Source organism: Pristis pectinata, chromosome 19 (genome assembly GCF_009764475.1).
Source record: "Pristis pectinata isolate sPriPec2 chromosome 19, sPriPec2.1.pri, whole genome shotgun sequence".
Taxonomy (NCBI): Eukaryota; Metazoa; Chordata; class Chondrichthyes; order Rhinopristiformes; family Pristidae; genus Pristis; species Pristis pectinata.
Window position 1 is genome coordinate 38,367,251 of NC_067423.1, and position 288,358 is coordinate 38,655,608.

The following is a 288,358-nucleotide window of genomic DNA, read 5'->3' on the forward strand; positions in this document are numbered from 1 at the left end:
TTCTGTGCTGTACACTCTATGTAGTGGGTGGATGTTGGATACCTCTTGAATTTTGAATTGTACCTCATTTGGCTGCACTCTCACTTCTTCCTCAGAGGTGGAGGGGACATGTCCAAGTACAAGTACATGTCTAAGTCCAAGGACACGTACCATCCAGTCTCTAGTATCGGAGCGCTCAGGCATTGCGTTTTATCCCAAATGAATTTTACTGCAGTGGAGCAACAAGCAAAGCGATCATTGTCCCATCTTATACCCCCATTCCAGCATATCCATAGGGTGCACTGGAATTTTAAGAATATGAACTGGCACTGAGCCACATGAAGATAAATTGATAAATCGGTAATTTGGTTTATTATTGTCACGTGTTCCGAGGTACAGTGAAAAACTTTGTTTTGCATACCATCCATACAGATCATTTCTTTACAACAATACATTGAGGTAGTACAAGGGAAAATAAGATAAGATAGGATAAGTTATCTTCATTAGTCACGTACATCGAGATACACAGTGAAATGCATCTTTCCGCAAGTGTCGCCACACTTCCAGCGCCAACACAGCATGCCCACAACTTCCTAACCCATACGTCTTTGGAATGTGGGAGAAAACCGGAGCACCCGGAGGAAACCCACACAGACACACAAACTCCTTACAGACAGCGGCCAGAATTGAACCCTGGTTGCTGGCGCTGTAATAGCGTTATGCTAACTGCTACACTACCGTGGTCAAGAGTCTGATCATACTAGGGGACCTTTCAATAGTCTTATAACAGTGGGATAGCAGCTGTCCTTGAGCCTGGTGGTATGTTCTTTCTGGCTTTTATATCTTCTGCCCAACAAGAGGGGTAGAAGAGAGAATGTCTGGGGAGGGTAGGGTTTTGGATTATGATGGCTGCTTTACCGAGGCAGCGGGAAGTGTAGACAGAGTCTGGTTTCCGTGATGGGCTTGAGCTATGTCCACAACTCTCTGCAGTTTTTTGTGGTCATGGGCAGAGCAGTTGCCGTACCAAGCCGTGAAGCATCCAGATAGGATGCTTTCTATGGTGATTCAATAAATGTTAGTGAGGAAAGGAAACATGCCAAATTTCTTTAGCCTCTTGAGGAAGTAGTGGTGCTATTGCACTTTCTTGGCCGTGGTGTCTACATGGTTGGACCAGGGCAGGCTGTTAGTGATCTTCATTCTTAGGAACTTGAAGCTTTTAACCCTCTCAACCTCAGCACCATTGATATAAACAGGAGTGGGTGCACTGCCCCTCCTTCATGAAGTCACTGACCAGCTCTTTTGTTTTGCTGACATTGAGGGAAAGGTTGTTGTCATGACACCATGTCACTAAGCTCTCTATCTCCTTCCTGTACTCTGACTCATCATTATTTGAGATTCGGCCCACTATGGTGGTGTCATCTACAAATTTGTAGATGGAGTTGGAGGTATAAGGCCATGTGACCTAAACAGAATGAGTAGGAAGACTTGCCTATTTATATAGGAACATTCCAGAGCACTTCATGGCTATTTTTTAGATGTTGCCAATGTTGTAATGTAGAAAGAATAAATGAAGCAGAGAAAGATAAAGAGGCAGAGAAGTTTAGGGAGACACTTTCAGAGTTTCAATGTAAAATCTAGTTGAAGATCAACGTTCACCAAAGATGGAAAGACACTTCCAGTGGGAAATTCTTTTCCACCACTTAGAGGAACAGTTCATAAAAGTAGTTTTTTTATGAACTTCACATTTACAACCACAAGTCACATGGGGAGCAATGTCACTACTTAAAAAGATATTCACATCCCAGCTGAAAGGCATTCTGTAACAAGGAAGAAAACCAAAGTTTATTATGGACCTGTGACAGCCCATGATCTACACGAGCAAATTCAATGCATTAACTTAACATTGGTTGCACATTTGGCAAGAGATGAAGCCAGGGATTATTTGCTCAATTAAGGACTCAGGGATTATTTGCTCAATTAATTCCAATCCAATATATATTTGATAATGAATATATTTGTGTGGTGTGGATAACAATGTACTGTTGGGCAAACTTGGTGCCTTCTATCCTTGCCTTATCCCAGCAACAGTGCATACAAAAGGTAGAGAACCTTTTATCTGTGTAACACATCATCACCTTCAAAGGTAGAGAAATATGTATGAAATGTTTTCACTGGGGTATCAATCTGGATTAGATGCTCTAAAATGAAGTGAGAATTAAACCCAAAACTTTATGACTCAGATTTGAAAATGCTAACACTTACCCATGCCTGATAGGTTGGAAGATTCCTTGTGAGTAACTCCCTGTTTTGGGGGATAGTTCTGGGAAAAAAGGTAAAAATGCTTTACATAGAGAGTGGCTGATATCTAGAATGTGCTGCCAGAGGAGGTGGGGAATCAGATACAGTCAGTACATTTAAGAGGCATTCAGAAAGACAATTGAATAGGTGAGGCACGGAAGGAAATGGACCCAATGCCGTCAAATGGAAATAGTGTAGATGGGCAAAATTGTCAGCATGGATGGGCCGAAGGGCCTGTTTCTGCGCTGTACAACTCTGTGACTCTCTGACCTTCGGCACGGCCCCGAGCTGAGACACAAGAGATTCTGCAGACGCTGGAATCTGGAGCAATACACAAAAAGTGCTGGAGGGACTCAGCAGGTCAGGTAGCATCCACGGAGGGAAATAAACAAACGATGTTTCAGGCTGAGACCCTTCAGCAGGACTGGAAAGGAAGAGGGCAGAAGCCGGAATAAGAAGGTGGGGGGAGGGGGAGGAACGCACGCAGGCAGGGGATAGGTCAGTCCAGGTGAGAGGGAAGGTAGGGTGGTGGTGGTGGGTGGGCGGGGGAAGATGTAAGAAGCTGAGAGGTGATGGGTAGAAGAGGCCAAGGGCTGAAGAAGAAGGAATCCGGTAGGAGAGGGCAGTGGACCATGGAATAAAGGATGGAAGAGGGGAGGAGAGGAGATGGGCAGGTCATCAAGGCAGGGGAAGGGAGCCACAGGATCGCCAGGCTGTAGTTAACATATAATTGATCTGGAACCTTGTTTGCTCAATGTGGGTGAATTTTACCTACAGTTATTTTCCGACCGCAGGGAGAGCTGAAGGATCCCAGGCAGAGTCAACAAAATGCCTGCTCCACTATCTGGGCAGCCCAGTGACATCACTACTAGATCTGCTGCTTCGACAAGAACTCTGAAGGTGGTTTGAAGAAATTCCTCCATCTCTTATCAAAAATCTACCTCTCTCGGTTATTCTGTGATTGTCACTTTAGCATTTCTTTTTGCGCTACCTCAGTTTGATAAGATATCTTTGTTAGTCACATGTACATCGAAACACACAGTGAAATGCAACCTTTTGTGTACAGTGTTCCGGGGGCAGCCCGCAAGTGTCGCCATGCTTCCAGTGCCAACATAGCATGCCCACAATTTCCTAATCTGTACGTCTTTGGAAAGTGGGAGGAAACCGGAGCACCCAGAGGAAACCTGCGCGGGCACGGGAAGAACGTACCAACTTCTTACAGACAGCAGCTGGAATTGAACCTGGGTCGTTGGCGCTGTAAAAGCGTTACGCTAACCGCTACACTACTATGCCTGCACTAGCATTGTGCTATCTTGCTTTCATCATTATATTTATTTTTACCATGTTTACTGTTTACTCTGTGAGCTTCATGCAAGCAAGGAATTTCATTGCGCCCCGGTGTATGTGACAATAAGCTAATCTGAATCTGAGGGGGAAATGAATAAAATGTTTTGCCGATGGACTTCTATGAAGGAGGGTAGGAAGTGAGGCACATTTTTGGAACAGACCACTTTGCTTCTATATTGTAAATTCTTTACAATACTATCGATATCTTCAATAGCCAGCACTGCCATCCCAAGGATGCCTTCTTCACCTCTCTGTACAATGTTCAATTAAGGACCAATGATGAGCTCAAGAAAGCACCAAAGAACTTACACCTTTCACAGTTTCAGGATGGTATAAAATACTTACAGCCAAAACAAAAACTACTTTGTGAAGTTTGCATGGTGATGAGATTATGTTTTTTATAATTGGTTGGAATGGCTGGGCTAACACACCAATGCCCCTTCAGATGGTGCCAGGGGATCTTTCACTTCAGAGCCATGGTTCACCTCATCTTCAGAGAGTACAGCAGCCCCTCACTACTGCTCTGGATTCCCTGCTCTGGTCTCTGGTGTGAGGCATGACTGTTCTTAGTTGCCCGACTTCAAAGGAGAAGGGGCTACCCACTGAACTACGGTCGCACTTATATGATGCAAGAGGGCAGTTGTTTACGCACTATTGTTGGGTCCCCTTGGATGGATCAGGTTGTTATAGACTGAGGTCTATCAGATTTACCAGAGCACTGTTGTTCTGAGAGTTTAATGAGACTGAATGGAAAGCAGCTGGTGGAGAACAGACTGATGAATCAGCCTCGTTCAGTAAGAGCTAAAATTAAAGTGGAGCACATTCAGTTCAGAAACAGTAAGGCCATTCAAGCCCATAATTACATTTCTTCCATGTATGAATAGGAATGTCCTTCACGTGGTGTCAAGTTAAGATATTGGAATGTTTTCTGGGTTGGCTGAGAACCTCTGAGGCTGCAGTTGACATACAATCTCTAATCTTTACATTTGTCCTCCGTGAGGTCTTGTTTTTGTTTTATTATTCTTCTTTCTTCTCTCGTGCCCTAAAGGAAGATTTTGCAAACTACAGTGGGTCTGTGGTGCTTTGTAAGGCGCCCATTAATCCCAGCTATTAGACCACAGTACTGGGGGGCTACTCGACCTGAGCAAGATCGCAGCTGTGTACCAGTGCTGCCCCTGCCCAAACACTGTTAGATGCTCAAAATGAGAATTCTCAGAGGCTGTGTCATCTGTAGTCACAACTTACACCAAAGTCTGAAGGGATCCTTGAGCTGAAGCACGACAAGACGAGAGGCTGTCCAGAAGTATAGTGTTGCTACGATGTAGTCATAGAACACTTAGCAAAACTGAAGGTAACACTGGCAATATGATTCAATTGACATTGGCAGAGTACCTCGATGTGACACTGGCGCTGTACCCTAATATGACAATGGCACTCTATCCCAATGTGACACTGCCAGTGTATTCCAATGTAACACTGGCACTGTACTCTAATATGACACTGGCACTGTATCCCGATCTGACACTGGTAGTGTATTCCAATGTGACACTGGCATTGTACCCTAATATGACACTGGCACTGTATCCTGATCTGACACTGGTAGTGTATTCCGATGTGACACTGGCACTGTACCTCGATGTGGCACTGGCACTGTACCCTAATATGACACTGGCACTGTATCCCGATCTGACACTGGTAATGTATTCCGATGTGACACTGGCACTGTACCCTAATATGACACTGGCAGTGTATCCCGATGTGACACTGGCAGTGTACCTCGATGTGGCACTGGCACTGTACCCTAATATGACACTGGCAGTGTATCCTGATGTGACACTGGCAGTGTACCTCGATGTGGCACTGGCACTGTACCCTAATATGACACTGGCAGTGTATCCCGATGTGACACTGGCAGTGTACCTCGATGTGACACTGGTGGTGTATCACAATGAGACACTGTGACACTGGTAGCGTATCCCAATGTGACTGGTGATGTACCTCAATATTTTAGTAATCTCCAAATGAAATGAAAGATCGGAGGTCAGCCATGACAAGGGCTGTTCTTTTTCAGAAGCGGACTCTTTTTTACTTAATGTCCTTTTTCTCATGCACCATCCCTCACGTCCCCCCACCCGAGTTCCTCATTCCGATTATACTCGCCCATATCCAGTGTCCTTCCCCATCTCAGGGTCAGATCACCCCCCACCTTACCCCATCGGCCCACCCACCTTCCACCAGACGTCACCTAATGATGATCACCCATCCTCCTTCCCCAAATCGTCTCTCTACTTTACTCTGATCTCTACGTCTCTTTTCAGCCCTTCTCCCAGTACCTCTCTGTCCCCCAATCATCTCCCTATTCTCGAACCTCTCTCCAGTTCCTTTGGTCTTCTCCCTGGCCAGCACTGCTAATCTGCCTCCCTCCTGTGATCTCCTCCTGGACCCCAACGTCTTTATTGCAACTCAGCCCAAATCTTTGCCCAGATCACCTACTCCACAATCACCCAGCCCATGCGATCTGCTCCCAACTGGATCACCTACACTATGTCTACGAGCTGACCTCTTCTATAAAGTTCCGAGCTTCACCTCTCTGTAGGTGCCAAGGTTCCAAGACCCTTTACCCACTTTAGGTGTCAGTCTCTATCAAGCTGTTCTTGGTACCAACTTAATCTGTTTGGGTTGGTAAGGCATATAAAGAGAATTAAGGGCCTGGTTGAGAGAAAGAGAGAGTGTGTGTGAGTCTACATGCGAGCTGGCCTTGGAGAATGTTGTCTGACCAGGCAAATTATCAGCATTTATCAGTGGTTTGATTTAGTAGGAAGATCCATAGAGTGTTCCACAACACAGAGGGATTTTTTTATATGAAAGAGACCTTGTCATATCGAGTTGTACCTTCTTCATACTTTTTTTTTGGAAGTAATCTGAAAATAGGATTTAGAATCGTAGAATGGAACAGAAAGACGGAGGCCATCAGCCCAATGTGCCTGTGCTAGCTCTTGAAAGAACTCTCCAACTGGCATTGCTCCTGTTGTTCCCATACAACACAGTCCATTTTACTCTTTGATGTTCCTATTGAGTCTACTTCCACCGCCCTATCAGGTAAAGTGTTCGAGATCACAGCAACCTACTGCTTTAAATATGTCGCCCTCACGTTGCCATGGCTCATTCGCCAATCACGTTCATTCTGCAGGCCAGGGAGCGTCTGTAGAAGGAGAAACAGAGTCAACGCTTCAGATGGAATTTCTTTAATCAGTTCTGTTTCTCTCTCCACGGATGCTGCCTGACCAGCTGATTATTTCCAGCATTTTCTGTCTTTATTTCCTATTTCCAGCATCTGCAGTTTTGTTATGTTTTCACATTAATCCCGTGTCCTACGTTTAATGACTCTTCAGAACTAGCAATATTTTCTCCTTATTTGCTCTTTCTAAATTCATTATGATTCTGATCCCCTCTTTTAAATTTCCACTTAACCTGCTCATCCCTGATAAGAATACTGCAGCTTCGCTGGTCTCTTCACTGAAGTCCCACCTCCCTGGTAATTCTAATAAATTCCCCTGACCTTATCCTAGATCTTTTCACCTGTTCAGAAATGGGCACTGTATTTTACTTGGGGTTTGTCCAGTTATTTATAAAGGTTTTCTTTTTGAGGCCCATGTTTATTTACAAAGCACCCCCAATTACTTTATGCAACGATTTGCTCGAAGACCTCAGCATCCGTGGGGGGAAAGGAATGGTCAACATTTCAGGTCGAAACTCTGCCTCAGGACTGAAATTGTGTCCCCAATTACTTTGTGTTAACTTCTAACCAGATACAGTGCAGGCACGGTAGCGTAGCGGTTAGCGTAACGCTATTACAGTGCCAGCGACACGGGTTCAATCCCGGCCGCTGTCTGTAAGGAGTTTGTACATTCTCCCTGTGTGTCTGCGTGGGTTTCCTCTGGGTCCTCCGGTTTCCTCCCACATTCTAAAGATGTACAGGTTAGGAAGTTGTGGGCATGCTATGTTGGCGCCGGAAGCGTGGCGACACTTGCAGGCTGCCCCCAGAACACCCTACACAAAAGATGCATTTCACTGTGTGTTTCAATGTACATGTGACTAATAAAGAAATCTTATCTTAATGTGTAAATTCACAACTCTGGACATTACATTTTATCCTCCATGGGTCTGCCAATTCGACCAATCCATGTCTTGCTGTAATCTGTAACGATCCTCCTGATTACTCTTGTGTCATCTCCAGAGTTTGGCATTAAGCTCTGGTTACTGTCATACACATCAAAGGAACCAGTGCCTCTAAAACCACTCTACTCTTGCCTTCAGTCTGAGAAGCAGCTGTTCACTGCTCCTGCTTTTTGACTGTCAACCCACTGTTTTGACTGTTGCATTCCCACTATTATTGTCCCTTTAATACCACACACTTCAATTCCGCTAACACGTGTCGTACAGTGGTACTTTATCAAAGGTCTTTTGAAAGTCCAGTTACATAACGTCTGCCCTCCCCGTCCCTTCACCAAAGAACTCGCTCGTTCATCAAACAACATTTGTCTTTTTGTGTATTGCTCCAAATCCCAGCATCTGCAGAATTTCTTGTGTCTTTGTCTTTGCTGTGCTGGCTATCATTTACTGATTTGTATTTTTCTATGTGAATGACGTTCATAATACACAATACAGAAATACATAATAAGTGTAAATGATTTCCCTTATCATTTAATACATTCTTCAGTAAGAAATATCTACAGGGCTACAGGGACAGGATAGGGATTGGTCCACACTGAATACTTCTCTCAAAATGCCAGCACGAGCTCCTTTGTTGCAGTACAACTCCATTACCTTAAACTCCAAAAACAGAGCTTCAGGTGATGATACTATCTGGCTCAATGAACATCTCCAATGCTTTTCTACTTAAAAATACTTGTGGATTCTACATAAGGAACTGAGCAAAAGACAACACAACATGGATCATCATTGCTACTACAGTTGTAATTTAAGATATCTTTATTAGTCACATGTACATCGAAACACACAGTGAAATGCATCTTTTTGCGTAGAGTGTTCTGGGGGGCAGCCCGCAAGTGTCATCATGCTTCTGGTGCCAACATGGCATGCCCACAACTTCCTAACCTGTACGTCTTTGGAATGTAGGAGGAAACTGGAGCACCTGGAGGAAACCCACACAGTCACGGGGAGAATGTCCAAACTCCTTACAGACAGTGGCCGGGTTTGAACCTGGGTCGCTGGTGCTGTAAAGTGTTAGGCTAACTGCTACACTACCATGCCTTCTGGCATGAACTGATTTTTAGTGGCTAACCCTACTCCTAACCACACAAATTATCTCTCTCCTCTTCCCACAAAAGGCTATGCATGGTTCATCCAATGTTAAGTGCCTATTTTCACTCTTAAGTGCCTCTTAAATGTCCACAGGTTAAACCCTCCTTCCCATAAATGGACCTTCTAGTAGAGATCACTCAATGCCAATGCAACATGAGAACCCTAGTTGATTTATTCTTCCCCACCACCACAAGCTACTTGGATCTACTGAGGATTGAGTGGTTTCTGTCATTTAAAGTGCAGGGGCCAATTCTGGGTTCCTTAAAATTCCTCCAATGTCCTCCCCCTCCTGGCTCCCTGTTCCCCCCCCCACACCCCATCTGGTTCCAACTGCTGTTCACTTCTCCCTTTACCATCAGGATCCAGCACTGGTCGCCTTTGTGTCGCTGCTTATCTTCCTCCAGCAGCCGTCTCCTATTTTCACACTGTCCCCACCTTGCTCTGCTTTCCCCCCCCCTTTTTCCTCTCTCTGTCTGCCTCCGTCTATCATTCACCTGCCACCTGTCTCCCAACTCCACCCCCTCTCCCTTCCCCTACCTACCCATCATCTTACACCCCTCCTCAGTCCACCAATCCCCTCGGACTCCTGTCTCACCACTCTCCCTGTCCTCTTTACACTGGCCAACTCGCCTCTCTGCTCTCAGTCCTGATGCAGGGTTTCGACTCAAAACGTCGACAATTCCTTTCCTCCCACAGATACTCTAGCAGATTGTTTGTTGCTCCTGGATCTACTGAGGCTTGATTGGTGACGTGTTCTCTCATTTAAAGCTCAGGGGCCAATCCCATCCTTAAACGGACATCGAGATACTTGGTAAGAGAAGAGCCCTCTCCCTTCCTCTATAAATAATGCAGAGAAAAGACTGGGGTTCATATTTGGAGGGACAGGATTTAAAAGCAGATATTATCCTTGCAAAATCTGTGTTTAAGGGCACGCTGAGCAGTTCAGGTCTCTCCGTCGCATGAAAGGTAACACTGGGTGGTACAACTGGTGGAGCTGCTGCCTCTCAATCCCAGGTTCAATCCTGACCTCAGGTGCCAGCTGTGTGGAGTTTGCACGTTCTCCCTGCGGCCACGTGAGCTTCCGCCGGGTTCTCCAGTTTCCTCGCACATCCCAAAGAGTGCAGGTTGGCAGGTTAATTGGCTGCTGCAAAGGAGTATGTAAGTGAGTGGAGGAGTTAATGGGAATGTGGGGAGAATAGGTTACAGGGAAAATTAATGGGGGTGTTCGATTGCTCAGTGAGTCAGTCGAGACTTGACAGGCTGAATGGCCTTCTTCAATGTTGTAAGGAAATATGCAAGATACTATCAGAAAAATCTGAAGCGTTCTTTAAAGTTATAAAGTGGTTTGTTGGGAGTAGGGATGTTTCCAGCTGAGGGAAGATTGAAATTAAGAACCACTAATTTGTCAGTAATAAATCCAATAAGGAAAATGAGAACAGTTAAACTGGGAATCAGTTACCACCTAGAAGCCCAAGACTGCAAGAAATTGCAGAGTTGTGAACACATCCCAGTCTATCGCAGAAACCAGCCTCCCCTCCATTAACTCTGTCTATATTTCCTGCTCCATTAACTCTGTCTGTACTTCCTGCTGCCTTGGGAAAGCAGCCAACATAACCGAAGACCCCACCCACCCCGGCCATTCTCTCTTCTCCCCTCTCCCATCGGGCAGAAGATACAAAGGCCTGAAAACACACAGCACCAGGCTCAAGGACAGCTTCTATCCCGCTGTTATAAGACTCTTGAAGGGACTTCTTGTATGATAAAGATGAATTCTTGATTTCTCACTCTACCTCACCATGGCCCCTGCACTTCTCTACCAGCACTGCACTTTCTCTGTAACTGTAACACTATATTCTGCATTCTTTTTTTGTTCCTTTTGTACTACCTCGATGTACTTATGTTTTGGAATGATCTGTCTGGATGGCATGCGAAACAAAGCTTTTCACTGTATCTCGGTACATGCGATGAAGATCAACCAATTAGCAATTACCAGAAAAATCTGAAGTATAAAGAGGTTTGTTGGGGGTAAATATGTTTCCATTTGAGAGAAGCTTGAATTTAAGGGCCACTAATTTGTCAGGAGTAAATCCAATAAGGAAAACGGGACCAGTTAAACTGGGAATCAGTTATCATATGGAATGGCTGAAGTAATGCATGCAAGGGGAATATGTGAACCAGAAGAAATGAGGAGAATAATAGCAAGACAGATGGAATCATAAACATTGTCACAGAACAACTGGGGAGAATGACTGGTTTCTGTGCAGTAAACTCTAATTATTTGATGTGAAGTCAAGAAATTAGACCAACAAAAATCACGTTTGATAACTTACAGAAATTTATTGCATGTTGACACAACACGGGGCCTACCAACAGCTACAAGGCCCAAACCAGTAAGAATTTTGAATCCATAAAAACTTCCATATAAAGTTCAGTCGGTAACCATTGTTTGCCATTACATTGGGGCAGATATCTGTTGAAGCTGGAGCTAAGTCACCTTCTCACATAAATGCTGGTGATCATTGTATCATGAACCAGCAGAGGTGAGCCTGAAAATAACTGAGGGAAACGTTACTGCACTTACTCTCGACTGGTTAAATTCCTCTTCACTCTTTTAACACAGGCATTTAGTCCCTTTGAATACATGGCTTAAATCCACCAGCCGCAGAGTATGGGGTGGAACCTGAAGCAAATAATTGATAGCTAAAGGTTATGTCCAGAACAAGGGGGTAGAAGCTTAAAATCGGGGCTTGGCAACTTAAAGCCACTGGCAGAAAGTGTAGGCTCACACAAAGGGTATGGGATTTCTGTAACTCTCTCTTCCGAATCAATTGAAAGTTTCAAACTGTAAGCGATACATCAGGTCAGAAAGGAAAGGTGGTAAGGATATCGAACCAAATCAAGCAGAAGCAGTTGAGATACAGGTTGAAACTCTCTAGTACGGTATTCTGCGGTCCAGCAACTCCTGTGGTCTGTCATGTTTTAAATCTGTAGTACAGATCTGCTGTAGCTAATTAACCTATCAGTGCAACTTTTGTGATCTCCGCTATCTCAGCAGATCTCAATTTATGGAAACTTTGAGTTCTCGGAACCCTAACATGACCCAGGAAGTGTCTATCCTTAAACAGAACAGTTCTCCTGTTCAGAGGAGGATGATCATGAGCAATGTCTCTGGTCCAGTGGTCTGGCACTAGTCGGATCCCAGGGGTGGTGGACGAGAGAGTTTCAAACTTTGGCTGCAGTTCAAGGCTCAGAACTGGAAAGAAATCCTTTCTGGTATCAATTGTCTGTAAAATAACATGGCACTCAGTAAGTTACCAGGCTAACATGGCCCTTAAAGCTAAAGCTGGAAAGTCTGATTGGCCTTTGAGGCTACTGAATATACATGAAGGACGGTCAGAATTCTGCAGGCAGTAAACGAACAACATTAAAATACAGGCATCAGTTTTGAAATAGAACTTATTTAAATTAAGACGCCATCAAAAGTATTTCGGTATCAACAATATTCTGTGTAAAACATCAAACTCAAACATAAATAAAGCCCTGCGGCAAATACAAATCTTTGCTGTTACTCTTATGAAGAATTTTGCATTAAAATAAATGTGAAGTCTCCCTTCTGAAAAGTGTTCACATCCACAACAGCAGCTCAGGACTCAGGCTTCACACTGCAGCTTCTGCTTGGCATGCAGTGTTCACCCTGGTTGCACATGAAATTACAGTTTCATTTCCAACTGTACATACTTCTCAAAAGACGTACTGACACAAATATTATAAAACGATCCAGGTTACAATGGGGTCTAAAATTCCAGAAACAATATCGGGGAAATGAACAGGGAAAACATTAACACATCATGCTACAGTCTTGTTTTTTTTATCCACATGCTACATTTAAAAATTGGTCACAATCAGACAGCGATTGCGTTGTTCACAATAAAGTCATATGCCTGACAATTGGACACCCATTTTGTGTTGGTGCTGCAGTAATTTCCTTGTCTCTGTTGTGACGGAGGTTTTCAAAAACTCAATAAAATACAATAGTGTCTTCTGATTTACAAATCTAAAGCACTGAAAATACTAAAGCTGCATTGTCCTAAAACAGAAATTCCTATTAAGAAACTATTAAGGATTATATGTGCAAATGTCAGCTGTTAAAGCCTTATATCTCTATTGTGAAAGTGACTGAACTCGAGAGACTTAAAACATGACATTACCTATTAAACTATTACTGGACTTATTAAGACTTAAAATAAAATTGGCTTGTATGTTTACACTCAAACGTAAAAGAAAATAGAATTATAAATCTGAATAAAGGAGACAGAGAACTCAAATGACCAATTTAATAATGAACAATCTACTGGACACTGAAAATGCTCAGAATTCAGTCTTAATAGAATCAGTCTGTAACTACATTGTTGTACATAAGTTGGAACCAGAATCAAGCTCTTTTATGTTGTTGAACAGGTATTACATTCCTTCTGACAGGAACGCACCATAAATTAACTGCTTCACAATCATAAAAATCATCCAATTCAAATCTCGGCCTTTAAAATCTGGCCTTTTTCCTTTCTATTCTCCATCGGATTGCTCCCATTTTTTTCAGACAGAAGAATAATTAAGGCAGTTAGAAGTCGTATACACACACCTGAGGTAGCCAGATAGGAAACCAGGTCAAATCATGTCAGCTGTTCAATAAAGAACAGCCAAGTAGCTAAAGTATTCTCAAGATGCAGCGTTATACTGCTGCAAGATTTGGCTCATACACATACTGTCAACACAGCACACACAACACTGTTAATTGCCCCTTTTAAAAGGAAATTAAGTACTAGAGCTCAGCATATAAAGAACTACTGGCACACGCATTAAGAGTTCTGATGAACGGTCATTGTACTGAAACAATAACTCTGTTTCTCCGTCCACAGACACTGCCTGACTTGCTGAGTATTTTCCCTCTGTGTTTTTCTGTTTTATCTCACATTAATACTGTTTGGACCCACAGTGAAGGAATAGAATCCCACGCACAATTTGCAGTTACTTTGCTAACCGGAAGCTATAATGACAATAGGGACAAAGACATGGATATTTAGAGTTTTTTTTAAACACTTTTTTCCCCAACGTTTCAATGGGTTAAATTTGACCCTGTTTAAGCCAGGTTATTCAACCATCCCCCACAGGATATGCTACTCATCCACAGCTTTCCACAAGATCTATTTCTAAAACCTTCAAAGAGACTACAAGGCTTTTGACATAAGCACTTAATAGACAACACATCGAATGACACCCACCTACCATTCACAATCTGTGACATTATTATATCGACGCACAAGGGCTTGCTCCTATTTTATTTAGTTTGCAGCCTCTAGTTTATCTCTTTTTATAGGATTTTCCCCACACAATGAGCCATGGTGGGTCACATACTTCCTTTCTAAAACGTCACCATTTTAGCAAGCAGGAAGGAAGCTTTCAGAGGTTGGGACTGACTTCTGACCAGGAGCGAAGCATTCTCCTTTTTGACAATGCTCCATCCAACAGCCCAATTCCTGCCACTTTCCATACTCAGTGACATAGGAGATTGAGAGTAGGGCTTGGAAAGCAGCAGGTTTCCGAGTTAAAAACACAACATTCCTAACCGTCCCCTGGGATTGAACTTTTATACCAATCTGGACTTAAAGTCTAACAATCACTTCCTGTCCCAATTCAAGTCAAAAAGCTCTTCATACCAGAGATGCCAAATGCACTTGTGTTAACTGGGCAGTTTGGTGATGGATTCTAGTGAATATTTAAGTACAACTTGTCCAAATTACAAGTTCACAAAACCATTCAGATTATCTTATTCTTCTTAATTATGTACAAATTGGCAACAAGTTTTGCAAAGTCAAAACCTGTTTCGTGAAATCAAGAATTCCTCAGAAACATCCATGCAAGTGTATTTGTCGCAAGGATCCAGTATCCCAAAACCTGTATGTCTCACTATAAAGCTCCCATATTCCTTTCCATTCGCTGTAGCAACATGAGAAAATAGTGAAGTGAGGGCAAATTAGCTTTACTGGAAGGGATATACAGTGCTTCTGAAACTCTTATATTCCCAGAATTTGGCATGGATTTGCTACAAAGAAAATAGTAACCTGTCTTTGAAATATTATCACAAAGAATTCCATACTGAAGGAGAAATGTATTGGAAATAGCTTTAAACCTGAGTCAGAAAAGATACTTAAAAAAAAAATTGACACCAGACAGACAACTCTTACCTCTGCTGTTACACCCACAAATCTTTCTTATCAGAGGTACCTGGTAGAAAATTAAAGGCAAGACTGCCACAGGTTCAAATCAGGAGATCAATGATTTGTTCTACCAACCTACCATATGAGTTGAAACAATTAACTCCCACTCTTGGTCTGAAATATAACTTGTTCAATATATAGACTGCATGATTGTTAAGTGTACGGAGTAATTCTGCCCTCTGTACTCCCGTGAGCTGGTACAAACTGATGAGAGCAGTTTTGTGATCCCCACTACATAGCTGTGGAGATCACAAAGTTGCTCTCAACCGTTCCATCTCCAGTATGAATGCCAATCAAGCAAGCCCCTACACTCGGATCATTATCTTGCCTTTCCTATGTCAGAGAGAGGTACAAAAAAAACATTTGAAGTCCCAAACTGTGATGTTTAGTCCATTCAGTAAACAAATGCATTCAACTGCTGTCAGTTTTTTTGTAAATTATTACATTAATGGGCTTCTGTCTTTTTCTATGTGTTCAATAGCATGTCCACTGTGGGAAAAATCATCAGATGTATCAACAGTACCTTTGAGACCATATTAGAACAAAAGGGAAATCATAATGGAACGACATGATAAAATTCATAGACCAACACAAAGGGTGGAAGTCTATTCTGTATCTGCAAAGTTAAGGCAAAACTGATTGAGATTGACTCGTTTATGCTGGTTCAAAAAGATCCATTTTCTTTAAAAAGTACAAAGCTAATTCCTTTACAGTGATTGAAATGCTTGCAAAACAATTCCTAAGAACAAAAAAGAAATGAGTAAAAGAACTCATATGAATTTGTTGAATGCATGCACCATTACAGAGCATACCAAGACTGACCCTGGATCCAGTAAAACCGACAGACAAGTCCTGAAACATGGTGATACTTTCACCAATGCTTCAATGCTCCTTGAGAATCTTTCAGCAACAACTGCAAGACACACAACCTTTTGGAAACACATCCTTTGAACCTCCTAAGCATTCACTAACTATGTTTGTTTCCTTGTAAAAGTATAAACTGACACCGTCCCTCCAACAGTCTCTCATTACGCCTTTCAACATAATATTCCAGGCACAGTGCAGGTCATGTGTTGGAAGTGAGACCAGGCTCACTCTGTCAGTTGTTGTAGTAAATCCATTCACAGTTTGTGGCAATGAAGAGGGAATGCTCTGCCTTCAAACTCAGTCACCAATTTTCTCCGAGGAAAGTATTCAATACTAAAATGGAATATCTTGTCAGTGCAAGTTGATAGATTCTACCCAAAGGGATACAGCAGCAACCTGTATAAATTTTCATCTCCCTTCTTCTGGAATGAAGATTATATCAGGCTATCTGCACATTTACCAATTTGCATCTTTAAAATGCCGCTCTTATGCAAGAGCCAAAGTTGGAGAAACTCTTCTGGCATGGCGTGGTAGCCTGAATACGGCATCACATTGTCATAATAGTGGTGGCTAATTATGTTCCCTTGCAGGTCTATTGAAAATGGCCAAAATCCATAAAGGGTTACATCTTCACAGAGACCCATGGCGACACTGACCAGGAACAGACCTGTGGACAGACGTTTGGCATGGATTCCTTTGCTCTTCCAGAACTTCTCCACATTGCGCAGGAAGTCTGGGTTGGCGAAGAGTATGGTTTGGTTGGCACTGAAGTCAGACAAGGTGTAGTACGTACGAAAGGATGGGTCTGTTCCCGTCTTCATGGAAAAGGCTGGCATGTAAATATAGCTCCGACCGTACACCTTCATACTCTCAACAAAGGACTTCCGGGACCACAGAAGGTTTTGAAATCTGAAAGAAATGAAAGGAATCTTGAACCTTTACTGCCTACCAACAATGGGAAGGGATCTTGTAAATACAAATGACTGGACTAACCATTTAAATTTTATAGATAATGGATTTATATCATTATGGCTTGTCCACTTATTTTATGGTTTATTGATTAAAATAGGCTGATGCACAGTCATAGAGTGTGATACAGCACAGAAACAGGCCCTTCAGCCCAACCAACTTGCCTACCTGAACTGGTCCCATTTGCCTGCATTTGGCCTTTCTCATCCATGTACCTGTCTAAATTCTTTAAAACATTGTAATTGTATCTGCCTCTACCGCTTCCACTGCTAGCTTGTTCCACATACCCATCACCTTCTGTATGAAAAAGTTGCCCCTCAGGTCCCCTTTAAATCTTTCCCCTCTCACCTTAAACCTATGTCTTCTAGTTTCAGATTCCCCAGCCCTGGGAAAAAGTCTGTGACCATCCACCTTAACCCTGCTCCTCATAATTTTACATGCCTCTCTAAGGTCAGCCCTCAGCTTCCCATTCAAGGGAAAAATGCCCCAGCCTACCCTGTCTCTCCTTATAACTCAAGCCCTCCAGTCCTGGTATCATCCTTGTAAATCTTTTCTGCACCCTTTCCAGCTTAATGACATCCTTAGTAGGGTAACCAACCATGTCCTTTGACCTGTAGGATCTCGATGAATGTGATATATACATACTACACATGTAACGTGCATACAAGTTCTTTCTTCGCACTGTTACTGCAATCAAACAATCTGCATTTATGGCAAAAACAAACTGCTGGAAGAACTCAACGGGTCAAGCAGCATCTGTGGAGTCAGAGGGATAGTGTCTTCACCCCCACCCCCCCCCCCCACCAATGCTGCTCAAACTGCTGAGTTCCTCCAGCAGATTGTTTGTTGCTTCAAACTGCAGCGCCTGCAGTCTCTTGTGTCTCTAATCTGCATTTACATTCAGGATTAAACAGAGCGAATCAATCAAAAGGATCTTCACTCTGAGGGTAGAGAAACAAAGGACTGCAGATGCTGGAATCTAGATGAAAAACACGATGATGCTAGAGGAACTCAGCAGGCCAGGCAGCATCCGTGGAGAAAAGCAGGCGGTCAACGTTTCGGGTCAGGACCCTTCTTCAGGACTCAAGAAGGGTCCCGACCCGAAACATTGACCGCCTGCTTTTCTCCATGGCCTGGCCTGCTGAGTTCCTCCAGCATCATCGTGCTTTTCGCTCTGAGGGTGTTGTGTTAAATTAGTACGGACATGTCACAGTGTCACAGCTAGTAGAGCCACTGGCTCACAGCTTCAGCAACCCAGGTTAAATCCTGACCTCAGGTGCTGTCTGTGAGGAGTTTACACACGTTCTCCCTGTGACTGTGTGGTTTCCTCTAGGTGCTCCGGTTTCCTCCCGCATCCCGAAGATGTGTCGGTTGATAGATTAATTGAACACCGTAAATTGCCCCTAGTGTGCAGGTGAGTGGTCGAATCCGGAGGGAGTTGATGGGAATGTGGGGAGCATAAAATGGGATCAGTCAAATGGAGACACAGGAGACTGCAGATGCTGTAATCTAAAGCAAAAATGGGAGCAGTCTAGGATTGTTGTAAAAGGGTGCTTGAAGGTCGGTACAGACTTAGTGGCAGAAGGGTCTGTGTCTGTGCTAGGAGACACAAGAGACTGTAGATGCTGGAATCTGGAGCAACACATAAAACGCTGGAAGAACTCAGCAGGTCAGGCGGCATCTATGGAGGGAAATGGACAGTCAACGTTTTGGGTCGAGACTTTTCATTGGGACTAATATAAATAGCTGTGGGAGTCAGTGGGCTTGCAGAAGATGTCGGTGGATAATCTGTCTCCTGAGATGGAGATAGAGAGATCAAGGAAGGGGAGAGAGGTGTCAGAGATGGACCAAGTGAATGTGAGGGCAGGGTGGAAGTTGGAGGCGAAGTGGATGAAATTGACGAGCTCTGCATGGGTGCAGGAAGCAGCCCCAATGCAGTCGCGGGTGTAGCTGAAAAAGAGTTAGGGAGCGTTACCGGTGTAGGCTTGGAACGTGGATTGCTCCTTGTAACCAATGAAAAGGCAGGCATAGCTAGGGCCCATGCGAGTGCCCATGGCTGCATTTTTGGTTTGGGGAAAGTGGGAGGAGCAGAAAGAGAAATTGGTGAGGGTGAGCACCGGTTCTGCCAGACGGAGGAAGGTGTTGGTGGAGGGGAACTGGTTGCGCCAGTGTTCCAGAAAGAAGGGTCTCGACCCAAAACATCGACTGTCCATTTCCTGCCACAGATGCTGCCTGACCTGCTGAGTTCCTCCAGCGTTTTGCATGTTGTTTCTGCGCTATTGACTTTATCATTCCATGACATTTTAGGAAGGGAGGCTTTCTGCTTGTGATGACAAAGTACGGTTTGCAGGGTTTGTGCTGCCAGGTTATGAGTGTAGGTCGAATCAAAGGCAGGTTTAGCAGGAAGGCAGATAATCATCCACATAAATACAGCCTCCAAACTTCTAGCTTAAGGAACAAAATGAAGATACCAGGGGTCCTCGGGGAGCTATCCTGGGTTTGTGTCTGATAATGGAGAAGAAAAGGAAAATTCAAGACAGATTCCATCCCTGTTGATAGTTCCTTCTGAAGGGTTTTCCTTCCAATCACTTGCACGGATGACCACAGCAGGGGATGCTGTTGTTACCAGGAGCTGCAAGAGGTTGTTGAGTTTCACTGCAAGGTTCCGTTTCTTTCACCCTCCCCCAAAAACCTTCAGATTTAATCAGACCCCAAAAAGACATTGCTGGGATTTAGAGAGAATAGCACTTCTGTAATCACGACAAACAGTCAGGATGTTCAGTCAGTGACACCGAATATCCCTCTTCAGACATCCATTGTCTGAACAAAATGCAAATTGGCACCAAATGAGCTCAGCAATTCTCAAGACACTGGAATGGAGACACACATACGCCACACGCACATATTCCCACTTGTGCTCAAACACACACTCACATATTCTCACAGACACATACACTCCCGCACATAGATGCATGCACTCTTGCACATACATACTCTTGCACACTTTTGTACACTGTACACATACACACACCCACAACTTGCACGCACACATGCTCTCACATGCACAGGCGCACACACACTCTCGCATTCACACACATGTGCTCACACGTACACATTGGTTAGCATAACGCTATTACAGCACCAGCGACCTGGGTTCAATTCCGGCTGCTGTCTGTAAGGAGTTTGTACATTCTCCCCGTGTCTGCGTGGGTTTCCTCCGATTTCCTCCCACATTCCAAAAAAAAGATGTATGGGTTAAGAAGTTGTGGGCATGCTGTGCTGGCGCCGGAAGCGTGGCAACACTTGCGGGCTGCCCCCCAGAACACTCTATGCAAAAGATGCATTTCACTGTGTGTTTCGATGTACATGTGACCAATAAAGATATCTTACATACACTCGCATATACACTCATTCACAAACATACTTAGATTCACACATTCACATAAAATGACATGCAGCACTAGTAGAGTCACAGAGTCATTTAACATGGCAACAGACCATTCAGCCCACATCCACACCAACCATTGATCCCATCTTCCAGCACGTGACCCATTGCCTTCCACGACTAGGCAATTCAAGTACTCATCTGGACACTTCCTAACTGCTGTCAGTGATTCTTGCTTCCCCCACTCTCTCAGGCAGTGTGTTCCAGGTGCTCACTGCTCTCTGGGTGAAAAGTTTCATTTTACAGGACTCGGGACTTGCAGCGAGAGCGGGAGAGTTTAGAAGAGATAGGTTTCGGAGCTTGCTTGTGAGCTTCACCTTACAGACATTTAAAAGAGGCAAGTTTGCTGAGTGTTAGTTAATTGTAAGCTGATTGGCTAATCAGCTAATTAACAGCAGCCAATAAAAAGAAGTAGGGTCAAGCAGAGCCACCATTTTGGAATGGCCATTGGGAGGGCTGAGGGCTGAGGGCTGAGGGCTACGGGCTACGGGCTACTGGCTACTGTTGGTTTGTGTGGCTGCTGACAGGTTCTATGACAAGAGCCTTTCTGCTGAACCTGAGCCTCTGAGTATGGCTCACCAGACCTGCAGCTAATTCTGGTTTGGTATGTTCCTCCTGGGCTTCTGGACTGTCCTGCCACCTCACCCTCCCTGACACGGAGCTGTCGGTAATCATTGTGCTGCTGCCACTATGCTGTAATACTCACTCCTTAATGTTGTTGCCATATTAGTCCCTATTCAGATGCATCACAGCTTGGTACGGCAACTGCTCTACCCAAGACCATAAGAAAATTGCGGAGAGTTGTGAACGCAGCCCACGTCCATCACGCAAGCCAGCCTCCCTTCTGTGGATTCCATCTACACTTCCCACTGCCTTGGGAAAGCAGCCGACATAATCAAGGACCCCTCCTACCCTGGTCATTCTCCCTTCTCCTGTCAGGCAGAAGATAGAAAAGGCAGAGAGCACGTACCACTAGGCTCAAGGGCAGCTTCTATCCCGCTGTTATCAGACTCTTGAGCAGTCCTCTCATACGCTAAAGGATGAAATCTTGATCTCCCAATCTGCCTCGTCATGGCCCTTGCACTTTACTTGTCTACCTGCATTGCACTTTCTCTGTAACTGCAACACTATATTCTGCATTCTGTTTTTTTTTACTGCTTTAATGTACTTATGTATGGCATGATCTATCTAGATGCAATGCAGAACAATGGAACTGTACTTCAGAAGCAGAGGAGAAGGTGCAGGCACCACTATCGACTGTGAGCAGAAGCACTGACTGGGGGCGAGTTCCTAGAGAGCTATTTTTTTCTGATGGCAAAACAGAAGTAGAGGATGTAACCCATTATATAAAATTGAGGGGCATAGATAGGGCAGATAAGGAGAAAACATTCCCCCCAGCAGAGGTGTTGAAAACTAGGGGGCATGGGTTTAGTGTAAGGGGTTTAGAGGGGATCTGAGGAAGAATGATTGATCAAGTTATCCATTGTATTCCAGAGTCTGAGTGGGATGTGAAAAACACTGTCTGAGTGAGTGGTGAACATAGAACAGGGATCTGAGGAAGAATGATTGATCAAGTTATCCATTGTATTCCAGAGTCTGAGTGGGATGTGAAAAACACTGTCTGAGTGAGTGGTGAACATAGAACAGTAGAATAAAGAAACAGGCCCTTCAGCCCATAATGTTGTGCTGAATTAATTAAATTAGTAATCATATGCCCAACTAAACTAATCCCTTCTGCCTACTCAATGTCCATACCCCTCCATTTCTTGCACATTCATGTGCCTATCTAAGAGCCTCTTGATCGCCTCTTATCGTATCTGCCTCCACCACCACCCCTGACAGTGTATTCCAGGCACACGCCACTCTCTGTGCGTATAATAAAAAAAACTTTCCCCCTCTCACCTTAAATGCATGCCCTCTGGTATTTGACATTTCAACCCTGGGGAAAGAGATACTGGCTGTCTACTCGATCTATGCCTCTCATAATCTTGTAAACCTCTGTCAGGTTTCCCCTCAGCCTCCGCCGCTCCAGAGAAAACAACCCAAGTTTGTCTAACCTCTCCTTATGGTACCTGCCCTCTAATCCAGGCAGCATCCTGGTAAACCTCTCCTGTACCCTCTCTAAAGCTGCCACATCCTTCCCGTAATGGGGTGGCCAGAATTGAATGTAATACTCCAGATGCGGCCTAACTAGAGTTTTATAAAACTACAACATAACTTCGTGACTCTTGAACTCAATTCCTTGACTAATAAAGGCAAGCATGCCGTACACCTTCTTTACCGCCCTATCAACCTGTGTGGCCACTTTCAGGGAGCTATGGACTTGGACCCCAAGATCCCTCTGCACATCAACACTGTTAAGGACCTTACCATTAACAGTGTACTATCCCTTTACATTTGATCTCCCAAAGTGCAACACTTCACATTTGGCTAGCTTAAACTCCATCTGCCATTTCTCTGCCCATATCTGCAACTGATCTATATCCTACTGTATCCTTTGGCAGTCTTCCATGCTATGCACAGCACCACCAATCTTTGTATTGTCCGCAAATTTACTAACCCAGCCATCTATATTTTCATCCAGGTCACATATATATATCTCACAATCAGCAGAGTACCGATCCCTGCGAAACACCACTAGTCACAGACCTGTGGCCAGAATAAGTGCCATTGACCACTACCCTCTGCCTTCTATGGGCAAGCCAGTTCTGAATCCAAACGGCCAATTCACTGTGGGTCCCACGCATTTTAATCTTCTAGTGGAGGCAGAGACTCTCATTACATTTAAGATGAGCACTTGAATCACTGACGCAGTGAAGGTTATGGACCACCTGCTGGTAAATGGGATTGATTTAGATGTCCCCACCATCGAGGACATCTTCAAGAGGCGGTGCCTCAAGAAGGCGGCATCCATCACTAAGGACCCTCACCATCCAGGACACGCCCCCTTCTCATTACTACCACTGGGGAGGAGGTACAGGAGCCTTAACACCCACACTCAATGATTTGGGAACAGCTTCTCTGCCACCAGATTTTTTTTAATAAGATATCTTTATTAGTCACATGTACATTGAAACACACAGTGAAATTCACCTTTTGCGTAGAGTGTTCTGGGGGCAGCCCACAAGTGTCGCCATGCTTCCAGCGCCAACGTAGCATGCCCACAACTTCCTAACTCGTACGTCTTTGGAATGTGGGAGGAAACCGGAGCACCCGGAGGAAACCCACACAGGCACGGGGAGAATGTACAAACTCCTTACAGGCAGCGGCAGGAATTGAACCTGGGTCGCTGGTGCTGTAATAGCATTACGCTAACCGCTATGCTACGGTGCCTGCCCCTGCACCACTGTTTTTCTGAACGATCCATGAACCCATGAACACTACCTCATTATTCCTTTCTTTTGCACTGTTTATTAATATTTTTAATTTACAGATTTTTATGTCTTGCACCGTACTGCTACAAAACAACAAATTTCCCGTCATATGTCAGCGATAATAAATCTGATTCTGACACTTTGTGGTCAGCATAGACAAAATGGGCCGAGGTGCCTGTTTCTGTGTTGTACGGCCATTATGACTCTAATAAGCCTGTTGAAAATTGGACCCAGGCTATTCTGGAGAGCTATCAGGAAGCATTGTTTCATAGCCAGTTAACCCTGGGTCTGGTCAACAGAAAATTTTAGAAATTACAAAGACTTCTGTTAGGCAAGAGGATTAAGGATTATGGAACCAGTGAAGGAATAAGTTAATGTACATCAGCCGTTACCTAAATGAACAGGAAATAGTCTTGAGAGTTTGTTTGACCACCTCCTGTTTCTACGTTGCTAAGAGGGCAAAGAAAAGAATCCAGGGACTAAAACATAAACAAAATACAAACAATATTAAATCAAGTTAGCTGAATGCCAGAAGCCACAGTGACCACCACACAAAGAGGTCAAACTCTATCTGGCTGAAAGGCATGGCCCCCAGAGAACAGGTACATACAAAGGATAACGTTATCGATCAGTATCTATTGCAACCAGTTGCTGCTTTCTCCACTCATCCATTCAGTTTGCATCCACTTAATGTTTGGAAATGGGGCAATGATTCATAGTTAATGATTAAGTTCATTAAATGCTGCTTCTCTTGTTTTGCATCACTTACTGCATCAGAGCTAAAGCAACTGACCGCCAGTCATACATTGTTTTCCCTTTGCCCTGTTAGGTTAACTATTGTTATTGGTGTTACCTTAACAAAGATCACTAAGAAACAGAATGAGCCAGTGTATAACAGTGCAGGAAGGGGAAACTAATGAGATTTTGCCTCTTGCCCTTGAATTCATTTTTGCTTTGGATATTGCGAGTACTTCCCACCATACCTTTTCTCGATGATGCTTGGATTTGCAGTCACTAGGTGTGTTCTGTAGCCAGCATCGCTGGTGTATTCACTGGAGAGAGGAGGGAGGTTGCAACTGTAAAGAGAAATAAGGTGCACTTGTCAGCTTACAGTCCACACCCGCTCAGTCTTTACTCACCAAATCCTTGACAGGGGTAGAAATTCAAATCGCGTGACGTGTCGGTTTTATGCTTTGTGCAATCAAATTTCAATGATTTTGTGCACACATTGTGCTAAACTGTAGAAGAATGCGTTAGTGCAGTGGGACTTTCACCTTCTGACTCAGATGTAAGGGTGCTACCGTGGTGCCTTGGTGTGTTCAAGCTTGATTTTGACTCCGTGAAAGTGGCAGAAGGTGTGCACCAGCCAATGCACCCTATCAGCCATCCTTAGCACATCTGTGGCAGGGTTAGTAGTTGCCCCATCAGTCACCTCAGCGCCCATGGGACTGGAGCGAAAACAACTGAGTGATCTTTGTGTCCAAGTCCACAGACAAGATAGATAAGATTTCTTTATTAGTCACATGTACATCGAAACACACAGTGAAATACATCTTTTGCGTAGAGTGTTCTGGGGGCAGCCCGCAAGTGTCGCCACGCTTCTGGCGCCAACACAGCATGCCCCCAACTTCCTAACCTGTACGTCTTTGGAATGTGGGAGGAAACTGGAGCACCCGGAGGAAACCCACGCAGACACGGGAAGTACGTACAAACTCCTTACGGACAGTGGCCAGAATTGAACCTAGGTCACTGGTGCTGTAAAGCGTTATGCTAACCGCTACACTACCGTGCCTGCCCTGTCTACACTACCATGCCTGCCCTGAAAGTGGCCGCACAAGTCGATAGGGTGGTAAAGAAGGCGTCTGGCATGCTTGCCTTTGCTAGTCGAGGCACTGCGTTCAAGAGTCAGGAAGTTAAGTTGCAGCTTTATAAAACTCTGGTTAGGCCGCATCTAAAATATTGCATTCAATTCTGGTTGTGCCATTATAGGAAGGATGTGGAGGCTTTGGAGAGGGTGTAGAAGAGGCTTTACCAGGATGCTGTCTGGGTTAGAGGGCATGTGCTATAAGGAGAGATTGGACAAACTAGAGTTGTTTCCTCTGGAGTGGTGGAGGCTGAGGGGAGATTTGATAGAAGTTTATAAAGTTATGAGAGACATGGATAGACAGCTGGTATCTTTTTCCCAGGGTAGAAATGTCTGATACTAGAGGATGTGCATTTAAGGTGAGGGGGGAACAGTTCAAAGGAGATGTGCAGGGCAAGTGTTTTTTTTACACAGAGAGCGGTGGGTGCTTGGAATGTGCTGCCAGGGGTGGTGGTGGAGGCAGATACGATAGAGGTGTTTAAGAGGCACATGAATGGCAAAGAATGGAGGGATATGGACCACGTGCAGGCAGAAGGGATAGGGTGTCATTAGCTTAACTAGTTTGGCACAACATCGTGGGCCGAAGGGGCTGTTCCTGTGCTGTACTGTTGTATGTTCTATCCTCAATCCTGAGGGACTGCCTAAGAGATAATATCGCTCCTTTATTTTTCAGGCTGAAATAGACACTGAATATTTTCCCATTTGCCTGGACTGCACCTTTAATCATACTTTGGAGACTATGTGCTCACATTTTAAAATCAGGGAGTTGTAAGGTGCAAGGTCCTGGATGATGTTGGGAGCACATGGTGCGAATCTGGTGATACAGGAAGTTGGAATCTATTGCTCCTATTGATCTAAAAGCTGCCGTGTACACTTTGCTCCTTGGCTGCAGAGTTGAACCAGGAAAGGCTGCTCTGCCTAAAACAAAAAGCAATTCCAATCAGATTTGCATGCACAGGAGCAGCTTGCTTCATCAAAAGAGTTCCTCTCTCCTGTTTGACCATCCCAGGATAAGAGAGTGGATGGATTGTTGGTGAATCTGAAAGAGACAGAGATCAGTCAGTAACAGTCCATGTTTCCTCACCTCCGCCCGAGCACATAGACTCATTAAGACTTGCACGCCTCTCACTCTGGAAATGGAACTGAAAAGAAACTGCAGAGACTGGAAATCTAAAACAAAAATAAGAACAACAGAAGCACTCGGCAGGCCAGGCAGCAGCTGAGAAGAGAGAAACAGTTAATGGTTCAGGTCCAGGGAAGAGAAAAGGAACAAGTTAGTTTTAAGTTGCAGAGAGGGTGGGGGAGGGCTGAACAGGGAATATCTGTGACTGGGTTATGTCAGGGATACAGTGGGAATAAAGCGTGATCTATGGGGGTAGCTAGAAAGTTTTAAAAAACAAAACAAATGAATGTAAGACGCTGCAAAATAAATTTCTACATTGAATGTTCCAACTTTAGGTAACTTGCTATTGCTGTATTAGAACAGACCATTTCTGCTCCAAGTCATTCGTCTGTGACATTGGCTCAATTTTTCCTCTTTCCAACAGCACAGCCTGACTGCTGGGTGTGTCCCACCACTTTGCACTCGGCAAGCTTTTACACACCCTTGTTTGCATTATCACCTTTTAACTGCCCCATTAACCAATGAACTATTCTTCATGGCAACCCTGACCTCACCCTGTGACAGACATTTCCTTTGTCCTATCCACCTTCTCTGCAACTTAAAATCTGATTCTACTCTTTCCCAGTTCTGATAAAGAGTCTTCGACTTGAAACATTAAAAGTGTTTCTCTTTCCACAGTTGCTGCTGTGTTTCCAGAGTTTCCTTTTTTTATATCGCCTTCACTCAGTTATACTTTCTAGTCAGCCAGTTTACAAATTAACAAAATGCTGCAGTCTGTACAACCAGAGTGAGAAATTAATTCACTACTGCTTCTTTTGTGAGCTTCCACTTGCCAAATAAAACTAAAATGAAAGGTCTCGACCCAAAACATCGACTGTCCATTTACCCTCCACAGATTCTGCCTGACCTGCTGAGTTCCTCCAGCAGCTCGTTTTTTACCTCAAGTTTATTCACTTCAGGTTTAAAAGGTCAGAGCACCTTTAATCTGTCGTATAATCTTAAACCATGGTATGTAGTTGCTAAAGCACAGAGGATTCAGGAAGTGGGTTGCGAGATCTCCTGGTTCACATTCAATTATCGGCAGCCTCCGCCACGGCCAAGAAAGCTCAGCAGTGCTTCTACTTCCTCAGGAGGCTAAAGAAATTTGGCATGTCCCCTTTGACACTCACCAATTTTTAATCAATGCACCATAGAAAGCATCCTATCTGAATGCATCATAGCTTGATATGGCAACTGCTCTGCCCGGGACCACAAGAAACTGCAGAGAGTTGTGGACACAGCCCAGCACATCATGGAAACCAGCCTCCCCTCCATGGACTTTGTCTATACCTCTCACTGCCTTGGTGAAGCAACCAGCATAATCAAAGACCCCACCTAGCCAGGTCACTCTCTCTTCTCCCCTCTCTCATCAGGCAGAAGATACAGGAGCCTGAGGGCACATACCACCAGGCTCAAGGACAGCTTCTATCCCACTGTTATAAGACTATTGAAGACTATTGAATGGTTCCCTTATATGATCAGATAGACTCTTGACCTCACAATCTTCCTCGTTTGACCTTGCACCTTATTGTCTACCTGCAATGCACTTCCTCTGTAGCTGTGACACTTTACTCTGTATTCTGTTATTGTTTTTACCCTGTACTACCTCAATGCACTGTGTAATGAATTGATCTGTACAAACTGTATGCAAGACAAGTTTTTCACTGTACCTCGGTACAAGTGACAATAATAAACCAATACCAATACCAATCTGCACTTGCAATGAAAATCAAAAGACTGCAGATGCTGGAAATCCGAAATAAAAATAGAAAATGTTGGAAATACTCAGCAGGTCAGGCAGAATCCATGGAGAATGACATGGAGTTAATGTTCCAGTTCAAAGACCCTTCATCAGTTCTTAGATTCAAAGAGTTCAATACTTATAGTTCTGATAAAGGGTCTTTGTCCTAAGTCACTAACTCTGTTTTTCTCTCCACAGATGCTGCCTGACCTGCTGAGTGTTTCCAGCATTTTTGTTTTTATTTCTGTACTGGTGATTATTACTACATTCATTGGGTTGAAAGAGTAAGAGTGAGAGAGAGAAAGAAAGAGAGGCAGTTTGTAGATGATATTTAGTAGGGCAGGCAGTAGGAATCTAATTATAAATACCATTCTCCAACCTCTTCTCATGATCATTGGAAACTATCTAAATTGTACCAACAAACAATCTGCTGGAGTAGCTCAGCGGGTTGAGCAGCATCTGTAGTGGGTAAGGAATTGTCGACATTTTGGGTCAAAACCCGCATCAGGACTTAGAGTGGAGAGGCGAGATTGCCAGTATAAAGAGAGGAGAGGTGAGACAAGAGTCTAAGGTGATTGGAGGACTGAGTAGGGGTGTAAGATGACAGGCAGGTAGTGCCAGGTAGGGGAGGGGAGCAGGGATGGAGTTGGGAGATAGCAGCAGGTGAAAGATAGATGCTGTCTCCATTTAAATTGTAACAGTGCACTCGTTACTATAATGAGCCAGGAATGCGATATAACCATGATGTATTATAGGTACCTGTCAAAGGAACCCTCAGGCTAAACTGAAGCAGATTAGACAGAAGGCGTTCCAGCTTAGAGACACAAGGGGACTGAAGTGTAAGTCAGTATAAGAATAGCAATTCATAGCTTCTGCAGAGGAGAAACATTTAACATTTTAGGTCAGGGATCCTTCATCAGAGAGGGGAGACTACTGATGTTGTGGAAGGCAAGACTCTACTGGTGTTGGGGGGTGGGGGGAGGTGGTGAAGGGGAGCCTGTTGGTATTGTGGGGAGGAGAAGCAAAGACGCTGCTCATTTTTGGAGGGAGGTTGCACTGCTGATATTGTGGAAGGCAAGACTCTGCTGGTGTTGGGGGCAGATGGGAGACTCTGCTGGTGTTGAAGGGAAGTGCGCGGAGACAACGCTCAGCAATGTGCCACTTTCCTTCTGGTGAACTGATGACAAGGTGCTCAACATTCAGAACATCTCCTCCACAACGGCACCTTCCTCACCGAAACATTAACCTGCAACCTGGAAATGGAGCTGCCTTGGGCTCCTGACAGAGGTCTTTAAAGTTGTTTGATCGGTTGGGGATAGAGTCTTCACCAGTGAAAGAGAAGTCCAACAACCACATCACATTGAACGATGGAGCTGGCTCCAGAGCTTAACAGTTTTCCTTTGCCTCTATTTCTTATGTTACTAAACAAAGCTTGCTACTAAACAAAGGCCTAGAAAAACATCTATTTTGTTCTTTCATTGTCAGTGATCTCCCTCACACTATTTTAGAACGCTCCATAACATGCTGAAAATTTGTTGGCGCCAGTGTTAGTGGGCTCCCTCATGTAACGCCATGGTTTCAGAGGTCGAGGAGCTAGGGGTCGATTTCCCCATGTCAACAGTGCCTAACCTCAGGAAGAAGTTCTTAACAGGTCAAACCACGATCAAATCAGCAATCTCTCAGTGCCTGGGCAGTGTTGGCAAGTGACTAGTTCACGTTACAATGTTGGGAAGGGGACGGCAAGATCTTCTAAGAGGGGACAGGCTCCTGAAGAACAGTAGGCATGAGAGTGGGCGACCGTAGGCAATCTCTTGCCGGAAGGTTGCCAGGGAGAAGCCTATAGGGGCCTGAATGCCCTCTCTGAATGCTTGTACTTCTGGGAGCATGACACTGCAAACAAATGCCCTTTCAGGTGTGCAGGTGGAAGCCACATTGGCCAAAATTGGAAGGTTCCCCGGTCTGCCTGTTTTCTTGACTTCTGCAGTGACGCCATGAACGACAAAATGGCGTCTGTCAGTAGAGGGAGGCTGCAAGGATCCTGAGGCAAGGACACAATCAAATAGGAGCTGGAGTAGGCCCCTCAAGCCTGCCCCACCATTCAATATGACCATGGCTGATCTACACCAGGCCTCAACTCCTCTTCCGTGCCAGTTCCCCACTACCCTCAATTCCCCGATCTTTCATAAATGTATCGATGTCCACCTTAAATATATCTAATGATCTGGCCTCCACCCCCCTCTGGGATGGAGAAATCCAGAGATTCATTCTAAGCCCCTCCGTTTTGAATAACTTGTCTCCTATCTTGTAACTGTGTCCCATCGTTCAAACCCTCCCGATGCCTCTGACAGACAGGGTGACCCCGACTTTGAATGCAGAGTTGGGTGGCTTTCAGAAGTCACAGGCAATGTTAAAACAGCCCATTGCTGTAGTGCAGACTCAGAAATGCCTCCAGATGCCAAGGCCAAGAAAGCACACCAACGCCGCTACTTCCTCTGAAGGTTAAAGAAATTCGGCACGTCCCCGATGACTCTTACCAATTTTTACAGATGCACCATAGAAAGTATCCTATCCGGATGCATTACAGCTTGGTACGGCAACTGCTCTGCCCAAGACCGCAAGAAGTTATGAAAGTGTGTTGTGGACACAGCCCAGCACATCACAGAAACCAGCCTCCCCTCCACTGAGTCCGTCTGTACTTCCCGCTGCCACGGGAAAGCAGGCAACATAATCAAAGATCCCTCCCACCCTGGACATTCCCTCTTCTCCCCTCTCCCGTCAGGCAGAAGATACAAAAGCTTGAAGCCACGTACCGCCAGGCTCAACAACAGTTTCTATCCCACTGTTATCAGATGAGATACGATAAGATATCTTTATTAGTCACATGTACATCAAAACACACAGTGAAATACATCTTTTGCGTACTGTCTTCTGGGGGCAGCCCGCAAGTGTCGCCACGCTTCCGGCACCAACATAGCATGCCCACAACTTCCTAACCCGTACGTCTTTGGAACGTGGGAGGAAACCAGAGCACCCGGAGGAAACCCACGCAGACACGGCAAGAACGTACAAACTCCTTACAGACAGCGGCGGGAATTGAACTCGGGTCACTGGCGCTGTAATAGCGTTACACTAACCGCTACACTACCGTGCCTGCCACCTCGCTGTACTTATGTATGGAATGACCTGCCTGGATGGCACGCAAGCAAAAGCTGCATCTCAATGCACGTGACAATAATAAATCAATGTTAAACCAATATGTGGCACCATGAACTTCTGAGAGATGTGATTTCCTAGAGTACAAACAGAGTACAAACTTTGGGTACTGAACCACTGTCGATGTTACTTGAATGAGTTAACAAACAACACTAGGGTGCCCTTAATCTCACACCCAAAAGAATTATACAATATTAATGACTGGCACTGACTCCCAGAGGTATGAGCAGAATCAGGTAAAGCGATTTCTGTCTGCGCAGCATCCGGTATTGAGCGGCCAAATTTCTGGGCCGTTGAATTTAGAACATAGAACATTACAGCACAGGAACAGGCCCTTCAGCCCATGATGTTGTGAGGAACTAATTAAACTAGTAATTCAACACCTAACTAAACTAGTCCCTTCTACCTACACAAGATCCATATCCCTCCATTCTCTGCATATTCATGTGCCTAAGAGCCTCTTAAACACCTCTATCGTATCTGCCTCCACCACCGCCCCTGGCAGCGCATTCCAGACACTCACCACTCTCTGTGTAAAAAGCTTGCCCCGCACATCTCCTTTGAACTTTCCCCCCTCATGGTGGTGTAGCGGTTAGCGTAATGCTATTACAGCGCCAGCGACCCAGGTTCAATTCCAGCCGCTGTCTGTAAGGACTTTGTACGTTCTCCTCGTATCTTCGTGATTTTCCTCCGGGTTCTCCGGTTTCCTCCGCATTCCAAAGACGTAAGGGTTAGGAAGTTGTGGGCATGCTATGTTGGCGCCGGAAGCGTGGTGACACTTGCGGGCTGCCCCCAGAACACTCCACGCAGAAAATGCATTTCACTGTGTGATTTGATGTACATGTGAATAATAAAGATATCTTAAATGCATGCCCTCTAGTATTAGATATTTCGACCTTAGGGGAATGATACCAGCTGTCTACTCTATCTACGCCTCTCGTAATTTTATAAACTTCTGTCAGGTCTCCCCTCAGCCTCTGCCACTCCAGAGAGAACAACCCAAGTTTGCCCAACTCTCCTTACAGCACCAGCCTTTTAATCCTGGTATAGCAGCATCCTGGTAAACCTCTCCTGTACCCTCTCCAAAGCCTCCACATCCTTCCTATAATTGAATGCAAATACTCCAGTGGCGACCAAACCAGAGTTTTATAACGCTGCAACATAACTTCCTGACCTTGTACAGAATTTGGTTACAGCTTAGATACAACAGATTTTCACGCTGGACGGAGCTGAGGTTGAAGACTGCATTTACAACAGGGGTTTATAAAAGGGAGGTCACCTTGGACTAGAACAGGGTGCAGGCAGAAAGAAATAAAACAGGGGCTACTGGAGTAGAAAACCAGGACTGTATTTCTGAACCACAGGCATCAAAAAGGTCTCTTACCGCATGACAAAGTCCGCCTTGTCGATCAAGCTGCCACAATTACTCTTCTTCAAGATTCCGCCATTTCCAACCACTGAGCACTTTTTCAATGGTAGCTGGAATGGTGTATCCTAGCAACAGAAAAGAGGCCTACCTTCAGTTACCAATTACTGCCTCAAACCTTTTACTTGCATTGGGTTTTAAGTCCTTACAGTTTCTTCACTGTTATTTCACCACATTATCTTTGCTTTACGATTCGTCATTCATCTTAAAAGGTTTTATAATCCTTTGTACAGGACACTAGGTGTATGATCCCTCATATTTCATACCAGAGTTAGGATCAGCACTGTTCCAATTTGGGTCCCCCTACACAAAGCAAGCTTAAAATTCGTCAACTCTCGGCTTGTTGTGCGAGCCCCCCATGCAGTACTACAGAGATAAGGTCCCCCAAAAAGTGTACTTGTTTTAACATTCCTCAAGCATTATTCAAGATTTCTCAACTACCTACTAAGTCCAGCAAATGTAGGAGGATTATGACCACAATGGATGGTACTAGATTTATGCTTCCATTTGCATTGCTTCAGGTTTAACATCCCTTCAAACATCACACCAAGTTTGAGATTCACTGATATACGAAACCAAATTTATGATCCTTCATGTAATATATAAGATCCATCATGCACCATAACATGTTTACGGTTCTTTTATTCACTAAACAGACTTTAAAATCTCTTGTGTATTATATAAGGTTTAAAATTATCTAGGATTGAGAACCTTGCTCTATTCCAGATTTAAGATTTTCTTATGCACAATAGCACAAAAACCAAGATAATTCCTTTATGGGTAAAACCAAGACTAAGATCTCCTCATGGTCCACTAAGGATTAAGATTTTCATCTGTGTAGTAGGTTTAAGATTCCCTCACATATTCTAATAAGACTCTCTCGGACCTGCACCAGGTTTACAATCCTTCATCTATTTTAGAAAGTCTAATATCTGCCATTCCTACAGAATACTTTTGAAAAACTGTCAAATATTACACTGGGTTATGATCCTACATGAACTAAGTCAGACTTAAGATCTCTCAGACTCTGTACCAAGTTTAAATTCCCTCAGGAACTCTACCAGATTGAAGAATGTTGTAAACAATGAACCAGGTTTAAGATCTCTTTAATCCCTGGATCAGTTGTAAGACCCTCACATACACTGTACCTGGTTCATGACCTCCTAAACTGTAATAAGTCAGGCTAGTGAACCTTACATCAGTGGTGAGAAAGTTACTGGAAGAGATTCTGAGAAACAGGATTTATTTGCATTTGGGAAAACCAGGACTGATTAAGAAGAGTTAGCATGGCTTTGTGCATGGGAAATTATGTCTCATGAATTCGATAGTGTCTTTTTGAAGAGGTGACCAAGTGGATTGACGAGGGCAGGGCGGTAAACATTGTCCGTATGGACTTTAGTGAGGCCTTTGACAAAGTCCCGCATGGTAGGCTGGTCCAGAAGTTCAGAATTCAGGGTGAGCTAGCCAATTAGTAAGAAAATTGGCTTGGTAGTAGGAGGCTGAGGGTGGTAATGGAGGGTTGTTTTTCAGGTTGGAGGCCTGTGACCAGTGGTGTGCCACAGGGATTGATGCTGGGTCCTCTGTTTGTCTGTCATATATATTAACGATTTAAGTGTGAATGTAGATGGCATGATTAGAAAGCTTGCAGATGACACCGAAATTGGTGGCATACTGCAAAGTGAAGGTTGTCTAAGATTACAACAGGATATTGATCAAGCGGGAAAGTGGACGAAGGAATGGCAGATGGAATTTAACTCAGACAAGTGCAACGCGATGCATTTTGGTAAGTTAAACCAGGGCAGGGCATACAGAATGAATAGCAAGGACCTGGGCAGTGTAATTGAACAGAGGGACATAGGGGTACAAGACCACAGTTCCCTGAAAGTGGCAACACAGTAGACAGAGTGGTGAAGAAGGCGTATGGTATGCTTGCCTTCATCAACCATGGCACTGATTACAGGAGTTGGGCCATCATGTTACAGGTACAAAACTTTGGTTAGACCGCACCTGGACAGTTCTGATCACCGCGCTACAGGAAAGATAAGATTAAGCTTGAGAGGGTACAGAAAAGATTCAGAAGGAAATTGCTTGGATCAGAGGGCTTGAGTTAGAAGGAGAGGTTGGATAGGCTGGGTCTGTTTTCCCTGCTGAGAGGTGACATGATAGAGGCATATAAAATTATGAAAGGCACAGGTAGGGTAGGTAGGCGGAGTCTGCTTCCCATGGTGGGGGGGGGGGGGGGGTCTAAAACCAGAGGGCAGAGGTTTGTGAAAGGGAGGAGGTTTAAAGAGAGGTAAATTTTTCACACACAGAGTAATTGGCATCTGGAATGAGCTGCCAGAAGAGGTGGAAGCAGAAATAGTAACGACATTTAAAAAAGCATCTGGACAGGTACGTGAATGAGCAAGACATAGAGGGGTTTGGAACTAATGCAGGCAAGTGGGATTAGTATGGAGAGGCATGATGGGCCGAAAGGCCTGTTTCTATGCTGTACAATGCTATGATTCAGTCACATTTTACATAATGGAAAGACAATATTAACAACATTTTGTTTTACCAACTAAGTAACCTCCATGATTATATATAAAATTTCTGTATATACTTTGATTATTGCTTTTCTTTCTTCTCTTGGGCATTAATACTCTACATCAGGTCTACGATCTGACGTACTATACTGAATATGACATGCTTCATACACGATACCCAGGCTTATGATCCCTCATGCACAAAAGCGGTAAGTTTAAGACTGGTTAAGATATTTAACCTGGGGAAACATGGAGAAGATTTCCTTGTTGATAGTGAGTGAGTAGAGGAACTCTCCATCAAACCAAAGGCTCTTTCCCATCGGAGAGTTCAGCTTTGTTACGGCAAAGAGCTTCTGTGTGTCACAGCATTGCTGCAGTAGTCGCCTATGAGAAAAACGAGAGGCATTTTGAATGGAATATCTGACGGGCAGACAACAACTCGGAGCAACAAATCTGCGCTTCTGACATGGAACGTACTGCAAGTAGTTAAATTAACAGGGAGCAACAAAGTCTTCTTACAAACATATAAATACTGGAAGGAAAGTCAAAGGAAGGTGATGGGGTCAATCAGGCATCAAAAATAAGAGGAATAGCTGCTGCAGGTTGAATTACGGAAGTATTTCCCATCCACCTGCAATAGAGAAAGCGACAGTGCTAAAGGGGAAGGGAACTGCATATATGGTTTAGACAATAACAGATAGAGTACTTAACAGGGTGATTATTTATATGGCCTGAAAAGGAAACTGAGGATTGAAGTTCTTACAATTCAGGAACACAGTGACACACCTAGTACAGCCATTGTCTTACAATCTGAGCCGCAGTTGCTGTCTGTGTGGAACTTCCACATTCTCCGTGACCGCACGGGTTTCTTCTGCTGGTTTGAACTGACCTTTGTCCCACTTAACCTTCCATCTGTTTCAGAGTACTCAAAGGACAGGTGACCAATCCATGTCCCTCAGTGCCCTTCTGTTACAAACTTCCTTGCTGCTTACCATGTGTCTGAGTTCCATGAGGCCTGTGCACTTTTGAAGCCATTAAAATAATATCACAAAAATCCTGAAACCAATTCTTAAAAAGACTATCGTATCTCTCCAGTTTCAAAACCAACCATTCACTCTTTGTGTTCTGCCTCTAGGCTGATCTCCCATTCACTCGTTTCTGTCTTTTAATCCCATAACGTGAAACTTTGTCAATCGGCTTTGAAAGTCTACAGACACAGGGTCAACCAGACTTCCCCCAACTACAGGAAGTCCCCAGGTAACAAAAGAGTTCTGTTTCTGCAGATGTCCATACGTCGATTTAGTCCATAGTCAGAAAGCAGACAAAAATCACGTGATCTTGTAACTATATCTCCACAGTATTGTAATGAAAGGCATCAAAAGCACATAAGACTGATAAAAAAAGAACGATTACTAAAAGCGGAGAGAGGAAACTAGTTCTGCCATTCGTAGGAACAAATGTATACACGTACGCAGGATCTTTGGATTTAATAATATTACAGGAGCTCGTTTGTATGTAGGGGTGTCCATAGGTCGGGTGTTCGTAACCCGGGGATGGTCTGCAGATTACTTCATCAAAGAGCTCAAAGTTAGCGAGAAGCAAACAGACTGCAGCTGCTGCAAGTCTGAAATAGAAAAGAGAAAATGCTGGAAACACTCAGCAGCCCAGGCAGCATCCGTGGAGAGAGGGGAACAGAGTTAATGTTTCAGGTCATCGACCTTTCATCAGATTTAGAAGGAAACAGGCTTGTTTTACACTGCAGAGAAGGTGGGGTGGGGGGACGGTGAGAAGAGAGAGAACATGTGTTTGAGGGTGGAAGCCAGGAGAGACTGGGTGAGGGAGATGGTGGCAGTGCTGGCTTAGGGAGGGTGGTGAAGGCTTGTTAATTGAAGCTAATCTATCTGCGGGAGGTGTAAGTAGATGGAGATGAATGGTCTCAGAGGAGAGAGAAAGAAATGCTGGAACTGTGAGATACAGAACACAGCAATTGTCAGAGATGTTTCACAGGTCAGGCGACATCTGTGGAGAGAGAAAATCTGAGTCAAGGTTCCATGTTGATTGACCTTACATCGGATCTGGGCAGTTTTGACCCCGTAGGGATTGAGGCAGCGGGGAGACACGGTGCTGGAGGCCTCCCAGCTTCTGCTTCCATTTTCAGCACCATGAGTGACCACCAACTGCAGCACACTAACCGAGCTACACTCCCTGCCTACCAGTGCCGTTCAATAGAGCTCAATGCGCACAAAGCTCCACAGATTGATAGCCCTGCAACACTACCAGCGGGTGCAGTGGTGCAGCCAGTGGAGCCACTGCCTCACTGCTTCAGTGACACGGGTTCGATCCTGACCTCCGGTGCTGTCTGTGTGAAGCTTGCTCATTCTCGCTGAGAGCGAGTGGGTTTCCTCCGGGTCCTTCGGTTTCTTCCCACATCCCAAAGACGTGGGGTTGGTAAGGTAATTGACTACTGTACGTTGTCCCTAGTGTGTGAGTGAGTGGAAGAATCTTGGAGAGGAGTTGATGGGAGCACGGGCAGAATACAATGGGATTAGTGCAGGATTACTGCAAATAGGTGGTTGGGGGTTGGTATGGAGTCAATGAAGAGTCTGTTACTGTGCCACTTAACTCCTGATAGGCGCAGGCCGAGTGGCCAAATGGCCTGTTTCTGTGCTATATGATATATGAAATATGAATACGAAGGATACATGAAATACTCCTATGTACCCAATTAAAATATGGTTGAGGCTTCTCCTTATCCCCCATTCTCTACAGACAGTAGCCTCTTTATAGGTAAACATTGCAAAACAAACCTTATTAACAATGTCCCAAAGGCAGAAGCTACTTGCTCTACCTGACGCCTTCCCTGGGTACAATTTCTAGTTGGATGCATTCACTTAAGACAAAAATTAGATCATTTTGCTCTAACAGTGAGGAACTCCATTGGGAAGAGTTCTCTGGTACGGGGGAAATATCTTTGAGGTTTTTGTCCAATTTTTGTTTCTTATTTTTAGAACCAAGTGGCTTTTATTATTGGAGACTTCTTTATCAATTCTTCAAAAGTTTTAATTAAGAATCTATCTCAGTAAGATAATTTGTGGTGACCCATCAAATACCCTCACATAATCCCGAAAACAAAGGATATCAACAAAGTAGCAACAGATTAGTAAAAAGCCAAATGGAATGTCTCCAAATTTCGCAGGAAACTGGGAACTTCAAGGCATTTAAATACAGATCCCTGGAGTAATCATTAATAATGTTTATTTATAGGCAGCCTTTAATTTAGTAAAGAATCCAAAGATATTTCACAGGAATATTATTATTACAGACTTGGATGCTGAGGAGATTTTACAACAAATATCTAAAAGCTTGGTCAAAGAGGATGGTTAGAAAGAGCATGATTTGAGAGTTAGAGGCAGGGAGCATTAGAGAGGAAAACTCAGAGCTCGAGGCCACAGCAGTTGAAAGGAGGGTCACAAATAGAGGAGCAATGAAAACTGGAGATGGACAAGGTGCAGGAATTGAAGTGGTTGATTAACATAGAACAATAGAGCACAGGAACAGGCCCTTCGGCCCACGATGCCTGTGCTGACCATGATGCCAATTTAAACTAATCCCATCTGCCTGCACATGGTCCATATCCCCTGCCTGTCCATGTGCCTGTCTAAGTGCCTCAAATATTGCTATCACCATCTGCTTCCACCACCTCCCCTGGCAGCCTGTTCCAGGCACCCACCACTCTCTGCATAAAAAACATGCCTCGCACATCTCCGTTAAACTTTCTCCCTCTCATTTTACCGCTATGGCCTCTAGTATTGGACATTTTCTCCTTGGGAAGAGGACTCTGACCTCCACCTTATGTATACTTCTCATAATTTTATATATTTCTATCAGTTGAACACAAACTTCCACATTCAGCCAATGATGTAGTACAAAGTACAGCTCTTAAGACTCTGGCACTGTTGCAGCAGTTGGTATAATGCAAGCACATGTGCAGAAAGGGGTGACTTTTGCATCAGTCAGCTCGGGAAAGGATCCACGAACAGACAAAAGTGGCGTCCATTAGAAGGAGGGAGCGGTTGCCCTAACGGACTTTCACCACAATGATTGAAACAACATTACCTTATATGCATCTGACTCAGCTCCCCAGCCATCCAGACAAATCATAGCAGATCAGAGACTTAACTGCATATCTCTTACCACCTTCGATGAATGAAAATCTATCCATCGAACATTTGAAATGAATTGGCCCAGCATTAATCATCATCTTCTAATTTCCTCCAAATTTTAAATTGCTTCCAAAAGACTTGGCTCTGATTTCAATACAGCTCCTTAGGCCAAACCAGCAAAGTTTGTTCCTCTCTCTCCAACCTTCTTAGCAATATCACATTTACCAACAGTGAGATCCACTTGTCACAGTCTGTCACACTCATTAAGTCAACTGCTACCTGTTCATTACTTATGTTCATTTACACTACTTACAACATCTTCATGAAGGGGTATGTAAGAAGACAAAGAAAATGCCAGAAGTGAAGTCAATGACAGGGATACTGATATCCACAGTGTAAAACACTTGCAGGTCAGGCAGCATCTGTGGAAGGAGAAACAGAGTTAATGTTTCAGCTCTGTTTCTCTCTCCACATATACTGCCTGACCTGCTGAGTGTTTCCAGCATTTTCTGGTTTTATTTCAGATTTCCAAAATTTTCATTTTCATGTTAGTGCAGAGCAGAGTGAACTGGTCAGATTAAAGAAAAAGGAAGCGGTAAAAATAAAGGGAAAAAAATGGGGAAGGCAGTTCACACTAGATTAGGTCAGTGTGAGAATTTTACTGGGGTCAGAAAAAAAGTGAAATAACAGCTAAATTTGGTTTGCTCTCCATGCGTTTGACTGAACACGGCGTCAAGGAGCACTTGTAAAATAGAAGTCATTCGGGATCAAAGAGAAAACACTCCAGTGTTAGAGGCAAACCTTTCACAAAGGAAGGTAGCAGTGGTTGTTGGAGGCCAATCCTCCCAGTCCCAGGACACCACTGCAGGAGTTCCTCAGGGCAGTGTCCGAGGCCCGGCTACCTCCTTCAATATCATTCCTTCTGTTCTGCCAAATTTGCACTTAGAGACACACACCGACAACTGGGTGAAAGGTATACTGAGCTTTATCCAAACTCTCAGCTGTTTTAACAATGACCTTCCATTTCAGAAGTGGGGATGTTCATTGATGATTGCATCAATGCCTTTCATAAATGAAGCAGCCCATGGTGTGTGCAGCAAGACCCAGACAAGATTCAGGCATGGGCTGGTAAGTGGCAAGTAGCATTTGTGTCATCAAAGTGTCAGGTGATGGATGACCTCCTCGAGTCATTGCATTGCCATAACCCCCATCATTACATACTGGAAGTCAGCAATGACCTAAAACTCAACTGGCTGCAAGAGCAGGTCAGAGGCTGGGTACCCTGTGTCAAATGACCCACTTCCTGATACCCCAAAGCCTCTCCACCATCTGCAAGGTAGAAAGTAGAAGTGCGGTGGAACACTTTCTACTTGACTGGGTGAATGCAGCTCCACAATGAAGGCCGACACCATCCAGGACAATGCAGACCACCATCAACCTAAACTTTCACTCCCTCCAGCACCAGCGCACATTAGCTGCAGTGCACACCATCCACAAAATGCCCTGGAGCTTCTCACCCAGGCTGCTCTGACAGCACCTCCCAAACCTGTAGCATCTACCGCCAAGAAGAACAAAGGGCAACTGGTGCATGGGGCCACCACCACCTTCTGGTTCCCCTCCCAAGTTGCCCACCATCCTGACTGGGAAATATATTAATGGTCCTTCATCACTGCTGGGTCAAAATCCTGGAACTCCCACCCCAGCAGCACCGTGCCGTGCCCTCATCAGAAGGAATGCAGTGGTTCAAGAAGGTGGCTCACCCCTGTCTTCTCAGGACCAGTTAGGGATGGGCAATAAATACTGGTAGGTTAGGTAGGAAGTGGAGCTATTCACCTGGATGGCAAATAAATTGGTAGTTTGTGTCTGCACGATATAATGAATGACTTGTTGTGTCATAATGATTCAGCAAGAACAGTGTGCATTACTGCTAACCCAGTAAAACCCAAAGCTTTCATAACAGTTCGTAGAGCCTTAGCATAAGAGTAAGTTGATGAATAATAAGTCCCTAGCAATGTGGAAAACAAAGTCATATCATATACAGAAAACATCGCAAATGCTCAGCTGGTCACTTAACAGCTACGGGAAGAGAAACAGAGTTAACGTTTCAGGTCCGACCTCTTCATCAGAACGAATTTTCTGTTTTTATTTCAGATTTCCAACATCTGAGGGGTTTGCTTTTGATTTTCATTTCATTTACACCTGTGTGTATCAATTGTACAAAGACCATGCAAGTGTCCGAGCTTCCTCAAATATAATGAAAGGATTACTGAAACTATTTTTGGTTTCAAATTCCAATTGCCTAGTAGCTTTTCACTTTATGTGTAAAATTGCAAGCAAAGTGGGGCCAGACCAAACCTGTACAGTCAGCAAGGTGAGAGTGTGAGCAAGTGCCAGAGAGCTAAAGGAAGAGTGAGGTAGGAACAGGCCTGACAGGAGCACTGGAAATGCAGGAATGATTGGACAGGACACTGGGAATTACAGAGCAAAGCTTCTTCCTCTGAGGCTGTAAGGTAGCTGACGGGGCATGTGAGTGGACGGTTTGTGAAGCTATGCGCTCTTTCTGCAATTTACACAGGACTTCTGTGTGCCTCCCAGGACTCAGACTCAAGGTTCTCAATCCCATCCTGAATGTACTTTCTTCACTTTGAGCGGTCATGGGTCAGAGATTCCCAGGGGTGAACGGAGATGTTGCATTTCTCCAAAGAGGCCATGAAAACATCCTTGACTATTTTCACCTGGTAACCCCTTCCTAAGGCAAGCTTGGAATAGTCTGCTTCAAGCGTTGGTCCATCAAACTACACCCAACGTCCTGGCTGACAGGAACAAGGGCTTCAGCACTGTGGCACGTTGCCCTGGGAGAGATTTGCTTCTCCTTCCAGTGAGTTTGGAGGTTTTGCAGAAACAGCGTTGGTGGTATTGCTTTGAGGTAGCTGCAGTAGGAGGTCCAGGTAACTGTGAGGCAGATTTACACCAAATGATCAGGACATCTACAGATACATCTGGGAAGACAGGCAACAGAGACCACCAGCTGTTCGCCTTCACTCTCCAGCTGCTCCCATTTGCTTCCCAAATGCCAACAGCTCAGCCCAGTACAACACCGGCACTCCCTCTCCACCATCGGACATATCTACATGAGGCAACATCAGTCATCAAAGATCCCCACCATCCAGGCTATGCCATCTTTTCACAGCCACCATCGGGCAGGAGGTACAGAAGCCTGAACTCCCACACCACCAGGTTCAGGAACAGCTACTTCCCTTCAACCATTCAGTTCTTGAACCAACCTGCACAACCCTAATCACTACAGTATAGCAACACTATGACCACTTTGATCTTTTTGCAGTAAAATGGACCGTGTCTTTTTTGTTCTAATTCTGTTCTTTCTTGTAAAAATTGTATAATTTATGTTTAATCTGTTTTTATTGTGAATGCTGCTTATATGCCATGTGCCTGTGATGCTGCTGCAAGAAAGTTTTTCATTGCATCTGTGCACACATGGACTTGTGCAGATGACAATAAACTCGCCTCTGTCTTGTTCCCATTCATACACCAGATGCTCACAGCTGTTCCAATTCACACTCCAGATGCTCACAGCTGTTCCAATTCACACTCCAGCTGTTCCCAGTACTCTCTGGATGCCAACATATGTGCCTCCTCTTCGCATTCCAGATGTCAACAGCTTCACCTGTTCACATTGAGTGCCAGCAGTTGCTCCTGTTCATATTTAGACTCAACAACTGTTCACAGTCACACTCCAGCTGTAACAAGCTGCAACTGTTCACACTCCAGCAGCCAACATCTGCTCCTGTTCATAATCCATGCGCCCATAGATGTTCCTGTCCACACCACGGCTACCACCAGCTGCTTACTCACTCTCCAGCTGCCGACAGCAGTTCCCAGTCGTACCCCACTTGCTGCTAGATAGGTGTTCACAGCTGTTCTCCAGCTGCCCAGATCTGATCCCATTCACAACCCAGGTGTGGAGAGGACACACCTGAGCAATTCTCCACGTTAACCGGTTGTTGCCAGTGCTGTAACTATACTGAGGCCTACTTAGTTCTGGAGCACAGGTCTTCAACACATACATTATCTTATCCCTTAACCTGTGTCATAGAGTCATACAGCTATACAGCAAAGAAATAGATCCTTTGGTCCAACTCGTCTCTTGCCTAACTGAGCGAGTCCCATTTGCCTGTGTTTGGACCATATCCCTCTAAATCTTATGATGCTGGAGGAACTCAGCAGGCCAGGCAGCATCCGTGGAGAAAAGCAGGCGGTCAACGTTTCGGGTCAGGACCCTGCTTCAGTACTGAAGGTAGGAAAAGGGGAAGCCCAATAATATAGTGGGGGGGAAAGCAGAGCAGTGATAGGTGGACAAAAGAGGGGAGGCGGGGTGGGCACAGGGTGGTGATAGGTAAATGCAGGTAAGAGATAGCGATAGGCAGGTGTGGGGGAAGGGAGAGAACCACCAGGGGATGGGTCACAGGTAAGGAGTGACAGCAAAAAAAAAAGAGGCTAGGAAAGGGAAGAAGAGAAGAAGCATGGCATGGGGGTGGGGGTGTGGGGAAGGGGGGGGGGTGGGGATTAACTAAAGTGGGAGAATTCGATATTCATGCCATTAGGCTGCAAGTTCCAAGATGGAAAATAAGGTGCTGTTCCTCCGGTTTGAACTTGGAATTCTCCTGGCAGTGGAGGAGGCCGAGGACTGACATATCAGTGATGGAGTGGGAGGGGGAGTTGAAGTGACTGGCAAGGGGGAGATGCAGATCGTGGTTACGGACAGACCCCCCCCCCCCCCACCCCAACCATGCTTCTTCTCTTTCCTAGCCCCCTTTTTTTTCCGTCTCTCTCCTTACCTTTTACCCATCCCCTGGTGGATCTGCTCTCCACACCCCCCCCCCCCCACACCTGTCTATCACTATCTCTTACCTGCATCTACCCATCACCTCCCTATGCCCACCCTGCCTTCTCTCTTTTGTCCACCTATCACTGCTCTGCTTTTCCCTCCTACATATTGGGCTTCCCCTTTTCCTATCTTCAGTCCTGAAGAAGGGTCCTGACCCAAAACGTCGACCGCCTGCTGTTCTCCACGGATGCTGCCTGGCCTGCTGAGTTCCCCTAGCATCATCGTGTTTTTCATCCAGATTCCAGCATCTGCAGTCCTTTGTTTCTCTTTTCTCTCTAAATCTTTCCTATCCATGTAACTGTCCAAATGTCTTTTTGTAAATGTTGTAAATTTTTGTCCAAATGTTGTAAATTTACGTGCCTCTACCACTTCCTCTGGCATCTCATTCCATATTTGCACCACCCTCTGTGTGAAACACTTGTCCCTCGGGGTCCCTTTTAAATCTTTCCCCTCTCACCTTAAACTTATGCCCTCCGGTTTTGCACTCTCCCACCCTGGGAAAAAGACTGTGGCCATTCACCTTATCTATGCCCCTTTATAACCCTCTATAAAGTCACTTCTTAGCCTCCTGCGCTCCAGGGAAAACAGCCCCAGCCTATCCCGCCTCTCCTTATAACCCAAGCCCTCCAGTCCTGGTAACATCCTCGTAAATCATATTTGCAGCCTCTCCAGTTTGATGACAAGGGCTCTCAGCTAATGGTCATCAAGTGGAGTGAATTGAATTGGCTGACGTCTGGCTTCTGTGGTGCTGGAGATCTCAGAAGGAAGCAGGGATGGATTACTCACCTGGCACCTCTGGCTGAACAGGGATGTGAATGCTCCAACATCATCTTTGGTACTCACTTGACCAACTCCACCAGAGGAAGTGGTATAGGCACATATAATTACAACCTTTAAAAGACATTTGGACAGTTACATGGATAGGGAAGATTTAGAGGGAAAAGGGAAAGAAAGGACTGCAGATGCTGGCATCTAGATGAGAAACACGGTGAGAATGGGTTTGTTCTTGGAGCCTCCTCCTCCCGTTAGAAGTTTAATTGCTGGATGTCACAGGACTATGGAGTTGTATCGGTTATGGGAATGCTGAGCTCTGTGTGTGTGTTAATCGTAGAGCCGTAGAGGGATACAGCACAGAAACAGGCCCTTTGGCCCACTGAGACTATACTGACCATCAGGCACCATTCTTCTAAAATGCAGTGGTCTAGGAAGTCCTCAAAGGGTGAAATGAGTTGGGGCAACACTCCACAAGATCACTTACCAGTTTGATTCGAAGTGTAAGGACCCAATATTCCAATGTGCTGGACCTCCAAAGTGGCACGTACATTGTGTTCAGCAATCCAGGGCCTTGCAGGTAACTTCAAGGCATGAGGGGTTGAGGTAGGGGGAAAGAATAAAAAAACAGGAGGGAGAGGGGACCACGATCAGAGGTGAGTGTCAGACCATCATCAGAGAGAGAGGGTTGAGGGTGGGGAGAAGGTTAGGGTGCACGAAAAAGATGTGCAGCTTGTCACCAAGGCTGCATGTGGGTGGGGGGGGGGCAGAAAGAGGTGGCAGTGGCGGGAGTGGGGGACGGTTAGAGGTAGGTAAAACTTAACCCATTAATGCTGCTCCACTGGGGGTAGTGGGAACTATGAGAATGTTGCCAGGACTTGAGGGCCTGAGTTGTAGGGAGAGGTTGGGCAGGCTAGGACTTCATTCCTTGAAACATAGGAGATTGAGGGGTGACCTTATGGAGGTGTATAAAATCATGAAGGGCAGAGGGAAAGCAAACCAAAAACTAGACGGCATAAGCTTAAGGTGAGAGGGGAAAGATTTAAAAGGGAGCCGAGGGGGGCAACTTCTTCACACAGAGGATGGTGCGTACATGGAACAAGGTACCAGACGAAGTAGTGGAGGCAAGATACAATAATAATATTTGAAAGACATTTAGACAGGTACATGAACAGGAAAGGTTTAGAGGGATATGGGCTAAGTGCGGGTAAGTGGGACTAGCTTAGGTGGGCACCTTGGTCGGCATGGACGAGTTGGGCCGAAGGGCCTGTTTCCATGCTGTATGCCGTAAACATTCTGTGTTTCCTATGACTCTAATTCTCAATCATCAGTATCCCAATAGGCTGGGGGATAGAGAACCCTCCCATTACTGACAGGGGAGACCCTCCCTCATCACTGCAACTGGAGACTATGTGTAGGGAGACATTCTCCCTTCAATGTAGATGAATATTGTGGTGATGATGGCCCTGGCTCTGAAACCGGTCATGTGTGGGGACACCCTTCCCTATCTATACCACTGGATATTAGTGGTGGGGAGACCCTCTTCCCATCGGCTGTTCTGTGTACAAGGGTGAGGCCCTCACTAATCTCTTTCTGAAGTACTCAGAGGCTGTGTACCTCACACTCCCTGCCTGACAGGCTGTTGGGTCGTACTGACCTTCTCTGATGACACATTACAGCTTTCTCCACTTCCATTTAATTACACTCTGATGTACGTTGCTGCCTGCACTAAATAAATGTTCAGTTGCTTTGCTACCCCTTTGTTAGCCTCCAAGGCAAAGCTTCCAGTGAGGACCTTAACTAACTGGGAAGCCATGCCATTAGCTTTCAGTCTAAGTCTCCGCTGCACTAAAATGGTGGCCGCAACAGTGGACAGTGTGCACCACAACCCTTCTGTGGTTTGCTCGAGCCCATCAGTACAACAGCACCGGGTCCCAGGGACTGTGGAGCACTCCAGTCCCAGCCACTCCACGATATTCCTGGAAATGTTATGTTCACACCGACTCTGTTGCCATGGAGCAACGTTCAGTCTGATACTTCACTGAGCAAGCAGGCAATGTTTTGAAACAGCACTGAGTCATTCTAAGCCGAATTGGATGCACTTATTTCATGAAGTAATGTTACTCCACAGTCTAGGAATACCAGAGGCACAGCATGTGTGAGGAAAGCTTTCTCAGAAAGAACAAAAGATTTTCGAACAATGGTTCCCAAAGTTCTGCACCACTAAAACCTTCTTCTTTGCTGCATGGATCTGTTGTGGATTGACCAATTGAAACTGATTGTCACAATTAGTTAGTGTTGGATTATGCAACTAAAGGGATAGTTGAAGAAATTGTTGAATTATTGTCTTCCTTTACCTTGCAGTTCCTAATTTAACCTCTGAGGAGTAGATACTCAGAACTAAAATTGATGCAATTCCTTCAACTATTCCAAAAAATCTGAAAGGCAATCTCACCTTCCCTATTTTAAATTTTTAAAAATTTTATTTACAGCGTGGTAACAGGCCCTTCCGGCCCAACGAGTCCGCACTGCCCATTTTAAACCCAATTAACCTACCCGTACGTCTCTGCAATGTGGGAGGAAACCGGAGCACCCGGAGGAAACCCACGCAGACACGGGAGAACGTACAAACTCCTTACAGACAGCGATGGGAATCGAACCCCGATCGCTGGCGCTGTAATAGCGTCGCACTAACCGCTACGCTACAAAGTTCAATTAACAATTGACCCCTGGAGGTCTTCGAGTTTCCCACAGAAACACTGGAGACAAATCAACACCTTGCCTAGTACATCTCATGCGACTCTCACAGGTACATTGGAGATGGTGGCTCACCAAGGGTTAAACTGAGAGCGATGGCATTTGCTGGTGAGTTAGCCAGGGTAACCTGTGTCTGTATTGTCTGACATCGTTGTAGGACCTGTGTCACAAACATCAACCCCTTCTTCAGAAACAACATACATTGTCCAGGCTTGAATCTCCTTCCTGGTTTGTTACAAGGACTCTTCTGATTAGGAACTTGTGTCTGTTTAGTACTTAATGCAGAGCAGGTGAATTCTCTTCATTGTTTTGTCCAATTATTCATTCTTGTCCAACATCACTGGAACAGATTATCAGTTCATTACATAGCTATTTGTGAGACTTTACAGCACATTCATTGTAACATTTCCTATATGAAAACAATGACTACACTTCAAAAGTACTTCACTGGTAATGACATTGGGTCATGAAAGGTCTATTCGAAAGGAACTCTTTCTTTACTGCACTACGAGAAATCGCTCTGTCTGCCTTTCATACTGAAACTTTGAAGCTTCAGCAGAAAGCTTCTGTCTTCTTCTCCGGCAGTCCCTCACAATTGAGGATGACTTGCTTCCACTCTTCTTCTGTGAGATGCGAGTTGACTGATCAACCATAGGGTCCACGGCCTCTGCTGCAGGGAGGCAGAAGGTGATAGACATGATGGATGGGTTGCTTTGCACTTCTTCCAGTCGAGCATTGTACTGTGTTCACAATGTGGCCTCCTCTACATCAGAGAAACCAAACGCAGATTGGGTGATTGCTTTGTGGATCAGTTATTCTCAGTCCACAGGGACTACCCTGAGCTTCCCATTCCCTGCCACTTTTATTCCCCATCCCACTCCCACTCTGACCTTCCTGTGGTCTTCTGCATTATTATAGTGAGGCCCAATGCAAGCTGAGGAACAGCATCTCCTCTTCCGTCTGGGCATGCGACAGCCTGCAGGACTCAATATCGAATTCTCCAACTTTCGAAAACTCCTTCTTTCTTTCTGTTTCTATTAGGACTTCTCATGTTTATCTCCCATCTTTTATTATATACAGTCAGATTATACAGTACGTTATACAGACTAAGCTTTACTGCCGTGTTATTTCATCCTATCAGTGCAATTCCCTTTGCTCTACCCAACGCCCTTCCCCACCTTCTCTGCTACCCAGACCAACTTGTTCCTCTCTTTGCCAGTTCTGACGAAGGGTGCTCGACCTGAAACGTTAACGGTTTCTCTTTCCACAGATGTTGCCTGACCTGCTGACGGGCTGTGTGCCACGCTGTGAGTTATCCCTGCTGTTTTTATTGTGCTTCGAGACTTGAGCTGATCAGTGCTGCCCTCATGCTCCTTCTGAGCATCACAAACCAGGGCTTCCCATGAATGAATGTGGGGGGGTTACACTTTTCCAAGGAGGTTTCGATAGCACCTTTGAAGTGCTTTCTTTGTCCTGCAAGTCTCTTGCTGTGACGGAGCTCATCTGGGCTCAGCTTGTTTTGTGTTTCTTTATTTTTCCTCTGGGAGTGGAGGTCAAGCCGAGCCTGACCTGCCGGGCACGTCCTCCTGCTCTGCATTTTGCAACCCCTACATTCTTTTGTCTACGTTTCTCACTCTCGAACCGCTCCCATTCACTCAACAACCAGGTAACCTTGTTTGCAGCTTATCCCCATGGTCACCCTGGTTTTACCCTGCCAGAGACATCCTCTCCCCCACCCTCCCATTAGCTGACTGAGCTTTTTTTGTCTCCTGCCCAGTCATGACAAAGAGCCTCAGACCTCAGAGTCATACGGCACAGAAGGCGGCCCTTCGGCCAACTCGTCCATGCCATCCGAGATGCCTATCTATGCTAGTTCCATTTTCTTGAATTTGGCCCTTATCCCGCTGTCCCTTTCCTGTCCGTGTACTTGTCCAAATGCTTCTTAAACACTGTGATTGTACCTGCTTCTGGCACCTCCTCTGGAAGCTCGTTCCATATACCCACCACCCTCTGTGTGAAAAACTTGCCCCTTCAGATCTCCTTTAGATATTTACCATCTCACCTTAAACTTAGTTTTGGACTCCCCTACCCTTGGAAAAACACTGCGACCATCCACCTCAGTGCTGCCCCTCATGACTTCATAAACCACTATAAGGTCACCCCTCAGCCTCCTGTGTTCCAGAGAGAACAATCCCGGCCTATGCAATCTCTCCTGCTCACTAATACCCTCCATTTCAGACAACATCCTGGAATCTCCTCTATACCCTTTCTGTCGCTACCACACAATATTGACCAGAGCACCACACAATATTCCAAGTGTGGTCTAACCAATGTCTTGTACGGCTGGAACATGATGTCCCAACTCTTATACTCAATACCCCTGCCTATGAAGGCAAGCAAGCTAAACAACTTCTTCACTACCTTGTGTCATCATTTTCAGGGAGCTATGAACTTGCACCCCGAGGTCCCTCTGTACATCAACCCTCCAAACGTTTACTGTTCATGTCCTGCCAGTATTAGTCAACACAAAATGTATTACCTCACACCTGTCGGGATTAAATTCCATCTGCCACTGCTCTGCTAGTGATCTATATGCTGAGGCAATCTCGCTGTCTACAACTCCATCATTCTTTGTGTCATCAGCAAACTTAATTATTGGATCACAGCTATTCTGAGCCAAGGCACGGTAGCGTAGCGGTTAGCATAATGCTATTACTGCGCCACTGATTGGGATTCAATTCCTGCCGCTGTCTGTAGGGAGTTCGTACGTTCTCCCTGTGTTTGTGTGGGTTTGCTCCTATTTCCTCCCACATTCCAAAGACGTACGGGTTAGTAGGTTAACACGGTGTAATGGGGTGGAGAGGGCTCATTGGGCGGGAAGGACCTGCTACCGTGCTGTATAAATGAAGTTTAAAAGTTTAAAGTCATTAGATCCCAGCACCAACCCTCCACCACGACCCTCTGCCTCCTATCACCAAGCCAATTTTGGATCTATTTTGCCAAAACATCTTGGATCCCATGTGCTCTAACTTTCCGGACTGCCTATTGCACAGCACCTTGTCAAATGCCTTGCTGAAGTCCACGTGTACCACCACACCTTCATCAATTTTCTTCGTAACCTCCTCAAAAAACTCAATCAGATTTGTGAGGCAGGATTTCCCATGAAGAAAACCATGATGACTCCCTATAATCAATCCCTGCCTCTCCAAGTGATCATAGATCCTATCCCTAAGAATTTTTTCCAGTAGATTGCCTACTACCATGTAGGGCTGATTTGTCGTTTCCTAGCTTATCCTTACTGCCCTTCTTGAGTATGGGAACATTAGTTACCCTACAGTCTTTCGGTACCTCATCAGTGACTAAAGATGATGTGTAAATCACCATCAGAGCCCCAGGAATCTCCTCCCTTGCTCTTCTCAACACACTGGGACAGATTTCATCAGGCCCTGGGGATTTGTCCACCTTAATGTCTATCAATGTCTCCAACACCTCCTCTTTCCTGATACAACATGTTCCAGACTGTCACTCCTTTGACTCTCTATCCTCCCCATCGTTCTTCCTGGTGACTAATGACGTGAAGTATTCATTCAGGACACCACACATATACCCTGGCTCCACTCAATGACCTCCCTTTTGATCCCTGAGGGGACCTACTTTTTCCCCAGCTTGCTTCTAAAATATTTACAAAAGGCTTTGGAATTCTCTTCAATTCTATTGGTCAGGGCCATTTCATGTCTCCTTTTTTGCCTTCCTGGTTGCTTTCTTAAGATCTCACCTACATCCTTTATAAATCTCAAAGGGTTCACTGATACCACTTTCCCATCCTTCATCCAACCTGACATCCTGACGTCCACTTCCTTCATTTTCCTGATCAAACCCTCAACTTCCTTTGTTAACCAAGGTTCCTCAATCCTACCATCTTTGCTTCTTACCCTTAGAGAGACATGGTGACTCAGTACTTCACTTTTAAATGTCTCTCATTTATCTGATGTTGTTTTTCTCTCCAGCAGCTCTTTCCAATCTATTCTCACCACGTCCTGTCTTATAACATTGAAGTCAGCACTCCCCCAATTCAAGACCTTAACTCTAGGCTCAACCTCATCCTTTGCCATGACTACCTTAAAGCTTACCAAATTGTGATCACTGTTCACAAAGGATTCCTCCACAGACACATCGTGAGAACGAAAAGACAATTCCGGGTGAAATTAGAGACCACAATCAGACGCACGACAGCTGTGGCAGGGTTTGCATGCCATTCTTCCTATAAGGCGAAACCTAACAGCATAAATGGCAGTGATGCTTCACTCCCCGATGAGCTCAACGCCTTTTATGCACGCTTTGAAAGGGAGAATAACACTATACCTATGCGAATCCCTACAGCTTCTGGTGATCCCTCTCTCGGAGGCCGACATCATAACATCCCTCAAGAGGGTGAACCCTCGCAAGGCATCAGGCCCCAATGGTACCTGGCAGGGTACTGAACGTCTGTGCCGACCAACTAGCTGGAGTGTTCAAGTACATCTTCAACCTCTTACTGCTGCAATCGGAGGTTCCCATCTCCTTCAAAAGGGCATCAGTCATACCGGTGCCCAAGGAAGAGCAGGGTGAGCTTGCCTCAATGACTATTGCCCAGTAGCACTCACATCTACTGTGGTGAAGTGCTGTTGGTCATGGCTAGGATTAACTCCTGCCTGAGCAAGGACCTGGACCTGCTGCAATTTGCCTACCGCCACAATAGGTCTACGGCAGATACAATCTCACTGGCTCTCCACTCGGCTTTGGAGCACCTAGACAACAGCATAACATACATCAGGCTGCTGTTTATTGATTACAGCTTGGCATTCAACACCATCATCCCCTCAGTACTAATCAACAAGCTTCAAAACCTGGGCCTCTGTACCTCCCTCTGCAACTGGATCCTTGACTTCCTTATTGGGAGACCACAGTCAGTGCGGATCGGTAGTAAACATCTCCTCCTCGCTGACAATCAACACAGGCGCACCTCAAGGATACGTGCTTAGCCCATTGCTCTACACTCATGACTGTGTGGCTCGCACAGCTCAAACGGCATCTATAAATTCACCGATGACACCATTGCTGTTGGCAGAATCTCAGATGGCGATGAGGAGGTGTACAGGAGTGAGATAGATCAGCTGGTTGAGTGGGTGTCGCAACAACAACCTCACATTCAATGTCCGCAAGGACCAAGGAACTGATTGTGACTTCAGGAAGGGGAAGTCGGGAGAAACACACACCAGTCCTCATTGAGGGGTCAGCGGTGGAAAGAGTGAGCAAGCTTCAAGTTCCTGGGCATCAACCATCTCAGAGGATCTATCTTTGGGCCCAACACATTGATGCAATCATGAAGAAGGCACGCCAGTGGCTCTACTTTACTAGGAGTTTGAGGAGATTTGGTCTGTCACCAAAGACTCCTGCAAATTTTCTACAGATGTACGGTGAAGAGCAACTGACTGGTTGCACCACCGCCTGGTATGGAGGCTCCAATGTGCAGGATCGAAAGAGGTTGCAGAGGCCAGCTCCATCATAGGCACAACCCTCCCCACCATCGAGGACATCTTCAAGAGGCGGCGCCTCAAGAAGGCGGCATCCATCATTAAGGACCCTCACCATCTGGGACATGCCCTCTTCACGTTACTACCATCGGGGAAGAGGTACAGGAGCCTGAAGACCTACACTCAATGTTTCAGGAACAGCTTCTTCCCCTCCGCCATCAGATTTCTGAACAGTCCATGAACCCATGAACACTACCTCGTTATTCCTCTTTTGCACGATTTGTTTATTTTTGTAACTTATAGTAATTTTTATGTCTTTATGTCTTGCACTGTACTGCAGCCACAAAACAATAAATTTCACGACACATGTCAGTGATAATAAACCTGATTCTGAGACACTTCAAACACTAGACCACTATCATCTCAGTACCAAAGAAAAACAAGGTAATGTGCCTTAATGACTACTGCCCGGTGGCTCTGACATCCACCATCATGAAGTGCTTTGAGAGGCTGGTCATGGCACCATCAACTCCAGCCTCCCAGGCAGCCTCGACCCACTGCAATCCGCCCCCCCCCACCAAAACAGGTCTACAGTGGACGCCATTTCCCTGGCCCTACATTCATCTCTGGAGCATCTGCGTAGTAAAGACACCTACTTCAGACTACTATTTATTGACTATAGTTCTGCCTTCAATACCATAATTCAAAGCAAACACATCTCCAAAGTCTCACACCTGGAACTTAACACCTCGCTTTGCAACTGGGTCCTTGACTTCCTGACCAACAGACTGCAATCAGTGAGGATAGGCAGCAACGTCTCCGCCACGATTATTCTCAACACTGGTGCCCCACAAGGCTGCGTCCTCAGCCCCCTACTCTATTCTCTATACACTCATGACTGCATGGCCAGATTCTGCTCTAACTCCGTCTACATGTTTGCAGATGACACCACCGTAGTGGGCTGAATCTTAAATAACGATGAGTCGGGGTACAGGAAGGAGATAGAGAGCCTACTGGCATGGTGTCATGACAACAACCTTTCCCTCAATGTCAACGAAACAAAAGAGCTGGTCAGTGACTTCAGGAAGGGAGATGGTGCACACGCTCCTTTTCACATCAACGGTGCTGAGGTCGAGAGGGCTGAGAGTCTCAAGTTCCTAGGAGTGAACTTTACCAATAGCCTGTCCTGGTCCAACCACAGAGACGCCACAGCCAAGAAAGCTCACCAGTGCCTCCACTTCCTCAGGAGGCTAAAGAAATTTGGTATGCCCTTGTTGACCCTCACCAATTTTTATAGATGCACCACAGAAAGCATCCTATCTGGATGCATCACAGCTTGGTATGACAACTGCTCTGCCCGGGACCACAAGAAATTGCAGAGAGTTGTGGACACGGCCCAGCACATCACGGAAACCAGCCTCCCCTCCACAGACTCTGACTACACTTTGCTTCAATAAAGCAGCCATAATAATCCAAGACCCCACCCACCCCGGACATTCTCTCTTTTCCCCCCTCCCATCGGGCAGAAGATACAAAAGCCTGAAAGTACATATCACAAGGCTCAAGGACAGCTTCTATCCCACTGCTTTAAGACTATTGAATGGTTCCCTTGTACAAGAAGATGGACTCTTGACCTCACCATCTACCTTATCATGGCCTTGCACCTTATTGTCTGCCTGCACTGCACTTTCTCTGTAACTGTAACACTTTATTCTGCATTCTGTTATTGCTTTTCCCTTGTACTACCTCAATGTACCAATGTGATGAAATGATCTGTATGGATGGCATACAAAGCAAAGTTTTTCACTGTACCTCAGTACATGTGACAATAATAAACCTATTTACCAATTTACCATCATCATTCCCTGAAATAAGATTGAGTACATACTGTTTTAAAATCCCATCCTGGATGCATTTAACAAAGTTCACCCCACCTGAGCCTCAGTCAACTTTGGGAAAGTTAAAATCACCCGCTACTGCAACCCTATTGTTTTTACACCCTACTGCTATTTATCCACAAGTCTGTTCTTCTGAATCCTGCTGACTATTTAGAGGCCTATGGTGTAATCAGATCAAAGTGATTGCCCCCCCTTTCTTAAGTTCTACACATAGGTATAACTTCATTTGCCGATTCCTCCAGGATGTCCTCCCTGAGTACTGCTACAGTGCTCTCCCTGATTAGCAGTGCAACGCTTCCTCCCCCTCCTGTTATGCCTGAAAGTACTATACCCAAGAACGTTGCGATGTCATTCCTGCCCATCCCTCAGGATTGCCACAATATCAAAGCCCATGAGCTGATCCACGCTCCCAGCTCATCGATCTTACCTGCAAGGCTCCTTGCAGTAAAATAAATGCAGTTAAGACTACCATCCCTCTTATGCTCCCCCAACCATCTCTGCCCACTAGACACCTGCTCCATTTACTTTATATGCTCTTCTCTCCTCTCCTGCTACAGTGATGCCCGCGTCACTAGTTCATTTCACCTGAAACGTTAATGCCGTTTCTCCCCACTGACGCACCCTGACCTGCTGAGTATTTCCAGCATTTTCTGTTTTTATTTTAGATTTACAGCCGACTCATCTGGGGAGTTTGGTGTCAGGCATAAGAATGACATGGCCTGTCCACTGGAGATAGTTGAGTGTAATCAAGAGTCTGGATGCTGGGGACGTTGGCCTGGGAGAGAACGCTGACGTTGCTTCAACGATCCAGCCACTGGGTTCGGAAGATTTTGAAGACTGGTGGTATCTCTCCAGTCCCTTGAGGTGCCTGCTGTAGGTAGCCCAAGCTTCAAAAGTGAACAGGAGGGCGGGGAATCACTGCTGCCCACCACACCTGGAGCCTGGTGCTGGTCTTAGTCTTTGAATGGTCCTTTCCTCAGGGAGACAATGGCTGTGCTGCTGTACTGAAGGCTATGGTGAACTTCATCATCGATATCTTTGCTAAGAGGCAGCTCACACGATATGGAAAGCGGTCCACATTTTCAGAGTCCTGTTGTGGACCTGTGTTGTTGGAGGGGAAGGGAGGCCAGTCTGAGAGAGGACCTTTACCTTCCGGATGTTTAGTGTAAGGCTCATTCCCTTGCAAGCATCAGCAAAGGAATGGATGATGACTTGGAACTCTGTCTCCAGGTGCACACATACTCAAGAATCATCTTAAGTGCTGCAAGGTGATGACTGACGTTTGTTCTGGACTGCAAAGAACAAAGGCTGAACAATCTCCTGAGGTCATTCTCAAGACTGACTCCATTCCAGCACGGAGCCTGTTCAAGGTGAGGTGCAGTGTCACAGCGAGGAAGAGGACTGGCGCGATGTCATCACCTTGCTTTACCCCATCTTGCACTGGGATTGGGTCTGGGGCAGACCTGTTGATTGTGGTTATGATTTGCATATCATTATGTAGCAGATGTAGAAAGGTACCACGTTTCTCAGGACCAAGAAAATTGAGAAGGATTCTCCACAGTCCCCTTGGCTGATGGGAGTGGAAGGTTTTCGTGAGGTCAAAAAAGGGCTGAGAACAGTTGGGTGCTGCTCCCCTACGTTCTTTTTTGATTTATCGAATGGTGAAGGTCCGCCCCGCTCTGCCTCTGGATGACGAATCCACACTGTGATTCAGCGCACAGCTCTTGGGGGGTCCACTGGGAGGAGCTGGCAGAGGAGAACATGGCAATGGTTCTTCTCTGTGGCAGACAGCTGGACACCTCTCAGTAGGTACCACAGTCAGACATCTCCTTTCTTGAAGACGGTCATAATTACAGCTTCTCTGAGATCCCCTGCCACACTCCCCTTTCCCAGATGTGGGTGGTGAGGGCCGCACAGTGGCACCAGAAGGACTTCTCCGTTAAGCTTCAGAACTTCAGCATGGACTTTCTCGTCTCTAGCGGCCTTGCTGTTGACATGTTGGCCTCTTCAAACCTCCCGCCATGTGTTGGGATAGTGCTGAGGCTTGTAGAAAACCGCGTGCTATGGGATGCAGTCAAGCTCGCATCAAGGAAAGTCTGGTTTGGGAAGTTCTTAAAGCCTTCTTCCCAGAGGGTGCTACACTGCCCCTGACCTTGACAGGCTCTTCCCCATTCTTGCTTTCAGCAGGGTGGGCTCTTGGGTGTTTGGGTTGGGTGACCTTGACAGTGCAGAAGAATTTGACATGGTCATTGGCCAGTGCTAGGTTTCCTGTTCTTTTTCCACCCACTATGTTCTTTAAGGTAGAATGGGTTCAGTTTTCTTACCTTGAATCTTCATGGTGTGTCCAGTCTGAGAACACCTTACATACACGATTAATTAGGTTCCTGAGACTCCTAAACATCTCTGTGTTCCCCAGTGGCATCAGAGTCTCTACACAGGTGTTAATCATGTGGGATTTCAGTGCCGGTATGAGTGGCACAGTGGCGCAGTTAGTAGAGCTACTACCTCACAGCTCCAGTGACCCAGGTTCAATCCTGACCTCCGATGCTGTGTGTTGTGGAGCTTGCACATTCTCCCTGTGACTGTGTGAGTTTGCCCCCAGATGTTCTGGTTTCCTCCCACATCCCAATGGCACGCCAGTTGGTAGGTTAATTGGTCATTGTAAATTGACCCTAGTGTGGTGGTGAATCGTAGAATCTGGGGAGAGTTGATGGGAGTGTAAGGGGAATAAAATGGGACTAATGTAAATGGGAACGATGGTCGGCACGGACTCGGTGGGCCGAAGGGTCTGTTTCCGTGCTGTAAGACTCTATGACCAGGCACCACGGGCACTCAACTGCTTGGGAGTGATCAGCTTGTGTCACTGAGCAGCATCTCCGTTGTGGGATCTTTGCATTCACAACACACATTTCTTTGCTTGGGACACTAAGGCAGGAAGGTGGGGAGGGAACAACACATCTAATAGCGGTATAACCTGCCAAATGACCACTGACCTCTACAGTCGTTGGCTCATAGAATAAGCACGGCAAATGATAGATAACTATGCTACACAGGGCTATATTGGTGAGGCCCAGTAAGTAGTAGGTATAATACTCTACTCCTTCACAAAGAATGTAAATTAGACAGGAAATGTCCAGAGTCACATCTAACCCATTAGCAGTTGATTTGAAGGTAAGATCTCTAATTAACTAAAACAAAAATCAGAAATGCAATATTCATTTATTTGTTGACTTTCTAATCAGCTCCCTGCTACTTCTCTAAGGCTGTGTGGTTACAACTAAAAGCAGCGGAGGCTTACTTAAAGGCTACAGGTAGAATCATTTATGCAAACCTAAAACCAACCCTTTTCCACAGCCCTGGAGACTTGACACTGTGGGTTCATACAGGAAGATCAAACTCTATTTTACATACACCACTGCTAGTTTAACTACCCCAACAGCTGAGTCCCAGCGAGTGAAATATACAAGTTACAGCTGGAGAAGGATGTTTGAGGAGGTATGTTCATTGGGAGCTGGTCGCTTTAATGACGCCTAGCACAGTCCTCTATGTGTGCATGCATGTAAACACATGTGGATGTATGTTCACATGTAGATATGCATGTTATGCACGCACATGAATAAATGGGCATTTTTTCAATTGGTATGTGGATGTTCATGTGTATATGAGAGCATTTTATATACGATCTATACACATGCGCACGTATATTTATAAATAAATGGGCATTTTTGGATTGGTGTAAATTCCTGAGAATATATGCATGTTATACACACACACACACACACACACACACGTATAAATAAATCAATGGATATATCTGAATTGGCATATGGATTCTCATATGTATATACAGATACAGACATAGACGTTTTTGAATTGGAATCTGTACAGTTTATTCCTGTGTATACGTGCATATTATATACACAGACATACACATATAAATAAATAGATATATTTGAACTGGTCTGTGGCTGTGTGTGAATATATCCATGTGTGGGTGTGTCTGTACAATGGGGCTGTGGATATGTGTGGAAGAGACATTGTCCCTTGCTGTATGTAATGCAGACACTGCGCTGCTCTGATTACTTCACCGGCTCCTTCCACCTTGGCCGTCAATGAAAGATCACTGTACCGTTATGTCTCCCCGCACCGACCGTTCTCCCCTCGCTCCCTCCCTCTCCTACCTGAAACCAGCGACGGCTGTCTGGTTCCTCTTCCATTTCGCCTGCTGCAGGATCTCGCTGACGATCTCCTTCTCGTTGGGGATCCTGTAAACCGGGTAAACGTAGAGCCAGCAGAGGACAAAGACACACAGGGCTACCCCAAGCGACAGCCGGGAGCGGGGGCACAGCCACCGCGGCACCATGCTTGGTGCAAGGAGAGGGATGAGGGGGGCGAAGGGGGGTAACCTGCTTCACATGGTCCTCCGGGTCTCTGGGGATGCAGACAATGAGAAAGGTTGTAACAATGCAGCATTTGGTGGACTTTGCAAGCTGAGAGCTTACAGCCTTTCGGTCGCTGCTAAACAAGCCAAATAAATCTTAACCGATTCTCCCTTTTTTAAAAAAAGATTGTTTTGCTTTTAACCTCGATGCATTGCTAATAACGTGGGGACGGCACTAATGCAAAATAATAAATACGCAGCTCAGGTTAGATAACTTATCTGCAGCATGCAAAAAAATTACTGCATCCATGATGCAAAAAAAAGAGGTCTTGTGCATTGAGGAGATGCAATGTTCTCGCCCACTACACAAAGCAAGCCTTGTGCGTGAGGCACATCCACCGGCTGCTGGGCTCCCGACTTGTCTGTTACAGTGGGAGGGCTATGTTTTTTCACCGCCCTCGATCTCAAATGCCACAATACTCACTCAGCGGGCAGCTCAAAGCCTGTTAAAAATATATGTGTATTATAGAATTTTAAAGCTTCGAAAAGCACCCGCTGCTAAACATGCAGGAATTTGTTAACCAGCACCTTGTGATTTTTTTTAAAGCATTAAACGCCTGTGTGATTTTTTTGTGTCTGAGATATAGGGCTCATATGAAGCAGGAGATTGGGCGGTTTTCCCTCCTTTCGCTACGTAGCGTTGGGTATCAAGCACATCCTGACACAGCGCTCCCCGACTCAATCAGCACTCAATGCACCTTGATCCCAGTCGGACAACGCGCCCTCTACTGTCCTTCCTGCACTCAACCTTCACTTTTTTCCTTAGCACCTGCCTCACGTTTTATGGCGATATCGTGCTCTGAGTAAGGGATTTCATTTCACATCAATTTCACCCCCCCCCCCCCCAAAAGAAATCAGCCTGCCTTCATACAACGGCTTTAACTCTGAAAGTAACAAAGCAATCCAAATAACAAAGAGAACGGCCACTGCTGAAGGGTTCCGTAGCATGAGTTTATAGAAATGTATCAAAGGAGGCGAAAACCAGAGGGTTTTAATGCGGAGTGTATGGACTAGGCTGTATCACCATGTGCTCCCCAACGTTTACAACACCGGATACCACGGTCGGAACACCGGCCGACTTTATTCCAACGTTGAACTTGCCTGTATGGCTTCCTGGCCATAAACTTGCTGCTACAGACCTAACTGGCTAGGCTATCACTTTTCTTTGATCTCTAAATATAAACCGAGGCTCGTCTACTGGCTTGTGGTGGACATTGAGCTATTTTGATGAATGCTGTTCTTCAAACTTCTGTATACGCTACAGAAGTTGACTGTGAATGACGGTCTACACTTCTCCTGTCTCAGTAAGCAGCCAACATAATCAAAGACACCAAACCCACCACCCCCCCCCCCCCACCCCTGGCATTCTCTCTTTTCCCCAACTTCCCCCCTCCCCCCCCAACCAATTGGGCAGAAGGTACAAAAGCTTGAAAGCACATATCACCCAGTCCAGGACGGTTCCAATCCCGTTGTTATAAGACTATTAAATGGCCCCCTAGTACGATAAGATGGACTCTTGGCCTCACAATCAACCTCTCTGTGGCCTTGCATCTTATTGTCTGCCTGCACTGCATTTTCCCTGTAACTGTAACACCTGTAATACTTTATTCTGCACTCTGTTACTGTTTTCTCTTGTATTACCTCAATACACTGTTTTATGAAATGATGAAAAACAAGTTTTTCACTGTACCTCAGTACGTGTGACAATAAAAAAACAATTTACCAATTTACATATATAATTACCTTATCAATGTGACCTTGCTGTATGCAAATTGGGTTGCTGTGTGTCATTGTAAATGATTTGTCATTATGAAGGTTAAAAAGTTAGTGTCAGCTGCCTGAGCAGATAAATTTGAACTATTTTGTGTGCAAATTTTGTATAGGTCATATTGAATTAAGTTTTTGAATTTAAAATTAAATTCATTAACAATTCTGCCTCACTCAGCAAGGAGTGATTTGCTTGTCTAACACGAGGGGGATCCTTATTCAGTCTACTGGTCAGATGAAGTGTTCCCCAGGCATTATCCTACTGTACCTGCTATTCCTGGATGGTCTCCCTTCCAAGTACTGATCAGGTCTGAGTCTTCGTAGCACAAGAACACTGATCCGTTGCTCCCTGAAGTGACAAGACAAATGCCTTCATGGGTTTTACCAATAATAGTAATTAACAAATGGATTCCTTCCTGGGCAATTTTCCATTCCCACATCAAATAATTTGACAGAGCCCAGTAATCATTCCAATGCAAGGCACACAGTTTATCAAATAAGATACTGGACAATTACTTGTTTTATCCATGTTCAAAAACTAAATTATACAGTGTATTTCAGTTGGGTATAATAGTAAGTCCTCTTAGTGAAAGAAAATAATTGACTTGCTTCTTATGTAAAAATACGCTTGAAGCAAATATACCATATTTAAAGACAATTAAATGCAGGAAACCAATTATCATTGAAGGTCAATTGGAATCGAGCTTAGCACCAATCTAACATTTTGCTCTAATATGTTGCTTAGGAACAAAGTCAAATGAATGGAGACATTGAGCATAGTAAAGAAACTGCACAATTACTCCTTAACCAAGACATGACTTGTGATGGTGCTCCCAGCAATAAATACAAATTTTGGAGCATTTAATATAGAAAGCTTCATGAGTGAGTTTTTTCCCCCCCATTTGATACTTTCAGGCAGGTTTTCCTTCACAACAATGTCAATGTCTCTGCAACCCCCTCAGAGAGTGGTACTAAAAGGATTAATATGGTGTGCGTTTTTACAACCTGTGTATTGAAGGGATGTAAATTCTACATTCAAGTCTAACATATCGACATTCTGTGGATTGTGAAAGTGACTAAAATGCTTGTAGCTGACACACAAAGAGCAGACACTCACATAGTTCTCAAATAATTCAAGTCTAAAAGAAATAATGAATCAACATAGTCCCCTGTGAAATACAATAAAAAGTGACAACTGTTCTAAGAATATTGAGTGAATGCCATCATCACATCTGACTCCACTGTGTATCAGAACGTTTTCAATAGACCCACAGCACCTACTTGGAAATTCAGATGCTGAGAATGACTTTTCTGATCATGGATATTGTATGTGTCACAATGAAACTGAATGCTCCACGTTGGGTATGTTGGTTTAGTGAGTGTGATATCTGACTGGGAAAAGCACAAATCATAAGGTTAAATCCCATTGTAAGAGTTAACTCAATGAGTTGGCACAGTATTTCTTGGAGATGATGCACACCACAGCTTCAATGTGCTGGTAATGTCTTCATATCGACTCCTTTGTCCTGGCTATTGAGCTTCTTGAAAGCTGCACTCACCCAGAAAAATGGAAATTACTCCATCTGCCTTGCGGAAAATATCTTTGAGGAGTCAGGAGTTGAGTTACTTGCTGCAGAATAGGGGTCCTTCCCACGTTACAAACACCCAATTTATGTACAGCCCGTACATACGAATAAGCATTTGGGAGACTGGCGGGATGGATTTACCAGCTGCTGTGGGGCTGCGGGCATCTTCTGCCCTGTGGGAAGTTGGTTTATGGCAATATCATTGCATCTTGCAGAGAAATCTGAATGGTTGAATTAAGCACCGCGGTTTAACTACAGGTTGCCCTTGGTTGGCCTATGTTTTTTATTTAAATATATCTCCGGGTGGCTGCCTTTCCAACTTGCAAACTGTTCGGGTTACGAACAGTTTTCAGGAACGGAACCATGTTGTAACCTGGGGAGTACTTGTACCCAATTGCCTTTATGGCTGCAGTGTTTCTATGTTTTTGATCAATGATTTCAGTATGTTGATAGTGAAGAATTCAGTTCTTGTTATGATCCTTAAATACCTGCATCATCTCTATAATTCAATATACAGGGACCACAACCGCACACAGTGACCACAAAAACACACACTGCTGGTGAGAATCAATCGGTTAATTTGGACTGCCCAAAGGTGGATGATGTTTTGTACCATTTTCTATGCTGCAATTAAAATATCATTAGTGTTCAAGATTAATGAAAGGATTGGCAAAAGAAGCCCCAAAAAATTGAATAGGAAATTGCCCAAATAAACAACTTGCACTCAATGCAATGCCATAGAACCATAGAACCATAGAACAATACAGCACAATACAGGCCCTTTGGCCCACCATGTTGTGCTGACCTTCAAACCACTCCTAAGACTATCTACCCCCTTCCTCCCACATATCCCTCTATCTTAAATTCCTCCATATGCTTATCTAACAATCTCTTGAACTTCACCAACGTATCAGCCTCCACCACCACCCCAGGCAGCGCATTCCATGCCCCAACCACTCTCTGGGTGAAAAACTTCCCTCTGACGTCTCCCTTGAACTTCCCACCCATTACCTTAAAGCCATGCCCTCTTGTATTGAGCATTGGTGCCCTGGGATGCCACAGCAGTTCTGCTCAATGTCTGCAATGTGGCGATATCTTGCTGGTATCTCACTGAAAGTTCAGGTCCTGTCAGTAATTTCATCAGTCACTGAACAAAAGTGGTGTCTTGAACGGTAATTTGTAAGTGGTAATTTGTTTACTATTGTCACATGTGCCGAGATACGGTGAAAAGCTTTTGTTGCGTGCCATCCAGACGGATCATTCCATAAATAAGTACATCAAGGTAATATGCAGAACCTAGTGTTACGGTTAGAGAAAACGCAGTGCAGGTGCACAAACAAAGTGCAAAGGTGTTGCTATGATTTTTAAGCGAGAATACAACATTAGCCCAGGCGTCACTGAGATGGCATGGGAAATGTTAGCAGTTCGGCATCAAACTGTGGGATGTAACTCCCATGTCTGAAGATGGGGATTTGTGTGCAAACACGAGATTCCTGATCTCGCTGGCTAAACCATAGAACCATAGAACAATATAGCACAATACAGGCCCTTCAGCCCACCATGTTGTGCCGCCCTTCAAACCACACCTGAGACTATCTAACCCCTTCCTCCCACATATCCCTCTATCTTAAATTCCTCCATATGCTTATCTAACAATCTCTTGAACTTGTCCAACGTATCAGCCTCCACCCCCACCCCAGGCAGCACATTCCATGCACCAACCACTCTCTGGGTGAAAAACCTCTCTCTGACATCTCCCTTGAACTTCCCACCCATTACCTTAAAGCCATGTCCTCTTGTTTTGAGCATTGGTGCCCTGGGAAAGAGGCGCTGGCTGTCCACTCTATCTATTCCTCTCAATATCTTGGATACCTCTATCATGTCTCCCCTCATCCTCCTTCTCTCCAATGAGTAAAGCCCTAGTTCCTTTAGTCTCTCCTCATAATCCATACTCTCTAATCCAGGCAGCATCCTGGGAAATGTCCTCTGCATCCTTTCTAACACCTCCACATCCTTCCTATAATGAGGCGACCAGAACTGGACACGGTACTCTAAGTGTGGCCTAACCAGAGTTTTGTAAAGCTGCATCATCACTTCTCGGCTCTTAAACCCCCAACTTATGAAAGCTAACATCCCATAAGTTTTCTTAACTACCCTATCTACCTGTGAGGTGACTTTCAGGGATCTGTGGATATGAACCCCCAGATCCCTCTGCTCCTCCACACTACCCAGAATCCTGCCATTTACCTTGTACTCCGCCTTGGAGCTTGTCCTTCCAAAGTGTACGACCTCACACTTCTCTGGATTGAACTCCATCTGCCACTTGTCAGCCCAGCTCTGCATCCTATCAATATCCCTCTGCAAGCTTTGACAGCCCTCTACACTATCCACAACACCACCAATCTTTGTGTCATCTGCAAACTTGCTAACCCACCCTTCCACCCCCTCATCTAAGTCGTTAATAATTATCACAAAAAAGTAGAGGTCCCAGAACCAATCCCTGTGGGACACCACTTGTCACAGCCCTCCAATCCGAATGCAATATCTCCACCACAACCCTCTGCTTTCTACAGGCAAGCCAATTCTGAATCCACACGGCCAAGCCTCCCTGGATCCCTTGGCCTCTGACCTTCTGGAGAAGTCTACCATGCAGAACCTTGTCAAACGCCTTACTACCATTCTTAACACCCAAAAGACTAAAGAGATTGTGGTAGATTTCAGGAAGTCAAGGAAGATAGATCCTGGTCCAGTGTTCATTGGTGGCGAGGCTGTGGAGAGAGTCTCCAGTTTTAAGTTCCTGGGGGCATACATCACTGAGGACTTTTCCTGGGCAATACACACTTCAGCTGTCATTAGGAAGGCACAGCAATGCCTCTATTTTTTGAGGAAATTGAGGAGAGCCAGACTGTCTCAGAACATTCTGGTGAACTTCTACCGGTGTGCGGTGGAGAGCATCCTGACGTACAGCATTACTGCTTGGTATGCCAGCTGCACTAGGAAGGAGCAGAAGGCTCTGCAGAGGGTTATCAAGATGGCCCAAAACATTATTGGGACTCAGTTACCAGCGATGGAGGACATCTATCAGGCTTGATGTCGGAGAAGGGCTTTAAACATCATTCGAGAACCAGCTCAGCCTGCTCACTACCTTTTTAAACTACTCCCCCCTGGTAGGCGATATAGGACAGTACCTGCACACACTACAAGACTGAAACACAGCTTTTTTCCTAAAGTTGTTAAATTGTTGAACATGGACTGATACCTTCTATACATACATACATACATATACTATGTCTTCCCCCCTTTACCGGCTGGACTCATCATGGTGTTATTTAATATAGTGATATTGATATGCTGCTGATTATCATTATTATTATCATGGTTCATTTGCACACTGCCTTTTTTTATACTTTATATTTATGTAAGTATGTTTGTTTTATTTTATAAGTTATTATTGCTCTTATCAATTTACTGTTTTGGTTTTTATTAGGCAAGGGAGTGCCATCGTAATCTCGTTGTGTTGTTGTTGCAACAGTACAATGACAAATAAAGAATAAACAAACTAAAATCCATGTAGACCACACCCACTGCACTACCCTTTTCAACCTTCCTGGGCACCTCCTCAAAGAACCCTATCAGGCTTGTCAGGCAAGATCTTCCCTTCACAAAGCCATGTTGGTTGTTCCTAATCAGTCCATGATTCTCTAAATGCTCATAGATCCTATCTCTTAGAATCCTTTCTAACAGCTTACCCACCACAGACGTAAGGCTCACCAGCCTGTAATTCCCTGGACTATCCCTACTACCTTTCTTGAATAAGGGGACAACATTCGATATAAACACTGATGATAACTTTATGCTTGTGCTCTGATGTTGGATTTCACCACAATCTTCCTGTAATTCTTTAGCAAAACCCTTGGGGCATGTGTCTAGGGACCCATATCAGGAACAGTGAGTCTGCTCATTGGAATAGAGAGGAATGGTTTTGTGAAGGGTAGTGGTGTTTAGTATTTTAAATTGAGATTCCTTTAATTTTTTTCAATTATTTAAATAGTTTAAATCATTTTTGCACTTTTTATTTTCATTAACTTTAAACTTGGGGGTTCTTTGAAGAAGTAATGTTTGTTGTGGATAAGCAGGAACGGGTGGATGTACTTAGATTTCAGGAAGGTATTTAATTAACTACTGCATCAGAGGTTATTGTGGAATATAAAAGATCGTAATATAAAGAACCTATTCCTTGTGGTAATGAATTCTGCCTTCTAATCACCCTCTGGATAATGAGTTCCTTCTGAATTTTCTTACGGACTTATTATTGACTAGATGCTCGAGAATAGAGAACCTATGGTATATTGTAATGGACATTTTTCTAAAATAACATCCGTGAGTCAATAAGTCCCTTCTAGTCTGCAGCTCAAGGGTGTGAGATTCAGAGAGCTCAGAAAATGCAGCGAATGTCATGGGTACGTCAGGTCAGGGTGGGAACACTCCCCTCAATTGTCAGCACTCTTTCGAATCAACAAGCATTGTGTCCCACTGTCTGAGAACTGGTAACCGCACAGGCTATAGTACCTGTAATTACAACATCTGATACTGGTTTACTAACAGAGCTACAATTAATGCAAAGGTTACCAACATACAGAACCCACCGAAACCAAACTAACGTTTTCAGGGTGCTGATTTGGACACTTCATTAGTACCAATCGAAGAACAATGCCCAGAGAAAATCCCCGTGTCCCTTAAGTTATTCCAACACCAACAAGAGTCTCTTGCCAATCTCTCTGGGCTACGGCCTGTGATGTGGATACTCCATTCAACACTCCATCATGATCCATCTCTTAGATAGCCACATGAATGATAGAGAAATGGGAGGGAAGGGTTAACATTTGGGAGGGAAGGGCAAGATAGATGTTAGAGCAGGATAGAATGTCAGCACAACATTGTAGGCAGAAGGGCCTGTATTGTGCTGTAGTGTTCTATGTTCTATACTTACTGGTGTCCAAGTATCGGGGGAAGGGTTGATGGGGATACATGAGTACAATAAAATCAATAGCAGATACCAGTCTAAACGTACTATATTTAAATGCACGTAGCATCAGGAATAAAGTAGATGACCTAGTGGCACAACTACAGGTTAATAAATATGACATCGTTGCAATCACTGAGTCATGGCTTCATGATGGATGTGATTGGGAACTGAATGTCAAGGGGTATACAGTGTATAGGAAGGATAGGCGGGTAGGCAGAGGGGGAGGTGTGGCCATGATGGTTAGTAGCGATATAAAATCAGTAGAAAGGAAGGACATTGGGTCAGAGGAGGTGGAATCCTTATGGGTGGAGCTAAGAAATAGCAAGGGTAAAAGGACAATAGTAGCAGTCATATATAGGCCCCCGAACAGCAGTCAGGAAGTGGACCATAAGTTGCAGATTGAGATAGAAAAAGCGTGCCAGAGTGACAATGTGAAGATAATTATGGGGGATTTTAACATGAAGGTGGACTGGGAAATCCAGCAAGGCGGTAGTACTCAGGAGAGTGAGTTTGTGGAATGTCTAAGGGATGTTTTTCTGGAGCAACTTATTGAGGAGCCCACCAGGGGATCGGCTGTTTTGGATTGGGTGCTGTGTAGTGAACCCGAGGTGATTAGGGAACTAAAGGTAATGGAACCACTGGGAACAAGTGATCACAATATGATTGAGTTTAGTTTCAAGTTTGAGAAGGAGAAGCTGATAACTGGTGTATCGATATTTCAGTGGAATAAGGGAAATTACAAAGGTATGAGAGAAGAGTTGGCCCAAATTGATTGGAGGAGTAAGTTAGCTGGAGGGACGGCAGAGGAGAAATGGAAGAAATTTCTACAGGAAATAAGGACAATGCAGGACAGATATATTCCAAGAAAAAAGGTTTTGAATGGAAAAAAGGCACAGATGTGGATAACGAGGGAGGTGAAGGATAAAATAAAAGCAAAAGGGGCGGCGTACAAAGTAGCAAAAATTAGTGGGAAAACAGAAGATTGGAAAGTTTTTAAAAATCTGCAGAGAGAAACTAAGAAGGTCATTAGGAAAGCAAAGATGAGTTACGAAAGGAAGCTGGCGGACAACATTCGGAAGGATTCTAAGAGTTTTTTTAAATACATAAGGAATAAAAGAGAGACACCGGTTGACATAGGACCAATTGATAATGGCGCAGGAGGTATTATAATGGATGATAGTGAGATGGCAAGGGAATTGAATGAATATTTTGCATCGGTCTTCACCGTGGAGGACATAAGCAATGTGCCGGTTAGTCAGGAGTCTCACAAATTGGAACTGAGTTCAGTTGAGATTAATAGGGAGAAGGTGCTAGGAAAACTAAAGGGGCTTAAGACTGATAAGTCTCCCGGACCGGATGAGGTGCATCCCCGGGTTCTGAAGGAGGTGGCTGTAGAGATAGCGGAGGCATTGGCAATTATTTTTCAGGAATCGATAGATTCTGGCATGGTTCCAGAGGACTGGAGGGTAGCGAATGTAGTTCCGTTGTATAAGAAAGGTGGGAGGCAGCACAAAGGCAATTACAGACCTATTAGTCTGACGTCAGTGGTGGGAAAATTATTGGAATCTATCCTCAAGGAGGAGGTTACCGAATACCTAGAGGCGCAAGGCAAGATTGGACCTAGTCAACATGGTTTTGTGAAGGGGAGGTCCTGTCTGACCAACCTATTGGAGTTATTTGAAGAAATCGCAGGTAGGGTGGATAAGGGAGAGGCGGTAGACGTTGTGTATTCAGACTTTCAAAAGGCCTTCGATAAGGTGCCTCACAAGAGACTGATTAATAAGATGAGAGGTCATGGAATTATGGGTAGGGTAGCAAAATGGGTGGAGCATTGGCTGGTTGGCAGGAAGCAAAGGGTGGAAATAAAAGGATCTCGTTCTGGTTGGTTACCGGTTACTAGTGGTGTGCCGCAGGGGTCGGTGTTGGGGCCGCTCCTTTTTACCTTGTACATCAATGATTTGGATGATGGAATAAATGGTTGTGTGGCTAAGTTTGCGGATGACACCAAGATAAGTGGAGGAGTAGGGAGCATAGAGGAAATAGAAAGGATGCAGAGGGACCTAGACAGTTTGGGAGAATGGGCAAGGAAATGGCAGATGAGATTCAATGTTGAGAAATGTGCAGTTGTACACTTTGGAAGCAGAAATAAGCGGGTAGATTATTATCTAGAAGGAGAGAAGATTGATAGTACGGTAGTACAAAGGGACTTGGGGGTACTCGTACAGGATACCTTAAAAGTTAACCACCAGGTTGGATCGGTGGTTAAGAAAGCGAATGCTATGTTGGCATTCATCTCGAGAGGTATAGTGTATAAAAGTAAGGAAGTGTTGATGAGGCTCTACGGGACACTAGTGAGGCCTCATTTGGAATACTGTGCGCAGTTTTGGGCCCCACATCTTAGGAAGGATGTGCTGACGTTGGAGAGGGTTCAGAGGAGATTTACGAGAATGATTCCGGGAATGAAAGGGCTTAAGTATGATGAGCGTTTGTCGGCTCTTGGACTGTACTCACTGGAGTACAGAAGGATGAGAGGGGACCTCGTAGTGACATTTAAAATGTTGACAGGTAAGGATAGAGTAGATGTGGCTAGGCTGTTTCCCTTGGTGGGCAAGTCCAGGACCAGAGGGCACAATCTTAGAATTAGAGGGTACAGTTTCAAGACAGAGATGAGGAGAAATTTCTTTACCCAGAGGGTGGTGAAATTGTGGAACTCCTTGCCACGCACAGCAGTGGAGGCCAGATCAGTGGGGGTGTTCAAGGAGGAGATAGACAGATATCTAAATAGTCAGGGTATCAAGGGATATGGGGATAAGGCTGGAAAATGGGATTAGAATAGTTTTTTTTTCCCCACCCCATTTCTTTTTCCCTTTTCCTTGGAGCAGACTCGATGGGCCGAATGGCCTGCTTCTGCTCCCTTGTCTTGTGATCTTGTGGGTGCTTGATGGCGTGGTGGACTGAAGGACCTGTTTCTGCATGATCTAAGTGTCATGTTCTGTGGTCATCTGGCCAGGATGTCCTGATCACTCTATGGATCCAGAGATGATGGCATCAACCAAACAGGGTCTGGCTAACATTGTGAGCCCTTCATGAGAATAATGCCTTCTACATTCTGTACAAAAATGGCTTTAATTCTTTACCCCATCCTGTAGGTTCATGACTCAGGTCAAGGGCAGGTGCTGGTTCTCTTGCTCAATGTAGCTGGTGTACCGTACCATTCCATTGGGAGGCAGTGGGGGGGGGGGGGGGGGGCAGGTCATTCGGGGGATGTCCTGGTGGATCTTCTCCAGGGCCTGGCCAAGCCAGCCATCCACGGGTCCAGGCGGCAGGTGGCCGAGGTTTCCGGCCGGGCTGCCTGCCTGCCCGTCTTCCGGGCTTATGTCTGCGCGCGGGTGTCCTTGGAGAGGGAGCACGCTGTATCTGCGGGCACCCTGGTTGAGTTCCTCGATCGGTGGGCCCCTCAGGGGATCCCGTGTGTCGTGGATTGTGAAGTACTGTGTGTGCGTGTGCGTTTAGTGGTTGTTAGTTAGCATTATTGCTGTAGTTATGTAGTTTGCATCGTTTTTCTTCTACTTTCTTGTATTAGTTGTACTAGTTTTGACACTGGATTTCCTTTTGTAGTGCTTTTAGCAAATAAACGTCGGTAAAATAAAAAAAAGGGCCGTTAGGAGGTATGATTCACAAAGGTCAAAACATACAAAAAACCAAAGCTAATGTAACCTGACCACAACTTATGACATTTAAGCATGCGCAGGGTCACTACTTCTAAGAGATTAATGGGTTACTCCAAATTCAGGCCTGCAAATGAAACTTGTTAATGTTTGCCATGTCAAGTCCTTTTTAGAATCTTAAAGACCCCAATCAGCTCACTCCTCAGTTCTGTTGTGAAACAGATTCAAAGGGTCTCGAAGGACATGGACTCTGAGCACAGTCTTGGGGTTAAATGATTTATTTATAAAGACAAGCATAGGAAAAGATAATGGGGGCAATGCACACACATACACACACGCGCACTGGTGATCATGAGCGTGGGGCAATCGCGAAAAAGGTAAGATGCACACACGCACACACACAACGACTGGGTACAAACGATCAAGGTAAGAGAACAATACGATGCCTGCCACACTTTGACTCAGTGCAGGCATGGCTCTACGCTACCGGGAAACTTAACTCAGAACGCTCCTAACCTGTGGAAGTGCACACTCTTACCAATGGTCTCTTCAGCATTGTTTCACGATTCCTCGAGCAATCAAGAGAGTGACCAAGCACATGCGGCACTCTTTATAGTGCTGGAGGGCTGGGGTGGTCCAGCCCAGGTAGTTCAAAAGGGCCAATGGCCCGGTGCCAGCAAGAACTAATCGATCACCGGAGACCAATGGCCCGAGGCCAGGTACAAAGGTGCTTAAAGGACCAATCATCAGGTGTGCACTTGATGGGTGGGTGGAGCCGGGCCTTGAATGACAGTGGTGGTGTCTTTTGGTCAGGTGCTGGGCAGTGCTGTCACATGACAGCCACGACCCTTCACAATACAAGTTCTCCCTCCAAGCCCATAGTTCTAAGAGCCATTCACATTTCCTGATAGGTATAATGACTCAGTTCTGTATCATTCCAATGCCACTGTTCTTGGCTCTACTGAAGTTGCATAGAAATGGCCTAGATCTGAGGAAGTTTGGAGTCCATTTATTCAATATTTCCATATGATATAGACTGACCTTTTTCAGATCCCTTTCATAACCCTTGAATACAGAGGAGCGGAGTTGATGACATAATATTTTTTTTCTTTTTAATTGAAGAAATATCAGTCCAGCTTTTTGTTTTTTTTAGTTTATTATCATTTTTTTTGATTTGGGGGTTCTTCTTTCATAGAATTAAATTTCATTTCTTTTCAGTCTTTCCTTTTGTATTTGTTCACTTAATAAGAGAACGGGAGGTCTAGATTACTTTTTTTTGTACTCCTTGTGATTATATATATTAACTGTTATGATTGGTATCCTGATCTCTTTGCACCATATGTATAATTACTAATGTTATATATTATTTTGTACTAATTTGAAAATTAATAAAAAGATTGAAAAAGAAAGAAATGGCCTAATCTCATTTTCCTGAGATCCTATCATCTTCCTGGAAAATACTGAAGCAAAAAATAGTGTTGAACAACTGTCATTTACTGTAACTATCTCTGATTTTACTGTACCTATCCTTTAGTGACCCTTTCGTTTTATTTGTAATGAATTTATTTGGTGATCTAAATTCATCTTTACCTTCCTAAATTTCACTTTCAAGTTTTCTCGTATTCTCTTTGCATTCTGCCCAGAGATAGTGTTTTCCTTCTGTCAAAAATGCTTACTGTATGCTCCCTTCCTTCCATTCAATTCTTTCCCCTTATGTCCTTACTCATCCTCGGCATCACATTACTTTTAAGTTTGCTCCTGTTTTCTTTACTGGCATCTAATATTCCTGGACTCCCTTAGCAATATTGTAAATGGTTCCATTGCTGTTCTGTATCACCATTTATCAATGACTGTCCATTATACTTCTTTTCTCAGCCCTTTGAGGTCATCTTTTCTCCAATCTAATACCCTGGTCTTTGTTATACATGTCTATCTTACGTCTTATTTTGTTATGGTCATCATTGCCTATATGTTCCTCTACCTTTCATTATCTCTTCTGGATCATTTCCTAGTGGAAATGCTCTTTTTGTTTACTCACACATGATTGGAAGGGAGACCAGTACACAGTGAAGGAACTCCATTCACTCACAACAGCAAGACTAGTAAAGTCGCTGCATCACAGCTCCAGCGACCCAGATCCAATCCTGACCTTGGGTGCTGTTATCACAGAGTTTTCGCATTCTCCTTGTGACCATGTGGGTTTCCATTGGGTGGTCCGGTTTCCTCCCATATACCGAAGAAGTGCAGGTTAACTGGTCACTGCAAATTGCCCCTTAGCTGGGGGAAGTTGATGGAAATGTGGAGAAGAATGGATTACATGGAAACAAATTAGTTGGGGGGGGCAGGGGAAGAGGGGAAGTGGGGAAGTGGTTTGCTCTGTGAATCAGCATAGACTTGTTGGACCAAAGTGGCCTCCTATGTAATAATATTTTTCTTTTACTAATAGGATGTCTGTAGACTAACAGTTGGTATGATTAATCCTTTATTATTATTTCTATCCATGTGGGATTCCATTTCAGTTTTAGTGACATCAGTTTTATTCCATTGTATTTCCACTACCTCTAGTAAATGAAGCTGCTCCATCTAACCCTCATTCCTTATTCATCTGTCCCAAGATATAACTTTTGCCACAATATTTGTTTAGCACGTCCTGATGTTTCTGTAGCTGTATTTGACACAGAGCCTTGTGAGGTATTGTAAATCAAAAAGGAAAATACAAGTGCCAAAAAGTTAAAATAAAAACAGAAAATGCTGGAAATATTCAGGTCAGGCAGCATCTGTAGAGAGAGAGTTAATGTCCCAGTTCAATGGTTCTTCATCAGAATTGGAAAAATGAGAAAAGTTTGTGTTAAGTTGCAGAAAGTGTGGGGGAGGGATGGACAGGACAAAAATATATGTGATAGAGTGAGACCAAGTTGCCTCAGTGATATGCTATTTACAAAGCTGAGTACTTGATAGATTAATGAGGGCAGCTGGATGGAGAGGAAACAAGGAACAAATAAAAACTGCAAAATGCAAGTGAGATTTCAAGAGAGTCACAAAAGCTGCAATGTTCCCAGGTGGAAGATGAGGTGCTGTTCTTCATGTTTACATTAGGCCTTGTTAGAACATTGCTAGGTGCCACACAGCAGTAGGTGAGAGTGGGAATGGAAAATTAAACTGATGGGCAATTGAAAGCTCAGGATTAATCCTGTAGACTGAATGAAGGTGGTCACCAGGCCGTCCACCAATCTCAGTTTGGTTTCTTTAAATGTAGCGACCACACATAAGCACCAAATGCAGTACACTAGATTGAAAGAAGTGCAAGTGACTCACCGGAAAAGATTTTTTGGGCGATAAGGGACAATGTAATAAAGCGTCTCCTGCAGTCACTTGCCAAAGTGCTATGAGAAGGGGCGTGATTGATGGAGATAAAAATGTGGACTGATGAGTCGTGAAGGGAAAGACTGGGGAAAGGGGAGGGGAAGGGAAGACGTGTCTGGTGGTGGAATCAAATTAAGGTGACAAATAACTACCAAAGATTTGAATGATCTGTTGAAACGTGGATGTTGGTGGGTGAAAAATGTGAACTCTATACTTGCTTTGGCCAGGAGAGGAAGTGAGAGCAGAGGTGCAGGAAATCAATGAAAATCACTTCATGGCTGCTTCAACTTTTGTAGAGGGCAAGCCACAGCTAAGAAAATTGGAGTCGTAGATAGCGAAGAAGATTGTCTAAGGACACAGCATAACATAGATCAGCTAGATAGCTGGGGCAGGGTGGTGGTAGCAGATGGGTATAAATTTAGACAAGTGTGAGGTAATGTATTTTAGAAGTCAAGTACTGGTAGGACATGTAAATGGTAGACACTTGAGTAGTGCTGATGTATAGAGAGACCTTGGGGTGCCAGTCCACAGCTCCTGGAAAGCAGCGAGGCAGGTAGATAGGTTGTGACAAAGGCCCTTGGTATGCCTGCTTCCATGGGCCAAAGCTTTGAGTACAAGAGTTGGGATAGCATGTTGCACTTGTACTAAACAATGGTCAGACCACACTTGAGTGTTGTGTGCAGGTTTGGTTGTCACATTACAGGAAGGATGTGGCAGCATTAGAAAGAGTACAGGAGAGATTCACCAGGACATTGCCTGGAATGGAAGGCTGTAGTTACAAGAGGAGATTAGGTAGGCTGGGTTTATTCTCACTGGAATGTAGGAGCCTGAGGGGTGACCTTATAAAAGGTTTATAAAATTATGAGGGGCACAGATAGGAGAGAGAGAGTCTTTCTCCCCCAGCGAAGGAGAGTCTATAGAGGGCATAGGTTTAAATCTAGAAGGGAGAAAATTTAAAGGAGATCGAAGTGTAAGTTTTCCGCAGAGGGGGTGGTGAATATCTGGAATGAGCTGCCAGGGGAGGTGGTAGAGGCAGATACAATTACTACATTTGAAATACATTTGGACGGGAGAGGCACAGAGAGATACAGGCCTACTGTAGGTAAATGGGATTAGTATAGACAGCCATCAAGGTAGGAATGGACAAGGTGAGCTGTTTCTGTGCTATGATTCTATGAAAAAGGAAAGATAACTCAGTCATCTGTATGGTACTGTGCAAGTATTATTGGCTCCAGTTCCCATTTTGTATTGGGAGTTGGAAGGCATGCTTTACAGTTCATTACATTTTTATAACTCCACTCATTTTAAACTATTTATCTTTATTGAATTTTACAGCTGTTATTTATGCCCTGGCTGTTTATATCCTCCTTTTGTTCCCTGTGGAGTTTTAATGGTGTTAATATACCACATACGGATCATGCAATTTGTATTCAACCACACAAATTTTCTATGAAGTGCTAAAAAGCATGCTAAAACTAAAGTTTAAAAAAATGTCAGGTCTGTGCATTACACTTGCCAATACTAGGGACAATTGACAAGGAAATTGAAGTGCTCTCCTGAGATCCAGACGTTAAAAAATGTACATCAACTTGTTTAATGTCTTCCATTCACAAGCTGCAAAGAAATATTGCTGGTGCGTTTCCAACTCTTTTGTCTGAAGTTAGTCATTTATTAATTATATTTATGTTTCTATATAGTTTAAGCATTCTTCAAGTCTTTTGCTCTTGTTCATCTGAACGATTCTTACTATAGGACCTTAGTGCTTTTTGTAAAATGCTACAACCTCTATTTCCAGAGGCCTGCACTAGTATTGCCTCAAAAATAAACAAATCCCATGTGCCAAATAAATTGTTCAAATGAAGAGCATGCCTATTAATAAATAGCAGCATTGCCGTACCAATACGAATAGCCATTCACTTTCACAGTTGTTTTAAATCCTAACTCGCTTTTAATCCATTGATCAAGACATGAAGGAAACCAAGCCATTCATAAAGTGTCCCTTATTACTTCAGAGCTTTATAGCCAATAAAGTACGTTAAAATTGGTTACAATCGTACACAGCACTCAAAGGGCCATTCAACAGCTCCGAATAAGTGCGCAGATAATCAATTTTCAAAATTTTGATTGGAAGTGATTCAAGTTAGCTACGTCATCAGGTAAACTCAAGCTCAGCTTTGAACACTGCCATGGGATCTTGTGTATCTAATATAACAATGTTTAAGTGTTCCCTGTTTAACATCCCATCTGACAGCTGGTACCTCAGAGATAACATTTATAGAAACACTTTGGGTTTGTCTGTGTTCATGCCTTTGGGTGGGTTTGAACCTGTGAATTTCTGTCTTGCAAGTGATAGTGCTGCCACCCACCAGATATAATTGAAATAACATACAGCCAACACATCAAAATTAATTGGCTGATGCATATTTTTTTCTGTAGCCAATAAAGCCCCCTCTTCAGATGTTGTTGAGATTGCCCAATGCCATCCCTATTCCAGGTAAATGATGTTATGAAATGACAACAGCCAACAACTATCACCTGTACTAATAAAACTGGTTACAAGTTTAACCAGCAGTTGAGGCGGTTAGAAAGAAAAGTTGCAAAGTCAAAAGGGATCCTGCCTTTGCCTAGCTGTTTCTAAGAGGAATCTCTGTATAGTGAACGAAATCAGGAACTCTCACCTCCAGTATGTTTCTGCTCAATGCAAGTGCAACAGACAAGGTTGAATGATGTGCCAGTGTTTTCAGTGAAAAGTGAATGACACTGATATCACAGGAAGCAGTATTCAGCCAACAAAACTCAAACAGGCTGCAACATGTTCTGGACATAGAACAGGCCCATGCATCCTGGGAACTTTCAAGCTGTAGTATTGAAAACCATCGCACTAAAGCCAGCTGCTCCCCTTGCTAAGCTGATATATAGATGTGCAGGCATTGATCTTCACACGACTCTGGTTCTTAATTGATAACAACAGCTATAACAGGAGGTTATGATGCAGCAATTTATTTGAAAAGCTGAATCCCACAGTTACTGGCTTGCATTATTATCCACATGCCAAATATGTTTTGGTATATGACGTTGATTTAACAACATGTAGGAAATGACTCCATTCAGATCCAGCAAATTCAGTAGGGCAAAAGTTCTACACATCTTACACTTCTATATAACAAAGTGCAAACATTGTACCCACCAGCACTGTACCCAATGAAATTAGGCTTAAAAACATATAGCCACAAACACTAATTGAAAAACTTCATAAATATTCATGAAACATTTATTTCTCAGGAGGGGTTAAGAGTACTATTTCTTACATGCTCTTCCTTGTTTTTCACAACCTGCAAAATGTTTTTAAAACAGTAAATTTTGTTTTTCATGCATTTCAGGTGTGCAAAGCAAGTGAATTGTCGAAACCCATACAACAGAAGAGTTCTGTACATTCAAGTCTTCAAATATGGACTAAATTTGAAATAAAAAAAAAATCAATTGCCCACTATGTACTCTGGTTTTGCAATTTTACAGGTTACAAGTTAGGAATATTTTAAATACTTTTACTTTCTTGCAGTTCTAACTTGAGAATTTATAAAAATACATTTTTTTCTATTGTAGATTTATACAGTCCCATTTGTTGTAATTATAAATGTGTTTAGGTATTCTTAAACCTGACATTTTCTCACTTACACAATCTTTGTCAAAATGAGAAGCCTGTAAATTTTTTTTAAAAGAGGAAAATATATCTTGCATGCCTTGTGTCTTATTACACAGAACACAAATAAAAGCCATAAAACTCTTCATGTTGATATTAGCGTTTTGTTTGTGGCACTTTTTTTCCCCACTAGTTTCCACTGAGAGCTGGCTTCTAATCTACAAATAACAGGCCTGGTAAATAAACATCCAGTTTTACAGGTAGAACATTGGCTTAAAGTACACTCCAGTACCATTTTCTTTTTCATGCACTTTTCTGTTTGGTCTTGACACTCAGAATTTAAAGCGTAGATTTATGGAGAAATGTTCCTGACAGAAAAACAAATTGCTTTAAATTTATGCCAGTCCCTATGGAATGTCTCCCAAGCTTTACGTTTAGAGAAAGTGTTAACCCCTCATTTAAAGTTCCAGATCATAAAGGGACAAGCAAAATTAAAGCCCTGGCTAGGTGAATATATAATCACAAGACTACAGATGTAAAATCATACAGGCCATTTGGAAGATGCAATGTGTAATTTGGTGGTTATGTAAATATCCTCATTTAGGATAACGGTCAATCTGATTGAAATGCAGATAAATTGTCTTTAAGTCCCTGAAGTGCATGAACCTAGAGCAGTAATTAGTCTGTACCAGTTTCATGTGACAACATCTCCACTACCGTTGCCTGTCTGTAAACCACTTCCTTGTGCCTGAGAAGATGCATATTCCACATCAGAATCTTTGACGAAGTTCACCGCATCACCACTTACATTGATAAGGCACTGCGCCTGGTGGGACAGAAAGCAAACTCAGCAACATGTAAATATTCATGCAACTTGTTAAATGAACTCACTTTATAATTGATGGGCTTAAAAAAAACTTTATATAAAAAACTGAAGTAGCAAGTTTACTTGAAAGAGAAGTTTTACATTCAGTTATCTCGTTTGTGAACACTTAGGTTCCCTCCTCCTCTTATGCTTCTTAAAACCTACATGTCTGACACAGGAACAGGTATAGTGTTTTCAGCCCATTGAACCAAGTAGTCAGATCATGGGTGATATGGACTAACTTCATTTATCTAACATGGCTCTAAATACCCTTGCCTACAAAAAAGTTATCAGTCTCAACCACAAATCTTTCAATTCCCCCAAAGCCTCAACAGGTTTTTGAGGGAATGCTCCAGATTTACACCAATACCTTTGTGTAAAGTGTTCCCTTCCAACAACAATGAATGGCTTAACCATAATTTTAATCGAATATCACCATGTTCAGGACTTCCACAGTAGAAGAGATAATTTCTCTCCACTGAATCTCCAAGGAAATTATTGAGTCATCATAAATCTCTCAACTGGATTATCCCTCAAATGTTCTATATTCAAGGGAATACAAGCCTAGTCAATGTAAGCCTATCCCCATAAACTAAGTAGGTTTTAAGATCTGGCATCGTTCTGACAAACCTGAATTACTTTCTTCCTGAGTACCCAAAACTGAATGCAGTAGTCTACATACAGACTAATCAGGGCTTTGTAAATTTGCAGCATAATTTCACCTCCTTTGTATCCCAGGCATTTTGCGATGAAGACCAACATTGCCTTAACCTTCTGAACTATTTTCGTACTCGTCCACTAGTGATTTCAGTAGTTGAACACTTAAATCTTTCTGTACATCCAATTTTGAGTTTCTGGTTACTGAGAAAATATTGGCACACATCCTACAATTTAAGACAACGATGTTCCAAAAGCATGGTTGGCCACATGACACAATGCTAGTTACTTGCCTGTGAAATATCCTGGAAATGCTTTGCTGCATTAAACTCATTACATAAATCCAAAATGCTTACATTGGTAAATCATTGCAATATCTTATGTTCTAAATAGGTCAGTAATAAAATGCACTATTATACAAGGTTCCAGTGTTTAAAATTATTCAGCACTGGTTCCTCATAGAATCATACAGCATAAAAACAGCCCAATTTGTCCACAGCAAACAGTGGGCACCTTCTGAATTGACCCATCGCCCAGTACTTGGCCCATTGCCCTATCATTCTCGTTGCATATTATTTTTTGGTAAAACACACAGACAATGGATTTATGACTATAACTCCAAAATTAGTGAAATCCTCATCAGACAAATTGGTAGTCAAGAGGGTAATGAGATGTTAAAACTCTGGAAAAAATGAAGAACAAAATAACTAGAAGCAGAAGGCCATTTGGTCCCCTGTGCCTGTTCTGACATTCAATAACAACATTGTTAAACTTTGATCTCAGCATCATTTTCTTGTACCAGCTTCATATCCCTTGATTCCTTAAATATCCAAATATCTAATGCATTCTTTTTTGAATATACTCAGCAATTGAGCCTCTTGGGTAAAAAAATTCTAAAAGACTCACGTCCCGCTGGTTGAAGAAATTTCTCATTTCTGAGACTGACACCTGGTGCTACACATCACAATCAAGGGAAACAGCAACTCCACGCCTACTCTGTCAAGCCCCTTGAAACTTTGATGATTTGGTGTCATCGCCTCTCATTCTCCTAAACTCGAGAAATTATGGGCCTGTCTGCTTGATCTCTTCCTGTATGACAAACCCACCAGGAATCATTTCGGCTTCACTTCTTCTTTCACAAGTATATCCTTCCTTTGATAGGGAGATGTACACAATATTCCAGACATAATCTCATCAGGGGTCTATACAATTAAGGCAAGATGTTTTTGCTCACGAGTGCTCAAATCTTCTTCCAATAATAGCCAATATAACATTTGCCTTCCTAAATGCAAGGACGCCCAGGTACTTTTGGACACCAACACCTATCAATCTCTTATACATTGAGAGAATAGCCACCTTTTTATTTTTTTCCTACCAAAGGGGATAACATCCCATTTTTCCCAAATTGTTCTCCATCCATTATGTCCTTGTCCAATCACTCAGCCTATCCATGCCCCCCCAAATCCTCTCTGCATCCCCGCCACCTAGCTCATTAAACACATAGGGATAGGATGTCCATGGAGTGTACTCTTGATCTAAACAAGAGTGTCTTCATTCTATCACCATCCGGTCTTCCTTATATGCAAATGCATTATCACATCAACTACGTTCCACAGCTGAGAAAGTAAACCAGTTATAAAAAGAAAAAAGCTGGGAGTTGATTGGTGCCTTGAATAAAATGTTACTCTTTTGGTTTGAGACAGACCAATGAATGCTTTGCATAAATAGAATTTAACTCAGACAAGTGCTAAATGATGCACTTTGGGAAGTTAAACCAGGGCAAGACGTACACAATGAATGGCAGGGGAGGTGTCATGGAACAGAGAGACCTCAGGGTACATACATAGTTCCCTGAAAGTGGTGACAAGGGTAGACAGAGTTGCAAAAGCAGTGTCTGGCACACTTGCCTTTGTCAGCCATGCATTGTGTACAAGAGTTGGGATGGTACAGTTGTACAAAACATTGATTGGGTTATACTTTGAATACTGTGTACGGTTCTGATCATCATGCTAGAGGAAGGATGTGATTAAGCGAGAAAGGGTGCAGAAAATGTTCACAAGGATGTTGGCTGGACTGGAAGACTTGAGTTATAAGGAGAGATTAGATAGACTGGGTCTGTTTTCCCTGGAGTGAAGGAAACTGCTTTAAGGTGAGAGGGGAAATATTTAAAGGGGATATGAGGGGCAAGTTTTTCACACCAAGGATGGTGGATATATTGAATGAGCTGACAGAGGAAGTGGTAGAGATAGGTACAGTTACAATGTTTAAAAGACATTTAGACAGGTACTTGGATAGGAAAGGTTTAGAGGGATATGGGCCCAATGCAGGCAAATGGGACTAGCCCAGGTAGACATCTTGGCCGGCATGGACAAGTTGGGCCAAAGGGCCAGTTTCCATGCTGTACAACTCCACGATTCTAAAGGACTTACTACTTGAAAATTCTGCATCTCCTGTTTCTAAACAGGGCTTGCTCACTTAAAGCACTTCAACGGTGTGAAGTACAAGGAGAAAACTAGGCATCAGTGGGAAGCCATGGAGAAAGATAGGCAGGGAGTGGTGGGTGGGTTGGTTGGGTGAAGGCCAGCAATCGGTCTCAATTCCTGAGCTTGGGTGAAGGTTGGCTGCCTGGGGATCGATAGGGGTTAAAAGAGTGAACAACGACTACCCAGATGAAACATCGACTGTCCATTTCCCTCCATAGATGCTGCCTGACCCAATGAGTTCCTCCAGCGCTTTTTGTGTTGCTTTAGGTAACTGGCTCTTTCTTTCCGTTTGTATCAGGACCAGTCACGTTTGTCTGCCTTTCCCCTCTTTCATTGCAAGTTCTAATCTGCTGGGCCACATTTCACCCTATCGGAGAACTTCCTCTGTTTCACCCACTGCCCTCCCTCACCTTCTCCAAGTTGCATTCTCTTCCTCAGCTCTGATAAAGGGTCTCAGACTTGATACATGACTCGTTTCTTTTTCCGCAGACACTGCCTGACCTGCTGAGTATTTCACAGCATTTTCTGCTTTTATTAAAGGAATGCAAGTGATATGGAAATGACAGAGTCCGAGAGCAAAAGTGTGTGAGTGAGAGCACATGATAGTGGGAAATAAGATGTGTCTTTTTTTTGGTAGATGAGGGATTAGAAGACAGGACAGAGTAGGATTGCAAGTCAGGGTGTTGGCCTTGGTAGTTGGTGGAAGGGCTGGATTACTAGCCAAAGTAGTTTTGGTAGTCTGGTTATTGGGAGTGGGATAGCCTTGGCATTTGATGTTAGTATTACTGGTCATGAGATAGCCTCAAAAGTACCAGAGGCAGGAGTGTGAAGTAGCTTCGGTACAGGAGGAGGGGGTAAGAAAGATTAGGGGATGTAATTGATAGAAGGTAGGAGAAGAGGTTGGCTATTGGGGGGGGTGTGTGCTGAGGAGGTGCATGGTGATTGGTAGCCATTAGTGTGCAGTGGGCAGTCTGTAGGTGGGCAGGTAAGCTGACAGGGTTAGCAAGCTTTGGAAGGGTGGGGATCCAAGGAAAGCCAAGTAATTGCTGATCTACAAGGCAATCTACCAGAGTCATGTTCCCAGTGCTTGCCTGAAATGCACTCATCTAGATTTCCCTTAAACCACACAGAAGGATCCTTCACATGTGCTGTGATATCCAGCTTCTGCAGAAGTGGACTGTGGGCCAGGCTAGAAAATTATGAAGCATCAGACAAGCATGCATTGGACACTGGAATGCTTGTTCTTTGCCCATGGTGCATTACTGCATCAGCAGCAGGGTACGGAACAAAAATTCTGGTCTTCGTGCAACCTGCACAAAGTTACCTATTTACACTATCATTTTATTTCTTGTTGAAAATGGATCAAATGGTGCACAAAGACATCACACATAGTGAGCCAATTTTTAGGCCAGGGAGCCCAGTACCTTTTGAGGGCAAGGAGGAGTAAGCAACATTTGTTTAATCAGTCATGGCTTAATTGTAGGTGTTTTATAAACAAATCAGAAGAAATGCTTAGGATTACTATAAAACAGGCACACGATTTTTCCAACATCAAGTACAAACCTGATTTTTGTTGGGATTTTCCATAAACACACACTGCTTCATGATGTAAGACACGACTGCATTTCCACCCAGAGCAGCAACATGGGCCCTCACCATAGCGAACACTTCCGCAATAAAAGCATGAAGGAACCCACTAACTCCTCCTTCCTAAGAGAAATGAAAACACTCACAAAATTAATATTTTCGTTACACGTTGTGGCATAGCTGCCTTTCAGTCCCACTGCTTAATAAAGTTATCTGGAGCATGGAATTATAAACCATGTTCGAGCACAAGGAATTTAACACTGTAATCCTTAAGCATGTTCATACTTCAAAAGAAATAAAATGAATTTCAGCAAAATGTCTCATATTTTGAAAATGGATGCCTTTTACCTCCATTTATTTGAAAAAAAGCTCAATTTTAGACAATTTTTGTACATAAGGAAATGGGTAAAATCTCCTATTCTTGGCTTAATGCAACTTCCTTTATGATACACAGAGGTAAAGGAAATCATTCCACTTTGCTAGTCTTCTCTCCTAGGTAATGGAATTGGAGAACTTCCCATAATATACTCCAAACATTGTTATCTTAGTCAATCATGCTCTCGGCAGAAACCTTGATGCTCCTCTACTGCACTGAGAATGTTGCAAACAGCTGGCCTTGCACATACGTTTGCCTTTAGGTGCAACTCACTGAAGCCATTCTTGTCTCCGGGTCAGAAAGTTGAGAGTTCAAATCCTAGCCTGAAGAAATGAAATAAAGATTACAGCTGACATTCCAGTGCAGTACAGGAGGAATGCTTCACTCCCAGGAGGTACTGTCAACTGAAATGAAACACAAAACTCAAGTCTCATCTGTTTTCTTAATGGACATACAATCTTGCATAACACAACTAGAAACATAGCAGGGTAGCTCCAATCACCTTCAAATTCAATTAGCATCATTAAAACTGATTGCTTGGTCTTTATCACATTATTACTTGTACTTTGGGGAGTCTGCAAGTTGGTTGATGAATTTCCTGCTTTACAACAATAACTAACTTCAATCACCAATGACATTGGTTGTACGTTGAACTATAGCTTGGCCAATGCCAGTGATCATTTCTCAAGCACCTTGCTGCAAATAACCTTCACATTCTATTTGCAGACATTTCTGTAGAAGCTTAATGAGTGGAACCTGGAGTAGCCAGCCACACATTTGAGCTGTAGAGCATCAAAAGGTACACATTTAATTTCCAAACTCATTTCACAGAGGACAAAACAATCCAACCAGATTTTAAACCCAGACCCTGAAGTCTAATGCCATCCTTTTAAGTTTACAACACACTCCCATCACCACAAAAAACACTGGCAAGTGATAAATATAAATTGGAGGTTTTCTTTAATTTTGCACTTAATTGGTCTTATTCTGACAATTCTTCCAACTTCTTCACTACATTCCTTCTCAAAACCCCACTTCTTCAGCCAAGATTTCAGTCATGTTTGCTAATTTCCCAGCCCCCAGCAACCCCCCCCCCCCCCCCACTTGGTTTGGCCCCATTGGGATTTTCTTTTAGATATTGTAAATGGGCTACATGAAACAGCTGGCATGCAAAGAGAGACCTCATAACTGGAAAGGTGTAAAGTGAACAATTTGAGAGAAAGCACATTCCCTTATTACTAGAGCAGAAAATTTGTTCCTGGGTTTCTGCCAATATTGCCTTCCTCCCAATATGCAATATCACCTTAAAGTTGATGGGCATAGTTAAATAACAATTTGCTTCTTTAGGTCTCATGGATAATGTGAAACACCTAACTGGGTTCAAAATAGCAAACAAAAATGCTCAAGGTTTTAGACCTTTATCATATTACTATCTACATCCATAATTCATTTATTTTCATCCATCTGCCAAACTGTTTCTACTTATCAGATTCATTCATCTGTTTATCTATATCTCCCCATCCTCCTACCTGTAGGTGTACCTCCATTCGTCTACCTCCCTCTCCTAGTTCTGCAAGTTACTGAGACATTTTCCTACATTAAAAAAGATTAATATAAATGCAGATTGTGTTGTTTGCAGCTGACAAAATCAGTTGCAGACACCCTAAAGGCAACAGGTTCAGCTCACCATGTCAAAAACCAAATGCAGACTCAGGAAGATCACACGTGCCAAGGAGCCACAGCACCTTCTCTAGCATCACAGACCAATTGTTTTCTGCTTTCAACTTCTCAATAGGTGGTACTTATAACCCCAAATGATCACCACACGTCAAAACAGTTTGTGTTGCTCCAGAACTTGGTGGTTTTTAGTTAGTTAGTTAGTTGCTTAGTACAACACAGGAGGCCATTTGGTCCTTCGGGTCCATACCAGCTCCCAGCAGAGCAATCCCATTTCCCCACTCCTCATTTTCCATGCAGCTCTGCAACTTATTCTCTAACATCCTGACAGCTCCCCTTTGCCACTTATCAATACTAATGGGCAAGTTACAGAAGCCAACTAAACTACCTTTGGGAGTGGGAAGGAAACCAGAGCACTGGGCAGAGGGAGAATCTGAAAATTTCCATGTAGACAGCACCTGAGGGCTGGATTGAACCCTGATCCCTGTGGCTAGGAGGCAGCTGAGTTAATGTTGTACCAACAGGCTTACAGCTAAAGATCAACTTTGAGTATTTCACCAGTGTTAACAAACAAAATAGTAGCAGGGCTAAGTCACTGGGTCCCAAAAGCCTGCTCCACCATTAGATAAGATCACACCTGACCTAACTAACTTCAACTCCACATTCCAGTCTGACCTGGCACTCCCTTGCTCATCAAGAATTTATCTTCCTCTGCCATAAAAATATTAAATAGATTCTGCTGCCACCATCCTTTGAGGAAGACAGTTCTGAACACTTGCAACACAGAGACATTTTTTTCCTCATCAGTCTTAAAAGGACGACTTTGTTCTCCTACTAGAAGGAACATACATTTCATATCCCCCCTGTCAAGACTCCTCAGGATCTTGTATGCTTCAGGCAGGAGCCTTCTCGCTCTTCTAAGCTGCAGTAGATAAGCTTAGCTTGTCCAACCTATCCTTGTATGACAATGTGCCTATTCCAGGTATTACTCTAGTTCACCTTCTCTGAATTGCTCCCAATGCATTAACATACTTCTTTACAAATGAGTCCAACACTGCATGCAGTAGACCAGCTCTGAACTCAGAAATAGCCCACATGACTAAAATGTAACATCCCTACTCTTGTATTCAATGCTCTTTGCAATATACAATAACATTTTGTTGGCTTATCTAATTACTTGTGCCTGTATACTGGGCACTTGCAAATTCTACACCAGAATACTTATGTCCTCAGTTTTGAAACCATGCTTCAAAATCAGAGGGAAAGAGGGGTGGAGAAAAAAGGGGGCGGGGTGTAGAAAAAAAAGAAAAGATAAGGGGAGTGACAGGAGAGTTCAGGAGGTCTTTGATCCTCTTCTTGGGCTATCAGGTTATTTTTATTACTTCGAACATTTCACTTACAAAAATACCAATAATCAGCATAAACAAGTGTAATTTTTCAAATAATAGTTTTTGGCAAGTGCAGGTTTTTTTTAAACCCATCCTATGCATTTTTTCCACATGCTATAGAAACCTTTAGTTCTATATATACATGACCACTGCTTAAAGAAAATCGATTGATGCACATGGCCTTGCACGTCGAGAAATATCAGTCACGTCACAAAAACCAACTCATCCAATAAAGCTCTGATCTTAAAGTAACATTTGAAAGCAGAAACTGTTGAAGGAAGGGTTTTGTATTTTTTCCCCCCACAATAAGTTAAACATTATTAAATTATCACATACCCACATGCAATCCCTGCACTTTATACCAAGGAAATGTAGGCAAGCTGCCGCCATTAAATTTTATGCAAAATTCCACGTTATAAATACAAAGCATGTTTCAAGCAGTCTTCCCTTATTTTGCAACATGATGCACGGCTTCATGCTAATCTCTCTACAGATCCTGGCCACAGATTTGTTGCTCACCTCACGCAGTGATGTGGTTTCCCGAATGAAGAACATGTTGATGATTCCAAGATATTTGGTTATTTTTGCACCAGGAATGAAAGAGAGAGGGGTCATTTCCACAACAGTGACTGTGGAGGTTGTGCATGATATCGGGGAGCGATGACGTGTGTGGGCTTCAGCCAGTGGGCTCGCTTTGTCAAGTGAAGCAACTACAAGGGTAGAAAGAGACAGAAAATAAAAGTAGAATGCAATTAGTATTGAAAGACTAAATTTGTTTAGATGTGTTTTTTTTAAAAAGAAAAATCAGACAGTTCAGAGCAACTGCAGTGATATTTTCAGCGTCTGAAGCTCAGTGACGGAGCAGGCATGAGCTGCATTAAAGAGTAGGTGGTCATGCAGAACATGCAAAAAAAGAGGCATAAACAGCTGGAAGGGGATTTTTCAAAGATAGTGGCATTCCTTCAAAAGAGTAGTTTCTTCCTCCCCCTCCAACCCCACCCCCCCCACCCCACCCCCCAACACCCCTCCCCAAAAGGAGCATTTTAATAGCGATGGCTGCATTGGCGATACCTCAATACAAAAAGAAATCAAGGAAGACATTTCTTTGCTGAAGGGAGATTTTGATTAAGAGTGTGAAAGATGTTACTTTTTTTTTAAGCAGAATGCAGTTTTTATCATGTTCATCTCAAGGTTAAAGCTGTCCAACGTTAACCAATTTCTGTTAAACATTCTCTGGACAAAGATGCAGCTTTCACACTCAAATTGCATGTGCCATTGATTGCATTGCCATTGCTGGGTAGGATAGTCCATCCTTCACCAACGGGGATCATAGGCATGGCTCAGATTATTATCACCATGATAAGCTATAACTTCCGCCTACTTGTTTTAATTGATCCACGCCTTATGGTCTGAGCTTTCTGCTTAATGAACTCTATCCAGCTGCTGCATCTGTCTGCAAAGGAACTGTAATCAACTGAGGTGGCTAAAACACACACAGAAAAGAAAAAGAAAAATGGATGACATCTATTGCCCATTGCAATGTTCCTCTGATGAGCCAATCATCACTGCACAAAGGGTCATGAAAAGAGAACAAAGACCCCCGGATTTCAGCTCAGTTAATAGCCTGGTTTACTTACCCCTTTGTACTGCTGGAGAGACTGCCTGCAAATTGCCACTTTCCGAAATGCCTAAGAAGATGATTTTATGAATAAATACGGGATCACCAAAATTCTAGCACACCATAAGAAATAAATATCATATACAACATTAAGGCAGTCACTAGTTCCTCAAGCCACAGCCTACGTAGTATTTCTATATTTCTTTTTTTTACAATGAAACCAAAGATTTAAACAGGAGAAAAAGATACAAAGGAAGCATTCCTAAATAATAACATTCTCAATCTACCTCATAAAGGCAATATCTTAACCACAAACTGATCAAAGCTGATGCTTTTTCATTGTTCAATATGTCCTGCTGTTTATGAGTTAGAGTTGTAATAATTGGTTTAAAATGTTTTGTAATATTTTGATACAAACCAATATGCAAGACTTTGCTTATTCAGTTTTTTTTAAATACAAGGAACCTGCAGAGACTGGCCTCATATCTACTCTCTGCTAATGTTACTATGGCACAATACTGTTCTGCAAAACACTTGTATTTAGTAGAAAATTTCTTTAAACAGTTACAGAGAATATTTCCTTTCACATGACTACTGGTATTTTTCAAAGAACATTAATCTGAATTCCACTGCATGAACAACTTTATGGAGATGGTTTGCAATAATTATTTTCACTGATTCCTAGGTTGTTTAAGTGATGCATATGGAAAAACCAGTTACATAGATTTGGATTCTTGGTTCAAATAGCTTGGTAATTTATTATAAAATTGTATTATAAAAATGCCACCAAATGCATTGAATATGCAGAACAGTCAAATTCAGTCATGGTTTCAAATCTCATATAGAATTATTTGATGTGCACAAATTAAGATAATCTTTTAAATGGATGAGGTTTGCAGTAAAAGATTGAACAGTTATTAGCTCAAACAATATTCAGTATATCAGAATGCAAGTTTAGAACTGAAAGCTGCACACAAGCTTACATTAATAAAGTTCAACCATCCACTACTTATGTATCTGCAAGCAGAAATGCATTTTCAAAATCAAGAAATGTTTTTTTTGCCTGGAAATTAAAGTGCACCCTATGATGTGCGCCATACTGGAAAAGCTGTGGTGGGACAAGAACTATTTTGGTTGTCCTCTCAAGAGGTGGAGTTAGAAAAAATCAGCAATCAAGTCGGAGGAGGGGAGAGTTGGGATTAGAGAGATCAGGAAGGCTGGCATATTCGAGCATAAGCAGCAGCAAGCACAGAGGAGGAGTGGGGTGGAGCAAAGGTGTGGGAGTGCCTGGAGATGCAGGGTCAGGCGGTGCACAAATCAGAGGGTTCAGGGAGGTGGGGCATGAGGCAGTAGATGGAGAGAGGACTTATGGAACACGCCTGGCACATTGGCACTAACGGAATAAGATCACATTATCCCAGGATTGTTGGAAGATGTCCTGAGGATGACATAGTCTAGCTTCCCCGCAATGCTCCAAAAAGAGTGTTGTTTGAAGAATACACACATCACGCGTGCCCCTAATGCAGAAATCATGTCAGAGTCCCAAGGGAGCTGATGACAGAAGTATCTGGTTGAATTTTCTGAGTGTGGGAATTCAATTTAGAAATCAATCTACTCTGGATTGTCATTTTTCAGTTGCATAATGGCTTCAAAAGAAAGTGCAATGTAATCCAATTTCTAAGTGTTCCTTCGACAAAAAAAAGTCATTATGACAAGGTGTCTGGTATGTTGCAATCTACGGACATCACCATCTGACTGAATACTGAATTACTGAGAGGAATTATTTTCACTAATATTTAGATCTAACAAAGGAACAGCGATATATTTCCATGTCAGGAAGATGTGGGACTTGGAGGGGAACCTACAGGGGGTGGTATTCTCATGTGCTGGAAGCCCGTGTCTTTCTTAGAGATAGTGGTTGCAGGTTTGGGAGATGCTGTCAGATTAGTCTAGGTGAGCAGTGCATTTTGTATATAACACACATTGTGCACAGATTCTCCATATTTGCTCCATTAAATAAATTCATAACTGGGGACAATTCTTCTATCTCCCTTTAATTTTTTTCTTACCCAAGAAGAACAACTCTTTCTTCACCTTCCCTGGTTTCTATTCTGATCTGCTGGGCATGACTTTAGAGCAAATGTCTGCCAAGATGGGGACCAAACCTGAAATTTTAACAGGCTTTTGCAGCTTCAACAATTAGACACCTCAAGAAAGTTTCTAATGTCATTAGACATTGAAGTAGAGTCCTGTGAACTGATGTTGCAGGTCTTCAACATGCAGGTGAAAAAGAGATGCAATTTTAATGTTTAAGTGACCATATCTGGCACACTGCCTTACCTGCAGCCTTACTGGGAGAGAAAAGTACAGCTGATTGAGTGGACTGTGATTCCATGCAGAGTTCCAAAGTAAACTGGAGTTGTTCTTCATTCTCAGCAGAAGCTTCACACCATGATGGAAAAGCAGCAATTAATTATATTCAGCATGAACATTTGAGGGATAGCAAAATGCAGAAGGAATATTTTCTGTTGTGAGTAGTTCCATATCATCTACAAGAAGATGCCATGGAACCACAGACCACCTGGTCTAATGGGCCTGTGCAGACTTTTCCCAAGCAGCGATTGAATTGCCTTCCCTCTCACCAAAGCTCTGCAAATTCTTCCATTTTAAGTATTTATCCAACAGTCTTAACAACTAATATCTGCTTCCATCATCCTTTCAGATAGTGGATTCTGCACAACTTTGTAAAAATATTTCTCCTTGCCTTTGCTTCTGTTGCCAATTACATTAAACCCCTGCCTTCTTACACAGGAAATCCAGCTCCAAACTGTTTATATTTATTCATTTTTCAGAGATCTGGGCTCCACTGACAAAGCCAGCATTTATTGCCCATCCATAATTCCCTTGAGATGACAGTGATGAGCTGCCTTTTGAACCACTGTAGCCCTTCTGGTGAAGGCATTCTTAACTTGCTGTTGGGAAGTTCCAGGATTTAGACCCCAACGTTAATAACCAGCGAACGTTAATATTTTTCCAAGTCAGTAAGGTGTGCGACTTGGAGGGGAACCCACAGGGGGTGGTATTCCCATGTGCTGGAAGCCCACGTCTTTCTTGGTGATAGTGGCGCAGGTTTGGGAGATGTTGTCAGATTAGTCTAGGTGAGCAACTGCAGTGCATTTTGTATACAACACACACTGGAGCCACTGTGCACTCATTTCTACTTATTTGCTCTATTTGAAACATTCATAATTGGGAACATTTCTTCAATCTTCCTTTAATTTTGTCTTACAAAAGAACAACCCCAGCTTCCCCCATAACGTCAATTCACTAAATCCTTTCTGCACTCCGCTAGACTTTTGGATCCATCCCAAAGAGTACTGTCCGGAACGAAACACAGCCGAAGCCTAAAGTGGAGATGCAATAGTGCAGCTACTAGAGCTGCAGCGACATGGGTTCGATTCGGATTTCCATTGCTGTCGGTGTGGAGTTTGCATCGTCTCCCTGTGATAACATGGGTTTTCCTGATTCCTCCCATGCCGAACAGATGTGCATCTTGGTAGGTTAACTGGCAACTGCAAGTTGCTCCTGCCGTATAGGTGCATGATAGAATCTGAGAAGTGGCGGGGGGGGTGGAATTTTATAGAATCATAGAATAGTACAGCACAATACAGGCCCTTTGGCCCACAATGTTGTGCCGACCTTTAAACCTTGCCCAAGACTATCTAACCCCTTCCTCCCACATATTCCTCCTCTATTTTAAATTCCTCCAAATGCTTATCTAGCAATCTCTTGAATTTGTCCAATGTACCTGCCTCCACCACCACCCCAGGCAGCGCATTCCATGCCCCAACCACTCTCTGGGTAAAAAAAAACCCTCTGATATCTCCCTTGAACTTCCCACCCATTACTTTAAAGACATTCCCTCCTGTATTGAGCATTGGTGCCCTGGGAAAGAGGCACTGGCTGTCCACTCTATCTATTCCTTTGGAGGGAACGTGGGGAGAATAAAATGGGATTAGCATGAATGGATGCCTGATGGTTGGCATGTATTCAGTGGGCCGAAGTGTCTGTTTCGGTGGTGTATAACTCAGACTTAGTATAGCACCCTTACTCACTCTGCTTCAGTTTACTTTCTGCTTTCATCCTCACTCTGCTTCAGTTTATAAAGACACAGAGTACAAAAGTACCCAATCATGTGTGCTTTTGCTTTGAAACAACTTCTCAATATTTCCTTTTGCCTGTAAAGATCTGTGTGCATGCACCAGCAAGCCTGTCTGGCCTTGCACATCATTTAAAATTGTACAATTCATTTGGTCTTCCCACCAAAATGCACCACATCACGTGTGTTAAACAACATCTGCTACATTTGTGTCCATTTCAGCAGTTTGTCCATACCCTCTAGAAATCTGTCATTATCCTCTTCAATGTGTTCTAAATTTCCAACTTGACTGGTTACTAGAAAATTTGGAATTATGGTCAAGAATGTGTCAAAAAGGATGTGGTCCTAATACTGACATTTGAGCGATCACTATAGACTTCCCTTCCGTCTGTAAAATAACACCGTCTCTCAATTTTATATCAATACCACCAGTAGTCCTTTAATGTAATTGATTTCAATTTTGCTAAAGTATACAACATGTCACATTTTCCAAGTACCTTTTGAAATGTGTGTCTGTTACTGATTAGAAAATGTCTTCCAAGTAACAGTCAAAGGCAGACTCAACATTTTGGATCTCTTTCCATCTCCCCCATTGTCAACTACCTTGGTTGATGCTCATACTGACTGTAGTGGGTGTCAGCAGTTTGGATACATCTGGGTGGAAGCTGAAGCTGCCCAGTCACATCTAGGTCTTTAGTGAAGGAGCAATTTTAAATGAATGGTTGGTTAAAAGTTCACCACTGCACTTCCTCATGTGGATGATTTGAGAGTACGCCAGACAATAATTTTATGGTGCACAAAACAACAATGTTCAACAGTTTCCAGGTGATTTTAGACATCATGAGCAATCAATCTGGCTATTTTCAACAGCACTTAACAACAAATATTATCTTTTAATCAGCTTACCTCTTAGGAGAGTCTTGTCTGTGCAAACCTTGACATATTGAGCTTGGTCCTTATCATATGTTATTGCAACAGCTGTAACTGCAACCTGCAAAAATGCATAAGTAAGAACTGAAATCCATACTGCAGATGTTTGGATCATTAAATACTGTTGTAAATGTTATGTTTTGTACGTATATACCTGGATTAATTCATCCTCTGGTAATGCAACATTGAAATTCACATGACATAGACAGCAAGGTACCATGGACCGCAGTTTAAAATACAGAGTCTGGGGAATAATGGAAAATTGGTTAGGTATGAGAGACAGAACCATACCAACAGTCATATAGAAATAATTACTAATGCTTAAAGAATCAGTACACTTTACAGCACCAAAATTGCATTCTGGCACGGAAGGACAAATGAATACACTGGTTGGCATCTCATAAGGCTAATCTGTGGTCAAAGTGAATACGTTTACAGAAGCCTTCCAAACAATACAAATCCAACTTCTGTAAATACATTCTTCTTCGTAAGAACACAGGCTGTCCCCAGGTTATAAACAGCCAACTTATGGACACCCATAGATATGAATGAGCTATTACTAAATTCAACAGTCTGACATACATACACAAGTTCATTCTTACTAACAGCAGAACTAGTTTCCTCCATCTCCCCACTTTTAGTAATCGTTCTTTCATATCAGTTGTGTGTTTTTGATGCCATTCATTACAATACTGTGGAGGTATGGTTACAATATCAACTGATTTTTGTGTATTTTCAGACCAATGAACAAAATCGACAAGGACGTCTGTAAAAACAGAACCTGTTTGTTGCCTGGAGATGGCCGGTACATAAAATTAATGCTGAAGAAAAGACCATCAGCTCCATCAAGCCTGCCCAACACTATGATGACCAACACTTCCTCCCTCACTACCCTGTACCACCACCCAATCCCAAAATCTGTGGGAGACAGTAAAACAATCAAGGATAAAGGGGAAAATATACTCTGGTAACTTTCACTGTGACCTCTTCAGGCATGTCAATCCAGTATACAATGAACCAAGTGCTAACTATACCTTTAGCACATAGAAACCAAAAGTTTTAATATTTCAGCTGCAAAGATTTTCCAAATTGAATATTAATCTTCCATCCTCTATCAATAATTAATAGTTTTCAATTAAAGAAAAGAGGACTTGGTGTTACTGTTTTCAGAAGAGCTTCTATTCTATAGCAGCTTTAAGATTCACCCTACAAGACATGCGCCTAGATATTCAATTGCATGCAATACTGCTTTTCAGCATTATACCAGTGCAAATTTAATTCAAGCAGCTTGGAGATGGGATTCCACAATATGGGGGTTAGACAGCTGAAGGCACAGCTGTCACTTACGGAGTAAAGGGAGGGAGAAAATGCACAAGAGATAACAATAAGAATAGAGAATTCAAGAGCTCTGGAGAAAATTACAAAAGGTGAGGAGCAGTTGCAAATACGAATTCCAATAAAAAGTAGTTGTGTGTTTGTTTCTGTTGTCATCTCAGAGAAATTCACTAGTTCAAATCGTGCTATCAGATGCAAGTTGTTGTATTTCAGCCTCTTACCTTCAGTAGGTTTTCACAAAGATCACTAAAGGCTTTATTAAGTCCCTGTGATGTGAGACTGGTAACATTGTTCAGCCGGAACACTCGCACAGAAGTGAACATCTGAAGAGGAAAGGGAAGGGGAAGTGCATTAGTCAGTAGCAGGTACATTCCTTTGAGGGCTGTAAATACCAAATTATAAATATTATTTTGTTATGATGTGGTTAGTCAACTTTCTGAATAACCCATTGTAACCAGGGTTGAGTACATGCCTGCCAAGGTGATAAATGTGCTTAGAATGGACCACTCTCATCCATTGACTATTTGAAACAAGAATGAATTTGATAAAAATACAAATAGTAAACAGTTACTTTCAACACAAGAATTTTAACATGTGCTGTAGCAATTACTGTCCAGGCATTACAAGCGTCAAATAGATCTCCCTTTCAAAAATAACAATATAAGAAATGAAAGGTCAGAACTGCAGTTATGGGTGGTGAAAAAACCAGGGATCTGTTTAATTATATTTTATACTTTCTTCTTAATACCAAATTTTACTCTATAAAAATCCTGCTCTCTTTCAACAATGTCAATATTTAAAACTTTAAAGATAAATGATGACTTTGTGACTTGATATCGTTCAATTCATGCAAAAAAAAAAGTTACAAAATGACTTTACATGGCATAATGTACTAGAACCTCTTCTGGAGTAGTATTCAGTCTTCTGACATGCTACAATGTACTTTCCTACAATTATAATTTCAAGGTATTTAATTGGCAAGTTCTGTAATATTGCATTAAGTGGTTAAAATATATTCATCTTTCTATAACATCTAATCAGCTACAATCTGAGGAACAAGAGTCAACCCAAGCAATAGATGGGATTAGATAAACTTGCATTACTGGGGTAATGGCATTTGAGTTATAAAGAATTATATTCTTTATAATTAATTCTAAAGAATAATGAATTATAAGGAATGAGATGAAACAAATAGAAAGGAAAAATTGATTTGATGAAAAATTAACCAGAAATAACAGGCGTTATTAGATAAAATCATGACACAAGTTTCACAGGTCACACACACAAGAGAAAACCTTTACTAGGATTTCTTTTCTAGTTGAGAGTTATTGCTTTTTGTTTCAAAATACATAAACTAATATCCTGCACCCACAGAAAGCAGGTACCAACTGCTCAAAATGTAACACACATGTACATAAATCCATGAAGCTGTCCTGTGCCTTCCAGGTAATACACAGACTTTAACCCTCACAGCCCCATCATTTACTGAATTACTATCACTTAAAGCAAAAACACTATTCCAGGTGTCTTTGCTACACATCCTTCAACAACTTTGATTACCAATCCTTAACTCAACTCTTCATTACTTATTTACTTCTCTTCCATTGTTCCAGGTTTGAAACATTATGGGTCAAAACCCTACATATGAACCTGTAATGTCAACAATTCCTTCCACCACCACCCCTTCCCCCAACCCCACCCCCCTCCACCCCCACTGATGCTGCTCAACTCAGAGTTCCTCCAGTAGCTTGTCTGTTGATCAGTTATAAGTGCCTTTCTTGCAATTCATCCAGAATGTCTGTTTGCTTGTGAGCAATGCCCTTGTTGTCCAATAACTTATTGTAGATGACTGCATCAATGTCAAAAACCCTTCTTTGTCACAAACCTGGCTATTGGACTATGGCATCTTGCCCAAACACAGTGCTTTCCTGCATCACCATACTTTCTACTAGGCTTTCACAGTGGTGGTGTAACTTGTTATTAAATCATACCTTGGGGAGTTCTCCCACACCTCTGGCAGATTGGTCGTTTAAACCTCCATGTCAATTCTTCATCCTTCACGGACCTCCCATCCTTTCTCAGCCTCTCCCTCCATATACACTCCCAGTCTCCCGGACAACAATATTTTTCAAAAACTTTAGTTACAGCATGGTAACAGGCCCTTCTGGCCCAACGAGTCCGCGCCGCCCATTTAAACCCATGTTAACCTACCCAGACGTCTTTGGAACGTGGGAGGAAACCCACCCAGACACACGAGGAGAACTCTCAAACTCCTTACAGACAGCGATGGGAATTGAATCCCGATCGCTGGCGCTGTAATAGCGTCACGCTAACCGCTACGCTACTGTGCCGCCCCATGTGCTAGCTAATCACCTTTTCCAACAAGAGACAGCCTAAGTACTTTCCTTTGATATTCAACTGCGTTACTATCACTGTGTTTCCCCACCCCACCCCCACGATTAACATTGTGGGTGTGAGCATTGACTAAAGTAATCAACTGGCCTAGCCATACTCTTAACATTTTCAAAAATATCAGATTGACCTGCATAATTTTCCAATCCAAAAGGAACTGTTCCCAAATCAAGAGAACATTGGAAGATTATAGTTAATACATTTGCACTGCTGAGATGGAAATTGTCTCCTTCTGGGGACCTACTACACTTTATTGTAATATACATTAGTAATGCAATTTAGTTTGCTCAGAATGTTCTGCAACTACCATTCTTTTATAATTGTCAACACTGACCCAAATAATTATCCAACAGGTTGACCATTTTACTTACATTTGTAATGTCATTGTCATCAGTTTTCAGAAGCCCACAGTGCTTCTGAAGAATTTTATTTTTCCTCATGAAAAAGTGAACACGTGTTGATTTTGATATTCTTTGCTAGTTATTGTTTTTCCATACCTCTTTCTTGCTGTTCTTTCTCTCTCTCCCATTTCAAGGATCTGTGCTAACTTTTGTCTTATTGTATGATTATTGTTTTGAGTTGAACCTTCCTCTGTAGTAATCTGTGGTTTTCTGTTTCTGGCAATGGTACTCCTATGATATAAACTCACTCTGCATCACATGAATTTTTTTTGAACATCTGTCACTCACTTTCTGTCATTTTACTGATTTGTTCAGTTTACCCAAGGCACTCTCTGCTCCATCACGACGAAGTCCTGCTAGCATCTAAATCTGGAATTATACCAGCTGCTTTGCACCTCTTTCTTTCAAACATAACCTCGAATTTGATTTACTTAAATCATTATTGGATAAATATCTATACACTGTTGGGCAGTTAAGTAAATCTGGCTCATTACTAAATCTAATGTGGATAATCCCCAGCTATTTCCAGGAGAATGCAGCTAAAAAATATCCTGAATACACACGAGAAATTAGCCAAATTTTAGTCATGAGCTAGTATGCTTATCTCAATGTATATGCAAGTTAAGATTTCCTATTAAAACCACCATGCCTTTTAAATAACTTTGTCTAATTGCTGTGTTTAATCATGCTACTACTTCACAGCTGCTACCACAGGGTCCATAGCACAGCTTTCACTGGAGTTTTAAACCTTTTTTCATTTCTTAACTCCATTCAGAAAGGCTTGATTGCTGACTTACCACTTAAAATATTCTCACAATACTTAAGTAATTTAAAGTACTGAAACTACTAATCCACCACTACCATATTTCCCAATTTTGCTTTAGACTATAATCTGGTTGCTTAGTTGCACAAAAGCCATGCAGATTTACCTGTAAATCAGATGTCCAATTGTTGATACCTGGCATAACCTCTGTATTACAACTGTAAAAACCTGTCAATGTAAAATAAGCTCAGAAAGTTCATAAGTCAAAGACAGCAAGTACAAATCCAATTATTTCAATTCATTACAGGCAGGTAACTTAACTGCATTTCAATTTCTGCCAATGTATAAATATATTAGAAAGTCTAATCATGTTGAAGTTAGAGAAGGATTAAAAAAAAAGAGCACAATGCTTTATCCCCCTCCCCAAGACAAGCAGAACTCAGTTATGTCGGTATCTTCCCAAGGACTTACCAGCTGGGGTGGGAGCATCGGTCAACAATGAATGAATATCTTCAACAGCATCAGCATCATCAATCTGAAATACAGAGAAGTGCTGTTAAGGTCCCAGTCTCATACAGTGGACCATAAGGAAGTGTTACTGAAGGCCTGATGTGGTGGAATATAGTGCAGTGCTATTGGAGCCTATATATGAATCAGTGAAATTTAGTATCAGATTTTACACTTTGGTCCAGCTGTGCAATATGGTCTTATGTTGTTAAAATTCTGACCTGGCGGAATATAATCCAGTGTTACTAAAACATTTACACAGAATGTAGTGCAATAACTTGTTCAGTGGAATAGATTGAAGTATGAGTAATTTCCTGAGCTGGTATAGTATAAAGCAGTGTTACTAGGTTCCTGAGCTGGTAGAATACAGCTCACTGTTACCAAAATCTTCTCAAGAATCAGTAGAAATTGAGTGCAGTGAAATATTGTGGTATTAAAGAAAATCAAGGTATATATCCTTGGGGGAACAGCACCTCGTATTCCACTGGGTAGTCTACAACCCAATGGTGAAGAGTGAATTTTCTGATTTCAAGTGACCCTTATCTCCTGTGTTTCTCCCTCTCTCGCCTTCCCAGACACCTCTGGTCCTCTCATTTTTGTTCCCTTTCCTATACGCCCCCTCCAGCTCCCCCCCATCACCCACTTTCAGCTCCATCCTCCTCATAGTTCTGTCTGCCTACCACCCACACACTTCACCCACTGGATCCCCTCCCCTATTTGGTTCCATGTGTCCTTCACCTCTCCACTAATGGTTCTCACCATCTTCCTTATTTATCAGATTCCAGCACTGGCAGCCATTGTCTCCCATTTATCACCCTCCAGCAGCCGCCTCCACCTTCCTCCCCCCCCCCCCCCCCCCCCCCCCCGCCCATCTCGCTCCATCTGCCTTTTCTTTCTCTCAATGTCTGCTTCCACCCATCAACCCCCTGCCTCCCAACTCCACCTTACCCCTTTTGGTTCACCTATGACCTACTGGCCCATCTCACCCGGCACCCCCCCCACCCCCCCCCCACCGGCCCTCAACACTGGCTATTTCCTCTCTACACTCTCATTTCTGATGCAGAGTCTTGACCCAAGACATCGGTGATTCCTTTCCCTCTACAGATGCTGCTCGACCTACTGAGTCCCATAGAAAGCATCCTATCTGGATGCATCGTGGCTTGGTACGGCAACTGCTCTGCCCAGGACCGCAGGAAACAAGATCACAAGACAAGGGAGCAGAAGCAGGCCATTAGGCCCATCGAGTCTGCTCCAAGGAAAGGGAAATAGAAATAAGAAATGGGGAATGGGGGAAGAAGAAAAAAAAAACTATTCTAATCCCAATTTCGGGCCTTATCCCCATATCCCTTGATATCCTGACTATTTAGATATCTATCTCCTCCTTGAACGCCCCCACTGATCTGGCCTCCACCGCTGTACGTGGCAAGGAGTTCCACAAATTCACCACCCTCTGGCTAAAGAAATTTCTCCTCATCTCTGTTTTGAAACTGTACCCTCTAATTCTAAGATTGTGCCCTCTGGTCCTGGACTCACCCACCAAGGGAAACAGCCTAGCCACATTTACTCTGTCCTTTCCTATCAATATTTTAAATGTCGCTATGAGGTCCCCTCTCATTCTTCTGTACTCCAGTGAGTACAGTCCAAGAGCCGACAAACGCTCCTCATACGTAAGCCCTTTCATTCCTGGAATCATCCTCGTAAATCTCCTCTGAACCCTCTCCAACGTCAACACATCCTTCCTAAGATGTGGGGCCCAAAACTGCGCACAATATTCCAAATGAGGCCTCACTAGTGCCCTGTAGAGCCTCATCAACACTTCCTTACTTTTATACACTACACCTCTCGAAATGAATGCCGACATAACATCCGCTTTCTTTACCACCGATCTGACCTGGTGGTTAACCTTTAAGGTATCCTGCACGAGTACCCCCGAAGTCCCCTTGTACTTCCGTGCTTTGGATTTTCTCTCCTCCTAGATAATAATCTGCCCGCTTATTTCTGCTTCCAAAGTGTACAACTGCACATTTCCCTACATTGAATCTCATCTGCCATTTCCTTGCCCATTCTCCTAAACTGTCTAGGTCCCTCTGCAACCTTCCTACCTCTTCAATACTCCCTACCTTGGTGTCATCCGCAAACTTAGCCACGAAACCATTTATTCCATCATCCAAATCGTTAATGTACAAGGTAAAAAGGAGCGGTCTCAACGCCGACCCCTGTGGCACACCACTAGTAACCGGTAACCAACCAGAACGGGATCCTTTTATTTCCACTCTTTGCTTCCTGCCAACCAGCCAATGCTCCACCCATTCTGTTATCCTACCCGTAATTCCATGACCTCTCATCTTATTAATCAGTCTCTTGTGAGGCACCTTATCAAAGGCCTTTTGAAAGTCTAAATACACAACATCTACTGCCTCTCCCTTATCCACCCTACCTGTGATTTCTTCAAAAAACTCCAATAGGTTGGTCAGGCAGGATCTTCCCTTCACAAAACCATGTTGGCTAGGACTTATCTTGCCTTGCGCCTCTAGGTATTCCGTAACCCCGTCTTTGAGGATAGATTCCAATAACTTTCCCACCACTGACGTCAGACTAATAGGTCTGTAATTTCCTTTATGCTGCCTCCCACCTTTCTTATACAACAGAACTACATTTGCGACCTTCTAGTCCTCCGGAACCACGAAACTGCAGAGAGTTGTGGACACAGCCCAGCATGTCACGGACACCAGCCTCCCCTCCTTGGACTCTGTCTTTACCTCTCGCTGCCTTGGTGAAGCAGCCAGCATAATCAAAGACCCCACCCACCCGGGTCATTCTCTCTTCTCTCCTCTTTCATCAGGTAGAAGATACAGGAGCCTGAGGGCACGTACCACCAGACTTAATGACAGCTTCTATCCCACTGTGATAAGACTATGGAATGGTTCCCTTATATGATGAGACGGACTATGACCTCACGATCTACCTCGTTGTGACCTTGCACCTTACTGCAGTGCACTCTCTGTAGCTGTGACACTTTACTCTGTACTGTTATTATTTTTACCTGTACTACCTCAATGTACTCTGTACTAACCCAGTGTAACTGCACTGTGTAATGAATTGACCTGTACAATCAGTATGCAAGACAAGTTTTTCACTGTACCTCAGTACAAGTGACAATAATAAACCAATACCCTGCAGTGGTCTATTTTTTGCTCCAGATGCCAGCATCTGCTGTCTCTTGCATCTCCAAGGTACATATCCTTCTGCATTCCGAACAAGATTTCCATACCTCTAACACAAAGGCATCCTTTTTCCCATGTGAAAGATCCAGTTCGGAAACATCATCTGAACTTTCTGAATGGGACCTGAAGAGCCTGGAACGCTGCCTTGTTTCTGGGATCGGGGATCCAAGCAACTCCTCTAGCATCTCCTACCATCAAAAATGTATTGGACAGGAAATAAATGGCATTTATCAGAAGATTTCATTGTTATTTCCCCTCTGATTCCATAGAAAGCATTGAAGTATAATGGGGTTATAGCTTCAAGAGTGCTGGTCACCCTCTAGTCCTCATTTAAGCAGCTATATGAAATGAGATAATGAATGCTAGTAGCTTATTTGAGTGTTACTGGGGCACAAAAAGAGATATCAAATTCCAACAGTGATCATTGGACAATGGGATTCCCATTCCTGATCAATCTGTTTTCCTTTCTCTTGCCAAGAGGTGTTGAGTTCAGTTTCTTTAGAGCTTTTCATTTGAATCTTGGATGCTAAAGGTGACATCAATGCAAGCAGGATAGTTGTAGTGAGCTTGTTTCAGTGACAGCAGGCTGTCACCTTTAGCACTCAAGATTCAAATGAAAACTCTACAGAAATTGAACTCAGCACCTCTAGGCAAGAGAAAGGAAAGCAAATTGGGTTCCCTTTCCTGATTACTGCCCAATGATCGCTGTTGGAATTTGATATCTCTTTATATGTCCCAGTAACACTCAAATAACCTATGAGCAGGTTAGATCGATAGGAATTTAAAGGAATAAAACCAGTTACAGCTCTTCTGGAAACCTATTACACCATTATTGCTATTAAGCAAAAATGTTTTTTTTTCCAAATCAACATATTTTGAAGTGATATCAAGACTTTCTCAAAACAACAAGCAGATGCAAATTGTCAACATCCCACAGTCTCTGCTACCGTTACACATTGTAATTAGCCAATGCAAAATCTTTTGAGTTTTTCAGTAACTAGATACTCAAATCATTAAAGCTGTTCCTATTTACTCCACAACAAAAATAAACAGAAAAATCCTCCCTTTTTCCAGATATATTCAGCAGCCTCCCACCACTGGTTTGATCCCACAGGAGGCAAAACCTGTTAATAACATCAGGTCTCAACAGGAAAACCACCATTCTATGATAATAGATTACTTAGAGCTTTCAAAGCATTTCCAGTGGGCAACAGCCAACATTTGCCAAGTGTTCTTTTTAAAACAGCAAATGTACAAAATATGACTTGTCATATCCAAGAGTATATGGTAGAAACAGTTCTGGCTGAATAATCTACAGGAACTGGAAATATGAACACAAGTCCATATATTTTTTGTTTAAAACTTCACATCTACTACATTTCCAAATTTACATTTGCATGAAAAACGGCTGCTCACTAATGAGACAAAATGTTCCACTAGGGTAATTTAATATAAAAATTGATTTTTTTTTACACTTTTACTAATGTATGCAATTTAAAGGGATTATCCATAATCATGATTTTTAATCAAAGAATATTTTTAATCCTTCTCCAGGAACCATGGAAGAGAGTGCCTTGATTGGAAATGAAAGCACCATTTTCTGACCATAGAACAAATAAAAAGCTATTCAACCCCTCAAACCTGTTCCACCATTAAATCAAATCATAACTGATCAGTATTTTTTAAACCCATTTTCACACGATTCCTCAATATGCTTGACTAACAAAAACCTATCTATCTCAACCTCAGAAATTTCAAATCGACTTCCAACATCTACAATCTTCTTCAGGAAAGTTTGAAATTTCTGCTGTTGCTTTATTTTGGTTAATGTTAACTCGCACACAAATGAGCTTGTACTTACAGGAGGATTTATCTCATGGATTTCTCTGTTTTTTATGATCATATCATTGATCTTTTTCTGTATGTTTGATATATGTTGATCATAAGAATCACTTGGTGTCTTCCCTGCAACTTGTATACCCCCTGGAGAGGGCAGTGCCGTCACATATAAACCGGTTGCAGACTAGAACAAAACCAAGGAGGAAAATACATTCACTCATAAAATAATGGCAACTTCCCTTATAAGTATGTACATGGGGATTTACAATGAAAAAAAGCTGGGCAATATGCACAGATTCAAGACTTTAATATAGATTTAAAAGTATTTCCACACAAGTTGCAATGTTAAAACAGATAGCTCAACTCAGTGTTCCCAATTCAAGTTCCAAATAGTGTGTTCCAATATTCTTGTCACTGAGTAGTACAATAGAGAAACAGGCCCTTCGGCCCATTGCGTCTGCGCCAACCATAATGCTCATCTATTCTAATCCCACTTGCCTGCATTAATTCCATATCCCCCTATGCCCCGCTCATTCGAATACCTGTCAAGATACTTAAGTGCTCTTACTGTTCCCGCCTCCACCATCTCCTCTGGTAGCTCGTTCCAGATACCAACTACTCTTTGTGAAGGATTTACCCCTCAGATCCTCTTTAAACCTCCTCCCTCTCACCTTAAACATACCCATGATAGGGGACTCCAAAACTAGAGGGTAACAGATTCTGACTACCTACCTCATCTATACCTCTCATAATTTTATATACCTCCACCATGTCACCTCTTAGCTTCCTTCGCTCCAGGGAAAAAATACCCAGCCCATCCAAGCTCTCCTGATAACTCAAGCCCTCCAATCCAGACAACATCCTCGTGAATCTTTTCTGCATGCTCCCTAGTGTCACAAACCAGCAACAAAAGAAACACACTGAGCATGATTTAGTGTTAAAAACTATTTTATTAATCACTACTTATGATAATACGTAAAATAAAAGTAAAAATGTTAGTATGTAAGAATTCAAAAATGTTAAACCTCGAACGTTAACCCCAAAACTAAACTCGTCGTGTGTGTGTGTGACAAAGTCCAAAACTCCCAGTTCCGGAATGGTTCTTAAAGTTCAGTTCCGCAAGCCATAAGGTGAAACATGAGCAAGGGCTTCTTCAACAACCACCGTTGTCTGAAGATAAGACATAGACGTAGAGAAACAGAGAGAGAGTAAATACGAAATCCAAATGTTCCACGATGGAACCCAAACGACACTCCAGTGTTTACTCGGTAGTGACTTCCTCACCCCGAAAAGCATCCGAACCGTGGTCGTCCACATACAAATACCTGTTTCCTTCTACAGGTCAGCAACAAAGTGAACTCCACCGGATTACTTCCAACTTCCATACATGGATTTCAGTGGCAAACACAGTTATTGTTTCTCATCCATCGATAGAGAAAACAAGCAGGCTGGTTTCTCTCTCCCTTCTCTCTCTCTCTCCTTTTTCTTCTGCCTTCTTCAACCACGTTATTACGTCCTTTATCTTCTATTGACGTAAGCACGCCCCACACACACATCACACACACTCTCTATCTTAAAGGGACTTTAAGATAGAGATAGTCCGTAACACTAGCTTAATCACACACTTCCTTTAGTGTGGTGATCAGCACTGCACGCACACTCTAGGTGTGGCCTAAACAATGCTCTGTACGGCTATAACATGACGTCAAAATTCTTGTACTCTGTGCCTTGGCTGATGAAGGCAAGCATGTCATCCACTTTCCTCACTACTCTGTCTACCCATGTTCCTATTTTCAGGGAACCATGTACTTGTACCCCTAGGTCTCTGTGTTCTACAACACTCCCCAGGACCCTGTTATTTACTGTGTAGGTCCTGCCCTGATTCAGCTTCCCAAAATACATCACCTCACACTTGTCCAAGTTAAATTCTGTCTGCCATTCCCTTGCTCACTTTCCCAGTTGATGAATATTCTGTTGTAATCTCAGACAACCTTCTTCACTGTCCACTAGTGAACTGTATGCATTTTGGTCGAAGGAATAAAGGCATAGACTATTTTCTAAGTGGGGAAATAATTCAGAAATCAGAGGTGCAAGGGGACTTGGGAGTCCTAGCACATGATTCCCTAAAGGTTAACTCGCAGGTTGAGTCAGTAGTAAGGAAGGCAAATGCATTGCATTTATTTTGAGAGGACAAGAACATAAAAGCAAGGATGTAATGCTGAGGCTTTATAAGGTGTTGGTCAGACCACATTTGGAGTATTGTAAGCAGCTTTGGGCCCCATATCCAAGGATGTGGTGGTGTTGGAAAGGGTCCAGAGGAGGTTTATGAGAATGATCCCAGGGATGAAAGGGTAGGAGGAGTGTTTGATCGTTCTGGGCCTGTACTTCTGGAGTTTAGAAGGATGAGGAGGGATCTCATTGAAACCTACCAAATATTGAAAGGCCTGGATAGAGAGGACGTGGAGAGGATGTTTCCAGTAGTGGGAGAGTCTAGGACCAGAGGGCACAGCCTCAGAATAAAAGGACGCCCCTTTAGAACAGAGATAAGGAATTTCTTTAGCCATAGGGTGGTGAATCTGTGGAATTCATTGCCACAGACGGCTGTGGAGGCCAAGTCATTGGGTATACTTAAAGCAGAGGTTGATAGGTTCTTGATTAGTAAGGGCATCAAAGGTTACGGGGAGAAGGCAAGCAAATGGGGTTGAGAGGGAATAATAAATCAGCCACGATCAAATGGCAGAGCAGACTCAATGGGCTGAACGGCCTAATTCTGCTGCTATGTCAACGGTCTCACCACACCACCAATTTTGGTGTCATCTGCAAATCTTCTAATCATGCCATCAACATTCTCGTCAAAATCTTTAATACAAGACAAACAACAGAGGACCCAGTATCGATCACTGCAGCACACCACTGCTCACAGGCCTCCAATGTGAATAACAATCCTCCACTATCACCCTACCACCAAGCCAATTCTGTGTTTCTCTTTTCTCCATCCACCTATCTCAATTACTCTCAAGTACAGATAGGTTTCAGTCACTGTCACTTGCAGTGCATTCCACACCCTCCCTACCCTTGATATACAAAGGTTTCTCAAACTTCTTTTCTTAAACCTAGTATATTTAATCAAATCTTATATCTTCAGAACTCAAATGGTTTTCTCCCAGACTCTTTTGAAGTGTAAATTCATATTCTCATCCAAATCCACATTGCGTTTGACACTTCCAATTTTTATTGGTTTTCAGTTTATTGGTCCCAACCACCTACTTTTCACCATGGGGATCCAGCCCCTTTGATGTCACCGCCTCCTAGAAGGATGACCTGAGAACCACCTGCTTTTTCACTAAAGGCCACAAACTTGAAATGTTAATACTGTTTCTACCTCTACAGATATTCTTGTTTCACTGAACATTCACAACATTTTCTGTTTATAAGGTCTCAGCAGCTGCAGTATTTTTACAAATTATTGTCCCCTTGTGCGGAAACCCCAATAAATGATACCTGAAAACAACTAAAACTGCAGATGCTGGAATCTGAAACAAGAACAGAAAATGCTGGAAGAATTGAGCCAGTCAAGCAGCATCTGTGGAAGGAGAAACAAATTAATGTTTCAGTTCGAAGACCCTTCATCAGTACTGCAAAGACAGTTCCCATCTACTCTGAACAATCCTTTCATAATATCAATGGTTTACTATCCTAACACCAGTCATTATGTACATTGCTTTACTTTACACATTCCGACAAGCACAACAAAAATTAGGCCTGACCACAGTAAATAAATTGACACAAAACTCTAAACTGTGGGCAGGCCTGGACTTACGTTAATGAAATATATATGTTAATGTTTATCTGTGCTGGGGGTTTAACATACTGTTCTATTAGATTCAGTAAAGCATTTACTCACAGCAAGGCCCATCAACATGTTTTCACCAACTGCAATCTGAATCCTTAGCCCAAATAGTGCATTCATTCCTCTTAATTTAAGTTTGTTCATCAGCTGGGTATGAAGTTCATACTCCATAAATGGCAGGAGATTGCTTATGGCGGTGGCATTGGCCTCACCCTGAGTTTTCTTCTTTTGACGACACAGTCTAAGTCACAAAGACAAAAAAGTGTCAGTATATCAGAATACAATCTTGTCACAGTAACAATGAAACTAAAGCGGCTTTACCTAGCTTGGATCAAGCAGCCTTTTCCAGTTATCGCCGCTTCCAATGGAGGTTCAATTGTTGTGAAGAGAACGTCTGGAACCTTCTGCTTCCGACAAACATAACAATATGTGAGGTGTGCAGGGAATGGCATATTTAACTCATCATAAGGTATATGACAGAAACTGCAGCCCAGAGATGATGCATCATCCAATCTGGAAAAAGGAGACACATCCTAATGAGATCTTAAACTTCCAAAACATCAATCATGATTAACTTTTCCAAATGTTTGGAAAAAAGCATTCACAGTTCAAGAATTTAAAATCTAGTTTACACAACTTTTATTTGCGGCTTTTAACTTTCTGCTGGCAACTTCCTATAGCTTAAAAGAAAATAGGTTAAGCTTACTAACCTAGACATTTCCATCTGCAACAATCCACAAGGATAAAACACATTTTATACAGTAATGCATCATACAAAAAAAAATCTGTTACTGCTGTCAACAGAATGCATCATGAAAGAAATTAGAACCCCACTTCCTTTTTGAAAATTGTACAAATGCTCTGGACAGATAAATTTACTTATTACTTGGGACATGCGGAAAGAAAGGGGCTTAACCAAGCATTATTTTGATTGCTTACATAAGCCATCATGATCTTTGATAATTCATCATTGAAATTACACCTTGGTTTGTCTTCTGTGAGTTTTTAATCAAGTGCAAGACAATTTCTCCAGTTACAAAGTGGAAAATCGGCATTGTAATATTAGATAATTAAATATGGTTAGTATTTTAGATAGTTACCTTGATGCAAGCCGTTAGGTAACAACAACCGCATTTCAATTTCTTGCCAAATCGATGCCAAATTTCAAACTTTGTTAGTAGAAGTGAATTGTTTGGACCTGCCCTCCACTGTAATAGTTTAACCTACCCTAATAGAGAAGCACTATCCTGGCACTGAAGAAAAAAATCAAACTCTCCCTTCTCTGACCCTGTGGAAAAGAAGCTAGGCTGCCTTGACAACCTGTGTTCACTACAGCCTTCCATGCTGCAGTCTTGAAGCATCTTTGGATTCAGCACAGCCGCAGTGCCTGAAGCAGACAAGATACAGACTTCCTCACTGTGAAAAACAAATTGACAAAAAATTATTGGGACGTTGCCTTAAACAAAAAAGTGCATAGTAAGTATTCCTTAACACTGTTTCACATACTGTGGCCCACAGAAAGATATACATAGAGCTTAATTTCGTTTTTAGAAAAAGTGGGATGAACATGTTATTAAAGGCAATGCAGAACACTATGTCCACACTTTAGTTTGATACCATCAATATTAAAAGAAAATAGGTTAAGCTTACTAACCTAGACATTTCCATCTACAACAATCCACAAGGATAAAACACATTTTATACGGTAATGCATCATTCAAAAAAAATTCTGTTACTGCTGTCATCTTATGGGCACCTTAATGCACTAGTGATGAGGCACTGTCAATGCCCTGGATGATATTTTTTGGTTGTTCCATTAGTAAGGCATCAACTCCACTCACTGAAATCCAAGGTGGTGAGACTTATTTTTATGGTGGACAAATTACTTAGCTATTCATTGCCTGATGTGGCTGGACTACATAGGCACAATTGTCCTGTTTCTTGTCAAAACTGTTTGCTACTCCAGAGTCATCTTACTACTTCTCTTGAATGCACACCATATTCTTAAATATCCTCCTCCTCCCCCCTCAAGGCATAAGCTCTTGTGAATTTTATTAATGTCGCTAAAATTGAGACCATCTTTTAAACTGCTCTTCCCTTAGCCCACCAAACAAAATATCCCCACCTATGAACTCAAATCTTCCACTAGTTCAGTGGTGCCTAACTTTTTCTTGCAATGAGGGCTAGACTTACTTCTGAGGTCACTCAAGAGTAGGATTCAGGTCTTACACAATTTTTGAATTAATTGAGTTAACTTAAATGTATTTAATTGTCAACAAATGCATTAATTGCTTATTTTAGTCTCTGCAAATACTTTAGTTATTCTTGCTTTAAAAATGGTTAATAATTCAATCAACCATTTCACAGACATTCAGTTTTGATAGCTAGGCCTCAGAGTGAGGCTTAACCAGCTGTCAAAGCAACACATTATTGTGGTGGAGCTTGGACTCCCTGCATTGCACAGGACATTGCCAATCAAGAGCTGGCTTCAGGGCCCCTGTGACAGCTTTAGGTGTATACGAGTGAATGAGCACTGGCACCACTCCCTCGAAGGGCCAGATCAAACCAGGTTGCAGTATGGATGTGGTTCATGAGCTATGCATTGTGCATTGCTGCTCTAGGCCTGTCAGGTCTCAGCTTCTCCACAAGATTCAGCTCCCTTTGCCTCAGTCTTTCTCCCACCCAACTTCTGACCAGATGGCTTCCCTTCCTGGATCCTGCTTGAGCAAATATTGTTAACTATTCCTCCTGTGCAGATACCCTTGACCACTTTTCCCACCAAATCTGTCATCATTACACCTCGTTCAAAAAAAACCCTTACTTTTCTGTACTGCTTCACCCACCTTTCCTCTCCAAATATGCTATTAACTCTAAATGCATACCAACTTTTCCCACAACGACATGTACCAGCTTTACACTCTGGTCACACCATGAATACCACTGTACCTGACAGACCTTTTAAACTTTTTCAACTAGACTACAGCATTTGGCATGACTGAAGCAGCATCTGATGCAAGTGAAATACCACTGTCCTCCAATGTCTTCTCTTACCCAGTGTCTTTCCTTCCTTCCAGCTAGCTGAGATTGCTCTCCTTTCTTATCTACCTAGTTATAACTGGACAAATCACCTGAAACTGCTTCTCTGCCTGCTCCTGCACTGGAGAACCCCAGCAAGGTCTTTTGGTACATCATCGGAAAGCACGTTAAGTTACATCCATACGTTGACATTGTCAATATCCAGTTCTACCTCATCGCTACTTCTCTCAGCCTCTCCATTAGCACTGTGACAACAGAGGCAATCTGACATACAGACATTTTTCTCCAACTAAATATTATGCATTCTGATGAAGGGCTACTGCCCAAGAATATTAAATCCGTTTCTCTCCCCAAAGATGCTGTCTGACCTGCAGTTATCTCCACCCTTTTTTGTTTTAATTTCAGACTTACAACATCTGCAGGTTTTTTTTTTGTGTGTTTTTCCAATTAGGCAACCATTTATTCACCTCCATAAACTCCATTCCTGTGCACTGAGTTCCTCTCTCACCCTGGCCATTACCCAAGTTTGAATCTTGACTATTGCATGAACGTTTACATACATATGTACATAAAAATGTTCTACGTTATCAATTTTATTTCAGAATTGGTCTGGATTTTTGTAGTCAATGCTTAAACAGCGTTGTTCGCTGTTGATCTCCAAAAAGCAATTCACAAAGATCTTGTGATCTCTGTAAAATGGACTTCCCCTGTTTCCACGTCAGTTGCTGTCAAACATCATTTCAAAAGGATCAAAAGGCCTCCAGCAACAGTGACATTATCAAGCTGGTTGAGTAACCAATGACATGGAAGGATTCTCCGTGATAGCAAACTAGAAATAAAAAGCACAATTTTTAAACCGGACATCTCATATTGTGTGTAACAAAGAATGGAATACGCACACAAGAAATGGGTAGAAACTCAAGTATCTTAATCATTTAAAAAAAAGAAATCTGACGCTTTGAAATACTTCTCAGAATTACAATCATTTTATACAAGGGTTATTGGGTTTGTTAAGTGGTAATTATGGATAAGTATGCCATTAATAACAAACAAAAAAGTGCTTTTGGTAATAAATTCCTCAAGTTTTCATCAATTCCCTATTTCTAGAAATAATACTAGAGATAGTTGTCAAACAGCATATATATGTGGATGGAACAGGATAATTTGTTTTCACCAGAGGGAGAATCTCGAACGAGGGGACACGGTTTGAAGTTAAGGGCTGGTCATTTAATACCAAGGGATGTAGAAACTTCTCGCAGAGGGTAGTAAATCTCTGCACTGGAGAGCTGTGCAGATTAGCTCTTTAGAAGTATTTAAAGTGGAGGTAGAAAACTTTTTAAAAAGATTGAGAGCCACGGGGATCTGGTACAGAGGAGTTGAGGCTTGGAGTAGATCAGCAATATTCATATTGAATGGTGGGGCAGGTATGAGAGGCCAGGTGGCCAACTCCTGCTCCTATTTCCTTGTGTACTGATACAAATTCTGGATTTCTGTATTTAAATGCACATACGCACACTTTAGAAGTTGTTGTCAGTTTCATGAGATACTGACAGTTTCTTTATCACTACAACCACAAAAATCCAGGCTATTAAATATAGCAACAGCATAATTAAAATAAATATAACCAAGGTATAAAATTAGACTGCAAATGATTCCAAACTTCTACACCAGTGTGAGGATACACAATCATTTTCACACTCACCAGATGCTAGTTGATTCACTGTATCCAACAACTGCATGGCATCCAAGAGCCTTGCCATGTGACTTGATTTCTTGTCGGATTTCTGCCCACCAAGCATCTCGAGTTTCAGGTTCATCTAAAGAGGGAAAGCAGAAAGAAGAAATCAATTGACAAATAAAGGATATTAATCTAACAAGATTGAACTACATAAATCTGAATAATTCCACTGACTCATCCTCGTGGCATTTTTGACAAGGTTTGTGTACCAATAACGTGGGTATAATGACTGAAAAACACTGAGCAAAAAAGTATAATATAAACTTCAGATGTTGATGGAATACACAAAAATCACTAAAGATGTCCAGGAAGCTGCTGAAGTCTCATTAAAACCCAAAACGTTCATTAACATTCCACAGAGGAAACCTGTTGGGTGTGAAATTCAACTTTGGCCATTAGCACTGAGTTTGGGTATTGGGTGTACTCACCACCACTCATTCAATTCCATGGACTACAATTCTGATGTCAATAGAACCAAATGCACAGGAGATGTGTACAACTGGAGCCAATGCTGTTTGCATTGGTTTAGAATTGCAATCAAAAAGGTGAAATTTTCCTCCAATTCCAGCCTCACACTGAGATAATTGATTCGAAAATCCCCACTGAAGAGAGCTAGCAGGCTAGGTATAGCAAATCATTAACTATTCACAAGGGTGGCAGATAACTGCCTTCTCAAGACAACAAAAGGCAGGCAATAACACAGGCCTTGCCAAAAATGTCTGCATCTTCAGGATAAATATTTGAAAATCATTCAGGCTTTTAATTTATCTAATGTTTTCACTAGCTCAAAACCTTGGCTCATTGCACACAACATCACCCAGTAATTTCATCACATTAACAGCAGAGGCTCAAAGAAGGGCTCTCACTACCACACTTTAAGACCAACTAAGGTTAACCAACAAACACAGACTTTTCCAAAGATATCCGCAAACCAAAATTAATAATTAAAAATAACACTTAAAAGGGACTTCAATGACTTACTGTTTTAGACTATTCTGGTTGCTTAAAATTATTACTATAAATTAATTATCTGCTAGAATAACACAGGGAAATTTGTAAAGAGTTATCATCTCTGTAGGTAAGGGACCATGCCACAGGCAGAATAGGACAGCAAATATCAGTGGAGATAACACCAAGCTTAGTAAAGCAGTGCTTCTCGATAACATCCTCTGCTACCACATAGAACATCTGATTCCATAGAACAATACAGCACAATACAGGCCCTTCGGCTCACCATGTTGTGCCGACCTTTAAACCACGCCTAAGTCTATCTAACCCCTTCCTCCCACACATCCCTCTGTTTTAAATTCCTCCATATGCTTATCTAGCAATCTCTTGAATTTGACCAACGTACCTGCCTCCACCACCACCCCAGGCAGCGCATTCCATGCACCTACCACTCTCTGGGTAAAAAACCTCCCTCTCATATCTCCCTTGAACTTCCCACCAATTACTTTAAAGCCATGCCCTCTTGTATAGAGCATTGGTGCCCTGGGAAAGAGACGCTGGCTGTATCTATTCCTCTTAATATTTCATATACCTCTATCACGTCTCCTCTCATCCTCCTTCTCTCCAAAGAGTAAAGCCCTAGCTCCCTTAGTCTCTCCTCATAATCCATAGTCTCCAAACCAGGGAACATCCCGGTAAATCTCCTCTGCACCCTTTCCAATGCTTCCACATCCTTCCTATAATGAGGCGACCAGAACTGGACACAGTACTCCAAGTGTGGTCTAACCAGAGTTTTGTACAGCTGCATCATTACCTCACGGCTCTTAGTCTTGATCTCACGACTTAAAGCTTATGGGATGTTAGCTTTCATAACTACCCTATCCACCTATGAGGCAACTTTCAGTGATCTGTGGATATGAACCCCCAGATCCCTCTGCTCCTCCACACTACCCAGAATCCTGCCATTAACCTTGTACTCCGCCTTGGAGTTTGTCCGAAGGAAAAAGGATTGGAGAAAAAGGATCGGAGAAAAAGGATTTCTCTTGGCAAGGAGTAAAAAGATACTTCACGTCAGGAGAACTGGATAGGTTTTTTTTGAGCTCTTTACACAGATTTCAGTGTCAAACTGCTGAAATTACTAAGATGATGTTCTCCATCACTGTAAATGTCTCCCACAGCCCCAAAGTTCTACATCATGCTGCCTATCCAGCATGAAAAAGAAGTACCACCGTAAGGTTCCAGGTTATGATAACAACACAGTACTCAATGCATGTTGGCAGCCCAAATTTCAACAATGTCTATTCAGTTGTTTTTCCCCCCAATAAGAACAAGAATCAGTTTGCAAACTAAGTGAGTTTCTGTAGCAAAATACTTAATAGAATCACATAGACTATTTGATCTAATACATCTTTGGCAGTTTTTCGAAAGAGTTGTCTAATTAGCATCAATCCTCTGCTCTTTGCCCAAAGCCCTGTGAATTTTCCCTTCATCAAGTATATCCAATTACCACTTGAAAATTACCAATGAATACACTTCTACCAGCATTCTGAGAGTGCATTCCAGATCACATGGAACAATTGCATACATGCAAAAAAAAACCTCATTATAGTTCTTTTGCAGATTATCAAAGATCTCTGTCACCTAGTTACTCATGCTCATGCCTGTGGAATAATTCCGCCCCTTGTAGAATTGAACATTTCTATTACATCTCTTCTTAACTTTCTCAGCCCAACCTCAGCTTCATTCATTACCTCACATGACTGATATCCCTAACCTCTGGTATCATGCTAGTAATAAAAAAGAACGTTTTCATTTACCATGCTATAAATCACCTATGCACCCTCAAGTTTTATTAATCCTTTTTAACAATTATTTAAATGTTAAACCTGATCATTAGGGACACTTAGCCACAGTTGAAGGCTTTAACAGCAGGAGCAGTCAGAGACTAATAGGTTGGGCAATCCATTGGCCGAGTCTTAGTTTCCACCTCCTGCAGTTAGTTTGCAACCTGCTCCATTTGGCGGAAGGACCACAACAGCAACTACTGGACCACATTAGGAGCCACACAAGCTCAAAAGGCAAGTGTGACCAAGGGCTAGCCTAGGAGGAAGGAGTAGGTTTGATGACGAAGTTGGGTAGGGTTGTGGTGAGTAACCACAGCACACATGTTCCATCTCAATAACAAGCCTACCTACTGCTCAGTCCAACCAGTCCACACTGACACTTGTGCTTCCTGTAGGCAATGGTTCTAATGACATCTCTAGCTCTGCTCTCTTTCCTAGTACTCCCTTTGTTCCACTGCACATTTGACATTCTTAAATATAGCAAGTCGTTGCTTCAATCACGGACTCCGAAAATGTATCCCAAAGGCGCAGCATGCTGCCCTGGTTGACTGTACTAAATCTTACATTTAATTGTGTATCAATGTTATCAGCTGTCTATCTTCATTTATAATCTAATCTCTAGTGCCAGACTCTGATAAATTTGAAAACCTCACAGATGTTTTAATCCCATCTGTTCTGACAAATTGGCCCAATAATCTTTAAACAGTTACTCTTTGCTTCATGGGTTTAAGTACATTTGCTCCAAATCATACACAAGTTTTGTAGCTTAAGCGCCCTCTAGTGACAATTAGTAGCAGCACTGTTGCAGTGTTCCTCTATTTTCTTTACAATCCAAATCTCTTGGAACAAAATACTAAATTCCGATTAAAATAGTTATAGAACATAGAAAAACTACAGCACGATTCAGGCCCTTCAGCCCACAAAGCTGTGCCGAACACATCCCTACCCTAGAAATTACTAGGCTTACCTACAGCCCTCTATTTTTCCTCAGCTCCATGTACCTATCCAACAGTCTCTTAAAAGACCCTACTGTATCCGCCTCCACCACCGTTGCCGGTAGCCCATTCCACGCACTCACCACTGAGTAAAAAACTTACCCCTGACACCTCCTCTATACCTACTCCCCAGCACCTTAAACCTATGTCCTCTTGTGGCCACCATTTCAGCCCTGGGGAAAAGCCTCTGACTATCTACCTGATCAATACCTCCCATCACATTATATCTCTATCAGGTCCCCCCTCATCCTCCGTCGTTCCAAGGAGAAAAGGACGAGCTCCCTCAACCTGCTTTCATAAGGCATGCTCCGCATTCCAGGCAGCATCTTTGTAAATCTCCTCTGCACCCTTTCTATGGCTTCCACATCCTTCCTGTAGTGAGGTGACCGGAATTGAGCACAGTACTCCAAGTGGGGTCTGACCAGGGACCTATATAGCTGCAACAATACCTCTCGGCTCCTAAATTCAATTCCCCGATTGATTCAGCTACATTGAACCTCATATCGTTTTTACAAGCAAATCATTTTAAAGCTACCAATTAAACTGCAATGTTTGCCCATCCAACATCAATGGCATCAAGAATTAAGGTAAAGGTTACCAACGATTAACAGGACCACAAAAATGTGTGTTTTTTTTAAAGTCAATATATACTTTTAAATTCTTGTCCAATGTCAGGTTCAAAGAAAAGGTACATGCAACATTTTCACAGAAATCAGAAAAATAGTTTAAAACTAAATAAATGCAAATTCTTTATGAACCAACATTTAATGTATTTTAAAACCTTAAGCCCTCCATGAATATTCCAAAAGGAAGTTCCTTTAACAATAAGATAACTGGGTAGTTTCTCTTCTTGTACTGTTGGTTGAGAAAACAAATGTTGGTCAAAGAAGCAGGTGAAATCTCCTGCTCCTCTTCCATCAGTGCCGTGGAACATTTTACATCCAGTCAATGTGGCAGGTGGTTTAACATCTCATCTGAAAGATAACACATTCCAACTGTGCAATACTCTCTTGGTAATACCTGTATTCAACCAGTATTTGGGACTCAAGTATCTACAGTGGGACTTTGGGTGGCGATGCTCATTGCCATTAAAAGATAAGATATCACATGCTTATTTGGAAACATTGCAACTGAATCCAAATTTGAACCATAATTATATTTCATATTTTCACATCCTGCACATTCAAGTTGTCATGCAATATGGACAGTATGTTTTGGATTAATCCAAAATATAAACCACCTTTGACTTTGTCCTTTAATTAGTCATTTATTTTTAAAAAAATGGCATCAAAGAGGATCATACACCTAATTCATCCATGTTGGCCACTTAAGGGCTATCAAAGGCTAACGTTATTCTCCAGCTTTTGGATGTTAGCCTCGTTTTTTTATGGCATTTCAGGTGGACAAGCAAATATATATATTTTTGCCATACAATGAGAGGTTCTGCTTTTTTCTTTCATATCAGACATTAAGCTCCAGATCCCCACCACACTCTAGGTTATAAAACAAACATCCTTTTCAGCAAAAAGATTAGAGATTGATTTTAGTTTCAATATCTACTTAACATACCAAGTACTATTTTTAAAACCCTAACTGCAACATGAAGATAAGGAAAATAACTTCCATTTATTAAAGATGAATCTATCAAAATTTTACTATTATTTTTAAATAGCATAATTCCTCCTCAAGTTGTTTACCAAATTATTTTCCCCTCCAAAAAAAGCAAATGGAAAAAAAAAATCAATATTTCTTCTGTCTTACTGATTTCTAAATTTAGGTCCACAACCCAAGGTATTTGGTGCAGTACAAGTTAAAGAGAAGCTTCTCATGATGCTCACATTTAAAATTAGGTCATTACATATTTTCAGCAAGTATTCATCTTTAAAAAGATCTGCAGAATAAGTTAAGCTGCATTTGGCAATGTTACACATAAAATTCATTCCAATCAGTGAAGAGTGGCCAGTGTTGTTACTGTTAGCTATATCCTCAGATATTTATTACATTAAGAGCACGATAGGAATGTGAAGTTGTGAGGAGAATTATTAAATACGGTAATCCAAGAAATATGGGAAATGTGTTTACATCCACAAACTGAAAGAGCACACTTAAATAGATATATTAAATATATCCTTTTACTGATCAAAAATTCTAAAAATCCTGCAATTTCAAAGTAAAACTCTTCAAAAAAACTCCATGTATCAAACACATGCCAACTTCTTTTATCATAATATCAACATGCTTCCACAGTTATAAATACATTTCTACAACTAGCTAATAGCTTTAAGCAGAAAAGGCACTTTAATTACTTTCAACTACAGACTGCTACTTGTTATCCCACAGTTCGAATGAGAGTCTCCACTCCTCCCAGTCTGGAGCAGCATACCTTACACACAAGTAAATTATTTATTTTTATTCAGATATAAATCACCTCATCTCTGTCAGTCATTATCCAAGTGAGAGTTTAGCCTTGTTTAGGCTATAGTGTCTGGAAATTCATCCCTGGTTGATAGAACTAAAGGTGCTATACAGTAACATCAGCAACTGTCTTCAAAACTGATTCCACTGTCTTCAAGTGACTTGTGCCACCATATCTGCTTAGGCAGTTCCTTGGGATTAAGGATAACTCTTGCTTCCACTCCGATTCTGTAGCTAATGTGGAAACTACAAACCTCTTCCATAGATGGCATAGCTTGTGAGGTGATGTGTTCCTTCCAGCGCTTACAGAGGCTTCTGTGTACTTCCGATGCATGGCCTTGAGTTTCTCAATACCCACCCTGAATGTCGCTTCTCCACTTGGGACAGTTGTGTGCCAGAAGTTCCCTGGAAGCTTTAATCACAGTCCATATGGTGACCTCCTCCTATGACAGAGCTCAGGAATAGAGTACCTGGAGGCTGGTGTCAAGCATGTGAATGACCTGGCTAACCAACCGGGAGTAACTCGGGTCTCAATGCTGGGGATGTTGGCCAGGGACAGCGCACCAACATTGGTTTATTCATCCTTCAAGTGAATTTGGAGTACTTGCAGGATCCGTGTTGGTGGCATTTTTCCAGTGCCTTGCGATGCCTGCTGTAGGTAGTCCAGGCCTCGGATGCCTGTAGAGAAGCAGGAATCACGGATGCCCAGCAGTCCCAAGTTTTGTGGCTGGTATGAGGTCACGATCTTCAAATATCCTTTTCCTCAAATCAACCAAAGGCTGTGATGGTGCTTTGAAGATGGTGGTGAACTTTTAAATTGGTGTCTGCCTTCACTAATAGGTGGCTCCCGAAATATGTGGGTGGTCCATGGTTTCCAGAGTCTCATTGTGAAGCTTCATTATCAATGGGCAGTGTGGAGCAGCAGGGGCAGGTTGGGAGAAGGACACAAGTTTTGCAGCTGTTGATGCAAGTTCCATCCTCTTGTAGGCTTTGGTGAACGAGCAGCTCGGCCACCAAGCGGGTGTAACCACAAGCATCTTCTGCAATGTGGCAGCTTGACAGCCAAGATTCGGGTTACCTTGGTTCTGGAGCACATTGGCCATAGATCATAGAGTGAACAGTTTCCCATTTGTTCTGAAGATTAGCTCCACTTCCATGGGAGGCTTATCGAATGCAAGGTGTAACACGACAGCAAGAAAGGTTGAGAAATTTGAGGAAGAATTTGACATCAGTCTTCACTGAGATTGGTTCTGATGCACCCCTGTGGGTTAATAACATGGTTTGCATGCCAATGAATGCAAGATGGAGTTTAATTTCTGTAAGCAGCCAAATTGGAGTAGGGTGTTCACAGACCCTTCTTGCTGGTGGAGTCAAAAGCTTCAGTAAAGTCAAAAGGAGGTCTGGTGCTGCAAAGGCTGGTGCTGCACCCTGCAATTTTCCATCTGAGTTGTCCTGCGGTGAAGATGACGTACATTAAGAAGAATGGAATCCACGCTGTGATTTGAGGAGTTGCTCCTTCAAGAGCAGAAATCCTCCTTGGCCTCATTTGAAGCTTCCAGGATTGGGGTGTCCACATTTATGACCAGAGCACATTGATTCTGTGTTAGAGTGAGCCAAAGGGTCATAAGGGTTTCACTAATCCCACAGAGGGAATATGACATGAAAAGAGCGACCTTCTTCCAATTTGCTCCTCCAGAGTAAGGTGTGGACAATGCCTTGCCTTTTAAACAAGTTACTTCCTGCTGGACACGCCTCACTTAATGCAGTGACATTGACAAAGTGCCCAAGTTCCTGTGCTATGATCACAGAATAGCGTTCAGGCCCACTGCCATTGGGATTGTTTACAAGAGCTCCGATTTTCCAGCTCCCAATTGCAAACCAGCTACAACACTGGCTTCACAGAGTAAAGTCTTAATCCAGTGGCAAGGGGGACCAAGACAACTTGAGACCAGGCTCTGCTGCATGGGCATTAATAGACGTGTACAGGTGCCACTGGGCACATGCACATTTGCTTGAGCATGTGCACACACAGGCATATGCAGGGCTCAGGCAGAGCAGCCCAAACCCACTGCCTCCCTCCTTACTACTGTGTAATGTTTAGCACCAGTGGCCAGGGATGAATTTCTTGACATAATTTAACTTGCATTTTAATCCTTTAGCAGCTTAAGTAATTCTGCACCCCCCCCCCCCTCCCCATTGCACATTTTCTTTGTTGGTTTTCTGCTAATCTATGAAATGCTGAAGAGAAAATAACTCAACTTAAGTCTTAGTTAATTCATCTGCGAGAACTTGCGATACAAACTCCACATTTTCAAGTTCGCAATTGTAAAAGCATTGAATGCAACAAAACAAAATGTGCACTCTGCCACAAAATAATGGTGCAAATTTAAAATACAGATGTTTAGAAATAGCAGCCTTTATACAGTTCCAGCCACAAGGTTTCAAGTGAACATGCAATTCTAAATTTACACAAATTCAAAACTGAATAGCTAATAATTTAGGATGCATGATGCAAAGCACCAAGCAGAATTCAACAACGTACAAGTCTTGGAAATACTTTAATCGCTGAAGCAAAAAAAGTAAAAAAAAAGGCAATTCCTAGTGAACAAAAGTCAAAAAAAAAATACTAGGCATGTTGAGCATGCTTCACTGAACGGGACAAAACAGACAGAAAACCATGGCAGCTCACTGAAATGGTTAAACTAATGATCTCAACATCCTTGTTAAAGCATGGCAAATGTCGGCAACATCAAAGAATACATCTTTTTTGAACAGCATTGACATGTTACCCAAAATGTCCAAACCAGAACATAAGAACAATTTGAGATCTTTGTCAAGAAATATATTTTCCAGGCAATACTTAAGTAAAAAAAAACAAAGAAAAAAATAGTAGGGACACTGAAATCTTCCCATCTTTTCATTCAGGCTAATCGTTGATTGAACAAATTTGAAGAAAACCATCTGATTTCCCAAATATTTTTGTGTGGGCAAAACAGCCTTCAGAAATAGATCTGTAAAATAAAAGGTAGATAGGGTAGTTAAGAAAGCTTATGGAATGTTGGCTTTCATAAGTCGTGGGATCGAGTTTAAGAGCCGCGAGGTAATGATGCAGCTGTACAAAACTCTGGTTAGACCACACTTGGAGTACTGTGTCCAGTTCAGGTCGCCTCATTATAGGAAGGATGTGGAAGTGTTGGAAAGGGTGCAGAGGAGATTTACCAAGATGCTGCCTGGATTGGAGAGTATGGATTATGAGGAGATACTAAGGGAGCTAGGGCTTTACTCATTGGAGAGGAGGAGGATGAGAGGAGACATGATAGAGGTATACGAAATATTGAGAGGAATAGATAGACAGCCAGCGCCTCTTTCCCAGGGCACCAATGCTCAATACAAGAGGGCATGGCTTTAAAGTAATGGGTGGGAAGTTCAAGGGAGATATCAGAGGAAGGTTTTTCACCCAGAGAGTGGTTGGTGCATGGAATGTGCTGCCTGGGATAGTGGTGGAGGCAGATACGTTGGTCAAGTTCAACAGATTGTTAGATAAGCATATGAAGGAATTTAAAATAGAGGGATGTGTGGGAGGAAGGGGTTAGATAGACTTAGGCGTGGTTTAAAGGTCGGCACAACATTGGTGGGCCGAAGGGCCTGTATTGTGCTGTATTTTTCTATGGTTCTAAACCTTGTAACCCATTTCTTTATACCACACCACTCCCCTCCCAGACCCCTAAATTCCTCTTACACTTATTTTTCTTCTCCATTCTACTCATTTCCCCAGCCTCGCTCTGTATTCTGACAATGCCACATTCATTTCCTTTTTGACCGCTAGTTTCTTCAGTCACACTTCAGGATTTCAGCCTGACTTCTTCCCTGCACTAGGGGCACTTGCAGACAACTATACCTGCATTGCTCTGGTCTACCTAAGTGTAAAGATAGCTATAAGTTGGCCCACTTTCATTAGCAGGTAGAAGAGGTCCAAACACCTTTGAAAATAAAAAAAATTAGATGTAGAGCAACCAGATGTGAAGGAAGAGTTTCAAAAACTGTTATTTGTAATAAAACAATCAACTAGGCCCTGAAATAAAAGCAAACAAAGCACTGGATTCGAAAAGCAGCAAAGTTGCATTTAGAATTTTGGCAAGAACAAAAATCTGCGGGAATTCCTATAAATGGATTATAGAAGAGTTGGAGAAGGTGCATAGAAGATTTAGGAGGATGACATCAGAACCAAGGAGTGCAAAACTATCAGCAAAGATTAGAACATTTGAGGTCATCATCCCTGGTAAGGCAGAGTGTGGGCAGGGTACCTGGCAGAGGAGGGGTGTCTTTATGTCAGCTCAATCAAGCTCACTCATGATCTTATAGAAGATGTTTTCACGTGTAGGAGCCCCTAAAACTAAGGACAATAAGTGGTCATCATAATAAATCCAGTAGGGAATTTGAGACACTTTACTCAGTGAATGATAAACCTCTGGATTAACTGAGCATTGATGCAAGTGAAGAGGAACTAGCTGCACACAAAGGAGGAAAAAGAAAAAAAGGAAAGGAAGATAGCAATGAAAGGTGAAATAAAGGGCATGAGCGGGCTTGTTCAGAAAATACATAGGTTTAGAAATCCTTGTGTAGTTAACATCACTGTATGCTGCACAAAGGACTCGTTGGACACAGAAGTTGTTGTGGGTGCCCAACGCATATTACAAGTTTACACATAGAGCTGAATGGACATAGAATGGTGTCAAATGACATGCAATACGCAGTTTGACATCATTTACTTAAGTTTAATTAAGGCACACGATCCGAGCAGTGCCACATGTACCAATCTTGCTTCCCTACAAATTAAAGGGGACTGGCTTAACCAGGTCTGTGCTCATAAATTCTGGTGCATGGATCCTCCAGGAGATAGATATTCTTCAAAATTTCCACTTACTCCTTGCCTGTGCTCTACTGCGCACGTCAAGGGTCTCCTTTGAACCCACTACCAGACCCTACAGCATGACTGTAATTCCCTCGTGTTTATTGTGACTGACACCTATCTCCATCCAATGTCCCAGCCGGAGCCTCAAGGTCCCAAATGTGCACTTCCTCCCCTGAAGTTCGAAGCTCTGATTCTCCTCCTGCCTGCAGAACTCTCTCAAACTCTGCCTACTAGCATTTCTTCACTAACTTCATCGTTGCTGAATGCGCAACCTTGGTGATATTGCGTACAATGCCTTGGAGCTCACAAAATACTGCTGTGGGTGAAGGGAGAGGAAAGCAGGAAACAAAAACCAGTCACAAAATGCATGTTGACACTACTATTACACATAGTTTAATGCTACTTTTGCCAAAAAAAACCTCTAGGGTATAGATTTTTGATGGATAAATAAAAGGTAATAAAGGATCAGGTCTCCAACCTGAAATGTTATTTCCATTTCTCTTTCTGTAGGTGCTGACATGTATCCAGAATTTTCTGCTATTACCATATAATCAGACTTCTGTAGATGCCACAATCCAGTGAACAAGAACAACACTCAAGAGGCTAAATGGCCTGGTCCCGATACTTTGGGAGTACGTTCAGCCTCTCAAACCCATTCTGTCATTCAACCAGATCATAGCTAATCTCTATCTTTAATCTTCTGACCCACTATGGAGATAACGTTAAGATAGATTTCAGCCTTGGATCTGCTATAACCTCTACTATTATTATGGTATTCCATTACTCATACAATATTTCATCCTGCCCAGACACCTCGCCCTTGTCCAAATACCTCTGGAAGTACTCCTCCCTGACAAAGGCACATGTAAGTAAGTACTGCTGCTGAGAGCCAGCATAAAAGAATGCCAGACTGCAACAAGAAGCCAGACCTTCCCACTAACTTCTGTATTAAATTGTTAGCTCCAGGTGCTGATGCATTATAAAGCATTGGAAATTGGAAGGGTATTACAGTAATGATGGTTAATTATTACTTTAATATAATGCAAACAAATTGGACCACTGCAGGCTAAAACTAATTTTTGTTCAAACAGTGCGATTATCTTGAAGGAAAGAACTGGAGAAGGTAAATATCCAGGGCAACAGAAACTCCTAACCAAGCTAGAGACCATTCACCCTTTGATCTAGAACTTAAATCTTGTTTAGGGTAATGGAAATTGATGCCTTCCAAAAGGTTATAAATGCTCAACATTTATCCTATAGAATATAACTGTTTATAATTCCCATGGGAAATTGACTTGGACAGTGCTGCGCAGGGAGCAGTGAAACAGCATACTTGTTCGGCAAGGTACATTCTTCTTGGGTTGGAGATTAATGTAGTTATCCAGCTATTACATCTGCTAGACATAATAGCTAGATAACTGGCACCTGAGAGTTGGAGATTGTGAAGAGAATATGGATACCATCCAGGGCAATGTTCCCACTTTCCCTAGATTGTCAAAGTTCCAGCAGATTTAAAGATAGCAAACGTAACAACAGAATTCAAAGGAGGTCAAGGACGACAGATGAGAAAACATGGGGAAATATATAACAGTCTGCCTTGTCAGGAAAATACAGGAATCCATAATTAAAAAGTACAGCAACAGGGCACATGAAGAAAGCACATGTTTAGGCACTGTCAGCATCCTCCCAGCTTCTTACATCAACTCCACTCTCCCCCTCCCATCACCCCCCCCTCACCTGGATCCACCTATCACCTGCCAGCTCTCGCTCCACTCCTTCCTCCCACCTTTTTATACCGCCCTTCTCCCCTCCTTCTTTCCAGTCCTGATGAAGGGTCTCGACCCGAAACATCGACTGTCCATTTCCCTCCATCGGTGCTGCCTGACCCATCGAGTTCCTCCTGCTTTGTGTTGCTGCTGCTCCAGATTTCCAGCATCTGCAGTCTCTTGTGTCTCCATTTTATGAAAGGGAAATCATGTTTGAAAAATCTTAAAGGAGATTTTTGAGGATAGATCGGACGTAGAATATCTGGGTTTTTTTTTGTTACAAAGAACTTGGAAAAGGTACTGCACAAAAGACTATTACTTAAAATAGTGTTTTTGGGGTTGGGTAAAATATTAGCTTCAAGAGAAAAAAAGATTGGTTAAAAGACAAAAAACAACATGTGATTTTGAAGTTTGCAGCCTGTTTACCAGTCTGGTGGGAATAGGATGAACACCGAGCTCAAAAGTATTACTTAAATGAAATGACTGAATGTACCATATCCACGTTTAATAATTACACAAGGCTAGGTGGGAAGATGAGCTGTGAAGAGGTTGTAAAGTGTTTACATTGAGATATAGACAGATTAATTTCTATGTCTAGGAGGTGGTAGATATAGTTTAATGGGGATAGTGCGATTTAGCTTTGTTAGGAAGAACATGAAAACACAAAGCACTAAGCTACACCGAGCCCAGCTCCTTGGAGTACTGCATCTATAGACTGCAAAACTCAGGGCTTTTATGAGTGTGGAATTTGTGCAATGAGAAGTTGGGCTGTTCTGGTTTCTGCTTGGTGAGCCGATATAATTAGTAGAGGTTTGCCAAGTCATACGAGACCTGTGGAATGCACACCCTGTGCCATGTGAGAATACCACATCACTTTCCCACGTTCTGAACAACTACAGGTGCAGGAAGTGTCATCAGCTGGAGAGGCTTCAGCAACAGCCAATTTCACTGCAGTCCATCCACGATGCTGAATAGAGCCACAAAAATCACACAGCGCAGAAACAGGCCACCTGGCACACTGAGTACCCATTCATGCTAATCCCACTTTATTGTGCCGACATTCTCATCAATTCTCCCCAAATTCCACTGGACTGGAGCTGTGAGGCAGCAGCTCTGCTAGCTGTGCAACTCGGAATATTTTGTGGATAGGAGATTTCAGGAGATGGTCAATGGGAGTGCAAGCGGAGAGGAACAGGGCAACTGCCAGACAGTCAAGAAAAAGCAGGTAGGTAACTTCATGAGACTTCTGAGGGCATCTTAATCTCTTAACAGTGACTGATTCTAAATACTGATGGGAGAGAAGGTTCCCAAGGAAGTGTAGTCAGCTATACGCGAGGATGGGGATAGATCAACAGAGCAACATCTATAGGGGATTCTATAATTAGGGGAACAGATACTTCTGCAGACAGACGATTCCAGGATGGGAGACACGAGAGACTTTTATGTTACAATATATCACTGAAGGGCTGCAGACATTCTGGAGAAGGTGGATGAACAGCCAGAGGTTGAGACCCATATTAATGCCAGCAACATAGGAAGGGATGAGGTCTTGCAGGCAGATTTTAAACTAGTAGAGATTAAGCAGCAGGACCTCAAAAGTTCATAAGGTCTGCATTACTCCTGGTGCAAATGTGTAAACAAATTTCTACCGGTGGCAGTAATAGTGGTAGATTTCAATTACTCTTTCATTATCCGTGATACAAGGTAAAAGGTCTAGAAGGGTAAAAATTATAGAAGGACGACAAAATCCTAAATTGCATGCATGATCATTTTTAGCCAGTATGTGGCAAGCGCAATTAGAGGGATGAGCGTGCAATTGTGGATTTAATTTCAGGGAAGGAAGCTGGGCAGGTAGAAGGAGCATCACTGCAGGAGCATTTTTTGTGGTGATAATAATTACATAATAATTTAGTTATATATACAATGTAAAAGGACCAAGATAAAATAATAAATATTCAAAATCGGGTTTAGGCCAATTTTACTAAACCAAAAGATTTGACTAAAGTGGGCTGGCGTCTAAGTACTCAGAAAAATCAGGCTTGACGCCATGGAAGCATTCAGGAAGGAGATTTAAGGGGTTTGGAGTAAACACCTACCCACAAAGAAAAAGGGCAAGTCTCCCAAATCCTCTGGATGACTAGTTGCACAGGAGGTAGAATGAGCATTAAGAAATTATAACACCAGAAAAGAGCATAGAAAATGTACAAGTGAAATTAGGAAGTGACATTGGCAAGTGGAATTCAAGAAAATTCAAAAGATACATAATAAACAACAGGAAAGCTAAGAATGAGGCCTTAAGGAATTGTAAGGCTAGCCTCTGTGTGGAGACAACAAATGTGGTTAAGGCTCAATGAAAATTTTGCAACTGTCTTTAAAAAAAAGGGTTGATGCTGAGTTAAGGTAGATGAGTGTGAAATAGAAGTTTGATAAACACAGTAAGAGGAAGCATTGAGGGGTTTAGTAAAGTTGAAAATGGTAAAATGCCAGGCCTGGGTTAAGGAGAAATTCTTTACAGAGGACTGCAAGTCTTAGTAATTCTCCATCCAAAGTGCCATGGATGTTGCTTTGCTGTGAATTTTGAAGACTGTGATTGATAAAGACTTCTGGAAACAAGGGTTGGGCAGTAAAGTGAATACAAGATAAGAGTTTCAGCTGTGATCTTACTGGATCGTGGAGATGACTTGAGGGGCAATAAGACACACACATTTCTATTACTAATGCTTTTATGTTGTTACGTCAGCTTGGCTTTCAGCCAAGCTGCTTATAAATTACCCAAGAATGTTTGATGCTGAAAATATGCTGATAGTCCCAGCTGCTCAAAAACCCTCACTTTAATAAACACTTTAAATAGAATAACTGTTCCAGTTTGATGTTAAACTTTCACAATGACAACAAAGGTGAAGACAAGGTCCCCCAGATGCAGTAGCACTGAAATAATAGAATTAATTTTAAATTTCACCTTCATCATCACAATTAGCTCTAGACTATATCACACTCTTGGTTCACTAGATGTCATACAGTGGGGTAGCTGAAATAAAGTGGTGATAGCACGTAAAACTGATCAAGATATCAGAAGATCTTTATTTTTAGAAACTGTCTTAATTATAATACCGGAAGTTTCAGCTTAAGATTTCTTCATTAAATATGTTCAGACACTAGGTCTGGAGGTACAGTAAAAGTTTGTTTGAAATGCATAAAGTTAATTAGTGTAACATGATTAGCAAAACTGTACTATCTATAAATGTTGTCCAATAAAAGCAACTAATAATTATAATTGTAAATTGCTTTGGTAACGATACCAACTAGACCTTTGTTACTTGAACAATATTCTGCAAGAATTTAATTTTTTTTAAACTTAAAAATATGATTTATTCCTTAAAATGTTTCTGATCTGTTTACTGAAGAACATTCGGTTTGGTTATTATTACTTCCACAAATGTTCAGTGCTTCCAAGGTGTTACAAAATCTTTATTTAGGTGATCTTAAATTATGGTGATGAAGCCATGGGAGTTTAATTCACTGAGCTGCCATAATTTCAGTCAGTATGTGTAACGTTGAAGAAGTTATGAAATACCTGCATTGAAACTATTCCAGTCTAGCAGTTTGTATGATCTTGTGTTACCCATAATTCCGACAAAGGCTGAGTTCAAAACAGCAAGTTAGTAGATCAGTTATAGAAGCAGATCAGAGTAAGCATTACAGAGAGCACAACAAGGACAACACTACTTCACAGGAACTGGAAAGACACAGACAATAGAGTTAATAGAGGTACATTCATCCAGAGAGGGCAAAGAGTAAGGACCATGCTAAATGTGATCTAGAACCAGTATTTGCCATTAGATTTTTAATAAAACAGAAAAAGATAGGCAGTAAACTACTTGCTACTATTATTAACTATTCATTTGCAGGGCATTTTAACTCACAACTCTATAAATTTTCAAACTAAAGTCATTCTCCAAAAAGTCAATAATTTAACAGCCATGCAAAATTAGTAAACTTAGCCTACAACGGAAGGGAGTACTGCAAGTTCAAATCCCTGGTCGTAGAAATTAAGAAGTTTTGAGTAAACAAAATTGAAAATTGGCAAGGATGAATCTATACAAGTTCAAACATTTTCTTATCTTTGTTTCATTGCCTTTGCATAATTAGGCTGTTGAAAATTTGTTCACATATCATATTATAATATTTTAAACCAAAATTAATAAACTTTTATACCTCTCCCAATAAAAGCATATAGTGCACTAGCAACATAATCGTGGCAAAAAAGCCCTATTCCAGAGAAAGGTATTTGGCAGAGGTAGCCACAGAAATCATTTAAAAGTAAAATTTACAAAATGTACACCTTGGCATGCAAAATACAGGTCAGACTATTTATAGGTCAATACAGGTAAACTAATGCTAAAAAATATAATTTAAATTTCTAAATTTTACATGTTAGGGTGATAGCATCCTAACGTGCACAAAATATCAAACCAGATCACTCAGCGACCAAAGTCAATTGATTTTGCAGGATATACAGATATGTTGGCATATCCAAAATCTGGTAACATTTGTAGTTTTAATAATCTAAACATTTAATTCTGAGTATTTTGATGGATTTCCTGGCATAAACGTCAAGATGAACAATGAAGTGAATGCCAAGGGGGAATAAAAATGCATTGGTTGTAATTCATAGCAAGATCAGCAACACGTCATTTTTGAATACACGATATTATACACGATGCCAGAATTTGCAAAAACTCTGCTTCGTTAAAAAAAAAGAATCAAATTTTTCCAGTGCTTATTAACTTCTTTAAAATTCACAAGGATGAAAGTATTTTAACAATTCCTTTGATGCGTATTCCAGTCCTTTCACAAAGTTATCATCAAGGTTTTCTTTAACTGAATCCAGCAATCGACCAAATAAAACAATTTGACCAAAGCATTTTTTTCAAACACGAGATTTATGGTGTGGTGGCATAGTGGTTGGATTCAGTAGCTTAGTAATACTGAGACCAGAACTAACAGTTCAGGGAATGCAATTCAAAGTTCACCAGTTTGTGAACTAGAATTCACATTAAAATAGTCTGGAAATAGAAAACTGATAACAGTACAAGTGATTATGAAGTTTTTTGGTTTGCTATAAGAACACAACAGGGAGACTAGTGCCATTTAGAAGAGGAAGCCTGTTATACTTACCTGGACTGATCTATGTGTGATTTCTCTTCAAATCACTGTAGTTGACTCTCAACTGCCTTCCAAAGTGGAATAAGTACATTACTCAGTTATATCAAATTGCTTCAAATGATTCTCTGATTCTACCCAACAGCCTTGTGGGAGCATCACCACGTGAGTAACGGCTGTTCAAAATGAAGGCTCACCTTATGATTGGCATTAAGTACCATCCTTGCCAATGATATAATTAAACATAACAAGGAACGTGCGACAGCTTATGGCCAATTAGCAGTGGAAGAAACAAAGCTTCAATTTATTGTTCTTATTGAGAAAAGTAACATCAAAAACAAGAGGGCACAGGTTTAAGGTGAGAGAAAGGAGTTTTAAAGAGGATTTGAGGGGAGAGTTCCCCCTCTCCCAATCAGAGAGCAGTTCATATCTGGAATTAGCTTGCAAAGAAGATAGTGGAGTCAAATCACTACATTTAAGAGACACTTAGACAGGCACTTGAATAGGCAAGGCACAGAATGATACAGATCTAGTGCGGGGCAAATGGGATTGGTGTTGATGAGCAAAAAGGACAGCATGGATGTGAAGGGCCAAAGGACCCATTTCTTGGTTGTACGACTCCATGACTGTATTGGTGAGGTGACGTGTCAAGCTCCCATACAGAATATTAAAGCGTACTCTTCGGTGCGGCAGCAGCAGCAGCATCCAACTTTGAAAGAAAGGACGGGAAAAAAAAATTATCCAGCAACTCATAGAAGTAAGTTGAGGCAAGTTCCTACCTTTTAGGTACATGAGCAAGCTCAATGCATGAATGCAAAATGGGTGTTTTCAAACACATCTTTTGATGATGGAAGATAACCTTTGAAAAACTTAGTTAACACATGATCGGAGTTTTTCCAGATGCTGAGAGCAACGAACTACCGCTTACAATGCCACGGTATAAATCATTATGATCTCCAAAAAAACTTGTCAAATGATAACAAGTTGTAAAGGTCATAGAATTTATGTCAAATAAACTCACTAAAAGGAAAAAAAAAATCAGTAGTGAAAATATACTTGGTTGAACATAACCACAAGGCATTTATCAATATGGTAGGTGTGTGTATGCCACATTGAGCCAATTTACTTCATCATTCAGTTAACAATTTTCTCAGGCAGCCGACATATCGAATTTTCATTCCAAAATCCTGAATTAAGTTAATATTTTCCTAGTCCCGAAGTTATGCATTCTGACATATTCTACTTACCTGGGTTGTGGATTCGGTCCAGTAGCTTCACCGATCTTGCGCTGACTACACCACCGACATGAACAAGAAACCCAGGTGGGAAAGTTGTCAGAGTGAAAAAGGGAAATTCCTGTGCAGAAAAAATTGAGGTTGGTAAAACACTTGTAAAATGAAATATAATCAAGATGTCAAAATTATGTCCAATATTTGGTGCAGACAATCAAATGGAAGCAATTAAATGCAATCATAGCACTAGACTTTATTTCTGGGTGCAGAGAATCTAAAAGTAGTGAAGTTACTGGATACAGTGGCAGCAAAGTGGTGAAGTTACCAAAACAGGAATTCAAGAGGCCTTGACTAACAATCCAGAGACATGGGTTTAAGTTCCACTAAGGCAACTGTGGAATTAGAATTCAATTACTATTTCAAATTTTAAGAAAACAACTAAATGTTAATAATGACCACCATTATTAACTACTCAATTATAGTTTCAGTATTGGTTCTCAAGTGTCCTTTGTGGGAGGAAATCTATTATCCTTACTTGGCCTATATGTGACTCCTTTACCAGAGCAACATGGTTGACTCTTAACTGTCTTCTGGAAGTTGCCCAGCAACTTAGCTGCATCATAGCTGCTACATTGGAATTGAAATACTATTGTCACATGCACCAAGGTACAGTGGAAAAACTTGTCTTGCATACTGTTCATACAGATCAATTCATTACACAGTGCATTGAGCTAGTACAAGGTTAAAACAATAACAGAATGCAGAATAAAGTGCAACAGCTACAGAGAAAATGCAGTGCAAGTAGACAATAAGGTGCAAGATCATAACAGGGTAGACTGTGAGGTCAAGAGACCATCTTGACGTACCAGGGAACCATTCAACAGCCTTATAACAGTGGGATAGAAGCCATCCTTCAGCCTGCTGGTACGTGCTTTCAGGCTTTTGTATCTTCTGCCCGATGGGATAGGCAAGAAGAGAGAATGTCCGGGGTGGGTGGGGTCTTTGATTATGCTGGCTGCTTTACTGAGGCAGCGAGACGTGTAGACAGAGTCCATGGAGGGGAGGCTAGTTTCCGTGATGTGCTGAGTTGTGTCCACAACTCTCTGCAGTTTCTTGCTATTATGGGAAGAGCAGTTGCCATATTAAGCCGTGATGCATCCAGATAGGATGCTTTCTATGGTGCATCGATAAATCTATAGTGCACTGAATCAGTGAAAGGATAAAACCTGATCATCCTAGCATTGAGCTCGACACTGAAGTATGGCATTGCCATTTCTAGCTTAGTTGACTGTGCACAGCCATCTCACAAACATTTCGGGATTGGCTCAATTTCGGGAGACCAGTACTACTCGAGCCTGACAGCTTTCACACAGTATGATACTTTACAATGTGCCAAATGCTCCCATCACGATTCCTGGGTACATCCTGTCCCTTTGGCAAGACAGACACACCAGAGGTGGTGGTAAAAGGAAATGAAAGTGGCCTAGGGAGTTTGCAACATCTAACCCAGACCCCATGAAGTCTCATGGCATCAAGTCAGGGAAAAGGAAACCTCCTCCTGACTAATGAATCAGTGCTCATCCCTGTTGAGCAACACTTGGAAGAAGCACTGAAAGTAGCAAGGACATAAAATGTACTCTAGGTGGGGACTTTGATGTCTATCACCAGGAGTGGCTGTGTAGCACTGCATTGGAAAGACATGATTGCCATACTGGGTCTATAGCAGATACAACGGATAAACCTCGTTGATGGCTTCCACCCCAATTACCCATTGCAGATGCATTTGTGCACATAAACATTGGTAGATCTGATCAAGACACAGGCTTTATGGACCCAAAGTCACATCCACACACCAAGTGTTTCCTACATTTTCTGATTTTAGTTAAGGCTCCATGACAGGTCGTTAACAAGGTTAAAAAGACTTACAGGATTCCTTCCTTTATTAGTCAAGGCATAGAATATGAGAGAAGCGAGGTTATGCATGAAATGTGTGTTACAACAGCTAGGTCACAGCTTGAATACTATATACATTTTGGTCAGCATGTTACTGGAAAGATATGATTGCACTGGAGAAGATGCAGAGGAGCTTTACATGAAGGTTGCAACGCCTGTAAGCTATGGAAAAAGACTGGAGCACCTTAGATTCTTTTTTCTGGAACACAGAGGAGGCTGAGGGGAGACTTAATTGAGGTGTACTTATAGAATAAATAGGAAGAATCTATTTCCCTTAGCAATGGAATAATAAAAAAGGGTTCAAAGATAGAACATTGAATGATTAAAGAGATGAAGACTCTTAATTCACCCAGTGAGTGAAAAGGGTTGGGACTCACTGCCTGAAAACTGTTGGGAGGGCAAATGCCTCATCACATTTAAACAGTACTTGGATATGTACTTGAAAACATGAGACAATCAGAACTGCAGACCTAGTGCTGGGAGGTGGGATTAGGGTGAGCAGCTCCATATCAATGAGCATAGAAACAATCTTCTACGTTGTAATGTTTCTATTATCCTATTCCCTGATCCAAAACTGTCTGATTGGTCGGAATGGTCAATTTCGGTTCTGTGTGATTTGATGTATCCATATGTTTAAAATCAGCTGAGAGAATCCAATTCAAGAACCAGAATGAAACCAACATGATATTTAAAGAGTTAAAGCATCGTTATTTTCAGCCACATATACATGGCTCAAGTTTCAAATTGTTTCCTGTTGTTACTTGGCCATAACCATGGCAAAGCATCAAACACAAAACGTATGTTATGCAATACAGATTTCTAATAATCTACTTTAAAAATAAAAATCAGCCTAGCAAAGAAAATTACTTCTCAATCAGCTACCAAGTTGGAAGAAGTGAATATCTACAGTGCATAAAATATTACACAGGCTGTTTTCCAGGGAAGTCGATAAGAAATAAAAATTAAACAGCTCATGAAGTCTCAATGAAATATGAAACAATTTAATTACCTGAAGTTAAAATTGTTGTTTAAGACACTGGCCTAACATAATCTAATCAGCAATAGTGGAGAAACATTGATGTGCCAGGTTTTCTGATGTGAGGGGACATTATCAGCCTGTTTCCCCAAAGGGTACAGCAAGGTTATATCCAACAAGCCTATTCCAGTGCTTATGCTTTACAAGACCTTCTGCTGCCCTCTATATACTAATCACATTCATGTAACCTTCCAAACCTTTTAATCTCACGTGGTTATGCACGTTTATCATTAAAAACGTTCAAAACTATCTTCAAATTTCACATTCACTTGCATTTCTCAGGGAGAGAAATTTCTTCTAAATTCCCTATAGATTTATGGTGACTCGTATTTTTAGTTCCTGCGCCCATCAGCATCATTTCATAATCCTGTTAGGTCACTGTTAATACATTACATTGGATAACTACCATTGTTAACCCTTTTACTCCTGTCGTGGCATTGCCCCAAGAATATTTCCTACAGAACCTTAACAATAAAGTGGGAAAAACAACTTTCATCCTAGAAAATTTGATTTCATTCCTGTTGGGTTTAGTTATGATTTGGAGGTTAAAAAAAAAACAGGACTGTATTTTTCTCCATTACAGTCCCAATCAAAAAGATGATTTAAATGAGAAATTGTTAAAATTGCACTTAAAGTAAACAATGAACTGAGATGAACTCTTTTACAGCTAAATTTAAAATAAAAAAAAAATCAACTACTTTACTATGTACACAGAGGAAGCACAATCAAATATGCAATGTAATGGCAGCAACAATTAAATCTGGAAAATTAAACTTTTCACATATATGATGGACACATGGGAGGCCACTAACCTTACAAATATTGAAAAGTTATAAATGTATTCTTAATCTCTGAATATTTAAGACTCATAGGATTTATAAACAGTGAAGTTTTATAACACACTGGTTTGACCATAACTGCAGTACTCTATTCACGTCTGCAGGACAGATGTAAAAGCTTTAGAGAGGGTGCAGAAGAAATTTACCAAACCAATTTCTGGATGGGAGATTGGTTATGTGGATAGACTAGAGGAGGGGATTGTTCTTCTTGGAAGAGAGAAGACTGAGAGGGGATCTGATAGAAGTTTTTGCTTTACACAGTATATGATTAGGTACTGGATTATATTGTTCATGGTAGAAGTGGACACAGATTCACATATAGTGCTCCAAAGAGAACTGGATAAGTACATGAAAGAAAATAATTTGCAGGCTATGGGGAGAAGGCAGGGAATTAGACCAAATGGATTGCTCCTTGATGAAGCAGGTACAGACTTGACAGGTCAAGTGGCCTTTTCCAACACTAATTGTTTCGTGAATGTGTTTATTTTGATTCCTGGATGGCTTGTAACCAGTGCTGATTTAAGTATTTCTAAAATTGCTTCTTACCAATTCATTTATTTATGTTAGTTAACAGGTTTACTCAGCCTTTTGTTCTTTCAATGGAAGTCGCAAGTCAAGACTATCAACAAGTGGAGGTATTCCTTCAATGTAGCAGCCAGATGACCTGAATACTTTCCATAATGGAAATATGCCTAATTACATAGTTTAGTTGCAAATACAAGAACATAGGAACACAACAGGAACAGGCCCTTCAGCCAACCATGTCTGTGACAACCACGATGCCAATCTAAAGCAATCCAATCGTTCGCACATGGTCCATATCCTTCTATTCCCTACCTGTTCATGTGTCTATCTAAATGCCTCTTAAATATTGCATCTGCTTCTACCATCTCGCCCGGCAGCATATCCCAGGTACCTACCATGCTGTGTAAAAAAAACCTGCATCACATATCACCTTTAAACTTTCCCCTCTCACCTTAAACCTATGCCCTCTATTATCTGAGATTTCTACTCTGGGAAAAAGACCAACTAAAATGAAAAACTAACTTTAAAGAGCTTTTTTTTCTATTTAATATATTGTATACTTTTACAGTGTTCCTTTCATCAGGAAACATCCAAGTTTGTCTAACCTTCGTTCAAGATCTGGCCTACTGACATCAGGTCCTAGTACTTACAGGAAGCTTGAGAGCTGGAGATGGGAAGAACTTTTAACGTGAAAGCTCAGATATTCAGGAAGCTCGGGATGTCTTGTTGAATTTCATGCTAATGGCTATTCATAGCTTGCTTTCTGGAAGTTGGCCTAGAGAGAGGCTTACCAGTTGTTAGGCAGAATGCCACAGCCAAGAAATCAGACAGGAGAGGAAGTGAGAGATTGGCAAGGTGGGAGGGTGGTGCATGGGGCAAGAAAAGTGATTTACAGGTCAACATCAGAAGGCTTAAATTCAAATGTTAATCTGTTTCACGGTCTTTACCTTCATTTCCTTCTGAGAGTCCATTCCAGCTGTTGACCACTCTCTGTGAAGTTGACCTGTTATCAGTGGTTAATTTATCTTTTACTAGTTTGAACTTAAGTCTCCTTTGCTTGATTCTCAATTTAACATAGAAGTAATTTGCGAATTTCCTTTTCTTTTAAAAATAACATTTGCCATAGAATTTAGTTAAAAAGATCAAATGTTAGTTACCACTATTGAAGGCCATAAATTCCTGGTATCTCCATTCATTCCTAATAACCAGGATACTCCTTTGCTGCCCTTCTCTGGGCTGCCTTTAATGTCTGTCTGCCTTCCTTGTGCCCAACCTATCAGATATGGGTAGTGGTCAAGGTGCAGTCTAACTGGAAATCCAGACTTTTTCATTATGGCATCTATTCAGTTGCTGATAAGAAAACTGCTCAGTAGATCACCTCAGCATAAAACTCACTGGTGTGTCTGAAACAAAATATAATAGATTTTTAAAAAAAATTACCTCCTTTATATTGAATTCCCTCAAGCGGACCTAACCCATTTGAAAGCAAATTAAAAATCGGAAATGAAAAATTGACATTAACAGACTGCCTGGATTTGGCTCAAAAATACATTACGAAATAGTTTGGGGCGATTCCTGACTCTTTTCACAAAAATATTTTCAAATCACAGATCGCACTTAAAACAACACTCTATTCTTTGCTCAGTAAAGTTAACGAAGAAATCTCAATGAGTAGGGAGATATGAAGTGGCTAAAGTTAACATATAAATTTCACTTCTTATGGTCCAAGTTCTATACCTGTCTGAATCAGCATGATTAGTTAATTCCACTTGACAACAAATCCAAAACGAAAACCAAAATACAAGCATAGTATTCAAAATGAACAGCTGCAGAACTCATCTTTGGTCACCAAATTGTGCTGAGCAAAACTTTACCATCTTTGAGGTGCACAGAGGATGGTGGGTATTTTGAATGAGCTGCCTCTAGTGGAGGCAGGTACAGTGACAACACTTAAAAATAACATTTGGACAGGTACACGGATAGGAGAGATTTAGAGGGATATGGGCCAGATGCAGGCAAATGGGATTAGCTTAGATAGGCATCTTGGTCGGCATGAACGAGATGGGCTGAAGGGCCTGTTTCCATGCTGTATGACTATAATCTATAGAATAAACTCAGAAGTGACAAAGAACAAAATGGGAGTCTGGCATCAAGCAAATGCATGTTTTTCTGTCTACAAATAGAACTTCTGATGATCCAGTTTCTACCTGTTCCCCTCCTTGATTTATTAGTGACAATCTTCTATTTGTAGCTCTGGCTCTTTTCTCTCACCTGTCACAATGTTGTGTTGCTGGAACCCCTTACTGGGGTTCCCCAGCATTACAGTTCTTTCAATGTACACAGGTCAGGCCTAGTGAAAGATCAGCACTTCCAATGATTTGAATGGGGAGTCCCGACCTGGAGATTTTCCATGTCACCCTTTAAAAGTTAATTAAAATCATCCAAATATTAAGAATGAATTAAAGTTTTTTTAAAATCATGGTAAGATCTTTAAATGTCTCTGAACATCAGACACATTTAAGAGGTTTTACAACCCTGGCTCTGACAGGAGGTGATACTTTGCCACCAGTTTTGCCTTCTGTCAAAGGCTGTCAGGACATGACTGGAAGAGGCCTCAGAACGACACCGCCTGAGGCCTATTCATCACCCAACTCCTGAGCACAGGGTCAGGGTGATAGGTCGCCTGGATTCAGACCAGGTTAGCCAGCTCCAGAGAGATCTGAGTGATCTTCTCTACATCTAGCCTTTCATAATATTATTGATTTCTCTGAGGTTACTCCCTTGGTCTCCTCTTTTCTACAAGACTTTGCAGCTAGGTATTCATTCTAATTGAAATGTTATGAGAGCATATTTCTGTTAAATTTTGCAACTTGAATTGTAGAAGTGTACAATGTAGCTTATAATTTCAGGCATATTTAATACAATAAATACACTATACAGAAGCCAAATCTTGAGTCACCAATGTGTATTTAAAAAATGGTTCAAAATAAAGTTTGCACAATATCTATGAAAGGAAAATGCTAAATGGACCATCTACTTACCCTGTGTTCGAAGGCTGACTGGGTCTGTTGTCTATAGAGTGCTTTCAAAGGACCTCCATCTTTTCCACCACTACCACTTCCCATTCCTAAGAGATATCAAGCAGGTTTAAGCTTATTACAAGACCATATCAACAAATGAATCAACCCTGACATTGTAATACCTAATAAGAGTAGAATTGACCATCAAGAACATTACCCAGATTTCTAATCTGTCTCTAAAGGCAAGGAGATCAACACATCTTAACTGGTTCTTTTTTGGTGTGGGCCAGACTTTACCTTTATAATAATTTTAGTTTCATGTTACTAATAATTCATGAGATGTTTCCTCTCATCTTGGACCCCTTCATTTACTAATTTTACCCACTTGATTAATTCTGCTCTTCAAATGTATGCTGGCTTATTAAACTAAAGTTGATCTAAAATATTAATGTGGACCCTCAATTAGAACAATTATTTAAGCAGCTCCAAAGTTAAAATGTTTACCTTTAGTCTGTTATCTATGGATTTGTACTGAATATTTAAACTGTGTTTCAAGAGCCCTACTCAGATCACTTTCTTAGAATCAGAGTGTCTCAAATTATAAAAAAAATGCAACCCACCCTACTCCACTTCTGTATCGGCAATATCTATTTATTAAAATTTTTACATGTTGAGGTCAACTTTTCCAGATTGAAAATTCCTATGTACATATTTATAAAGGAAACTGCTATGTAAACATGACACACCATAACTTTATGATATCCCAAATGCTACAGCAGCACTGGTGGGAAGAAGTTCACATTGGCAGTTTCTTTTATAATAACACGCATACAAATTTATAACAAAAATATTAAAATGTGGGCAAAATTTAAGACTTTTAAAAATGGGACTAATACATTCATGGGAATTCAGGTCCAAGGGGCTTTACCTTACACTGTACTTCATCACATTATGGAAGATCTTCCCATCCCACAACAAAATGCAATGCTGACTTTCTAATTAAATCATTTCCTTTAGTAATAAATTTTCTTGCAATTCATAAATAAATATATAAATTATTTACTAAATTGTAAGGATGAATGGAATTTAAAAGTAAATTCCAATCCAATCTTTGCTGATGTAGGTTTTAGCTGTGCCTTTGATAAGGAAACAGTGTAGACTTACCAATATTTCTGTATAGGCCTTTGGTTCACATAAGCTAATTTTCTTCAAAAGAAGTACACAGTACAAAGCAATAGCACACACAAGTTTTATATCTTCTTCTTAAAAAGAGAAAAATGAGCTCATGCGAGGTTGTATTAGAGAAAGGTCAATACAGAATTTTTCAAATCCACTTAAAAAAAAAGTCATGAAAATAGTTTTTTAAAACATCAGGTTTAGCCAGATCAACAGGGAAGTGCATAACCAAATTAACAATATTAATGAAATAATAAAATAAATATTGGACTGCACACAGCAACCAGAACACTTAACAAGACAAATATTTAATGAACTATGTAAATGCAATGAATGAATGAATGAATGAAGTGGTTCCAAATAACTAATAGCCATCATTCAGTTCTTCTCTTCTCTACCCCCACAATTGCTTTATCAATTGTAGTAATTTTGACAACAGAAAACATTTTGCCAGAACAAATTTGCAGAAAGTTTTGAACTTTTGGATTACTAGTAACTGTTAAGTGCAGAGCAAAACAAAAATCTCAATTTGTCTTTTACAAAAATGTACATTAGTTTGATTTGTTTTTCTTGAATAACTTCTTACTTGACAATCAAGTTAGAATAGTTTCAAATTTAGCATGCTTTCTTGCATGTTGGTATGACTGTTTGCTTTAATGTAATGTATGCAAAAAATTTTTTAAGGTACTGAGCACACAGGCTTTCTAAAAAGCAGAAGCAATTTTTTTTTTACACCAATCAATCCTACCAGAGGCAGTTAGAAGCAACTCTTCATTGAAAGACACACTTTTCCTCAGACAGACTGGACTTGCATAGCCAGAGTGAGGAGGGGTAAAACTATGCAGAGCCTCAGAGCGAAGGAGATGTGCACTTTTATGATGGGGGGAACTGGAAGAAAGAGGAGGGGAGCTGGGAAAGAGGAAAATCCTAGGCCCCTTTGGGAAAGTTGTTGCTGTAGAAAAGTAGTAGAAAAAAAGATGAAGTTGGAGATTCAGAAGATCACATACAGCAGAAGAAAATACAGCATGCAAAGTCATACATAAGCAAAATCAATTAGATACACATTTTGTAAAATGAACACATATACACAAAATGAACACAAACTCGAACAAACTAATGAAAACTTTCAGGAAGAGAATGTAAAAACTAAACCAAAACACCTTTCTGCATATTGAATTAAAATAAGGCATTACTTGCAGTCATTTCTTTCTATAAAATTTAAAAAAAACTATTCCTTTGGGGGGTAGCAATTAAATGCTAGCAATGTGCTGTCTTTCAAAGGAAAGATTAGTAGAAAGACTTTTGTAATTAGGACAAACACCTTAGACAAAATGAAGTAATTTGGACAGCCCCACAATTAGATATCAGCACCATGTGTCTAGCCATACATAAATGGCGACTATGTTTTGGATGGTCATCTTTCTAAAGCACATTACCCTCCAGCTTGCTTTGCTAAAATTACTTAGCAAAAGTTACTTTTTCCTCATCTTAGATGCAATGTAACTTCTGAAGACAGGGTAATGGTACTCCTACTGATTTATACATTTCAAATTTAAAGGCTTCATTTTTGTTTACCATTAACCATGTCTATAAAGAGGCTACAAACTTAATTAAAAAGACATAACATTTAAATCAATCTCGTGTCTATTGATATTCTGATGTGCATAGATACTTAATAGAAGGCAAAACTGTTCAAAGCAAAGCACAATAAAAAAGGAAAGGCATAGACTAAATACAGCTCATTCTTCTGTATCCTAAGAAATAACACTAAGTGAAAAAATCCTGTTGCCACAGTAAAATTTGTACAGTTTTCTGTAGCTAAAAACATCAGCATGTCCTGTGTAGCTGCCTCAATAATTCTGTATCCATCCCATCATTTATATTGATGCCCATAATAATGTGCTTCATCTTAAAAAGGTTTTAAAATTAAAAAGCATTTTGGGAGCACAATTTTAAAAATATGAAAGAGGTGCATCATTTTAATAAAACCTGGTGAAACAGGCTAATTGACATATGCCATAATTGCATTTTTGAACCTTTATCTGTCATCAGCAACAGATAAGAGAGCAGCCACTAACATTGCATCATTATTAAAAGAATAAATCCAGTCTGACCACTCCGCTGCAAACTAGGCAACAGATCAGAGCATGCTTGGCTTAGTATTCTCAACCAAAAGCTGGGAACTGGTGTCAAAATTTAGATTGACATCTCACTGACTAGTCAGGAAACAACCTGGCATTACCACTTTAGAGTCAAACCTATCAATCAATACCTCAGATACTTGGCATTTCCTGGTCCACAAGTATTGAGCGAGTGGGGGGAAAGCTCCGGGAGTCTCCATATTATGCAATGGAACTGAATGTAGTTTCACTCAAAGTGCAGAATTAAATAGATCAAACCCATCCCCTCCATAAAGCTACAAAATATCAACCTGACTCAATTATACCACCAATAACTTTTGCCATCAAGAACATGGGGAACATACATCAAGTTAACCTTTCAATCAGGGAACTTCAGAGTGCCAGGAAAATGAAGACACTGTTCTTAATGCTTACACTGATTTTGCTTGGAAATATATATGATTTCAAAAGACAGAAGTCATGGTGAAGATGGGAGACTGGTCAAAGAGTAACTATTCACTGCCAGGCAAGTGTGAGACTAGCATCACATGTATTTCCAGCATTTATTTTTATCCATTAAACTAGGACCTATAGACATTTATATATCTGCTATCAGTATTGGTTACTTGCCTGTTTAATTTTACATGTCTTTCTATTATCATTTAAGAATCTTCAGCTTTCCTTTTTATCTCATTTCACCTTTGACAGACTTGGCTTATTTCTAGATGTATTATTTTGTCTCCTTCCTGCCCCTTGTAATTCTATGAAAATGCTCATTTATCTTCTGATGTTCTATCAGCATTCTATCCTGAACACTTGCCATTCCTCTTTTATAGATATCTGTTCCAGGCAATTTTAGTTCATGCATATGCTGCTGATCATGGAAAAGGAGACATTCCAGAATAGGTGTTGTTATATCAAAAATGGATGAAATTATTGCCTTGCATTTCTCCAGTCCAATTATTAAAAGATATTAATATCTATAAAGCACAAAGTAAATTCAGACTGTAATTATATTTGCTATGTTAAAAAAAGTTTTAGAACATTATTTAAGATTCAGTATCATGAATACGAACACAAAAATGTAGGACTTTGGACTCAAAGTAACCTGGCGCTTTATGCACACATTCATGATTTTGCACATGTCCTGGCTTAGTGCTAAATCCATGCTAATGTTGTTTAGTAATTCTAGAGCTTCACTACCTAAAATACATTGCCCTTCCTTAGAAATGCAGTCACTAAAGACAGTGACTGCATTTTTAAAATCACTGCCCAAATGCTGTTTAATCAAAGATACATAACATTAACACAATTTTTCAAAAAACAAGAATGGACAGGATAAGCACAAGATGCAAAAGGAATTAGAGGTGTTTAGATATTTACAAGCCAAATCACTATAGATTTCTGCTGGAAATTAAAGGGGCTGCAAAATCCAATTCTTTTTTTTCCCCCGTGGAAGACAGACATTAGATATTTCCACAGCATCTGAATTAATTAATTGCACTTCAAAGACTTAAAAAAAAATCCAATTCAATTTGCTACTCTTCACAGTGTAACTAGAGAAAAACGTGATTAGGTTTTCGTAAGCAGAATGAGGTGCTTCAAGTGCAAAAACACAAAGTTACAACAAAAAAAAAGCGGGGTGGAGGTGCCTTACCAGTTTTAGGTGTCAAACTCAAATCTGTGTCAGAAGAGGAGGACTGTCGACTGTAGGACTTGGAAGGTGAAAAGGAATAGGTTTGATTTTTCAGTGGGGTGGAGGGTCCAGATGAATGAGTAACAGGGTTGGGATCTTCACTGAAGGGAACCCTGCCAGAAGAAGCGGGAAACACATTCAGTAACCCTGTGCGAAGGATCTAAGCAATGATGGAATGACCCAAATATAGGGATGACAGCGGTTGCTTCTATGTGCAGGCTGGGGAAGAAGCCAAAAGGCAAAAGAACTGCTGTCCACACATTGAAGATTCTGGGAAGATATACGGCTGCCCAGATTTGCACATTACACACAGGAAACAGGTTAAAAATTCTGGAGCACAAATCAAACCATGTACTGGAAACCTGAGCAAAATGAGCACATAAATAAAACAACATGAAATATGACTTAAAATACATAATGTGTTCTAATTAGGCAACCAAAAGAAAGCTTGAGTATACAGAACTGAAACTCATGTTTCCTTATTCTGGAACACCAAATAGTGCATCACAGCTAAAAATGAAAACAAAAACATTTGTTAAGCAAATCTCTGGCATGTCTTATTCAAGTCATCCATAAACTAGAAACAAAAACTTACTTCCTTCAACACGGTCTTTAGGAAGATTTTCCTCAAATCTACTAAAACTCTGACTATGTTTCTTGGTTCTGGAGCTGGGTTATTTGTTAAGCTAAGAAGGGGCTTAAGATTTAGGGCAACTTGCTACGCTGCCTGCCTTGGCTTACAGATTGAACCCCTCTCCCTGTGGCCCACTTCTCCCCAGCTCCTCAGCCTGTGCAGTCTCATACCAGTGTAGATGAGTGTAGGAACAGACACAGAGAAGTTCTGAGTTAGTCTCGAGCCCGTAGCAGTGTGAATTGGGCTGTTGTGAGTCGAACGGCATCCATGGCTTGGCTGGTGCACCAAAGGAGACCTGGCAGAGAGAAGCAGGAGCCAGGAGAAAAAAAAATACACACAAAAGAACTTAAAAGTAAAACAAACGTGAGGGAGCCAAGGTAATAAGTATCGTTAATTTTTGATAATAATAAACAAGCAGGATTACTAGAAATCTCTCACTACTAAATAGTAAATATTTACCAGAGGAAACCAGCATGCATGTATTAAAACCATTTAAAAGTGACATGAAAAGCTGGGGTGGTTACTTGTGAAATTCATAATCAGCACACATTTGCCCGATTTTTAAGATTATAATTTTGACCTTCAGATTATAATTCTCATTAACGGGGCTAGTAGATCTTCTCTAACTAATTGCTTTTTTCATGTTTTGTTCTGCTTTTCTGGAATCAACTGTCATTTATGTTAAGACAAATGAGCAATTTTCGTTTAAGACTTCTAGAATGAACGTATATCCAAAAAGACCCCACCCATCCGGGTCACTCTCTTCTCTCCTCTTCCATTGGGTAGAAGATACAGGAGCCTGAGGGCACGTACCACCAGACTTAAGGACAGCTTCTACCCCACTGTGATAAGACTATTGAACAGTTCCCTTATACAGTGAGATGGACTATGACCTCACGATCTACCTTGTTGTGACCTCGCACCTTATTGCACTACACTTTCTCTGTAGCTGTGACACTTTACTCTGTACTGTTATTGTTTTTACCTGTACTACATCAATGCACTCTGTACTAACCCAATGTAACTGCATGGTTTAACGAACTGACCTGTACAATCGGTATGCAAGACAGGTTTTTCACTGTACCTCGGTACAAGTGACAATGATAAACCAATACCAAAATGTTACGCTGTGGGAGGAAATTACAAGGTATATTCTCTTTTTGATGACATTTTTCTCATTTACCTCTCTAACACTCTAAACCATGAAGTCAAGCAAATTGCTGAGCAGTCTCTGCCAGTAAGGTGCACTCAAGAACAGAGTTAACTCACTCTTCTAGTTATTAATGCCCCCACTTTGTTGATAGAAATCTGGAACTCTAAAAAGTGAATTGCCCTATGATTAAAAAAAAACTTGCAAAATAAATCACAAATATTTCTCCACTTTATCTTTATAAATGAGAATGTACAAAATGAGAATCTTGCCATTTTAATCTGGCGTCATTGTAAGGAATGTTTTTCCTCTTATTCTTTGACAGAATTTTCAACTAGCACTTTAACATTTCACTTATCTGAACTATGTTTCTTCACTTAAACAACACCTTAATACACAATGTAATAGTCTTCCAACATCTGCCTAATAACTCTAAGCACGTTGCAGAAGAGAAGGAAAAAAGGTTAAATATCATTCTTATTTACGACAGCAAACAGATGAATTACAGCATTGCCACTGCAATCATCCTGGTCTGGAAACAAGCGATTTTCCCAACACAAAATTCATTACCGTGGACAAAATACGTTTCCTTTTTCTCATTCCATCCACAAACCAACCTCTGGCAAATAGGGAGGAATACAGTTTGTTTTTGCACCACTTCTGCTTCAGAAGAGCTGCACGAGAATGGTTAAAAACTCCCACACTGTGGATTTATTGTCCCTTCTCTGATCACAATTATCCGTCACATGGATTATTAGATTGTGGTCCACCGATGTGTTCAATCATTACTTGACTCATCAAATTTGTAAATGTATTGGGCAATCTTCCAATGGATTTTTGGATTTATAACCCGAAGCAAGATTAGCAATGACCACTGTAGTCTGGCATCACCAGAAGATTTCAGTCCAGCTACATTCATAGAGATGTTTGGAAGATCTGAAAGCTGCTTTAAATACACATCATTTATGCCAGCTATTCCTTTATAAATTTAAACAAATGATAGAAATTAGATAAAACATAACTGGAATAGGTTCAATTAATTGTCAAATTGAAATAACTGATAAGATTTTCAAATCTCCTTTAGACTCTTTTACAATAAACTGAAAGTATGCTTAAAAAAAACTGCAGCCATAAATATCTAGCAAGCATTAATCCATTAAGAACTACAGAGCAGAAGTCTGGAACAAACAAAAAGAAATTGGCTGTTTTCTCCAACTTTAAAAAAAAGCATTATTCATACCTACCAAATAAATAAAATGACAATTATGTACAAAACTCAAATCTGATAATTATCAAAAAATATAACAGTATTAACCAAGAAATCAATTCCTTAGATTTAGTTATTGAAATATTTCTGTAATTTAAAAAAATCAATGCATTACAACAGCAACAAATCATATCTTTACACATTTCATACCAGAGTGCAATTTATACATAAATGCATAAATAAATACATAAATGCATAGAAATTATACAAGGTGTAGCTGCTACTAGTCAAATACATAAATTTGTCTCAAATGAATAACACTTAAAGATTCGATGATTGTTGAGAATGATTCTACCTACAGTAATTTCCAAAGCTGTTCAATTACTATGTAAAATGTGAATAGCAATCATCCATTTTGAAAAGACAGGAAAATTAACAATGATATTGTCGCGACAAAAGAGGAAAGCTCAGAAAGAAAGCTACAGAAAATTTACAATCTGAAAATAATTCAGCCTAATTTGGCCAATGCTTGCTCTGCACAAGCATCCTTCAACTTTGTTCCCTCTCATTTCATCAACAGACCTTGTCCTTTCCCCCTATTGTACTCATTACTTTCCACTTACACCAATAGTGCACATCTTTCTGTATGGAAAGAGCTATTATACAATCCAAACCAGTTCCAAGGGCCACTCACAAAAACAACCAATTTTAACTGTACTAAAATCTTTAATCAAAAAACTACAAATGCTGGAAATCTGAAATAAAAATAGAACTGGCAGATTGAAGAATGCTTTTGCAGCTGAAAATTCAGTATTTCCCGTCTTCGTTCTAAAATTTATACATGACTGAAAATGACTTAGTTCTCCCTAATCCCTTCGCATTCCCTTGCTGCTTTCTTCACTGCCCCAGTTGCTACCCTCTGACTGGTCCAGACACATTTGTAGTGCTCCTTTCCATCATGCCAGATTTGTATCCACGAGTACCTGGGTGAAGAACTGAATTTGAACCAGTATCTGGACTCAGGTCCAGAAGATCCAACCAGGCCCAACGTGAACCCTGTGTTTCTGGTTCCTATTTCATCCCTTGGTCCCAAGCCCCTGGCTCAGTTGAGCTTCAGCTGGGACCTGGGGTCATAGGTCCAATGTCAAGAGGACCTCGGTGATCCAGTCTTAGCTTTGAGTGGGTGTCAGGTATCAGGCAGGCTGCAAGGATAGAAAAAAAGGACTCATCCCTTGAGTCAAATGTAATGCTGTAGAGTCTCAAATGCATTTGTGTTATTCAACTCAATTAACTCCAGGAGATTACAGTTTTAAAATACTGGCTTAACTTCACCATGAAAAGTTACTTATTGGTGATTGGAACTGTTTCTCACTGCAGATTGGGGAAAGCCACGCGTAGCAACTCTAACTTGGAAATGAAATCTTGGCTTGACCAAACTCAAACAGCTCAAACCACGTGAAGTCACAGGAAATTCCACAGTAGGTTCAGTGAAGAGCCAAGCTAGTCAGAAGCCATGATCCACATCAAAACAGGGTCAAACAATGGGCAGTCTCAGCCACCGTGTCACTAGAGCTCTGGAGTGAATGCATGCTAGATCTGACTCTCCAATGTCTTTCAGGGGAGGAAACCTGCATCCCTTACCCATTTTAACAACTCCAGACCTACCTTCATGTGGCTGACTCTTAGATGCCCTCTGAAGTGGCCTAGCAAGCCATTCAGTTGTAGCCTGGCACTATGCTTCAAAGAGAGAAAGAATAAGACTAGACAAACCACCTAGCATTGACTTAGACACTAAATGCAGACATGGCAAATTTGCTCCAAGTCCAGTTGACTTCATAAAGCCCTTCACACAAACATCTTGGAACTGGTGTCTACACTGAGAGAGCTTTCCTGCAGTCTCGTCATGCAACAGCCTGTCATAGTCATACTCACACTCACATAATCATACCTTCGAGACAATGTGCCCGACTCTTCCATCACAATGGCTGGGTACAAATTCTTTAAATCGGCAGGAAGACCTACCAGAGGTGGCAGCATAGTGGTATATAGGATGACAGTAACCCTATGAGGCTTCAACGTTGACTCCAGATGAAATCACAAGGCATCAGGCTAATCACAGGTAAGGAAACCTTCTCTCGATTCTGCCCACTATCCTCCCCCAGCTGTATCGATGCTCTAGCGTGCCGAGAAACATTTTGAAGAAGTCCTGAAAGTTTTGACAGCACAGAATGCACTCTGGGTGCAGTACATCCCTCTCCATTACCAAGAATGATTTAGAGGCACCACCACAGATTGGGCTGTCTGAACTCTAAAAGCCAGTAGTGAGTGAGTCAATGTGAGGGATAAACCTACTTGTCCTCACCAGTCTACCAATGGTAGATGCCTCTGTCCACCATCGTATTGGCAGAAGTGATCACTGCAGAGTCCTTTGGAAACAAAGACACCCTCCACTGTGTTGTGTGGCACTACAAAGGCAATGAATGGGATACAGTCACAACAGATGTGCCAGCTCAAAATATGACACGAGGCATTACGGACCATCACTAGCAAAAGAAGTGTACACCTCTGCAAGCGATAGCCTCATGACCCAGTATACTTGTCATTCCACTATTACTATCAAGACAATAAATCAAATCTCTTCAATTAGGACTGCAGAGAGTCATGCTGGGAGCAGCAACAGGCAAACCTAAAATGGTGAGGTACCAGCCTAGTGAAGCTGCAATACAGGATTAGTTGTATGCTGGGCAGCAAGAAGAATGGAATACTGCTTCCTTTCCTGAGAATTTTTTTTTTATCAGAACCACTCATTTTTCTGGACAGGAAAAAAAAGGAATATCTTCATTTGTTATCCAATCCTTCACTGAAGCCCAATACGTACATCCCTCATTTATAAATTTTCCATTTCTCCATTTTATCCATATTATCAACATTACTTCTCTAAGCTTTTGCAAACTTCGTCTTGAATTCCTGACATGATTCCTGAAAAGATGTTTTGAGCACTATTCCAAGATTTCATAGCACCAAAGGATTGGAATATTCTGGTGGATAGGCTTATCAAACATTGATGTGGTCATATCCACTTGCTAGTTAATAGGCCTCAACAACCAAGGTGTTGAGTGTCTATCATAGCAACAATGGACACACTTCATTAGCCACAAAGCACTTTGGGGCATCCTGGTGTTGCAAAGTGTGCTAAATAAATGCAAATAAATTTTTTTTTTGCTCATTGAAAACCAAATGCCAGTACTGGTTGTTAGCCCCAAGGCTAAGGCAGCCAAGATGAGATAACCAAACAGATTGCATTGCAACATATCAGCAATTCAACACAGGGTGCAAAGAAAGACTTCCTTTAACTGAATAGCTTAAAAACATCCAAAAAAATGGATTAAGACAATTCAATCAAGCTTTGCTGCAAATAGCAGGGGATAAAGTAATCACTTCCCATCAAGGCTGTCAGACAGAATAAAAACTGCCTGGCTATTGGATGTGAATGTTCTTAAAAAGGGACAGTGTCATTTCCTTAGATGATGACAATTCTCATTTGTAGATTCTGAAACTGTAAAAACTTATTCTGTTCACCGTCATTTTCTCCATATAGCACCCAGGTGATATCCACAACTCTCTCAAAAACATTTCTAAAACCTTAAATGTAAAAAGTCAACAAAGATGTGGTGTTTCTGCTAATATGGTATACACTGGAACAAGAAATCCTCCACTTCCACGCTCTAATGAAATCAAAATTTTCAAGATTATTCACAGTTTTGCAAACAACAAAAACAAAAATCACAGAATACACTCCAAAACCCAGAAGGAACCATGCTGAATAGAAAAAAAACATTTTAAAAATGTGCTCAAGCATCAAGATGCTGTATTCCAAGCTTCTAAAGAAGATCTCAGTTAAGGCCGTACTATGCCATTCATTCATAAGCAGGATGCAGAGTGAAGGGAAATATGAATAAAATAACAACTGCAAGTGAGATATTATGGGCTTTCCTTATTGAATATATTTGTCATAGTTTTGGCTGAAATTTGGAAATACTGAAGGCTTTAGTATTCATCTGTAGTCTTCTTTTAAAAAAAAACCACTAAGAGTTCCTGGGACTGCCAAGTTAGCTGATTCAGTCAGGTGCAACAATTGACCTGACCTAACAAAGGACTTTGGACTAGGGAAGGAAAAATACGATGAAGAGTCCACGACCCAAAATGCTGTCTCCTCCAACTAATGCTGCTGGAACTGCTCAGGATAATCCGAGTACTCAATGGATGCACAGTAACCACAACTGGTGAGTGTTTATGGACACTGGTGAAGGGCAGGATTCAGGTACAGGCATGGACATACAACTAACTTCATCTCCTTTGACAGAGAGAGGGTGAGAATCAACTAGATTTACTGTGCCCCATTAATAGTTTGTGCCACATACTGGAAAAGTGAGCAAATGTACACTAGTATTTGCTAAGACCTTATGATGTATGGGCTGTGATATCACCACAACATGTAGGTTGCAAATATCTGCTGCCTTGATTCAGAGGCGAGCTCCTTTGTACGAAGCAAGGAACCTGGAATAATACCGAGGTACACTACAATGCCTTCAAGAGACACAGAAAGCAACTGCAAGTTTAAAAAGAGCACATCTGAAGACACTTCACATCCTTATAGCAGTGTTTTGAATACTCTGCATGGCACTGTCTTCTCTGATAAAGGCGGCCAAAACTTTAACCACCAGCACCTCATCACATGAAAATCAATATTAGGAACATGCAACGTCATGCTACTTGAGCCTATGCTACAAAGATTAGCAGAATAACAAAGCAGTCCAATGCAAGACTAATCCCATTTGCCTGTGTTTGGCCCATATTCTTCTAAACCTTTCCTATCCACGTACCTGTCCAAATGTCTTTTAAACAGTGATTGTAATGCCTCTACCACCTTCTCTGGCAATTCATCCCATATACCCGCAACTGTGTGCTAAAAACTTGTCTCTCAGATCCCCTTTAAATCTTTTCTCCTTCACTTTAAACCTATGACCTCTAGTTTTAGACTCCCCTACATTGAAAAAAAAGACCATGGCTACCTACCCTATCTATACCCCTCATAATTTTATAAAACTCTATAAGGTCAACCCTCAGCCTCCTTCACTCCAGGGAAAGCAGTCCCAGCCTATCCAGTCTCTCCTTGTAACTCAAGCCCTCCAGTCCCGGCAACGTTCCAATGAACCTTTTCTGCACCCACTCTAGCTTAATTACATCCTTTCTATAGCATGCTGAACAGAACTGCACACAATACTCCATCTGTGGCCTAACCAATGATTTGCACAACTATAACATGATGTCCCAAAACCAGGAACAAAAATCTGTCACAAAACCAGGAGCAACAGGAAAGTCCATTACTCAAAATGTATGTAATGTTCATAATTCTTTTCATAACTTTAAATACTTGGCATATTAAGTTATAAATTTTGCACGAGTGGTGTTGTTATTGCAATGGTTGAAGAACTTTTTATACCTTCTTGCTGTGGAGTTTTACATTAATGAATCTCCCAGGTTAGTTCCCATTAATTTTCCATGTCTTGGATTTCAGGGTAAATGGGATTTACAACCGCAATAAATCTTTGTATTCAGCCATGCTCAAACATAGTTAAAGTACACATAGAACAGGCATACTAGTCTTGCATGCAACAGGAGAAAAGTTAATGCGACAAATGAGATTGCACGTACTCGCAACCTTGTACTGTACTTACTCTTTCAGGTCTTTGGATGGAGAACTACACGGAGGTAGAAATGATGTAGCTGCATTACTCAGTTTATCCAGTGTACATGCAGTCCCAATAGCACGTACCACTAGCCCCGATTCTCCTTCCAAGTCAAAACACTGTAGATAGCCCACAACAGCATTGCCTCCCATCTCAAGAACTTTAAGGCCAATTTTCCTTTGCAGTTCACCTATTAAACAAATTATTTAGGGTCACTTTTTTTTCTCCACTGAAAACACAAACATAACCACATGATCAAGCACCAGAGCCTGTAAAACAAGACAAGTTGATGTTTCAGAGTAACCCTGTAGCACTTTAGTTACAGCACATATTAGAGATAGTACCACAGTTACAGTGGACATTACAGTTGGTGACTGAAATTCAGTGCATATGACAGATAGCGTTTTGATGCTACTGCCACATCAGTTAATGGATTAATTTTGAAACAAACTATTCCATAGAATGCAAATCCAGTGAAATTAGTAGAGCTGCAATCAACAAATTAACTCGGGTCTTTGGAACTTTTACAGAAGACTTTTGTTAATGCAACAAGTTCAATAGATCCATTAGAATACTGCTTCTACCAAGTATAAAATTTGTAAATTTGGTGAGGGGGGAAATTATCATAGAATCGGACAGCATAGAAATTGGCCCTTTCGGCCCACCACGTCCAATACCGCAGTGACGCCCATCTGTGCTAACACCATTTGCCTGAATTATGCCCATATCCCTCTATACCTTTCCTATCCAACTACCTGTCCCAATGCCTTTTAAACATTGTAACTACATCTGCCTCTTCTGGCAGCTCATCCAGGTAATCTGAAAAATTTACCTTTCGGATTTACTTTAAATTTCTCCCCTCTCACCTTAAACCTGTGTCCTCTTAGTTCTGAACTCCACTGCCCTGGGAAAAGGACTAGCTATCCTATCGATACCCTGATAAAATTTTATAAACCTCTACAAGATAACCCTCGGCCTCCTACGTTCCAGTGAGAATAAACTCAGCCTATCCAATCTCTCCTTATAACTACAGCTCTCCATTCCAGGATGTTCTGGTGAATCTCTTCTGCATTCTCTACTGCTACTACATCCTTGCTGTGGTGTGGCAACCAGAATCGTACAGGATACTCCAAGTGCGGCATAACCAATGATTTTACAGGTGCAACATGATGGCCCATTATTTAGTGAAGTGAGCAAAGAGATGCTACTCTAGTAACTTGATTAAAAAAAAGAGCAACAGAGGACAAGAGAGGGAGTTAGCAAGAGCAGAAAGCAGGGATAAAGGAGAGAGAGTAAAGAACAGAAATTGAAACAAAAGAAGTGGGTCAAAATTTGAGGTGTGATATCATAGGAAGACAAAAAAAAGGGACTATAGAAGCCAAGTATAAAGAGCAAAAGGGTGCACAAACAGTGGGAGAGCAATAGAAGACAAAACATTAGCAGCGTTGGGAGTGAAGATATCAGCAACGACAAAGCATAAAACAATTGGAGAGCAAGGCAACCTGATTGGAGCCACCAGCAGCAGCTGAACCTGCCATGGTCTATTTCCAAAAAGAAAGTGAGACATTCCACAAGTCAGTAGGTAAGTGATTAGCTGGTGAGGGATGGGAGAAGGCTCGAGTACAGCACACAGACTGGTTGGGCTCAATGGCCTGTTTCTGTGCCTTAATCCCATGAAACACCTACATTGTGCAAGGTCCATTTTAATATTATTATACTGTGAAACAACAAACAACTGGAAGTCAACAGATGAGGCCCAGGGTCACACAGAGGAAACTGCAGGTAGAGCTGCTGCCTCACAGCTCCAGCAACCCGGGTTCAATCTTCACCTCCAGTGCTGTTTGTGAGGACTTTGCCAGTTCTCCTGTGACTGCATAGGTCAATTAGCCTACCAACCCATGTCTTTGGGATGTGGGAGGAAATTAGAACACCTGGAAGAAACATGTAAAATGAGCAGTCAAAAAATTGGAAAGGTTAACAGGCACGTGTGACAGAGAATAGGTTACAAAGAAATAAGTGGTGGAGTGAGACTGAAGGGATTGCTCCAAAAGCCTGCATAGATTCATTGGGCTGAAAGGCCTCTTTCTATGTCATAAGAAAATATGACTTCACTGACATGGGTCTGCTGCCCACTCGCCTGAACGCACCTAATTGGGACGCAGAAGGCAGACCTTACTGGCTGAAAGCATCTCAGAATTTAGTGAAGAAGCTCAAAGAAGCAGCGCAGCCTTGAACAACATAATGGAATGATCGGCATGAGCCAGAACAAGTTCCAGTTCTTCTAGCTGTGGTGGTGTTTACATTTTTCTGATATTCAGAACCATTTAAAATTAACACCAAAACAAAAAAGATTTTAAAAATTACATCTCTGAGAAAACAAAATAATTACACGGCAATCAAAAACATTAAACAAACCACTAGTTGAAAAAAAAATGGAAAGTTACCTTCTCCCTACCTTTTTTCCCCCTCAGCACTACACCTCCCAGTGAAATCAATGGGCTCATGGATCCTGCATCAGGTTTAACCAGGCGCAGGAGCTGAGCATAAATTTCCACAGCACAACCTCAGCCCTTGCTGAAAGTTTCCCAATACCTGGGAAATGTCAGCAAGAAACCAGCTCCCCCATCCAGTGAGGGCAGAGCTAGAGCCGAGCCAAGCCAGAGGAAGCAGCCAGCATATCTGGGAGTTTTGCATTAACGGTTAAAGCCCTGAAACTTACCAACACTCAAGCTGCAAAATGCTGGCAAAAACCCACCCAACATTTTGCCAAAACAAATACCCATCAATGGAATGACATGAACATTTCCCAGCTCATTAATAAAGACAGTTTTTCCACAAATACCAAAACTTCAACAGCTTTAGCATCAGAAACAGTAACAAAGCACATCTTCTAAGCCTGAACAACCATATGACAGCTTGCTGTAGGCCAAAAACTGGTCAATGAACAGATGTAAACTAGGTCGGCTGAAAATGAGCAGGCAGAAATAAAAATGCTGTAATTATAATAGCAGGTTAATATGCCTTTACAATGAAATTAAATGTGTGTTTCCTTGTTGGATGCTTAAATAGCATTCAAATTTCAAAACAAGTCTCTGAAGAAATTTACAAAGTCCTCAATATTATAAATTTGTCAATTGTATATTCTATGAATTGTATCAATGACTATGTAGATACACCTGCTTTGGTTACACGGTTTAATAAGAATGAACCTCCAAAACATGCTGAATGTGGGACCTGGGTAAGGTCTGATGAAGGTTCTTTGAAAGATTAACTCTTTTGCTTCCTGCAAATGTAGCCTGACCTGCTGAGTATTTCCCGCATTTTCTGTTTTCGTCTCAAAAATGCTACTATATTGTAGCTCCCTGCTAGATCAACTCATATTGACTCCATACTGACAGACTCCAGAACTGGTCGTTAACCATACCAAGTATCTTTATCCCTCAGTTGCAGCACCCATCCCCAGTGCAAAATTCCATCTATATCAACATTTGTCAAGATGTGGCTACACTATCATACAAGCTCTGAAAAAGAATATGCTTTTTATCAAACATATGGCAACAAAGATATTGCCAATAATCAGCAAGATTTTCTACCTGACATCAGTGAGATTAGCCTCTGTCTAGCTTCATTTGATGCCCTGGGTGTACGTATCCGATCAATCCACTGGTACTCAGGATCTTCGTTTACCACCAATTCTTCAACAAATCCATGGATCGTTACTGCTTTGTAGCACTTAGGAATGGATGTAGCTGTGGGGAGAAAAACGCACCTTAATATTTGAAAGGCAAGACTGAGGCGATAATGTTAATTGTTTTCTTGCTCATATCAGAATCCAAACTCACTGGATTAGAATTTCCTCTCTCTGCTGACTGTGTCTGGTGGTAAGGTAAGAAACTTGCAGCTAATCACCTCAAACCAGTTTGCAGTGACAAAATGCCCGATTAAAAAGCTTCAGAGTTTGATAATAAGAAACCCTGGTGTACGATTTGGAAAGATCAGCAAGTTAGGGTACACTTAGGAATTGCACGTTATAAAGTGGTGGTGAGAACTTTGCTTTCCAGTTCCAGGACAGGCTTTAATATACTTGCTCTGAGAACACTTGGTGCTGAAAATGGGTGCACTTCCAGTAAATTTCATCTATCAAGTGTCTCTAATGCAGAAAAAATATTCCACAGCTTCATATGAGTATTATCAAACAAAAGTAAAATAGGGGCAGGAGTAGGCCACTCAGCCCCTCAAGCTTGCCCTGGCTGATCTGCCCCAGGTCTCATCCCTTCTTCTGTACCAGTTCCCCCATAGCCCTCAATTCCCTGATCTTTCAAAAATCTACTTCCTTTTTAAATAGCCCCAATAATCTAGCCTCCACAACTTTCAGGGTAGAAAATTCCAGAGATTCACCACTCTGTGAGAAGCTCCAACATACTTCAGTTGTAAATCTTATCTTGCAGTCATGTCTCCAAAAACTGGCACCAAACCACTTAAGCAGATAATGGGGCAAAAGACCAAGAAGCATTTTCCGAACTAGATTTTTAAGAGCGTCATAAAGCCGCTGAGAGGGTTAGAGAGGCTTAGGGAGTGACTTTTGCAGCCAGTGGACAAACACGTTAATAGGACTGGAATATACCAAAGACAAAGAAGGGCAAAGCAATGAAATTATTCGAGAACAGATCAGCATTTTAAAACTGAGCTGCTACTCAACTGGTCAGCATAATGGTGTAGGGTGAACAAGACTTGGTATAAGTTAAGGCAGTTGGCAGAATTCTGGATGACCTAAATTTATGAAACATAGAACAAATAAGATCAGCTTGGAAGTCTTAAGATCCAGAGATAACAAAGAATGCTCATGGGTTCCAGCACCATATGAACCAAAGCTCAGGCAGAATCAGGCAAAGTTATGAAGGTGAGAATTAGTGCATTTGTGTGGTATGAAGTTCACCTTGAAATGAAATCAAGGACAAAGTCGTGAATAGTCTGGTTTGGCTTCAGGCAGTAGGAACCTTTCCAATATTTAGTAAAAAGAAATGTATGTTCACTCAGCATTGGGTGACAACCTGGTACACTGACAAACAAGAGATAATGAAGAGGTGGTAGCAAATGGAGATGAATGTCATCAGTGATTATTTAAAATTGATGCCATGCTTTCATCTGATGTCAGTTAGAGCAACCAACAGAAGTGAAAGAGACGGTGGCAAGGATAGATCACTGGGGAACATCAGAAGAGACAAATGCACGAATGAAGGCGAGGCACTGTAGGTAATTCTCCGAACGTAACTAAGCAGAATGTAACCTGGAAGGTGAGGAACCACCCAGCAGGATGTTAGTGGAAAGTTAGTGGAGGCATGTGTTGGATTATCTATATCCAAGAGGCATTAGTAATCTATCCATCCTTCACCCTGACATGTCCAATGAGGATAAATAAAGCCGGGGGGGGGGGGTTGGATCAACTACTTTATCAGAATCACATAGAACGTCATTAGTGATGTAGATCAGTGCCATTTTGGTACAGTAGAAGGTGCAGAAGCTCAATGGGGAGATTCAAACAAGGACTTCCAAGCAAGATGGGAATGAATTTGAGCAGAAAGATGGCAAGTGATTTATTCTGCAGCAATCACTCTTATGTAGACAAATGCTCAGCCAAAGTCTTCTTTCTGAAAAGAAACGGTACAGCAGGAACATGTATGCATAATCAGACTGACAATTTATGAACTGCCAATAAATTATACATACTAGGAATTCACAAAAGTACTGACCAATGTAGGACATAAACTTACTACAAAAAAACTTGACTCCACATGATGATTGTCTGAAGCGGTTCAAATCATTGAAGAGATCTACCTTCACCATGACATTAATTTCTCCTCTGATACCTGTTTTAAAAAAAAACAATTCTTTTAATGCAAATCAGTAAGAACAACTTTTGGGGACAGTTCCCGGTAACGAGCCAAGCAGGAAATAAGCAAAAACATGGAGAATAACTGTTAGCCTTGTTTGTTTGTTGCAGGGAAGGAGTAGGAATTGAGCATGGGCATGGTGCCACTAACTGGTGGATGGGAGCTAAATGCTCCCTTCAGAGATCAGGGACAAGACTCCTCCTCCTTCTGGCCCATAGACTGGTGTGATGTAAAAAAAACCTTGTTCCTGGAGCTAGTAGCCATCACCCATTGACTTTTCTGAGCTATGAAAACCAGGTTCACAATTCCACTATGGGAGCTTGATATCCCACCACTTTAATGCATAATGCCAGTCCATCCATCACCGTGCCCCCATACCACTGTGTCCACAACACGGAATGCTACCTCCAGGTCCTGATCACATCATACCACCCTTCCCGACAGCTGCTCCCCCCCACCCACCCAAACCAGATGGTGGGCTCTGATGCCCCATTCTCTAATTCCCGATTTCCCAAGCCCAACATCTGGGGAAGAGAACCAGAAAACATATTTTTGCCTAGGTCCTCTGACAGAACTGAAGTCTCATATGATGGTGAATTTTTAGGCAGTTATACCTCAACGAAAACATCTGGGATCTTACATCTTACATACTTTGAATTTCTGCTTAAACACTACGGAACAGAGTTAACCAAGCATTTCTCCCACCTTTTAACCGTACAATAAATCTCAAAGGAGCACGATTCATCTACTCATGTACTATCACATGACTGACAGATTCTATGGATGCAGTCCAGGAAGAAACAGATTTACTTCTCCATATCTACCCTTCATTGTATACAAGATATTTTGCTTTGTGGACTACATATGCTACATGATTCATAAAAACAGAAACTCTAGCTGTAAATCACATAATTAATGTGCTTTGCCAGTGATTCCCACCAGTAACTGCAGACTACTAATAGATAGAACTCATTACTTATCAAAAATTGTACTCACCATGAATAGTGTCATAGATCGGAAACCAGCCAGAAAGAATGGCTGCTGCTTCATTGGATAGTAAAGGATCGATATCAATGTACACTTTCCCAATGGCATCATTAGCACTGTAGGTATCATGATCCAGGACTGTGATCTGTAGTGGTTCATCTTGCAAATCTTCATCATCAACCTACAAGGACATTTCCAATTATTAAAAGACATTAATTACTTCATCTGATTAAATGCTACTTCTGCAAATAGTCCAGTCTGTGCAGTGCCCATGAGCTATAGTGATCCCAGTTAAACTTACAAACACGGCAACTGTTTTCTTTATCACCCTTGTGAACCAAACAAAGCTCCTCTGGAATTGCCTGTCATAAGTCTATTACATCAGGATGCAATGATATCAATGTATTTTTTAGAAATGAAGAAATGGTATCCTAAATATCATAAAGCCTATTGTTCACAAGGCAGTAAGAATAGTGAGGCTCATTCAGCCTACCTTAGCTCTCAATATGAACCTCCTGCAGCAAGCAGCAAAAAGTGGGCCAGTATAAACCAGGCTACCACAATGAAATTGTTTTTTTGTTCCCCACCCCACCTTCTACTGTTTCATACTTGCCAATCTTTTTCCACAAAGAGTGCTGGGAATATTCAGTGAATTGTACCCAGGAACATGAGCCGAATTTTACTGGTAAATACTGGTGGTTCGAAACAGAATGACTAGCTGAAATAGCAGTAATGCCACACAAATCCTGGAACTTCCAAACCAACGATTGTTAGCAGCACATATTTCAATATGCTCCACTACTGGACTCCACATGGAAACCAAAGACAGAGCTCAATCTTTTTAAGTCTTCCCAAAAGTTATATTAGGGAGATCGGCTCTTCAATCCTACACCAGGATCTGTAACCCAATAGGGCTGTAGGGAAAACAATTGAGGGAAAGGCAAGGACAAGATGGCAAACTTAACACATCCAGCATTTCTTGTACTATGCTTAAGGAGAAGTTCCTTTTCTGTTAATTATTAGATCACTTTGTTAATTTTTAGTGTTTGGTTTTATGTTTTAAACTATTTAAGTTTTTCTTAAGCTCCCAATGGGATTCTACTGTCTGACAAAGCTGGCAGGAGTTTCCAGAACAGAGCTTCTCCAGAATGCCTGATGAGATGCTGATGCCACTCAGGCCTCATCAGTCCTGGATGACTGGGGCTAGCATGATAGGCCATGTACATCAGGGGCAGTTATGTACTCCTTTTACTGTCAAATCAGTCCCTGTATGCCTTAAATTAAAGCATTTAAATTCAGTAACATGTTTTAGCCCATGAAACTCAAATTTTTGATTCATTTTATCAAGTACAAAATACATATTTAACATTCCAGCAAACTTTGTGTTGAATGATGCAGGCTAATAACAAGCCTTACCTCAAATTTAAACCATTCTGAATTCCATTGGGGATTGAGCGATTTGTGGTACACATCAGTCTTAAATGTTGTATTACCAAACTTTACCTGCATGAAACAGAAGTTGTACAAGTATTTTACATTCTTCTTTAAACATTTTTCATATTAACATTTAGTTGCAAAATGAGTATCTAGGCTGCAGTCTTTCTTAGACTGTAAATTTTGCCTCTATTCAGAAGCAGGATCTCCCACAGAGTGTGACAAATTATACACTAAAAAGAAACGAAGCAACCTCATTTAAATACCATCTTTTAGCATCTTATCATAAGATACTGGGATGAGAAGGACGCCCAATCAAGGAAGGCTAGACAGTTTGAGTTTAGAAGAACAAAGGGCGACTTTATTCAAACATACAAGATCCTAAGGGAGCTTGACAGTAGATGTTGAGATGTTTTCACTAGTCATGAACAAGGGTGCATGGCTACAAAATAAGGTGAAATAACAGGCAAATCCTGGAATTTCCAAATCAACAATTGCTAGCAGCACATATTTCATAAGGTTAAAACTGAGGTGTGTAGAAATTTCTTCTCTCAGTGGTATTGAATGTCTGGAATTCTATGCCCCCAATGCTGGTAAGAGGCCAGATAATTAGATACATTTATGATGGAGATAGATAAATATTTGGAAAAATTGAAGAACTGAGGGTTATAGGGAACTGGCATTGAAGAGGAGTTGAGGTTAGCATAGATTAGCCATGATCATATTGAACAGCAGGGCAGACTTGAGGGGCTGGGTGGCCTACTCCTGCTCCTGTTTTCTTGTGTTCCAACTTCCAGGTTCTCTTTTGTCAATAGTGCCATAAAGAGTTTACATCTACTTGAGAAGTTAGATAGGATTTCAATTCAACGTCCTAGCAACAGCACTTTGGGACTGGAGTGGAGTGGAGTGGAGTGTCAGCCTAAGTTATGTGCTGAAGCCTCCAACAAATTGAGTTTAAAAGAAAGGCCAATGGTGCCATGGCCAACACCTTTTAAAGTCACTGGCTGGTTTCTTGCCCAGCAGACAAATAGTGTGGAGCTCTGGAATCTTGTTCACTCTGCTGATTCTTAGTTACTCTCTTTTCTTTTTTCTCCTCAGTTCTACATTACACCACACTGTACATTCCACAATTCATGATCACTCACTGACATCAACAGAAATTAAAGACACCAAATTTATGGCACGGTGAGTTGTCTTGGTACTGACCACTGAACCACATGGCAGATTGGTAAATGCTTATCATTATATTACAGTAATTTTTGCTTAATGTACACAAACCTCTACAAATGCATCTGTGAGGTCACTGGCCCTGTCCATAACTGGCAGGTGACGACCAGCCACAATCCTGACTTTCAGCTTCCCCGGCATTATTACTCTCTGTTGCAAGCAAAAAAAAAGGCAAGTTACATTGCTGCGTATGTCAAATCTCCACCAAGAACCTCAAATTGGATTCACAGAGTTAAACAAATAGCACATCACATGTAAAAGTGTTCAAATGAATGGGGTTGATCCCCACAGCTCATAGGAACCAAATAAAATATAATTGTACACTGCTTACTGACAATTGTTAGTATTAGAGAGTGAATGGGGTGGATGGTTGGAGAACCTAATTTCTTGTTAGCTGATGCCAACAATATATTAGTTGCTGCATAACATTTAATGCCATTTATTTCAAAAGGGACTTAATGCTTGTCCCTTTGCTATTATTGTGCACACCACCTGAAATTTAGATTAGAAACCCCAAAAGTGAAGTAAAATTCAGTCAAATTTATTCACAAGAGAAACAATCTGCAAGTTAAAAGATTTGACACTATAATTATGAGACCAAGTCATACCATAAAAGGAACACAAATAATTCATCCCTTATGTTAGGATTTTCTCAATTCCTTCAATTATTTGTTCCAACTTTAAAATCTCGAAGAGATACCCACGTGATCAGTGCATTAATAATACTTCAGCAAATCCTTTCTCACATAGCAAAACATGTCATAGTTCTCACAGTGGGTGGGGGTTGCACATGATGCTGAGTTCTGGGAATGCTTTCTCAAGTCTTAAGAGAAGTGAAAAGATGTACCTGTAGCAGAAGAATTATAGAGTACAGGATTATAGCAGTGTCAAAGATTGAGGATAGACAAAAGTCACAGGATGGAAGAATGCATGCTGCAAACAGATGCAAGTGTAAGACAGAGTGACCCTAAAAAGGGCCTGAAATCAACAGTCTGCAACAACACCTATCATAAGATGCATATGGCAGAGTTGTATGGTATTTGAAAATTGTTGCCTGGAATTAGGAAGGGTGACAAAGAGAAACTCCCAAGATGTTAAAGCTTTTAGCATCAATAAGAGCAAGGAAGAGGTGTATGCAAGTGGTTCAAAGTTGGAAGCAAATGGGATCTGTGATGACAGGAGCAAGAAATAGAAAGCTTATAGGCAAATAGCATGAGGCAATGTATTTTCTCACTAAGGTTGAATAAACAGTTTAGTGAGAAGTGTTGCAAGTTTCTGCCAGGAAATAAACAGAATAGCCACCATCTTCCAAATGTTAAACTCAGATATTGATTTATCATGGATTTTGTACTGGACTATGTTGAACTTCCTAGGGATCAAAAGTGGTGGCATAACATACAGCTGAATGACTTAAAAAACATATGACACTTGCTGCTTGTACTTGTTGCTTTAGGATAGCAGAAATGCCAACACAATAGACAATAGTAAGATTTGCAAGTTAATCACTTACCTGACCAAGAATCCTATGCTCCAAGGTGGCAGATTATTCACAGGTAGAGAACTGGCTTGTTCTAAAAAAAAATCTTTACACAGACTAGGTTTCTTTATATTTAAATTACCAACATGGCACAAAATAAAACACTCTTGTACTGCACTGCATATACAACTGCAACGCATACAGTGTCAGGAGAGACATGGGATACTCTTGAATTTGGTGGTATAAAGATGGTAAAGAATATGGAGGAAAAATATGAATGTACTGAAAAATGAGATCTTCGAGATGGTTTGAAAGAAAAAGGCAATAATTTCTTCCAATGTAGTGCACATTAATGTTTCCAGCTAAAGGTGAAGGAGCAAGCTGTGAACAATTGTTATTATACATTCCAAAGTGTGCAATGTGTTGCACTGGCATTAGGAGTTTAGCAGATATGCTTGCTATGCAAATTTGAAAAGTATTAGCTTGCAATACACAAAATAATGTAGAAATATTTTGACCGTAATTCTCCCTTTTGGGATTTTCTAATTGATAAAGAATAGACCCAGAAATAGGTTTGTGGGGGAAAAAACCACACACAAGCACTAAAACATTTTCCTGTACTGCTGATCAACAGTTAATGAACTTGTTTCTGTATAGATTACACTGTAACTGGATGCTTTTAACTTATCCACACAGCCACCTAGTGGCTGCAGTCTACACTGCATCACAAAGTATCCACAAGAGAAATTTTACAAAGATAAATCTTTTCAGAAAGCTCTAATATACAAACGTGACAGAGAGAAACACGAGAGTAATATATTAACATAAAATTCACTTGCATGTCTAACTGACTATATTCCATGACAAGTTAGAGGTGGAGCAAAATATGTCATGGGTTACAAGTTGGGACAGTTGCAGGAAGTATCTGTTTACAAAATGCTGAAGAAAATGCCAAGTGTTTTCACTATTGCTATCTTTGATCGTGCTCTCTTTAGATTTTGGGATAAATACACAATTGACAGATCTGCATTTGCTATGTTATATTAAAAAGGTGCATACATCACAAAAATAAAAAGTTCACGCTATGGTGATTTAAAATGCTGCATTAATAATTCCCAGCAAATGTGACTTCTCTCTTGCTGCCCGAGACTATTTCACCTATACTCCTCTAAGCAACAGCCTACGTTAGTCCTATATAAACTTAAATTGGATGTTAATGAACAACGTTGCAAAATTTTAATAACTTTTAAGACTCCTCCACAGAATATTTTTAATTCTTTCACTGGAATGAGCATAAGCAACTTAGAACAAAGGAGCTCCCCACCCCACCAATGTGTTTGTGGAATCATTGTTTACTATTTCAATTCTGCAAATAAGTTTATCATTCTCCCCATGGTACCCCCTGCCTTCTCCCCACTTTGACTATAAAGGTGATGGGTATTCCATGGGGAAGCATTTTATCTTCATTACCCATAAAGTTCCAAATATTCAGCCCTGTAGCAACCAGCGTAACTCATGTTACAAACATGAACTCTGTTCTGAAACTTGGTTCAATCCACCTCAATCCATTCTCTGAATGGTTTCAGCACCAATCGTTATTGGTGCATAGACATAAATGAGAACTTCAAGTCAACAACAAATGCTATGGCAGAGCTTTTAAATCAAACTCAAAGAATGGATCTAGGACCAAGCCTTGATCCTAGCTCCAGAACTAGATCAGTCCTAAAATTAGATCCAGGCCACATGAGAACAAAATTATAAAGCATTGTTCCATAATCATAGATACAGAATTCAAGAACTTGCTTCCCCAAGAACACTGTGGGCCATTAAACATTTTTTAATTGATACTTCTCTTCTGTAAGAGTACTAAGGGTTATGGGAATACAGGTACATAAATGGGAGGAGGAGTTGCAAATCAACTACAATATAACTGAATGGCAGGGACGGGCTCAAGGGTTGAATGTCCTCCTCATGTTCTAGTGCCATATTGTCAGATCATTTCTCCCCCATTCAGCTTATGCACATTGTTGTTAAACAAAGACAACTTTAAATAATCACATTCCATGACGTCAGATTATCACAAAGCACTTTGCAGCCTATTTTGATTTTAATTGTTCATGGGACACAGGTGTCACTGACAAGACCAACATTTGTAGCTATTCCCTTAAAAGAGTGGAGGAAATTCATCTTATAGAACCACTACTCTTACCGGGGAAACTGCTCTAACTGTGCTGTTAGATGGGCAATTGAAAATTTTTGACATAACATGTGTTTCCAAATAAAAGTTGTTTTTGAGATATTCCAATCAGCCTACTAACCATGTTCTTCTAGGTAGTGGAGGTCATGGATTTGGAAGGCGTTGCTCAAGTCTTGGTGATCTACAATACCCGGTACACAATGCAACCAGTTTGCCAGTGGTGGAAGAAGATAACGTTTAGGGTGGTGGATGGCACGCCAGTCAAGTGAATGCCTTCTCAGTCAGTTTATGTACAGGTGCTGGAGTGTTGATGCAGCTGCACAGATCCAGGAGTAACATTCCTGACTGGCACACTTGCATTAAAGGCTTTAAGCCAGAATGTGAGGCACCTGCTCCACGATGCACAATTTCTAAACTGTTCTTGTCACTTCAACATTTATGTGGCCGATCCTGTTTTGATTCTTGTCAATGGTGACCCCTAGAATGCTGATGGTGAAGAATTTGGTCATGGTAAGGAACCTTGAAAAGCAAGGGTAGGGCTTATATTCCTGTAACAGATGGTCATTGCACAATATTTGCAATGGAACAAACGAAGGGTCCTGGACCAGAAATGTGAACTGTTTCTCTTTCCACAGATGTTGCCTGACCTGCTGAGTATCAACATTTTCTGTTTTATGATTTGTCTCTGAGCAGCCCACGCCGAGTATAGTCCAGGTCTTTCTGCAGGAGTACTGGTTGATACAGTATACGAGTTCAGAATGGAACTGAACCTTGTACAATCATCAGCCAGCACCTTATGACAATAGCTGCATCTTGGTCACTACTCTGAGGAATTCCCATAATGATGTCCTTATACTTAAGATGAATGGCCTCCTACAGCCACAATCCTTGAGGATGACTTCAACCAGTGGAGAACTTTCTTACCAATTTCAACTCTACTAAGAACATGCTTGATGTCACACTCAATCAAATGCTGCCTTCATGTCAAGCACAATCATTCTCACAAGAACACAAGAAAGTATCAGGAGTAGGCACTCAGCCCCTTAAGCCTGCCCTGCCATGCATTATGATCAAGGCTGATCTCTGCTGGCCTCAACTCTTCTGTGCCAGTTCCCCGCACCCTTTAAATCTTTGATCTCTAAAATATCTATCGCCACCTTAAATATCTCTAATGGTCTTGCCTCCACCACCCTCAAGGGCAGAGAATTCCAGAGATTCACTACCCTCTGAGTGAAGAAATTTATAAGCACTTCAGTTGTAAATGATTGACCCCTTAATTTGCAGCTATGTCCGCTTGTTTGTGACTGTCCCACTAGTGGAAACATCTCAACATCTTTCTTGTCAGACCCACTTACGATCTGATGTTTGAAGGTGGTCACCCCTCAGTCTTCTAAACTCCAAGGAATACAAACCCAAACCGCCTGGCTTCGCATGATCAGACAACCCTCTCATCCCAGGGATTAGCCTGGTGAATCTCTGTTGAACTGCCTCGAGTGCTTATACATCCTTCTTTAGGTAAGCAGACCAAACCTAGGCACAGGATTCCAGGAGTGGCCTCACATCCTGCATAGCTATAACAAAACTTCCCTATTCTTAAACTCCAACCCCTTTGCAATAAAGACCAACATGCTGTTTGCCTTCTTAACTATTTGCTGGACCTGCCTGCTAATTTCTCACAATTCAAGAACCAGAACACCTAGGTCCCTCTGAACTTCACTCAATTGCCTCTGGAATCAACTCTCTTATCCAATATTGAGTCAAGCCTATAACGTTGGAAGTTGAATTGTCCTGATGGAACTCAAAGTGAGCATCAGTGAATGGGCTATTGGTGAAGATGTCCCATTTTGTACCTCAACAATGCTTTCCATCAGTTTGCTAATAATTTAAAGCCAATGGAGCAATTATTTGGCCTGATGAGCCACCTTGCTTTTACTGACTGCAAAACAGCTTGTCAATTCACTACTGCAGAAAATAGAAGACAGCTTTTGCAGCTGGTGTGGAATTGCTTGGATAAAGATTCCAAAACACAGGTTCAGCACTATAGCCAAGGTATTCCCGGGGACTGCAGCATTCCTGGATGCCAAACCACTTCTGGATATTATGTAGAGTGAATTGAATTGGCAGAAATTAAAACAGAAAATGCTGGAAAAACTCAGGTCAGGCAACATGCGTGTAAAGAGAAACAGTTAATGTTTCAGGTCTGGGACCCTTAATCTGAACTGAATTGACTGAAGGCTGGCTCCTGTGATGGTGGGACTCTAAGGATGGAAGTGGGTTAAGACATTATGTTCCATTTCTAAATAAAAACGACTCCAAACACTCCAGCTTCTATTTTTGAGTGTCACTCTCTTTACTCCCCATCATTTAGAATGGTGATGTTAATGAAAACTTTTCCAAGTGTTATTTATGTAATTCGCCAATACCATTCACAACTCTGTGTGGCAACACTAGAGCTCTGATCTTATACAATGGTTCTGGAATGTTTATCTCTGTCCATTTATCTGACACTGGTCAACTGGCCATATATTTCCCAGACAGGAACAGTAAAATAGATTATGCCAATAACTGCTTGTCAATGCTAAATTATCAGCAAGGTATTGAGGCACCTCACCAATAATCCACTCTTAAATGCTTCTTCCACTGTTAGGGTGCACATTATCCTGCATTGTACATCACCGGGCTGGAACTTTTTTGTTTTTAAGAGAAATGGTGAACACTCTTCCTGACCTGTACTTCTACGTTCCTCATTGAACCAAGGTTGGTCCCATGACTTGATGGCAATGGCACCATGCAAGATATGGTAAATCACGTGATTACAGATTGTAATGGAAAATAATTATGTGCTGCTGAAGGCACATGGCACTTCATAGATGCACCTCAGCTTGGAAGTGCTAGTTGTGTCTGAATTCACCCCAGTTAGTTGGGTAATGATGCCAATCTCTTATGAATTTGTGGCAGATTGGTGAGGAAGTAGTTAAGCAGTACTTTCCCTTCATGGCTCCCTCACCACCTGCTACACAGCTATGCAGTTATAAACATTAGAACTCTGCCAGCCCAGTCAGCAGTGTTTGTGGAGTCACTCCCTGTGATGGATAATGAAAACCCCCAACAAAACTGTGCGCCCTTGCTGCCCTCAATTTTTCTTAGTGGCACAGTGATTCATCAGTTGAGGGAAAATGGTATGTGGTAATCAGCAAAGGATGTCCTTACCTAGCTTTGACTTGACACTATGAATCAAAGTCGAACACTCCCAGCACAAATCCATTCTAACTGTTGCACTGTGTATAATGGAACAAGCACAGGGATGGTGGTTGAAGAGCCTGGTATGATCCTGTGCAAAGGACTAACAAGCTACTTGCTTGTCTTGCATGTGGGAATGATCTCCCAGTTTTAAGACCATAGACCATAAGACATAGGAGCAGAATTAGGCCATTTGGCCCATTGAGTCTGCTCTGCCATTCAAACATGGCTGATTTATTTTTCCCTCTCAACACCATTCTCCTGCCTCCACCCTATAACCTTTGATGCCCTTACTAATCAAGAACCTATCAACCTCTGCTTTAAATATAACATTGACTTAATTAAATACAACAATGGCTTGGCCTCCACAGCCGTCCGTGGCAATGAAGTCCACAAATTCACCACCCTCTGGTTAAAGAAATTCCTCTTCATCTCTGTTCTATAGGGACACCCTGAGGCTTTGCCCTCTGATCCTAGACTCTCCCACCACTGGAAACATCCTCTCCACGTTCACTCAATCCAGGTCTTTCAATATTCGGAAGGTTTCAATGAGATCACCCCTCATCCTTCTAAACTCCAGCGAGTACAGGCCCAGAGCCATCAAACGCTCCTCATACGTTAACCCTTTCATTCCCAGGATCATTGTTCTAGACCTCCTCTGGAACTTCTCCAATGCCAGCACATCCTTCCTTTGATATGGGGCCCAAAACTGCTCACAATACTCCATATGTGGTCTGACCAACACCTTATAAAGCCTCAGCATTACATCCTTGCTTTTATATTTTAGTCCTCTCGAAATGAATGCTAACATTGCATTTGCCTTCCTTACTACCTACTATACCTGCAAGTTAACCTTTAGGGAATCCTGCACTAAGACTCCCAAGTCCCCTTGCACCTCCCATTTCTGAATTCACTCCCTGTTTAGAAAATTGTCTATGCCTTTCTTCCTTCTACCAAAGTTTATGACCATTTTGGCATGTTCCAGATGAGTTGAACATGAAGAAGTGACCATACTGGTTATGCCTGGACAAATGTTACAGTATTATGGATGACCTGACAAGTAGAAAGAGTAGGCCATTCTGCCCCACCAATTCAATAGGATCATAGCTGATTTGACATTTCTCTCAGCCCACTTTCCTGCTCTTTCCTTATAACCTATGATTTCCCCCACTTGTCTATCTCAGCCTTGAATATACACAAAGACACTGTCCCTTACCTCCAGCTCTTCAAAGGCTCAAACCTCAAAAAAAATGTTTTTCCTTATGTCTGTCTGAAACAGGTACCCCCTTATCCTGAGACTTTGCTAAGTTCACAATACTCGAGACATAGTATGTCTGGTTTTAGTCTTCTGATAGTCATAACGGAATTTTCATTCAATTGTATGACTTGCTGTATCACAGATAGTTAAGAATCAATCATACTGTTGAGGCACTAGACTCACAGAGGTAAAAAATGTACATTTCCTTCATTATAAGAGTTTGTTTGCAACAATCCACAAAACTTTGTTTTAATTGCAGTTTCATTCAAATAACTGCATTGAAATTCCTCATGGCAGGATTTGAATTTATATCATTTATCCAGTTTTCTAGTTACTAGTGCCACACAGAAGCACTGCAGTTAAATAACCTCCCACCATCAGAGGAGAGGTACAGAAGCCAGAGGCCCCACACCACCAGGTTCAAGAACAGTTTCTTCCTTTCAACCAACCGCACAACCCTATTAACCACCTCAGTACACTAATACTATGACCACTTTACACTACAATGGACTTTGTTTTCTTTTGTTCTGTGTTCTTTCTTGAAAAAAATTGTTTGATTTATATTTTTTCTTGTGAATGGTGTGTCTCGAATATGATATGCCTGAGAAGCTGTAAGTAAGTTTTTCAATGCACCTGGGCGTACATGATAATAAACTCAACTTTGACTTTAGTGTGATGCAAACAATTTAATTTGTTGCAGAGATGTTAGGGCACTGGGGAAAACTCCCTTGTTCAAAGTATACACAAAAGTGCTGGAGGAACTCAGCAAGTCAGGTAGCATCTTTGGAGGGAAATAAACAGTCAAAGTTTCGGGCCAAAACGCATCCAACACATCATTCTCCGCAGCTTTCGCCACCTCTAATGGGATCCCACCACCAGGCACATCTTCCCCTCACCTCCGCTTTCCGCAGGGACCACTCTGTCTGCGGCTCCCTTGTCCACTCGTCCCTCCCCACTGATAAACCCCCGGCACTTATGCCTGCAACCGCACCAAGTGCTACACCTGTCCCTACACCTCCTCTCTCACCACCATTCGGTGGGGGGGGGGGGGGGTCAGGCAATCCTTCCTCAGCCTGAAACATCGACTGTTTATTTCCCTCCACAGACGCTGCCTGACCTGCCGAGTTCCTCCAGCACTTTCTGTGTGTGTTGCTCCAGATTCCAGCATCAGCAGGCAGTCTTGTGTCCTGTTCAACAAAGCACCGGCATGGAAGCAAGAGGCAAATGAGTGCATTGAAAGTGATGGTTAGCGTGGAGAGGGGAGGGAAGGAAGGGACTAGTTTGGAGGTGGTGCTCGTCACCCAGACACCATCAGTACCAACCCAATGTAACTGCACTGTGTAATGAATTGACCTGTACGAATGGTATGCAAGACAAGTTTTTCACTGTACCTCCGTACAAGTGACAATAATAAACCAATACCACTAGACTTTACATCGTGCACACGGCTAGACTAGTGGGGATGGTGTGATATCATTAAATCCAATGTGTGTTTTATGTTTGTACTAGAGCTACGTTGAAACAGGCCATTAGAACAAAACATAAAGCTATCTTAAATCTCAAACTGCACTTGTCTACCTGCAATGCACTTCCCTGCAGCTGTGACACTTTACTCTGTATTCTGTTATTATTTTACCCTGTACTACCTCAATGCACTCTGTACTAACCCAATGTAACTGCCCCGTGTAATGAATTGACCTGTACGATCGGTTTGCAAGACAAGTTTTTCACTGAACCTCGGTACAAGTGACAATAATAAACCAAGACCAGACACCGATCCCCGACCCCTCAGATCCGGGCCCGATGGGTACAGGTACCGCTCCGCCCGCCGGCAGGGAGGGAAGGGAAGGGAAGGGAAGGGATACGCACCAGGCCTCGGGATCCGGGCCGCCGCCCCGGCGCTGCTCACTCCCCCTCGCTCCGCATCTTCACCCATAACCCGGGGCGAGGCATCGAGCGCCGGCCGCTAGGCCCCGCCGCCGCCACACGCAACGCGGCCGCCGCCGGGGCCTTCGCTCGATGGGTTTGGAGCTGGGAAACGACCGCCCTCCTCTCCGACGACAACCCCACCCCCTCCCGTCCGTTTCCTTTCCTCCCTCCGCGGCGGTTATTTGTTTGTTTTCGTCGCCGAGCTCCGGCACCTCAGCTCCTCACACACCATGACTTCCGGCGTCACTCGCCTCTTCGTTTCCGGGCCCCTCCCCCCCCCCGGTTCCCTCACTACTACCACCCCCTCCCCTCCCCTCCCCTCCCCTCCCCTCCCCTCCCCGCCGGTTCCTTCACCACCTCCAACTCTTGAGCCCTGGGCAGTGCAGTGAAGGGGAGTCACTGGAGCCCATCCCCCTCCCTGCTGGTTCCCTCACCACCCCCCCCCCCACTCTGAGCCCCGGGCAGTGCAGTGAAGGGGCATCACTGGGGCCCATCCCCTCCCCTGCTGGTTCCCTCACCCCCCTCCCCGCTGGTTCCCTCACTCCCCACACTCTCAGCCCCAGGCAGTGCAGTGAAGGGGCGTCACTGGGGCCCATCCCCTCCCCTGCTGGTTCCCTCATCCCTCTCCCTGCTGGTTCCCTCACCCCCCTCCCCGCTGGTTCCCTCACCCCCCTCCCCGCTGGTTCCCTCACCCCCCTCCCCGCTGGTTCCCTCACTCCCCACACTCTCAGCCCCGGGCAGTGCAGTGAAGGGGCGTCACTGGGGCCCATCCCCTCCCCTGCTGGTTCCCTCATCCCTCTCCCTGCTGGTTCCCTCACCCCCCTCCCTGCTGGTTCCCTCACTCCCCACACTCTCAGCCCCGGGCAGTGCAGTGAAGGGGCGTCACTGGGGCCCGTCCCCTCCCCTGCTGGTTCCCTCATCCCTCTCCCTGCTGGTTCCCTCACCCCCCTCCCTGCTGGTTCCCTCATTCCCCCCACCTCACTCTGAGCCCCAGGCAGTGCAGTGGGGTCACTGGGGCCTCAAAGGTGAGGGCAGCTTGTTGGCTGCACCTGTAACTTCTTCGTGGCTGGGCTCTGCCAGGAAGGGTGGTTGCTGGGCCGCACCACTTCAGGAGTGAGCTGCAGGTCCTGAAATGAGGGCAGGTACCTTCCACCTGTCAAAGTCAAGTTTATTGTCAAGTGCACAAGTCCATGTATGCACAGGTGCAATGAAAGACTTACTTGCAGCAGCATCACAGGCACGTAGCATCAGATACGAAACATTCACACGAAAAATCGGTAAATTTTAAATTTGTTTATTGTTATCACGTGTACTGAGTGCAGTGAAGAACTTTGTTTTGCATGCCATCTATTACAGATCACATCAGCACGTCGAGGTAGTACAAGGGAAAAGCAATAACAACGCAGAATGTTGTGTTACAGAGAAAATGCAATACTGGCAGACAATAAGGTCATGACAAGGTAGATTATAAGGTCAAGAGTCCATCTTATCATACAAGAGGTCAGTTCAATCGTCTTATAACAGCAAGATCAGAACTGTCCTTGAGCCTGGTGGTATGTGCTTTTGTATCTTCTGTCCGATGGGAACGGGGAGAAGAGAGAATGTCTGGGGTGGGAGGGATCTTTGATTATGTTGGCTGCTTTACCAAGGTAGTGAGAAGTGTAGACAGAGATCATGGAAAGGAGGCTGGTTTTCATGATGTGCTGAGCTGTGTCCACAACTCTCTGTGGTTTCTTGCAGTCCTGGGCAGAGCTGTAGCTAAACAGTTATGCACAATTTTTACAAGAAAGAGCACAATTAAAACAAACAAAAAGCAAAGTCCATTGTCAAGCAAAGTGGTCACAGTATTTGCTATACTGAAGTGGTGATTAGGGTTGTGCAGGTTGGTTCAAGAACCAAATAGTTGAAGGGAAATAGCTGTTCTTGAACCTGATGGTGTGACACTTCAGGTTTCTGTACCTCCTGCCTGATGGGAGCTGCAATAAGATGGCATGGCCCAGATGGTGGGGATCTTTGATGATAGATATTGCCTTCTTGAGGCAGCTCCTCATGTAGATACTACCGATGGTGGGGAGGGATGTGCCCATGATGTATTGGGCTGAGTCCACTACTCTCTGCAGCAACTTACGTTCCTGTGCATTGGAATTGCCATACCAGACCATGATGCAACCTGTCAGGATACTTCCAACAGCACATCTGTAGAAGTTTGTTCATGTGTCTGGTGACATGCTGAACCTCCTTAACCTAAGCAACAATCTGTACCAACAATCTCCAATTCCAGTCTCTCATGTCTCCAACTTCGACCTGTATCTCTCCTTAAGTTAGTTCCGGGGCCCTGCCATGAAATGTGAGGGGTGTGTGGAGATTGCATCAGGAATTCTTAGCGTCATAGAGTAATACAGCATGGAAACAGGCCCCGCGGCCCAAATCGCCCATGCTAACCTTGGTGCCCACCAAGCTTGTCCCATTTGCCTGTGTTTGGCCCTCTAAACCTCCCCTATCCATGTACTTATCCAAATGTCTTTTAAATGTTTTTCTTGTACCTGCCCTAACCACTCCCTCTGGCAGCTCATTCCATATACTCACCATCCTCTGCATGAAGAAGTTGCTCCTTAGATTCCTGTTAACTCTTCACCTCTCACCTTAAACTGTGCCGTCTAGTTTTTAGTGCTGCTTCCTTACATTCACCCTATCTATATCCCTCATGATTTTATACACCTCTATAAGGTCATTACTCAATCTCCTATGTTCCAACTAATAAAGTCCTAGCCTAAAGTCCAACCTCCCTCTATAATTCAGTCCCTCAAGTCCTTGCAACATCCTCATAATTCTTCTCTGCTCTCTTTCCAGTTTAATGATATCTTTCCTATAATAGGGTGACCAAAACTTTGCATGATACTCTCCAAATGCAATCTCACTAATGTCTTGTACAACTGATACTCCAAGTGTGGTCTCACCAACATCTTGTACAACTTGAATGAGCTCTGTAGGGGGGTCTACCATGAAGTGGGGCTAAGGCTGTCCAACCACACCACTCCATGAGTGAGCTCCAAACCTTGCTGTGAAGGCAGGCCATCTGCACCATTCACCTTCAAGAAGTCCCGGGGCTTAGCATGAAGAGAGGTTAGCTGCACCTCTCCCCGTGAGCTCCAGGGCTCTACCACGATCTGACCTGCCCCCAGGTTCCAAAGTTGTGCCACAAGGGTTGCAAACGCTTATGAACGCTTTACAGGGAGCCACTAAGTTTCACTGGCTATTGGAAGCATGTACCATACTCAAAACAAGGCAGGACTTCTGACCGAATCTACCAGAGAATCCACTTGCCAGCTCTTTTTCCACCCCTTCCCCTCACCTCTTTACACTGACTATCTCCCCTCTATCTTTCAGTCCAGATGAAGGGTCCTGACCTGAAACGTTGACTGTCCATTTCCCTCCACAGATGCCTCCTGACCAGTTGAGATCCTACAGCAGTTTGTTTTTTGCTCTTGATTCTAGCATCTGCGGTCTCTGGTGTCTCCCATGCGACAGGATGACTGGAACTGCATCAACCCTTTCTTGAAGGATTTTACTATCCCAAACTTGAGTCAGACAGTACCAGACTGCACTGTTTGAGTCTTGATTCAAAGTTGGAACTTGGTGTGATATATGTTGGCTGGGTCCTTATCACAGGTTGCATGTCATCCCCTCACCACTACCACCAATGGTAACATAAATATGAATCACAAAGTCTCTGTGTTGTTTAAAATGCTTATGTGAATTTTCTGGTTGTTGGATTTGGAGACAATCTCTTCAGTGGCAGACTTTCATGTGGGCCACACATACATTGGGAAAAAATAGTAGTCATCGTTTGAAGGAAAAACAGGATCTAAACCATTGATAATGTTTTGTGACTTGGATGAAAAAATTTAACCAGAAATAGTTTTGGTGACCTTGATGACCTGCCCATCTCCTCTCCTCCCCTCCCCTCCCCCATCCTTTATTCCGTGGTCCACTGCCCTCTCCTACCGGATTCCTCCTCCTTCAGCCCTTGGCCTCTTCTACCTATCAGCTTATTACATCTTCTCCCCCTCCCCCACCCATTACCTTCCCCCCTCACCTGAACTCCCCTGTCCCCTGCCTGCGTGCACTCCTCCCCCTCCCCCCCACCTTCTTATTCTGGCTTCTGCCCTCTTCCTTTCCGGTCCTGATGAAGGGTCTCGGCCTGAAACGTGGACTGTTTATTTCCCTCCATGGATGCTGCCTGACCTGCTGAGTTCCTCCAGCACTTTTTGTGTATTGCTGCAGATTTCAGTGTCTGCAGAATTTCTTGTGGCACCAGAAATTGTTGTTGAGGTTAAAAATAACTGGATATATCTGTTAACAAAATGTGAAAGTCAGATTTACGTTGATCTATTTTTTACATGAAAAATGCTTATATTTGTAACAACATAAATAGAAAAGCTAAGTTTTTAGTGTAATCAAAGTGGAGCAAATTTCACAGAATGTGTCCGCAGCAACATATGTGCCATGGATGATGTGTTGTTTATAAAGAGTTTATTTAGAACCTTTTTGATGGAGTTAGCTTGGCTCTGAAATATCAGAGCATTAAAATCCTCTCAATAATTGAAATATGCAACTAAAGTGTATATTTTTAACATGTTTTTGTTTACCGAGCATTGCATTGAACAAGAAAAACTTGTATTTAAAATGCAGTTCTCACACAACGGAATGTCCCAAGGTACTTCATGGAAAGCTTATCAAACAAGAGCTGAGCCTCAGGAAAAGATAGCAACACAGATGATCAAAGGAGAATCTTAAAGGAAGAGAGAGAGGTAGATAAGTGGTGAGTTTTATCAAGAACTTCAGACCTTGGGGCCATGGTATTTGACACGACAGCTGCCAATGGTTGAGTAATTAAAATCGACAAAGTCCGAGTGGCCTCTATCAGTAGCGTGCAACGATTAGGAGTCTTGCCTGCAAGGCATTGTAGACATGGACGATGAAAGAATTGCGGGGCCTCCTTCGGCAGTCCTTGGGGATGGAGTGTGGCCTGCTTTCACTCTAATTTTCTGGGTTCTGAGGTGACTGATAAAATCAATGCTGGAACCACAAACTGCTTCACAGATGGAGCAAGAGATCCCTGACTGGGTGAGTGGGTAACATGTGAGGTGGTGTGCTCCTTCTGCTGTAAGTGCTGGGTTTCATCGTGCTCCCAATGAATGGACTTGATACCATCGCAAATGCTCCTCCTCTGCTTTGAGCAGATGCTGGCGAGGAGTTCTTGAGAGTCAGTGGAAAAGCTGCATTTTATCCAAGAAGGTTTTGAGCACCTTGAATTTTTCCCCCTCTCCATCTGGAATTCTCTTCCCATGACAGAGCTCAGAACACAGTGTCTGTTCCAGCATTACTATAACTGAATCCCCCACTATCAGTATCCTGTGGGTTACCATTGACCAGAGACTGTCTGTCTCTGGTCATGTACACAATGTGGCTACAAGAGCAGGTCGGAAGCTAGCAACACCAAGAGCACCTCATACCTAATGGCCAGGTCCTTGACTGACATCAAACAGGAGCATTATCCCACATTCCCACTTTCTGTTTCATCTTGGCTCCTCGCTCCAGCCAATTCTCGCCACTAGCCCCAGCTCCACTGAACCAAATTCCCAGCATCTTCAGATAATCGGACTTGTCAGTGAAGGGAACAGGGAATCCATTGGACCAGTTGCCAAAGAAGATGGCCTCACTTTTCCAGTGATTGACTTTGGCACCCGAGGTCAATTCAGTTGGCAAATGCTGATTAATCTGCTGGCTGACCTTGGGTCCAAGCAAAAGATGGTGATGTGCCCATTTTTGGGGTGGTTTTGGCCTAAGTATCACTATTCCCCTGGCATCATCACCCCTCTTATGGCTATGCCCTTATTGATGGATTTGCCAAAAGGCTTGATACAACATACAAATAGCAGGAGAGTGGTCAGCCTTGCCTGACTCCTGCTTGATAGGGAAGCTATCTAGTTACCACCCATTAATTTGGACTACACAACTAACGTCTATGTAGACCAGTTGCATCCAATTCCTAATTCCTTCTTCAAAGTCCATGTTGGAGAGCACATCCATCGTGTACATGTAGGATACTCTGTCAAAGGCCTTCTCCTGGTCCAAGCTGACCAGGCCCATGTCACCAAGCCACATGAGCAAAAAAGGGTAGATGAGCCAAAGGAGATGTGATATGAGGAAAGAGGGGGGGGAGTTTCGGTTAGATAAATCCACAGTTCTGCAACCTTTGGGCAGCTATTGCAGGAAAACCAAGGGTAAGTGTGATCTCAAAGAATGGAAGGGCTAGAGGAGATTTCAGAAAAGGGCGGAGGCAGAGCCGCAGAAGGATGTTTGGCCGTGCATCAATGGCGAGTGATGCACCGTGAAGATGCTCTGGTTGCTGCAGACCCCGCTCCCAGGACGCGGGGCAGCAGACAGGGGCGAGCGGGAGTAGGTCGGCTGACGTCGCCGGGTAGCCTGCGCCTGCGCAGCGGAGCTCCGGCGGGCCGGCGGCGCACTCAATGGAGAGCCGCCTGCACTTGGCGGCGGAGGCGGCCGCCGTGCCCCGGCTGCACATCACCGTGGACCAGCACGACCTGCAGGCGGGGTCCATGCGGCTGATCAGGGAAATGAGGCCGCACTGGGACCCCGCCCAGGTTAAACTGAAGGTAAACGCGGGGGTGCAGGTGCAAGGGTAGGGGCGTGTCGCCGCCGGCCGCTAACAGGAGGTCTCCTCCCACCCCCACCTCCCCCGCTCCCTCCCCCCTCCCTTCCCTCCCCCCTCCTCTCCCCCTCCCCCCCTTTCCCCCTCCCTCTCCCCTGCCCTCCCCTCCCCCCTCCCCCCTCCCCTCCCCCCCTCCCCCCCTCCCCTCCCCCCCTCCCCCCCTCCCTCCCCCCTCCCCTCCCCCCCTCCCCCCCTCCCCCCTCCCTCCCTCCCCCCCCTCCCCCCTCCCCCCCTCCCTCCCCCCCTCCCTCCCCCCCTCCCCTCCCCCCTCCCTCCCTCCCCCTCCCTCCCCCCCTCCCTCCCTCCCTCCCCCCCTCCCCCCTCCCCCCTCCCTCCCCCCCTCCCCCGCTCCCCCCTCCCTCCCCCCCCTCCCCCCTCCCCTCCCCCCTCCCCTCCCCCCCTCCCCTCCCTCCCCCCCCTCCCCTCCCTCCCCCCCTCCCCCCTCCCCTCCCTCCCCCCCCTCCCCCCCCTCACCCTCCTCCCCCCCCCCTCCCCCCCCCCCTCCCTCCCCCCCTCCCCCCCCCTCCCCTCCCCTCCCTCCCGCCTCCCCCTCCTCCCCACCCCCCTCCCCCCCTTCTCCACCCTCCCCCCTTCCCCCCTCCCCTGCCCTCCCCCTCCCCCCTCCCCCCTCTCCCCTCCCCCCTCTCCCCTCCCCCCCTCCCTCCCCCCCCCTCCCCCCTCCCCCCCATCCCCCCCCTCCCCTCCCCCCCTCCCTCCCCCCCTCCCCCCTCCCCCCCCTCCCCCCCTCCCTCCCACCCCCTCCCCCCCCCCCTCCCCCCCCCCTCCCTCCCCCCTCCCTCCCCCCTCCTCCCCCCCTCCCTCCCCCCCTCCCCCCCCCTCCCCCCCCCTCCCCACCCCTCCCCCTCCCTCCCCCCCCTCCCCCCTCCCCTCCCCCCCCCCTCCCCCCCCCTCCCCCCCCCTCCCCCCCTCCCCTCCCTCCCCCCTCCCCCCCTCCCCTCCCTCCCCTCCCCCCCTCCCCTCCCCCTCCCTCCCCCCCCTCCCTCCCCCCTCCCCCTCCCCTCCCTCCCGCCTCCCCCCTCCCTCCCCACCCCTCCCCCCTTCTCCACCCCTCCCCCCCTTCCCCCCCTCCCCCCCTCCCCCCTCCCTCCCCCCCTCCCCCCCTCCCCCCTCCCTCCCCCCCTCCCCCCTCCCTCCCCCCCTCCCCCTCCCCCTCCCTCCCCCCCTCCCCCTCCCCCTCCCTCCCCCCCTCCCTCCTCCCCCTCCCTCCCCCCCTCCCTCCCCCTCCCTCCCCCCCTCCCTCCCCCCCTCCCTCCCCCTCCCTCCCGCCTCCCCCCTCCCTCCCCACCCCTCCCCCCCTCCCCCACCCTCCCCCCCTCCCCCCCCTCCCCCCCTCCCCCCCTCCCCCACCCTCCCCCCTCCCTCCCCCCTCCCCCCACCCCCCTCCCCCCCTCCCCCCCTCCCCCCCCTCCCCCCCTCCCCCTACCCCCCCTCCCCCCCTCCCCCTACCCCCCCTCCCCCCCTCCCCCCTCCCCCCTCCCCCCTCTCCCCTCTCCCCCCTCTCCCCTCTCCCCCCCTCCCTCCCCCCTCCCCCCTCCCCTCTCCCCCCCCTCCCCCCTCCCCCCCTCCCCCCTCCCCCTCCCCCTCCCCCTCCCCCTCCCCCCTCCCCCCTCCCCCCTCCCCCCTCCCCCCCCTCCCCCCTCCCCCCTCCCCCCCTCCCCCCCTCCCCCCCCCTCCCCCCCTCCCCCTCTCCCCCTCCCTCCTCCCTCCTCCCCCCTCCCCCTCCCCCCTCCCCCCTCCCCCCTCCCCCTCCCCCTCCCCCTCCCCCTCCCTCCTCCCCCTCCCTCCTCCCCCTCCCTCCTCCCCCTCCCCCCTCCCCATCCCCCCTCCCCATCCCCCCTCTCCCCCCCCTCCCTCCCCCCTCTCCCCCCTCCCTCCCCCCTCTCCCCCCCTCCCTCCCCCCTCTCCCCCCCTCCCTCCCCCCTCCCCCCTCTCCCCTCTCCCCCCCCACCCGCTGCCCCGCCACTAATTATGATTCAGTTAAAGTAAGCTGAGTGTAGAAGATTCAACAAAGCAAAGCAAATGTATTTCACACTACTTCAATTGTAAATTCAGTAATTGCATTCTGTAATGTTTCAGCAGAGGATTTCTACTGATCTGTTTTTGACAGCTGTCAATCATTCATAATTGGTTGTTAATTTCTGAAAGACTTGATCATATAACTGAGTAGTTCATGTTTATTGTGATTTAAAGGTGAAGATAAAAATAATCCGTGAATGTGGTCAGAACAGAGCAGGTCAGGTTATGCAGTGATTCATCCAGTTGATTGTATTAATAAGGTTAACATTTTTAACTCGTTGTCATAAATATTTCTGGTTCAACAGGTGTTCACAGATGGTATTACAAACAAACTTGTCGGTTGTTATATTAACGATTCTTTAGAAGATGTTGTCTTGGTGAGGATATATGGCAACAAGACAGAATTGTTTGTTGACCGTGAAAATGAACTGAAGAGCTTTCGTGTCTTGTATGCTCATGGTTGTGCACCTCAGCTGTATTGCACCTTCCAGAATGGACTCTGCTATAAATTTGTGGAAGGCACTGCACTGGATCCAGAACATATCAGGGACCCATCTGTTTACAGGTACTTCCACCTTTAAAATCAAAATGTAAAAAATAGAGGTTAATTGAATAATTCTTATATTTAAGCTGACTTTAGTTGGTCACTAATCTTTTTGCAAAAATAGACCACTTCATGGAGTTTTTGTTAAAGTGTGATACTTAGTTGTAAACGTATGGTGCTTTTTATCCAGTACCTGGTGGTTTATTCATAGGCTTTCTTCATTGTACAGTGTAGGACTCCCATAATCAGTTCAGCATTTCATCTTTAGCAACTGGTAACACTTCTTCAAACAAATGCCACACCTTCCTAAAGTGGCAAGGAAAATCCATGGGGAGTACTTAATAATTCATATCTATTTCAAATTTAATTTAACATGGATATGATAGGCAGAGTGCCTGTACCTTAAAATTCTAACATTTATTGAAGTGATGAAAACAATTTGCCTGAAATTGAAATGACTGTTAAAGATCTATTTGAGGGTCCTATCATTGATTCAGATATGTAATCAGAGAAAAGCTAGTTAACTGTCCAAAGGGCAAATTTGTCTTTGGCTGAGAAGAACTACTGTTGTCTTTCTAACTTGAGGAATAGGAAATCTATACATGAGTAAAATTTAAGGGAGTTGTTTTTGAAATTACTAATTAAATATTCTTCAGTGTTGACATTAAAATGTGTCACTCCATTCTGGAATTTTAGACAAAATTTGGTTAGAAGATCTTCACTCGAATATGCCCAAACAAACTTCCATATTTCTGGTGCATAAATTACATGGAAAATTTTCCCTTCAAATGGCAACAGTTTACTTATACTAGTATTCTCTGTCTTTAAACTCAATGAGGAATAGCTACTGGAATGGATACTTATGTTTGTAAATAGTGCTGACATAAGTGATTTCAATAGATAATGGTAACCCCTAAAAAAGGAAGGAGAGTTTTTTTTGTTACAAAACATTGTAAATTGTTTAATACCTTAATTTGACAGTTTTAACTTCTCTTGAAAATCAGGCTTATAACCAGGCAGCTAGCAAAGATTCATGCCATTCATGCTCATAATGGTTGGATTCCTAAGCCAAATCTGTGGTTGAAACTGGAAAAATATTTCACCATTGTTTACACAGAATTAGCAAACGAAAGCTTCCACACAAGGTATGTTCCATTTTCTTTCATTTCAGACAGTGATTTATGGTACATCATGCAGGTAGCATTAGCATTGTGATTTGAGCAAAAGACCACTGTTTTTCCTATGTAAAATGTAATGTTACATATCTAGTGAATTGGATTTACCAGTCCTCAGCACAAATTCATTTCAGGGCAATTTGATAAATAGAATTGTCCTTTCTAAAGCTTTGGCACACTCTGTGACCTCTTCTAGTCTTGTAACTCCCTGACATCTCTCTGCTTAACCCATTCTAGCCTCTTGGTAACCCCAATTAGCATTATTCCACTTGGGATTAAGCTCTGGAATTCATCCCCTAAATCAATGTGCCTCTTCACTTGTTTCTTTTGCTTGTAAGATGCTCATTAAAATCTACCAAAATTTTCTGTCCCTTGTCCTGTTGGTTCTGTATGTGGCTTGATGTCTGATTTTTGTTGGGTAATATTCCTCTAATGTACTCTGCAGCACTATATAGTGTTAGAAGTATCAAAGGCTTTCACATTCCTGTGCACTCTGAACTCTGCAATGTGTGGAAAATGACAAGCTAGCAAATCAAAATAAACTGAAATAATTTAATTGAAAGGAACAAAATCATAGAAGTATATAGATCATACAAGACACAACTTATTCTAACACTTAACTATATTGATAACCATATGCAAGTACCTATCTCTGTGCTGTGTAATTTAGTAGATCAAGCAGTACAGGTATTCCTTGACTTTTTGTTTGATTTATGTCTTTGCTATGATGAATAGCATGCCATTCTCTATCCATAAGAATACACTTACCAGAATACTCCTAAATCAAAAAAGGTGAATGAAATGAAATTATGATATTTTGCTTAATGAAACATTTTCCAGGAATGTACCCTTTGACAAAGTAATCCAAAACAAATGCAAAATGTGGCTGCTGCTGGAAATCAGAATTTGGAAATGCTGGATATGTGTAGGTCTGGTAGCGTCAGTGGGGGGTGGGGGAAGCAGAATTCATGTTTCAGTTTGAAAAACACTATGATGCTGGAGGAACTCAGCAGGCCAGGCAGCAGCCGTGGAGAAGAGCAGGCGGTCGATGTTTCGGGTCAGGACCCTTCTGATCAGCATCGTAGTGTTTTTCATCTAGATTCCAGCACCTGCAGTCCTTTGTGTCTCATGTTTCAGTTTGGTGGCCATTCATTCAGACTGGGAAAGTCAGAGGTAAAATATGCGTAAGGTGGGAGGAGAGGAGAGAACACAAGGGCACGCCTGTGATAGGTTAGATTGATCAAATGACAGGAATGTAAGACGAAAGAAAATGCGATAAAGGAAGTAGGGATAAGACAAAAAAACTGCAAATGCTCTGAATACAAAATGAAAGTGCTGGGAAGACTGCTGTGTTAAATATTGAGCTCAAGGTTGGTTCTTCCAGCAAAGCTCAGTGCAAGTTTGAAGAGCAAAATCTCACTCTTCAAGTACAATTCCTGATCGTAACTATGGTGCTACTTGTTCTCACATTGAAAACAATATAATAGGATGGCTCAAGGGAATGGTCCCTTTTGGAGTATTGAAAGGGGAGATTAAAATGCATCTTTTTGTGGCATTATATTAGAAGAAATTATGCAGCATGATCTGTTAAATGAGAACACTGGTGTGGTGGTAAGATGAGCACAAGGGGAAACCGTATCCTGGTTTTGGATGGGAGAAGGACGAGTGAGAATAGACATGTGGGAAATGGATACAGTTAAAGACCTCATCAATCAGGGTGTCATTTGTCGAAGCTGTCAATTTTTTTTCAAACCTTAGGACATTTCTGACGTTTAGAAAAAATCTAAGAATGAATTGAGTAATTAAAAGATTTTTTTAAAATCAACTAAAGGCATTTAACCCCTATAAATAATGAAAGAAACATTGCTGTAAACACCATTAAGATGGGTAATTTAGTCTTCCTTACAGTAAAGTAAATGGTTTCATGGGCCCTGCACTAGGTTTAACCCAGTGCAGGATCGGCGGGCAGATTCCGCAAAGCAAAAGTTGGGGAATCTTGGCAGGTTTGTGCCTTGTCTATCAGCAGTGTGTTCAGACAGATTCACTGTACAAAACCTGACAACAAGTTTGGGATTTTTCACTTTTGGACCACATGTTCTAAAGTTCTGAAAGTGCTTGTATTTAAATGTGTTAATACTGCCAGTTTGCCAAGGAACTTCCAACATTTGCAAATGAAATTTGGCTTCTTGTGTTCTAGAGTGCAGGAAGTCTTGACATAATGTGAATGTATTACTTAATCTTTGACATTATGTTAAAATTCTAATACTGTGCAAATGTTTATTCTAAATAAATAAATGCGTGTGTGGTCTATATTAGAAAAGAATGGAATTAGATTTATTCTCCTGAGGATCACTTAAGAGAAAACTTGGTACTTCCATAAAGCTCCACAGTAAAAGTCTAAATTCGAATAAAAACAGAAAATGCTGAAAACACTCAGCAGGTCAGTAAGCATCTTTGGAAAAAGAAACCAAGTTAATATTTCAAGTCTGGGACTGAGAAAGAGAGAAAACAAGTTAGTTTTCAATAGCACAAGAAGTGGTGGAAGTTTAGGTAGAATATATCTAATAGGATGAGACCAAATAGCTGAATGTGAGAGTTATAACCAAATTATGCAGCTTTATCTTCGTGATCCGTTGCTGATAGCAAGGCTGTGGAAAGAGGAAAAACTGAGCTAAAATTACAGATGGGGGACTGACAGAAATGGCCATCTCTAATTAAAAGCAGAACGAAAGAGTGAGTTGCCTGAAGTTGGAGAATTTAATATTGAGTCCTGCAGATGACAACATGCTCAGATAGAAGGTGCGGTGTTCCTTAAACTTGCTTTGGGCCTTCTAACAGAGCAGAAGACACAGACAGTCAGAGTGAGATGGGGAATTAAAGTGGCAGGCAACTGGAAACTTGGGGTCACTCCTGCAGATTGAATGCAGGTGTTGCACTAAGCAATCACTCAGTCTGCATTTGGCTTCTCCGATGTAGAGGACCGATGCAGGGAACACCAAAAAGAGAACACTAGATTGGGGAAAAAATGCAATGAATCACTGCTTCACCTGGAAAGACTTTGGGTCCAAAGAACTGCCTGTAGGTTTAAGAAAAAAATGATACAAGTAGGGAGGTGAGTTGTCTCTAGTTTTATCAGCAGAATCTGGATGAAACCAGATGAACCAGTGCAAGAAAAATTATTCAAGACTCTTCAAACATTTGTTGCAGCAAATGTAACGAGCATTTCACACGAGCCCAGCCAACATAATTGAGGAAACCTTTGACGGACAGTGATGCTATGTCCCAGTTTTGCCATTTGTCACATCTGTCGTGGTGACATCTTTAATGTGTGTTTAAAATCATTTGCTCTGAAGCTGGGCAGCCTTGTAAAATTTGCTGCACACAAAGTCTGAGATGAGAAGAATTGTGACCTTGATTCCACTTTGGGAGACCTGCCATTACAATTCCTTTCTGGCCTGCCCTTATCTGGATTGTATCCTCAAAGCTGGACCACCGGCTAAGAACAACCTGTTCTCGATAGGCAAGGCCCTGGCTGATGCCGAGGCTCAGATAATATGGTTGAGTTATGTGGGTACATAGGACCCAACAAAACTGTGGACATCCTTGCTAGAGAACAATGCTATCTTCCCTGTGGCACTCTCACTGGATACCAAATGCTAGATAACACAGTCCCTGTTTTGCCATTTATGAAGGCTGTTTTGCTGATACGCAGAAGCATTCAAAGTCGATTAAATAGAAATTGCTATTTTTAAAAACTAAAATGACATAAAATACTACAAGATTACCTATTACGGGAAAGAATGTAAACAAAAAATGAGCTCATCACGTTGTCCTTCTTTGCAGCTGTGAAATCTCCATTGATTGTGGATCTTACACTATGTCTAATTTGGCCTAGGATTCATGGGCAGATTTCCCAGCTGTGAGGTGGAATCTTTGCATTCATCTTTTCCACCATTGGACTCCTTGCAGACTACATTATCTAGTATTTGGTATCCAATGAACATCAAAGTAGAGTTTATTGTCATGTGCACAAGTACATGTGTGCACAGGTGCAATGAACAACTTACTTGCTGCAGCATCACAGGCACATAGCATTAGAGACACAACATTCACAAGAAAAACAAATTAAACAAATTTTGGAAAATTATAGAAAGAATGCAATGGGGAAGATAGATCAAATGAATTTGTCACTGTGTTAAAACAGCTGAGTTTGTCATGGGAAATAAATCAAACTGCAGATGCTGGAATCTGGAACAAAGATAGAAATGCTGGAAGCACTCAGCCGGTCAAGCAACATCTGTGGAAAGAGAAACCAGTCAACATTTTGGGTCAGAGATCCTTCCTCAGAACTGAGGGGAGAGTGGAGGGTTTACAGTATTCAAAGCAGAGCAGGGAGAAGGAGTGAGGTGTAAGACAAATGACCCTGTGGAGATGGGTTAAGATTATTTGATAAGGAGCATGAGTACTGTTAGTAAAACATTTTAAAGAAATGGTGAAAAAGGTCCATAGGCATGATAATGGAAAATGATGAGAGAGGAGTTCACCCAAAGTTCAAAAATTCAGTGTTCATTCCAGGAGAATTGCAACATGCCTAGAAGTAAGATAAGTTTACATTATGGCAGTGGAGGAGGATACAGACAGACAAGTCGGAATGGGAGTGGGATTGAGAATTGAAATGGCGTGCAGCAGGAAGTTCGGGAACACTGTAGAATGAGCGATCACCGAATCCTGTATTTGGTTCTCCTGTATAGAGGAGGCCTCCAATACTCAATGTATCTGCACTGTGTAATGAATTGACCTGTACAATCAGTATGCAAGATGAGTTTTTCACTGTACCTCAGAACAAGTGACAATAATAAACCAATACCAAGTGCAGTCTAACCGATGTTGTGTGGAGTTGCAACGTGACATCCCAACTTTTATATTCTGTGCCCCAACCTAGGAAGGAAAGCGGGCTACATGCTTTCTTCCCCATACTGTCGACCTGTGCTACCACTTTTGGGCAACTTTGGACTTCGATGGAGAACTTGCAAACTCCACACAGCAGCATTGGAGGTCAGGATTGAACCCAGGTTGCCAGAGCTGTGAGACAGCTGCTCTACTAGCTGTGTCACTCAATGAAGGATGACCTGCAAATGATGGGTCATATTGGAAATTGAACATTACTATACGGAAACATATATTTGTCCTACTCAGAATCCATTTATTTCGTGGAAAATAAACAAAAGCCACTATGTGAAGCTGGCACATCGGTATCTGTGTATTCCTCCAACCTCCATTTTAGCAGAATGTTCTCCACTACAAGAGTTGTAATCAATGGTCTTCACAGTCAACTGTCACCAGGTCATGTAGATATGTTTATTTAGCTTAGAATAAAATGTATAAACTTCATCAGAAACCCTTCCCCTGACAGCTCCATTTTGGATTTTGATTTGCATTTTATTATGGGATTTAAAGTTTTTAACATTTGGAAAAGCGGACTGAATTCTTGATTATTTTGTCCATTTATTTTTAAACCAACTTGGATACAGTTGGTCAGTGTTTGGATTATAATTAAATTGGATTTGCTGAAATGTTGATATTTTTGGAACAGGAGAAAATGAGGACTTTTGTTAATGGATTTTGCATCGCACAATCCTCCTGAGGATGTGGTTATCGGAAGGTAAATGTAATATGCTCAACCTATTATTTGACTATGTTACATTATTATTAAAGTAAGTGTTAGGTATTTTGAATTTATAATAATGTGAAGTATTTGGATTAAGTACTCAATTTTTTTTGCACTAGAGTACTTGAGCACTAAATTATTCAGTTTCCGTTCTTTGCTTAGACTGAGGGCAAAGGCTGTAACAAAATTGCTGATAACAAAAATATTATTAGCTTCATGTTGTTTTTTTCTAACCTAATGCTTATTCTTGCAGATTTTCAGTTGAAGTATCTGGTCATCAGGAACTTAAACAAGAATTGTCCTGGATGAAGAAACAGCTGTCAAATCTTGGCTCACCAGTAGTGCTCTGCCACAATGATTTGTTGTGTAAAAATATTATCTACAATGAAAAAGAAGGTAAACTTCCAACAGAAGTTTATGATATTTTCAGTTAGCCTCAAGGATACATTGGAGTATTAATTGGATGGCTTGTCTCAAATAAATTGTTCCATTTCAGTTTGGACTTTGTTACTGTTGGTGATTGATTGCATCCTAGCAGTCTGGTAATAACTTTAAAATTAACATTTAAAGAAATTATCATTGGAACCTAAGATTGGGTCAACACAGAATGGTTCTGGAAGGATTTAGAGGAAAGAAAAGTATGCAAAGGATGTTTAAAACTTTTGGTTAATGGGGAAGAATTGGTTTGGAGCAATAATCCATATTCAAAGTACCTTTTCTCTCCTGATGTTTGAGAAGAGTATTAGAGGAATATGGAGCCTGATTTTTTTTCTTCTTCAAGTGCACTGCTTTTTACAGAAGTGTTCCATTTGAGTGTTGCTTTTGCCCTGCTTAATTAATTTGGCATCATTAAGGCAAAGGATTAATTGAGGCAAAGGGCGTGCATATTCTGGCCAGAACTGATGTAGAGCTGGAGAAAAGTTTTCTACCAGCTGAGTATCTCCATTAGCAGTTTATTTTTATGTACGTATATGGTAGCCCATGTCACCCATGGAAGCAAATAGAGCTTCAGAGAGCCCTCAGTCACTCTGCATAAAGGGCAGCCCTGGAATGCAATATGGGGAGAAACTCCCAAGATCGGGGGAGGATTACGATAATGCACTGTTTTGAGATTTCATATTCCCATCTTTGTGTAGGGAGAGTTGTGTGCATTTTTATAGTGTTTTCCTTCTAACATAAAAATAAGCAAGAAAGCATCAGTATATCCTATTTTAATGGCTAGAAAAGTATTCAACAAGGAAAATACTAAGTTAATTTAAGGAAGTATTAGAGTTGATTCTGATTTGGCAGATAACCAACTTTAGATATTTTATTTTTGTGATGGTGAAGTTTACTTTCACAGAAGAAACAAGTAGGAGAAGGTACTGGTGCCTGTTCCCCATTCAGGCTGATCTTTAAATTTGGCACCACTTTCCTGCAGTGATCCCATAACCCTCGATTCTCTCAGTTATTGTTCTTGGGATTGAGGAAAAAGGGACACACGATAATAGCACTGTTCACCAGTTAAAATTGATATAGTGGTAAGGCAGCAACATCCTTTGTTTAAAGAACAGTGCACTAATTGTCCTGTGTTGATTGTATGAGTATGCAAGTTTGATTGTTTCACTGGACTTGCTGCAAGTATAAATTGTCATGTTCAAACACCATCTACTGTTCACAGTTGAAAATTGTTCTTCCTTCCATTTAGTGTATTTAAGTGTTCTCAGCTAGGCTCTTGGGAGAAACGCTTTGCAGAACTGGATGGGATTTATTTTCTGAGAACCATCTGCTTGCTGGTATGATGCAGCAATTCTTGTGAACCTATGCTACCTTCAGTCGAAGAACAGTGGAGAGAAATAAAGTAATCTGTGTGCAATTGTTCAATAGTCATTCACTTGCATTGATTCAGATACATGTGTATGTTGATTGAAATTTAATATCTGTTGACAAGGATAGTGCAGTGATGAATTGCACTGGGGGACCTCTGCACTATGCTACATTTGCAAGAAATGTAGATCAGATTTGCTTGTGTTGTTCAGTTGTTTATTATCCATTTTAGCAGGTAAAAAAGTTTTTAAAAAAGCATGTTATCTAAATGATTGAATTTTGGTGTCCCAGTGCATGATTTGCAATAGGTGCATATGTATGTCCAGCAAATAATTAGGAAAGCTAATAGTGTTTTTGTTTATTGCTGGGGAATTCAATACAAAAGTAGGGAGTATGTTTTCAGTGATATAGGGCGCTGATAAAACCAAATCTGAAGTTCTATGTATAGTATTGGTCTTATTTAAGGAAGAATGTAGATGGGCTGGAAGCAGTTCAGGGAAGGGTTAATAGACTGATACCTGGAATAGTTGGTTATCTCATATCTAAAATGTCTTCAGAAAAAAAAATCAGTAGGTGATTTACTTCTGTATTTTTTTCTGCTGTCAAACTCTAGTTATCAAAGCTTTATTGTGGTGTTGCCGTAATTTTAAAATGTACCTTGTATATTAATTTGGTGTATTTTGTTAAAAAGAACCAACTATTGAGTTTGAGTTTCCATCTGATGTATCTTTTTTAAATGCAGTGAGTAAATCATTTTAAATCTTCCAATCAAATTTTAACTTTTTGAGTTTGCTAAATCTATCTTGTTTGCTGTACATTAGGTGTATGTTGTAGCAGCCAAATGTTAGTGTACAGTTTTAGTGTATTGGCTAGAGGTTAATTTCATCACTTGTTTGTATTTTTCCAATAAGAGAATGGTCCATCTTTGTCTCGCTGGCATTGTTGTATTGTTTTTAAGTTCTATCTATACTTCAGATGTCTTTTTGTTGTTTACCTGAAGGTCAGAGTATTTAATTATTTGCAGATCAAATTTATGTTTTTAATGTTAAGACTTGGATAGTTTAATATGCAGTAGGAATTTGTTTTTAGAGTGCAAGCCAACTCGCTGGTTTCTTCGTATCTGTTGTGATTTGTACCATTAAATCTATAAAGTTTGCAAATAAGGTTTTATTTCTGTAGGTCAGCTCACCGAATTAAATGCCGGTATCAGGTAATGTCTTTAAACTTTTCTAACTTTTCTTTAAAAACTTATATCAGATTACTCCATGTGAAAGAGAAATACTTTTGTAGCTAAACACATTGGAAAAACCTATGTTTGTATTGATAGTTGGTGAGCTTAATAATATAACAACAAAGATCCTCATTTTGGAATAGATATTAACTTGATCAGATGTAAAATTATACATCTAATATTGGAAACTTTAAATGCATTATTTTTTATTAAGGTCTCCTTAAACCTTTGAATCAACTTATCAAATTGCAATACCCCAATGTATCAAGCAAGTATTAGCTTGGGCATCCACTGAGTAAATGTCATAGAAGTGAAAGGAAAATTAGAGTTTCTTTGGAAAACAAGTTGTCTTCAAACTTAATTTCTAGAGAAACCTAAGTTGTCCTTTATCAAAGAAAAAAACTGCTTTGAATTGGTATCCTGAGGAAGGAAATGCTTTTTTTAAAAAAAGGTGCATATTAATCATAATCTATCATTAATTTATTCCGTGCTTCGCTGTATTGTTCTAAATGGGATATGTTTTCCACACTGCTCAGGTGCTTGACTTTTGCTGCAAATAGGATTAATTAAAATGGATAAACTGTTAGGTTGTCTAAATTCAGTTTTAATTTCAGTCCTGCCAAACACCTTTTCCACCAAGAAGGGCGAGGGTGTCCAGTACAAAGGGGTATCACCAGCTGGAGGTTCCCTTCCAAGTTGCATGCCATTCTGACTTGGAAGTATATCGCTGTTCCTTTTATCGTCACTGGGTCTAAATCTTGGAACTTCCTCCCTAACATTACTCTGGGAGTGGGAAGTTCACCTGTTTAAACAGGCAGCTCACCTACACCTTCTCTAGGACAATTGTGAATGGATGATTATAGTTGCCCTAGCCAGTGATATCATATCCTTAAAAAAAAAATGAATGAATTAATAGGAAACTCATTTGAAATCTGTGCTAATTGCCTTCATCTTAACCTTGCACTGATTTCATGACTGGAACCTTCTTCCTTAGCCCCTGCATCTTCAATCCTTGGAACTTCCACGTACGCTTTAATTCACTTCAGCTTTCTTTACCAGGTTTCTGTGTTCATTCATCCCTACTCCAAATGAATTCCCCATCTGTACCCACAATATCTCTCATGGGCTCAGGATGAGGCTCAGTCATTGATTGAAGCTACCTCTGCCTGGTCTATCTCCTTTCTTGTCAGTCTTGCTTCACCTTCCCAAATCCCCATCAATCTCACCGTTAAAATAAAAAGTGTCCACTCAAGCACAAAGTTCTAACTTCTTTTCCCCGACCCTTCAGCTGACTGTTGCTGTCAATCTTCAAAACTACAGTCCCAGTTGTGCCTTTGATGCTGTTGTCCACAATAAGGATCATGGTCCAGTTTTTCTCCCCACATTACCTCTGGGTTGCAGGTGTAAACCAGGCACACCTATCCAGCAACAATTAATTTTGCCATTAATTGCCACATCTGTCAACTACTGCCGAGTTTATTTTTCCTTATCCGTCCCTCCGTGCCAGTTGAAGATCTGTACAGGTAAAGTAGTCTGTAGTGTCACCTTTATTGCTGCATACATCACCTCTAAGCCCATTCACCTGCCCGTTCCACCCTTTGAATTTTAATTACTTATATCCAGATAGCTCTGTCACTGCTATTTCCTATCTACCCCAACCACCCTCAAAAGAGCACAATTACTCCATTTTTAATGGTCATTACTCACCCCCTCCCTCATGCACGCACGCGTGCACACACCCTTCTGTATGTTCAAAACCAGGAATATATTAAAGACAGATTTTTAGATTTTTGGATATTAAGGGGATTGAGGGATGTGGGGTTAGTACAGGAATGAACAATCGAGTCATGATCTTACTAAATGGTGGAGAAGGCACCAAGGGCAGATTGACCAGCTCTCTTTCCATATGTTCTTAATTTAGAAATTGTTCTCAGTTTAAACATTCCAGAAGAGAATTATCAACATTGTAAATATATCTATATAGCACTTAACTATTGGACTGCCATTGACGTGTTTTAACAGTTTAAAATGCCTTTTTGAGTTTTAAGATGCACATACCATTATTAGTAAGTTTGACAAAGTTACTATGAATGCTTATGTAATTAGTCTATTCTAGTATTTCACCCTTCCTAAAAAAAATGAGAGGAAATGTTGCTTCTCTTTTATTATTCAAGAAATTGTACATGATTCTGTTTTACGGACAGCTTTCTCATTGCAAAGTTCCTTTCAGTAACTTTGAAAAATGGGTCACTAATTGCATTTGCCATTCTAAAAAAAAAACATTGCGATAATAAAGATGAATGGTTTTAACACAAAAGATGACTGAATTACTGTGCTCACCCTTTGTTTTTCTTTAAAAAAAAGCCGGATGTTCACGTTTCTCAACATTTCAACTAATGAAAGTGAATTAGTGTCTAGACAGCTGATGCATTCGCTGATATCACTTTAATTTATAGATTTTTTGACATTTTAAGAAGCAGCTGTAACGTTGGAAGCAGCAGGAAGCAAGAACATCGGTAGGGTAAAAAAGAAAGTAAAAACACCAGTAACTTTTAGCTTATGAAATATACAGCAAGTTACATTAAGTTGTCTATTGTTTATGACTTCCTACATAATAAGCAGCATAAAATATCATAATGTTTTTAGTTATGGTACTCAACAGGACAGTATTTTTGCTTAAGTGTGTGTGTGTGTATGTGTGTGTGTGTATATATATATAAAAAAAAATTATATATATATATAGTACTTAGAATCTATTTATTAGTCAAGAAGATGGAATCTGTATGCAGTTTCTATTTGTCTAGCAATTTGATAATTAAATGTTTCCCATGCCAAGGATTTAATTGATGTAATGATATAGTAGATTAGTGTGCTGTTGTTTCTTCCTAATAGTTAAGTGCACCCCGGACTGAAGAATGTGAATATTTTACTTATCCTTCTTTGCCAGCAAGATTCTTTAGTTGAAAGTGTAATTGAATTCCGAAGTAGTATAGCTCTCTACTATAACAGTACATTGACAATTAAATTCTTGAAAAATCAGATGATTAACTTTGTCTAGTATCTAAATTCTGAATTGAGAGATGAAGGATAGTTTATTGGCATTATGAGCTTTACCCTGATGGGTACCATTTCTGAACCAGGAATCCACAACCTTAATAGTAAAAACAAAATACAAAAAAAGCTCCTCTTCCAAGGATTCATGAAGTCATCTTGTTAAACACAAAAGATTAACCAAAAAGAATTTTGTTGCAATCAATTTAAGAGAAATAATGTTTAAGTAAATATTTTTGATTGAAATATCGGAATCTGTATGCTGGAAAATTTCCGTACAAATATGTTTTTTCTTTGCCTTTTTCTCTGCCTTTTTCTCCTACATGACAACATGAGTCCCATCCTCTGCACTCCCCACCTGCCCTTAAAGAAACAAGACCAGTTCTGCTCCTCATAAGTAGACTTCGTATCACTGATTTCATTAGTTAATTTGACTTCAAAATACTTGTGTTTTCCATGTAAAATATTTACTATATTGTATCTTCCCATTACTGTTTACAAATGGGACATTGGACAAAAAAGATCGAGAATCATTGTTTTAGGAGACTTGGGCTTTCCTCAACAGGGAAATTGGGCTTTTACTTGATTTGATGTTGGAGAGCAGAATCACTTCTAACCTTGTTGACGTGGTACTGAAATAATAACTGCAATGCAGCATCGGTTTGACGTAATTAGAACACAAAAATTTGCAAAATTGTCTCTCACGTTCTTCCTGTTGGTACTTTGCCTTTGTTGCCTAGGCTGGAATATATGAACTTTGCCAGTATCTTCCACTCATTTGGGTGGAGATTGGCGTCATTTCAATCAGATACTGACATTGAAAAAGCCAGGGGAAGTTTTGGAAAGGAATGGCTGCTCAGAAAGCAGTAGACAAAATATCACTGGCAAGAAATTACCCTAGGAGATAGATTAAAGATAAAAGAGACGGTGGTAAAAATTGAAACTACTGTAAGTGACGTATGTGCCATCTCAAATCATAACACTTGAGTCTGTATTCCTGATTTCCCTGCTTTTATTAGCATTCAAGGTAGTCATGTGGATGCTACAGCTGATGCATACAGAAGCAAACATTTAGATTGTTATGCAATTACAAGCTACCAGAAAACCATTTCAATTCATAAAAATTAAAATGACTTAACTTCAGGAAGGTCACACACTTAAATTAACCACATAAACTTACTAAAGGGATAGTCCAAAACAAGGGGTCATATGATGGACACCAATCAACACAACAGGGAATTAGGCAATGGTTAGAATGTGAAACGTGGAGCTTTCATGGTTAATGCCATGGATGCATCTGAGAAGCAACCAGGTAGGTTCATGAGGGAGAAAATAACAAAGAAATGCTGCTCGGGTTAAATGTGAACTAGTATGGGGGTAAGATAGTTTCGGTGCAATAAATTCCTTGCAATTAAACTTGGCATTGTATAACTTGCATTAAACTGAGAGGAGAATGAATTCCATTTCTAAGACAGCTAGAAATTTGTTTGTTCATGCAATGCTGTGTACACAACGATTTGATTATTTTTTGTACTCTGAATAGGTCAAGTGAAGTTTATTGATTATGAATATGCAGAATACAACTACCAGGCATATGACATCGGGAACCATTTCAATGAATTTGCAGGCAAGATATTTGAATGTTTTGGTTGTGCTGAGATTTACTTGTATGTGTAATATATTGTTCAACAATTGTGCAATATATATGTCTTTTCTCATCCCCCTTTCTAAGGTATAAATGAAGTTGATTACAGTTTGTATCCAGACAAAGGTATACAGTTAAAATGGCTGAAATCCTATCTTGAAGCTTATAAAGAATATAAAGGACTCAGTGCAGAAATAACAGAGAAGGATGTAGAAGAACTTTACATTCAAGTTAACCTATTTGCACTGGTAAGCATTTTTACTGTTCATTTATATGTGGGCATTACTGACAAGGCTCACCATCGTTGTCTGTATCTGATTCGTAGAATCACAGAATGGTTACAGCGCACAGAGGCCATTTGATCTATTGAGTCCATACCAATTTTATGTCACAGCAAGCTAGCCAGTCCCACTCCTCCACCTCTCCCTGGAGTACTGAAAATGCTTTATTTTCAGATATTTGCCCTGTTCTCATTTGAATGTAATAATTGAGTCTGCCTCCATTACTCCTCGGGGTGGGTGCATTCTAAACTCTAGCAGTCAGCTGTGTTTTGTTTTAAAAATATTTTCTTTATGTCATTCATGTTTGTACTTTTGCCATTCACCCTGGTTCTTTTATCCCTTGGTTCGTGAAGCTTCACCATTACAAATAGTTTTTCTACATTCTCTATCTATACAGTTCATGCTTTTTGCTAACTCTATCAATTCTACTTCAACCTCCTCTATTCCAGAGGAAGCAACACCAACTTCCGTAGTCTCTCGACATAACTAAAGTCTCATCCCTGGAATCATTTTGTAACTATTTTCTGCACCCTCTTTTCATGACTTCCTTGCTCTATTATTGTGTTCCTATTTATGAAGAGCAGAATCCTAAATGCTTTCTTTTACAAAGCACTCTTAACAAGCTCTGCACATATACTCCCAGATCTGGATGTTCTTGAATTCTAGAACTGTGCCCTCTCGTTTGTACTGCCTTGTCTCGCTCTTCCTATCAAAATGTGACAACTCTGAACATGGGATTTCATTTGCCACCTGTCTGTCCATTTCACCAGACTGTCCATATTTCCTTGAAGTCTGTTAACATTGTCATCACAGAGCGCTAAGCTTGAGAGTTCTATGTCATCTGCAGATTTGGAAAATGTGCCTTGTTCACCCAAGTTATTAATATATTTTAATAAAAGCATTGGTCCTAATACTATCTCCTGGGAACACCCCTCCAGTTCGAGCTGCAACTTCTTGCTACAATTCTATTTCCTCATCATCAATTTTCTCTTCGTAGTACTGCAATCTCTTTTATTCCACGGCTTTCAATCTTGATGATTAAATTATTATATAACACCTCATATATACCAAATCAACCACATTTTTGTCATTCATTCTTTGTTACTTAATAGTTAGACGTGATTAACCTTTGACAAATACATGCTGACTTTCTCTTTTTAAAAAAAAGCAAAAAAAAAGCCACAAATCTTCAAGGACTACGAATTGTTTCTGATTATTGTTGCTAGAACTGGTCTGTAGATACCTTTATACCCAATTTTGAACAATGGTGTAATACAAATTTTCCAGACCTCAATGCCACTTCTATTAATATTTAGAAGATTAAGCTGAGTGCCTCTGCAACTTCCTCCTTTACTTTCCTAGGTTGTATCCTGTCTGGACCAGGTGTTTATCCATTTTAAATACAGCTGACCTTTCTGGTATCTCCTTCATCAACTTTCAGCCCATCCTGTAGTACATCTTGCTTTGCTGAGACTCTATTTGCATATTTCCCCTTGGTAAAGACAGGTGTAAAGTACTCATTTACTCTCTCAGCCATATCCTCTGACTCTACAAGTTTTGGATTCTGATCGGCTCCACCTCTCGTCTTGCAATGAAAATCAAAACACTGCAGATGATGGAAATCTGAAATAATCTGATGAAGATCCTATTAATATTAAATATTAACTTTCTTTTTCTACAGATGCTGCATGATGTGCTGAGCGTTTCCAGCATTTTGACTTTCTATCTCCTCTTAGAACCTTTTTTTCCATTCATTTGCTATAAAACATTGTTGAATTTCCTTTTATGTTTATTGTTGTTCTTTCCTTCTGCTCTCTCTTTGCCTTTTATTTTCTTTGATATTTCTGGAGTTTCTGTGAACTTTGTGTGAACCTTCTGACGTCTGTCACGTGCTCGTTTTTTGTCTATCTTTTGCTCATTTCATTTTGCTTTAATTTCCCCACCCTTCTCCCGCATGGAAATGAATCAACACTAGCTGAAGACATGACCACCTTTTTTTTAATTCCAGTTCACTTGGACCAGGTGTGTTCTCATCCCATTGAAATTAGCATTTTTTCAATTGAATTTTTTTTATATATTGGAGGGATCTGCAACGTTTTCCATGCCCATTCTAAATCTCATGATATTATGCCTGTGGTTTCCTAGATGTTTGCCCGCTGATACTTGTTCCATTTGGTCTGGCTCATTTTGCAGAACCTGTTCCAGCCTTCCTCAATATCAGAAACTTATGGACAAGAAACAATTAAGAAACTCTTCATCCTCTTTGCCCGTTATGTCATTAACTTGCCAACCTCTAGGTGCATAATGAAAGTCCCCATCGTCATTACAGCTTTTATACATCTCAGTAATTTTCCTTGGTAATTTAGCTCTCAATATCCTTTCCTGTCAGTAGCCAATAGAATGCCAACAATGTATTAACGTCTGTTGTTCCTTAATTTGAAACAGATAAATTCTGTGCTTGATTGTGCCAAGGTATACTCTTACCAGCACTGGAATATCCTCCCTAGTCAAGTCTGCCAATTTTCCTCCTTTCCTTCCTGAGCACCTTGAATCCAGAAGTATTTTTAACCCATTCTGACTGTATTTTTTTAGCCAGGTGTTTAAAGGAAATTATTCACATTTCCTGATGATGTAAGAGAGAGGACATTTGTCCCATCGAATCAATGCTGGCTCTCAGGACGATCCCATTCCCCCACTTATTTCTCTCTCGTGCCCAGTAACTCCACTGGTGCTCCTACCACCCACTTTCACCAAAAATAATTTACAAGTAGCCAATTAACTTACCAAGTAGCACATCTTTTGGGAAATTGGAGGAAACCAGAGCACCCAGAGGAAATGTTGGGGTCATGGAGAGAACATGCAAACTCCACACAGATAACATCTGATGTCAGGATCAAACCCAGGTCACTGGAATTGTGAGGCAACTGTGAGCTACCTGCTAGGCCACCCGTTGATTGCAATCCCATGTCATTAACTGGACCCTAGGTTACAGTGTGCATACATAAATGCATGTTAGACCTTGAAAAGCATAAAACTGCACTGCTGGAATTTAGAGTGGAAAAGGCTGGAAATGCAGGTCAGGCAGCATCTATGGAAGGAGAAGCAGAGTTAACTTTCCAGGTCGATGACACTTCAACAGCACTAGACCTGGTGCCTGCTGTTTGTCTGGTCCTGTATAAAGACTTCATTTTTCATCTTTTGATGCTATTAATCACTCCAAATCATGTTTGCTCCTTTTTTTTCCTCCTCTTCATTAAATTATTCCAGTGCCTAACCCCTTTACATATTAATTTAAGCCCCCAACCCAACAGTACTTGATGCCCCTGAGAAGGTGGTGGTGAGCCTCATCTTGAATAACTGCAGTCTGTGTAAAGAAGCTTCTTCCACAATGCCCCAGGTCGAGAAGTTCCATTATTTAGATATATTTAAAATAATTAATATATTTAATATATTTAAAATGCATTAAATGCAGTATATTTAAAATACAGTGTGCTACTTGACAGGAAACTGTCAGGTGGTGGCATTCCCATACACCACCTACCTCTGACCAACTAGATGAAAATGAGGTACAGCTTTGGCAAACTGTTGCAGAGCTTTATGTGAACAGTATTTATTACAGCTATGGTGCCTTGGTGGTGGTTGGGAGTCAGTGTACAAGGTGGCAGATTGGGTGCAATACCAATGGGTTGCTTTGTCTGAAAATGCAAAGGTAGGCATTAAATAATGAAGTGTTGCTAATAGATTGAGTGTAGGACTAAAACTCCTAAATTTCAGCTTGGGGAAATGTGAGGTTGTCCTCTTTAGAACTAAGGATCAGACTGGTTAGACCGTACCTTGAGTTCTGTGAGCGTTCTGGGCACCATTTCTTGTAAGGCCTTCATTGGTGAGCACGAGGAGGGTGTAATGTAGATATATCAAAATTATGTTTTGACTTCCAATGGATAAAATTACAAGAAACAATTATGTATGACTAGGGTTGAATATTCCCTGGAATTTAAGATTTAAGAGGTGATTGATGTTGTAAGGTTAATGGAGATCTACTCATTGGAGAATCTGGGACTGGGTATAAGGTCTGAAAAAGTTTGCCCCATATGCTACAAGACTGAAATTAGTAAACAGAGAAAAATAGGAATTTGGAACTCCATTCACAAACAGAAATTCACATTTCGTCCATTCCTAATTTTATATCTTTTGTGAATCTTTAGTTTTCAGTAGTTTGGAAACATGGGAAAATGTGGTATTTGGAAATAAGTCACAGATCAGGCATAGTTTGGTTGACAACAGAATAGGCTTCAAGGGCTAAACGGTCCCGTGTTTTTGAATCATGGAGCTGCATTCACCTAGATAAGAAAAGTGCATTCTATCACATTCTTGGCTTGAACCTCGTTGATGTTGTAAGGCTTTCAATAGTTGGGAGGTGGTCACTCATTGCAGGATACCCAGAATGCAATATTTACGTGGCTGCACTAGTAAGTCTTTATTCCATGCTGACCCACCCCTGCTGCTTTCTTTGAGAAACAGTGTCAACAGTCGACAAAGGGTTTTTGACCTGAAAGGTGACTTCTTCTCTTCCCACACATGCTGCCTAACCTGCAGAGTGTTTCCAGCATTTTCTGATTTTGTGCTAACTGTGGAAGACCTTTGTTTTGGTAGAGCCATTGAATGGCATTTGAGGTGTTTAGGCTCTCACTGGGAATGTAACAAAGTGCTATTATAGATGGGTAGTGGGATCCAATTCTATTATTTAATGTTATATAAATATTGTGTGAAACATGCAATTAAGCTTAAGCATGTTGTTTAAACCAGATGTAAGCAGTAAAAAGTGTTTTTAAATAATAATTTGGGTACTTTCATTCTTTGCATATGTAAGACTAACGAGTAATAGAAGGAATATTTGAATCTAATAAAATTTATGGTGAGTTTCTAACCAGTTCAGTTATGTGTGAACTTCGAGATTAACTTGTCCTAAACTCTCTCTTAAACATTCAGAACTCTCTATTAAACATTCAGATAGTATGATAGTTTGAATGTGCAATATTTACTTTATAATTTATGGTCAAATGTGTAGTACCTTTCTCAAATGTGAGTCTTTGTTATATTGTTAATTTAAACAATGCATGTATGCATCAGGTATGAATAATTAATCAGAAATGAATGCTTAGCCTTGATATTATATTAGGAGAGGTACCAAACAGTTAGTTAAATGAATATGTTTTCGTAGGGATTTTGGAGGGGACGGTGTTGGAGAATTTGAGGGAGTTTTAGAATATAGGGCCAGATGACTGTAAACATCTACCAATATCTGGACAATGCACAGGAGGCCAGATTTGGTAACACTGGAAGGGGATACTGTGATGGGAATAGATTAGGACCTGGGGGAAAAAAAGATTTTTGTTTAATCATAGAGGGAGGTAATAATGAAACAGTTCTGATATTGTTGGATTAAATGTAAAAGCTGTTCCTGTTATAGTAGACGGTGTCAGCAAAAGGGTACCACTGGACGAGGTAAAGGATGGTAACAAGAATAGGTCTCCAGATCTGTGAGAAAGGAGAAGACGACCCTGAATGAAGCTTTATTAAGTTACTTAAAGATTTGTTGGGTCCAATTTGGATATTTAAAAAAAAAACTAGGTTTGGCTAAGAATACTTCAGCAGCAATAACCTACAATTATATTCTACGTTTAAATTGTAACCAAAGATTTGGTTACAAGCTAGATTTTAAGGAGTATCCTGAGGGAAGGGAGAAGGTCAGAGGAACAGAGGTGTACTGACAGAAATCCAGTTTGCGGCCATGGTATTTGAAGCCTCAACTGCCAATTACATTCACCTGTGGGAGCTGCTGGAGTTGATGATTTACTTTGTGTTATATTCAATTGAAAAGATGCCTCCACTTAAAGATCCTGTACAATTGTTCTACAGAGCTCTTTTAAGATTGTTTATATATAAACTTGCATAGATGTAGTAACTTGAATGGCCTCGTTTAGTGTTGAAGATTTCTAATTTTTAATGCTTGACCAATTTTTTGGACATCTCCCATGATTCAATATCTTCCCTTTTAATATTAATATTTAATATCAGTTGAGGTGCAGTCAGTGATGAAGGTACTAAAGATATACAAGTACTTTTATTATCTCGAAGGGTGCAAAGTTTCAATAAATTTCCTCCTTTTTCAGTCCTTGGACATCTCGATAACTTTGAAAATACTTCACACTTTTTTTTAATAAGTTGGTATTACCAAGATAAATAACTTTCTGTAGCTGTTGATGTTTGCTGGGCTGAGATTCCATCTGACATTCCACTGCCAACCTTCTAATATCTCACTGTCAGCATTCTTCATGTAAAAGCTTTGAATTCGGGTGTTGCTAGGCTGTTATTGTCATAGATAACCTTCAAATAGAGCCTGATGCTTTTTCTTACCTGCAGGCCAAAGGGCATCTCACTTTTTTTTGTTTGTTGCCTTGTTTTGAGCCTAGTGTAGAAGTCCATTTGAATATAGCTTGCTCAGTACAAATACAATTGAAGCCAATTCCTTCCCATTTATGTGGCTATGCAGGATGATTTGTTCGATATTTCTGACAATGTGACTAAGTTTCAGTTCAAGAGCATATCATATTAAATATGTAACAAAAATCAGAACGCTTCTAGCGTTCTGTTTTTTGTTCCCTATTCCAGCAGCTGCAGTCTTTTTTTGTCTTCATGTTAAATATGTATATGGTTGATTTTGATTTTTCTTTAGTAATTTAACTGTCTAACTAAACTTTTTAATTTTCTTTATTCTGCTTATTCAGGCTTCCCATTTTTTCTGGGGACTTTGGGCATTGATCCAAACAAAATATTCAACAATTGATTTTGACTTTTTTGGGTAAGTTTTAGAAGTTTTCAATTTGCTATAGACTTGAGTGATGAAAAAGCTTTGATTAAAGGTTAAAAGATTAAATTCACCTTTGGATCAGATTTTAAACTAAGGCCTTCCTTCCTTGGTGAAAGTAAATTTGGTTAATAGTTATCCCTCAAACAACATCATTAAAACAGATTATCTGATCATATAGTATTGCTGTTTATGAATTGGCTGTCATGTTTCCAAGTTGATTTCATTGACTAAAATATTTTGAGACTTCCGAAGATTGTGAGGGGCACAAATATTTGTTAAGTCGTTCCTTCCTTTGTGAAGACAATTATGAAAATCTCAGGATTCCAATGCAAGTGTAAAGAATAGATCATTAATTTTACCATTTTGGTCCAATATTACTCAATTCCTAAATGACAATTGTCAGAATGAATTCTCTCTGGTAATTGCAGCCCTGCTTACTGTATATGAAAGCAGATACAATTGAAAATGTTGTTGCATAATCAGTTATAGAACCATAGAGATGTACATCACAAATGGCCTTTTGGCCCACCATGCCTGTGCTGACCTTTGCATCCTACTATATTAATCCCAATTACCTGCATTAGGACTGTAGCCTCCTATGCCTCGCCGATTCAAGTGCTCGTCTAGATGTTTCTTAGCAAGGTGGGGGAATGGGACTGATGGGATTGCTCTGTTGGGAGTCAGTGTGGATGTGATGGGCTGTAAAGACCACTCCTATGTTGTAAAAAAATAAGTAAACAGGAATCAAATTATTAAAAACAGAAAACTATGCAGCATTTTATTCTGGAAGAAAATTTCTCTGCATTTTTTATTCAGTTGTTTTTAAATTCACCAATTACACAAGGGAGAAGAAAGAAATCATTCTGGGATTCTGACATTTTGCAGGTCGCAGTGCAGTAGGAACTGTTATTTAAGAGGGAATGTGCTGGTCAGGATCAATGAAAGGAGAGTCATTGTTCAACTGTTACCCATTCTTCTCCAGCTTTTGTGGCCATGCTTTCACATCATTAGCATAATTCCTGCCAGTCATTACAATATTCATCCTTTCATTGATGGGATCTGAAATATCTAAACTTTGTATGCCGAAATGACACTGAAACCAAACCCGTTTCTGAAGTTATCCCTGCCATTTTCTAAGGTGTTTGCAGAATCGAATTATGGTGAATTGTTGAATGATGAATCCTGCCTAAGTGAATCATAAGGGTTCCCTCTACTCACTATCTGTTGTCACTAATCGATTCCTTGAGTACTAGCCTGGATTCTGCCCGATATCCTTTCAAAGCAGCAATCTAATTACTTTGCTCGAAATACTGATTATTTTGCAGCATTGTAGCAAGAAATTTGCATTCTAACCTGCATTTAGTGTCATGGCAGATGAAGCACCATCACCTATTCAATCCAGTGGTCTGAAGGTAGATTGCAGAGGTTGGGGTTGTTTTCCTTGGAACATTGAAGATTAAGAGACGATTTGGTAGAGGTGCCCAAACCCATGACTGGTTTATATGTTAAGTAGAGGGAAGATGTTCCCATTAGTAGATGGAGGCAAAAGAAACAAGGAGGACATACGAAGAGCAAAAAAACAAACTGCTGGGGGATCTCAGTAGATCAGGCAGCATCTGTACAGGGAAAGGGACAGTCGACGATTTGGGTCGAGACACTTCATCTGGATTGAAAGGTAGAGGGGAGATGACCAGTTTAAAGTGGTGATGGGAAGGGGTGCAGGTGAGGAGGGGTGATGGGCAGATTGAGGAGAGAAGAGTGGAAAGAGCGAGAAAGACTCGGAGGTGATGGGTGGAGCCAACAAAGGGCGACAGATGATGGAATCTGATCGGATACAGAGAGTAATTATGATCTTGAATTCACTGCCATTAGGGACGGTGGAAACAAAATGAATCAGTGCCTTCAAAAGTAAATTGAATGGAGAGAGAATAATTCAAGGGTTAAGTGGAAAGTGTTGCAGAATTGGACTGACAGATTTGCTCTGAGTCAGCGTAGACGTGATTGGCCAAATGGTCACCTCCAGTGCTGTAACAATCTCCTGATTCCTTTAGGGTCAAGGATAACTTGCTTCCGCCCTGATTCTGTGGGTTCTCAGGTAATTTACGTGGCCATGTGGGATTTGCAGTCTTTGCTGCAGGTGCTCGATGGGGCAGGTGGGTAGGAAGTGTGGGAGGTGGGGTGCTCCTCTTTTGCTGAACAAAGTGACTTTATTCTCAGTACCTTCCCTGACACAGCTTCTCCATTTTGATGGTCACAAGCCAGAGGTTCCAAGAAGTGGGTGAGGGTGCTTTATTCTTTTTAAGAAGGCTTTGAAAATGTCCTCGAAGTATTTCCTCCGAACTGTTGGCTGCCAATTGAGTGTCATTAGGTCGTTAATGCTGGTCCATGCATCTGAAGCATATAGGAAGGCAGGAATCATTGATTGTGCTGGGTTTGAGATATTGATCTCCGAGTGTGCTTTTCCTCAGCCGACTGGAAGCTATACTGGTGCACAATAACAGTTTTGACTCTCATCATCAATGTCTGCCTTCCCTGAAAGGTGGCCCCTGAGGTATAAAAAGTGATCTGCATTTTCCAGGGTTTTACCTTGGACCTGTATTCTTGTTGGGAGTGAGCTGTGGGAAGAGCAGGGGGATTATGCAGCAGGAGCAGGTTGGTTAAGGACATTGTTTTGGGAGTGTTTGGTGTAAGCTTCCATTCTCTTGCATGCTTCAGTAAATGACTTATTGATTTAGTGCTTAGCCTCTGTGTACACATGGATTTGTTGTTTCCCTCCTGCACCTCTGACAAGTTGGAGTCGCCTTGGTTCTGGAGTAAAAGGGACATTGGTTGAATAGTTCCCAATTATGTTGGATGTTAGCTCCACTCCCAGTGCAAAGCTTGTTGGAGGTGAGGTACTGTATTGCAGCAAGAAAGTTGAAGTGTTGGAGTAATGACATTTAGCTTGCTTGACATGGTCTACAGTGAGGTTGGATCTGTGGACACATTGGCTAGAATCACAGTTTTCATACCATGTAGCAGACTTTGAAAAAAGATGAATTTCTGAGAGCAACCAAATATGAGGAGGATCCTCCACAGTCCCTCTCAGTCTACAGAGTTGAAGGCTTTTGTAAAGTGGAGTTTTTTGTGCAGTGAAGACCACATCCAATGTGCATCTTGATGAATGAAATCAATACTGTGATTTGGGAAATTGACTCACATTGAGGAGGCAGTTGAGGAGGACCCTTGTGGGGACTTTTCCTGGATACTGCAGTTGAATATGTCTCCTTTCTTGAAGATGGTCATGAATGCGGCATTCCTGAGGTTTCCTGGCATGTCATCCTTTGCCCAAACAGAACAGAATGCTGGAAGCCATCACCAGGTCATGCTGTGTCAGTGGAGAGAGAAACAGTTGACATTTTTGGTCAAGTACTCTTCATCAGAACCAGATATATAAGAAAACAAGAGTGTTAAGTTGAAAAGCCGCATCTCCCCAATTCTCCTCTTGCAGCATTCTAAAGAAACTATTCCCCCTGCAACTCCCTGAAACTTCCATCTTCATTAATCCCTTCTCACAGCACTTTCCCATTCACCTGTGTGCCATATAACACCTGCATCTTCCCACTAGGTAGGGGGATGAAGAGTCCATCCAGGTGACATCAATTCACTTTACTTCCAATTAAGTATTATTTCCAATTAAGTGTATTGCTCCCAATTGGAGAAACCAAGTGTAGATTGGTGACCACTTTACAGGACATCTGTTTGGTTCGCAAGGGTAACCCTGAGCTTGGAGTCACCTGTCACATTAATTCTCCAGTACGCTCCCATTCTGACCACTCTTACATTGTTCCAACGATGCCCAGTATAAGCTTGAGGAACAATGGCTGTGGATAAGATGCAGTACTTACGACTTAATGTCAAATTTAACGATTTCAGATAACCAATCTGCTTTTTTGCTCTCTCCTTGGATGTGGCTGGACCACTCATCTTCAATTTCTTTAATTGTCTCTACCTGCTGATTTTAAAGCATTTGATGCCTTGAGAACTTTGGGTCCGCACCCTATCACAGACATTCCCTTTGTTCTCTCTACCCCTCCCTTCTCTGCAACTTAAAGTCCTTGACTGGAAATGTCATCTCTGTTTTTCTCTCTCCCACTGATGCTGCTTTGACCTGTTGAGTGCTTCCAGCATTCTCTTTTTGCTTACGGGGTTTCTGACCCCAAGAATGGCGTTGATAATGATCTGGATGTTTGGCCTTCAGCCCCAGGAGTAGGGTTGACTGTGAGCCAGTGCTGGGCTTCTGGCCCAAGTATCAGCCTGACATCGAGTGTCTTTTGTGCTGAACCGCCTGAGTTCAAACTGCAATCTCCACAGTTAGGCTAAAGGTCAAATGCTGCCCTAGCTATATAAGCAATTTGCAGTTGTTTAAAATTCAGATTAGCTTGATTAACTCCATGCTCCACATATACAATCAGAAAGGGTATCGATTCAGTCCTCTTTTATGTTTGTTTAATCCATCTCAATGTTGATGGGGGAGGGTGGTGCCATAATGCAGTGGTTTCCATCAGGGATTAGAAAAATTGTCCAGGATTGCAAGAAGGCGATTTTTGCTGGATGTGTACGCATTAAAATGTTAGGTGAGGCCCACTATGCAGACTGTAAAACTGACCATGAATCACCTTCACGAGAGTAAGCCTGGAAGACAAAAATAATCATTGAACAAATTATATATGACTAGAAATAACTAACAATAGTTTTTGTTTAAAAAAAAGCACTTCTGAATTCTAAAGTGGTCTTCGATTACAAAATTAAGAAGAATTAAGAGGGCTGAGGTTTCGATAGTTGGGGTGTCAGGGCATTGCCTTGGGATAAGGGGTTGGCAATTTAGGATAGAGGTAAGGAGAATTTTTTGGGATTCTCTGCTTTAGACGACTGTGAATGCTCATTGTTTAGATATTTTCAAAGCTAAGGCTTTTGTACAGAAGGGAATCATATTATGTACAGTGCATGGGGAAATAACATTAGCAGGAGCTGCTTTAGGCTCGTGGCCTTCTCTGCCATTTGGTAAGGTCATGGCTGCTTTGATCTTGGCCTTTTCTGCATGATCCTCATAACCCACGATTCCCCATGTGTCTTTCGCAGCCTTGAACATATTTCAAAGACTCAGCCTCCACAGGTCTCTGGGGTACAGAAAGTGAAAGACTTGGAACCTGTTGAGAGAAGACATTTCTCCTCCATCCCTGACCCCTTATTCTAAGACTGTGTTCTATGTGCTAAATTGTCTCATGAGGAACAGCATCTGCCCTGTCAAGCCCCCCTCAATCTTAATTTTTCCAGTAAGATCACATTTCATTTTTCTATAATCTAAAGTGTATAGGCTTAACCTGCTAAATAATCCCTCAGGACAACTCCTTCATCCTGGATCAACTTAATAAACCTTTCTGATCTGCTTGTAATGCAAATATATCACATCTTATGTAGAACTAAAACTACATAGAGTGCTTGATGTGTGGTTTCACCAATGCCCTGTGTAGTTGTACAATAAAAACAGAAACTGCTGGAAATAATCAGTAGGTCAGGCCGCATCTATGGGAAGAGAAACGGAGTTGACCTTTCTGATGAAGGGTCTTCAACCTGAAACATTAACTGTTTCTCCTCCTACAGATGCAGACTGACCTGTTGAGTATTTCCAGCATTTTTGCTTTTATTTTAGATTTTCAGTATCTGAAGATTTTTGACGTGTGCAGTTGTAGTAGAATTTTCCTACTTTGTATTATATGGCTTGTATTGCATTCAAGACCAACATTCCATTTGCTCTCTTCATTACTTGCTGTACCTAAATGCTAACTTTGCTTCACATTACAAGAACATCCTGATCACTTGATGCAACGGCATTTTGTAGTTTTCCATTTAAATACACTTTTTCCGACCAAAGTGGATAACCTCATATTTTCCTTTGTCATATACACCATCAGCCACACTTTTTGCCGATTTACTTAAGCTGCTCAACAGAGGTAATCAGGGAAGAATAGGAAGACAAGCTGCTGTGGCTGATTCTCCAGCTACTGTTGGATTGAGAATAGGACACAAGTCCAGCCAACAAGTACACAAAGGCAGCAGAAGATGAATGTATAGGTTGCAGAGAAATCACGGATGAGGAGGAATAGATTACCTTTGCCTCTAAATGAACTATTTTGATACTGTAGCTGGATCAGAAACCTGACTAATTCAAGCAAGAGTCTAGGAAAGATGGGCACTGATTTAGGATGCAACATCAGATGATATAGGGAGTTAAGAGGAACGTTAGATGGTCAATAATATAGTGTGAAATAGGGTCAAAGATGTGGGAAGTGAGTTACATGAACAAAATGATCAAAATGGCACTGGTGAGACCAGAGGGAATCTGGAGAAGGATGAGAGTTTGTGACTAGGGTGGGGGCAGGACTCCTTGGAGACAGTTCAGCTCAGTGGGCAGTCTAGAGGATGGGAAATGGCAGCCACAATTGATTGGATGTTCTCAATTTTGATGTACAAAGTCCAGGAGCTCCTTGCATTTAACTGGAGGTGAGGATAGAGGAAGTAGAAGGTGAAGTTTAAGAAGATGTTTTGTAGTTGGAAGAAAGCCTGGTGTTGTTTTTGTATTCCCAGGATAATGCTGGGATGGAAGCAGTTCTAGTCAGAAAGGACAGGCCCTGAGTACTTCCTGATTCAGTGGATCCGATGGTGAACAGTTAAACCCTTGTCCTATCTGTTCGTGTCTGTGTATTCTGGACTTGTAGCAGTGGAACTGACCAGTGTGACAGGGACAATGGCCAGGGTGAGTAGAGTAAACCTTTCAATGTGAAACAAGACAGCGAAGATGGAGACTAAGGTTTGGATGAGCCAATTGTTTGCTGTGGGAACAGTCAACCAAAGAATAGGCAGCTGGGATTTTGGAAGTGCATTTATAACGAAATTGGACAGGTAATATAATTTTTGTCCTACATTTTTTGGGCAAGAGACCTAAGCAAGTACAACATTTATCATTTATAGGTTTTCAAATGTTGCCTTGTGTTGGACTTGCAGTTGTTTTCAATCTTGTGTTCAAATTGATTGAACAATTTGAATTCTCCATTGCTATATCAGACAGCCACAAGATGGCATTGTACATTGCATATACTTTGCAGACTTTATATAAACTGGATGTATGTTGTGGTTTATATTGAATTTAGAAATTTTTATCTCCTTCTCTGCCAGAATTATGAACTATTGCATGTCTCTCAAAGCTTAGTCCCTCAAAGTTCCAGTATAATTTGAGAGTTGTTGGTGTCATTTGCAGCTTTGAGTGATTTCTTACCATGTTCGGTTCCTAAATGTTGTAAGAGAACCTATCTGCTCTGCTGTTGGGGATCAGGAACTCTTCAAGCAGTGCTGCAAGTGCAGTACCATTTAAGATGCAGCCTGCATAGGTCCTGCTCACTTCTGGTTATTGCTCTCAACAAACATTAAAAGCAACAGTGCCTAGTTTGAAATTCTCGGCAAATACTGTATGTAAAAGTTCCAATTTTCTTTCTTACGAGAGGATCAGGAACTGGCTGCATGTCTGGAAAGCACCTGGAAGTTCATTCTTTCTGAAAGGAGTGCCTTACTTATTTCTGTGCCCTGGAAATCCAGCCCCTGAAGCTCAAGATCTCAAGTAATTTTGCTAGTTTATTCTATTTGTTAGTGCCAGCAGTCCGGGATATACTCATTAATTTACCATTCATCTGCAGCCCTGAGGGTCTCTGAATCATACGCATGCAACACAGGAAAACACGAGGCTGGACCCCCTTCCTGCTTAGGGACAAGTGCTCAATAGAATTTTCTTGCTTGTGGCTGACTTTGTGTGCAGTTGGGATGTGCAAAATGACGTGAAGTATAATTTATTTTGCGGTTGGTAATTTCTGTATTTATATGTGGATTTGTGATTTATGTAATAAAATCTTATTGTTCCTAGGTTAGCCACATTTTGAAGTCGCTACCAAAATGTACAGGATATTTTAACTTTATGGAAAATGCTATTAACACTTAAGCGGGAAGTAACTAATTAGTTTCTTTTTTCACTATTTGGTGTTCATGGTTTCAGAAGGAATCTGGAACACAAATGACTGTTGCTATATTAATGTCACAGTAGCAGCTTCAGAGGAGAAAGGAAGTAGCCAAAAAGCCTTCGCAGTGGCAGAAAAATTTACTTTGGGTGAGGAAGAAGAGGCAGTCATGTTTTTCCTTCATAGAATGGGAATAAATAACTGAAGTACTTAATCCTAGTAAAACAATACCTTGCATAGTACACTGTTATTTCTGCTGAAACCTGCAACTTTTGTTTTCTATGTAATGGATGTGACAAAGCATGGGGGAAGCAATGGATGTGTCGGTGTAAATTTTATACAATAGACAGGTTTTAATATAGTTGGAAATGAGTGTAGAGGTGTTAACACTTTTAACTCTGCACGATCTTAATTATACAGGCTACAAGAGAAAATTTAGTTTAAAGTTTCCTCTGGCATTTAATGTTGCAGGAATGAGTTAAGATATCACTACAGGCAATGACAAATTTCCCAGAATTATGCATTGGAAAGGAGATTTGCAGAAGGCAATCAAGTTAGTCGAGCATATTGGCATCTATAGGAAGTGTTGTGTGAAGTACAGAGGAATGCTGCAGGGGAGCACTAATTTTATGCATATGCTAATGAAGTGCGACAGGGACAAATTACTTATGTACTTTTTTTGAATAATGTCTGTTCTACTTTGATCCTATAATAGAACTAGATTTTCCTTTACTTCAACAATTAAGTGATTTAGATTGATTTAATAATAATTTTTTTCATATTTTCTCATTCTTATTTGTGGTTCACCAGTCAGCCAGTAAATGTGACTGGCAAACATTTGTTTCTCACATTCTTCTTAGCAATTAATAGCACATTGTCTTTTTGTTTTAAAAGTCTTCACACGTAAGTATAGATGGGTTTATGCATACTTTTTAAATTGGGGTATGTTTTGTTGCCATAGAGAAGTTTCTTTTATGATATTAATGCATTTCCAATGTGAAGCATTTTCATTTCTTTGTTCTTCATGTAACATCAGTGCAGAAGGTGATTAAAATATGATGTAGAGGGTAAAGATGTAAGCAGTGAATCCCTTTTTTGTCTGGTACTGTGAGATTTTCTGTTTAATACATCTATAATGTGATTATGTTCACTTTTTTTTTGCTTCCATCTGTATCCATTACATTAGCACTGCTCCCAGTGAGAAATCTTTCTCTGGGGAAGTATTACAGTGATGTTCAGCTTGCTGCCTTGAATTACTTTATTGGAAGTGTGAATGTCAGGGAAATATCGACTGTGTCCTTTAGAAGTAAATTGTAATGAAGCTTTAGATGTTGTCAATGGATTGCAGAGTTAAAGCCATATAGTAAAGATCTGCTTTTCACGATTTGCTAGTGGACAATTTGATCATAAATAGTTTTTGTAGTATTTGTCATTTTCGCACAACCCTCCACAGATCATATTTAATCATGTAGTCATGGTGAAATCTATTTGTGATGCTACACTTGTGCTTGACTGTTTAGGATCTAGTACCGTTTTCAGTTTATAGTCATTTGTCTCTTCCCCAAACTTGCTGGTGTTTATCTGGTAGCTGCAGTTGCCATGTGTATGAATTGGGAGAATTCACTATTGTAATGGAAACAAATAAAGCCATGCAAGGTAATGGTTTTATTTGTTCCCATTACTATAGTACATATTAAATGTACTATTTTTCACTTGAAGATTATTAAAATGTAGTAAAATGAACAACTTTTTGATATTGGGTGATATAAGATGGAAACAAGTAAAATTTAAGATTTGTTTACTTGTGCAGCTAAAATAGAAAAACATATGTAATGTTTTAGGAAATGACGACTGAAAGATTTTGGTACAAAATGTGTGATCTAGGTGCATCTATGCAAGTTTGCATGTTTACTTGCAATGTCTCATTTCTTGGATATCAGACCAACTCGGGTATTCTTTCTATGTTCCTTCCTGTCCCTTGGCACAACATGCATTTATAACAAATTTTCCAAAATCATGGTTCGTGTCATCACTACTACTTTGCTGACTGTCTTTTATGCTGCAGTGTACTTGCCATCTGGTCTCGGAGATTTATTAATATTTCTCACATATATGAAATTAATCCTGGTGTTTTTGCTTTTTCCACCCACCCCCTAGATATGCAGTTGTACGATTCCATCAGTATTTTAAAATGAAGCCTGAAGTTATGAACCTGAAGCTGCCTGAATGACACACAAATTCATCCATTCCTACTGAAAGAACTTAAACAGGTTGAATGAGTCGGGTGTTTAGTGGAATACTTTAGGAATACTAAAAGTTCAATGGTTTCTAGAATACCATGTTACTGTGTTTAAACTAAATAGAAACTCAATCAGAAATGATGCTTATGGTACAGTTTTAAGGGTTTGGTATTAAATTTGCCATCCAACTAGGGTGAAAAGGTTTTTTTATACTATTTTAGCAAAAACTGCAATTGCATTGCAACTAAAAATTATAGTTATGCCTTAGTAAATGCCCCTCCTCTATACATTTGCTACTAATTGTGTTGAGGTAAAATCTAAAATAAGCAATGTTATACATATGCAGAAGATAGTCTGTTTTGTAAAACCCTTGCCTGTGGGCTGGGCTTTAGCCTTGCTTTCCAAAGGTGGCCTCAGCATTGTGAGATTTAATATAAATAAGAGAAATGAAGAACAGTAATATATGTACCTCTGTGACAGGAAAAGTATTTTCTCTGAGGAAATATCAGCTTCCACAGGAACCAGAGTTTTGTCAGAATGGCCCAGTTGGTACATAATTGCTCTAGTCACTCACGGGTGCTTATAATGTTCCAGAGGCTACTTTGATTCTTGCATTTCCCTTGCCCATCTAACATGTTGATCTAATTTGGCTCCCAGTTCTGACCACCAAAAGAAAACCCAAATTCCCAGAATTGTTTCTGTACATTTTTTTGGTGTCCTTTTCATCTTCTGCTTCTATTAACTCGACTGCTAGACCCACTGTCTAGAATTCTCCCTCAAGCTTCCTTCACCCTTTATTGCAAAGACTCTTCCTCTTTTTAATGCCCTTTGACAAAACTTCCACTTTAATATTGTGCAAGTTGAAAATTCTAGGAAAAAATGTTCCAGTGGGAGACGATGTGATGCTTTGATTTCAACGGTGTCTATAGGGATTTGAAATTATGTGCAGACAGCTGGGAGAAACTAACCTGATGTTCATTTATGAATAGAGTCTGAACCAATTCAGGCCCTTTATCCCATCCTAAATGATCTTGGTTATCATCATATTATGTGGTTCCTGGTAGTTTTGAGCCTTTAATTTGTCATGCTCTTAAATAGTCATTTCAGGTCTTTACAATATATCCACCAGATCTTGTGTAGTGTTGAGATTTGGATATAAACTACTTCAATCGATGCTTTAGCTGGAAGGTTAAGTGAATGACCACACAAATCCTAATTAATTCAAATTACTCTGGAGCTGGATGTAGCTGGAATTTCTTTGGAGATTTCCCATTGTAACTTTGGCTAATGTTGTGCACAAATGGCGTGAACAGTGTTCTACTGCATTCAGAAAGAGTTTCTGCCAAAATAACAATAACATCTCTGGAAAAATTGCACAGGCATTCCATCCACCATCTAAAGCTTTTAGTTAAAAATTGCTTCAGTGGCATAATTACATTATTAACTCTTCATAAAATCCTTTCTGTTGCCATTAACATGGGATATTGTTGCCTTTTGAATTTACTTAACGATCTCATCAGTCTCCTTACCCCTCCCCTTATCTTCCTGTAATCCTACAATTTGCTCTCCCTCACATGCCCATCCATTCCCCTTCGATTCTTTTTGCTGTTACCCTATGCCAAGGGGAAATTTATAACAGCCATTCAACCTAGCAGCGAGTCTTTGGGAGAAAAGTAGCGAACTCAGAGGAAACCCATCTGGTCACAGGAAGAACATGAGCACAGAATCTGCACTGGAGGTTAGGATCAAACCTGGGTCACTGGATCTGTGAGGCAGCAGCACTACTTGCAGCCCTGAGGATTCTGACATACCTGCCCAGTTTAGACTAAAGATGTTGGATAAAGGATTATAAAACTATCCCTGGGAAGAACAGGTTGATGGATATTCAAATAAAAGCCTATTGCAAGCACCGAGTTCTTCCTGTAGGTTTAATTTGAAGAGCAATGTGCTTTCACATGTGTTGGTTGCTCAAGCGGGTTTTAATATTATAGTCAAGGACATTGTTCTGGGGGCAGGAAAATTGTGGAAGTAAAATATGGTTTACAACATACCAGGAAGAATCCTATGTAATAGAAGTGGAATTTAGCTTATTCAATAATAAACCAGTATCCCTAACTGCAAAACTGTATTTTTAAAATCATCTGAATCTAATTTAAGAATCAGATTTTGCTCCTTCAGTCGTTGAATCATTGACTCTGGTCACGCTTAATCCGTAGCCTTTTTTACCACTGACGTTGATATCATGAGATAGAAGTTATGGTGCCTGTCAATAACTTTAAAGTATTTTGCTCGCTTTTTCTAATCATAGTTTGAAATCTTAATAACAAGCTTTGTGTTGTGTAATTATACTCCAAACTACAGGCAGACTTAAATGAGGACTGGAATGGGATATTTTGCATAATAAGTGATTGGTGGAAGATCATTCAGAGATTTGAACATAAAAGTCCTGAAGTACTTGCAACTTCCAGATGAGTCTTTCCCCTCTTTGTACCAGCTAGTTGAATCTAAAGATGTGGAGATCAAAGCAGGTGGAACGCTATACTAATTTAGTAATCTGAATATTGTACAGGTATAATAAGATCCTATTAGTGTTTTGCGATATTATAAAGCTGGAGTTATTTCAAAGCCAATGGTCTCCAAAGTAGATTTCAGTTATAAATTTAAGATAACTAGAAGTACTAACCTCATTCATATAGCAATGGATGAAAACAGTGTAACATTGATTGTAACAAAGGGATAGTCAGTTATATTGCAATGTTGTATGAAACAAGATCAGCTTCTGTCAGAAAACATATAGTGGAGTCTCTGATGTAAGTGTGATGGTAATAAACATATTTAAATGGTTCTGCAATACTTGAACAAATCTCCAGATTTTATATTTTGTAAATGGCTGAATTGTGAAGCATTTAAATTAATAGCTCAAAGCTGGGTACTGCTTGCTTTTACATTTAACAATTCACTTACTATTAAGATGGCCTTTTTCTGTACGTAAAATTATTTCACTTCTATAACATGAATGTGAAATCTATTAATTGTGTTGATAGCTTAATGGCCCCTGAGAAAGGGAACTTGTTTTGAACAAGCCAGTATCCAATAGGATAGATGTATACTGTTTGCACCTCAGTTATAGAGATGTTAAGTATCTCACCTTAAGTGTATTTATCTTGTAAATAAACTATCTTGAGCTAAGCTGCAAGATCTATGTATTCAGCTAACCATATGCTGAGACCTAACTATGTACAGAATATAAAATTATCCTCCATATTGTACAAAGAACGTTGCATGTATTTTTGTCCAATGATGATATTTAGCTGGTTTTTCAAAGTTAATACAAGCTTACAAACTCCCACATTGTCTCAACTATATTTCCTCCAACCCTGCTTCCATTCCATTCTCCCTGTTCCTCCATCTCTGTTGCATTTGCTCCGATGGTGAAACTTTCCACCAAGGTGCCTCTGAGATCTCTGTCTGCCTTCCTGAACGATGGCTTCCCCTCCGTCATACTTGACAGAGCCCTTGAACACATCTCATCTATTAACCACACTTCCCTTCACCTCCTGGACAGGGCAAGAACAGAGTTCCCTTGGTGCTCACTTTCTGTTCCACCAATCTCCACATCTTTCAACAAGATCCCACTGACAAACACATCTTCCACTTGAATTCCCTTTCAACATTTCAAAGGAACCATTCCCTCCCTGGTCTGCTCTTCTGTTCCCTCCCCCAACCACTCCCCTCTTGCAGCAACACAAAGCACTGGAGGAACTTGGCAGGTCAGGCGGCATGTATGAGGGAAATGGACAGTTGACATCTCGACCCGAAGTGTCGCCTGTGCATTTCCCTCCATAGATGCTGTCTGACCTGCTGAGTTCCTCCAGCTCTTTGTGTGTTGCTCCAGATTCCAGCAGCTGCAGTCTCTGGTGTCCCACTCTTGCAGCATTTTCCCAAGCAATTGCAGGAGATGTCATGCCTGTCCTTTTTAGCTCTTTCCACCGTCCAAGGGCCCAAACAGTCCTTCCAAGTGAAGCAGCGAGTCACATGCACTTCTAATCTAGCATATTACATTCAGTGTTCACTAGGTTATCACTTCTACTTAGGAGAAACTAAACAGACTGGATGACAACAATACAGACTACCTGCATTCAGTCCACAGGTGCGATGCTGAGCTTTCTAGTTGTCCTCTGCTTTAATTCTCCATTCCACTTCCTCTGGCCTCCTGCACTCTTACGTTGTTGTCTAGTGTAAGCTTGAGGTATAGCACATCTCCCATTTGTGCACCTTGCAGCCTCTATCAACTTTAGGTAACTCGCTTTCTCTGTGTCAGAACTGGCTATTTCTGCTGTAAATCATCCATCAGTGACAACTGGCTTAGTTTTTCTCTCTTCATTAGCACAGCCTGACCTGCTGGGCATGTCCTGCAGCCCTGCAATCCCCATTTGTTCACATTTCTATTCTCACTCTGACTGCCCTCAATTCATAGCTTTTCCATCACAGAGGTTTACAGCACAGAAACTGGCCCTTCAGCCCACCATCTCCATGCTGATTATCAATTACCCATCTACACTCACCCCATTTACCAGCACTTGGCCCACAGCCTTCTGTACCTTGGTGATTCGGGTGCTCATTTAGATATTAAATGTTGTGAGAGAATCTGCTTCCACCACCCCCTCAGGCAGTCTGTCCCAGATTCCAATCACCCTCTGGATGGAAAAAAAAATCCTAAGATCCTGTCTAAACCTTTTTTCAACACCACTGTTACGGAGAAAAGTTTCTTACAATCTACCCTATTTATGTTCCTTATAATTTTGTATAACTCAATCCAGTTCCTTCAGCCTTCTCCACTCCAAGGAAAACAAACCCAGTCTCTCCTCGTAACTGAAACATTCCATCCCAGGCAGCATCCTGTTCAATCTCCCCTGCACCCTCTCTAATGCAATCATCTACTTCCTATACTCTGGTGACCAAAATTGTACACACTACTCCAACTTTGACATAACTTATGTTTTTTAAAGCTTTACCATTACATGCCTGCTCTCATATTCTATGCCTTGACTAATGAAGCCTTGTGTCCTGTATGTCTTCACCACTGTATCTACCTGTGCTGCCACCTTCACAGATCCTTGGACTAGTATACCAAGGTCTTTCTGTTCCCTGTTACTCTTGAGGGTCCTACCATTTATTGTTATGACCTAATTATTCCTTACAAAATGCATCACTTCACACTTAGCAGCATTAAATTCCATCTGCCATTGTTCTGCCCATTTTACCAACCGATGGGTATCTTCCTGTAATGGAAGACAATCCTTACTACCAACCTCAGCAATGTTGTCACAAGCTTACTGGTCATATTTCCTACATTTATATCTGAATTGTAATGTATGTGACAAACAGGCTCAGCACTGCTTCCTGTGGTACACTTCTGGTCACAGGCTTCCAACCACAAAAAAAATCAACTCTCCACCATCACCCTCTGTCTCCTAACACCAAGCCAAGTTTGGATCCAATTTGCCAACTTTTTTGGATCCCTTTTGAATGAATCTCCCATGTGGGACCTTGTTGAAGCCCTGCTGAAGTCTATGTAGACTACAACAACTGCACTGTTTTCATCAATGCATTTTGTTAACTCTGGAAAAATTCAATCAAATTGGTCAGACAAGATCTCCCACTAACAAAGCCATGCTGACTAGCTTCAATTAACCCCTGTTCCCCACGTGTGGATTAATCATGTCCCTCAAGACTTTTTCTTCCAACAACTTCCTTAGATTGACAGTCCTGTAGTTACCAGGCTTATCCTTGAATAGAGGTGCCTCATTTGCCACCCTCCTGGTACCTCACCTGTGGCCAGAGAAGATTTATAAATCTCTGTCCAGATCCTAGCAATTTCCTCCCTTGCCTCCCATAGCAGCCTGAATAAATCTCAAACAGCCCAGGGGACATCCACCTTTAAGCCTACTAATACATCCTCTTTAATGCTAACATGTTCTACAATTTCACCACACCATTCCCTGAATTCTCCAGCTACAGTGATCTTCTCCTTAAATGAATACATCTTATCTGTATTTACTAAGACCTTACCAATGTCCTTTGGCTCCACATACATATTGCCACTTTGGGCCCTACTTTTTCCCATGGTTATCTTCTTGCCCTAAATATACTAATAAAATGTCTTGGGATTTTCCTTGATCCTGCTCCCTAGTGATATTTCCTTCTGTCCTCCTGTTCTATTTTTTTAAGCATTCACTGCACTTCCTATACTGCTGAAGAACCCTGCCTGTTTTCAGTTTTCGATACTAAACTATGTAATATGCTTGCAGGTTTTTTTTCTTTATCCTGCCCTCTTATCCCTTGACATCCAGGGTTCCCTGGACTTGCTGTCATTGCAGCCTAACAGGACCACACTTGCCCTGAACTCTCCCTGTTTCACATTTAAATGCTTCTCACTTGTCAGTTGTAGACCTACTTGTAAGTAGCTGCTGCCAGTCTACCTTTGTTAGGTCTTTCAATCTTCCCCCAACCCAGGACCTTAGTGTATAGACCATCCATATTCCTTTCCATAACTAACTTTGTAATGTAGAGTTATGGTCATTATTTCCAAAATGCTCTCCCACTACCACTAGATTAGATCCGGTAATGCCCCTGTGGTCGGTCTGCACACTGGCTCAAAAACCTCCCCTAGTCAGAATTTTTTTAGTCCATCCTTCAGCCTTTTGCACTAAAGTGGTCGCAATTAATTTTGGGGAAATTGAAATCACCTGCTACCATAATCTTGTTACTCTTGTATCTCTCTGTGACTTCTCTGCAAACCTGCTCCTCTTTGTCATGCTGACTGTCAAGAGGCATGTATTATACCCCCAACACAGTGATTGCCCCTTTTTGTTTCTAAGCTCTACCCTCATTTGAAGAGCCTTCTAGGATACTATTCTCCCTGTGACTGGGCGGGTTTCCTCTGGGTGTTCCAGTTTTCTCCCACAACCCCAAAGACATGCAGGTTGGTAGATTAATTAGCCACTGTAAATTGCCTCTAGTGTGGGTGAGTGATAGAATCTGGGAATGGGGGGGGCAGTAGTGGAAATGGGGCTGGATGGTCAGCATAGATTCAATAGGCTGAAGGGCCTATTTCTGTGCTGTATGACTCTATATATTCCATTACTGCAGGGATGGACGGCCCAAGTTCCATTTTTTTCTCTCTACCTGCCCCATTAACTCATCGACTCTACAACGTATCCCGATGGCAATCTCAGCCTCGCCCTATCGGAGGTGTTTCCTTCGTATTCATCTTCCCACCTTCTCTGTGACTTAAAACATCAACTTTTTCTCTTTCCGAGTTTTGACAAAGGGTCTTCGATCTGAAACGTTAACTGTTTCCTGACCTAAGTGCTTCCAGCATTTTCTGTTTTAGATTTCCAGCATCTTGATCTCCATTTATCGTTGAAACAAGATGTATAACAGTATAATTCTGTATGTTTGCAAAAATGTATGAACCTGTTAGGGTGGTTAGGACATTATACATAGTTGGTATGGATGGGTAGATAACTATTGGATTGTATTAGTTAGAAAAGATTATTAAGAAACTGTGACAAAGAATAAACTCTGAAATAAACATAGATCCACAATTTCTTTACAAAATGTTATTACATAGAACTTTAAAATTGAAATATTCTCATGTTTGAAAAGTTTGACTTGCATTCAAATCAGTTTTTCAATTTGGTTGTCGCTTTTCACAAATCAAATTTAACATATTCTTTTGTCCATGAATGTGTACAATTATAGAAGTGTAAGAATTGTATGTTTTATTGTAAAGTTTATCTCAAATTGCAGAAGTTCAGTTTTGACCAAGTTTGATGCTACTAAATAAAACTATGATTGTTCCATGTACATTTGATGGTCAGTAAAGACTTTAAGATTAGTGTGAAGATTAATCTGGTGTATTCTCACCTCCTGTTTGAAGCATCTGTTCTTTTCCTGTGAGTAGCACAAACCATGGAAAATTCTGTTTGTTATGAAAAGCTCCAATATTAATTTGGACTGTTTGGAAATACTTTGCTCATTTGATTGGAATCTGTATGTAATAAACCTGGGATGACGGAAGCTATCCTCTTGACTTTTTATTGGAGGTTAAGGGAAAACGTAAGCTGCCAGAAAATGCGACAAATGGGAAGCATTTAAATGTGAAACGGTGAGAGTTCAGGGCAAATGTGGTCCTGTTAGGGTGAAGTAACAGCAAGTCCAAGGAACACTGGATGTCAAGGGACAGAAGTAGGATAAAGAAAAAAAGTTGCAGGCATATTACAGGTATAGAAGACTGAAAGTGGATGGGGCTCTTCAGCCATATAGAAAGCATAGAGGAGTGCTTAAAAATAGAACAGGAGGGCAAAGGAAGGCATGAAATATCACTGGCTGGATTTGATAACTGAGAAGGAATTCAGAAAGCCTTAGTACTGTGTCCTGTTACAGATCAGTCCTAAAGTGTTTTTCTCATGTGTTTCAATCCTCTCTTTTAGATGTGTAAAGAACCAACAATATACCGGGGAAGGTATTGCATATTCAAATTTGCTTTTGGAAGATGCAGAGTTAATCAAAAAACCATTCAATCAGGTTTATTATCACTGACATATGTAGTGAAATTTGTTACTTTGCGGTAGCAGTACTGTGTAACATAAAGACAAAAATTACTATAAGTTACAAAAATAAATTGTGCAAAAGAGGAATAGTGAGGTAGTGTTCATGGACCGTTCAGCTATCTGATGGCGGAGGGGAAGCAGCTGTTCCTGAAGCCTTGAGTGTGGGTCTTCAGGCTCCTGTACCTCCTCCCCAATGGTAGTGATGCAAAGAGGGCACGTCCTGGGTGATGAAGGTCCTTAATGATGGATGCTGCCTTCTTCAGGAACCGCCTCTTGAAGACGTCCTTGATGGCGGGGTAGGTTGTGCCTGTGATGGAGCTGGCTGAGTCTACAACCCTCTGCAGCCTCTTTCGATTGTCTTATTATTATCATTATCTTCCCATCTACCAAATTAAGCAACCTTTACTATCTCTATTACAGCTAAGTACTGCTTTTGCAAATATTTAGTTATATGTCCACTTATTATTTAATTAGCATTGATCTACTCAATGCAACAGAATATGCCTGCTGAAGTTAACTAGAGTGGTGAGAACATGTCTGGTCACAGTAAAATTGTGAGAGAAGTTTTTGTAGCCTAAAGAGCTTAAATTAACCATCAAAAGTGTAGTTTAGGAACATTTCCTAAAGCGGCATTAAGATCATGAGGTGGACCCGGAGGTTTTCAACCTGGGCGTGAGGACGCAACTAGGAGTGTAATCAAGCAGTTGTGCTGAATTGTGTTTTTGGTTGTGTATATCAGAAATACTTTGATGTAAAGCGCTTGAACAATGGGCCATGTGCAACCTGTATTGGGGGTGCAACTGCATACAAGTACGATGTTACTTCAACAGTACTGGGCATAGAGTTCCTCGCTCTGGATGCAAATTAAATTGCATTCAATATATGGGCTAGCACCTGCAACAGTTATAAAAACTCAATGTGTTGGAGTTTTAAAAGCGTTGAGGTGGATGGGACTTAAAGATACACAAGGCCAACTCTTGGTTCCATTCACTGCTGCAATCCATATGGAGTCCAGAGACAGGGCCAAGTCTTACTGGGATTCCCCATATTGTGCTGGGGAATCACCTCTCAGTTCTGGCCTGGCACCTGAGTCCCAGTGCTCTGGGGACTGGTGAGCAGAGATTTGGTTAGTGGGAGGATAAATACTCCTTGAGTTTAATTTTTAACTAATAGAAAAGATTAAGTTGACTCTTTCAATTTTGAGTTTTTGAATGCCTAAGACATTTTAAAAACCTTTAAAATCATTTCCAACTTTCAGATCCAATGGAGTTCTCTCCCTGGTTTTGAGGCTACTGGACTCTGGGGTATACCCTCTGCAAACTGCCCAGGTTAGTGGCAGCATATGTGAGCAGAGGTTCCAAGTAGGCCACTTAAACTTTTATTTTCTATAATTTAAAAAATACACTTAAAAAGTATTCTTCTTCCCGCTAAGTAGAATGAAAACAGCTTTCTGGGCTGCCTAGCTCACTAAATGGCTTGATTATAAATTGTCCTCTGAAGTGATTGTAGAAAATCTCTCATGATCATTTCTTACAGGGATCTTTTTACTGAGATCACCCATTTCTTGACTTTTAAAAAAGAAAACTGGAAATAGGAACATGGTTTTGGAGATCTGGAATCTTTACTATTACTGAAACTGACAGCTATTGCAGGTTTTCACAAATTACCCTGTGCAGTCAGGCACTGGGAGGCTGCTTTGCATTGATGTGTTTGATAAATTAAATGGTGCTTATTGCAGGGACATTTTGGAGAAGGTAATCTGCTCTGGAAGCAGATGCAATTGAACTAACTCCTAAAACAATAACTGCTTGAAAATGACCATCTCTTTCACTCATCTGAAGAACATCTTGGATTCGGTTGCTGTTTATGTAATTATCTTGCTATGTGAAAATTTATCGCCACATTCACTTACGTTATCCCCGTGACTGCGTGGTTTTCCTCCGGGTGCTCCGGTTTCCTCCCACATTCCAAAGACGTACGGGTTAGGAAGTTGTGGGCATGCTATGTTGGCGCCGGAAGCGTGGCGATACTTGCGGGCTGCCCCCAGAGCACTCTACGCAAAAGATGCATTTCACTGTGTGTTTCAATGTACATGTGACCAATAAAGATATAACTAAATTACCTAGGAAATGGAACTGTTCCATGTAAATGTGACAAACTAAACTTACATTTATACAGCAACTTTCGGGATGCACTAAATTGTTTCACAATCAAATAAATACCAGAGCCTGTATTGTATGTGAAAGTGGTAACTAATTTTTCAATCAAGATTCTCGGAAAGGAAAATAGAAAACTAGTCACACTATTTGATAATGGGAGGCATGATGAGAGGAGCATTCTGCTTATCTTCAACCAGTAAAAAAACAAACTGCTGGAGGAACTCAGCAGGTCAGACAGCAACTGTGGAGGGAAAACGACAGTTGATGTTTTAGGTTGAGACCCTTCATCAGTCCAGATGTAGGGTCTCGATCTGATACATTGACTGTCCATTTCCCTCTATGGATACTGCTTGACCTGTTGAGTTCCTCCAACAGTTTGCTTTTTGCTCCAGATTCTAACGTCTTCAGTCTCTTGTGCACCTATCTTCAAACAGTAGATGGTCAAAGCAGTCCTCATGAAATCATACAGAATAAGTCTAAGCTGCCTCAGCTAACTCATTGAATATCATCCAATCAGTTCCATTCCTTGGTCTTGTTCCTGTGGCCAAACTTGTGTTCTCTTCAATTTCAGAGGAGCTACCTGTTGTCTTAGATAAAAGTTAAAGATCCCAGAATGTCACTGAAATGAAGGCAGAAAAAGTCGGCAGATGAGCCAGCATCTGTGGAGAGAAACCATTAAAGTTTCCAGTCGATAACCTTCCCTCAGAACTGGGAAAAGCTCCACATAAGATATCTTTATTGGTCACATGTACATCAAAACACACAGTGAAATGCATCTTTTGCGTAGAGTGCTCTGGGGGCAGCCCGCAAGTGTCGCCATGCTTCCGGCGCCAACATAGCATGCCCACAACTTCCTAACCCGTACGTCTTTGGAATGTGGGAGGAAACTGGAGCACCCGGAGGAAACCCACACAGACACGGGGAGAACGTACAAACTCCTTACAGACAGTAGCGGGAATAAATAAGTGTTAGGATGCAGAGAGAAGGAGAATGAGAGAAGGTCTGTGATGGAGTACAAGGTAACATAAATTAAACAATGAAATATGTTGGAGAACAAAGGGGTAATGAGACAAGGAACAAAAGGTCTGTGATGGAGATATAAGTGGGGTAGCAGAGTTACTAATTAAAATTACCCAAGGAAAATACAATGGATGCTGAACATCTGAAGTAAAAAAAATGCTCATTACCCTGGAATTCTTGAGGACATTGTTGAATCAAGAAGGCTGTAATATTTCAACTCATCTACTTGGAAGGTGAGTTCTGCTCCTTGAAGTTGTGTTGAGATTTATTGGAACAGCCTAAGAGACCAAGGACAGAGAGGTAAGTGTGGGAGTGGGTTGGGAATGAAAGTGGGAGGTGAGCAGAGGCTTGGTTTCTTTTAAGTCAGCGTGCCGTATTTGCCACTCTTGATATTCTTCCGTCTATATTGAGAAGACTAAGTGCAGATTGGGAGATCACTGCAGAAGAACTCCATTCAGTCAGCAAGCATTGAACTGTGCATGTAGACCCAGGCTGCACAGTTGGTAAGTCTGAAGCTGCAGATTTTAACTTCAAGGCTGTGCAACAATCTGAAGTAAATTTTCATTGTAAGAAGATGCTGTTTTAAAGCAGCTGAGATTAACTGAACCTCCTTTCTCCCACCCATATGTTTAGAGCAATGTTGCCTAATTGATTAGCAGCATGACCTAATTAGGAATCCAAATGTGAATAATTGCATTTCTGATTAAGTAACAGACACAACTGGCTTTCCTACTCATTTTTCAGGGTATGGGTGTTTTTAACTTCCCTAAGGTGGTGGTAAGGTGCCTTCTTGAACAGCTGCAGTCACAGAGAGGTGCAGCACAGAAACAGACCCTTCAGCCCACCATGTCTGTGCCAAACCTTAAGCACCCATTTTACACTAATCCTACCCTAACCCATTGTATTCTTCCCACATCCCCACCAATGAATGCCTAGATTCTACCTCACACTTACATTCTAGAGGCAACTTACGCTGGTTAATTAGCCTACTTACAGCCTACTTACTAGAACATAGAACAGTACAGCATGGGACAGGCCATTCGGCCCATGATGTTGTGCCGATTTGATGCCAATTTATGCTAAATGTCCTCTTCCTGTGTATCATCCATATCCCTCCATTCCTTTCATATTCATTTGTCTATCTAAAAGCCTCTTAAACTCCACCAAGCTGCCTGCTTCCACTACTATCCCTGGTAACCCACTCCAAGCACCTACCACTCTCTGTGTGAAAAATTTGCCCCTCACGTTGCCTTTAAAGCTCGCGGCCCCCCCCCCCAACCTTAAAAGCATGTCCTCTGGTGTTTGACACTTATACCTTGGGGGAAAAGATTCTGACTGTCTACCTTATCTATGCCTCTCATAATTAAACAAAAAACCCTATCAGGTCTCCCCTCAGCCTCCAACACCCTAGGGAGAACAACCCAAGTTTGTCCAACTTTATAGCTCATACTCTTTAATCCAGGCAGCATCCTGGTAAACTTCTTCTGCACCCTTTCCACAGTGTCCACATCCATCTACTAACCTGCACGTCTTTGGGAGGTGGGAGAAAACCAGAGCACCCGGAGAAAACCCACGTGGTCCTGGAGAATGTGCAAGCTCCATATAGACAGCACTGGAGATCAGGATTGAATCTGGGTTGCTGGAACTATAACACACCAACTTTACTAGCTGCAGTGTGCCACCCATTCTGTGCTGTTGATCGAGAATTCCGGGATTTAGGCCCAGTGGCAATGAAGGAAGGGCAATATATTTAGAAATGGCGCTTGATTTGGCAGTGTTCCCATGTGCCTGCTACCCTTGTCCTTTTTAGTAGTAGAGGTCGCAGGTTTGGGAGGTGTTATACAGTTATAGAGTCGCTGACTTTTTTTGCCCACCTACACTAATTCTATTTATCCACATTAGGTCAGTATCCTTCTATGCCTTGCCCATTCAATTGCCTTGTTGCAATGCTTTTGGTAGATGGTACAAATCCTAACCATTGTGCACCAGTGATAGAGGGAACAGATGTTTAGGGTCTTGGATGGGGTGCCAATCAATCGAGCCTCTTTGTCCTGGATGGTGTCAAGCCTCGTGAGTTATTTTCCACTGAACCAAGTGAGTTTAAAGGGAGTTAGGAAGTATACAAGCACTCGGGACCCTGACTCAAGCCTACAACCCTGGCTATGTGACCCTAGTTAATCTCAGTGAGCTGCACTGGGGAGGCCATGTCATTCACATGCCTGATGCCAGATTCCAGAAATGGACAGTCTATTCCAACCTCCGCTGTGGGAGGAAATTACCAGGCAGACAAAGGAAATGATTCAAGGGATGTGCTCAAAGCCTTCGAATTATGCATCCCCACCAGTCCCTGGGAACCTCTGGCCATTCAAAGTGGCAAAGGTATGTTCAGGGTGGTGTTGAGGACCTCAGCGGGAACACACACGAGCCCTGCAGTAGCAGAGGAAGGAGTGCACCACCTCGCAAACTACACACCTTCCTGCCCTTCAGCCACCTCACGTCCCATCCGTGGAAAGAGTCTGTGGTTCCCGTATCTACCTGATAGACCACCTCACAACCCACAAATCCGGTTTGGAAGCAAGTCACCCTCATTCCGAGGGATTGCCAGAGAAGAGGAAAACTATGTTGGAGGTGGCATCTTCCAGATGGGCCAATAAACCAAGGCTCTGTTAGGTCACCCAGGTGGATGTAAATGATCCCTGACATTATTTTGATTAGATTTCTCCACAATTTATATTTTACCACCCACCCAATGTAAATAACACAGATTGCCTGCTCACATATCTCATGGTTATTTACAGGATCATCCTTTTTTTGTTGCATTTCTAACATAACGACCAATATTTACTCTTCAAAATTATTCCATGTGCTGTGAAAACTTTGGAATGTCTTGAGGTTGTAAAAGACTCTATTTAAATAGCTTCTTCCATTGCTTTAGAAATACTTCCACTATATAACTGCAGCAAAATAAATAGATCAGTTTACTGAAACCTTTCCCTGACCAACAAATTGGGTTTAGAATACTTGTACAGAAAATCATTTAATAAATTCGAACGAAAGAAATTTTTTCAGTTTCCTGATAAAATATTTCAAGAGCCGCAGGAAGCTGTTAATCAGGAGTTACACAAAAAAAGTAATTGCAGATGATAACACTATTAACTTCATGGTATTTATCTCTGGCTGTTGCAATGCACTTAGTATAACAAAAGAATGTAATCACACCGCCGGCCCAATATTAGCTTCATCTTTAGAAGAGAATCTTATTGCAGCTGAAACAAGTAGTTGCTCACATAAAGAATGAGAAACTGGGGTGTAGATTCATCTTGATTAGCATTGCCAACCTAATTACTGCAGGAGGAAACAATAATTAACTGGAGTCTAACCTCATTAATCATTGTGTGCTTGTTTCAGACTATTTTCATCTGATAAACGAACAAGGTGTATATTTTAACACAAACAAATCCCAACCTAATTTGTACACCATTTGCAACAGGAAACTTCATATCACTTCAGCATTTGGTCTCAAAACAAGTGTTTAAGTGCCACTGCAGAGTATAATTTAGCTATTTCATTCTTATCAATAAATAATGCTCCCCTTTTTGGGAAAACTGATTGAAAAACATAATAAAGAATCTAAATTTAGTATTTTATTTATGGTGCCATCAATCTGGCAAATGATCCCACTGACATAAGGACTGTGTAGGTTCTCTCTTGCAGTTCCCAGCATTGGCCAGCTGGTGTCCCCAGTCATTGACATTCTGATGTACCTGACAAGTCTCACCCACTTCTCCTGCCCAAGTTTGGTCAAATTTGACATTAAAACTTTATTTTCAGTATCCACAAAAAAAAGCATGCACTTTTCAAACATGCTTGGGGCAAAAATATCACAGCAGTTTTTAAGTCTGACTGCAATATAAAGCTACAATTCCCAATGCAAAGACTGTTGAAAGTATCCTGACTGGTTGCATCATGTTCTGGTATGGCAATTCCAACGCACAGGACCACAAGAGGCTGCAGACAGTGGTGGACACAGCCCGATTCGTCATGGGTACAGCCCTCCCCACCACTGACAGCATCTATAGGAGGCGCTGCGTCAAGAAGGTGGCATCCATCATCAAGGGTCCCCACCATCCAGGTCGTGCCCTCTTCTCGCTGCTACCGTCAGGCAGGAGGTACAGAAACCTGAAGTCCCACACCACCAGGTTCAGGAACAGTTACTTTCCTGCCACCATCAGGTTCTTGAACCGACCTGCACAACCCTAACCCTACCTCAGCAATGGCTCACTATGGACAACCTCTTGCACTACCATGGATTTGTCTCTGATTGTGCTTTTTTTGCACTAATGCCTTGTTTTTGCACTTTTGCACTTTTTCTCTCTCTTCACTGTCTTGTATAATTTATGTATAGCATGTTCTATGTGTTGGCTGTACCTACATGCCTGTAATGCTGCTGCAAGCAAGTTTTTCATTGTACCTGTACCTCACCGTACTTGTGCACATGACAATAAACTCGACTTGACTTTCTGCATGTAGTCGGACTGAACCCAACATTACTAATGTAAGAATATCTTTGGCTGGTGGGTATCTTGTGGCACAATGGTTGAGATACCGGATCTGGAAGTCTGCGATTACAATTCAGATGCCTGAATTCAAATTCCATCATGGCAACTGTGGAGTTACTACTCAGTTCATTATATGGGAAGGCAACAACCGGCAGAATTGTAACCAAAACCCATCTGGTTCACTAATGTCCTTCACAGAAGGATATCTACTGCCCTTATCTGATCTGGTCTCTTTGTGACTCCAGTCTGGTCTCTTGCGGTTGGCTTGGAAATGGCTTAGCGAGCCACCCAGCTCAAGGGCAATGAGGGATGGGCAATAAACGCTGGCCTCCCACGTACACCTGAATCTTGAAAATTACGTTTAAGTAAAAGCCAGCGATCATGCCACACAAAGGCCAGTCCCTGGCTGGCTGGCAACCCTTCCCTCCTTGCTGTGACTACCTGGCGGCAGTGCTGGAAGTACTCAACAGATTAGCAGCATCTGTGGAGAGAGAATTAGACTTTCAGATTGACCAACTGTTAAAAGTTCTAAAGGTGCGCCTTTTCTAATGCTGCCTGACCTGTTGTACATCTTCAATGTTTTCTGCTTTTACTGTATGCTTCCAGCATTGACAGTCTATTACTGGAATTGCAATTTGCCTTATTCCCTGAGCAAGAAGAATAGATACGAGGACAGGAAATGATGGGAGGAGAAGACACGCAAAGACTGGCCTGAGTCCTGAAGAAGGGTCCTGACCTGAAACGTTGACTGCCTGCTTTTCTCCATGGATGCTGCCTGGCCTGCTGAGCTCCTCCAACATCATAATGTTTTTCATATACTTGTGAGCAGATTCAAAACAAAAACTGATGTTCCTATTGGAAGATGAATGGTTTGCAAAAGACAAAAGTATACACTGGCTTACAGAAACATCTCCTGGAGGAACTCAACGGGTCGAGCAGCATCTGTGGGAGGAAAGAAACTGTCTACATTTCAGGTTGAAATCCTGCATCAGTCCACCGGCTTGTTGCATTTCAGAAATATGTCCTGCAAGCTTAACCTTAGATTTAATATAACTGAGAGAAAATGTCATTGCATTGCAAAAAATCAACATTTTTTTAGCATTGATGTCAATATCTACTTCCAGAGATCAACAATTTAAAAACATAATCAGCACCCATACATAGTTGAGTATAGTTTTTTTTCTAGTATTATTACAAATTCTCCATGCTTGCAGTGCAATTATTTCAGGTACCCTTTTACTGAAGGACTTGCTGTGAAGATATGTGAAGAATCTTTTGTTTTGTTACCAAATGACAGAAATGGGTTGGGTTCTGGAATTGCACTGGGTGCTCGCCTGTAGTCTTGTGGTAACAAGCATGTTGTGACATCGTCTTTTATTTCAGTGAGGGTGTGGGAGAAAGGACCTTGGCTCTTGAACAAGTATTTCTGGGTGTGTTTCTCTCTTCTTTAAAGCATTATCCTTTACATATTTTCACAGCAAGTCTTTCAGTAAAAGGGTACCTGAAATTACTGCACTGCAAGCATGGAGGATTTGTAATAATACTAGAAAAAAAATTACACTCAACTATGTATGGGTGCTGATTATGTCTTTTAATTGTTGATCTCTGGAAGTAGATATTGACATTAATGCTAAAAAATGTTGATTTTTTTGCAATGCAATGACATTTTCTCGCAGTTATATTGAATCCAAGGTTAATCTTGCAGGACGTATTTCGCTGCAAGATCTGAAATGCAACAAGCCGGTGGACTGATGCGGGATTTCGACCTGAAATGTAGACAATTCCTTTCCTCCTGCAGATGCTGCTCGACCCGCTGAGTCCCTCCAGGAGATGGTTAGTTTCTGTAAGCCAGTGTACACTTTGTCTTTTCTTTCTAACCTTGTAGTGTATTGAAATTGAGGCATTATGCTTCAATTTCAATACACTACAAGGTTACAAGGAAGAAAAAAGTAACCGCATTGAAGTGGAGCAGTCTGCTGGAGGAGCTCATCGGGTCGAGCAACATCTGCAGGGGGAGAGAGGAATTGTCGACGTTTCGGCTCTGATCCATCCTGATACAGGGTTTCAGCCCGAAACGCCGACAGTTCCTCTCCCCCCCCACAGATGCCGCACGGCCCGCTGAGTTCCTCCGGCAGATTGTTTGTTGTTCCAGATTCCAGCATCTGCGGTCTCTTGTGTCTGCATTTATATAGTACCTTTTTCCAAAATCGGTATGTACCGTCCTACGGAAGGGCAGAAGTGTGGGGACTGAGGCAGCGAATGATGAAGTGCACTCCAGCACTTACATGTTCAGCTGAGCTTAGAAATTACTTCTGATGACAGCTTTCTTTCCTGCAAGCATGCAGTTTGTTTACACTCCCTGTAGCATACATGTATACTCTATTCCCATTGTTAACTAGTGTAACTTAATGGAGTGTGGATCACAGAACCCTAGATTGCTATGGGGAAGAAAAGACACTTGTTCCTTTATCTGCTTGCATTGTTTCTTCTCCTGAGCTAACCTTTCAATTGCTCAGAGATTCCGCATACTCTTTAATTCTCCCACTTTAAGAAATCCCCAACCCTCTTCCCCACATCCCCCCCAACCCACCATATTTATTCTCTTCTTCCCTTTCCTAGCCTCTCTCTCCTTTTTCTACCCCTTTCCCTCCTTACCTGTGACCCATCCCCTGGTGGATCTGCTCTCCCCTCCTCCCCCGGACCTGCCAATCACTATCTCTTACCTGCATCTACCTATCACCAACTTGTGCCCACCCCGCCTCCCCTCTTTTGTCCACCTATCACTGCTCTGCTTTTCCCTCCGATATATTGGGCTTCCCCTTTTCTTATCTTCAGTCCTGAAGAAGGGTCCTGACACGAAATGTTGACCGCCTGCTTTTCTCCGCAGACGCTGCCTGGCCTGCTGAGTTCCTCCAGCATCATCGTGTTTTTCATCCAGCCAGTTTGATTCCCTCAGTGCTGTAACAAGACAAGACGAAGAGTGCTGGATACTGTACAGGCTACAGATCCCAGAAACATCCCAGCTGACACTCTTACGGCATGAATGTTGCTTGCCACCTATCAGCCCATGCTTGAATGTTGTCTCAGCCTTACCGGAATGGACTGCTTCATTTGGAAAGTTGGAAATGGAATTGAACATTGTACAACCGTCAGCAAATGTCTCCGCTGATATAGGTGCGACACTGCCCTGAGGAACGCTTGTAGCATGTGCCGGGGCTGGAATGATTGACTTCCAACAATCACCATCATCTTCCTTGGTACAACTCCAGCCATTGGAATGTGTACCTTTTGATGCCAATTGACTTCAGTTATGATACATCATTGCACCAACCACTGATGTTAGATACGGTTTATCTGCCTTCAGTAAAGGATATTTTCTTCATAGACTTACCTTTTTAACTAGCATTAGTAAGCAGCAACACTAAAGAGCTCACAACCTCTCCAAGAAGGGAGAAAATTAAAGAGAAACAAAGGACTGCAGCTGCTGGAATCTAGATGAAGAACATGATGATGCTGGAGGAACTCAGCAAGCCAGGCAGCATCCGTGGAGAAAAGCAGGCGGTCAACGTTTCGGGTCAGGACCCTTCTTCAGGACTGAAGATAGGAAAAGGGGAAGCCCAATATATAGGAGGGAAAAACAGAGCAGTGATAGGTGGACAAAAGAGGGGAGGCGATGTGGTCACAGGGTGGCGATAGGTAGATGCAGGTAAGAGATAGTGATAGGCAGGTGCGGGGCAGGAGGGGAGAGCAGATCCACCAGGGGATGGGTCACAGGTGAGGAGAGAGAGGGAAAAGAAGGGCTAGGAAAGGGAAGAAGAGAAGCATGGTGGGGGGAGGGTGGTTGTGGGGAAGGGGGTGGGGATTACCTGAAGTGGGAAAATTCAACGTTCATGCTGTTGGGCTGCAAGGCCAAACTGGCTGGAGATTGGCTTCTGATACAGTGGGGATCTCAGCAAGAGGTTGAGTTGGATCATCCAATCGGCATTGTTGGCTAAACGTGCTTGTGTTGTACACAGTTCTAACATACCCTCTAATATCCTATGCCTCAGCTACCAAACGAAAGCATCCTGTATGAAAGCACCATAGGGAGATCTAATGAACAGAAACTACTAAGGCATGTTCCAAATGATACTTGGATTGGACTGGGTCATGGTGGACTGTCCTTCACATCACATCTCTGAGCAGCTTGTTCCTTTGATTTTCAGGTACATATCCTGAAACGGACACTCTCTGCCCTGGTGTCTTGCACTACGTCAATCCTTAGCTAGCAGATAGCTGAACTGTCCGCACCATAAACTGCGGTTTTCAAAGAATACCCTTAACATGCTCTTCATGCCAAGGAAAGTACAGCCTTTGCTGTTATTACCTATGTGAATTCTCTCCAGGGGATAGCATCTTTCCTGCATCTACTTAGCACTCTGTTCCTATTGGTTCCCTGCCCAGTTACCACTTCTCCTCATCAGTTCTCCATCCACTATCACTCCTCCAGGCTAACTCTGCACCCAGTTAACACTACACCTGGTCAGATCTCCATCTGGTTAACAGTGCAACTGCTTAGCTCTCCACCTGGTTAACAAACCCCTTGTTAGCTCTCAGCCTGGTTAACACTCAGCCCAGTCTGTGCTTCACTCTGTAACCACTCGAAAGGTTTAACAACTACCCCGTCAGCTCTCCACACAGTTAATGCAGAACATGGGTTGCTCCCTACACAGTTGTACTGAGTCAGTGGTGGGGAGGGGAGATTGTGGTGGGGGGTGGAGGGGAGACTGAGGTCGGGAAAGACTGTGGTGGGGAGAGGGGAAGACTATGGTGGGGGTGGGTGGGAAGGAGAGATGGTGGTGGGGGGGGGGCAGACCATGGTGGGGAAGGGTTGGGGAGGGGGGAGGGAGGCTTGTGTTGGGCAGTAGAATCTGTGCTGTGACTCATTGATGAATATAGTGACTCTGGTGTGGTAGAGTCCTTGTGGCTGCATGCCCTGTGTTGGTCTTCCAGAGTCTGGCTGTGGTTTCTACAGACCAGTTATTGTACAAACTGTAAGGACAACGGAAGAATCGAGGAAGGTAGTGAAGAGATCAGGTCTGTGTGTCTCCAGAATATACATGGCATGAACCTCCCACTGATGTCCCTAAGGAGCCAATTCTGCTGTAAAGGTACAAATACTGATGTGTACATTGAAATATTGCTAATGTTTTTTTTCACCCACACATGAAGCTACTGGTCCTCACAGTCTGATTGTTTTACCTCTCTTTCATCGTGCAGCTTTGCTTTGTGCTAACAAGTGACAAGTTCACGGTAAAGTGTGCTTCACATCCTCTGTGGAAATGGAAGCTCTGCTCTTGCCTAATTGCCCACATCACATTTTGTACATTCCTGACGACACAGTGGGAACTGTCTTTGTTATTTGAGAACAAATTGCATAGAAGTAACTGATCCCAGCTCTGCCTGCAGAGTGCTACTTCGACAATGCAGCACATTTACAAATTGAACCCGGGGTTTATGTCGATATTAGTGTGCAATTTATTTATTCCCCTCATATGTAAATGCGCCATAAAATGGGCAGCAGACGCCATCACATGGCATCAGATGGGAGACACCATCACCACTGATTTCTTCTCCTTCACACACCACCATATCTTGGAAACTTACCCTAATTCCTTCACTGGCTTGGGTCAGAATGATGGGACTCCCTTGTCCAACAGCACCAGGGTTCCACAAGACCTCTTCAATCACAACACCCATTGCTTCTTAAATTGGGCAAGATCCCCAGTCTCATTAGAAATCCCCAGATTCAGAGAATGGTTTTTGTTTTAATGTTATTTCGCAGGCTGGGGTAAAGACTTCAATGTAGCAGCCCTGCAGAGCTGGTAGAGAAACCGTCAGCTTCTCTCTCTGCTGTTAAAAGCTGCAGAATGGGAAAATAAACTCTAATTTCAGAAAAGAACAGGAGTAGGCCACTCAGCCCCTCGAACCTGCTCCTCCGTTCAATATGATCATGGCTGATCTGCCCCAGGCCTCATAGTAGGCTCATCCAGAAGATTAAGATGCATGGGATCCACGGTGACTTGGCCATTTGGATTCAGAATGTGCTTGCCTATAGAAGACAGAAAGTAGTGGTCAATGGGATTTATTCTGGCTGGAGATCCATGACCAGTGGTGTTCCACAGGGATCTGTACTGTGATCGCTGTTGTTTGTGATATATGTAAATAACTTGAATGAAAACATGGATGGGTGGATTAGTAAGTTTGCAGATGATACAAAGATTGGTGGTGGTGTGGATAGTGTAGAAGGTTGCCAAAGGATACAGCGGGATATAGATCAGTTGCAGATGCGGGAGGAGAAATGGCAGATGGAGTTTAATCCGGGCAAGTGTGAGGTATTGCACTGTGGGAGATCAAATATGAAGGGAAAGTGCACAGTTAATGGCAAGACCCTTAACAGTGTTGATGTGCGGAGGGATCCTGGGGTCCAAGCCCATAGCTCCCTGAAAGTGGCTGCATGTCGATAGGGTGGTAAAGACGGCACGCGGCATGCTTGCTTTTATTAGTGGAGTCAATGAGTTCAAGAGTAGGAAGTTATGTTGCAGCTTTATAAAACTCTGGTTAGGCCGTGTCTGGATTGTCGCATTCAATTCTGGTTGCCTCATTATGGGGGGGTGATGTGGAAGATTTGGAGAGGCTGCAGAAGAAGTTTACCAGGACGCTGCCTGGATTAGAGTACATGTGCTATAAGGAGGGGAGACACAAGAGACTGCAAATGCTGGAATCTTGAAATCCAGTGTACTGATGCAGGGTTTTGACCCAAAATGTTGACAATTCCTCTCCCCCAACGGACGCCACTTGACCTGCTGTGTTCCTCCAGCAGATTGTTTGTTGCTATGATGAGAAGTTGGACAACCTTGGATTGTTTTCTCTGGAGTGGCAGAGACTGAGGGGAGACCTGAGAGAAGTTTGTAAAGAAGCATAGAGTAGACAGCAGGTATCTTTTTCCCAGGATCGATATGTCTAATACCAGAGGGCATGCATTCAAGGTGAGAGGGGGTAAGTTCAAAGGAGATGTGTAGGGCAGATTTTTTACACAGAGCGCGGTGGGTGCCTGGAATGCGCTGCCAGAGTCGGAGGTGGAGGCAGGTGGATAGAGGTGTTTGAGAGGCTCTTGGATAGGCAGGGAATGGAGGAACTTGGACCATGTGCAGACAGAAGGGATTATGTGTTATTAGCTTAATTAGTTTGGCAAAACGTTGTGGGCTGAAGGGCCTGTTCCTGTGCTGAACCGTTCTCTGTTCTATGTTCCTCTTCTGTACCAGTTACCCATGGCCTTCACTTCTCCAATCTTTCAAAATTGTATCTATCTCGTCCTTATCTACCTCCAGTGATCTATCTCCAAAACCCTCTGGAGTAGCAAATTCCAGAGATTCACCATCTACGGCGAGAAAATATTTTTCTGCACCTCAGCTTTACATGACCACCCCTTCCTATGTCCCCTTGTTCAAGTCTCTCCCATCAGCAGAAACATTTCAATATCCACCCTGTCATGACCCCTTAGGATCTAGAATGTTTCATTCAAATCTCCACTCATTGTAACGGGTAGTGAGTTTGAAATTCTCTGCTCCAGAAAACCGTGGAGACTAGATCACTGGGGGTATTTAAAGAAGAGGCAAGATGAATTCTGGAAAGATCAGAAAATTCAGGCAATGGGGAACTGACACAGAAGATGTGATCAGCTATGATTATGTTGTAAGGTGCAGCAGGCTTGAGGTGCCTGGTAGCCTACTCTTATGTTCTAAACTCCAAAGAATACAGATCAATGTCTTTAGCATTCATTGTAGGACAAACCGTTCATCCCACCAATTAGCCTAGTGGGTCTCTTTTAGGCTGCCTGCAATGCAAGTATATCCTTTCTTAAATAAAGGGACCAAAACTATACCCTGTAAAGTTGGTGATGATAATTACCAGTTTAAAGTCATGTGTTATTACAACTTATTTTCACATCTAAAAATATGCAGAATGGTGTTGAGGTGGAGGTACAAGAGACTGCAAACGCTGGAATCTGGAGCAAAAATTCAGACACCAGGGTGCAATGAAATTCCTTGCTTTGCATGAAGCTCACAGAGAAAACAGTGTACATGATAAAAATAGATACAACATTAAATACAGTGACAAGCATAAAACAACAGAACGGTGCAAAGTACATCTGAATGGTGCAAACTGAGGTAGTGCTAAAGAAATCCTAAAGTGACGATAACGGAAGAGGTAGAATTAAGGGTTCAAGAACATGGCAACATGCTCTTCACCTGATGATGGGTCTCAACCGGAACATTTGCCACCTATTTCTCTCCACAGACACTGCCTGACCCAATGAGTTCCTCCAGCAGTTTGTGTTTTGCTCCAGGATGGTGTTGTGTTTTGTTTGGAACCTCCAGCACACAGCATCCAGTGTTCAGCGTAAGCACCGGACTTGAGAGCTTGTGTTCTGAAATGCTTTCTTCCATGGTTCACTGGTGGATTAGGAAGGCGGAATCTTTCGGGGCTCCCAGATCTCCGTGGAATCCAGCAGGACGGCCCAGCTCTGATGGGATTCCCCGGTCTTAATGGTGGGGAGTCTGAGCCATCACAGGATCTGGCACCCTGTTGGTTTCAATGAGGAAAAGATTTAGAGGTGAAAGGGAAGGTAAGTTGCCTTCTGAAAACTTTCTTGCTTTAATTTAATGTTCAATTATAAGAGTTTAAGTTAACATTATGTTTTTTTAAATTATATTTTACTTTTTAATCAATTACTTTGGATTTTAAATGTTTCTAATTGCAAGAGATGTTTACAAATTATTATAATCAGTGACAGCTTCGACGGCCTGCAAAGCCCCACACCGAGCTTTGCCAGCTGTCGGAGATATTTTGGGGATGGGGCCCCTAGACTTCCTAGTTCTTACAACTGGGTCTGGAAGGTCAGTAAGATTAGCTTCTGTGCCTGGCCCTGGTCAGTGGAAGGCTGAGCAGCAAAAGGAGCCAAGCCAATGTGGTCCAGCCCTTTGGAACCTACCTGTGTAGATTTGCCATACTGCAGTCACACCCTCCCTCCATTTGGTGGCACTGCAGTGTCATGGGTCAGTGCAAAGTACCGTTGGCAGTTCCCACTATAAATATGGACACTGGAAAATGGTGATGGAAAGTGCATGCTGGCGTGCAGTCTCAATGGGCTATAGGTGCAATTTAAAGGTAAGAATTTGCATCAAAGGTATTTGGTGGCACAGCCAACACTATGTCATATGCTGACTTTGACCTTGTGAGCAGATGCCTTCAAAGTTTCCCAATGTGTGGCATAATGCCAATACACAGGCCTAATCTGACATGGAGTAAGGTTCATTGACATTTCACATCCAGCCTGAACTCTTACTTCGTTAAACATTTACCTGCATTATACTGCATGAACATGTCCCAAGCTCCATCTGTTTGATTAACCTTTTGGCACATGGATGGTTCCACACAGCTTTTGGAAAGTGCGATACCAACAGAAGATATTCAGCATAGTGGGGCTGACCGAGAGGCAGGAATGCTAACCTGAGCCAGTCGTCATTAAAGGAAAGAAAAACAGGAAATGCTGGAAAAACTCAGCAGGTCAGGCATCATATATGGAAAGAGAAACTTTCAACAATAGTCACTTCACAAGTCCCCCCAAGGGAATATCAAAGTTTGCCCTTGCTGAGACTGTTTGGAGGAGTTTGGTAATCTCAGGGTCTAGGCTCTTGTGTACACTGTTACTGACATTAACTGTGCCATTGTATTTGGAATAGCACCACTTAGGGTTAAAAGTCAACTCAAATGTAAAAATGAAGAATGTGGCCGTTTCCAGAGCTTGCCCACCTGAGGGCGAATTGGGACGTTGTTTTGTTTCTGTGCCAGTTTGGGTCAACTGAATTATGATAATTCCTCAATAAAATCATGGAGTTGTCCTTTTTTAGGAGCTAGGGTTGTCCCAGAGATTCTTGGTACCATTGGCTTCTGAAGTATATTCTGGGAAACAAGAGAAATTCGAAGAATAGTAAATATGCCTTTGCTACATGCAGGAGTCTGTGCAGTTGAAGAAAATGTCGAAGCAGCATAGAGTCATAAAGTCATGGAGTCATACAGTGTGGAAATGCACCCTTCGCCCCAACTGGTCCATGCCGACCAAGATTCCCATCTAAGCTAGTCCCATTTGCCTGCGTTTGGCCCATATCCCTCCAAACCTTTCCTCTCCCTGTATCTGTCCAGGTACCCTTTTAAATGTTATTAATGTACCTGCCTCAACTACTTTCTCTGGCAGCTCATTCCATATACTGACATCCCTATGGGTAAAAAAGTTGCCCCTCAGGTCCCTATTAAACCTCTCCCCTCTCACCTTAAACCTATGCCCTCTAGTCCTTGATTCCCCAATGCTGGGAAAAAGACTGTGTGTATTCACCCTATCTATGCCCCTCATGATTTTATACACCTCTATAAAATCACCCCTCATTCTCCTACGCTCCAATGAAAAAAGGCCCAACCTGCTCAACCTCTCTCCATAACTCAGTCCCTCGAGTCCCGGCAACATCCTCGTAAACCTCCTCTGCACTCTTTCCAGCTTAATGGCATCTTTAATTGAATTGCCAAGGCCTAGAAGGCAATGGACCAAGTGCTGGAAAATGGGGTTGGTATAGATGAGTATTTGATGGAGGTGATGGGCTGAAGGACCTGTTTCTGTGTGGTGTGACCCTCTGACGATGATGGATGCACTGTGTCTGCCCAACCCGACCGAGTTGATGGCCTGCTAAGGACTCCTCAGTGATAGTGGGGTGTTCCTTTTAGAGCATCTTGCTGGGATCCCTGCATGAGGATTACCAGACAAAGTGGACGTGGACAAAGAAATAAGAAGCGTATTGAAGAGGTTGCTGCTGAGTTCACAACTCTTTGTCCCTTGTGAATCATGTGAAGCAATTGCATTGCACTGTGATGCGTCACCTTGGAGTAGATGTGTTGCACAGTATGGACAATGAAGGTGAGCAGCTGATTGGTTTTGCATCAAGGTCTTTTTCCAGAATGGAGCAATGTTACACACACAGTTGGCAAAGAAGACATAGCCATGGTCCACAGAATGACAAAGTCCCTCAATCACCTCGACCACTAGCCTCTGCAGGGTAGTGATGGTGAATCAAAGAGGTACCTCAGATGGGCTCGGTCAGAGTAGAGGGACAGGTCTTAACATTGTCTGTACACAAAGTACAAGAACAGATAGTACAGTTGGAATGTAGATACTCTATGCTAAAGGTCAGTTTGGTTCATCTCCATGTGAGATTGTGTCCCTGTTGGAATGCATGGAGACTACTCTGGTCACAATCCAACTACTCACTCCCATGACCATACGTTACCCCACACATCCATGAATGTACAAACGTATTCAGTGCGGATGGAAAATGAGTGAAAAGATGGCAGACAAATTAGTAAATTGGTTTATTATTGTCACATGTACCAAGGTACAGTGAAAAACTTTGTTTTGCGTGCCATCTAGACAGATCGTTTCATAACATCAGTACATCGAGGTAATACAAGGGATAAGCAATAATAGCATGCAGAATAAAATGTTACAGTTACAGAGAAAGTGCAGTGCAGGCAGACAATAAGGTGCAAGGCCATAATGAGGTGGATTGTGAGGTCAAGAGCCTATCTTATCTTACAAGACGTCTGTTCAATAGTCTTATAACAGCGGGATAGAAGCTGTCCTTGAGCCTGGTGGTACATGCTTTCAGGCTTTTATATCTTCTGCCTGATGGGAGGGGGGAGAAGAGAAAATGTCCAGAGTGGTAGGGGTCTTTGATTATGTTGGCTGCTTTACCAAGGCAGTGAGAAGTGTAGACAGAGCCTATGGAGGGGAGGCTGGTTTCCGTGATGTGCTGAGTTGTGTCCACAACTCTCTGCAGTTTCTTGCGATTACGGGAAGAGCAGTTGCCATAACAAGCCGTGATGCATCCAGATAGGATGCTTTCTATGGTACATTGATAAAAAATGGTGAGGGTCAACGGGGACATGCTGAATTTTGATGTTACAAATCAGAATAATAAGGTGTTTTAGATGTCCACTACAATGGAAGAGCAGCTATTCTGAAGCAATTGCAAGGAAGACATCCGGGTGTATTTTGTATCACAAAACTTTGTGTGGTGACCTGTAAAAGAGAAGCAGCTGAAAGACCTTGTTAAAAAACGTCAATGACATCTAGACCATCTCAAGAATCTGACAGCAAACCATGATCCTGGTCTAGAAGATCACAGTCGAGGATAATTGTGTATTTTGCATGTCCATCTCTGGGAAGAACAATCTGGATTGTGGTAGATGCACATTGCAAGTAAATTCCTGTGAAAATATCTACACCTCAGAGATGATCTTCCAAAGTTACTTGTGGCAGAGAATGGAAGCATCTTCGTCAATGCTGAGTTTGCTAAATTCCTCAGCAGGAAATTGAGGCATTTATAAATAGCTCAGTATCACCCAGCCTCAAATAGAATAATGGAAATGCAGCTCAGGCTGTGAGAAATGGACTGTACAAGACAACAGGAGGTGCAATTGAGAGAAAGGTATATAGGTCTTAATTCACACTACACTACAACTTGGTATAGCAACTGCTCTGCCCATGACTGCAAGAAACTGCAGAGAGTTGTGGACACAGCTCAGCATATCACAGAAACCAGCCTCCCTCCATGGACTCTGTCTATACTTCTCGCTGCCTCAGTAAAGCAGCCAACATAATCAAAGACTCCACCTGCCCTGGATGTTCTCTCTTCTCCCCTCTCCCATCAGGCAGAAGATGCAAAAGCCTGAAAGCACGTACCACCAGGCTCGAGGACAGCTTTTATCCCACTGTTATAAGACTTTTCAATGGTTCTCTAGTATGATAAGATGGACTCCTGACCTGACAATCTATCTTGTTATGACCTTGCACCTTATTGTCTACCTGCACTGCACTTTCCCTGTAACTGTTAAATTTCATTCTGCGTTCTGTATTTTACCTTGTACTACTTCAATGCACTGTGTAATGAATTGATCTGAACGAACGGAATGCAGGGCAAGTTTTTCACTGTACCTCGGTACAAGTGACAATAACAAACCAATTCCAACTACATCGATCAACAGGAGAGATACCTGCTGAGTTATAACGAGTGTGCCAGTTAACCCTTGGGTTAGGTAAAGCTCGAACTTAGAGCTGTTGTGTGAGGAAGACAGGTGAAGCAGAGGAAAACAGGTCCCCAGAGCTCATTGTTACCACCATAATTGTGTGCTTGTACAAAATGTCAGAGGGGGAGTCTAGCTACTGGGTCACGTCATCGATCGCACTGGACCAGTTTCACTTGTGGTTTGTCCAGATATAGTCAGGGGTTGAAGCATTATCAAAACCAGCACCTTCTGCCGCACTTGATGCAGTGAGGGAGGACTCATCTTGAGATGAGGTACTACATCTACTGGTGATATTTCTGCAGAACTTGTGAAGTGTTAAGATTGCAAATAATGAAAGCACTCATTATGAAGGGCAGTATAATCCCTGTTGGGCGATAATGATAGCAGGCCAAACTTGTTTGCTTTATAGTTTTGTAATTAACATGCTGTTGGACTGTTTTTTTAACGTTTGGATCCATTTATCACATTAAGGGAAAGATCAAGATATGGTAATATCAGAGCATCAGGACCCTGTGTCTACATTTGGACTGAGATTGAATATGCTATTGGGTGTGCCTGGAATAGCATCGTCTTGATTGCAGAGGGCTTCTCAAGTGCAGGAATAAAGACCTTGACTAGTCATAGAGTTTGCTCACATTGCACCACTTCATGATGAGTCACAGCTTTATGCTGTTTCTATGCTGGTTTGGGTCAATTAAATCACGATAATTGTCCCTATGGTAAGCAGAGCTTGAAACTGTCTACGTCTGATTCAGAGATGTAAAGTTTACCGCTAATTCACAGGCTCACTTGAGTTATGGAACTATATTGAAGGCATTTACTGAACACAAGGGGGGGTCTTCCCATTCATATAAAGTCGAAGCATGGAATTTCTGAGCTGTGTGCCCCTCCTGCCCTATCTCTCCGCAGTCTGTGCAGATGCTTCATCAGAGTTATAGACAACGTGCAGAACTCCCAGAGAAATGAATGCACAGGTTTTAAAAAAAAACTCTTGAGGTGTAGGCATATCTGATAGTTAATCCTCTTCCCTGGTGCAGCAATGGAATTCTGAGTGGTCTGACAGGGTAAGGATTCTTGGTTTACTTTCCCAAACAGCTCTAGAGGACCAAATGGGATCTGATGACAGTTCTGCAGCTTATTCCTAACACCAGTCTTGCATACCCAGATTTTTTAACTGAGTTCAAATCTTAAACTGCTTTCGTGGGATTTTAATGCCCCTGTTCTGGATTATAAATTAAGTAGTAATGACAGTGGAACTACCAGCATTCTACGTCATTACTCTGTGAAATTTCCCCTCCACATACAAATAACTCCGATCCCAAGGTTGCTCTCAATGGTGACGAGTGCTTTGCAGGGTATGCTTTTTACAGCTTTCTCCAACAAGGTCAAGGAATATACTTGAAATTATGTGAATTTCAGTCATTTATGAACCAGACCCTCTATAAGACATTCTTACTCTTTGTCACATAAGATTTAAAGGCGATCTTAATAGTGTAGTTAGTCTATTGCTTAGTAAATTATCTGGTACTAAAAAAGATATGTGTGTTTTATAATCCCCTCACACAAATATTTCAAAATAATGGGAATTTTAATGTGTTTTTTTAAATGTTTATGATATTTCATCCACTATATGTGACAAGCTTTATTTTGGACTTTGTATCATGTTTATAAAACTAATCAAGAATTGTATTTTTGCTTGCTGGTCTTCAGCCAGTGAGAATTCTTTAGTGGTCAGTCAATCTGCTGACATCACAGATGCTGAATGTCAGAGATCCCCAATGAACCAAAGGCTGCCAACAGCAGGCAGTGGGAAAGAGGTAGTTCTCACCATTGGGGTTGATGTATCTTTGTGGGAGGGTTGCTTTGCCGCAGTCATCAATACCTGGACCATTGTCTTGATGCACAGCACTCTTTCAATAATCCAGATGACATCAACCTTAGGACTCATGTTGATGAAGAAAAACTGGATCGGAGGAAGGAGTTGGAGGGAACATTATCCCAGCTTGTGCAAAACTAGAAATCATGAATTACTGCTTGAAATTGCTGTAACAACATGGTAAGTCAGTCAGCATCTGTGGAGATATTGGACAATTTCACATCTCAGGGACGCTGTTTCAAAACATAAAACTTTGGATTAAAAGTAGGCTATTCAATTCTCCAACCTGTTTTGCCATTCAATTTGATTATGATTTATCTGTAGCTCATTCCAAAGCTTCCTATCCTGTGATACCCTTACCTGAGGGGAAACTGTTGAAATGGAATATTTCAGTTGATCCACAGCATTTTAGAGAAGGGAGTTTCAGATTTCAACCATTCTTTGTGAGAACAAGTGTTTTCTGATTTTAATTCTGCATGACCTGCTTCTGATTTTAAATATTTTGCCCTTGTTTTACATTCACCAACCAGAACCTCTCTAAATAGAGCCTATCACATTAAATACTTCAATTAGATATCCATTTAATCTTCTAAACTCAAAGGAATGTAAGTCATTTCTATGACCTGCCCTTATAATTTAATCTTTTTAACTCTGGCCCTTCTGTTTCTAGACTTCTGCTGTTAAATTATTAACTAATTGGTATTTTAGGACATTCAATAGTCTAAAATTTAATATGACATCTCAGTAATTGGTGGTTTATAACATTTTATTTAATCTGTTTGCCAGCTGAGAAGTTCTAGTTTTTTTTGCTCTTTATTGATTAATTGACTGTTTTGACTGTAAAGTTTACATATGGAAGATGATAATAACTCAAGTAAATATTCAAGATTTCAATGTCTAATCACTGCCATACTGGAAAATGTTCTCTCAAGTGTTAAGGCTAATTTCAGTAGTGTTCTTCACACGGGGTAAGCCTAATATTGACAAATAGTTACAGCCAAAGAACTCTGAACACCAAGTATTAATTATTGATGAGCAAATTCAATTAACTTCAATAATTCTTCATTTTTTGATTTGGACTCCGTCTGTGGGCGTCACTAGGAATTACCCATTTCCTCGAAGGTGATTGGCCTTCTCTTGCACACCAACAATCGTGCTCTGCAGGGAATTCCAAGGTATTGATCCAGTGATGATGTAGGAACAGTGGCTTACGTTCAAGTCAGGATGGTGGGTGTGAGGTTGGTAATTGGTTAATTATTATCACATGTACTGAGATACAGTGAAAAACTTTTGTTTGTGTGCCATCCAGACAGATCATTCCAAACATAAGTACCTTGAGGTAGTACAAAGGAAGACAATAACAGAATGCAGGATGCAGGATGCAGTGCAGGTAGACAGTAAGGTGCAAGGATCATGACGAGGAGATCAAGAGTTCATCTTTTTCATACAAGAGGTCTGTTCAAGAGTCTTATAACAGCTGGGTGGAAGCTGTCCTTGAGCCTGGTGGTACGTTCTTCCAAGCTTTTGTATCTTCTACCCAATGGAAGGGGGGGGGGGAGAAGAGAGAATGACCATGGTGGGTAGGGTCTCTGGGGCATTCAAGATGATGATGTTCCCACCACAATGTTGTTTTTATTATCACTGATGATGAACACAAAGAAGGAGGGATTCCAATTTTCAAAATCCCTACATTGTCTTACTACTACCAATGGACTTAAGAAAGTACAGGAGACACCCATGTTACGGAGGGGGATTGCGATCCTAGAAAACAGGATTATCGCAAATTTCTGTAGCGAGAAGCTGCATCATCTGTGCAGTGTCAAGGGACGCGAGTTGAAAAAGTAAATGTTGTGATGCTTTACTTATTTATTTTCCCACACAAATTCCATGGGAATGAATTTTATTCCATATCTAAAATTTCTAAGCAGTGATTTGTGAATTCTGTAAGGGAGAATTTCTGTAACTTGAATGGCCGTAATGCAGGTTCCTCCTGTATACTTAATTGAATAGATGTCAGAATCTATAACGGAAACATATGTTTAGACAGTCATGCAATATGACATATTATGAAGAAATGCAAATACCTTTTGAACATCTTTGTTTCATTCATCATGAGCCAATTTCTTTTACGTTGCTCAACACTGAGGACATGAAAGTAAGTACTGTGCCTTAAAGATTAGTGATGACATCTTCCACTTGAACATCTGTGAAGGCAGAGCCTGGGATAAAAGAGCATTTGTTGTGTACATGTCCAAAGCAAAAAATCCAGAAACTCAGGAGCTACACCTGGACTGGTTATTTTCTCTTGAAATTGGAATAAAAGATGGGCAGCAAGTTCATTGGGCAGGCATGGTAGTGTAGCGGTTAGTGTAATGCTATTACAGTGCCAGCAACCCGGGTTTAATTCTGGCCGCTGTCTGTAAGAAGCTTGTATGTTCTCCCCGTGTCTGCGTGGATTTCCTCCGGGTGCTCCGGTTTCCTCCCACATTCCAAAGATGTACGGGTTAGGAAGTTGTGGGCATGCTATGTTAGCACTGGAAGTGTGGCAACACTTGCAGGCTGCCCCCCAGAACACTCTATGCAGAAGATGCATTTCACTGTGTGTTTTGATGTACATGTGACTAATAAAGAAATCTGAATCTGATCTGGAGCCAAACTGATTAACAAAAACATTTAGCCAAACAATACAAGAGAACTTCGAAGGCATGTGAAAAGCTTTACTGCAATTCCACACTGTTGTAGATTAACTATCAAATAAGATCTGCTGCAAAGAGTTAAAAAGGAGAATTACATTTATATAGCACCATCAGAATTCAGCAAGGGCTTTAGAACCAATGAAGTGCTTTTAAAGTGTTCCAACGTACGTAAAGCTACAGCTACTGTGAACATACCAATGCATTTGCGTCAAAGGTTTGTGTTAATGGGGCAATAAGAGATGGCTACAACACAAGCAATCAGGTCCGCTCTTCAAATAGTTCTGTGGTTGCTCTACAATCACAGGAGAAGGTAATTAGTCAAAGACCTCTTTTGAAAGGATGGTATGCTCTCAGTCCTCCACTGAAATGTCGGTTAAAATATGTGCTTTAATCTCTTGAGGTTAGAGTGGGCTATCGGTGAGCTCCTTTCACCAGATCTGTCACCTTGGACGTATCTTGAGTCTCCCCAGTAACCCACTTATCATAGAATCATATGTAACCCACTTACCTCTGAAAGTAACCAATTTTAAATTAAAAAATGTATTAAATATGAAAAAAAATCTTCAAAAAAGTCCATTAGTCAAAACTAGTAATGCTGTGGAAGTTTTAATAAACAGGCTATCCCCTGTGCCACAGTTGGCAGAGAAATTACCCCACAGGAAAGTAGTATGATCGTCAAATCCTTGGCAACAAGTTATCAACTGGAAGCACCCACTTGGGAAACAGGGAACTTTTCAAGTATCAACTCTTTAAACGATTTAATAGTCAATATAAATATTTAACTTGATGAATTTTGAAAAGTTCCCATCCCTTGAGTGGATTACAAATTCATAAGAGCTTTGTAATGTTATCTAGAATCACTTGTCTCTCTATATTAAACGACTTTTCCTATCCATCTCTGACTAACTGTCTGCATTAATACTGTAGGTTATACTAATATACTGGGGATCAGTGAATGTGGTGAATCAAGGGTTCCCTCTAGATGTGATGGTTGAACCTATTCATAGTGTTATATGAATACAAACTGCTGATTGATTCATCAAACAGAAACAAAGCTTCACCGACTATTACTGAGCATGAACGTTTGAATGTTCTGGCTTCCCAGTGCAGTGATTTTCAATGCGTTTCTTGTGAGGCCCTCCCCTATAGATCTTGATACCCCCTGGGAAATCCTGTCTTGACTTCTGAATGGTAATGTCAGCTGCCCAAGGGAGAACAGAGTTATCATTCTGGAAAACATGTTTTATGGTATTCTGCAACAAAAATAGTAACCTAGGTAGTCAATAAAAAGCCATAGTCAGCCAGGAATCTGATATGCCCCTGGAACCCCTGGGATATTCCTGCTGACCTCCTAGCAGAGCTCTGATCTGCAGTCTTTTACTGTCTGATGCCTTACTGAGTGTCTGCAGACCTAAAGTCTTTCAAACAATGGCAACATGGTTCAAATGTCGGTATTGGATAAAAATGCAAAAAGTAATGGAACTCTGTAAAAATGTTGGAAATGCCTGAAATAAAATCAGAAGATGTTGGAAATACTCATGGGAAGGGAAAACAGGAGAAAAAGAACAAGAAATAAGCTGAGCTAATATCATGGATCATCATTTTCCTTTTTTCCCTCTGGAATCAGTGGATGTGCCCAGCTTGGCATGTTTTCCTGCTCTGCATTTCACAACTCCTACATTCTTGTGTCTAATTCTCAAACTGTTCTTATTTACTCATTGAGCTAACCTTGTTTACAGCTTCTCCCCATGGCCACCCCAGTTTTAACCCATCAGATCCATCCCTCTCTCCCACCCGCCCTACAGCTTCATTTGTCTCCTTCCCAGTTCTTCGACCTGAAACATTCTCTATTTCTCTTCCCACAGATGCAGTCTGACCTGCTGAGTATTTCCAGCATTCTTTTTTGTTTTTATTTTAGATTTCCAGCAACTGCAGTTTTCTTGATTCTTTATTTGGAAAAGCCTGCCATCAAGAAAGGAGAAGTTCGGTCGACATAATAGGTATGGTTCTATCAACAGAATCAGAAACTAGGAGATAAGCAGAGCTTTTTATTGGCTTTTTATTACCCAGCAAACTATCCTGTCCCCTCTTCCCCCCCAACTTCCCTGCAATCTTTTTTTCCCTTCCCAGTTCTGACGAAGGGTCTTTGACCTGAAACATTAACTGTTTCTTTCTCCACCGATGCTGCCTGACCTGCTGCAGCACACACAAACTGCTGGAAGAACTCATGAAGGGTCAAGTCCTGACAAAGGGTCTCGTCCCGAAACGTCGACTATTCATTTCCCTCCATAGATGCTGCCTGACCTGCTGAGTTCCTCCAGCATTTTGTGTGTGTTCCTCCAGATTCTGCAGAATCTCTTGTGTCTCTGCCTGACCTGCTAAGTATTTCTAGCATGTTTTTCTCTCTCCCTCTCTAACTGCCCCCATTGCCCCATCAACTAGATAACTCCTTTTACAGTTTATCCCAATGTCAACCCTGACCTCACCCTATCAAATATTCCCTTTGTCCTATCCACCCCCCCCCCCCCCTAGCCTCTCTGCAAACTTGAAACCAAATTGTTTTCTTTTTCCCTGTTCTAATGAGTGGTCCTGAAACGTTAACTGCTTTTTCTCTCTCTACAAATGCTGACTTACCTGCTGAGTGTTTCCAGCATTTTTGGTTTTTGTTTCAGATTTTCAGCATTTTCAGATTTTATTTATCCTCATTTACTGCAAACTTCTTCATTGAATGGAAGGTAACTGCCCAACGGTATAAAATATTGCAACAGCGAAGCAGCTGAATATATTATTCAAAGAATAAGAAATGTGTGAATTGCTGGGGGTGTCAAGAGCCTGGGTAAGAGGGTCAAGGAAGTCGGAAGAGGTTGAGGCGAGAGTCTGGGGACAAGTTTGTGCAGAAAATCTGCAAAGAGAACAGCTGCTGGCCTTTTTTTTTGGAACCAGTCAGGGTCAAGTTCAAGTTTCTTCTCATAGATATACATACCCAGGGTATAAATGCCATGAAAATTAACTTTTTTGCAGCAGCAGCACAGTACATTACGAAACATAAATTACGTAAGATTAAATCAACAAATTATATATGACTTACCTGACAAAATTAACAAAAGTAAACATAACAACATTAGTTCAAGTTGAGGGAAATACAGTCCAAGGTAGAATTAGGGTTTTTCAGGTCGGTTCAAGAACCTGATGGCAGTGGGGAATTAACTGGACCATAAGCTGGTCAAATTCCAGGGTGATCCACCATAAACCAGAATTGGGTTGGGAGACCCAAATAATCCCAGCCTGGACTCGCTGCCCACCTTGTGCGCAGAGATATCTGCCTGCCCCTTAAAACCCTAGTGCCGCAGAGTAGGAAGGAGCATCAGAATCAGGCACTACTTGAAAGAGTGATTTCCCATTGAGGAGAGGGGGAGGGCAGGGTGTCACTTAAGACTATAAATAATCAGCTTTATTTGTACAGGGGGATCATCAGACACATTAATCCAGCAACAATCCTGACGCACATTTCATAATGATATGTTCAGTTTCATTAAAATGACTGTTCCTGCATTTGACAGTTTAATATTGAAGGAGATCCCAACTAACTAATAGGCAGTCTTCTAACACTACACATCCCCCAGGACAACCAGTTACTGCTCCTGTAAAGTGGCATGTGTTCCGTGCAATGATCTTTGACCATGTTGCAGTGATAACAGTATCATTGTGCACGAGCAGTACTCAATTGAATTTCCCAATAAAATTGAAGAAAATTAACCTAAGTTGTCAGGTTTATTGACTCTTTAGGATTCTATAGCTGACAACCACACCTGACATAAGTGTCTCCTTAACACCAATGCAGTTAGTAGAATTTACATACCAATTACACCTCCGGGGCTCTTTGTATGTACATCATTTTGTTAGACAATGAGCTCGCTATCTTACCAGTCAACATTGTTTTTACAGTGTGGTGTTGTGATGTAGGGGAAAAAAACAGACACCAGCAGCCATCTACAAAGAACAAAATACACCTGTCAAGTGATAAAACAAAAATAATAATGTCTATAAAGTGTCTTCTCGTTATCATATCCACATAACACATGATACACATTACCCAGAGGACATTGTATTGAACTCAGTGAATTATATGGCAATGATCCCACCATTTCCTGAGTTCTGCACTTGGTACTATTTTAACCATTGCACTGCTGGACAGATCAGAGAGCTTCAGTATTACAGCAATGAAGCCACACAGAGAGTAAGAATAGTAGCCATGAACTAAATCTGGTCATGAAAATACTATTTCACTCAGAATGAAAAACATGACAATTCGCTGGCCATTATCGTGCAAAACTCTTTCTCTCCCACTCCCTCTCATACCTTCAGAACAACTCTGCTTCCTGAAAGAAGCGACTTGCTTTAACATAATATCTTTGCTGGATTTCAAGATGTACCAATGTGCTTTACAGCCAGTTAATTACGTTGGAAATTAGGTTGATCCTAGAATTGTTGCAAAGGAGGGAGCATGACAACACTTTACAATGGGCAAGCTCTCACACCTCCAATGTGATAATGACCCCATACTATTACCACCAATCTCCAACCTCATGTCCTTCTAATGTGTTGGCTTCTCCCAAATCCATGCCCACCATTCCTTCAAATCCATTCATGGATGTGGAGGGGAGCCTTCCTCTTGTGAAATTGGGTGGGGGGGGGGTGGTGGTTGTTGTTTGCTGTTTAAAAATAAGGGGTCATCCATTTAAGACATTTTTATTCTCTCAGAGGACCACAAACTTTTGGAACTGTCTTCCTTAAAGGGTGGTGGAAATGCCAGTAGATAGAACCTTGATAAGCAAGGGGGCGAAAGGTTACCGTGTCGTGTGGGAGTGGGACTTTCGAGTCGAGCAAATCTCCTCCATTTCCTGCACGTCTGCCCTCACCCTATCCCCCCACCGATGTAACAGGGACAGGGTTCCCCTTGTCCTCGCCTATCACCCCACGAGCCTCTGCATCCAAAACATCATTCTCCACAATTTCCGCCACTCCCAAAGGGATCTCACTACTAGGCACATCTTCCCCTTCCCCCTTTCTCTGTTTTCATAGGGATTGCTCTCTCCACAACTCCCTTGTCCACTTGTCCCTCCCCACAGATGACCCTCTTGGCACTTATCCCTGAAACCATGCTAAGTGTTACACCTGCCCCTACACCTCCTCCCTCACCACCATTTAGGGCCCTAGGCAGTCCTTCCAAGTGAGGCAACACTTCACCTGTGAATCCGACAGTGTCATTTATTGCATCCGGTGTGCCGGTGCGGCCTCCTCTACATCAGTGAGACCCGACACAGGTTGGGTGATTGCTTCGTCAAGCACCTTCGTTCTGTCTGCTACAAAAGCAAGGATTGCCCGGTGGCCAGCCACTTCAATTCCACATCCCACTCCCATACTGACATATCTATCCATGGCCTCCTCTACTGCCACGTTGAGACCAGACGCAGGTTGGAGGAACAACACCCCATATTTTACCTTGGGAGTCTCCAACCTGATGGCGTCAACATCGATTTCTCTAACTTCCCGTAACCTCTTCCCTCTTCTACCCCTCTTTTTTTCTCCTATGTCTTCCCTCCTTCCTGTGGCCCCCTTCCCCCTTCTCTTTCCCATCCCCCGTCCTTATGACCTGCCTATATATTCCCCACCTCCTTCCCTTTATTCCGTGGTCCACTGCCCTCTCCCACTGGATTCCTTCTTCTTCAGCCCTCTACCTCTTCTACCTATCACCTCTCAGCTTCTTACATCTCCCCCCTCCCCCACCCTCCTACCTTCCCCCTCTCACCTGGACTCACCTATCACCTGCCTACCTGTGCTCCTTCCCCTCCCCCGACCTTCTTATTCTGGCTTCTGCCCTCTTCCTTTCCAGACCTGATGAAGGGCCTCGGCCTGAAATGTCGACTGTTTATTTCCCTCCTTAGATGCTGCCTGACCTGCTGAGTTCCTCCAGCATTTTGTGTGTGTTGCTCCAGATTCCAGCATCTGCAGAATCTGTGTCCCCTAATTTATATGTCTGTGTACAGCTGTTTCTGATGGGAAGGTGCAATAACTAATAGTTCTGAAAATCTCTAATTGTAAGGTATTATCATTTGGGTTTTGTAAAACTAGAAATGCAATCATTCTATTTACTGACCCTTACAAGAGTGACGTGCCCAGGGTGGTAACCTGGGTGGCAGCAAATAACATGCTGTAATGTCATGTCCCGCTTCCTAGGTTCAGTTTTGTTGACTGATAAATTTATAGGCAGGAGGGTGTTAAAAAGACACTATATTTTTCTCATCTATTTATGGATTTATGGACTCTGTACTCTGTACTATCTCAATGCACTGTGTAATGAATTGATTTGTACAAACAGTATGCAAAGCAAGTGTTTCACTGTACCTTGGTACAAGTGACAATAATAAACCAATACCAATACCAATACCAATATACCAGTGACTGAATTCTACTTTCACCCTTGGGCACTGCCATGCCTCTCTGACTGGGATGGTGCCAACCTAAACTAGTCTGGGATCTGGCAGATCCAGGTGGTAATCTAATTTTTAATCCCTACTGATGGAATTGTGCTGATGTTCTCAGCCCCATTATAAATCTGACATTGGTGTGTTGTTGAAAAACAACATCTCGCATTACTCTTGAAATGTAAGGATCTGGGCATTAAAGATCATATTATGCAAATTGCATAGTATTCATAACTAGGTTGTAAAATACTTCAAAAAAGTGAACCACAATTAGAGGCAATGGAAGACTATGAGTGTTATAAAACCCTTTCATGTGATTGTCTCCTGTAGCTTCCCACTGGGAATGCTTTAAGTCATAGTCATAATCGTACAGCTGGTGTAACAGGAGCCCAGGTCCTTGTTATGTGAAGTTGACAATGTGAAACTGGTCAGTGTTTGTCACTAATATTACTGCCATTATCTTGACTTTCCAATTTTGAGAGTTCCCAGGAGCTGTCAAGAACAATTAAGCTTATGGAATCGCAATTTCATGGCAATGATAGAGAGCTGGCTGGAAAAAAGGGCAGAAATAAGTGCTAAATATTCCTGGCTGCAGATCGTACAGGAAAAATAAGAAAGGGAAGAAAACGGGGCAGTGGTGGTGTCTTTGAGTGCCGGACAGAGAAGATGTCCTGGAACAATCAAAGACTGAATTTATGAGATGAGATAAGATGTCTTTATTCATCACATGTACATCGAAACACACAGTGAAATGCTTCTTTTTTTGTGTAGAGTGTTCTGGGGGCAGCCCGCAAGTGTCGCCACGCTTTCAGCGCCAACATAGCGAGCCCACAGCTTCCTAACCCGTACGTTTTTGGAATGTGGGAGGAAACCAGAGCACCCAGAGGAAACCCACGCAGACACGGGGAGAATGTACAAACTCAGCGGCCGGAATTGAACCCGGGTCACTGGCGCTGTAAAGCATTACGCTAACCGCTACACTACTGTGCTGTTTAGAGTTAAGAAACAACTGTGGTGTAATTACAGTCCCGTGACAGGGCTATGGGCTGTTAACTAGTGGGCATTTTGCTGAAGAGCAAACTTGCAGGGAAATTGCAACAAAGCATAAAGTAGTGATAATAGGAGAATTTGACTTTCTAAATACAGACCAGGATAGTAAAAACATAAAAGAAGAAAAAGAGTTTCTGATGACTGTTACGAGGAACTTTCTTGGTCAGTGTAGCCCATTGAAGACTTCATTGTGGACTTGGTTCTGGGAAATGAGCCAGGAGCAGCATCTGTGGGGGAGCATGTAGGAAACAGTGGACATAATATCATAAGGTTTAGCTGCAAAAAAGGTTCTAGATCACTCCAAGGTAAAAAGATTCATTTGTGTAAGGGCCAATTTCAATGAGATGAGAACAGATCTCATCTGGGTAAGTTTGGTAGGCAAAGTAATGATTGAATAATGAGAGTTTTTGAAGTGGAAATGTTTCATATACAAAAAAATAGAACTCCAGAAGGTCAGGCAGTATCTGTGGAGGTAAAAGGTGTCTGTCGATGTTTTGGATCGAGACCCTGCATCAGGACAGATGTTTCAGTTACAATCTAGTATGTTGCCTTGAGGGAAAAGGGTAGGAAATGACCAAAAAGGGAGAGAGTAAAACAGAGCAGAAAAAAACACATGACAAATGAGAACTAGGCTGACTACAGGAAGTTCAGAGAGGAAAAAAAGAAATCATGTAAGAGAGAAAAAGACAGAGGATGAGGAAAGACTGGCAGCAAATGTGAAAGGGAATCAAAAAATGTCTTAAAAGCCTGTGAATGGTTTTAGGAGGGGTGTTGGCTGGAAACTAAAAAGGAAGTTTACTCAGAAATGAAGGGTGTGGTTGGCAAAGGAACAGCTCTCTCCTTCCCCAGCACTGGTGTCAGTGTCCCATGGATCGGAACCCATTTCTCCCACACCAAGCTTTGAGCCACACATTTACCTCTCTAATCGTATTTACTATTTGCCAATTTACATGTGGATCGGGTGATAATCGGGAAATTATCACCCTTGTGATATGCTTTTCAATTTTGCTCCGAGCTCCTCATAATTCTACAGCAGAACCTCCTTCCTCATCCTAGCTATGTTGTTAGTGTCTACACGGACCACAATGACTGGATCCTCCCCCTCCCATTCCACATTCTTCTCCAATCCAGAAGAGATGTCCTTAACCCTAGCACCAGCCAGGCAGCACAGCCTTCAGGACTCTCTGTCTTTGCTGCAGAGAATGGTGCCTTTTCCCTAACTGTGCTATGTCCTATGATGACTACATTTCACTTGAAAGTCTCCTTGCGCCATGGTGCTATGGACAGTTTGCACACCCTTGTTGCAGTCTCCACCCCCATCCAGACAGGGAGACTGTGCAAACTTAAAGATAACCTGCAGATCAATTAAATTTATGTGTCGACTGAGTATTTATATATAAACATTTGTGTATTATCATTTTAGATTGATAGATTTTGAATATTAAGGGGCATTTAGACAGACACATGAACGGGCAAGGAATTGAGGACATACAGTACATTGGCATCATGGCTGGCATAGAGAGGATGGGCCAAAGGGCTGGTTCCTGTGCTTGACTGTTCTCTTAATCCATTCCAACACACTTCCTCTGATACCACGGGCTTTTCATTTATGCACCAGCTCCTATATGACACCTTGTCAAATACCTTTTGGAAATCTAAGTACGCTACATCTGGTTCCCCTCTATCTATGTTCTATGTTGAGGAATAAAGGGTTACGTGCAGGAAAGGGGATCTGAGGTAAAACATCAGCCGCGATCTTATGAAACAATAAGAAAGGCATGAAGAGCTGAATGGCCCGCTCCTGCTTCCATTTCGTATGCCATGGATAAAGGGAAGTGCAGTGGCATTGGCTGAGTTAGAGGAAAGACAGAGTTGTGATAGGTTGTTCCTCACACTAGAGGGAAGTATACAGTAGAATTCCCCAGGGGTCAGCACTAGGACCGCTGCCTTTCTTAATATGACTGAGGCTTGGGTGGACACGGCACAATTTTCAAATTTGCAGGTGATACAAAACTTGGAGGTACAGCGAACCATGAGGAGGATAGTGATAGACTTGAAGAATATACATGTAGATGGATTCGGAAAGTAGGTGGCAGTTGGAAATTAATGCTGAGAAATGTGACGTGTTATATTTCAGTAGAAAGGATGAGAAGAGGCAACATAAGCTAGAGACACAATTCCAAAAGACGGACAAGAACAGAGAGTTAGGGGTGCATCGTTCATTGAAAATTGCGGGGCAGGTTAAGTAAGTAACAGGAACGTAAGAAGCTGCAGAGAGTAGGGGACTCTGCCCAATGCATCACGGGCACATCTCTCCCCACCATCGGGAGTATCTACAGGAGGCGCTGCCTCAAGAAGGTAACATCCATCATCAAAGATCCCCACCGTCTGGGCCGTGCCATCTTCTCACAGCTATCATCGAGCAGGAGGTACAGAAGCCTGAAGTCCCACACCACCAGGTTCAAGAACAGCTACTTCCCTTCAACCATTCGGTTCTTGAACCAACCTGCACAACCCTAATCACTACCTCAGTACAGCAACACTATGACCTCTTTGATCACTTTGCACTGAAATGATCTTTGTGTTCTTTTGTTCTAATTGTGTTTTTTTTTTGTAAAGATTGTGTATCATTTAAGTTCAATTCATGTTTTTCCTGTGAATGCTGCTTACATGAAGCTCTGTGCCTGTGATGCTGCTGCAAGTTTTTCATTGCACCTGTGCACACATGTACTTGTGCAACTGACAATAAACTCGACTTTTGACTTGAAGTAGTTGAAAACTTGGGATCATGTGCTTTTTCAATACAGGGGCAAGGAAGCCATGATGAATCTTTATAAATACAGAAACACAGAACACAGGAGCAGTATGTAGAACAGTACAGCACAGGAACAGGCCCTTCAGCCCACAATGTCATGCTGAACTTTTTAAACTAGTAATTAAACGCCCAACTAAATTAGTCCCTTCTGCCTATATATGGTCCATATCCCTCCGATCCCTGCATATTCTTTGCCTATCTAAGAGCCTCTTAAACGGTGCTATTGTACCTGCCTCCACCCCCACCCCTAGCAGTCCATTCCAGGCACCCACCACTCTCTGGGTGAAAAACTTGCCCCGCACATCTCCTTTGAACTTTCCCCCTCTCACCTTAAATGCACACCCTCTGGTATTAGACAGTTCGACCTGGGAACCCTGGGAAAAAGGTGCAGTAGGACATTCAGCCCCTCAAAGCTGCCCTGTCATTCAGTTCTATAATCTATGGAATTCTGGAAAATGATCACCAATTCATCCACCATTTCCATGACTACCCACCCCCCTGTATTTATAAAACACTGACTCAGGCCACATCTACAGCATTGTGTCTAGTTCTGGGTGTCCCATTTTAGGAAAGACATGAAGGCTTTGGAGGGGGTGCAGAAATTCCAGGGATGAGGAATGTAGATTGTATCGATCAACTGCAGAAGCTCGGTGATGTTATCCTTCGGGTCGGGGAGGTCCTGAGGAGATCTGATAGAGATATTTGACAGCAGGGAGGGTATAGGCAGAAGCTGTTCCCCTTGACGGAAGGGTCCAAGAACTAATTGGTAATTGTAATTGTAATTGGATTATTATTTTCACATGCACCGAGAAACAGTGGAAAACTTTGTTTTGCTTACCATCCAGAGAGATCATTCCATACATAAGTACAATGAGGTAGTACAAAGGGAACAGCAAATACAGAATGCAGAATATCGTGTAACAGTTACAGAGAAAGTGCAGTGCAGGAAGATTATAAGGTGCAAGGGCTATGACAAGGTAGATTGGGAGATCATCAAGAGTTTGTACAAGAGTCTGATAACAGCAGGATAGAAGAATGAAGGTGACCACAAGTCCATCAGGCAGTGGTCGGCACGTTACATCCTGCAGCCACTGCAGGAGAAGGACTCGATGGATACTGTGGGGTGGTCCCCTGAGCAGACTGTCCAGACCATCTGGCAGAATGCCTCATTGCCAGGACTCACCAACAAGCACCAAGATCTCGCTTGGCTGGCAATGAGAGGGGCCCTCCCAGTCAGATCCTTACTGCATGGTCGAAGCATCACTCCCAGTGCACGCTGCCCCTGGGATGACTGCGCCGAGGATGAGACAGTCGCCCACCTCTTTGCGGGCTGTGGGTTTGCGAGGAGGGTGTGACGAAAGATGCAAGGGTCCTTGTCACGGTTCATCCCCAGCAGCTGCATAACAGAGGATTCTCTGATCTACGGGCTGTTCCCGGGGACACACACAGAGACGGACATCAACTGCCTTTGGAAGGTCATCAACTTGGTGAAAGACTCCCTTTGGTCTGTCTGAAACTTGTTGGTCTCCCAGTACAGTGAGATGTCTGTAAGGGAATGCCTCTGACTGGCACGTTCCAGCCTGCAGCAGTACGTGCTGAGGGACGCACTGAAGCTGGATGCAGCCAACGCAAGGACTCAGTGGGGAAGGACTACAGTTTAGGGTTCTTCTGCCACTGGAGATGGAGGGGTGAGGTCAGGCAAGGAAGCCCCTTAAGTGGTGTGAATATGGGATTGGGGTATTACCCCAGGGAGCCTCATGAGTGGCATCGGTGCTGTGGCTTTTTAAAAAAAAAGGTAACACTAATGATTGATCCGTACACAAATATAAAGGTTTGTGCTGTTTTATTGTTATGTATAGTTTGTTTTTTATGACGAATGAAGTTTATTTTGGAATAATAAAAGAAATTGGCAAAGGAACCAGAATTTACATGAAGAAAAATGAGTTGTTGAGTATGGAATACACTGCCAGAGGGAGCAGTGAAGGTAGATTCAACAGTGGTGTTCAAAAGAGAGCTGGATAAATATCTGAAAGAAAAGAGTTTGCAATTGTGTGAGGGTGGGGACAGCGGAGTAGAACTGGACACATGAGGTACTGCAGATGCTGGAATTTGGAGCAACAAACAATCTGCTGGAGGAACTCAGTGGGTCAGGCAACGTCTGTGGGGGGAAGGAATTGTCAATGTTTCGGGCCAAAACCCTGCATCAGATCCTGATGCTGGGTTTCTACCTGAAACATTGACAACTCCTTCCCCCCACAGATGCTGCTCAACCTGCTGTGTTTCTCCGACAGAGTAGAACTAAATAAATTGCTCCTACTAAGTAAGTAGTGAAAACTTGGGATCATTCACTTTTTCAATGGAGCTAGTATGAATTTAATGGGCTGAATGGTCCCCTGCCATGCTGTAAAGAATCTGTGGTTCTGTGTGGGAAATATAACATGGGTGTGGTAGGGAAGATCGTGAGAGTTAGACCATTGGAGGTTAACACAGTACATCCTGTTCATAATTATATCTGCCCAGGAACAATTGATGAACAGCACACAGAATGAGAGGGGTTCATCTTCTCATCGTGAAAATCCACGATCACACACTGTGGGTAGCTTTTAATTCTGCACGGCAGCTAAGCTGCCTGGTTTCCATCCTCCTGATTTTTGTTTGACTTCCAAGAAACTTCCTGAATTTTAATTCATAATGTAACACACATTCTTCATCTGCATACGTAACATTGATTTTATTTTCCAGCTGAGGATTTGGCTTCTTCATTAAGATGGGTTAAGCCCCCAGCCATATGGATAACTGGAGTGGCATGCACTAACAGAGAAATCAGTACATCTGCCATCAGACCACATCCTGGCTGTACAATGGCATCGGGCTGTAGGTGGGTAGGAGCCAGCAGCTGCTTGCTTCTGAGTCCACCCACGTACACAAGGGCGACCCTGGTGAGGTAGCAGGAGTCTGGCACTTCTTGTGAGAACAATTTTCTTGGGGGCTGAAACACTTTCATTTGTTACTTGCTGGGGATAAGAAAATAATAGCTGAGATCCTGTTGCTGCAATATTAAAACATCTTCCCCACTGATATAAAACCTGCAGGAGCCCACTGGTATCGGCGAGGCAGGTCACCATCTCACGTAGACTGTTGGTGACAGGTGGCATGTGACGAAAATAGTCATACTCTGTGACCTGCGGATATAAACACATATGTGGTGCTGTAGATTGCTTGTGAAAAATATCCTGCAAGGGTGTAGAATAAATCAACTTGTATTACAGTACCATTAGCTCAAGCCTGACACTATCTTTAGGACAACTCTTCTGAGGTGCTTGTGTCTACTAAAGTGCCTCTTGACTATAGTTTCTCAACCTATTTTGCACCTACTTGAGAAATTTGGGGTGATGAGGCTGACGGAACACAGATTTTGCACATTCGGTGACACCTCACCTTCACAATCTGGTGACAAGCTTCTCTTTCTTAGGCAGTCGCTTGGGATCGAGGATGACTTATCTCCACTCTGTTTCCTTGGGTGTCTCGGTGACCGATGTTGGACCTGCAGACTCTTCCATGTTTGGAGTGGGTGGGTAAAGTAGGTAGATGGTGAGGTGGTACACTCCTTCTGCCTCCTACACAGAGCCTGTGTCTGCTCCTCATGCATAGGATCAAGGCTCTCATCTGCTGCTGCCCAACTTTGAGTGACTATGGGCCACGGATCCAGTGAGGATGCTACGTTTCTTCAAGGAGGTTGTGAACAAATCCTTGAATCAGGCAGCATCTATGGAGGGAAATGGACAGCTGATGTTTCAGGCAGGCATGGTAGTGTAGGGACAGGCACAGTAGTGTAGTGGTTAGCATAACACTATTACAGTGCCAGCAACCCGGGTTCAATTCCGGCCAGTGTCTGTAAGGAGTTTGTACATTCTCCCCGTGTCTGCGTGGTTTTCTCCAGGTGCTCCGGTTTCCTCCCACCTTCCAAAAGACGTACAGGTTAGGAAGTTGTGGGCATGCTGTGTTGGCGCCGGAAGCGTGGCGACACTTGTGGACTGCTCCCAGAACACTCTACGCAAAAGACGCATTTCACTGTGTGTTTCAATGTACATGTGACTAATAAAGAGATCTATCTTATCTAGTCACGACCAGAGGGCATGCATTTAAGGTGAGAGGGGGTAGGTTCAGAACAGACATGAGGGGTACATTTTTTACTGAGAGAGTGGTGGATGCCTGGAATACGTTGCCTGATAGGGTGGTGGAGGCAAATTCATTGGGGGCTTTAAAGAGGGGCTTGGATGAGCACATGAATGAAAGGAAAATAGAGGGATATGGGCATTCTGTAAGGAGGAGGTATTAGCTATGTCAGCACAACAATGTGGGCCGAAGGGCCTGTTCTGTGCTGTACTGTTCTATGTTCTATGTTAAGACCCTACATCTGGATTTCCCCCCAGCACTTTGCGTGCTGCTCCAGATTCCAGCATCTGCAATCTCTTGTGTCTCCCTTTCAGTCTGAATCTCTTTGACAACCTACGGCTGTGTCTTCACCTTGTTTAAAGCTTTGCGTAGAATAAGTGATTTAATTCAGATATTAGGCATCTTGCTGCCAGTATTATTTCTGAGCCAAATTTGGTTCAAATAAGGATCGATGAAAGTGACACCATTGAAGTGGAACTGAGCCAACCATTCGTGACACTTATTTTCAAAAGGCACATTGTACCGGTAATTATTGATCAGCATCTGACTATTGCCCCAATTACAGCCCCAGAACATCACCTCCTGGAGCTGTTATTCTTTTAGCAGATGATTAAAGGAATCTACTTGATTGTTTCAGTATTTTTGAAGCTGCAAACTGAAAATCAATTTGACCGCAGATGCTGGAAATCTGAAATAAAAGCAGAAAATGCTGCAGATACCCAACTGGTCAAGTAGCATCCGTGGAGAGAAAACCTGAGTTAACAGTTCAGGTTGATAACTCTTCTTCTGAGTTAGGAAAAATAAATTGAACACTTTTTAAATTGCAAAGAAGGGGGACAGGCAGAGAGACTGACATTTCATTTATTCTCTCCAGAATTCTCTCTTCCTGCAACTTAAAGCATGTCTGACTACAGTGTCCTTCTCTGTTATGAATACAGATGAGAAGTATTCATTCTAAGAACTGCCCTACAACCTCGTGAAAAGTCGTTGGTACCGAAACGTTGCCTCTTTTCCTTTCTCCATGACTGCTGCCCGACCCACTGGGTACTTCCAGTGTTCTAGGTGTTATCTACAGTTAGATATAGGCAGCCCCAGTGTTGAGGCCATTCGAGTAGCGGAAATTTGTCCTTACAGAATTCACAAATCAGCACCCAACTATTTAAGATAGGGAATAAAATTCAGTCTAACAGAAATTAAGTGAATAAATAAATAAATAAACAGATTTTTTCTACTCGCATGTTCTGATGCACATGCAGGTGACACAGGTTCATGTTACAGAAAATCACGATATGGACCGTTTTCTAAGAACACAACCCCCTATAACATGGGGGGGGGAGGGTAGGGTCACCTCTACCTCCTTATGAAGGGGCATCAGGGGCAGTCCAAAGACATTCTATACCGGTAGACTGCCAATATCAGTCAATCATTTCAAAGGATTGGTAGGTTAGTCATAGTTGTATTAAAGAAACATACATAACTCACATTAACCGTGAAGATAAAATGACTGATGAACTCTAGATCACTCATGTTAAGTGACAGCTCAGTTGTGCTGCAGGAGGTTCTGGAGTATTTTGTTGAGGCCAGAATTGTGTGGGTTTTTCAGTCAGTCTTCTTTCAAAATACTTTCGACTAAACATGAAGAGTGGCAATGGAGTTGGTTCTGAGACACAGAGAGGAACAAATCATCTAGACAGAAATACGTTGTTTAATTTGAAGTGCAGATCTGGAAAAGTATGAATTGTTAAGTGCGTAAATAAGCTTGATAAAGGAAGGAATGTTTTCTCCACACAGTGCAGGAGCAGGCACTCTGCTGAACTGGTTGGATCAAACACTGCAGATGAGGGGAATCAAAGGCAAGAACAGAGAATGTTGGAAACACTCAGCAGGTCAGGCAGCATCTGTGATCAGTGATTTCCACTGATGCTACCTGACTACTGAGTGCTTTCAGCATTCTCTAGATCCTGTTCACTGGGCACTTTAAGATGTATTGGACGGAAACAGGATTGTGCACTGGTTGTAAACAGGGTAATTTTGTGTCGTGTTCCTCCCAGCATGAAGCCTTACTAGTTGATTCCCTGAATCAGACAACTGTGCTATATCATGTGTCCTCAGCCAATTGCTTCCTACAAATGCAAATGGGGATTTATTGAATGCTAGATGGAAAGAAATATGATAGTGGTGAGTTAAGTAACCATGGAGATATCAAGCCAAAAGAAGACACTTGCTCACTGATTGTGTACAATATCATATCTGATGGTGCTGTTGGTTTTAATTTTTTACCTTGAAAAGGGTGAAGGCAGAACTTTGCCAAAACTTTTCTTAATAAATGAGAGTGGAGAAGGCTGACATCAGAGTGTGGTCTGTTCTTGGTCCACAGGTGTCCGTAGGACATTTTTCGATCCATGCTTTCTATTTTCTTCATTGTACATTTGAAATCACCACCTACAGCTGACCACAAGCAGTTTCATGGGCATTTGTTTCGTTGATTTCCGCGGTGAGCTGGCTTTATTGTTCATTCTGACTAACTGCGAGGAGTGGCTGGGCTGAATGCAATATGAAGTATGCAAACAGCACCAGTAACGCAGGCTTAGTCAGAAATAAACTCATCTCTAGTATGTCAGATTTAAAAAATCACCATAAAATACTTAAGATTAAATAATAATTTGATTTGCGTTTGCATTGGTTGTTCAAAGAACACGGTCTCTTGCATTACTTGGCTTGTTAAAAATAGCGTAGCTAATCTCTTGCTATTTGTGTTAGACTAGGCTCAGTGAAAACATTCTCACATTAAGCTCTACTGATTACGAGTTCAAACGCCACTCTAGGTCTCAAGCATATCATCTACTGCTTTGGGAATGCTGCAATGTTGGAGTACTATCTTTCAGATATGATGGCTGCGATGAATCCTATAGGACTGAAGAATGGCAGAGTTTTCCTTGAGTCTTAACCAAGAGTTTGCCCTTTAAATTCTAGAGTGCTGTGTAGTGCTTTCATACTCTGTGCAAAAGAATCCAAAAAGTTAGGACCTGATCCTCCTAGTTAAAGCTTTAGTGCCTACAGGGCAGTCCACCACTGAATATTTTCTGAGGATTTGTCCATCTTGCTAAAGTTAACTCTCTACTTAGAGGGGAACTAAGGAAGAACTTCTTCACCCAAAAAGTACTTGGAGTCTGGAACGCACTGCTTGAGAAGGTAATAGAGGCAGAGACTCTCAAAAGATTTAAGATGTGTTTAGATGAGCACTTGAATCACCAAGGCATAGAAGGCTATGGAGCGAGTGCTGGACGATAGATGGGGACTCAATGGTCAGCATGGACACAGTGGGTTGAAGGGACTGTTTCCTTGCTCATTTATATGATTTACCAGCTTTCTTGGAGAGGATACTCCAGGTTTCCACTGCTCTATGTGAAGGAGTTCCTTCTGACGACACCCCTAAATACCTTAGTCCTGCCTGTACTTCCTTTCTGTGCTCTGGATTTCCCTCAGTAATACCAGTGACTCTTTCCAGCCCATTTATTTGGTAACAAACAACGTGGTAACAAGAAGCAGACTGCACACGCACAAAGTGTGAACACTGCAGTAGAGCTGAGTCAAAGCATGGTTAACCCTTGTGACTTTATCTCAGATTCATCACAGGATGTACACAAAATTCAAATCTGAGCATGTTTGAACAGGTTCATTCAAAATATTATGCAAGTATTGAGGGATGCCCAAATCCTGAATAGTTATTTGGAGAGAGGGAAAGTTCCTGAATATTTGTTTGCAGCTTATAAATTGGCAAATTGATTATTGTCACATGTACTGAGGTACAGTGAAAAACTTGTCTTGCATACTGTCCATACAGATCAATTCATTACAACAGTGCATTGAGATAGTACAAGGTAAAAACAATAACAGAATGCAGAATAGCGTGTTACAGTACAGAGAAAGTGCAGTGCAGGTAGACAGTAAGATGCAAGGTCACAATAAGGTAGATTGTGAGGTCAAGGGTCTATCTTATCATACAAGGGAACCATTCAACAGTCTTATAACAGCGGGATAGAAGCTGTCCTTGAGGCTGGTGGTACGTGCTTTCAGGCTTTTGTATCTTCTGCCTGATGGGAGAGGGGAGAAGAGAGAATGTCTGGGGTAGGTGGGGTCTTTGATTATGCTGGCTGCTTTACTGAGGCAGAGAGAAGTGTAGATCAAGTCCATGGAAGAGAGGCTGGGTTCTGTGATGTGCCTTCACCCCAGTTTTACCCTCCTCCCCCACCCTCCCCGCAGCTTAACAAGCTCCTTTCATTTCCTTCCCAGTTCTTGGGAAGGTTCTTTGACCTGAAAAGTTAGCTCTGCTTCTCTTCCCACAGATGCAGCCTGACCTGCTGAGTATTTCCAGCATTTTCTGCTTTTATTTCAGATTTACTGCATCTGCAGGTTTTTTGATTTTCAACATGAAACATTAACTCTTTTTCATTCACTATGGATGCTGCCTGACCTGCTAAGTGTTTCCAATATTTTTTCTCATTTACTTTAGTCACTGAAGAGACAGATTATTTTTCCAAAATGCTGGGCCCATTTCCCACATCATCCCAGAGGCAGCGACTGACCACGATAAAGGACAGCAAAATCCCACAGGTACATCCCACAGTGACTGGCTCCTCTGGGTAACAGCCCAAGTACCAAGGGTGAAAATGACCCACCCCTGTTGATACGCTTGTGGACAGCAGTTAATGCATCTTACCTGAAAGCAGGAAGAGGCAAAGTATATGGGCAACAGTTAACTCTATTGCCAGTGGCCATACCTTCTTTATTACATAGCATTTCATAGAATTCACAACACCCAAGTAGGCCATTCAGCCCAACTGGAGTACAGCAGCATTTATCCACCAGCTGAGCCTTCTTTCTTCCTTCCTTGTCCTGTCCGGGTATGAAACCTACCAAGCTACCCCTGAAATATGTCCGTGCTATTTGTCTGTTTATGTGGCAGCAAGATCTGTTTTCTAACTTCTCCCTGGGGCACAGACTTAAACTTTTGTAAATTGGCCCTATCTTTGGAAGATGGAGACAATTAATCAGAATCAGGTTTATTATCACTGACATATGTCATGAAATGTTACAGCTCAGCGTTCTACACCATCATCCCCTCAGTACTAATCAACAAGCTCCAAAACCTGGGCCTCTGCACCTCCATCTGCAACTGGATCCTCGACTTCCTTACCAGGAGACCACAGTCAGTGTGGAGCGGTGGTAACATCTCCTCCTCGCTGACGATCAACACAGGTCACTTCAAGGATGTGTGCTTAGCCACTGCTCTACTCTCTCTACATTCATGACTGTGTGGCGAGGAACAGCTCAAACACCAGCTATAAATTCACTGATGACACCATTGTTGGTAGAACCTCAGATTGCGATGAGGAGGCATACAGAAGTGAGATAGATTGGCTGGTTGAGTGGTGTCACAACAACAACCTCGCACTCGACATCAGCAAGACCAAGGAACTGATTGTGGACTTCAGGAAGGGGGAGTCGGGAGAACACACACCAGTCCTCATTGAGGGCTCAACTGTGGAAAGGGTGAGCAGCTTCAAGTTCCTGGACATCAACATCTCAGAGGATCTATCTTGGGTCCAACACATCAATGTAATCATGGAGAAGGCATGCCAGTGGCTCTGCTTCATTAGGAGTTTGAGGAAATTTGGTATGTCACCAAAGGCTCTTGCAAATTTGTACAGTGGAGAGCATTTTGACTGGTTGTATCACTGCCTGGTACAGAGCCTCCAATGCGCAGGATTGAAAGAGGCTATAGAGGGTTGTAGACTCAGCCAGCTCCATCACGGGCACAACCTTTCCCGCCATCGATGACATCTTCAAGAGGCGGTGCCTCAAGAAGGCAGCATCCATCGTTATGGACCCTCACCACCCGCAACATGCCCTCTTCACGTTACTACCATCGGAGAGGAGGTACAGGAGCCTGAAGACCCACACTCAATGATTTAGGAACAACTTCTTCCCCTCCACCATCAGATTTCTGAACGGTCCATGAACCCATGAACACTACCTCGCTATTTATCTTTTGCACTATTTATTTATTTTTGTAACTTACAGTAATTTTTATGTCTTTATATCTTGCACTGTACTGCTGCCACAAAACAACAAATTTCACGACATACACCAGTGATAATAGATCTGATTCTGATTCAATTAATTAGAAGACTGGTTACATCATGGTCTCGTACAGCAATTTGAATGCACAGGAATGTAAGAAGCTGCAGAGAGTAGTGGACTCAGCCTAATACACCACGGGTACATCCTTCCTCACCATTGAAAGTATCTACAGGAGGCAACATCTATCATCAAAGATCCCCACCATCTGGGCCATGCCATTTCTCACAGCTACCATCAGGCAGGAGGTTCAGAAGCCTGAAGTCCTACACCACCAGGTTCAAGAACAGAAACTTCCCTTCAACCATTCGGTTCTCGAACCAACCTGCACAACCCTAAGTATAGCAACACTATGACCACTTTGACCACTTTGTACTACAATGGGCTTTGTTTTTTTTTGTTCTAATTATGTTCTTTCTTATATAATTTTGTATTTTATGTTCTTCTTGTGAATGTTCTGTCTCTAATGCTATGTGCCTGTGATGCTGCTGCAAGTAAGTTTTTCACTGCAACTGTGCACACATGTACTTGTGCATATGACAATAAACTCAACTTTGAAGACTTTGTTATATTAATTGCAGAAAACGCTGGAAATGCTCAGCATCTGTGGAAAGAGGAACAGAGTTAATGTTTCAGTGCAGTGAAACATTGACCTGAAATGTTAACTCTGTTTCCATTTTCACGGATACTGAAAATGTTTCCAACATTTTCTTTATTATTTCAGATTTCTGGCATGTGTAGATTTTTGACTTTCATTTTATATTAATCCCACAGCTCAGAATCCATAGGTGATACTACTAACATAGGTGTTAATAAATTCATGGAAATTTCCCGGTGAACCTTTTAAGAATGAAGTTAACCTGGTAGTTGCAGCGCGTTTGCTGTTAGTATTAGACAATACAACTTCAGCCCTCAGAATGACTTCCAGTCAAAGAGAGGTCAATTAAGGCACCTTACGAGATTATTATTTCAAGGAAAAGATGGGCTTCCAATAGCTGGGACAACATATTAATATTGTAAAAACAAGTGGCACTTAGTTAGGATTATTTTTTCCCAGCCTTGTCCAACACTTCCATTGGTAAGATCTCTTTATAATGTCACACCAGGGCAGATAACCAGGTTACAGCTGAAGGTGGTACTAAAAGGAGTTACCATCATGAGGTGTCCAAGGCCAATGAAAGGTGACAAAGGCATTGTCCACTACATGACCAAACCCTTAAGGATCCAATGGATGTTCTAGACGGTGCCTTTGTTTTGCCTTCACTAATATAAAGATGCTGACATCAGACAAAAAAAAATCACAGGCAGTTCATCAACTGGAATTCAGAAATGTTGTCTAAGTGTGTACTCAGGAAGTGAATAAAGATTCATTTATTCAGCCAGCTTTTAATTCACACAAAACTGAACTGCAAGAGACAGCAACTGGAGTGGATCTGTGATATATACACAGATGTATCATCTGGCTGGTGAGTTTATGGCTGCTGGTTTATGAACACAATAGCACCATAACTTATGAAGGACTTTTCTATGAATGAAAAATATTAGAGATGGTACATTGGCTGTTTTATGGAGACACAAGAAATTCTGCAGATGCTGGAATCTGGAGCAATGCACAGAAAGTGCTGGAGGGACTCAGCAGGTCGGGCAGCGTCCGTGGAGGGAAATAAACAGTCGACGTTTTGGGCCGAGACCCTTCATCGGGACTGGAAAGGAAGAGGGCAGAAGCCAGAATAAGAAGGTGGGGGAGGGGGAGGAGAACTCGTAGGCAGGGGATAGGTGAGTCCAGGTGAGGGGGGAAGGCAGGTGGGTGGGGGAGGGGGGGGGAAGATGTAATAAGCTGAGAGGTGATAGGTAGAAGAGGCAAAGGGTAGGAGAGGGCAGTGGACCACAGAATAAAGGATGGAGGAAGGGAGGAGAGGAGATGGGCAGGTCATCAAGGCAGGGGAAGGGAGCCACAGGAATAAGGGAAGACAAAGGAGTGGGGGGGGGGGTAAGAAAAAGAAGGGGAGGGGTTACCGGAAGTTAGAGAAATTGATGTTGAGGCCGTCAGGTTGGAGACTCCCAAGGCAGAATATGAGGTGTTGTTCCTCCAACCTGCGTCTTGTTCCTTTTTTGTCTTCTTGTTCCCTTATTCCTGTGGCTCCCTTCCCTCGCCTTGATGACCTGCCCATCTCCTCTCCTCCCCACCTCCTTCCCTTTATTCCGTGGTCCACTGTCCTCTCCTGCCGGATTCCTTCTTCTTCAGCCCTCTACCTCTTCTACCCATCACCTCTCAGCTTATTACATCTTCCCCCCCTCCCCCACCCACTACCTTCCCCCCTCTCACCTGATCTCACCTGTCACCTGCCTGCGTGCGCTCCTCCCCCTCCCCCCACCTTCTTATTCTGGCTTCTGCCCTCTTCCTTTCCAGTCCCGATGAAGGGTCTCGGCCCGAAATGTCGACTGTTTATTTCCCTCCACGGATGCTGCCCGACCTGCTGAGCTCCTCCAGCACTTTCTGTGTATTGGTTGTTTTATACTTTTTTATTCTATACCTTTCAGTTTTATTGGTGTGGTTGATAGTTCCTGAAGGAAATAGCCATGCTGCATTCTGTAAGTACTCATTAGGTAAGGTGGACTGTTTTGAAAGTATCATTTACTTGTACTGTTAAAGAAAAAATATTCAGCCAGTGTGGGCTAAGTGCAGGGACTAGATAACAGTTGATCTTCACTCCTTAGATCTCAGAGACATTATAACTCATGGAAAATGTAGGTTTCAGCAAGGGAGTTACTCAGAAGTCTTGAGGGCTATGTGTGAACTAAGGGCCATATTTTCCAGTCTGTATGTAAATCCCTCTCCCCACAGGGGACTGTGGGCTCTGGAGATCTGGCTCAGAGGAGTGGTTGAGGCTTGAGGCAGATCAGCCATGATCATATTGAATGGCAGGGCTGTGTTAAGGGAGCAAGTGTTCTCATCTTGCTCCTATTTTCTTGTGTTCTTTGTGCAACCACACAATCAGAACAGTTGACCCATGTGTGTGACAGCTCTTTGATTTGATTGGACTCATTCCTCCAAAGTTCTCCTTTTTGAACACTCTGTTCTCTTCAGGAAGCTCCCATCATGTTTTCTTCTGGTATCCTCTCCAGATCATGACATATTCAAAAAATTCTTTCCATCGTGTCCATGAATAGGGTCATAGAGTCCTACAGCATGGAAACAGGCCCTTCAGCCTAACTTGGCCACGCCGGCTGTGTTGCCCAGCGAGCTAGTCCCGTCTGATGGCATTTAGCCCATAGCCCTCTAAACCTCTCCTATCCATGTACTTATCTAGATGGCTTTTACTGGATGTTTTTGCTAGAAGAGTCTGCATCTTCTGTTCAACAATGCTCAGCAGTAAGCAAGCATGGACAATACCTATTGCTGACAGAGATTCATCTCTTTTATCTCCAAATATCAGGACCCTTTCTCCTTGCAGGATTTTCCAATGGGCATGGAGCCAGTGAAGCCAACCATTTAGCCCTCCTCAGCCTCTCTCGTCCCCACTCTTTGCTCCTCGTCCAGCCACACTGACCCACCCGAGGCAACTCCCTCCCACTCATTAGCTGCAGTCCATGGAACGTTTATAAGCGCACAGTATATTGGCAAATGAGAGACACAGGCTGCTGGGTCTTGTTCCTGAACACTAGTGGGGCTGCCTTACAATAATCAAAAAGGAATGAATTGAGATAAAGGTTAAAAACAAAAGCAGTTATCTAGTACATTCTAACATGTTGAAAGTGCTTAGGAAGCTCTTCACTTTTGATGAATTATTTCATGTTGAAGTCCCTGTTGTTGTGGAGACAAGAACGGTAGCTACTCACACTCTACCGATGAGATGCCAGTGACACCCATCTTGTGATCATGAATTAATACAGCCAATTATCTTTACAGGGCCTCTTCCCTCTGCTCTGTTGTTTTCTGACACAAGACAAGCAGATGAGAATTGTGGACAAGATCCTTCCTTTGCCCTGCAGGGTCACTGGATTGAGGGGCTGATCATAGGAGTCCAATAGCAGCAGGTCCCAAGCTCCAGACTGGAGTGGTTCTCACCTTCCCCCTGCCGCCTTCCCCATTTCCCCTTTCCCTGGAAGATGCCCCCCCTTTTGGCTGATGGGAAAAGCGTGGCTAGGGATGGAGTACTCAGGGGAGAGTGCTTGCATATCGCACTTCCATGGTAGAAAAGCTGAATGAAACCCCAGGCTAAGTGAAAGAAAAGGCACAATGACTCCCTTTAAGAGAGTTAGTGGGAAGGACAAAATGACATGATAATTTCAATGAAAAATGTCAATTATATTTGAACGGTGGGTGGCTCAGTGGCGACGCTAGTAGAGTGGCAGTCTCACAGTGCCAGAGATCCGGGCTCAATCCTGACCTCGGTGCTGTCCGTGTGGAGCTTGCACATTCTCCCTATGTCTTTCTAAGTTTCCTCTGGGTGCTTCGGTTTCCTCCCACATCCCAAAGCCATGTGGATTGGTAGGCAGGCACAGTAGTGTAGTGGTTAGCATAACGCTATTACAGTGCCAGCAACCTGGGTTCAATTCCGGCTGCTGTCTGTAAGGAGTTTGTACCTTCTCCCCATGCCTGCGTGGGATTCCTCCGGGTGCTCCGGTTTCCTCCCATGTTCCAAAGACGTAGGGGTTAGGAAGTTGTGGGCGTGCTATGTTGGTGCCGGAAGCGTGGCGACACTTGTGGGCTGCCCTCAGAGCACTCTACGCAAAAGATGCATTTCACTGTGTGTTTCGATGTACATGTGACTAATGAAGATACCTTATCTTATCTTAATAGGCCACTGTAAATTGTCCCCAGCGTGTAGAGGTGTATAGTAGAATCTGGGGGGAGTTGATGGGAATGCAAGGAGAATAAGAAATGGGATGAATGTAGGACCAGTGTACATGTGTGGGCTAAGGGGCTTGTTTCTGTGCTGTGTCACTATGACTGTTAACAGAATACAACTCAATCACAATCTGTTGTGGTCACAGAATTAAGGTCAATTTTCCATCATGGGCATTCCAAGGGATGGGAAACCACCTGGTGAGCATTCCCCCAACGTCCTGTGTTTTTCTGAATCTTCAGATTCCATTCCAATTAGCAACTCTTTGCAAACTCTAGCTCGAAGAGTAGGCTGGCTCAGAGAGTTTGCACAGAGGGAGGTGAGACTTGGAATGCTGCTGTGAGACTTTCGAGAAAAGCTCAGGCGTTGAATTAAAATGGATGTTGCTAGTAGCTTGAGTGTGTGGGAACATTAGAGAGCAGGAGGTTTTGTTTCAGTGGGCTGGTATGTAGGTGGAACAGATTGTCGGCACGAGTCGTGGAACCAGAAACTTTAACGTGTGTCAGGAAGGTTGGAGGTAGCTTCTTGTTCACTAACAGGTCTCAGGGTTTTAAAATGTGGATGAATTAATTAGATTGAAGGCTCCATAATCAGACCCATTTCTTTTTTATCCATTTTTGGGATCAGGACATCACTGGCGTGATAGTGAGCTGCCTTTTTGAACAGCTGCAGTCCTAGTGATGACAGTTATCCCACAGTACTGTGGAGAGGGAGTTCCAGCGACAATGTAAATGACCAGCAGTACATTTCAAAGTCGAGGTGGTACACAACTCAGAAGGGAAGGTAGAGGGGTTGGTGTGTCTGTGTAACCGCTCCCTATGGCGGGAAAGGTCATGAATTTGGAAGATGCCGCAGGAGTAGCTGAGGTGTGTAACTGCAGTGTATTTTGTAGATAGTACTTACTGCAGCCATATTGTTTGGTGTAGTTGAGGGGGTGCAGGCCAAGCAGGCTGCTTTGTCCTGGGTGACACTGAGCTTCTTGAGAGATGTTAGTGCTGCACACATCCATGCAAGCGGAGAGTATGCCATTGTGTATTCAACGTGTTCTGTAGATGATGGAAAGGCTTTTGGAATAGGGCAGTGAGTCACTCCCCACAGGATACCATACCCTTGACTCACTGTTGTGGCCACGATATTTATATAGCTGCTCAATTTGAGTTTGTGACCTCCAGGATTTTGATGAATGTAACAGTGATGGTGATGCCATTGAATGTCACATGTTAGTGGTTAAACTGTCTCTTGTTGGAGATAGTCCTGGTCTTTGTGGTGTTCATACTATTGGTCAGGGATCAGCCCCTGCCCGATGTTCCCTGGGTCTTGCTGTGTGCAGGCATGTGCTGCTTCATTTGCTGAGGAGTTGCAAATGGAATTGAACGGTGATCATCAACAAATGATCGGACTTCAGATCTTACGATGGAAGGAAGGTCATTGATAAAGCAGCTGGAAGTGGTTCAGTTTAGAACATGGCTCTAAGGAATTCCTGCATTGGTGTTCTGGGATCTCCAACAAAGCCCAACCATCTTCCCCTGTGTGAAGTATGACTCCGACCACTCGACTGTTTTCCCCTCGATATCGTTTGTCTTCAGTTCTACCAGGGCTTCTCGATGACACACCTTGTCAAATACTGCACTGATGTCAAGGCAGGCAATCCCATCCACCTCCAACCACCCCCCCCCCCAATCCCCTACCACCACCCCCCCTCCCAACCCCACCCCCAACCACCCACCTTGGAATTTGGCTCTTTAGACCATGCTTGGACCTCGGACCTCGGCTGTGACGTGGTTTGGAACAGAATGGTCTTGGCAACAATATAGTAAGTGGCAGGACCCTGAGGAGCATTGATATACAGAGGGATCTTGGGGTGCAAGTCCATCGCTCCATGAAAGTGGCAACACAAGTAGATAGAGTGGTAAAGAAGGCATACGGTGTACTTGCCTTCATCAGTCAGGCATTGAATGTGAATGAGCATAAAAGCCAGGAAGTCATGTTGCAGCTGTACAAAACTTTGGTCAGACCACATTTGGAGTATTGTGTGCAGTTCTGGTCACCACATTACAGGAAGGATGTGGGGGCTTTGGAGAGGGTGCAGAAGAGGTTCACCAGGATGCTGCCTGTATTAGAGAATATTAGCAATATGGAGAGATTGGACAAAGGTGGGTTGTTTTCTCAGGAGCGTGGGAGGCTGAGGGGAGACCTGATGGAGGTTTATAAGATTATGAGAGGCATAGATAAGGTAGATAGTCAGGGTCTCTTTCCCCAGGGTGGAAATGTCAAATATTAGAGGCAATAGGTTTAAGGTGAGAGAGGGAAAGTTTAAAGGAGATACACGGGGCAAGTTATTTTACACAGAGAGTGGTGGGTGCCTGGAACATGCTGCCAGGGGAGGTGGTGGGGGCAGATACAATAACAATGTTTAAGAGGCATTTAGACAGACACATGAACAGGTAGGAAATGGAGGGATATAGATACAGTCAGGCAGATGGGATTAGTTTAAATTTGGCATCAATTACGGCACAGCATTGTGGGCTGAAGGGCCTGTTCCTGTGCTGTACTGTTCTATATTCTATGTTCTATGGAATCCACACTGGGCACCAGGTAGGTTGTTGAGGACAGGGTCAAGTGTTGGTTCACTCACGACCTGCCAGGTCAGAAGTTGGTGTCAAGGTCATTTCCAGGTGGCCCATCCTGGCTTCTTCTTCCTCTGTTTAAACATGACATTAGTCGTATGACTGAATGACTTGCTCAGCCATTTAAGAGTCAACCATGTGGAATGGGTCTGGAGGATTGAGGATTTCCTCCCCAGAAAGACACCAGAAAGCCAGGTGGAGAAACTGATAGACTTTGTGATCGCCATTACTAAAAAGAGGGTGTTGTCTACAGATGAGTTTGATGGTCTGTGGGTTGTTCGTCCAGTTCTAGACTACTGCACCACCTCTGTAATCAAAGAGTCATGCAGCATGGAAACAGGCCCTTTGGCCCACCAAATCCATGCTGATTATCAAGCACCCACTCACAGTAATCCTACACTATTCCCATTTCATTCTCTCTGCGTTCCCATCAACCACCGCCCCCCACACGCTCTACCACTCACCCACACACTAGGGGGCAATTTATGGTGACCACTTACTTAACCTTCCAAGGAAGGAGCACCCAGAAGAAACCCACAGGGAGAATGTGCAAACTCCACACAGACGGTGCCCAAGGTCAGGATCGAACCTGGGCTAATGGAGCTGGAGGCAGCAGCTCTATTAGGTCCACTACAGTGCTGCCCAAACGTACCTAACATCTGAGGCAATGGAGCTGCTGACATAAGGGTTAAATGTGATACGTGCCATAGTCTGTGATGCTTCATGGGTTAATACAACCAGAAGACCTATAAGCAAATGCATAATAGGATAATAAGCTGCCAGTTTAAGGCCATCCAGTTACACCATATACTTGGTAGATGGTTCACCAGAACGCCTGTTAACATACATCTGCTTCTCAAGCAAAACACCAGAACAATATTATGTCCTCAAACACTATCATATATCCCCACAGCACAACGTTCAAGCTGATCTTCAGTTTTTCAGATTTATTTAATGCGTGACTAATGTATATTCAGCTGGATAAACACATCCATCACTTCTCCCAATGAAAAAAATAACAGTTAAGCAGGGAAACTGTGGCTTGAGCCAGAGTTATGGATGGCGCCTGAGTGATTATCAAGAGTCTTCTGGTCAACATCATGGACCATAGGAACAGGAAGGGGTTCCTGTTCATCAGTGTGGGTGTGAACATGGAATCTACTGACACACAGTACACAAAGCTTTCTCTTCAGGGTAATATTCTGTGTAAGTTGAAAGCAAATTACAAGTTTTGCTCGCAAGGCTACTGTTTCAGCTTTGGATAATTATCCCTTTGTATGAGAATAAGGAGGAAATAGAGAACAGATACAGCTCCTGTGCAGCTGTCTTAACATAGACAACATGCAGCAGATACTGTGGCAAATTCTGGGCATGCCTTGAGTATAATTTCCTGCCCATCTCACCCTCTGGCCACCTTGATTATTGTCTCGATGGTTGGTTCTAGGGAATTAGATGGCTCCCACAATGACCCAACCATTGTGGGAGCCATCCACCCAACTTCAGATGATGCCAGGAACCCATCTTCAGATAAATCCATCCGTCTGCCTTCAGGCAATGACCTTTGATTCATATTCCTTGATATCTTTATCTCAGAAAGATCTCTCAATCACAGTCTAGAAATGCCGGGGCTCCCAGATTGTAGTCAGGGAAGAGGAGTGAGTGGGAGGTATCCAGATTTTCACCCTGCTTTGTGTGAAAATGTACCCTATTGCTTTGTCACAACTTTGGTACAGTGCTTCCTTCTTCCGGGTCCCACTTACAAAGGAGCACCACACAGAATGCACACATTTATATCCACTAAGGTGAACAGTGCAAGTGTGGCATGTTCTGTGATTTAGCAAGAATGTAGAACATAGAACAGTACGTCACAGGAACAGGCCCTTCGGCCCAACATGTCTGCACTGACCATGATACCAATCCAAACAGCACCCATCTGACTGCACATAGTCTATATCCATCCATTCCCTGCTTGTTCATGTGTCTGTCTAAATGCGTCTTCACATTGTTGTTGTATCTGCTTCCCCCACCTCCCCTGGCAGCGCGTTCCAGACACCCACCACCCTCTGTGTAAAAAAACTTGCCCCGTAAATCTCTTTTAAACTTCACCCCTCTCACCTTAAAGCCATGCCCTCTAGTATTTGACATTTCCATTCTGGCTAAAAGACTGACTGTCTACCTCGTCTATGCCTCTCATAATTTTATATACTTCTAGCAGGTCTCCCTTCAGCCTCCGATGGTCCAGAGAAAATAATCCAAGTTTGTCCAACCTCTCCTTATAGCTAATACTCTCTAATCCAGGCAACATCCTGATGAACCTCTTCTGCACCCTCTCCAAAGCTTCCACGTTCTTTCTGTAATGGGGCGACCAGCATTGTGCACAATATTCCAAATGTAGCCAAACCGAAGTTTTATATAGTTGCAGCATAACTTCCCGACTTTTATACTCAGTACCCCCTGACTGATGAAGGAAAGCAAGGCTGTATGCCTTTTTTACTACCCTACAAGACCATTATTAGATAATAAAACCATATAGCCACATGAAGAGTTATTCAGAGAAATGATAAAAATCTTCATCAACAAGGTAGGTGTTAATGAGTCCAAAAGTGAAGCAGCGTGAATCTCCTTTAAACTTTCCCCTCTCACCTCTGTCCTCTAGTATTTGACATTTCTACCCTAGGAAAAAGACTTTATCTACCTTGTCTATGCCTCTCATAACTTTATAAACTTCCAGCAGGTCTCCGCTCAGCCTCCGACACTCCAGAGAAAATAATCCAAGTTTGTCCAGTGTCTCACAGCTAATACTCTCCAATCCAGGCAACATCCTTGCAAACCTCTTCTGCATCCACCCTAAAGCAGCCACATTCTTCCTAGAGGTCAGTGACCATATGGAGCCTATCTAGAGTTTTATACAGCTGCCAGATGACTTGCCACTGTTTCTGCTCAGTGCACAGAGTAGGGAGTGCACCTAGCGCCTGAGGAGCAGATGCAGACAACCTGGCTACTTGTGGTTTCCCAGTCAGAACTCACATCAAACTTACTGAATGAGGATTTTTTTCCTTAAAAAGAGTCCACGCAGAGTGTTACGCACACAAAATAATCAAGCATTTAAGCAGCTGTTTACCGCCTCTAGGATCTCAATTTGTTTTTCTCAAGCATGGGAATTGCTATAAGTTAGGAAAGAAAAATGATAAACACAGTGGAACCCTGTAGAATCAGGGAGGGGAGACCGATGATAAAATCCAATCAGGTCTTGTTACTTCTTTTAGGGAAAGTCAGCATTCTTATGCTGGCTAGTTCCTGGATTCTAAAAAAAGCAAAGCCCCTCCAGAATAAAACTGAAGATCTAGAGCTTTACTTAGAACAATGCTGAACTATTATTTTTATATTTAAAATGGTAGGACTTACAAAAAATGGAAATGTAAGTTTGACCTTCAGGTACCCTGTGGTACAATGTGTCTTGGTCTCACCTTCAACTTGATCTCCATCCACCAGGTGTAAGAGCTTGTGATTTTACAGGGCTGTTTTACCTTCACAGACCTTCCTACACACACGCTGCCTGCTTGATGCAGTGCATCAGATCACCAAATGACAACTGCTTTGAAATGTCGTGCAATAATCCTGATAGTGGCCTCATCATATCAGATGGGATCATTCCTGGAACTTCGCAGCTTAAAGATTTAGCATCAAATCATCTGGTGTAACCCAGATGTCAATAAAAGTAATGCACAGATGTGGAGATGAGCAAAGATCTTGATCTAAGAATAGAACCAGCTTTTGGTCACCACATCCACAGGGAATATTAGAGGCTGGTTTCAAAACAGCAGTTCTTATTTGAAAGAAGATGTTACAGCTTTGATTGATACCATACATGTTAGTACAGCAGGGAATGCATTTAAGCCAATTTTGCCTACTTCAGAATTAATTATTTGATTAATATATATTCAGCAAGATGAGACACATCCATTGCAGTGAATCAAGTGGTAATCAGTGGGGAAATTCCTTCTTGAGCAGTCCCTCAGGATTTTGGGTGGGTTCCCTATGTGGACACAAATGCCACAGATGGAGCTGACGGCTTGTAAGTGGGTTACCTGCGATGTTCTGTATTCCTCCTGTTGTTTGTGTTTGGCCTCCACTTGCTCCCGTCCAAGAGATCCAAAGTGTTTGACGCCTCCTGGCTGCTTCTCCAGCAGTTTGTACAGTTGTGGGTCAGTGAGGACTTCATTTTTTTTTCCAAGGAGAACTTGGGAATGTTCTTAAGGCTTTTCCACTGCCCTCCCAGAGATTTCTTGTGATGCTGGAGCTCAGACTGCTCATTTTGGGAGCTGGTGTTAGGCATGTGGACAACGTGACCTGCCCAGTGAAACATATTGAACGTGATACCAAGGACTCAGGCCTGGCAGGGAGCAATGCCATTGGCTGACCTCTTCAGCCAATCAGTTTAAAGGATTTTGCTGGTGGCATTTCTCCAGTGCTTTGAGTTGCCTGTTACAGGTAGTACGTCCATGCCACTAAAGCATGCAGTAGGGCAGGGATCCCTGCTGTCCAGTAGACTATAGCTTTGGACTTGATCTTTGAATATTCTTTTCTTCAGTCTGCCAAAGATTTAGAAATAGTGGAAAGAACCATGTTAATAGTTTTAAGTAATGCATAACCCACACTAAATCGTCCTATTAATTCAATCCATAGAGGAATTTCAGTTCCCTAATTGCAAGATCACTCAGACAGTTGAAAAGTTTAAATTAAAATTTTAAATTTAAATTGAAATTTTAAAAAAAATTTTTAAATTTTATTTACAGCGTGGTAACAGGCCCTTCTGGCCCAATGAGTCCGCACCGCCTATTTTTTAAACCCAAATTAACCTACCCGTATGTCTTTGGAATGTGGGAGGAAACCGGAGCACCCAGAGGAAACCCACGCAGACACGGGAGAACGTACAAACTCCTTACAGAGAGCGATGGGAATCGAACCCCGATCGCTGGCGCTGTAATAGCGTCACACTAACCGCTACGCTACCGTGCCGCCCTCAGTTCAGTGACAATGCATACTGACGCAAGTTGCAGAGCTGCCGCCTCACAGCTCCAGCGACCCGGATTCAATCCTGGCCTCTGGTGCTGTCTGTGTGGAGTTTGCACGTTCTCCCTGTGACTCTATGGGTTTCCTCCAAGTGCCCTGATTTCCTCCCACAGCCCAAAAACGTATGGCTCGGTAGGTTAATTGGCCATTGTGAGTCGCCCGCGGCGTGCCTAAGTGAGTGGTAGGATCTGGGGGGAGTTGGTGGGAATGTGGGGTGAATAGGTGGGTAGAATGGGATTGTTCTGTGAGTCGACATATATTCAATGGGCTAAAGTGGCAACCTGTGTGTCATAAGGAAATAGGGAAACACTCAGCAGGTCAGGCAGCATCTGTGGAAAGAGAAACAGAGGTAATATTTCAGGTCAAAGGAACTCTGTTTCTCTCTTCATGGATGCTGCCTGACCTGCTGAGTGTTTCCGGTATTTTCTGCTTTTATTTCAGATTTCCAGCATCTGTAGTTTTTGATACTGGAAGAAGAAACATGTTCCAATTCCTACCCTCTTCCATCCTACCACCCCACACCGCAAACCCCTCTGTTCAATGAACGTAATGACGCCTTACTTCAACATGTTTCAGCAGCAGATTGGCAAGAAAAAAAAATTGCTGGGAATTCAACAATTCAGCTCCAAGAAAACAATCACAAGGGGTGACATTCCAAGTGGCCTGTGGTGTTGTTCTGAGGAGCCTAGATGGCCACTTGAAATGGCACCCCTTGTATTTGGTATGGACCACCAATCCGTGAGCACCAATCGTCACTCCCTCACCCACCCACCCCTGACCCCAACAACCATTCCCCAATTACCAAGTGTCCCCATCCCAGCTCACCACCTGGTCCAGCCCCTAGTGCAGGCACAATCACACATACAGTACATACATATGCACAGACACACACACACATATGTTTACACACACATACGCATACTGTATATACACACATGCCACACATGTACACCCACACAAACTCATCCACAAGCACACACAGAAACAATCACACGTATGTCTACACACACACTGACACAAGCACACACACATACACACATACCAACACACACGCCACACACACACACCAGCACACACCACACATGTACACACACCACATACACACACACACAAACTTATACACAAATACACACACAAACACTCACACATTCATCCACACACATGCAGACACAAACGCATTCACATACCAACACACACCGCACACACCACACCACCACCCACGTACGTTTACACACACATACACAGATACACACACACCACACACGCACAAACTCATACACAAATACACAAACACTCACACTTTCATCCATACACATGCAGAGAAAAGTGCACACACATAAAAACACACACACCACACACACGTCACACACACATATCAGCACACATACCACTCATATTCACACACACACACCACACACACTAACACCCACACCACGCACACACATACATACCAGCAGACACACACACCACATACACACACATACCAGCGTGCGCACACGCACAAGCATACACAGAACACACACACACACACAAATATACCTTCACTGTGGGTAATGCATTACTTCTACCTATGAAGCTAAGTGCAACATTTAATGATGCTTTCCATTATTTATAAATCCGCTTCAATGTATATCAATGCAGATACTTGGCACTTATATTTTCTGACTTGTCAAACAGCAATTAATAGTGTTTGTGAAAATATATTCATGCTTACCTTCAAGCATTTAACAACTGACAGGATGGGCCTTACACTAAACATCTACAAAACAAACGTCTGTACCAACCTGCCCTGCTGCACAACTCCACCCCTTGATAATAAAGATCCTGAGTGAACCATTCAGTGAAGGCAGCCTTCGGCGATGAAATTCACTGCTGCCTGCAGTACGCCATCTCAACATTTGGCGTCTAAGGAAAGGAGCATCTGAAAATCAAGACCTTAAACCCAGCACAAGCTCATTGTCTACCAGGCAGCAGTTGATCTCCCTCCTGCACACGTTGGAGGCATGGACTACCTACAACAAGCTCCTCAAAGGGCTGCGGAGGTATCTCCAACACCATCTCTGCAAAATCCTTCAAACCCATAAACAGGAAAAGCAACCCAACATTGCCATCCTCTCCCCAGCACTGAGCATCCAATTACACTTGTTTAGCTCTGATGGGCATCCATTGGCATGTTCGACATCTACTCTGAGCTCTGTCCCACCAAGGGATTCCAGACAAAATCCCTCACCAACTTCTGGCAATTCCAGGTCCATGGTCATTCAAAATGCAGGCGGAGCAGCTGGGATGGCATCGAGCCCACGGATGCCAAGTGAAAACGAGGGCTGAAGTGTGCCACTTGCCAATTTACCCACTCGCAGGCCCTGTCAAGTATCTCCTGCACCACCAGTGTGACATAGAACAGAGAACAGTACAGCACAGGAACAGGCCCTTTGGCCCACCATGTCTACACCAACCATGATGCCAATCTAAACTAATCCCATCTGTCTGCACATTGTCCATATCCCTCTATTCCCTGCCTGTTCATGTGTTTGTTTAAATGCCTCTTATGCTACTGTGATAAGACTATTGAACGGTTCCCTTATACAGTGAGATGGACTCTGACCTCACGATCTACCTTGTTGTGACCTTGCACCTTATTGTCTACCTGCACTGCACTTCCTCTGTAGCTGTGACCCTTTACTCTGTACTGTTATTGTTTTTACCTGTACTACCTCAATGCACTCTGTACTAACTCAATGTAACTGCAGTATGTAATGAATTGACCTGTACGAACAGTATGTAAGACAAGTTTTTCACTGTACCTCGGTACAAGTGACAATAATAAACCAATACCAATAACAATAAACACTGCTATCATATCTGCTTCCAACACCTCCCCCGGCAGTGTGTTCCAGGCACCCACTACTCTCTGTGTATAAAACCTTGCCTTGCAAATTTCCGTTAAAAATCCCCCCTCTCACCTTAAACCTATGCCCTCTGGTATTTAACATTTCCACCCTGAGAGAAAGATTCTGACTGTATCCTATCTATGCCTCTCATAATTTTATAAACTTCAATCAGGTCTTCCTTCAGCCTCCAACATTCCAGAGAAAACAATCCATTTGTCCAGCCTCTCCTTCTAGCTAATGCACTTCAATCCAGACAACATCCCTGGTAAACCTCTTCTGCGCCCTCTCCAAAGCCTCCACATCTAGCTATCTGTATCTTTATTATTCACATGTACATCGAAACACACAGTGAAATACATCTTTTGCGTAGAGTGTTCTGGGGGCAGCCCACAAGTGTCGCCACGCTTCCGGCGCCAACATAGCATGCCCACAACTTCCTAACCCGTACGTCTTTGGAAGGTGGGAGGAAACCGGAGCACCAGGAGGAAACCCACGCAGACACACGTAGAACATACAAACTCCTTACAGACAGTGGCCGGAATTGAACCCGGGTCGCTGGCTCTGTAATAACGTTACACTGACTGCTATCCTGTAATGCAATTACCAGAACTGCACGTGATACTCCAAGTGCAGCCTGACCAAAGTTTTATACACCTGCAATATGACCTCCCAATTTTCGATGAATTTTCAATGAAGGCAAGCATGCCTTATGCCTTCTTTACCACCCTATCCTCCTGAGTTGCAAGTCTGTGCTTTCCACAATAATCTCATCAGTCACCTCCAAACCTACAGAAATGGGGTGAAAATAAGTCGATTCTGCCTATGACGAAGAAGAATGACACGTTAATGATATCTCCGCAAAAGGCATTTTCAGAGCAGTGGACGGGTCTGACAATGAGCCAAGAGGCCGTGGAAGGAGCAGCACAACTGCCTTAGGTCACTGGTGCTTCAGAAAAGGTTGGTAGGGAAAACAGAAAGTGTTGGAAACACTCAGCCGGTCAGGCAGCATCGCTCGATAGGAGACATTTCAGCACAAAGATCTTCCATCAAACAAGGAAGAAGTTAGAGATATACAGGTCCTCCCCAGGGTACATAGGGTTCCACTCCTGAGGACTGTTTGTAACCTGAACAGTTTGCAAGTCGGAAATGCAGCTGCGGACCGAGCTCCCACATGGCAGAAGACGCCTCCATCCTACCAGTCTTCCGAGGGCTCCCTCATATGTATCAGTGGGGAGGGCCTATAACAGGTTTTAAGCGGTTGCAGTGACAGAGATACAAAATCAGCCATTCCATTGAATGGTGGGACAGGTTCTGGGTCTGAATGACCTGCTCCTGTCCCTGTGTCTGTATGGAGAGAGGGACAGGGAAGGAAAGTACAAAGCTACGTGATCATGTGGAAAGTCGAAGCGGTTCAAAGACACAAGTGTGCAATAGAGTGGTAATGGGACAAGAAAAGAGTGCATGCATGCAGAAGGAGCTAACAATGGGGATTGTGGTATTATTCTCGATTGCTGCGGTGGTTTTGATCTGAAACTGCTGCTGATAATATTGAGCACTGAAAGCTGTGATATGCTTAGTGAAAGATGAGATGCTGTTCTTTGGGTTTCCGTTGAGTTTGATTTGAACAGTGCAGGACAAGGACAGAGAGGTCAGAGCAGGAATGATGTGGAGAATTGAAGTGACAGGCAGGTGAAAGATCAGGGTTGTGCATGTTGTCTGAGCATTCTGCAAAATGGTCACCCAGTCTGCCTTTGTGTCAAGGAGGTGGCATAGTGGGTATACTGAACTGAAAGCATCACCATTGATCTCCGTCGCCTTTAGTTGGAGGAACGGAGGGGTGGGAGTTGGGGGTGGGTGGGAGGCAGCAGTTTCAAAAAGTTCGGAAGTCAGAGGACGTTTTTAAGAAATTTTTAATTTTTATAAATTTTTTTCAAGTTTTGGAATCTGGGCATCACTGGCAAGTCCAGCACCTATTGCCCATTCCTAATTGCCCTTCAGAGGGGCTTGGTGAGCTGTCTACTTCAATTACTGCAGTCCTTCTGGTGAAGGTGCTCCCACTCTGCTGTTGGGGAGGGAGTTCCAGGAGTTAGACTCAGAGACAATGAAGGGCAGGTTTTATATTTCTAAGTCAGGATGGTATGCAAACCTGGAAGAAGTGATGTTCTTGTAGGCCCAAAGCCCTGTGGCCATTATCAGTTACTATGGCAACTGCCTGTCACAGATCAGAACTCACCACAGAGAAGTGGATCAGGGAGGAACACCTCAGCGAGGAAGCCATGGCTTTTTACTGCTCGTTTGTACTGGAATCTGTGTCCACTCTAGAAAGGAGTTGAACAACTCACTGTCCGAAAGGTAAAAGTGACAGCAGCCCTTTCCAGATAACCAGAGGTGCATCTGCAAATATAAGGCAGTTTGCAATTCACTGCTGTGTAACCAAAGTGGTGAGCATCCTATTTTGACCCAAGCCAGTGCTCCATCCACATTGTAGAGTTCTAAGATAGTAAATTCACCAACAAAAGCAGAAGTGTATTGGATTTCACACCAAAGGCTTGGTGGGTTTCCCATAATGGAACTTTGCCATTGTTCCTTCAGAACCTTAGACCTGGTGCCTGACACTGTCTGAGGGAAATAGCTACTTGAC

The 288,358-nt window shown here is 42.4% G+C and overlaps 3 protein-coding genes across 12 annotated transcripts; 1 reads left to right on the forward strand and 2 right to left on the reverse strand.

Annotated features, from left to right (window-relative positions):
- Positions 1-11,311: 11,311 nt before the first annotated feature.
- On the reverse strand, positions 11,312-60,576 carry st8sia1 (ST8 alpha-N-acetyl-neuraminide alpha-2,8-sialyltransferase 1). The gene is made up of 5 exons (XM_052033809.1): positions 60,000-60,576; positions 36,050-36,194; positions 33,244-33,353; positions 24,863-24,955; positions 11,312-17,000 (listed from the first exon to the last, which is right to left on the reverse strand). The coding sequence occupies exons 1-5, from the start codon at positions 60,179-60,181 to the stop codon at positions 16,526-16,528; spliced, it is 1,005 nt and encodes a 334-aa protein (XP_051889769.1). The 5' UTR covers positions 60,182-60,576; the 3' UTR covers positions 11,312-16,525.
- An 18,077-nt stretch (positions 60,577-78,653) lies between these two features.
- c2cd5 (C2 calcium dependent domain containing 5) lies at positions 78,654-174,429 on the reverse strand. 9 transcript variants are annotated; one of them, XM_052033490.1, is made up of 28 exons: positions 174,116-174,407; positions 164,126-164,224; positions 162,830-162,916; positions 161,423-161,594; positions 160,307-160,402; positions 158,129-158,284; positions 154,524-154,725; positions 145,756-145,907; positions 140,824-140,909; positions 133,445-133,553; positions 130,609-130,674; positions 114,119-114,233; positions 110,701-110,796; positions 109,702-109,893; positions 109,435-109,621; positions 105,553-105,714; positions 103,739-103,879; positions 100,432-100,495; positions 100,127-100,188; positions 96,606-96,707; positions 95,204-95,293; positions 95,026-95,110; positions 92,301-92,402; positions 89,980-90,030; positions 89,724-89,825; positions 88,862-89,052; positions 84,878-85,024; positions 78,654-80,135 (listed from the first exon to the last, which is right to left on the reverse strand). In XM_052033490.1, the coding sequence occupies exons 2-28, from the start codon at positions 164,213-164,215 to the stop codon at positions 80,004-80,006; spliced, it is 3,237 nt and encodes a 1,078-aa protein (XP_051889450.1). In that variant the 5' UTR covers positions 164,216-164,224; positions 174,116-174,407; the 3' UTR covers positions 78,654-80,003. The 9 variants fall into 9 exon arrangements, with proteins under 9 accessions (XP_051889450.1, XP_051889444.1, XP_051889443.1 ...); XM_052033484.1 differs by lacking the exon at positions 130,609-130,674; XM_052033483.1 differs by lacking the exon at positions 130,609-130,674 and having other exon boundaries at positions 110,668-110,796.
- A 6,279-nt stretch (positions 174,430-180,708) lies between these two features.
- Positions 180,709-223,575, forward strand: etnk1 (ethanolamine kinase 1). Of its 2 annotated transcripts, XM_052034034.1 has the most exons (9): positions 180,709-180,855; positions 183,254-183,513; positions 184,497-184,637; positions 190,589-190,731; positions 197,967-198,050; positions 198,156-198,316; positions 205,138-205,211; positions 215,423-215,535; positions 217,867-223,575. In XM_052034034.1, exons 1-8 carry the CDS (start codon positions 180,709-180,711, stop codon positions 215,493-215,495), a joined length of 1,083 nt encoding a protein of 360 aa, XP_051889994.1. In that variant the 3' UTR covers positions 215,496-215,535; positions 217,867-223,575. The 2 variants fall into 2 exon arrangements, with proteins under 2 accessions (XP_051889994.1, XP_051889993.1); XM_052034033.1 differs by having other exon boundaries at positions 215,423-223,575.
- The last annotated feature ends 64,783 nt before the right edge of the window (positions 223,576-288,358 follow it).

Bases quoted from the DNA above. Each gene is read 5' to 3' on its own strand.
- st8sia1 (XM_052033809.1), bottom strand. From the start codon at position 60,181: ATGGTGCCGCGGTGGCTGTGCCCCCGCTCCCGGCTGTCGCTTGGGGTA. The intron at 36,195-59,999 runs GTAGGAGAGGGA...TTTTTCTCATAG, and splicing joins ACAGCCGTCGCTGGTTTCAG to GCGACTACTGCAGCAATGCT. The intron at 33,354-36,049 runs GTTAAATATCTT...TTCTGTTGCTAG, and splicing joins TCTTCTCCATGTTTCCCCAG to GATACACCATTCCAGCTACC.
- c2cd5 (XM_052033480.1), bottom strand. From the start codon at position 164,215: ATGCCGGGGAAGCTGAAAGTCAGGATTGTGGCTGGTCGTCACCTGCCA. The intron at 145,908-154,523 runs GTAAGTACAGTA...TTCTTCTGGCAG, and splicing joins CCATCCAAAGACCTGAAAGA to GGTTCCCTTCAGTGAAGATC. The intron at 95,111-95,203 runs GTATATACGTAC...GCATTTTTGCAG, and splicing joins CAGAGGATGAATTAATCCAG to GTTGCAGTTACAGCTGTTGC.
- etnk1 (XM_052034033.1), top strand. From the start codon at position 180,709: ATGGAGAGCCGCCTGCACTTGGCGGCGGAGGCGGCCGCCGTGCCCCGG. The intron at 184,638-190,588 runs GTATGTTCCATT...TTATTCTTGCAG, and splicing joins AACGAAAGCTTCCACACAAG to ATTTTCAGTTGAAGTATCTG. The intron at 190,732-197,966 runs GTAAACTTCCAA...TACTCTGAATAG, and splicing joins TATCTACAATGAAAAAGAAG to GTCAAGTGAAGTTTATTGAT.